Source organism: Lepidochelys olivacea (genome assembly GCF_965140295.1).
Source record: "Lepidochelys olivacea isolate rLepOli2 genome assembly, chromosome: 7".
NCBI lineage: Eukaryota > Metazoa > Chordata > Testudines > Cheloniidae > Lepidochelys > Lepidochelys olivacea.
The window spans coordinates 117,568,887-117,829,107 of record NC_140417.1 but is presented as its reverse complement, the minus strand read 5'-3'; the positions used below and the strand labels follow the sequence as shown (position 1 = coordinate 117,829,107).

General features: G+C 42.2%; 1 protein-coding gene across 12 annotated transcripts; it reads left to right on the top strand.

Annotated features, from left to right (window-relative positions):
• The first annotated feature begins 43,492 nt into the window (after positions 1-43,492).
• ADD3 (adducin 3) lies at positions 43,493-229,163 on the top strand. Of its 12 annotated transcripts, XM_084635290.1 has the most exons (19): positions 43,493-43,645; positions 52,061-52,196; positions 56,511-56,676; positions 113,214-113,259; positions 147,529-147,630; positions 175,067-175,290; positions 187,104-187,242; positions 190,060-190,211; positions 190,364-190,444; positions 191,988-192,137; positions 193,213-193,356; positions 193,446-193,544; positions 195,891-196,073; positions 198,132-198,389; positions 199,675-199,794; positions 201,098-201,187; positions 213,539-213,662; positions 225,823-225,918; positions 226,804-229,163. In XM_084635290.1, exons 6-19 carry the CDS (start codon positions 175,096-175,098, stop codon positions 227,100-227,102), a joined length of 2,130 nt encoding a protein of 709 aa, XP_084491416.1. In that variant the 5' UTR covers positions 43,493-43,645; positions 52,061-52,196; positions 56,511-56,676; positions 113,214-113,259; positions 147,529-147,630; positions 175,067-175,095; the 3' UTR covers positions 227,103-229,163. The 12 variants fall into 12 exon arrangements, with proteins under 12 accessions (XP_084491416.1, XP_084491419.1, XP_084491413.1 ...); XM_084635293.1 differs by lacking the exon at positions 52,061-52,196; XM_084635287.1 differs by lacking the exon at positions 56,511-56,676.
• The last annotated feature ends 31,058 nt before the right edge of the window (positions 229,164-260,221 follow it).

Below are 260,221 nucleotides of genomic sequence, written 5' to 3'. Positions count from 1 at the left end.
CCTGGGCCCAGTACTATTCAATACTTTCATTAATCATTTGGATAATGGAATGGAGAGTATGCTTGTAAAATTTGCAGATGATACCAAGCTGGGAAGGGTTGCCAAACTTTGGATGACAGGATTAGAATTCAAAACAACCTTGAGAATTGGAGAATTCATCTGAAATCAACAAGATGAAATTCAATAAATACAAGTGCAAAGTGCTACACTTTGGATGGAAAAAATCATATGCACAGCTACAAAATGGTGAATAACTGGCAAGGTGGTAGTACTGAACAGGAATTGGGGGTTATAATGGGTCACATATAGTGGAATATGAGTCAACAATGTGATGCAATTGTGGAAAAGGACTGAGAATATCTGGGGCGTATTAACAGGAAAGTCATATGTAAGGCCCCTCTGCCATGTACATTGGCCATACTGGACAATCTCTACACAAAAGAATAAATGGACACAAATCAGACGTCAAGAATTATAATGTTCAAAAACCAGTCTGAGAACACATCAACCTCCCTGGACACTCAATTACAGACCTAAAAGTGACAATTCAACAAAAAAAACTTCATAAATAGACTCCAACAAGAAACTGCAGAACTGGATTTAATTTGCAAACTGGACACCATCAAATTAGGCCTGAATAAAGACTGGGAGTGGATGGGTCATTACACAAACTAAAAACTGTTTCCCCTTGCTAATTTTTCACCTTACTGTTACTCACACCTTCTTGTCAACAGTTTGAAATGGGCCATCCTGATTACCACTACAAAAGTGATTTTTCCTCCTGCTGATAATAGCCCACTTTAATTGATTTGTCTCATTAGAGTTGGTAAGGCAACCCCCATCTTTTCATGTTCTGTGTGTATATATCGTCCTACTGTATTTTCCACTCCATGCATCTGATGAAGTGGGTTTTAGCCCACAAAAGCTTATGCCCAAATAAATTTGTTAGTCTCTAAGGTGACACAAGTACTCCTCATTCTTTTTGCTGATACAGACTAACACGACTACCACTCTGAAACCTGTACTCTAGTCTAGTATTCCTTAAATTTCTTCTGTATATCAAGACACATGTTCTCTTGTGGACACGTCCCTTTCCAGTCCTCCTCACTGCACACTATTCTTCTCAATCCCAATCTCACAATTCCCTGAGGCAAATACAGTATTTGATTATTACATGAAAAAATTATTAAGGAGACAAGGTGAAAATAAACTCACTTTCATGCAACAGGAGTGACTGAATCCCACTTCCCTCCTCTGCCATTTTGTATCTCTCCTGTATCCTTCCTCTCAGTCTTCTCATTTATTAGGACTGAGTCTCCCTTCGTTACCTGCCATTTTCTTTGTTCTCATGTCTCTAGGATTCCAGGTCAGCTTGCAATTTGGTCCTGTCCCCCTGTATGTTTCTATCTCTTCTAGTGATGCTGTCACCTGCGAATTTGATCGTGGCTGAGATTACACAAAGGGAACATCTTGCGAAGATATGAAAGGATTGTGCAATGTGTCTTTCTCTTCAGATGGTCCAAAAAGCCTCTGATAAATCTAGAAGATCCCTGAGTATGTTACAACTAGCAGGAAATAGAATTCTTTGAAGGCTGATGTATGCTTCCCCAGGCGACAGGCAGTTCTGCAGATCACCTGGCACTGTTTTGCAGGCCACACCCTGAGGGCCTCTGCTTCTATCCCTGGTTCCTTTGGTTCACTTCACTGTGAGCATTCTAAAGCTCTTGATGAGGATTCACAGCAGCTTGTCAAACTGTAGCAAATCGGCCTGAGTCTCCCTTCATTTGCCCTGCTTTTACCTCAGCATAGCTCATTTGACTTCAGCGGTGTTGCTCCCAATTTTAGCCAGTGTCAAGTGAGAGGAGAATGAGGCCCCATGTTGTCCCTATGGATGGCAGATGATTTCTGTACGTTGTGGTGACTTAAATTGATTCCTTCTGTAATGAGGGTCCCTCATGGAGTTTAGCTGCAGCATAACCTCATTCTTGGGCTCTAGCTCAGCACAGCTACCAAAATATGTCACCATTCCATTGCTTCACTTACTTCCTCAGCAGAAAAGTCACTGTCCACTTTTCTGGGTAAATTATCAATTTTCAGTTTCTATTTTTTCTGGATTTGTATAGCATAATAAGGACAGGATCAATTATTATGAAATCTGATCCCTTTCCCCCAATTGCTTTTGAGTGGAAATGCTGTCTGCCAAGTTACTTTGCCACTGGCAAATTTTTACAGGTGCATTATAACTTAAACCCCACTGCTGAGCTGACCATTGCTACAGAATTTTGAAGAGCAAGGCTACAAATTAAGGGAAAAGTTCTGGTTTTCAGTTGCTTCCAGGCTGTAGTAAGTTTGCTGTAGACTGGGTCTCTCCAGGGGACTCTCCAGAGTGGCTCACACAGGGTAATATGATAAAGTGGCCTGTGGAACTTTAACTATCGGGGAACAACACAGTAGATCTGCATGTTTTCATTGAGAATGAACTCGGCCTATGAGTAATTTCTGTTCATCCAGCCTGGAAGATAAGAGTACAAGTGACTATTATGGTTGTGCAAACATAGGGCCTGATCCCAAGCCTCTGAAGTCAGTGGGAGAAAAGGAGTCTTTCTACTGACAGCTCTGGGCTTTGGGTCAAACCTTTAAGTTGTATTAAAGAAAGTATATACATTTGCCTACAAACTGGGTGCCACCCTCAGGCTTTTGGAATGTTGCTCATGAGGTCTTCCTTGTTGCAGAATCTAGGCAACTTTGATGTATTCTTACCTAAAGACAAATAAGAAGAAGTCAAGGAAAGTGTGGGCGCTTTACTGAATGAGGAAGGCAACCTAATGACAGAGGATGTGGAAAAAGCTAATGTACTCAATGCTTTTTTTTGCCTGTCTTCACAAACAAGGTCAGCTCCCAGACTGCTGCACTGGACAGCACAGCATGGGGAGGAGGTGACCAGCCCTCTGTAAAGAAAGAAGTGGTTCGGGGATATTTAGAAAAGCTGGACGAGCACAAGTCCATGGGGCCGAATGCGCTGCATCCGAGAGTGTTAAAGGAGTTGGCGGATGTGATTGCAGAGCCAATGGCCATTATCTTTGAAAACTCATGGCGATCGGGGGAGGTCCCGGACGACTAATAAAAGGCTAATGTAGTGCCCATCTTTAAAAAAGGGAAGAAGGAGGATCCTGGGAACTACAGGTCAGTCAGCCTCACCTCAGTCCCAGGAAAAATCATGGAGCAGGTCCTCAAGGAATCAATTCTGAAGCACTTAGAGGAGAGGAAAGTGATCAGGAACAGTCAGCATGGATTCATCAAGGGCAAATCATGCCTGACGAATCTAATTGCCTTCTACGATGAGATAACTGGCCCTGTGGATGAGGGGAAAGCAGTGGACGTGTTGTTCCTTGACTTTAGCAAAGCTTTTGAAACGGTCCCCCACAGTATTCTTACCAGTAAGTTAAAGAAGTATGGGCTGGATGAATGGACGATAAGGTGGATAGAAAGCTGGCTAGATTGTCGGGCTCAACGGGTAGTGATCAATGGCTCCATGTCTAGTTGGCAGCCGGTATCAAGTAGAGTGCCCCAAGGGTCGGTCCTCGGGCCGGTTTTGTTCAATATCTTCCTTAATGATCTGGAGGATGGTGTGGATTACATCCTCAGCAAGTTTGCAGATGACACTAAACTGGGAGGAGAGGTAGATACGCTGGAGGGTAGGAATACGATACAGAGGGCCCTAGACAAATTAGAGGATTGGGCCAAAAGAAATCTGATGAGGTTCAACAAGGACCAGTGCAGAGTCCTGCACTTAGGATGGAAGAATCCCATGCACCGCTACAGACTAGGGACCGAATGGCTCGGCAGCAGTTCTGCAGAAAAGGACCTGGGGTGACAGTGGACGAGAAGCTGGATATGAGTCAACAGTGTGCCCTTGTTGCCAAGAAGGTCAATGGCATTTTGGGATGTATATGTAGGGGCATTGCCAGCAGATCGAGGGACGTGATCGTTCCCCTCTATTCGACATTGGTGAGGCCTCATCTGGAGTACTGTGTCCAGTTTTGGGCCCCACACTACAAGAAGGATGTGGAAAAATTGGAAAGAGTCCAGCGGAGGGCAACAAAAATGATTAGGGGACTGGAACACATGACTTATGAGGAGAGGCTGAGGGAACTCGGATTGTTTAGTCTGCAGAAGAGAAGAATGAGGGGGGATTTGATAGCTGCTTTCAACTACCTGAAAGGGGGTTCCAAAGAGGATGGATCTCGACTGTTCTCAGCGGTAGCAGATGACAGAACGACGAGTAATGGTCTCAAGTTGCAGTGGGGGAGGTTTAGGTTGGATATTAGGAAAAACTTTTTCACTCGGAGGGTGGTGAAACACTGGAATGCGTTACCTAGGGAGGTGGTGGAATCCCCTTCCTTAGAAGTTTTTAAGGGCAGGCTTGACAAAGCCCTGGCTGGGATGATTTAGTTGGGGATTGGTCCTGCTTTGAGCAGGGGGTTGGACTAGATGACCTCCTGAAGTCCCTTCCAACTCTGATATTCTATGATTCTAAGGTTCAATTGATTATATTACATTATAAAACTGTAACGGGCAAGGACCATGTAAAGGACCATGCGCACTGAATCTTTATCGATGTGACGATATCTGATCAATACAACCTAAGCTAATAAATATACTTACTGAACAGCATTATTGTTGACAGATTTCACAAGGGCAGACTGAAGTATGGCTATGTAAATGTTTGGACTCTCCCCTACAGCGCCTCCTGCTGGTAGTCATCAGGAATTAGCTCATCCAGCCACCGGAGCGCCCTCTGCAGGCCAGTGATCCACCTTACCACCGGCCTCTGTGTCCCTCCCAGGACCCAGTGCCCCTTTCTCTGGGGTGCTGCCCCCCTGGCAGTACTCCTACATTCTGCCTCTGGGTCTCCCCTTCCTGGGGAACCCCCAACCCACTATCCTCACCTTCCCTCAGACTGGGCTACTGCCAGTCATCACCAAGCCCCCGCTCCTGGGGCAGCCTGCAGTTTAAAGGCCACTCATCATAGGCCACTCATCATCCTTCTATTTTAGGAGCAGGGTAGCCACCCCGCTGCAGGAGAGGTGACGTGTGGGGCCCAGCGTCACACTGGAAGTTGATAGAGGAGTCAGGAATGCAACCCAAAACCCTTTACTGGCAGTGGTATGCTAAGGGACACCACTTCCTTCTTAAGCAGTGTAATGAATAAGGTGTTACACAAACTAATCAGTTATGAGGCTATAATTTAGGGCAGCGCCGTGATTCTAATCCTTTGGGTTATTAAAACGTATTTCCTGGAGTTATCCTGCATCTCTAGAAAATTCTTTTGATGTGGGTTCTTTTGCATGAACCCAGTGGGGGCAGGGCAGATGCAGCCAGCTATTTACAGCAATGAACTGGCGATGCTGATCTGCACCAGCAACTTCAGAGTTCACACTAGCTAATTATCCTTTCCTCTTTTGGAGCAGCCATTCCACATCCTGACTGCAGGCAGATTTGTACTGCATTTCACCAAACCCCTGCCATGGGAAAGTGCAGCTCCTCTGTAGCCTCATACATTAAAGGTGAGGAAGAGAGGAAAGACTGAGATGCTTGATGCCAGCCACATTGCAAGACTAAGATCTTGCTTCTCTCATTGATCTCCTTGGTTGAAGCTAATTGCTCTTCCCCAGTTTTACTCTCCATAGTTTCCTATCTTTGCCCAGAAGGAATACATGTAATTGTAGTGCTCAGAGCTGAACAAGACCTCTTAGATCATCAGGTCTATGTCTCTGCCAGGGCAGTATATTGCTTAATGTATGTGTTTGTATCACAGAGTTTATTACACTCACCATGCAAACTATTTGCTGTGAAGGCGAATTTATTGAAAACATGACTAAACTGAGTGACAAGGGGGCCATTTTTAAAGCACATGTTATGACATTTTCAATGCACTGGAATATTCACTTAACAGCCCCAGAGATAATTTGCTGATGTTGAACTGTGCAACAGAATCCCATCAGCATCTGAAAGCATCAGCTGATCTGCATTGTAAAATGGCCTCTTTCATCTTCCTCTCACTCATAATAATGCAGGGTGAGATTTGGCATTGAGTCACAGTAAAGGGCTATTCAGCATTGCACCTTCCGGAGCTCTGTCATTGCCCTGTGGGGAAGCACATGCACCCTGAGAAACGCTCCTTTAAGGGGTTCATCATCCTCCCCCATATGGTTGTGCAGCTCAGCAAATTGACAAGTCCAGCAGGGAGCAGAGACTTGACTTGGCCTTCTCCCTATCTGCTTAAAGGTGAGCTGTTTCCAGGGAGGGGTATTTTGGTAGCAGTCGCTGTGCTGTGATTCTGACAGACCATTACACAGACTACATAAGGTGGAGTAAGGCTGCTTATTCCTTCCCCCACACATAGCATGGCCCCATATCTAGCCCACATTATATAAAACATACCGGCCATAAAAATATTGTTCTGGTGGGAGTTACTGGATGGCTCTGTGGTTATACACGTTCTTTTTCCGAGCATTTGACTTGGGTCCACTCTTTGAAGAAATGCTGCATTGGTGTTAGTTTTGTAATGCGGATTCTTGTACGGGGAGCTGTTGCAAACATCCAGAGTTTATTTTCGGCCTCTTTCTCTCTAACTGGAATTAATTCACGGGGCATAGGTGTTTCTTGGGATGCAGGGATTGGTGTTTGAGCAGAGATTTCTGAAAGATGGTTTTGCCTACACACTGTTCGGAACCATGTTTGTTCAGGGACTGGTGTATATAGTGTAAATAAACAAGTTGCACCACTAAAATAACCAGGTCCTGCATCACTCAGCTTTCCTCACCTCACCTCAGTCCCTGGAAAAATCATGGAGCAGGTCCTCAAGGAATCAATTCTGAAGCACTTAGAGGAGAGGAAAGTGATCAGGAACAGTCAGCATGGATTCACCAAGGGCAAGTCATGCCTGACTAATCTAATTGCCTTCTATGACGAGATAAGTGGCCCTGTGGATGAGGGGAAAGCGGTGGACGTGTTGTTCCTTGACTTTAGCAAAGCTTTTGAAACGGTCCCCTACAGTATTCTTACCAGTAAGTTAAAGAAGTATGGGCTGGATGAATGGACGATAAGGTGGATAGAAAGCTGGCTAAATCGTCAGGCTCAACGGGTAGAGATCAATGGCTCCATGTCTAGTTGGCAGCCGGTATCAAGCGGAGTGCCCCAAGGGTCGGTCCTCGGGCCAGTTTTGTTCAATACCTTCATAAATGATCTGGAGGATGGTGTGGATTGCACCCTCAGCAAGTTTGCAGATGACACTAAACTGGGAGGAGAGGTAGATACACTGGAGGGTAGGGATAGGATACAAAGGGCCCTAGACAAATTAGAGGATTGGGCCAAAAGAAATCTGATGAGGTTCAACAAGGACAAGTGCAGAGTCCTGCACTTAGCACGGAAGAATCCCATGCACCGCTACAGACTAGGGACCGAATGGCTCAGCAGCAGTTCTGCAGAAAAGGACCTAGTGGACAAGAAGCTGGATATGAGTCAACAGTGTGCCCCTGTTGCCAAGAAGGCCAATGGCATTTTGGGATGTATATGTAGGGGCATTGCCAGCAGATCGAGGGACGTGATCGTTCCCATCTATTCGACATTGGTGAGGCCTCCTCTGGAGTACTGTGTTCAGTTTTGGGCCCCACACTACAAGAAGGATGTGGAAAAATTGGAAAATGTCCAGCGGAGGGCAACAAAAATGATTAGGGGACTGGAACACATGACTTATGAGGAGAGGCTGAGGGAACTCAGATTTTTTAATCTGCCTATTGCTTGGCAGAGGGGAGACAATAAAAATGTTCTATTGTTCTAAGAGCATGTGGTCTGCTAACTATGTATGGTGATTGTTCAAAGCAATGACAGCAAGAGAATATTAATATATTTGTTCTGTATCCGACATGGAAATTTAATGAAATATACAAATATTCTATATAATATGGATCCCACTGCCACCGTTAATTAGCTATTCTTAGGTAACTGGTGAACGGTGACAGCACATAGGATCAAAATTAACAATGCTTAAAAAGAACAAATGCAGAAATAAAGATAAAAAAAGGAAATTTATTTTCCATCTGGAATAGCGGATAGGGGAGCAGCCATAGAATTAAGTAGCCAGATTGCTCGCTGAGCTAAGGGTACTGGGCTATGCAGAAGGACTGAGAATTGATGGGCAGCTGAAAAGCCTGGAGCTCTGTACTACTGCTTTGATCTCCAGTTCTGCAACTATAAGGGTTAGAAACATGTGCTGTGTATTATAAATGGAAGTTTAGTTTCTGGAGCACAATTCTAAGGCATGGGGTAGATTCTGCATCAAGTTCTGGAATAGACAGGGCCCCAGTTATCAAATTAATCAATTTAGTTCTATGTTTCCTCTGATATCACATACAAGACCATGAAATAATGAATCTGAGGTGCATGTTCTCATGGATATGGATGTGGATGTAATGAAGGGAAAGAGAGCAAATACCCGATAAACTATAAATAACATGGAAGCAGGCAGCAATCAAACCTAATGATACCGCATTTATTCTTCCAAGTTTGCAAACACTTAGACCTGCATCCACAAAAGGACTTAGGCACCTAACTCCATGAGACGGGTGAGGCTTAGGACAGACTCTTCTCAACAGCATCTCCCATTGGCTGGCTTAGGTGACTCCCTACCTAGCAGGCTGGCTTTTTTGGATCCCATACTTAGGTGCATATGTCTCCCCGTTCATTGCACAGAGCCTGGGTGCCTACGCTTTGCAGATTTTTCCAGGTGCCTAAAAGTTAGACACTGTGACACTCAGCTTCGCAACTCCTGAGACCCTTTATAGATCCAGTCCTTAATACCATGCCTCTCACTAAGAAGTAAAAGAAGCTATTAAAAAATGGGGCGGAAACATTTCGAGGGTATTGTCATGGAGTCCCTGGGCGATGCTCTGGAACTGCTCCCCATGAAGCCAGTCAGGACTCTGGGGAAGTCTCCTTTCTGTGAGCAGACTGTCTTCAGGACACACAGCTCACACGGCTTCCACCTTCCTGGGTCTGACCTCGGAGCATTCAGCATCCTCTGACCCTCCGTGCGTTTCCCACAGCGAGTCCGCCCAGGCGGGGTCCTGGGGAAGCCAGAGGGTCCTGCACCCCAACTTCGCAGTCAGACGTGACTCTCAGCCAGCCAGTAAAACAGAAGGTTTAATAGATGACAGGAACATGGTCTAAAACAGAGCTTGTAGGTGCAGAGAACAGGACCCCTCAGCTGCATCCATTTTGGGGGGGGGGCAGTGAGCCAGATAACCACATCTGCACTTCACTCCATGTCCCCAGCCAGCCCCAAACTGAAACTCTCTCCAGCCCCTCCTCCTCTCGGCTTTGTCCTTTTCCCGGGCCAGGAGGTCACCTGATTCCTTTGTTCTCCAACCCTATAGCTCTCACCTTGCAGGGGGAAAGGCCCAGGCCATCAGTTGCCAGGAAACAGGGTGTTGGCCATACTCTGTGTCCAGACCCCTGCACACACCTGCCCTCTAGGGCTCTGCAACAATCATACACCCTTATCCCACCACCTAGATACTTAAGAACTGCATAGGGGAAACTGAGGCACCCCCACAATATTCAGAGGAAACATTAAGAACAGTCCTGCTTCGTCACATGTATAAACACAGCATTTAAATTGGTCTAGTCTGGATGGTATTGCTGTTTATACAATCTGCAGATCCTGTGAAGCAAAACTACAAGTAATATCAGATTTTAATTAACAAACTTGCTCTATATTGATTTTTGCTGAGTTAATCCGAATTAATGAGCCTCACAGCAGATATACTATCATCATTTTACTGATATCTCTCTAATTTAAGATGAAGGAAACTAAGCCACACTGGGAAGCATCTTAATACATTGTTTGGTGACCAATAGGTGCTCGCATTATTCTTGTTTCTTCCTGTTTAAGGTCTTGATATAATAAAAGAAAAATGCCTGGGCTTTCATTTCCCATGAAGCAGCTCAAGGAAGCAGAAGATATAAAAAAATCAATGTTTGTAAAAGTTTCTAAATCCATTCAGGGCTGCATCCACCATTAGGTCCATTGTGTCCCAGCATATGGTCCTAAAATACCATGCCTTCTGCAGGCTTCCATGTCTGAAAGTGAGTTTTAAGTGTTTCTGATGCACTGAGTGATAATGAGGCCAATTTCCTTCCCTGCCTAGTGAAATTACTAATGACAAATTGATGTGGTTCTTTGGTTAGGATCTTGTATGTCATTTCGAGGGGACTCAACTACAGCAAACTGTATTTCATAAGAACATTTATATAAGAATCTGAAAGTATTTTGCAAATATTAATAGATTAAGCATAAAATCATCCATCTAAAATAGGTAATATTATGCCCTTTTTACAGATTGAGAAACAGAACAATAAAGTGAAATAATGTGTTTTGTCCAAGATCAAACAGGCAATATAACCTAAATCCAGCAACATAACCTAAATCCAGCAGGCCCTGATCCCTATTCCAGCCACCAGATGACAATCCCAGTACTGGATGTAGCCAACATTTTTGCCATGCAGAAAACACTTACACATGTGCTTAAACTTTAAGCAAAGTGACCAATCCCACTACCATCAACGGATCTACTCACATGGATAAAGCTAAGTATGTGTATAAGTGTTTGCAGAATCAGAGGTTCATTTAGAGCTCACACATAAGCATCAGCCAAAGGGACATGGGTGGTGGACAATGATGAACTCGACCAGGGAGGAGAGTTGGTCAGAGCTTGCTCAAATGAACACACTGGCAGGTGGCATTGCTATTTATTTTATTTGAATAATACATGGATAAATTAAATAACAGAAAGTGGAATTAGATTTCCAATTAAATTCAAAATGTTTGATATTGGGTCCTGTGCATTTAGAGTCTTTGCTCATCCTTGAACTGGCCTAATGAACTATCCGGTATGTATAATGTAAAATACTTAATAATTCATTTATCAAACAGCACTTTATATGATATTTAATCTTAATTATTAAAAATTTGAAACTGTACTTTTAAGCAGTTACTTGATCTTGACTAAAGTGACTGGGGAAATGTACCATTGAAAGAGATATTTCGTGAATGTAATCCAAAGTGTGTTGCTTTTTTAGTTTGAGCTGAATTCGTTTGAGTTGTTTTTTTCAATTCTTCTTATAAGTGTATCTGATTTTTTTTTTTAAAAGAGGGGAAGATGTAACAGAAGTCACTGGAATCAGCAGAAACTAATCTCTGTCATGTGACGGGGTTATAAACCTTTCATAATCCTGACCCATATCAGATGTTCAGAGCCTGGGAATAAAAACCAGCCTATTATCAATGCACCTGCATGTCACACCTTTATTATCACTGGTACTCCCATTTCCCTCAGCCTCACTAGTCATGTCATCACATCTACAATGTAGACCTTGATTCTGCAATCTAATCCTCACGGGTGACCCCTACCCCACTGCAGAACCCCATTGACTTTAATGAGATTCCATTCAGACATAAATTTCTGCATGCCTGGTTCAGATTGCAGGGTCAGGGCCTTAGACTCTCTGCTCTTTGAGGAAGGGGCTTTAATTCTGAATGAGAGTGTCCACATGGGGGTTTAATGCAGTTTAACTAATCCACTTTAAATTCACACCTTTAGCTCATTCAGATTAATTGTCCTGAGTGTCCCCGTGCAGACTAGCTCATAGTTTCAAGTTGTTCGACGCTGAGTGGAACAGAAACTTTAAAAACTTATTTTAAAATAGTAAATTTTTGAGTAATAAACAATAATCACTCAAAAATTTACTATATATCTCACTGCACGTTTGGGGCGGGGGGATTACCAGGCTAAGAAAGAATAAGTGTATGTTTTTCTTGAGAGTACAACCTATTCCGGCCAGCCCCGGAAACTGAAACTAAGCTTTTGTGTGATTCCCACCGTTTGTATTTGTACATTCAGGGGAGTGTTTCTAGGTGATTTTTTATTAGGAGTTGGTTCTTTTCAACTGACTACCAGATGTGGGGATTTAACTCCTAAAAAGATAATGGCAATGATTAAAACTAGAAGTTTACTGAATGCTCTGCCCAGCTCTGATTTCATATAGAACAATGACAATGCACCTCTGCTCACCTGTGTTTTGTAACTGAAATGTGAGCTTGGTGGTAATTTCCAGAACTCTTTTAGCTTTCCCAGGTTTGCCAGGACAGGAAAAGCCCACATATAATATAAGTAAAATGTTTTAAAAAGAGAACAAGGTTGTCACTGCTTCTATAATAAGCCACAGTAAGGGATAATTTGTTCAATTGTCATAAACTTAGTACTGCTAGGGACGTAGATTCTTATGGATTAGATATATTGTGTCTTTAACATTTAAATACTAAGTTATGCTTATTATATAACAAAACCTTTTATTCAATCCAATCACGTCACCTTTCCTTAAGTGTTTGTTAGCACAAATGTAAATAGCCTTCAGTGACAGGCAAGCCTGTGTTTTGTCCTGCACACCTGGAAAGCATTCTTATTACATGAGGTTTCCGTACCTATTGTGGATGGAATACATAATCGGAACAGGCAGGAGAATAACAAAGTGGAGGTAGATGCAGTGTAATGGTCCAACCAGGCTCCTACCTCATGTTCAATCCTTCAAACACTTAGGCACATGAGTAGCTTTTCACACATGAGTAATCCCCCAAATAAAACTGTGCACATGTATAAGAGCGGGCAAGATCAGGGTCTTAAATGCATCGTACAGTGAGAGAGAGAACCATCAGCCCCAGATTTTGTTTGAAGTTCTTATGAATCCTTGTGTTTCAATAGCAACTAGAGGTTCCTAGTAAGGTCAGGGTCCCAGGCTGAGATACTACAGTGAGGAGCACTATAAAAACCTATATCGAATAGAATAGTGCGAGGCATTGCACGTACACCTAGTAGGAGACAGTCCTTGTCCCAACGAGCTTACAGTTGAAGGCTACGTCTACACTATGAGCGAGGAGTGTAATTCCCATTTTACACACACATACTCTCACTAGCTCAGTGAGAGCTAGCGTGAGCATAAATATCAGCATAGCCACAGAAGCACAGGTGGCAGCAGCTCAGAATAGCCCTGCCAAGTACCCACCCACTTGAACCCAGGACATATGTACTTGGCGCGGTTCAGCCAAGCTGCCGCTGCTGCCCATGCTACTGTCACTACAATAGTGTTTATACTCTCAGGAGCTCTCGTCAAGCTGGCTCAAGTCCATGTGTGGGAGCTGGGAATCACAGCCCTAGCTCATAGTATAGATGGAGTTTAAGGGCCTGATCCAAATCCCACTGAAGTCAACGGGAAGTCTTTCCATTGACTTCTGTGGCCTTTGGATTAGGCCAGGGATCAGCAACCTTTGGCCTGCGGCCCGCCAGGGTAAGCCCCCTGGCGGGCCGGGCCAGTTGGTTTACCTGCCGCATCCGCAGGTTCGGCCGATCGCACCTCCCACTGGCCCTGGTTCGCTGCTCCAGGCCAATGGGGGCTGCGGGAAGTGGCGCGGGCCGAGGGATATGCTGGCTGCCGCTTCCCACAGCCCCCATTGGCCTGGAGCAGCAAGCTGTGGCCAGTGGGAGCTGCGATCAGCCAAACCTGTGGACGTGGCAGGTAAACAAACTGGCCCGGCCCGCCAGGGGGATTACCCTGGCGTGCTGCATGCCAAAGGTTGCCGATCCCTGGATTAGGCCCTAAATAGACAAGACCAGAAAAAGCATGGGAAAGGAAAAGTCACACAGAGGTGGAGTGACTTGCCCAAGGTCACGCGCATTCAGTGGCAGAGGTGAGAATAAAACCAGACCTCCTGAGTGCCAGTCCAGTGTCCTATCCACTGGACCATGCCTCCTTTCACATTCCCAATCATTTGATTTAACTTCAGGAACTAAGGACAGAGTCTGCAAACCCTCGCTCATGGGTGTAGTCCTTCGTCACATGCGTAATCCCATTGAAGTCACAGGCCTACATGTGTGAATAAGAACTATTCATCCCAGTAAAGATGATGTGGATCTAAATTTGTCAAAACAACTTAATTCTGTATTGAATTTTGAATGAACCCCATTATTTTAAAAGGAGGTTTATTGTAATACACACACACTATATTCATACACACACACACACAACTATATTATTCATATGAATGAAGGGTCATGAGAAAACTCTGGCCCTTTGACCATCTTGTCTTTGATTCTTATTCCCAGTTCGGGCTCCATTGTGCAAAATAAGCTGTAAGGAGAGCCAGGTGGCAATGTGCGGGTTTGGTGAAGTTTCAGACTGGAGGGGATGGCCAAGGAAAACAAATAACCTTAGGACTGGGAAATGAATGGATAAATATTAGAACTAAAGTCAACAGTACAGGATAATAGCAATCTAAGCCCCTAATTCTCAACAGTTTCAACATGTGTGAATTGAGCTTTGAAACTATGAAACTTCTTTTTTAAGACACAGTCAGAGTGTTGCACACCACCAGGAACAAATTCCAAGTGAACATAGAAAAATAGGAGTTGGGCAATGGTATTCAGGACAGAATAGACCCATAAGTGACTACAAAATTTGGCCCCCATCCTGTACTTGTATCTACACAGGCAGATTCTTGCATTCCCAAAGCTGTGATCACTACTTATATTATGCAAATCATAATCATCTCACTATTACTTTGTGTTCTGCTATCTGTTGCTGAATCCACCTGTTATCTCCTGTCATATACTTAGATTTTAGACTCTGCAAGTCTACTCAGTCCTACGTCTTGTTCAGCCAATCGCTCAGACAATCATGTTTGTTTACATTTGCAGGAGATAATGCTGCACGCTTCTTATTTACAGTGTCACCTGAAAGTGAGAGCAGGCGTTCTCATGGCACTGTTGTAGCTGGTGTCACAAGGTATTTACATGCCAGATGCGCTAAAGATTTATTTCAGAGTAACAGCCGTGTTAGTCTGTATTCGCAAAAAGAAAAGGAGTACTTGTGGCACCTTAGAGACTAACCAATTTATTTGAGCATGAGCTTTCGTGAGCTACAGCTAAGTGAGCTATAGCTCACGAAAGCTCATGCTCAAATAAATTGGTTAGTCTCTAAGGTGCCACAAGTACTCCTTTTCTTTTTAAAGATTTATATGTCTCTTCATGCTTCAACCACCGTTCCTGGGGACGTGCGTCCATGCTGACGACACGTTCTGCTCGATAACAATCCAAAGCAGTGCTGCCCAACATGTTCCTTTTCATCATCTGAGTCAGATGCCACCAGCAGAGGTTGATTTTCTTTTATGGTGGTTCAGTTTCTGTAGTTTCCGTATCGGAGTGCTGCTCTTTTAAGACTTGTGAAAGCAAGCTCCACACCCCGTCCTGATCAGATTTTGGAAGGCACTTCAGATTCTTCAACCTTGGGTTGAGTGCTGTCGCTTTGGAAATCTCACACTGTTACCTTCATTGCCTTTTATGACATCTGGAGTGAAAGTGTTCTTAAAATGAACAGCATGTGCTGGGTCATCATCCAAGACTGCTATAACAAAGTATATGGCAGAATGCGGGTAAAACAGAGCAGGGGACATACAATTCTCCCGCAAGGAGTTCAGTCAAAATTTAATTAACGCATTTTTTTAACAAGTGTCATCAGCATGGAAGCATTTCCTCTGGAATGGTGGCTGAAGCATGAAGGGGCATATGAATGTTTAGCATATCTGGCACGTAAATACCTTGCAATGCCTGCTATAACCGTGCCATGCAAATGCCTGTTCTCACTTTCAGGTAACATTGTAAATAAGAAGAGGGCAGCATTATCTCCTGTAAATTTAAAGGTTTCAGAGTAGCAGCCATGTTAGTCTGTATTCGCAAAAAGAAAAGGAGTACTTGTGGCATCTTAGAGACTAACTCACTTCATCGGATGCAGCTGTAGCTCACGAAAGCTCATGCTCAAATAAATTTGTTAGTCTCTAAGGTGCCACAAGTACTCCTTTTCTTTTTGTAAATTTAAACTAACTTGTTTGTCTTAGCAATTGGCTAAACAAAAGTAGGACTGAGTGGACTTGTAGGCTCTGAAGTTTTACACTGTTTTGTTTTTGACAGTTTTGTTTTGACAGTGATGTAACAAAAAAAATCTACATTTGTAAATTGCACTTTCACAATAGAGAGACTGCACTATAGTACTTGTATAAGGTGAATTGAAAAATACTATTTCTTCTGTTTATCATTTTTACAGTGCAAATATTTGTAATAAAAATAATACACACTTTGATTTCAATTACAATACAGAATACAATATATATGAAAATGTAGAAAAACATCCAAAATATTTAATAAATTTCAATTGGCATTCTATTGTTGAACAGTGAGATTAAAACTGCAATTAATCATGATTAATTTTTTTGAGTTAATCACGTGAGTTAACTGCGATTCATCGACAGCCCTAGTACACATTAAAATCCGTGTAAACTCATAGACCTCCACTTGTGTGTAGTGTTTGTCTGCATGAATATGTTCTCTTACAATTCTTCATTAATTATCCTCTTGTCAGCAACGTCCCCTGATGTGGGGAGCTGAGAGCTTGACTCAGAGAAAAGGAAAACCTGCTGCTTCTTCCTGTTTGCATCTAGGAGCTGCACTTGAAATATGCCATATCCTGTTTTACATCTGGCTTTTTATTTTTAAACAAACATTTCCATTGTTTGACTCTTTGGTTGTGACTTATGCTCCTTTGAAGAAATGTGGCCATTGTTATGGAAAATTTAGAGTGGCACAGAGATTGCATCGGGTATTCATTGTGAAAGGCAGTAAAAGGATGAATACTTTATAACATCAGAGTGAATGAGACTACAGGCAGGCCGTATACTGGACAGAAGACACACATTTCTGGGAATCCCTCCCAATTTCTAATGTAGTACAAATGTAATGTACACTCCATTACCAAAGATACCCTACAGTACTTTAGTACCCATAAAGCCTTACTTGCTAAAATGCCTATGTTGCAAATTATAAAGCTGCTCATCTAAACAATGAATGAACTTCTTGAAACATCTTGGCTTGGGTTCTGAACTGTGTCAAAGCAATACTTGGGATAGGTTGGGGTTAGAGGTTATGTCCCCATGATTCTAGGGACTGTGCCTGTCCCAGCATACATTTGAGCAACTTTAGAGCTGCTCTAACTTATATCCATTGCCCCAAGGGGCCAACCCAGCAGCTAAAGGTAGATGACTAGCCACACCCCTTTTTACCTCAAACAAACAAACAAACAAACAAACAGAAAAAGGGCTTACCATGACTAATAAATTGGTTGGTGCAAATAGTTCACCCAGATCTACGTTTAATTGACTTTTGATTGTTTCAATTCCTTTATTAAAGACAGTCATGACTTCTAAAAGGAACCTAGTGGACTTCTGTGGCTCAGATCATGTGACCGCATACAAACTTCTTTACACTGGGATTTTTTCTTAATATTTGTTAGCAGTAGTTCAGCTCCTGTCACAGGACGTGGCCCCTCTCCTGCCTTCTGTCTGCAAATACTGCACAGACTCCCTTTGGCTGTGCTTTCACTGCATCTATTTATTTTGTGTTCCCTCCACTAGTTTCATAACGGTCCTTGTGAAACAGCCTATTTAGAATATTCGGCTCACTTTTGGCCCTCTCACCAGGGGCCGAGGGTAACAGAGTCTCTGTCTGGCTAGGCTCAGCTAGCCCTGGTCCTCCCTTTCTCTTTCCCTCTGCACTTCCTTCCTGTGCCACCTGTTAGATACAGTAATTGGCTCTTCCAGGCAGCCCAACTGAGTGATTACCCCCATCAGCTTCCTAGTGGGGTACTAATTAACATGTAAGTGATCAGAGTGCAGGCTCACCTGTTTGCGCCCTGTACTCTGTCACAGCCCCACTGGCATTAGCAATAATGGCAGAACTAGTGCAGAGAAAGCAGTGGGGGCCAGTGACATTTGTGTCATGCAGACCTGCTTTGAACAGGGTTACACAACACAGGACTTAAAGCACCAGCAGCCACCAGGATCTCTGTCTACACTAGAGCTCCCACCATTGCAACCACTGGGGGAGCTGCATGACTGTTAGTGAGAGTGGGAAATTTCACAGAAAAGAGGCTAGCAAGGACACCATGTGACATTACCCAGGGTACAGCCTGGACTGATGAACAGCTGTGTCTCTCAGTTCTCCAACATGGGTGCCTTTTACATTGCTCTGCTGTAAAAACTACCATTCCTGGTCTGCTCACACCCAGCCTCCAGCATGTAAATTACTCCCAGTAATACTGCAAGAGTGCTATGGCCAGCCACTCTTGAATTACACTGCAGAGTAACTCCAGCAAGTTCCAGTCCCAGACTTTCCCCCAGAAATGTGCATCTTATACTGCCCAGCCCTCTCCTGGACAATACAAGCTCATATAAAGTCCGTCATTTTATTACTAGTAAATTATATGCACAAATCCTGTTATCCCAAATGGAGTTTCCCAAACACTTCAGTCCAAGCACACTGGTTTAGATAAAACAAGTTTATTAACTACAAAAAAATAGATTTTAAGTGACTACAAATAATGAGGCATAAGAGTTAGAATGGGTTACAAGTAAATAAAAAAGTATAACGCAACTAATACCTAACTTAAACTAAGGATATGTCTACACTTGCCGAGTTTTTGTGCTGTAAGTTTCTCCGGTGAAAGGGAACTGGTGAAAGTAAAGCGCTGGTTTGTGTCCTCGCTTCATTCCTCAGGCATCAGAGTGTTTACCTTAGCAGCACTTCCATCGCTGATGAGAGCAGCGCTCTAGGGCAGCTATTGCACAGTGCAACTCTCTCCATTTTGACGATGGGTCTTGTGGGAAGGGGGCAGGGGCAGTGATGAGCTGCCAAAATCTTAACAACGGGTTCCCTCCTCACTCCACGGGGGGGTCGTTGCCCACCCCCGCCCCCCCGGGACTTCTGCCCCATCCAACCCCCCCCACATTCCTTGACACACACCCCCGGAAGCCTGCCCCATCCACCCCTCTCCCCTGTCCCCTGACTGCCCCCAGAACTAGGCAGGAGGGTCTCGTGGGACACCGTAGTGGGTGCCCACCCTGCCCCTAAGTGCCAGAGGCACCTGCCGGGGGGGCGAGGTGGGGAGTTCCAGCGATGCTTACTTGGGGCAGCTCCCAGGAAGCATCAGGCAGGTCCCTCTGGCTCCTAGGGGCGGGGGAGCGTAGCTGGGGGGAGCAGGGGGAATGACCGCTCTCCCCACTGATCACATCAAAAGTGGCACCTTAGGGCCGACTGCCTGGATGCTCCTGGGCTGGAGCCCCCACGGGGAAAATTTGGTGGGTACAGAGCACTCACTGGCAGCTCCCCGCCCCGCGCCCGGCCCCAGCTCCCCTCACCTCTGCTCCATGTCCGCCCCTGAACACACCGCCCCGCTCTGCTTCTCCGCACCCCACCCCACCACCGGCTTCCCGCGAATCAGCTGTTCGGCGGGAAGCCGGGGAGGGCTGAGAAGCAGGCGGCGGCTTCACTCTCAGGCCGAGGGTGGCGGAGGTGAGCTGGGCCGGGGAGCGGTTCCCCTGCACGCACCCCCCTCCCCGGGTTACCTGCTGTGACGCGGGCGGCCCTCCTCGCGCCCCACCCCCACCCCAGCTCGCCTCCGCCTCCCTGGGCCTGAGCGGGAAGCCGCCACCTGCTTCTCAGCCTGCCCCAGCTTCCCGCGCGAACAGCTGATTCGCAGGAAGCCTGGCGGGGCAGAGAAACAGAGCGGGGCAGCGCGTTCAGGGGAGGAGACGGAGGCGGAGGTGAGCTGGGGCCGGGGGCGGGGCGGGGAGCTGCCAGTGGGTGCTCTGCACCCACCAAATTTTCCCCTTGGGTGCTCCAGCCCTGGAGCACCCGTGGAGCCAGCGCCTAAGGTGCCACTTTAGGCTGGTTAAATTTAGAAGCCCTTTTAGAGCCGGTTCTCCCTCGTGGAACAACCGGTTCTAAAAGGGCTTCTAAATTTAACAACTGGTTCTAGCGAACCGGCTCCAGCTCACCACGAGGCGGGGGTGATGGTGGGGCACCCTAGGTCCCTGCACAGGCCCCTCTCCCCAAACACTGATCAGCTCCAGTAGCTCAGCATTGCTCCAGCAGGGGATCATTTGCTCCGTGGAGCAGCCATTGTCACCTGGCCAGATGATAAGTGAGCACTTGCCAAGAAAACAGTGTAACCCTTCTGCCCGTCAGAGTTGGCAGCAACAAGGGCCGGGTTCAATATCTAGGGGTTCCATTCCAATAACACAATGCAAACCGGCTCGAGCCCCCACCCAGTGACCTGGGACCAATATATACCACCCCCGCTGGGCGCCTCCAAGAGGCAATACTTCCCCTCTCGCAAGCACATAGTCTGAGTGTAGCAAAAGTCTTTTAATAACAGAGAGAAACAATGTGGCATTATGTTGGGGAAACACCACCAACAGGATTCATAACACAACCCATGAGCAAAAACAACCCCACCCCAGGCAAATTGGGGCATGCCCTTTTCCCTTTGGTTCTTGAGTCCAGCAACCCCAAATCACCCAAAGTCCCAAAAGTCCAATGCCCCAAAAGTCTCTGTCCCTGGTCAGGGCAGCCCCAGAGTTCGAAAGTTTATCGGCGGAGCTTTACCTCCCAATCTGGGTGGAAATGGGACAGGGGTAAGAGGCACCTTACGTGATCTGAAGCTGACCGCCCCATAGCTCCATAGCGGCGCTCCGCTCCGCCAGCCGCCCCACGAACTCCTTCGCTCAGCTGCGCTCCGCTCCGCCAGCCGCCCCACGAACTCCTTCACTCAGCTGCGCTCCGCTCCGCCAGCCGCCCCACGAACTCCTTCACTCAGCTCCACGGCCCACAAGCAGCTCCTGCCATCCACACACTGCTCCGCGTCGAACTGCTTCACCAGCCGTCCCGCAAATTGCTCCACAATATATCTTCAGGCTCCCCCACTACTTAACACAACACTCAGTGATTTCAGCTCTTAGGTGAATTCAGCTTATAGTAGGGGAGCCCCAGTGCTGGTGCACTGTCAGCCCAAAGTGAGCTCAGCAGCCTATAACTAGACTTCTAATGAAATCAAAATTAGCTCTGATATTCCACAGTGGAGAGAGGAGGAAGTGCAATCAGCATGTAAGGCCCTCACCAAGGGGCCCATGCCACCAAGTATTAATACTTGTCCCCAGCCTCTCTCCATTCACACAGTTTTGGAACCCATGACCCTTGCCTAGCGAGTGCTACTTAGTTGATGGTGAATCCCTCCATCATAACAAAAGGCCACGTACAGTTCCAAGCACAGTTCCCATAATCAGGGTAATAGCAATTTATTCTTCCTGCCCCAATAACAGAGACACTGGGGATCCCACAGCAGCCAAAGTGACCATTTGGGCAGCTATGGTCTCATTCTAGGCGTGGTGGGTGTGCCTATGCAAATGAGATCGGCCCCTGAAGTTCTTTCCCACAACTTGCCACACCTCACCACCAGATGTCAGGGTGGAGCTCATCCTGACACTGCTTACATCCTCCCCCCAGCCGAGACTTTGTCGTCCCGACAAATCACACTCCCTTTATACCAACTCATTGGTTTCCTCCAAAGGGCCTCAGGAAGCCCACTTTAGCTTCCACAAGCCTGTGTGCTAAATGTATTGGCTCCTCACTAGTCACCCCAGGTGCATCATAAGTTAACCGTTTCACTGGTCTTATCACCCTGTCTCGTCTATTGAGAATCTCTGTTGCCGAAGTAAGGGGAACATCCTCTTGAGTGACGGATGGAGAGGCTTCCCTGGAGGGTCCCTCGGCTACTGGCGTAGGCCCCTGCACTCCTAGTTCTAACGCTGGAGGGTCCAAGGTGCCCAGGACATCCTCTACCTGTCTGTCCCCATTGTCCAATAACCTGTGTTTGTCATCACAGGGGGGTCTCATCAGCAGCACCGGGGTATCAGAAAGGGGCCTAAATAGTTCCGCCAATGGGTTTAGGGCGGAAAAGGGAGAACTCTCGTTTGGTTCAGCTGATCGAGACTGAAATCTTGTCTCCATCCCAGGATACACCAGGGTTGTGTCTTCCTCCTCAGACTCACTCTCAGATGTGCAGAATAGGGGTAAGTTAGCTGCAGGGGGCCCACTGTCTGTGTTGGATGGCGGCTTTGGTCTAGCACCTCTGTTCTGCCCGGCGGCCCTGCCGTGGCCCATCTCACAAGGGGTGCTTACCAATTCCCCCACAGGGAGCAAAAGGTTTCTATGCACCGTCTTTATTTGCCCTGGACCGTCTTCAGGTTTGATCTTGTAGACCGGCAGATCTCCCAGCTTTTCCATCACCAGGTAAGGTATTGCCTTCCATCTGTCAGCTATCTTGTGTTTGCCAGCAATACCCAAATTTCGCAGCAGGACTCTGTCCCCCGGCTGGAGCTCCTGCGAACGCACTCTAGCATCATATCGATGTTTGTTGCGGTCTGCGTTCTTCCGAGCCGCAGCGGTAGCTAAGCGATAAGCATCCCGCAGCTTTTCTCTTAGTCGGGATACATATTGCTGATGAGTTTCATAGCTATCTCCATCCTCTGATACACCAAAGCACAAGTCTATGGGTAATCTTGGTTCTCGCCCAAACATCAAGAGATATGGGGTGACTCCCGTAGCATCGTTCTTTGTGGCATTGTAGGCATGCACCAGAAATGCGACATGCTGGCTCCAGGTTGCCTTCTGCTCTGGTCGCAAAGTTCCCAACATATCTAATAGGGTTCGATTGAACCTCTCTGGCTGAGGATCACCTTGGGGGTGATAAGGCGTTGTCCTAGACTTTTTAATTCCTGCTATCTTCAGCACCTCCTTCAGAAGGTGACTCTCAAAATCCCGCCCCTGATCAGAGTGTATCCGAGCCGGGAATCCATAGACTGAGAAATATTTGTCCCACAATACTCGAGCAACGGTGGTGGCCCTCTGATCACGTGTGGGATATGCTTGTGCATACCGTGTAAAATGGTCAGTCACTACTAGAATGTTTCCAACATTCCTCTTGTCTACCTCTACAGACAAGAAATCAATGCATACCAACTCCAAAGGTTTGTTGCTGGTGATGTTCTTGAGATATGCAGCCCTCGTGGGCAGAGTTTTCCTTTGAACACATCGAGCGCAAGTCTCACATTTCCTGCGAACATCTTCAGCCATTCGGGGCCAATAGAACCTACTACGAATAAGTTCCAGGGTCCTCTCCATCCCTAAATGCCCAAAGTCATCATGCAGGGCCCTCATGGCCAGGGCTCTGTACTTTTTTGGCAGTACTAGTTGTGCTCGTTGTTTTTGTAAAGGGTCAGTGGTCATTCGGTGTAGCACTCCCTGAATCAGTTTTAGTTTGGTCCATTCTCTCAATAGTAGTTTACCCTCCGGGTTAGGTGGGACAACCGCAGTTGGGCTTCGCCCCTCCCTTTTGGCAAGTAGTGTATCACGAATGTCAATATCTTGCCGCTGGGCTTCTTGCCAGTCAGCCGCATTGAGCATGGGCAAAGGAGATTGGTCTAATGCAATATAGTTCACCGAAGCAGAAGGCATGCATTCAGGGGGCAGGCCCAAAGCTTCTGCAACACATCCCTGAAAGTCTTCACGGGCCTCTGGCTCTCGGCGACTCACACTGCAAATAGCTCTCACTCCATCTGTGGGTATCACAGCAACTTCTGGAGCCTGCGGACGCCTGGACAATGCATCTGCATCTACATTGCTTCTCCCTGATCGGTACTGAATGCTGAACTCATAGCTAGCCAAGGCGGCCACCCATCTCTGCCCTGTAGCATCCAGCTTAGCACTTGTTAACACATAAGTCAGTGGATTGTTATCTGTCCACACCTGGAACTGAGCACCATACAAGTAGTCTCGAAATTTCTCAGTGATGGCCCATTTCAAGGCCAAAAACTCCAGCTTGTGGGTGGGATAGCGAGTTTCACTATCAGACAATCCTCGGCTGGCAAAGGCTACCGGTTTACATTTGCCTTCCACTTCCTGGTACAGGACTGCTCCCAGACCCTCCAAACTGGCATCAGTATGCAGGATAAATGGTTTGCTTGGGTCAGCAAAAACTAGGACTGGAGCATGAGTTAGGCAAGTAATGATTTCTTGAAAAGCCCTTTCACATCTCTCATCCCACCGTGGCCCAAATGGTGCAAAGGGGCCATTGTGTCTCTGCACAGGAGGCTTTGGGGACCTCCCCTTATTCTTGGACTTAGATTTGTTCTTGCTGGACTGATGTCCCCTGGTAAGATCATTCAGAGGCTTTACAATCGTAGCATAGTTTTTCACAAATCTGCGGTAGTAGCCACTAAATCCAAGGAAGGTCTTGAGTTCTCTGTAGTTACTTGGACGTGGCCATGTAGTGAGTGCTTCTATTTTATCAGGATCAGTACTCACACCTTCTTGGGACACAATGTGACCCACATACTTCACTGAGGTTCTGCAGAACTGGCATTTGTCAATTGAAAGCTTCAGACCATAATCCTCCAACCTATCAAGCACTTTAAGAAGTCTTTCTTCATGCTCCTCTAAGGTTCTTCCAAACACAATCAGGTCATCCAAATAAACTAACACTTGCAGTAAATTCATGTCTCCCACAACTTTCTCCATGAGACGTTGAAAGGTGGCAGGTGCTCCAGAAATCCCTTGGGGCATGCGTTCAAACTCATAAAACCCTAATGGGCAGATGAAGGCTGTCTTCTCCTTATCTTCTTCTCCCAGAGGGATCTGGTAGTATCCACTTCGAAGATCCAACACAGAGAACCACTGGCTTCCCAGCAAACAGTCTAAGGCGTCTTGCACTCGAGGCATAGTGTACTGGTCGACCACAGTACGGCTGTTTAGGGTGCGGTAGTCAATACACATCCGGATTTTCCCATTCTTTTTGCGGACTACCACAATGGGTGAGGCGTATGGGCTGCGGGACTCTGTAATGATGCCATTCGCAGCCAGCTCCTGAAGATGATGTCGCACATCTTCCATCTCAGAGAGAGCAATCTTCCTAGATCTCTCCCTGAAAGGTCGAGAGTCATGTAGTCTGATATTGTGCTCTACTCCTTTTGCACATCCCACATCCCACTCATGCAGTGAGAACACCTTGGATCTTTCACAAAGTTTCTTCCTCAGGCGATCTTTCCAGTCCTCGGACACTGGTGAATCTCCAAAGTCAAACTTCGCTGGGTCTATTGCCGAAACTGGAGTTTCATACTGGGGTTTTACAATCGACTCAGGCTCAAAGAGGTCTGCTATCTTTTGTCCTTGCTTCACAAAAATATCACGACTCGTTTCATTAGCAATCAATATAGTCACCCTTTCCTGGGCTTCAGCAGGTAGGGTTATGACTCCACTGGGGACCAGCACTCCTTCAGGGAGCTCTCCTCCCATCGGCTGCTCTATCATTGCTAACGTCCCTTTACTGCCTTTCAGACAGGTACTCATGACAAGCACTTCTTGCTCCGTCCTTGCAGGCACTACTAAGGGGGTTGTGCCCGCGTACTTCAGTGCCCCAAGCGGTAGCTCAGATGTGTCCCTTGTTTCTCTCTGTTATTAAAAGACTTTTGCTACACTCAGACTATGTGCTTGCGAGAGGGGAAGTATTGCCTCTTGGAGGCGCCCAGCGGGGGTGGTATATATTGGTCCCAGGTCACTGGGTGGGGGCTCGAGCCGGTTTGCATTGTGTTATTGGAATGGAACCCCTAGATATTGAACCCGGCCCTTGAAGTTCTTTCCCACAACTTGCCACACCTCACCACCAGATGTCAGGGTGGAGCTCATCCTGACACTGCTTACAACAGGAAGGGGAGTTTCAAAGTTCCCAGGGCTTTACAGGGGGAGGGGTGTGTGTCTGTTTACCTGACATCACAGCAGCAGAGCTGCTGGCCAGAATGGTCACCTAGGCATTGTGGGATAGCCTCAGGAGGCTAAAAGCTGTGTAAACAGGAAGAACGTGTCTTCAAAAAATCATAGAATATCAGGGTTGGCAGGGACCTCAGGAGGTCATCTAGTCCAACCCCCTGCTCAAAGCAGGACCAATCCACAATTTTTGCCCCAGATCCCTAAATGGCCCCCTCTAGGATTGAGCTCACAACCCTGGGTTTAGCAGGCCAATGGTCAAACCACTGAGCTATCCCTCCCCCTGGGTTTAGCAGGCCAATGGTCAAACCACTGAGCTATCCCTCCCTCTGTCCTTCACTTGCACATCACTGCAAAAGCATCGCCGGTAAAAACTGTACGCCTCTTGTGGAGGTGGTTTTCTTTCTGTGGTGAAACTTCTGAGTTTCACCGCAAAAAGTCATTGGCAAGGGTAGACGCTCCCATGGTTTTTGCACAAAAAAGGGACTTTTTCCGCTTTAAATGGCAAGTGTAGACTTCCCCTAAGTGAATTCAAAGCAAAGGTCTCTCTCACCACGTTTTAGCAGTCTTACTGGCTGAATTCCTTTCAGCCAGGATCCCTCTCTGCCCAAAGCTATACACATCCTTTGTTCTTCAGGTGTTGTGGGTGTCTTGGGTAGAGAGAAAGGAGGAATAACTTGTGGCATCTAACACTTTTTCTTCTTCTTTGAGAATCATCATCAGCTGGGGTTGAGGAGACAAAGTCTGTGTGGATGGGAACCTCCAGCTGTTTCTTTGCCAAGATGTCAATTTCTCGCTCATACCCTTTTTCCTGCCAAAGAATGGCCACTAACCAGGTGATGGTCTATTTGATTTTGTTGACACCTGGCTGAGTCAGTTTGCCTTTTGTCTCTGAGGAACTGGTTTGTGGCTGCTTTTCTAGAATTGGAATATGTCTCAGTAATATCATGCAGTAGCATTTTATAAATTTACATACAATGTTGCCATACATATTTTACCAGGACAATAATGACCAGTGAATTATGAGTTTTCAAATGCACACTTTGTACAACAGTTATCATAGTCCTATAACAGGGGTGAACATAGGGGGACAGACTGTCACACACAGCCATAAATTGCCTCTTTCGTTCTCCTTCACAGGGCACTCATAGTACTGACTGATCTGGTCAAATGAGACATTTCCACAAGCTAAAGCTTTCTATGTCCAGAGGGGGGCAGGGGAGAAATCAGAGGACGGTCGCAAAGGGTCTGATCCTCTGAGAGACGAAGCAGTCTCAAAAGATACTCAGCATCCTGCAGAATGGAGCCCAAAGTTTAGAAGGGTCTTGGGAATGCAGATTAGGTTGCATGAACACACTGTGCTATCAGATTAAGCTCAGTACTATACATTGTACACACAGACACTTAGGCTTTTGTTTGTTTGCCCTCTTCCTCAGCATCTGCAGCATTGGCAATCCCATTGTTATGCTCTGCACTGCATTACTCTACTATCCATTGAATTAATGACCCAAATTGCCCATCTAGCGCCTTCCCATTTCTTTGATTATTTAATTATCGAATCATTAAAAAAAAAACCCCTCAGACCTGGGATTCACATAATACAGACCCAGATCATCTCGGAAACTAACAGTAAAAGTTACTGAATTTAAAGCAGAGAGATGAGTTTTATTGTTAGTAGTTGTCATGGCAACCTGATGTGCTGGACAGTAATTCATGCTGGGCACACATTGTTACAGACTCTGACAAGTTCAAGGCTGGTGACTTGCTGCTAAATCTTGTTGCCACGGCAATGCAACATAAGGCTAGAGCCTAGTGAAGTGAATACTATTGACAGCTCATGCCAGCAGGCTCTAGCTGATTAAAAGGGAACTCTTTAAAAAAAGAAGGGGGTAACCTAAAGAGAGTAGAACAGGAAAAAGGGGGACACGGAGATGGGGAAAAGAAACCAAAGAAACAGTGGGTTAATGACAAGAAACAGGTAAAGAGAAACATTTGTTTTAGAGGCAATGTTACTGTTTATAATGCTCCAGCCAGTCGTACTTATGAAAACTTGCAATGTACACTGTGAGGGTGCAAAAATTCTGAGATCCTTAGTCAATTTTTATTCTTTTTTTACTTGACTTGAATGAGCATTGTAAATGAGTAGGTGCTTTAGGATTTGTCTCATGGCATTTTTAACAGGAAAAAAAATGAATCCTTAGTCTAGTTCTCCCATGACATGGGTAGTTTTGGCTGCTCTCGTTCATTCCATGGAACAGTTTAGTTAACTTTCAATTCCAAGTTAATTTCCAGTCTTTTTACCATACTTAATAGCAAAATGTCTGCTAGAAAATGCTAACGCTTGAAAGCTGGTCAGATCCTCATAATTCATTAAACGTTGACAATATGTTTACTACAGAGTAGGAGAAAAGAGCTCTGTCGCAGGCGAAGTAGATAAGCAATAGACAACAACTCAGAAACAACATACATTAATCTCATCTACTAGTATGAGACTTTACTACATAAAACCTAGAGCTTAGATAGCAAGAAATAGGTGTTTCAGAAATACCTGAAATAAATAGTCATCTCAATCTATGATGTTGTCTTATTTTTTAAATTTGTGATGTATAGCATAATGTTACTTATATGAGTGACATAGAAGTCATTTGTTTGGCTCTTACTTACATCCCACGTATCATAGATTTTCATGGCAAGTCAAGGGAACAAAGTGACACTACATAGTTTTTTTGCTTAGGAACATTTCGGCTAAATTCTGACATCAGATTCATGTATGCATCTTGCATTGAAATTATAATGGGATATTGTGTATCTGAGGACAGCATTTGGCCCACTCTTGGTATTTGTTTTCCTGGATTTTGCTGTGTATTGTGGGCAACTTGTCAAGTTTGCAAGCATTTTGTGCATTTTAAAAATTGGCTGGAGAAACCAGGAAATGGGAAGAAGCTTGCCAATTGTGATGTAAGATCACGAACTTAGTTGACACAGGTTCATCTCTAGTTGTTCATTTTAAAGAGGCCCTTCATAAAGCTATCACTAATATTTAAATATTGAAACCTTAGCTATGAACCGGAGGTTCCTAAACTGTGGTCCTTGAAGCATTTGCTGGTGAACTGCAAACAGCTAACTGGTCACATGCTGCTGGCTCTTCCTTTCCCAGCTGTTAACTTAGAATCATAGGGTTAGAAAGGACCACAAGGGTCATTTGGTCTAACCTGCTGCCAAGATGCTTGATTTGTTATGTCTGAACTATCCAAGACAAATGGCTATCCAGCTTCCTTTTGAAAAGCTCCAGTGAAGGAGTTTCCACAACCTCCCTTAGCAGTCTGTTCCTTTGTCTTACGGTTCTTACAGTTAGGAAGTTTTTCCTGAAATTTAATCTAAATCTGCTCTGCTGTAGTTGAACCCATTACCTCTTGTCCTGCCCTCTGTGGCAAGAGAGAACAACTTTTCTCCATCTTTTTTACGAAAATCTTTCAAGTATTTGAAGACTGCTATCATGTCCCCTCTTAATCTCTTCTTTTCCAAGCAAAGCATATCCAGTTCCTTTGCTTATATGGCTTGCATTCCATCCCTTTGATCATCTTTATCACTTGTCTCTGGATCCTTTCCAGTTTCTCCACATCCTTTCTATACATTGGTGACCAAAACTGGACACAGTACTCCAGCTGAGGCCTAACCAGTGCTGAGTACAGCGGTAATATCACCCCCCATGACTTGCATGCTATGCCTCTGTTAATGCAATCTAAAATTACATTTGCTTCTTTTGCATAAGCATCAGCATCACATATCTGACTCCTGTTGAGGTTGTAATCGACCACAACTACCAGATCCTTCTCAGCAGTGCTGGTGCCAAGCCATTCTGTATTCGTGCATTTGGTTTTTCTTCCCTAAGTGTAGCAACTTACATTTGAATTTGCTGAATTTCATTTTGTTGACTATAGCGCAGTTCTCCAAAATTATCAAGATCCCTCTGAAGTTTAGTTCTATCCTCCAAAGTGTTGGCAACTCCCCCAGCTTTGTCATCTGCAAATTTGATCAGTGTGCTCTCTCTTCCTACATCCAGGTCATTAATAAAGATGTTAACACCAGGCCCAGCACAGATCCCTGTGGAAGCCCACTTGAGACCTCCCTCCAATCTGACATCATTCCATTAATAGTTACACTTTGTTTGCAGTGGTTTAACCAATCATGTACCCACTTAATGGTAGTTCCACCAAGCCCACCTTTCTCCAGCTTACGTAGCTTTCTTTACTGCAAAGAATGACATTCTGATACAACACATTCTGTTCTTTCCTACGACTACATTTCTACATAAGTGATGGCTGTAGTTGCCACAGGAATGCTATGTGATTGTAAATGGGAGAGAAGGTGGTTCAAGAGAATGCCTTTATTAGGATGTGATCCACACTATAATGAAATTTGAGAACCCCTGTATTATTAACATTTTCTTTGATTATTAAAGCAGAAATGAAACTATATTTTTAGTCTCTGTTGAATTTCTGTACTGGTAGTGTCACTAATGGCATCCCTTCTTCCTTATTTATCCAGAAGAAAGTTTCAAAGTATCACTGAAGATGTTTACTTGACTGAGGGTAGGATATTCAAGCATTGACCTAACTCTGCTCACACTGAAGTTAATGGTAAAACTCCCATTGACTTCAATGGGAGCACAGTTATACCAAATCTGAGTGCTTTCGAACATCCCATCCTGAAGGCCTTATCACTCTACCATAAAAGGTGCATTTTCAAAAAGGTTCGCCTTGAGCAGGGAATATCTGTTGAAATACAACTGCCCTGTCTACACTAGAATTCTGAAATGTGTTAGTTAAAGCATGTACTATACTGTTTTAAAAGTTCACTCTAGTGTGGGAAGTCCCTCAGCTAGATAATATTATAGAAGAAAGATGGGAAATTTAGTTAGTATTTATAATATTTTTTCCCTAAAAGTTTAATTTTGATGCTCTTTCTTCTCACATGTAAATACCCTCAGGTCTGTGATGACAGTGAAAGGAACGGTATAGCGACTACACAATACTCTCGTCTACAAAAATGTTTGTGTAATTAGTCATGGAGGCTGTTTTTTCAGTTAGCAAAATTGTGTTACAATTCTTTAAAAATAATTTTTCTCTTCTGATTGGAGACATTTTGAAAGATAAATGCACCAATGCCCGATGCACTAAAATTTGGATGTCTATTAGGGCATGTGTTTTAAAATTTAACAAGTCCAAAGTGTTTCTGTGCAGTAGTTGATTCATACTTTAATTCCTCCATAAGGTCCCCCTTATCTGTTTTTCCTTATGTCCTCTGTGGAATGTAGCAAATGGTTATAGGGGAATTACTAGATCTTGGCAAGACTTGTTAACATATTAGCAAAGACTCGTTAGGAACCAAGACATCAATGTCAAGCTATTTTCTCTGACACATTATGGCATGTACAGTAGCTTTTCAGTCCTGTGTCAACAGAACCCCTTTGACTGACACAAATGAAAGCTACATACAAAGAAAAACAGCTATGAGAATACAGTTTTTAGGATTGACTGCTAGGGAGCTTTTAAAGAAAACTGAGGTGTTACAAATGTTTAGAAAAATCAATGACAAATCAATCATAACATCCAAATCTAGTGCAGGATAATGGGACACAAGAGTACAAGAAGTGTCAGACAAGAGTATCAGGTACTGCATTATGACTTGAAAGTTTTTCTTTATATTAAATCAGTGGGGGCATCAGGTGCTCAGTACCTCTGAAAATCAGCACATAGGTGTCTCAGAATGTGCACCCAAGTCAGTGGACAAGTTTTAGCTAAATGACTTGCCTATGGTCATATAGGAAGTCTGTGACCGAGGTAGAAATAGAATCCAAGTTTCCCACACCTATTCAAGTTTTTCCGTTCAAAACTATCATTCCAGTACCATAGGAAATTTGAGAGTGGGCATCATATCTGTGGCTGGATTTGTTTGCTAGGCAGCTGGTTGCAAAGCACGGAAATACTTTTGCTAGCATGTTTTGAACCACTGATAACAATGTCATAGGTGAAGTGTCCATGTGCTGAAATAGGAGTAATCACAGCTGCCACCTTTGTGTACATACATCCTGATTCTCCATTCACATGGGTGTAAATCAGGCGTCGTTCTATTAAAATGTCAAAGGAGTTGCACTGGCAAAAGTGAGAGGAGAATGATGTCCATAGGCGGCAGACCATGAAGATGATTCATCGCTGTGCTGGTGAAGGAAAAAAGGGCCATTCCCCAAGCTGTGCAGGTGAGGGCAGCCTTGAGAGTTGCCCAAACTTGTGCCCATGTCCCAAATGGTTCCTATGGGACACGGCAGGGGTACAGAATTACTAGGACACAGGACCTCCTCACCCAGGCCTACTTCTGTCCCCCCTTCTGTCCTGCCTCTCCCTCCTTCAGCCTGCCCTCCCCTCACTTAGAATGGTCACTGCACCAGTTGGAAGGGCTTCTGCAGAGATGGAGTAGAACCACTAGAACTGGCTGTGTGCCTGATGGGATATGGGGCCCTGTTACACAAAGAATTTACTAGAGAGGGTGAGGGGTGGGAATGCAGTTCCTTTCTGGTCACTTTGCATCATCTTTGCAGTACAGGGGTGAGTTTCCTCCCCACACACATTATTCTACCATAGCAATATTATTCTACAGCACACAGTCCAAGCTAGCACTCCAGGACACCTGGACAATCTCTTTGAACCTTGTAACTTGGTACAGAATGAAGTGCAGCTGAGAGAGACTAAGCAGTTTTTCTACCCGGAAATGCAGTTCGTTGTGAGCAGCAGCAATGCTCCTTCAGACACCAGGTGTGGCTGGAAAAACCAGTTATCGATAAGAGTATCAGTCAGACATTCAAAAATTCCCAGCAGACTAAGAGCCCTTTTGCTGGCCTGCATCCTGGCCCCTTTACACTATTCTATTGTTGTCAAGGGGGAGGAAACCAACCAGAACTTCCCATTTATGTGAGCGTGACCCCTCCTTACCCCAGAAGTGTGCAAAGTGCCTAAAATGCAAAGGTGGAGCTGAGCTGCAAAGTCTGGATCTGGAATCCGATCTAGCCTTTCTGAAAGTTCAGGAAGGAGTTTGGATCTGGGGTTCTGGGTTGGCTCATTATAGATAAGGGACCAGCTGCAAAAATCCAAATTTGCTCCAATTTTCCCATCCCCACTGAAAACCCACTGCAGGTTTCTTATGTCACTTCATATTTGTGTCCTGCTGTACGTTGTTAGTTCACTACGCTATCTAATTTCTGTTCTAAGGATTGGCAGCATAAACTGCAGTCTTGTACAGTACCATTTGGTGTCACCCTGCTTCGCACTTTTGGCACTGGGTCTAAACCCAGGTCCCAGTTCAGCAAGGTACTGAAATCCCATTGAGACTACTCACATCCTTTAAGTTAGGCACATGCTTAAGTAACACTGAATCCAGGCTTAAATGTTTAAATATTGATAAGTGCAAGTGTAGAAGGAAGGAGAACCAATTTAAACAAGGGTACTCAAATAGACAAGTTTGAACTGGCTGATTGATAATCCTGTGGATACATGCAACAAAGCCACAATAAAATTCACCTTCCTGTTGAGAAAAATAGGGTCATCACCTCTTGGGAAACAAGCATTCATGATCAAAGAATCTCTGTAAAGTAAACAAGCAAACAAAAAAAAAAGGTGTGTATATACATTGATACACAATACTCATGGATTTATGTGACATGTTGTCTATGTTTATGCCAGTCCATTCTTGTGTGTGGAAACTGAGGGTGAAATCCTGGCCACGGTGAAATGAATGGGAGTTTTGCTATTGGCTTTAGTGGGACCAAGATTCCCCACTCAGAGATTATCAAAAGACAATCTTCTTTTGAAACCTGCTAAGTATCCACTAGCTTGACCTTTATCACTAATCAAATCAACAGTAAATATATGTACATTTTCTATTTTAATCTAGGACTCTAACATCTTTCTAGATAGGTTGCAAAACTGTAATGGGCTAGATGATTAGCTGATGTCAATCACTGTAGTTCCCTTGAAATCAATGGAACTATGCCGATATATACTATCTCTTCACATCCCTTCTTTAGATAAACATCAGGAAATTCTGGATTTTCCTGCAAAAATCAGTGCTTGTTTCTCTGTACATTTTCTGCTACCTCCCCCACTACACAGAAATTATGTTTTTTTAAAACTTTTGTCAGATGATATGTTTTGTAGCATACAAATTATTCAGTTCAAAACTGTCATTATTGTTACGGAAGGTGTTTAATTCCCCCTACCCCCCTCACCCATGTCTTATGTATTCTACTTAAATGGCTGCATCAGTTATGTCTGGTGGGTGGATTTGTGTGTCTCCTCCAAATGGGAGATATGCAGCTCATTTGAGTTACAGCATCTTTGGAGTTGGCTTAGGATCACTGCTCTACTCCCAATAAGGGAAAGGACTAAGTCTGAGCATGGTTAAAACACATTTTGAAAAATGACCTGGACTTGTTGGACAAAACAGAGCAAAGCATTTTAACTCCCTCACTGCATGCACGCACACATACACCTCAACCATTGATCTGCTCTGTTGGAGTTTCCCTCTCCCAGCCCCTTAAATCTCCTGTTTGTGGCCACATTACCCTCCTCTTCCTACTGCCTGAGAGCAAAATGAAGATGTCACTTGTGGAGATCCCAGCATCACTGAAAAGTTATTCACTGTGGGCTTGATCCTGCAAAATGCTGAACGCTCTTGCTCTAATTCAGCAAAAAAAGTTACGTGCAAGTATGTGAGTACTCCCGTTGACTTCTTGAGAATGACTTTGAATGGTTATCTGAGTATGTGCTCAGTGACTCCTAATGTCAGGAGCTGTATTAAACTGAGCACATGCTTAAGTGCTTGATGTGACACAGCCAGAGTGCTCAGCACCCAACAAGACTGATACCTATTGGTCTGATCCTGCACCTCATAGAATTTTAATGGCAAATCTGACTTTGACGGTATAAGTTTGAACTCTAACTAGCTGAGAAGGAACTCACTCCTGACATTGACAGTCACTGGGCACATACTCAGTTAAACCCATCCACAAAGTCTGTTTGGAGATATAGGGCCCTTGAAACTGTGATGAGCTAAAGATCTTAGGTTGTGATTAGTCGATTGTCAAGGAAACTGCAGCTCTTTCTATGGTACATTACCAGTTTGTTAGCCTCCAAAGAATAAAGGATTTAATATCTCTAAAAATTGTTTACTCTTGTCATTGGAAATCACGCTAAAATATGGGCTTGAATTTTACTTGCTTCAAATGGACTCTAGGAGTAGCATTTGCGTTATATGTGCAGAATCTGAAGTCAAGCATTACTTCTGTTTGGAGCAAAACAATGCTATATATTGTCTTAATGACAAAAAAGAAGCAAAACTTTTCTTCACTGTGAAAATAACAATTTAGGCAATTCATCTATTTTTAAAAGCATTTCACATAAACTTATTTTCATCTGTGACAAAAAACCAATAGATGTCAGTGCTGATTTTATTTCTGTATATTACCTTCAAGTAATACATCAAAGATAATAAGAATTACCTTACCCAGAGGGCCTTGTGCTTAAATTTATGCTCTAAACTCGGCAAAGTTTGTGCGGTGAGGTGTAACGTCCAGGTCCCTGATGTATCCAGAGTAGGGCTGTCAATTAGTCATAGTTAACTCACATGATTAACTCAAAAAAATTAATTGCGATTAAAAAATTCATTGTGATTAATCGCACTGTTAAACAATAGAATATCAATTGAAATGTATATAATATTTTTGGATGTTTTTCTACATTTTCAAATATATCGATTTCTATTACAACGCAGAATACAAAGTGTACAGTGCTCACTTTATATTATTATTCTTATTACAAATATTTGCACTGTAAAAATGATAAAAGAAATAGTATTTTTCAATTCACCTCATACAAGTACTGTAGTGCAATCCCTTTATTGTGAAAGTGTAACTTAAAAATGAAGGGTTTTTTGTTACATAACTGCACTCAAAAACAAAACAATGTAAAACTTTAGAGCCTACAAGTCCACTCAGTCCTACTTCTTGTTCACCCAATCACGAAGACAAACAAGTTTGTTTACATTTACAGAAGATAATTCTGCCCTCTTCTTATTTACAATGTCACCAGAAAGTGAGAACAGGCATTCGCATGGCACTTTTGTAGCCAGCGTTGCAAGGTATTTACTTGCCAGATATGCTATACATTCATATGCCCCTCCATGCTTCGGCCACCATTCCAGAGGACATGCTTCCATGCTGATGATGCTCATTAAAAAAATAGTGTGTAAATTAAATTTGTGACTGAACTCCTTGGGGGAGAATTATATGTCTCCTGTTCTGTTTTACCCACATTCTGCCATATATTTCATGTTATAGCGGTATTGGATGATGACCCAGCACATTGTTCATTTTAAGAACACTTTCACAGCATATTTGACAAAATGCAAAGAAGGTACTAATGTGAGAGTTCTAAAAATAGCTACAGCACTCAACCCAAGGTTTAAGAATCTAAAGTGCCTTCCAAAAATCTGATCAGAACGGGGTGTGGAGCATGCTTTCAGAAGTCTTAAAAGAGCAACACTCTGATGCAGAAACTACAGAAACCAAACCACCAAAAACAAAGAAAATCAACCTGCTGGTGGCATCTGACTCAGATGATGAAAATGAACATGCGTTAGTCCACTCTGCTTTGGATCGTTATCAAGCAAAACCTGTCATCAGCATGAACGCATGTCCTCTGGAATGGTGGTTGAAGCATAAAGGGACAAATGAATCTTTAGCGCATCTGGCATGTAAATATCTTGTGACACCGGCTACAACAATGCCATGCGAACGCCTGTTCTCACTTTCAGGTGACATTTTAAACAAGAAGCAGGCAGCATTATCTCCTGCAAGTTGTAACCAAACTTGTTTGTCTAAGCGATTGGCTGAAGTAGGACTGAGTGGACTTGTAGGCTCTAAAGTTTTTACATCGTTTTATTTTTGAATGCAGTTTTTTTTGTACATAATTCTACATTTGTAAGTTCAACTTTCATGATAAAGAGATTGCACTACAATACTTGTATTAGATGAATTGAAAAATACTATTTCTTTTGGTTTTTACTGTGAAAATATTTGTAATCAAAACTAAAGTGAGCACTGTACACTTTGTATTCTGTGCTATAATTGAAATCAATATATTTGAAAATGTAGAAAACATCCAAACATATTTAAATAAATGGTATTGTATTATTGTTTAAGAGAGCGATTAATCATGATTAATTTTTTCAATCGCTTGACAGCCCTAATCCAGAGTTAGCAAACCTGACTGCCCTAGAGTGGAGACTTACCTCTATAGAGGGCACATTTCAGCTGTCTCCTATGTTGAGTTTCTACAGAAGGCAGGATTAATTTACAGCAAACTCCAATACAAGCATGCTGGTATGAACCTCCTCACAGAGCCACTTAATCAACATACATTCCACTGCCCTGCTCATGACCTTTTGCACCGGTACTTTTGTGCTCTTCTCCCACAGCTCACATGCAAATGTAGGTGTGTTAGACTTCCCCCGGGCACCCTGCTCCCCAGGTGCAGTACTAGATATCACACACTCTAATTATGGGTGTTGCCTTTGTTCAGAATCAGAGCTCTCTTTCAACAGATAACTGTTAAAATGGTTTACTGTTGAACTGATATGAACTTTTGACTGAGTTTATATGTGCTGTGTTCATTAATAGGGATTCCTGGACGCAAAAAGAAGAATTGTGCTCCTAATACATGTATTGAATAATCTGAATCCTGGATTAGAGTTGCCTTTAAAAAAGGTACTTTAAAAATGAATTTTTTTTGCCAAAAATAACTACTATTTTGCTCACATTATTACAACAACAGGATGTTCTGTCCTGCCCTGAAGGGACAAAGCGGAAATGAGAACTATGTTTTTCTTATATGATCTGAGATACTATTCTTCTGGGCCAGGCTGTGAACTAGTGGTACTGCTTTGAGAAAGACACAGGCTTGATTTTCTTTTCAATCTTGGTATTTTGCTCCCTACGGGTCTGTTTCCGATTCTGTTCACACTGATGTTACACCAGTGTAACTCTTTTTGATGTCAGAAGGATTGCTCCTTATTTACACCCGTGTAAATCAGATCCTAATTAAGACAGGAGTCATTGGAAGCACTCTGGCAAGATCTCACACTGGAGAATAGTGGTTGTATACTTCTCAGTTATAGCTACTTCTGGTGCTTGGGTGTCTAGTACTCTGCATCCAAGAAACGTAATTCTGCTTTGGCTAAAAGAACGTGCAGTGGTTTGTAGAAGAGAATACAGAATAGCTTGAAGAGAATACAGAATAGCTGTTTTAAATTTATAAAATGCAATTGATAGACGACGGTGGAAGCAAGGGGACATCCTTCCTGTCCTCTTTATCCATAGGAAGGGGTCTGTGGTTTGGAGGAAATGTGAAAGTAATGATTTGTACCTTTGTGGTCTGTTATACTAAAGTTTGACAAGAAACACTTAGGACTTGATTTGGGAAAAAGTAAATCAGCTCTCTATGGTATTTACACCCCCCCCCCCTCCGTTACTGTAGCATCTGAAGATCTCACAGTCCTTAGTGTATTTATCTTCACTACACCTATGTCTCCCCAAAAGCCCAGGAAGAAATCTGGGCTCTGCAGGAGCAGGGAAAGGGAGAGCTTGATCAGCAAATTCCAGAGTCAAAGGGCCTTCACCAGAAATATCCTGCTAGCTGCTATCTTTCTTTTAAACCAAGGAGACTCCAGATAAAGGAGACGCCATAGATCTCAGCTGTGGCAAGGTATGTTGGGGAGAGAGGCAATCCCTCAAGTAACCAAGTCCCTAACCATTTAGAGTTTATAAATTAAACCCAACACCATGAATTTCACCTTGAAGCCTGTTGGAAACCAGTGCAGTGTGTAATATACTCTGAGTGCGAAACTTCCTTTAATAAGTGATCTACCACATGCAGCAGTAGCTGTGATTTCTGAATGGTTTCCACACATAGCCCATCCATAGCCTATTACAGCAGTCTAGTCTCAAGGTGACAAAGGCATGATCACGCTGGCAAGATCTCACACTGGAGAATAGTGGTTGTATACTTCTCAGTTATAGCTATTGCTAATGCTTCGGTGTCTAGTACTCCGCATAATTCTGCGTTGGCTAAAAGAACGTAATTCTGCTGTGGCTAAAAGAACGTAATTCTGCTTTGGCTAAAAGAACATGCAGTGGTTTGTAGAAGCTTAGTGTTCACCTGAGAGACACCTCTCACATCCCCCTGATGATGGCTGCCTTTATATGACCATTAGTAATGAGGTCAAGAGAGAGATCATGCTTGGGGAGCTTTTGAGGTCATTTGTGCAGAGAGAACACACAGCACCATTACTGCTTGGCAGTTTGCCATACGGCTGTCGAAGCTGTAATGACTTCAAAAGAACCCAGAAAACAGAAGAGATGGATTGAGGACACAGTGCCCTTGATTGGAAAAAAAGACACCCAAGAAACCTGATAGTAATTTCTTTTTAATTGTACTAGAGTAATTCTGCAAGAATGTCCCCTGAGCTGCCTCCTAAACCACAGCTGTGTGAGGAATTATCCAGCTCTTCGTTGAAGTAACTCTTTACAAAAATCTATGTAGGTCATTAAAGTGCTAATTTTTTTTTTTTATGAATCTCTGGGTAATGTTCTGATTATGTCTCCATGGGGAATGAAGAACTCAACATGAGATCCATGCCACTCCCTTCTCCTTTCCTGGAGCACTCTCCAGACTGGCTTGGCATAAAGCAGAGAAGCAAATGTATGTGGCCTGGCCAAGTTTCTAATGAATAGCTTAGCTACATCCACCAATTAGACGCATGGCCTTGTACCGTGTGAAAGGGTTTCAGCACCACATAAAGTGGCACCTAATTCCTAAGAAAGGTGAATATCGTAATTGCCTCTTGGATTTTTTTAAATACATTTTGCTGAATACAGAAAACGTGCCAGGAAAGAATGTCACTGACAGCAAAAAAAAAAAAAAAAAAAAGGAGAAATGGGAGTTAACTTCCAAGGAAGTCTTACAGCTGTATTTATTTCTGACTATATTATTATTAGACTCTGTGATGATGTGCTTCTATCTCAGTCTACAATGGTTTTGATTTGTTTCACTTGTAAAGGATTTTGAACTTTGAGTCTGAACCTCAAAGAAGAACACTTCTGGCTGGAAGAATCTATTACCAGGTCCTTTTATTCTGGATCAAGCAGTTGCATTTCCCACACAAAGCCTAAACAATTATTTTTCCTGGTATAATACATCCCTACTATCCTCCAACTGGACAGAGATAGCTATAAAATATCTCTATTTACTGCATCACCCAAAGAATGCATTGCATAACATGGAATTTGCCAAACCAGAACAGGTCAAGTTTAGCTAATCTATGGTGCCCCATGACAAATCCTTACAAGGAAGGAGCAAAACTTCCATAATATAACTAACCGTGAAATACTATACCATGCAGGGAAAGTTTCTTCTTGGGATCTGCTTATAATCAGCCTATGTTCTGAATAATTAGCATTGGTCATCCCTGTAAATTTGTTCCCCAATTAATGTAACTGCAGAAGCTATCTTATGCACAGGAGATGCAATTTCGTCCTACAGTAAAAACCCAAGCAAGGACCTTCACAATATTAAAGCCCCGCTGTGAGGCTGCCTACATGTGAGATGCCTCTGAAAATCAAGTTCTGAGGGACTTGATCAAGGTCACACAGGAAGTCTGTGTCTCAGCCTGTAATATAATCTGATTCCCAGCCTACTGCTTTAATCACAAAACCATCCTTATGCTCACAACCATGATTGAACTTCTGCATTTCTCAAGTTTTTCATGGTCAAAGTTGGAATTTTAATATTTTATGAACATAGGAATTTACAGTTGATTTCTTTTATTTTTAAAGACAAAATAAAAAGGGAGGAAATAAATGTGCAAGATGCGGTGATATTATTTTGCACAATTCCATAAATGTTACACTGCATTACTCTGAGTATGTAAAAATCCTCACCACTTCAAATCTGTACAGAGCAGCAGGTGAGCTCGATATTGTATACATATACATATTTACTGTCCATGCCAAAGGTGGATTTTAATTGCTTGTAACTTTAAAATATGTAAATGTTTTAATTTTTAAATATATAACTTTATTTTCAACATGTTTCAAACTTCTCTCTCTATATTCATTGTAAATACTTTTATGCCCCATTAATGCAGTATCTTAGCATCCCATTGGGATCTAGCCACACGTGAAATTAGAAGTTTTTGTCCTTCATCCTACAGTTTTGCATGTGAGTCATTTTACACGTGAGCTGTCCCATTGATTTCAATAAGCACTGGTGCATGTTTGCAAGAATGAGACCTTTAAGAGCAGCTATTTTTATGTCCCATGTGTAAAAAGTCTCATTTTTTAAAAACATGAAGAGTATATTTTTTCCACCCCTCAAAATGGCTTGTGGATATTGCTCAAACTTTCAAAAAACCGCAACAAAACAAAAATTTAGTTTGAAAGAAATCATAGACAATTTCAGCCCCAAACTGGAATTTTGAGAAAGTTATAAGCAACTGAAAATGGGGTTACAGTAAAGGCTACATTACCATTTCAACTACAGAGCCTTTTCTATAATGAGAATATTCACATATCTTACACATTCCTTATACATTTAACCACCTTGCCTTTTTTGCATGTCTCCCCACAATGTCACCACTTTTGGTGCCAGAGCCTTCCCCTCTGCAGCTCATTCCATTTGGAACAGCCTTTGGCTGTCTTTCAGCTTCATCAATTCTCTATCTCCTTTTCAAATTTCATCTCAAAACTTTTCTCTCTATGCCTCTTAATGTCTTTTTCCCTCTACTATTGTGTAACACAGTGTTTCTCAAAGACTGGTCCATGGACAGGTGCTGGTCTGTGGTAGCTTCCTTACTGGTCCCAGAGATTTCCCTGACACAGTTTAGGAAGGCAGCAAGTGAGACTCTGGTATCAAAAGGGCTGAGAAACACTGTAACATATTGCATATCACACGTATATTACATAGGTAACTTTTTATTATTAAATTTATAATTGCTTATGTCCATAAGTAGGGCCTTACCAAATTCACGGCTGTGAAAAACGAGCCACAGACCATGAAATCTAGCTATTGAAGGGGGGGTCTCGGTACCGCCACCCTTACTTTTGTGCTGCCTTCAGAGTGAGGCAGCTGCCGGCCAGGCGCCCAGCTCGGAAGGCAGCACTGCTGGCAGCAGCAGTACAGAAATGGGGGTGGCATAGTATGGGGGTCGTTACTTTTGGGGGGCCCTGGACCAGCCTTTTGGGTGGGAGATGTGGGCAACCACCCAGGATGTCTTGGTCGGGAGGAGACATCATGGTCACCCCCCCCCCCACACACACACAGCTAAGGCTCCTTTAACCCCTGAGCACTGTGCCCGGAGCCGGAGAGGGGCAGGGCTGGGAGCTCCTTCCATGCACTGGGCTGCAGCTGCTAGTCCTGGCTGGACTGGGAAGGGACAGGACTTCCTCTTCCCCTGAATGGGTCAGAGCCACCTCCGGGAACTCCTCCCAGCTGCAGGAAGCTCTGCGGCTGCTGGCTGGGAGCTCAGCTTTGAAGGCAGCACCAACACAAGCAACAGTGCAGAAGTGAAAGTGACAATATCATATCATGCCACCCTTACTTCTGTGCTGCTGCTGGCAGCAGTGCTGCCTTCAGAGCTGGGCGCCTGGCCGGCAGCTGCCTCGCTCTGAAGGCAGCACAGAAGGATAGGTGGCAATATGCAATAGCCTCCCCTTCGATAGCTAGACTTCATGGTCTGTGACCCAGCCAGCAGCTGCCACTCTGTGGCCACCCAGCTCTGAAGGCAGCAGCACAGAAGTAAGGGCGGCATGGTATAGTATTACCACCCTTACTTCTGTGCTGCTGGTGGTGGTGGTAACTCAGGCCTGGGCTCCCAGCCAGCTGCCGCCACTCTCTGGCCACCCAGCTTGGAAGGCAGAGCCACCAACAGCAGCAGCGCAGAAGTGAGGGTGGCAATACTGCAATCCCCTTACAATAGCCTTGCAACCCCCGACAACCTGCCTTTGGGTCAGGACCCCCTCAGTTATGACATCATGATATTTCAGGTTTAAATATCTGAAACCATGAAATTTAAGATTTTTAAAGTCCTACGACCCTGAAATGTACCAAAATGGACTGTGAATTTGGTAGGGCCCTATCCATAAGGCAATTCATTCATATGGAAGATGATACATATTATTGTTTGTTGTTATTCCCTGGAACTGCATTGCACTGTCACTATTCTTTACCCATACACAGTAACTTAACAAGTAAAGATGGCAAGGAAAATATTCAGGCAGCATATTTGGCAGTTTATAAAGTTTATCTGAAGAGTAGCAAAGATTCTTTTGAAAGTGGGCAATTCCAGCTTTTCATTGAGTCATGCTCAAGCTTTTACTCAATTACTCCTTTAATATTAACCTTGACCTCCTCTGTTTATGCCATTTTCCCAGTCCAACCTCCAACTGTTTCCCGTATTTTGGGAAGGAAGTGGGGATGGGGGCGGGGGCGGGGAGCGGAGGAGAATCATGTCTCTTTAAGAAAAATGCTTCTTTGCTCCTGCCAGCGCCTAGTGGTAATATAGAGCCTCTCTAGTAAGTAACACACTTTACTATCCTCCAGCTTTGGAGCTGCTGCAGTGTGTCTGTGCAGCACTGCAGAATCCCCACCTACAGAAGAGAAAAACACACACACACACACACGCAGACATTGGCCAAACAGGAAGCCCTGGACGGCTGTTTGGTAAGTAAACTAGCAAATCTTGTATCCATTTCTTAAACAAATATGTAAAAGGTGGGGGGGGGGCGTGGATGGGAAAGGTTGTTCATACACATTTGAAATAGATTATGCTGCATGCTGTTTTCTGCCGCTCTCCCTGTGTCCCTCAACTGCTGGAGAGACAACTCCCCCCCCCCCGTCTGCCCTCAAAGCACTTTTTGCAGTATTAATCAGCATAAACTTTCATGCAACAAGAAATTTGGGAAGAGGGAGATTTTTTTTTTAAATGAGAGAAATATCTTGCTTTTTCCTCCAATCGCAGAGCCAAACATGGCAAGTCAAACGACATAATGCCATCATGTGCCTGGCAAAATCCCCATGTCCTAAAGCATCAAAAGGATGTGCTGATTTCCCGCCCCCCCCAATTTTCTGAAATAATCTGGGGGTGAAGGGGAGAATGAAGGGGAGTTGAGCGCTACTGTCCCAGATCTTAGGGTCAGCAATCGGGGGGGGGGAGAAACTGGGGGGAAGATCGGTGTGCCAAGACAAGCCTTATGCTTTCCTCCACCCCCTCAAAATACAAGAGGGTTGGGAGGGGGGGTTGCACCATCCTGTGAAGGAGGATGGAGCGAGTAGTGAGTGCTGGGGGAAGGAAGTGTGGGTGTGCCGGTGTCTATGTGAGTGGTATCTGTACATAGGGGAGATGGAAAGAGTTGTATATGGAGGAAATGGAGTGCAGCGTGTGCATGCTGGGTGTGAGCTGTGTGAGGAGGAATAAAATTGTGAATGTTATTTAGGACGCAAGGGAGAAATGGATTGAATTTGGGGGAAGGCAGAAAGGTGCCTGGGGAAATCATTCGAATTTTGGGCAGGGGTTGGACGGTGCCTGGATGAAATGGCTTGAATTTGGAGAGGGGGAATGAAGTTTGTAGGGGGAATATGAAGTTAGATGGGGTGGGGGTTGATTCAATATATGCGGATAGAGTGTGAATCGGAGAAATGGGAGAGAAATTAAGTGAATTGACGGCTGGATTGAGGGGAAAACGGTGTGACAGTGGAGTTTTTAGGGGGCATGGAGTAAGCGGTAGGAATACAATGGGTTGGGGTAACTGAAGGCGGTGTGCAATGAGCGGTAGGAATTAACTGGGACTAATTAACTGCAGTAACTGCAGGGGTTGCGGGGGGAGAGGGGGTAGGAATTAACTGGCTGGGGGTAATGAGGGGAGGGAGGGGTAGAGATGAATTGGGTGGAGGTAGCTGCAGGGCTTGGGGCAATGGAGGTGTAGGAATTGACATGGGGTAATGCAGGGCTAAGGGGTGGTGGGGCAATGGATGTGTAGGAATTAAGTGGGGGGTATGGGCAATGCAGGGGATGGAGGGGCAATAAAGGGGTAGGAATTAACTGGTGGTAGGGGCAATGGAGAGGCATTGGGGCATAGGGGCATTGCAGGGGTTGAGGCAGTGCAGTGGTGGAAGGGGCCTGGAGGGGCAATGCAGGGGATGGGGAATGGAAGAGCAATGCAGTGGCTGGAGGGATCGGGCAATGCAGGAGCTGGGGGGGCAGGAGGAGCAATGTAGGCAGTGGAGGGATTGGGGCAATGCAGGTGCTGGGGGGGGAGCTGGAGGAGCAATACAGGGGTTGGACTTGGAGGGGTTGGAGCAATGCAGGGGCTGGGGGGCCTGGGAGGGTGGGGCACTGGAGGAGCAGGAATTAACTGGTGGTAAGGGCAGTGCAGGGGCTGGAAGTGGTGGGGCACTGCAGGGGAGCGGGAGGAGCACTACAGGGGATTGAGGTGGTGGGGCAATGCAGGGGTAAGAATTAACAGTGGGGGGGGGTTGGGGTATTGCACGGGGGCTGCGGGGAGCACTGTAGAGTCTGGAGATGGTGGGGCAATAGAGAGATAAGAGTTAACGGTGAGGGGGGATTGGGGCAATGCATGGGGGCTGGGGGAGCACTGTAGGGGCTTGAGGTGGTGGGGCAATAGAGAGATAAGAATTAACGGTGATCGGGGGTTGGGGCAATGGAGAGGTAAGAATTAACGGTGTGGGGGGGTTGGGGCAATGCACAAGGGGTGGGGGAGCACTGTAGGGGCTGGAGCAATGGAGAGATAAGAATTAACGGTGGGGGGGGGTTGGGGCAATGGAGAGATAAGAATTAACGGTGTGGGGGGGTTGGGGCAATGGAGAGGTAAGAATTAACGGTGTGGGGGGGTTGGGGCAATGCACAAGGGGTGGGGGAGCACTGTAGGGGCTGGAGCAATGGAGAGATAAGAATTAACGGTGGGGGGGGGGTTGGGGCAATGGAGAGGTAAGAATTAACGGTGGGGGGATTGGGGCAATGGAGAGATAAGAATTAACAGTGGGGGGGGTTGGGGCAATGCACAAGGGGTGGGGGAGCACTGTAGGGGCTGGAGCAATGGAGAGATAAGAATTAACGGTGGGGGGGATTGGGGCAATGGAGAGATAAGAATTAACGGTGGGGGGGATTGGGGCAATGGAGAGATAAGAATTAACGGTGTGGGGGGGTTGGGGCAATGGAGAGGTAAGAATTAACAGTGGGGGGGGGGTTGGGGCAATGCACAAGGGGTGGGGGAGCACTGTAGGGGCTGGAGGTGGGGGGGCAATGGAGAGGTAAGAATTAACGGTGGTGGTGGGGGGGTTGGGGCAATGGAGAGGTAAGAATTAACGGTGTGGGGGGGTTGGGGCAATGGAGAGGTAAGAATTAACAGTGGGGGGGGGTTGGGGCAATGCACGGGGGGTGGGGGAGCACCATAGGGGCTGGAGGGCCTGGGGGTGGGGCAATGGAGGAGTAGGATTGAGGAGGGGCAGGGGTAATGCAGCTGGCTCGGGGAGGACATGCGGCCCCTGGGAAGCCGCCCCCCGCCGGCTGTGGTGGGGCGAAGGCCCCAGCGATCTGCGGGGGGCGTGCTGGGGGGGGCGGCTGTGCCTGCGAGGGGTCAGAATTCACGGGCTGGGTAGGGCCAGCGGGGGGGGGGTGGGGGGGGAAGAGGCGGGAGCGAGGGGCGGAGCTGGTCCGCCCCGCAGGCCCCGTCCTTACGGAGCCCCGCCCCCGCCGCCGCCGGCCGACAACAACAGACAGCCCCTGCGCCCCTCCCCCGCCCCCCCCGCGCGCAGCTCGGCTCCTCAGCCCGGCGCGGGGCCGGGAGAGATTCAAACTCGGCCGAGCGTTGGCGGCGCCCGCCGTGGAGAGGGACGGGCGCGAGCGAGCCAATGGGGGAGGGGCCGCTGCCAGATAGGGAGCCGCCGGCGCGGGTGGCGGGAGGAGGAGCCCAGGTGTCCCTTCCTGCCACATCCGGAGCTCCGCCGCCCCGCCCCCGAGGTGCGCTGTAGCCGAGGAGCGGCGGGGGATGCACAAAGGCGCGCTAGCTCCTGAGGTAAACAAACGTCTCTCTCCTGCCCCGGCCCTGGGGGGCGATTCAAGACTCGCCCCCCCCCCCTCCACGCTGGGCTGGCCGGGACGCCATGTGCACCCCCCCCACCGCATAGACTTCTTTCCCTGGGGGATGGTCCCCCAGCGGGGGGCTGTGGGGGGGGCCGTTGGGAGGGAGTAAGGGGGTGGCGGCGGGGGTGTGAGGGCTGTGCTTATCCCGGGCCCCTCGGCGGGAGGGGGGGCGTTCACACTGTTACACGCCCCACGCGGGAGACGCTGTGCCCCTGCTCTGCGGAGCTGTGGGGTGTTTGCCTGGGAAGCCAGTGGGGCTGGGGGGAGAGTTTCAAGGGGGGCACCTAGAGAGGCATTCACAGTGGTGTATCCCACCACGTGGGAGATGCTCCCCTTCCGCCCCCCCCCCATTAGCTCTGTGGGGTGTTTGTCTGGGAAGTCAGGGGGGCTGGGGTGAGGGTTTCCTAGTGTGTACGGGTGAGGTGTGATTTATTGGGCATCGCATGCAGAGATCCCCTTAAGGAGGGTGTGAGTCAAACGCTTCCTGTTCTCCCCCCTGCCCCCCCCCATCATTCAGTCCTGGGAGCTAGTTACCCTAAAATCCAACTGGGATGCATGTCCTGGGTGTATTTTGTTGTTTTTTTTTGAGGTGGGGGGGTGGATGTTTGGGTGAAAAGGATGGCTTTTGGAGGAGGGAGAGGAGAGAAGTGGGGCTTTATGGCTCATCCAAATTTAGTTCAAAACATTGGCCCGCAACCCCACTGGGTTCAAAATTAATGTGATGGTTTGTGGTAATCATCTTCAGGTGGGTGGAATTGTTTCTGGGGCTGTTGCATGATGTTGCAGTTTGGATGAAGAAATCCTAAATAAAAAGGAGGTATCTAAATGTTTGAAACATACCTAACAAGCTTCCTTTGTGTTCCTTTATAAAATAATCTAAAGTCTGTTCCCTCCTGTTTCTTCCCAATTCATAGATTCATAGAATATCAGAGTTGGAAGAGACCTCAGGAGGTCATCTAGTCCAACCCCCTGCAATTGAGTGTTTATGTTTGGATAGATCTAATGCAAGCATGTTGTGTTTACATGTATGTGTGCATCCTGCTGGGGCTGTTGGGCTTGGGGCTATGTAAATAAGTGGACTGAAGGGATTACCTGATGCCACCAGTATTTAGGGGAAAAGAGCATATCACTGTGAATTGGATGATCTAGGGCCCCTTGCACCCTCTGTAATTGTAAAACCTTTGCTCGCTCTATTGTTTCCATAAGTATAAGAACCTAGTAGTTGCCCGTGGGCCAGAGCCATCACTTTCACAGGTGTGAATGAATCATTTCTCATCCATATTCAGAAAAGAAGTGGTATTCATGTCCGTCCTTCCCCCTATTCTTGTTAGGCTGAGTAATATGATAGAGGTTGAAATGCAGTTGTTACTTTCATAGATATGAGTGTTACAGGGCTAATGTGGAACTTTATCTCAGTGAGGGTGTTTTCCTGGAGAGGAGCTGACGATGGAAGCGTCTTTCTCTTTACTGCAGTGCTGATCTAAAAAAAGTAGGATTTAAATAAAATGTCATCTCTGTTTGGAAAAATGTAGTATCAATATGTTGAGAGTCTTTAAACTACAGTGATGGGAAACTTTGGAGTGCTTGTAGGTCTGTATCTAGGAGAAACTTTTCTAAACCTATGTTCAAAGTGAGTAGTAGTTCTTATTACTTAAATTTAGCAGCAACTTTTTCATTGGCATGGATACAGAGATCTTAAAAATTCTATTCTATTATATATAGGTTCTTATACTCTGCACTATAGTATCTGAATGGCTTCCAGTAATGCATTAAGTGATGTGACTAACATCTGTCATGTATGGTTCATTCTCTCTTATCCCCTCCCCAGGGGAAGAACTGTGTATGTAGAGCAGTGTTTTGGTAGGGTTTGGAGTCTCATTTATTTTTAAACAGAAAGAAAGGTCGAAGTGTGCCTGACATTTGGAATGCAAGGTCGCAAGGTTTACGATGGTCCTTAGTTTCTGTAGGAGTTTATTCCACAGTCTCAGCTTGGACCCCAAGAAAGCTCTGTCTCCTCCAGGCCAGAAGTTTCACTGTGCCTGAGGAGTGGATATATCAGCTATGGTTTTCATTGCAGAGCTCTAGGCAATCTTCTAAATATGTTGGGACCACCAGCCCATTGATTACGTTTGAATACAAGTATGGAGATTTGAACTTGACCAGAGATTCTATGGGAAGCTACTCTAGAGCACTCCTAAACTAGGAACTGAATTGGCCAGCTGTGGCTGTGTATCTTTAACCAAAGGAGACTGAATAGTTTACAACTATGGTGCAAAATGCTTTCCTCTACCTACTAGCATCATGTTGTCATACTCAACTCTAGCTTCTACCAGCTTTTTTTCATCTGTGATCTGATCTTGTACAAGCACCAGACTATCTTGGTGGTAGTGCTATGGTTGTGTGGGGTGAAACAAAGGTAGAACTCTATGTAATTCACATAGTGCTGGTACTGTAGTTTATGGCATTTTACCTGCGTCCCTGGTGGATGGATATAATTGTTCAATAGGACTGAAGAGCGAATTGATCCTTGTGGGACTTGACAAGTGAAGGGTCTAATGGCAGAGGCATAGTGACCCATCACGATTCTTGGATTTAAATTATTTTAGTATATTCTGCTGGACCTCTGCCACCTCTCTTAAGTAGGACAACAGTTTCTTATGGTCAACAGGGTTGAGTGCTGTAGAAAGGGGAAGCCATTCATTTTCATCCTCCTGGACATCATCCGTTAACAGCAGGAGATCATCCTTCAATGCCACTAAAGCTGTTTCTCTCCTATGTCCTAGCGTGAATCCAGATTTGTGCCAGGCGTAGCATATTGACTTCAACTAGATAAGCTCGTACAGTGGAGTCGCATCTTACGCGCGGGTTAGGTTCTAAAGTCAGCGCATAAGGCGAAAATCAAATATAGTCAAAAAGAGAGAGAGACGGAAGAATGAAAGAATAAAAAAGGGAGAAAGACAACTTCAGCGTCGTTATGTGCAAACCGGAGTGCCTCAGGATGGCCAGGAGCATTGTCTATGATCAGCAACACTTTAAAATCAAGTCCTTTCTTTTCGAGGTACCTCTTGAGCTCCGGAATGAAACACTTATGGAACCAATCCGGAAATAATGGTGCCGTCACTCAAGCCTTTTTATTTGATTGCCAGAACGCAGGCAGGAGATTTTTGTTCTTGCCTTTTAAGGCATGGGGATTGGTAGCCCTGTAGAGCAAGTCCAGCTTTCTTAAATGCCTAGCTGCATTGCCACAAGACAGCACAGTCACATGGTCTTTAGGTGCTTTGAAGCCAGGGGCTTGTCTTTCTGATTTTTGAAGTGTAAGTGCAGTTGGACATTTTTTTTCCAGAAGAGCCTAGTCTCGTCAGCATTAAAAGCTTGTTCTGGAAGATAGTCCTTTTCCTCTATGATTTTCTTTAATTGTTTGGGGTAGGCTTTTGCTGCCTCTTCTTTGGCAGATGCAGCTTCACCAGTAGTCTGCACATTTTTGAGGTTGAAGCGGTTTCTAAAACTGTTAAGCCAACCTTGGCCGGCATTGAATTCCTTCTCATCGGAAGGCTGTCCATCTTCAGCAAGAGGTTTGAACAGCGCGCAGAGGCTAAGAGCCTTTTCTCGCAACGCGTTGCCATCGATAGGCACACGTTTATGGTTCATGTCTTCCAACCATAAGTTTAATGCCTTTTCAGTCTTCACTAAAGTCTTATCACGCACCTGGCTCATCACCTTAGCAGTTATTGGAGCACTTGATGCCACGGCTTGACGAATTTCTCTCTCTCAAATCTTGATGGCATGGATGCTAGATTCGTTGCGGCCATATTTACATGCCACGTTGGAGACTGACGTACCGTCTCAAGTCCAACACAGTCAGTTTTTCCTCCAGCATTGGAACAGATGACTGTTTCTTTGGTTGAGCACCAGATGAAGTAGTTGGCTTGCGTTTAGGGGCCATGTTGTATGAAAAATACGTATCTTTAAACACTAGAATCACACTCAGCGCGGCGAGATGCTCACCAGATCGGTGGTCAGCGATCGATCCAATGGGGGGCGATCTATTTCGTCTAGTCTAGACATGATAAATCGACCCCTCGAGTCCTCTCCCGTCGACTCCTGTACAGTACTCCACCGCCGCAAGTTATTGTTTTTCCTTTCTTTTTTTTTTTCCTGCCGACCTCATATAGTTGAATTCACGAAAGTTAAATGCACGTATGATGAAACTCCACTGTAGTTGGCCTTTGGCTTGATCCTCTGAGCTTGCTCAGAAATTAGTCTGATCCTGGGCAGTAGCTAGCTAGAACTGATGTATCCAGGTGGGTTTCTTCAGTGTCTGTTGTGCTATTGCAAGTTTGAAGGCGGAAAGGAAGATTCTTTTTCTAAATGAGGCATTGGCTATTTCAGCCACAAGTGTCATTGATTGCTCATGACCTTTTCACCTGTTAGGTATTCGCAGGTCTTGGGTTGAGACTCCTTTAGTGTGTCCAGTATTTCACAAGGAATGAAAGTACCGGACTTGGAGAATGCAGACAGGTTGGTTGCCGCCTGGTAGGCGGAGTGAAGCCATGCTGTTTGAAAAGCCTTTCTCTGTGTGTGTGATCTGATCAGTGAAGTAGGATGATGGATTCTGTTGTGGCCTGTAGGCGCTCCAGTTTCATGAACTGGTTTATCACCGTAGGATAGCTCCTTAGGTGGGATGTGGTAGCTTCAGTGGAGTGATAGGAAGGTTCTGTTGGTGGCTGTAATACAGTCTCAGCACAGGCTTTGAGAAATTTATATTTTATCCTGTCTGTTTCAGCCTTTGATTTCTACCATCAGTCCTTGAGTTTCTGACCCTCTCTCTTCACCCTGATGCAGGGTGTCAGAAAACCAAGGAGATCTATGTGGGAGATGGTGAGGGAGGGGCTATTTGGGGGGGGGGGAGTGGATTGATGGTCGAGGCTAGTATAAGTCATAATGATTCACTAGATCCTTGATTCTTTGTCCTACAGGCAGAGTTCTTGCTGTACTTTAGCATGCTTTGGAATTTGATGAGTGGCTAAGAGTCTTCATGGTCTAATCAGAGTCATTGGTCTTGTTGCCTGGGAGGTTGGAGAGCTCCGACTACTGTTTTAATGAGGTGATACGGTGAGTCCAAGTCCGCATCCTCTGATGACATTTAATCCAAAAACCAGGTCCAGACTGTGACTGGCTACATTGGCTGGAGCAGAGGTAACCCATGAAAGTTATAGGGAGGCAGTTGAGTTAGGGAGGAGTTGGGTTTTTGCATCTGCAGTATTGTTGATGTGAACGTTGAAATCTCCCAGGATGATGAGCCTGGGATATTCCCTTGTGAGCTATGGAAATGAATCAGGGAGCCCCTTTATGAACCCTTTAGTCTTTGGTGTTGTGTAAATGAGCACAGAATCTTAGCTATGGTTCTGTTTCTGTTGTTCATTCAAATGTATCCACTGAACTTGTCTTACCTGAGGCACCTCTTTTGGATGTTTGAAGAGAAGATGGGTGCAGTGATTCTTGCCTTTTCTGAGTCAGTGATAGGCTGAGCAGCCCAATACTACTCAATAGTCATGAACTAGCACAATGATTCTAGCCTTGAATTGCAAATGATGCAGGGGAAACTATTTTAAATCCAGATGTAGTCACTGATTTAAAAAAAAATAAAATATATTTTATTAGTGGATTTTTTCCTAAAAGCTTTCTTAAACAAAATGAAAATTTTTGTCTTAACCTACCCAGCCATGACTCATTTCCATTGAATCCAGCCTTTAAACGTACGTGTGACTCACCTGCTGGTGCATCCTCTGTTGGCTGGGCAGGGTGTAGCATGCTTTCCTGTTTTAGCACACCCTGCTGACTGACAGCCCTTCCAGCCATGCGGTGGTCTGCTGCTTCTTGCAAGTTGGTCTTCTCTCTGGGTGTTAGAGTTCCACCCCCCTCCTAGTGTATCAATAGACCAACAAATAGTAGTCTGTTAACTTCACATTGGCCCTTCAGTCTGAGTCTGGGCTCACTAGTCCTTACCCCCATGGTACTGGGGTGTGAGTGTGTATGTGGTTTTTGCTCAACCTTGGTAGGGGAACCCAGGGCTTCCCTCTCCACTATCTTCTGGTCCAGGGAACCTTGGAGAAGCAGTCAAGGCCTGACTACACCAACCCCCTCTGCCTCCCCGGACTACTTTCTACCTTGCTGTTTTTTGGACTTTTGCCTTAGCCTATTTGTGGGCTCCCTTAGCCTCTTCCAGAGCTGCTTAGCATTTTCTGCTATCCAGCTGGTTCTGCTGGAGGGCTGTTTTCTCCACTCACCTCACAAGATAGCCCCTACTCAGCAGGAGTCTTCTGCTCTCTGTATGTCCCTCCACCAATGTAAAGAATCCTGGGTGTAGCTGAGTGAGGCTGATTGTGGCCACAGGCTCTCATTAACCTCTTCAGGCCTAGTGTGAGGTTGGTACACCCCATCACAAAATTGTTCAATTTTGTGTAGCAGAAGATGATAGGTTAATATAGTGCCTTATATCTCAAGGTACACTACAAATTTCAGATATACAGGAATCATTTCAGATACCAATGAAATATAACCACTTCTGGAGGAGAATGTTAAATAGCTGCAGTATTACACAACACCACTACATAACCGCGTAGAGCAGAAAATGGAGAATCTATCCATTTGAAGTTACAAAGGAAATTAGGGTCCCGGTCCTACAAACTGACCAAATGGCCAGACTTGAGGCTATCACAGAGCTTTCCTGCTGCACCAGCATTTTCCTTGCATTATGTTTTGTAATGCCAGTTGCCTTATAAACAAAACAATGTGTTTGCTATATCATTTGGCACAAAGTAATGAATAAAAGCTATATGATGACTCCTAGGGAATGAGAATTTATGACTTGAACCATTAATGTGCTTCGAATAACCACTGTGGCATATGGTCTTGGTTGTGTATCTACTTCTTACAGTAACTTTCAGATAAATGGCATGTAGAGGAAATGCTTCCATTCCCGCCCCCCCCCCCATTTCAGATGCACTAGTATGTTGCCTAACCTCTAATGAAAGTGTAAAGTGTTGTTTGTTTTAAAATATGTCTCTAAATACCTTACTCATGTGTTTTTTTATGAACAGTTTGTGGCTTGGGTTACTAGTTAGCTGTGAAAAGATTATTAAACAGGAAAATGCTTAGAGGCTAATAGCTTCCCCCCTCCCCCATTTAAAAACATTAACTCTTATTCTTGTACTAACTTCTCAGTTTATACTTGAAAGTTTCAACCTGTTTGGGTACTAGGGTTGGATTTCCCCCTACTCCTCCTCATATCTTCACAATTCAGTATCTTCCACTTAATCAGAATAAAGAAAAGGAGGACTTGTGGCACCTTAGAGACTAACAAATTTATTTGAGCATAAGCTTTCGTGAGCTACAGCTCACTTCATCGGATGCATTTTATGCTCAAATAAATTTGTTAGTCTCTAAGGTGCCACAAGTCCTCCTTTTCTTTTTTCGGATACAGACTAACACGGCTACTACTCTGAAACTTAATCAGAATAGCTGTTTTATCAAGACATTGTCTTTGGAATTTATTTAAACTAATATTAACAAATGGTAATAACTGCTGCTTAGTTGGGATGGTACTGTATTAACATAAGTTCTACTTATTGGGTTGTGATGGTTAAACACATTACAGAGGTCTCATTCTCCTCCTTGGTCTCCTAAAGGCTTTGTCTTCACTAGGAAAAAAGCTAACGTGGGGGAGTAAGAACATACTTATGTGGTAGCTAAAACAAGGTAAAATCCTAGTGAAAACAAGTTGGGTTATGGCCTTAATATGTGTCAGCATGTTAAGGTAAAGACTAGTGGGGGAGCCTGGGAGTTACCTTAACCTTCTAACTCATGTGAAAGCTATAACTTGCCTTGTCTCCACTAGGAGTTTACCACATTAGCCACACCTTCTTCCTAGTGAAGGTAAGGACTTGTAGCCTGTTCCTGCTCCCGTTGAAGTGAATGGGATTCTTGTGGTTTACTTGGGTGAGTGCAGGATTGACATCATATTAAGTTGTCAAAATAATGATTCAAATGAAGAAATCAAGATGAAATGCAGGGAGTCAAAAATTTCCTCCCATTTTGTTTCACTTTGATTCTCAATATCCTGCCTAGAGCATAGAGGGTGTCCAGTTTTAATTGTGGAAAGCAGTTTTAAACAATCTGCTGTGCTGGCTCAAAGAAGAGGATTCTGTTGAATCACTTCTAAAGTTCGCTTTAGTTTTGTCTTTCTATTTCTAATTACATCTATTTGTACATGTACTTTTCCATCTTAAGTTATATTTTTAACTCTATTACCTTTACATTTGACTGACTACAGACAGTGTGCATAGTGATGCATACTATTATTTATTACATGCCCTTTGTGATATAGGTCAGAGGCCAGCCAGTTCTGGGACTCGTGGTAAATGCTGTACAGATTTATAGTAAATGACTGTGCCTGCCCCCAAAGAGTTTACAATCTAAATGCAGTTGCATGTGTATTTCCCTTATAAATGGTACGGTCACTACCTTGTAACTCTCAAAGTTGTACTCTTTTGGTTCAAATTTGGTATGCTTGCTCTTTAGCAGGAAGGGGTTTCTTTTAAGTTTAATCAAAAACAGTCAAGCCCTTTTTCAATATAAAGTGGTCTGGAAAATGCTTATTGTCTTTGCAGAAAAATACTTTTGAATTTAACAGCCCTACCATATCAATGGAAGTTCATAGAAACTTGAGATTTGGTAGTGATATAAACCCTAGGATGTAGATTTGCCTTTTGTTGGTCTGGGGATGATTTTGCCGGATTATAAAAGCCTATAAATGTTTCATTTATATTCATTGTTACTCTTAATATTTGACATAATTCAGTCTCCCAAAGTTTCTTGGCAGTGTGTATACATATGTATATTAATGCACAAAATATGATGTGTACGGTTGCTCTAGGCATAACATGCCTAACACACAACCACCAAAGCAAAGAAATAATAAAAAATAATTTAAGGCATCTAACATGACACAGTTTATTCCTCCAACCAGACTCTCACTTTACCACTAGAATAACCACCATGCAGCCTGAACAATAAACTGCAGTCGTAACTCTGTTCTAGTAGGGATGCCAGCCTTCCAGCATCCCGTATCCCAAACTGCCTGCCACCATAAACAGCCAGATTTCTCCTAGCCTTCTCCTCTGTTTTGCACTATTCTGGAAAATCACACTTACACATACCTGAATGCTGCCTGAGTAAGGTATGTTCTAGTGGTGAATGCTCTCATGGAGCTCCTGGTCTCTGACAAACCAGCAGTTACTTCAGAGGGGACCACGGTCACTTTGAAATTGTTCAGTGGGCTCAGGAGCTTTGCTCAGGAGCCAGCAGAGGATCTTGGTGAAGCTGTTTAACCCATTCAGTAACACATCTCCTAATCTCGTTGAACAGTTTCCCATAGATCCTGATCTTCAGCAAAACAGCAGTACTGTGTTGAAGAACCTGGTCTCATGGACTGAAACTATTCAGATGATTCAGGAGCACTAGCGAACTCGCTGAATAGTTTCACTAAGCTCCTGGACAACAATGAGCCAACGGTAGCTGCTTCATAGAAGATGTAGGTTGTCGTCATAAATCATAATCTCCCTCAGCTAAGTGTGACACAAACCAAGTTGTGATGTAAAAACCTAATTATTATATAACCCCAGAGAATCCACCAAATTCTCACAATGCACTTTTTTTTTGTAACTCTCTACAGTTTGCGGTTTTTAAATTAATGGGGCTCAAATTTTGAGACTCAGAATGTGAACTTCTGGGAGGCCAATTTGTAATTGACTAGAATGCAAACTAATTAACCAATTTAAAAAAGAAAACTTCAGAAAATGCAAGCTTTACTCAGAGATAATGGTAGAGATTTGGGGGGCAGATATTCTGTGGGTTTTTTTTTTGTTTTTGTTTCATACAGAGAGCTTGAACTTCTGCTTTAAATGCAAAACTGAACATAAGTTTAAATAGGGTAATGCGTTGGCACTGCCATAACAGGAAAAAAACTCTGTTGAATAATGATATTTTGGTCTAACGAGGTCTTCGATGGTTCTTTCCACAGGGAGGACCTGACCATGTGCCGCTATCTACAGTGGGTGATCCCAGCATAAGCCCAGTCTACCAAAAGGGGGCAGAGGCAGGGGTGGCTCTGCCCTTGATGGGCCTTCTTAAGTTTCTCCAGATAGGTGATCAAAATGAAAGTCACAAACATTAATGTATTCAGGGATACTCCCTCCCTGTGGCTCCAGCAAAGAGGTGGGGACAGTGAGTCTACAGTGCTGCCTATGATTCAGCTCCAACATGGGGGGAGGTGGGGTGGGTTGTGGAAGTTGCTCTGGCTGGGTCTCTGAGTTAGGGTCAGCGTCCATCTTATCCTGGTAGTCCGTTGTATTGTCCTCAGGGTCTGGGTAAAGGTCTCGTGGGTAGGAGTTGGGAGGCAGAGCCAGCTCTACTACGAGGGCCTCTCTGGCACCTTCTGTGTCCAGTGGGATCTATACACCCCATCACACTTGGGATTCTGCTGAATGCACACGTGTTTAATAAAGTAGAATGAAATTTCGGGTTTAATGGGTATTATAGTGGTGCTCAGAGGGTCCAGTCAAGATTGAAGGCTCCATTGTGTTAGATGCTATACAAACCTTGTAGAGCTTACAGTCAATCAAAACCATGCTGCACAGTTCTAGAAGCAGATGTGGTTCTTTGGGATTTCATATAGCAAGAATCCTCAAATGCATCTTTTGACTTGAGTATATACACACACAGAGAGACAACGTTCTTCAAGTGATTTAAAATCTGTTATTTTCCTAAATCTTGCAGGATGGAATTCAGAAAGTTCACTGTCTACAATATTTGCCTATCTAACTGCCAAAGATATACTCTCCAAAGGTGACTCTAAAATAAAATTATCATACAGAAATTCATGCTGTCTTCTATTCTCCATTATGTAATCTCTGTCCCCATCAAAAATTTAAAATGATTTTTAGGGTATGAAAGAATATATCTTTTCTATTTGATGGATATTATGGTGAATACAAGTTAGAATTCTTGCTGGCCTGCTGATGGTACGGATTGGATTGAATATTTAAAATTTGTTGTTAGTCTTTTATACTTGATTCATGGCTGGCTTGGCATTCAAAGAAGGTATTCATATTCTATGTTAAATATCTTTAAAAGACTTAAAGAGCACAGTTAAAATACTTTGCAGATCTCTCCAAATATGTGCTTAGTTAGAACAAAGAAAATTCAGTTTCTAAGACTGAAGGCCAAATGTCCAAAGTACATCATTCTAGTAAAATTTTTATTATTTTTTTTGTAATAAAAAAGGACAGTTAACTCGAGCAACTGATTACAAAAAACTATATCCAGATGTCATGTGTTTTCTTCTGCAATAATAGGCAGTGCTGTGCTTTGAAAAACAATTGGTAAGAGACAGGCCAAAGTACGCCTATAGCCAGCAAAACACGTTTTATGAGTTTTTTCTGATCAACATAGTCAAACATCAAATAATAAACTAAACATTTGAGGGAGGGGAGCAGGGAGGAATCAGCAAGTATGTCAGTTTTTTATTTTGTTTTTGAAAATCGTAACTTCATTTATATTGTCTTCAGTGCCTTCATGTTGCTGGGCTCCAGATAACATGATGAAGGGATACCTTTTGAAATAAGACATGCTATTTAGATCCCAAATAAAAGCTTCCTGGTGAGGTTTTGCAGGATGTGGGGGTTTTGTTGTGTATTTAAATAGTGTTCTATGATGTTGTGTACCTGAACACAGCAATATAGTGCTAGCATGAGAGAACCATGAATCAAAACTGACTAGAAATAATATTTGAAACTAAACAGTGTAGCTTTCTTGTCCAAGCAGAATGAAGTGCAAATTATAAACAGCATAAAGTAAATTCAGTTTTTTTAAAAGTCTAATGTTTTGGTGTTAACACTATTCAGATCTAAGATTCTTCCTGTATCCTTAAACAGGTGGCATAGTGGGAACGTGGATTCAATTTTTACATCCATTATCTTCTGAGCCAACATACTTGAAAAAACTGAAATATTTGATTCTGTTCTTCTCTTTCCACTTAATATTGACATTTTTGTTGTGCTTTGCTTAAAGCTATGGTACTACTATAAATATTGGTCTGCTACTAATTAAAGTAATTTAATCACTAGGGGAAGTTAAATTCATTGTGTCAGGTAATATCTGATCTAGCTCATAAGAGAAAATATAGCCTGCAGCTTTGCATATATGTGTTATGACACCATTTTTTTTCCAAACGGACAATACTCGTTGCTGTAAGTCTGTAGTACTACTTTGTAATATAAATCTAATGTTGCCATTCCTGGGAGTAAAATTGAATTTCACCGACTCCCATCTCTACCTGTGCCAACAAAGGTTTTGTTTAAGTATACATGCAAACAATAAGGCTCTTTCATACAAGGTGACCTTTGATATATTTTGCCTTGAGATATCACTGGGACATGTTGTAAAGATTTTAGTTACAGCCCCCAATTAACTATACCATGCCAGTGGTTAGCTGTCAAAACTTGTTTGAAGATGACAGTAAAATGTTTTATTTGCCTATTAAGGTTATGTAGAGGTCATTTGTTACTATTTTTTTCTCCCTATAAGTATACACGCAGCTCCCATTGATGCTAATGGTTATAACATGAAATATACCTGACCAGGTTCATAATTACAGAAAATACATTGGTTCAAAGTACAGAACTGGCAGGTGCAATATTTGTATATCTATCTTTTTAGACTGATCTGCTTATTGATTAACGTGGGGAAATGTGTATGATGCCTATATTTTAAATGAAAAGCTGTCAAGGGTGACGTAGCACAAAATGCAACCCTTCCATTCCCATCTCTAACTCCCTTTCCTTTCCCCTGTTGTCCCCCAGTAAAAGAAACTAAACATAAGCCTATTTTTTGTTCCAGAAACTTATTTGCTCTCAGGAACAGAATGGGCAAAGATAAACTTGCAAATGAGATTCACAATGTCAATAAATCGCACTTTTTTTTTTTTTAAGTTGCCCATTTTAATGCTGGAATTTCAGCAGTGCTAAAGCCCTTCGTCGAAAGGGCTGTTAAAGGTTTTTGTATCCTCATTGGAGACGGAAAGGTTTATTTTAAAAAATATTGGTTCTACCAATCTTTAGACTATACCTCTGAAGTTGCTACCATAAGTCCCCATCCTGAAATCAGATACACACAGGCACAAGGGTCTACCTGCATAGATAAGATTGTAGGACTGGGATCATAGTTTGTGAGTATAAGAATGTAAAGAGATCAGTTGCTTAACTGTAATAAAGATTGAGTCCTTTGTGAAACCCAGCCAAAATATGGAAAGAGTCATTGCTGCATGTAGTTTGGTAGATTTTTCAGGTAAGAAGGGCTTCCAAAAATGGAAAGGCCTGGCCACTTATATGAGGCTTTGAGATGTAATATGGCAGCTGTTTGGTTAAAGTTGTTCTTGGTACAGGACGCTGACAGAAAAGCTGTTTCGGTGGTGGTAGAAGCACTTTTTGGTGGGTCCATATGGATAAAAGATCTCCCTCCCCCTCAGTGCAGAGGCGGTTTGTTTGATTTCCCCATAGCTTGAAAATGGAGCATGGTGGAAGGCTTATCAGAGTAGTTACTTTGGGACAAATGTGACACTGGTGAATCTATGAAGGTTTGCGATTACTAGAGGAAAATCCACAAGGAGATGCATGGCAGCTTTCAGGAGGCTGAAAGAGAGATGGCACTTTCTTGCAGAGTTTGAAAAGCCAATTCTGCTCTCTGAGTTTGTCAGAGTTTGGAGAGTTCATTCCTTTGGAGCACTGGGAATTTAAGGGGAAAGTGTGAGAAAAGTTTTGGTTCTCCTCCCAAATACCAGGACTGTCTGGGCAAGAGGATATTCAGGGACTGAAGAACCTATATGTATTGGCACCAATGTGGGTGGAAGATAAGGAGTGGTAAAGCTGCCATTTCTGTAGTAGTAAGTGTTAGAGCATGTGTAGTGGCTTTACTCCAGTCCTTTAGCGGTTTTATCTTTTAATGGTTGGGGTTTTTTTTTTTTTGTTTTTTTTTTAAGTTTTCTATATTTCTAAAGGACTTGAACCAGGAATAGGATCTGAAATATATTTTGCGTATTCTGGAAAATGTTTGGTTTACTTGTGGTCCTCCGCGGCCCCACCCCACCCCTTCCCCTCATTGGAGAGTGAAGTTTCTTCTATAGAAGAGGAGCTACAGTAAACTTTCTCTGGGGTAAGAACACCATCCTCAGTGAAGAAGTCCGTCAAAATTTTTGTAACTGTTCCATTCGTTCAAGTCTGTCTGTACAGGATCTCCCCTCATCCTGGTTAGTATGAGGGCAGGTAATAGCACCAGAAAGTGCCAGTAAAAAAATCGGTCCCTTCTTACTATGAAATACTGTAGAATTGAAGTGTGTTCGTTATTATCAAAACTGTATAGCTTGTTAATGATCCTGTGTTTCTTGAAAATTCTCCCTGAGTAGATGGCAGAATCAGACCCATATCTGACTGTTACTTTGCATGCTTGATATCTTCATTTGTGTGTTTGCCTTGAAATTTTGTGTCTGGTTACAGCCTGCTGACATTTGCTGCAATGACACTTCAGAATACATTTGTGTTTGGAGATGATGGTGAGAGATATTGAGCTATAGCATGAGGATGAGCAGATTAATAGCTTGCATTAGAACTCCATCAGACACTTCAAACTGTACGGGAGTTAAATTGACATGAAGTCATAAATATACATTTTCAGAATCCAGCTACAGCTGAAATACAAGACAAGTTTGATGTACATGAGTAGAAATTTTTTGCTGGGGTTATTTTTGGAGATGCAGACATAAAATACGAGACTCAAATGGCATATGAATGCATATACCAAAGTGTGATACGTTGTCTTTTGTCTGCATTATCCACATAATTGAAATCTTTCTTCTACAGCCCAAAGGGAAATCCATAGTGTAACTTCTTGGAAATAGCAGCAGAGTCCTGTGGCACCTTATAGACTAACAGATGTATTGGAGCATAAGCTTTCATGGGTGAATACCCACTTCGTCGGATGCATATAGTGGAAATTTCCAAAGGCAGGTATATTTATATATTGCATATTTATACCTGCCTCTGGAAATTTCCCCTCCCTCCCCGCACCTCCTGATCAGCTGTTTCATGGCATGCAGGAGGCTCTGGGGTGGGATGCGGGAAGAGCAAGGGCACTGCAGGCTCAGGGAAGGGGGCGGGAAGGGTGGAGTGGGGGCACTCGATCCACTCTTCTACAGAAAATTCACCAGCCTCCAGGTTGGGAAGTATCATTGTACTTAAACCAAATGTTTCAATAAGTTAAAGCTATTTTGCTGTAACAGTAAGTTGACCTCAAAGAGTTGACAAATTTCTGTTTATTAAAAAATGTTCCTCATATATTTGCACCAAGAGATGTTCTTCACGTTGTGCTCCTTATTCCTGCATGTATGAACACTCAAACCTGCCATCTCCCCTATGATAAATGGGGCAAGAGGAAGAGCAAGAGAGTCACATGTGCACGTGCACCAAAAAAAAAAAAACCACTGAGCCAACAAGATAGCTACATGCCTTATTGAGCAACCATTTGATAGTCTGTAGTAGAGACAAATAGCAAAGCAAGCAGATATATGCTAGGCCAGAGGTGGCCAACCTGTGGCTCTGGAGCCACATGCGGCTCTTCAGAGGTTAATATGTGGCTCCTTGTCTAGGCACCGACTCCAGGGTTAGAGCTACAGGCGCCAATTTTCCAATGTGCCGGGGGGTGCTCACTGCTCAACCCCTGGCTCTGCCACAGGCCCTGCCTTTGTTGCATCTAGGAAGCTCAGTGAGTCTTTGTCCACTGTGTAAAATGTATTCTGCAACATCTAGATAAAAATAATTTCTCTACTTTTTCCTTTGGTCTTAGGAATGGATGTGTAGTTCTTATTTATATAAAATTGGTTTAAAACAATGAAATGAGGTAAATTAGTACGCGTAACATTGTTGAAGACAGTGCTTTCCTATAATGTTAGTCTGATATCTCACTTAGCTTGAGATGTATATTCGTTAGGTATTAGCATTTTGTCAGTAATGTTTTTTGTGTGAGTTCAGGAATCTGCTTCAGAGTAGCATACAACCAAAACTACTAATGGCATGTATGCTTCTGAAAGTAGTGAAAATCTCTCTTCTCTTCCCACCCAGACACTGATCCAAATAAAAGGAATAGAGGCTGGTAAATTTGGATTCTCCTGTTGTTTAACACAACTTCTAGAGATGACAGAAAGCTGTTAATTGTTTACTTTCCCCAAGTTAGGTCAGTTAGTCTCTGTGTATGTGGCAAATGACACTCCCAATATTTATACTGTATGTATTATCTGCCCTATAAATAGACCTTCACATCCTTCCCATTCCCCCCAGATTTCCAATGCCTCCTTTCTAAAGTGGGAACCCCTTCAAGAAGGGTGTGGTGATCGTCTTGCAGGCATGAGGTGTGAATATTTTTTTATTGCTCCTTGTGAATTCATTGCATATGAAAAGTCCTGGAATATCAGTCCTAGAGACTTGCAATCCTTTATCTGCAGAACAGATAGAACATGGACAATGGCTTACCACTCATCAGCAATATACCTCAATTTTATTTCTGAAGAGACCATCATAGGGTGGGGTAAAGTAATTCAGTATGCATGCTCATTCATTCCTTGCCATAGCTACCAAGTACCAATATTGGTGTGATACAGACACTAGTGTCCTAGGAATTGGATTTGAAATTAGCTACCTTAAATTGCATATGTTGGTTTGTCTGAATGATGGTAATGACATTGTCCATTTCTGACTACACATGGATTTGAACTAGTGACCCTAGAAGTGAAAATGTCATGTAAATTTCTTAATAATTCTGTCATCCTCTCTCCTCCTGAGACAGTGGTTTTATTTGCTGTCCCAATGAGAATTTAGCAGAGTTTCTAGCCATATACTTGTAGCCTGTGTAATTCACTATTCACATTTCTAAAGCAAAAGACAGATATTAGGAGTGTGAATATCTGCCACCAGTGCAGACAGTGGGTTTGCTGTTCTCACATGGTAGGTATTTAGAGATATTAATAATTCATAGATTGTAAAGCCAGAAGGAACAACTGTGATAATCTTATATGACCTTGTAGCAGGGTGGTCACCTGCTCCAGCCTTAAAGGGCTTAAAACAGTCCAGGAGAGGGCTGTGGCTGGGAGCAAGCAGTTCCCAGGCTGATTCGGGGAAGCAGACTCAGCTGTGGCCATGCTCCAATCAGGGCTCAGTTGGCCCTTATAACAGGGCAGTGGGCCAGGAGCAGACACTCTCACTCTCTGCCTTTAGAGGGAGAAGGGCCTGGCTGCTGGGGAGTCTACCAGAGTACCTGAGGTGCAGCAGGACTGGAGGAAGGTCAGAGGAGCTGGGGAGCTCCGGCCTGGAAACCCCCCAGGCTGCAGGCCTAGTGGAAGGCCAAATAGGTAATGGGGTTGCAGAGGGCAGCCCAAGGGGTAGGCAGAGGCAGCAGGTCCAAACCCCCTTTGGCTCTGATGATTGGCTTATACACTGCAGTCCGCCCCAGTGTGCAGGGGCTCAATGGTGACTGGCAGTAGCCAAAGACTGAGGCGAGGTGGGGCTAGTGGGTGGGGGCTCCCTGGGGAGGGGAGATCCAGAGACTGGTGGGGGTATTGCCAGGGAGCAGCACCCTGGGTAAAAGGGGCACCGGGGTCCAGGAGGGATACAGGGGCCAGCGGCAAGCAGGACACCGGCCTGCAGAGGGCAATCCGGAGGCTGGGAGAGCTAATTCCCTGAGACCAGTCGGAGGCGCTGCAGGGGTGAGTCTCACGCCGCTACAGACCTCCTATATTACAGACCATAGAACTTCCCTGAATTAATTTCCATTTGAAATGGAGCATATCTTGTACTTAGCACCCAGATATCTTTCTTCTTTCCATATCTCCTCCAGCAGAAGGGCTTCCTTAGTTGGAAGAAAAAAATGATCTACTTCAGGTTAAGGTAGATCCTCTGCCCTAGAATGCGTTTGGATCAACATGGGGCTTATAAAGGGAAAAAAGCAGAGGAGGAAAGGGAGAAAATGCTCCTCATGTTTCTCTAACTGCCTCTTTTCATCGTGAGCCCTTTCTGCTCTGTGTCCAGTATCGGTATTTATCACGCTTGTCTGGGCCTTCTCCAGTCAAACTACAAAAGCAGCTGCAACTGGCCACAGTGAGAGTGGTATGTTTTTATATAGAGCAGTATAAACAAGTCATTGTCTGTACTGACTTTGCTAGTTCTTTTTATGTAGCCTATTGGAAAACTAAGCAAATATCTAGATAAATTGATGTACTCTCCTGAAGACCTCTGCATACTGTGGTTGAGAACCACTGACCTAGAAGGTTCCTAAATCTTCATTTATAAGTCCCTTTTGTTTCTGGAATATCCAACACCAGATCAAAAGTAAAAACTGAAAGGCGCTGATTAATTTTAATTTTCGCCTCATGTCAGCAGAAAGCTCTTGACTAATAGAATCAAAATATTGGTAATTATGGAAAATAGGCTTTATAAATGTGATAGCTAAAGGACTTTTTTGTCAAAGTAAGGATGGCAATGGTGTTTGCTGTCAAAATTACATTCAACAAAAATTAATATACTGTCAAAGAGCTAGTCTCTGAAACCTGCTGCTGAGGTGTCAATTTCTGATTGTGTTTCAGGGTCTCCAGAAGTTTCACTGTGTTGTATTATTTAGTTAGACTATACAGTCTTCAGTGTAGTTACTTAAGGAATATTACCAAAATAATACTGGTTCAGTCAAACAAAAGATGCTTTAGTTAAATAGACTATGGCTGTGTCTTAAAAATAACAGCCTTGTCTGTGTCAGCACATTTTACAGCTTTGAACAATCTGCTACTGACTTCTAAAGGCAAGAGCTTCTGAAAATTGTTTTGTTTTGTCACATGTATTACCTACGGTAAGCATGAACTTGTTTTCTGTTGGTAAGCATTTGGCACTAGTTGAATCAAAAAGGCAGATTTTGAAAATTGACACTGTTGACCCACAGTAGCTGAAATATGCCAAGAACTTGACTAGATTGTTATAGATGTGGCCTAAAAGAAAACAAGGAAATGCCAAATTATAAACTTAATATAGTGACTTAATACACTTTTGTTTACATGTTGCCTTTTTTACATTAAATGAAAAAAGTTGATTTAATAGTCATTTTCTTTATGGCTAGGTATAAGAATTACTTGCATTCTTGAAAGCATAATACTGAGAGGAAGAGAGCATAATAAAATACAAGTTAAAAAGCAAATTTATTGCATGTTAACTAGCTAATTAACTTTAACACAGTGAGCCACAGTTGACTTACTTTTATAAAGTGAGATAAGCTGAAATACCTTTCTAAAACAGAATTGTTGCCTTTTAAGCAATTGGTAGTGGTGGAATGTTGCTTTGTACAAAGATACTGTAGATCTATAACCATCAAATTCCTTTAAACTACAATTGACAATATTTTATTCATCTTGCATGCTAGAGGACTTCAATTTTTGAAGGTGTTTCACTGGTGTTTCATAAGCAAGAAGAAGACAAATAGAGGAGTAAAAAGAAAAGGAATACTTGTGGCACCTTAGAGACTAACAAATTTATTTGAGCATAAGCTCATCAGATGAAGTGAGCTGTAGCTCACAAAAGCTTATGCTCAAATACATTTGTTAGCCTCTAAGGTGCCACAAGTACTCCTTTTCTTTTTGCGGATACAGGCTAACATGGCTACTACTCTGAAATAGAGGAGTGTTTTATCATTTTACACAAAGAAGACTATTTTCCTTTTTGAGATCTGTTTTCTTTGCTAAAATACTCCTTTTTGTGTATAACTGGATGGAAACAAGCTATAAACTTTTTAGATGGCAGTCACTGCCATTGTTTGCAACTAAAAGTTCATTCTTGAAGTCTGGACACTCTACTAAGACAGGTTTCAGAGTAACAGCCGTGTTAGTCTGTATTCGCAAAAAGAAAAGGAGTACTTGTGGCACCTTAGAGACTAACCAATTTATTTGAGCTTTGGTTACTAGACTGAATGTAGCCATGGGAATGTTGATAGAGCCAAGTTTTAGGGTGGAAGTTCCATTTGCAACGGAAGGTCACCCAGTCAAATAGTACAGCTCTCTCCAATAAATATGAGAAACACACATACTTTGTATCAAATTAGTAAAATATATAGATAGAAAGTTGTGTGAAACAGGAGGCCACCATTAGCAGAAAGCCTGCCAAACAGTCAGTGGGTCCACTGGATGATTGAGGCACTAAAGGGGCGCTCGAGGAGGACAAGGCCATTGTGGGAAACTAAATTTTTTTTTGGATTGGTTTTCACTGCAGAGAATGTGGAGGAGATCCCCACACCTGAGCTATGCTTTTTAGGTGTCACAGCTGAACTGTCCCAGACTGAGGTACCAATAGAGTAGGTTCTGGAACAAATTGATGAACAGTAATAAATCATCAGGATCAGGTGGTGGTCACCCAAGAGTTCTGAAGGAACTCTAATATGAAATTGCACAACTGTTGTGTAACCTGTCATTTAAATTTGCCTCTGTACCAGGTGACTAGAAGATAGTTAACGTAATGCCAATTTTAAAAAAAGGCTCCAGAAGCAATCCTGGTAGTTACAGGATAGTAAGCCTAACTTGAGTTTCAGGCAAATTGGTAGAAACTATAGTAAAAATAGAATTATCAGACAGATAGATGAACACAATATGTTGGAAGAGTCAACATGGTTTTTGTAAAGGAAAATCGTACCTCCCCAATCTATCAGAATTCTTTGAGGGAGTATGTGTGGGCTTTCAGAGAGCCTTTGACAAGGTCCTTCACCAAAGGCTCTTAAGCAAAATAAGGAGTCAAGAGATAAGAGGGAAGGTCCTCTCATGGATCAGTAACGAATTAAAAGATAGGAAATCCAGGGTAGGAATGAATGGTTAGTTTTGATAATAGAGAGAGGTAAATATCAGGGTTCCGAAGGATCTGAATGCTACTTATTTGTAATACAACATGGGAAACCCAGAACTGACTAATATTTTCCATGTTGAACATAAACAAACCACTTTCAACTTAAGTAACCAAGAAATGTTGAATGTTCACAACTCTAATATTTGCCACACATTAATGATTATCTGGCTTCTTTGCCACTCTGTAAGTGGATTCACATTTATTTGATCTTATGTCTTTTTGTTTGGTATTTTTCTCTCCTTTTATTCTCTGTTGCTTTCCACGGTCTTCCCCCACCCTACTGCTCTTCTTGACGGTGGCTATAGTACAGACACAATGTAGATAGCGAAGCTGCCTGAGCTGCTGGGTTTTTTTATGGCCATATGTTTATCTTTCTACTAGGGTGTGGGTGGTGGTAGACGGAGGGGAACGATAGATAACAAATTTTCTCTAGGCATACTTAGTGTACTGTTTAAAATATTTTATTTTAAATATTTATAAATAACTCTTCTGCATGAAAATGATTTTCTTTTTAAATTACATTTTGATATCTGTGTAATGGTACTGTTAAAGGGGTGACTGGCCCCTTTAAGGGGAATCAGGGCCCAATTTGTCTTCTCAAGGCCCACCTGGGGGTAACTGGCAGCCCAGGTGGCTGTTCAATGGTTAATTGGTAAACAATTAAGAAAAAGATTACCTATCTTAACCAACCCTAAGATACTTTCAGGGAGAAGGTGTTTCTAGAGAAAAGGCTCTTACAGAGGGGAGGTGTGAGTGCCTTAGGGCAGTGGTCTGCAAACTTCTGATGTCAGAAGTACCCTTCTTACCTGTAATGTAATCTGTCCGCAACCTTGGACTTGTTTTTTCAAATTGTCATACTTAACTGGTATTTATTTATGATCTTCTTGCTTTGTTCCTGAAATTTTGGGTTTACATTTCACATTTTTATATCAAGCAGTAGTGTATTAAGGTCACTACTACGGAGTAGCTTTTTATTATCAAAAGTAGTTTTTCTTCTTGCCCAATGCAAATAGAATGTTTGGCTGCTGTTGGACTTTCCAGTAGTTTATTTTTAGCCATTCATTGACTTTGCTTTAAGTGTAGATTAAAACTGAAAGCAGTGCGAGTGCCTGCAGTAAATTATTGGGAAAGTCCAGTGGTAGCCAAATCTAGTATTACTCCCGTCAACTTATGTGGCATCATTGTATCATGTCTTTGATGCTTGTTCATTATACTCTAATTTCCATCTTACTTGGGAAGTCTCCCATGTAGATGCCCTAGGAGCAGTAAATTCAGCAGAGGGCATTCAACTACAGTAATACCTCAGTTACGAACACCTTCAGAATGTAGATTGTTCGAAACTCTGAAATATACATAACTCTGAACAAAACTTTATGGTGGTTCTTTCAAAAGTTTACAACTGGACATTGATTTAATACAGATTTGAAACTTTGTAGAAGAAAAATGCTGCTTTTTAACAATCTTAATTTAGATGAAGTAAGTGCAGAAACAGTTTTCTTACCTTGTCAAATCTTTTTTTAAACTTTCCCTTTATTTTTTTAGTAGTTTACGTTTAACACAGTATTGTATATGCTTTTTTTATTTTGTCTCTGCTACTGCCTGATTGCATACTTCCTGTTTCAAATGAGGTGTGTGGTTGACTGGTCAGTTCGTAACTCTGGTGTTCATAAGACTGAGATTCTGTTGTAGTCACAATGATTGCATGTAATTGAAGCCAGCCTACAGGATATGGCTATGTCTGAAGTCTTCATAAACTTACTCCCAGCATTCCATTTGCACCGGACAAGAAGAAAATATATATTCTAGAATAGCATTGCCTAGGAGTTCAGTTGCAATAGATTCCTGCTTTAGCTCTCATTTATTATAGATGTCAATAAGCCATTAAATCATCTCTTCCACTGTAGTAAAACAGTATCATATTCCAGTGAATGTTTTAAGATAAGGGTAGAAACGTATAGCTCATACTTCAGGGTGTAAACAAATTGTGGAGGGGATCAGTAAAGGGATGTTGGGGTTTTTTTGTTTTGCTTTTTCCTTATGTAAAAGCACAGCATTCCGCAGTAGGCTAAGTGTAATCCCTTCCCTTCCCTCACCACCTTCCTTTGAAGCATGAGATTGGCCACTGCTGGACAAAGGAGGCTGGATCAGTTGTCTTTGTTAAAATGTTTTGTGGCATTGCAGGAAAACTTGACTTGCTAAAGTGAATGTGTCTTCAGCCTCTGTGGTGGGGAAACGTCAATTCCCAAGAGAACTTTTGAGACAAAGATTTTATGGGCCTAAACAGCTATGAACTGGGATTGACTTCAACTAGATTTGGGTAGAGGATGTATGAATTTTAGAAATACAGTAGGGCTGTTATACTTAAAATCACTGGTGCCTTTTTGTTCATCTATTTCTAATGTCCTTTGAATACCATCCAGAATTTCCTTTTGGGTACAACATTTCTCATGTTTAATCTTAATCCAGAAGAGGCTTTTGTGTGAATGTTTCAATAAAAACAAGTGTAATATCTTTGTAAAATGCATACATTCAAATCACAAATCTATCCTCTGCACAAAAGCCTTAGTGGTTTCCATCACTGAAAATTTTAGCCAGTGGCTTTGCTGATCCTTACTTTTTTTTGGCCGGTGTCAAACTCCATAACTGCCTGCCCTAAAAAGTTGAAACTTTGAATGACTCAATCCTGAAATGACCACTGTGCACGTGTGTGATTCTGCCTACATGGAAATCACTCTTGGAAGTGGGTCTGAGTTAAGAGAAGGCAGTATGGTGATAGGTAGGGCGGGGAGGGTAAGTATGAAGACGACATGTGGGTCACTTATGGTAGTGTCTGTGCTGATGGTTACACAAATTTTATATCTTTTTAACTTTTTAGATCTTTTTAAATTTGTAGTTCACCTCTTAAATTACGGTGTGATCCTGAAAACATGAGTAAATTAACTCACTTGAGTAGTCTCATTGATTTCAAATTAACAGATACTCTTAAATGTTTGCAGGATCTTGCCCTCTGCTAACAATGGATGTGAATGTATTCTCAGGGCATAAATTAAATTAATATACTATTAACACAAACAAGATGTGGCTTTTATGTAGCTTTTAATTAACTTGGTTAAAGTGGTGCTGTATATTCTACACATCTTGATTAAATTGGTTTGTAAATACGGAACAGTAATTTCTCAGTCTTTCACTTGTAGGAAGATGATGAGGTGTGTTCATTGTGCTTGTGGTCCAAGCATTGGGCTGGGATCCAGAATTCCTGAGTATGACAATGTCTTTCTTGGCCAAGTCTCTTTCTTATGTCTCTGTGCAGCACCTGGCCCAGTGGTGTCCTCATCCTTGATTTGGAGTCCTAGCCCCTACCATAAGAAAAGAAATAGGTTACTAAAATCCTGTGTCTATATCCTTGTTTAGTATAATTCAGGTCAGTATAATACTTAACTACCTTGCATAGACGTTGAGGATTGAGTCACATGCATTTTTTTTGTTTGTTTGTTTTTTGGAAGATGAGCATTATTTAAATGCTGAGTTATATTTGCTTTCTCAAAATAAAAAGCTGCAATGATTTAAATGGAATCTGCCCCAGTGCTCAGTATCTTTGCACATCAGAGTACTTAGTTACATGTCTAACTTTGGGCACCTAGGATGAGATCCCTGGCCACAGTAAAGTACAATAGGAGTGATGCCATTAATGTTAATGTGGCCATGGTTTCACCCCTAAATTTCAAATATGTGACCTGTATCAATCTGATCCATTCCTTTGATTAAAAGAAGTCGTCTTCTAAAACTAGAAGTAGGCAAGCAAATCAAAGTTTGAGCTAGACTTACTGCCGCTCTTCAGGGCAGGAATCAGCCCTTTCTTTTGCTAGGTGCTTTCCAGATGCACATTGGGGGTACTACTACAAACAAACAATAATTGCTAATTCTCATTTCTTGTTGGGCTCTACATCTCTGAATGAAGATGATTCATAATTGAATTGGACCAGACTTAATTTTTATTCATTATAGAGCCAGTATCTGGGCAAAGTCTCTAGCCTACATCATATGTCCTGGTTGCCCTATGGTGGTTTTTTTTGTTTTTTTTGTTTTGAAAAACTTAAGGCTTGAATAACTGCGTTATTAAGGATTGGCATTATACTGACTAAACAGTCTGCCTCCAGCTTAAGTAACTCTCTTGCTTACAGACCTGAGACACATGCTTCCCTCAGCAAGATTTTTCTGGTTTGTTTGTTTTTTGTTTGTTCTAGTGTAAATTCTGCCTCTAAAATCAGTTCTCCTAGTCATGATTAAAATTAATTTGATTCCGCCACTAAAGCAAAGAATTCTTTAAAATATATACAACCTTCAGAATCTACTGGTGGTAGGACAAATGTGAAATAAATTTTAGTTGCCTATTAAAAATATGTGTTGGGTGTTTAAAGGAATAATGGAAGAAAGTTATTGTTTGACTTTTTTTCACAACTAAATATGGTTATACATCTACTGGCTCTAATTTTGAAGTATTCTCAAAACTAGGCTGTTGAAAGTTCAGGATGGGACTTTATATTCACCTAGAAAATTTCTTGTGGGATGAAGAGGTCTTTTTAGGACCATAGCAGTGGGAATCTTAGAGAAGAGGATTCCCTGTAGGGAAAATAATTCCTTACACAAATAGAGATAAGAAAAGTCTCTGGTAATGATGATCAACAATACAGGGTCCAAATTTGATTAGTTTTTTTTTTTAAGACTGTGTGGTATGACTTTAATCATTGTTAACCTTTCAAATGTAAGACTGACCTTATTCTTCCAACTCATTTTTCTTCTAATTATTTTAATATTGGCCTTTTCTTCCTGGTGCTCATAAAAGTAATTTTTATGTAATTAAATTATTTAAAACATTTGCTTTGATCCTTAAAAATAAAAAGCTGAACTTTCACAGCATGCTTAAGTGATGCATTTTAAAAAGGTTACTTGATTTTCTTCTTTAAAGGTTCAAATAAAATATAATTGCTCTTGTTTTAACTGCTAAATTAGGTGATGTAGTTGTGGCAAATTACTGACTTAACTTGATTAAGATAATTGCAGCTAATAGAGTAAATACTGGGCCAAGGCAGTAACCTCAAGAATACAACAATATTCTCTCTCTATTTTGTTAATTAAGCATTTAAAACTGTCTAATCCAATTTGGAAGTGCCCTGGTTTCAGGTAAGGATAAAAATTTTATATATTAAGTACCTGGATATCAAATATAGTGAAAGCCTTCTATTTTTAGCTGTTAAACTCTGTACAAAGCCTTCCTCTGCTGTCTCCAGCATGTTATCAAGACATAGTATAACTAATTTATCAAACTTTATGAACATTATTTGAAAATAATTGCTACAAAAATTTAATGGTCTGTGAATGTTTTATAATTACCATATTATAATAGGTTTCAGAGTAACAGCCGTGTTAGTCTGTATTCGCAAAAAGAAAAGGAGTACTTGTGGCACCTTAGAGACTAACCAATTTATTTGAGCATGAGCTTTCGTGAGCTACAGCTCACTTCATCGGATGCATCGATGAAGTGAGCTGTAGCTCACGAAAGCTCGTGCTCAAATAAATTGGTTAGTCTCTAAGGTGCCACAAGTACTCCTTTTCTTTTTGCATATTATAATAGAACACTGTTAAGCATTCTTTCTGAAATTGATTTTAATGTAATAGTTTTCTGTAAGAAAGATTAATAGGGACAGGTTAGTCATTTTTCGGACTGATCAGGTTTTTTAATGTTATTTCATAATCCAGAATTCAGAAGAAGAAAGTAAACCAATATCATATTTTGAGTTACTCAGTTTATTAATTAGTCAGATTTGATAAATTAATGTTAATCAACTTTTTTCATAATTTTCTTATCTACAGCTAGCAAATGAAGTTTCACCATGCTTAAGATTTACTGTTGGTTTTTCTTACGATCGCTGATAATAACTGGACATAAGATTTTAAGTGTTACAAAATTTCTTACTTTCTATGTTTAATTAAAAAGATTTCTGTAGGAAGGGAGTTTCCAGACTGTTACTTAAAGGTTTTTAATCCTTTACTTAATTTTTTAAAAAAAAACATAGACTTATTTTAAGAAAAAATATTTTAAATATTCCATTAAATGGTACGGAGATAAAATAAATACTTTTTAAAAATAAGTCCATTTTGACCATTGACTTCCATATAGACTGAAATATCTCCTTGTTGTAGTTGATGATCTGAACTGCAACAGAATGTATTTCATAAGAACGGCCCTACAGGGTCAGACCAAAGGCCCATCTAGCCCAGTATCCTGTCTTCCGACAGTGGCCAGTGCCAAGTGCGCCAGAGGTAATTAACAGAACAGGTAAACAAGTGATCCATCCCCTGTCGTTCATTCCCAGCTTCTGGCAAACAGAAGCTAGGGACATCATTCCTGACCATCCTGGCTAATAGCTATTGATGGACCTATCCTCCATGAATTTATCTAGTTCTTTTTTGAACCCTGTTATGGTCTTGGCCTTCACAATATCCTCTGGCAAGGAGTTCCACAGGTTGACTGTGCGTTGTGTGAAGAAATACTTCCTTTTGTTTGTTTTAAACCTGCTGCCCATTTGGTGACCTCTAGTTCTTGTGTTATGAGAAGTTGTAAACAACACTTCCTTATCTACTTTCTCTACACCAGTCATGATTTTATAGACCTCAATCATATCTCCCCTTAGCCATCTCATTTCCAAGCTGAAAAGTTCCAGTCTTATTAATCTCTCCTCATACGGAAGCAGTTCCATACCCCTAATCATTTTTGTTGCCCTTTTCTGAACCTTTTTGAATTCCAATTTATCTTTTTTTGAGATGGGGCAACCACATCTGCACACAGTATTCAAGATGTGGGCGTACCATGGATTTATATAGAGGCAACATGATATTTTCTGTCCTGTTATCTATCCCTTTCTGTTTGCTTTTCTGACTGCTGCTGCACATTGAGTGGATGTTTTCAGTTAGCTATCCACAATGACTCCAAGATCTTTCTTGAGTAGTAGTAGCTAATTTAGACCCCATTTCAGAAGTGGCATGCTTAGCTTTTCATAGGATGGTGTTTACTTAATCATTTACATGCTCTTTTGACTGATATATGAAATGGCTGTTTCTTTGACTTGCCTCTAGTTGCAGGAAATTCACTGTATTTTTATGTTTAAGAAAGAATTAAAGGAGAGATGGGGAAGAGTGAAGGGATTATATTGAGTGAATGCTTTGTAAACACTGGATATATGTAGACCACATTTGTAGTACAGTAATGTTCTTAGAAATCAGTCCTATTTTAAATCAAATTATCTGCCAACAGCATCTGGTTGTACTTTATATAAAGTTTTTTTTGTTTTTTGTTTTTTTTTTTGTGGGGAAAAAAGCAATCCTATGACACGTTCGTTTTTATCTGATTGAAGTTGTTTATAATAATGCTTTTGCAATTATTTATGCAGCACCACAAGATGAAATAGATTATCTGAACATCTCAAAGTGCTTTATATGGGTGAGCAAGTAATGTATCCATTTCAAAGATGGGCAGTCTGAGGCACAGATATTATGTCTTTTGCAAAGGTGACATTCAGTTAGTTCAGTAGTTCTCAAACTTTTGTACTGGAGACCTCTTTCACATAGCCTTTGAGCAATTTTTAATATATTTAACACCATTATAAATTCTGGAGGCAAAGTGGGGCTTGAAGTGGAGGCTGACAGCTCACGACCCCCTCATGTAATAACCTTCCCTAACTCCTGAGTTAATGGCAGAGTTGGAAGTAGAACCCAGATGCCCTAACAACTAGACCAAGTGAAACAAGTTCTGAAGTAGCTATTGCAGTGCTAACAAGATGCATGAAGTGTCATGTGGCCTCAAACAGTAATCTTTCCAATGGCAAATTTTGTAAATATTTGTGATAACTTTTTAAGATTTACAATAAAACCCCTGGTTTACTACTCATTAGAGTTGGGGGCAGTTTCAGAGGCTGTAATCTCTTTTTTTAAAGAGATGTAGGTTGCAGAACAGTATTTCAGGTGGATTGATGGACTAGGTTAAATATTTAATCTTCGTTTTTCCCATTTTTATTCTGTGTAGCTTGCAGTTTGACAGCACTCTAGACAATGAGAGATTTCTCCTTATCCACAGATTCTGAAGCAACGCAAACAAAATTTTTGTGAGGAGACCCAGAGCTCCTTCACCCTTTGAGACTGAAGCAGGTGGCAGCAGCAGAGGGAGAGTGGAGAAAGTAACTTGTATACATCACAGGAAGGATTCCTGTGACAAAAGTGCACATGACTGTGATGGAACCAGGGAAAACCTTGTAGATGTCTGTCATTGTAGTTTGTCAGCACTGCACTTCTTCAAGATTGACCATCTCTGTCTTTTTAGCATACAAAACATGAGCAGGTCATTGTGTGGTATGGGTTGGGGCCAAATCTTTTCTAACTTGAGAGTAGATCACATACATTAGAGGAGAAACCTGTGAGTGGAGTAAAAAGTCAGGGAACATACAAGATTCTATTTTTTTTCTACATCAGTCTCTCTAGTAGGAGAAGAGTTGAGTGGGGTGGGCTGTGGCATTAGGAAGAGCAGTGAAACTTTTCCAAATATATGGTTCTTGGGGATCCAAAGAAAAGAACACTTCTAGATCCACAGAGGCTGAATTGCTTGTGTGAGGTTCTACGTGCTGCCTCCTTGCTTTTGGCAAGGAAGAGTTATCTGCTATTGATATTGGAGGGAAAACATGAGGAATTAATACAGCTCCGAGCTATGTTGTTCTTGACTCGATTGTCATGGAGGCATGACAGAGAGAACTCCCTTCAAAACTAGCCAGTCTTGTTCAAACCTGGCCTCTAAAGGCACATCTACACGGGAATAAAAGACCCTGTGGCATGACCACAGTTGACTCAGGTCAACTGACTTCGACTTGTGGGGCTCAGGCTATAGTGGGTTGGGGCGGGGGGAGAGAAACTGTTTAGAAGCTCGAGCTGGAGCCAGGGCTCTGAGACTTCTAGATGTCATGTCTTCTTATGGTCCTTTTTTCCAATTCTTGTTTTTTTGTATATGTTAAAATCTAATCAAGGATGCTGATAATATGTAATGCTGCACAAAGGAGTGTGGAGCAGTTCCATTTTAGCTAATTGGGTCAGCTGCTCAAGAAGAGTACCATATGGCAACTTCTTTTGATCCAGTGTTGGAGAACAGATTTACCTGTTTGTATAGGGTTTTTATATACAATATTTGCATGGTTTTAGTCCATATATTTCAATCACTGCCATTTAAGTGTTAGACCCAGCAAGATTTGGTATCTAGAAAATAACTTTAATAGATTGTTCAGTTATCAGTCAGATGGAAACAATGTAATCCTTTTGAATACATACTCATTTCTCACGTTTTGTAAGATGGCTAGCCAGAGACTTTCAGCCAAGTACCAGCTTTTTTGGGGAGCGGCCACCCTTTAAAATACTTTGAGACTCCATCCAACTGGCAAGTCTGCATTACTGCGTAAATGTGGCTAGTCTCTGGACATCTGAACTCTACTGCTCACCGTGTGAATTCTTGAAATGTATAGAGATCTGTGAATCCAAACAAGGAGAACAAATGTAAATATCTTACAAAAGTGATGTATGTTAGAGCATTTCAAGTTAATTGTTTTTAAGATACACTTGGCAGGGCTGTAGGCCTAATATTAGCCTTTCCAGTTTTCACTTGGTTTGTGGGTATGTGCCCATTGTGCTGTCTCTTGGTTTCGTGTTCCATTCTTACAGGTTTACGTGGCATTGAAATGTACAAAAATCATGCTCTCCAAGAACTTCGGAGACCAGGAGTGTTGCATAATTCAGTGCACTTCTTGTTCACAAGAATGAAGCAAGTAGGGTGGAGGGATGGTCAGGCTTTATAAAAATGCCCACAATTGCCAAGAAACACACTGCCTCAGGTGACTGTGAACAGGTCATCATTGCTGAGGGATAGGATTTTTATTTTGGAAAATTATGGTACTAAAAAAGTGAGTGACATTTTGGGCTTATTGACATTACATTTCAATAGTGTACACAACAGCTGCAGTTTTATCCCCTCTAGAACCAAATGCTTTTGATGGGGAAGCATGTATAAGAATAACTTATAAGATTAGTGAGCTCTAGACTCAAATCACCGTTACCAGTTTTTTCGTGGTGGTATCCTTTGTGACCGAAGATGATGATGACTACAGGTTTATGTCTTGTGAGTGCAGTTATGGCTAAAAAGGCTACTGGATGAGCGGCAGTCCTTGCTGTGTGAGGAGCATAGTAGCTCGATGCCTAGGAAGGGATTACAGCAATGGTGGGCAACCTGTGGTCCATCAGGGTAATCTGATTGCAGGCCATGAGACGTTTTGCTGACATTGACGTTGTGTGAGGAAGATGATTGTTTGAATAAATGTTTCCGTTTGAGGATAAAATCTTCCAAATAGAAGAGCCACAGTACTGCAATAAGAGTTGTCCTATCATGAACCTGTAAACACTGTGCAAGAACCAAAAGACAATGCATGTGACTGCTTCTCAGGAAAGTGATTGACCAAATCAGTTAATGCATCATTATACAGCACAAATCTAGTTTACCAATGAACATGTAGTAATGTCTTTGTTTACATCTCTGAAACTGCACTGAAGAGCCAAATACTGCTAAAAATAAACTGCAGTTATTTTTAAATTAGGAAAAAGATATTCAAGGTTGGAATGAGTTGGCAATTATTTACTTGTCTGGTGGTTGAATACATTTTGGAAGTGGTGAATTAGTTCTGTCCCAGATTTCAAAACACCTGTGCTTGCACACTTTCACGTGCCCAGTTTGGTGCACAAATTGCCTGCTGTGATAGTATAATGCATTTAAAGAACCTGTATTTTAAAGCAACATCCCAGAATGGTACAAAAACACTAAATATTGAACATGGGGGTACATGCGTGGTTTATTTTTATTTTCTATTAAATACAGTACAAATATGATTATACAGATGTATGTGGGAGCTCCTGTTTTTTCACCTGAAGAATCTCAAATGAAGGGGCTGGCTTAGCATTTGACTTCACATTGCTACAGTAGAACTTGTTTCACAAGTTGTCACCATGAACCCTTCTAGATCCCTTCAGAAAGCACACTAGTCCTCATAATCAGCATGGTAATGGAGGGTGAAACCCAGAAGGCAGGCCATACCCCAGGAACATTGCAATGGAGCCCCTTCATGCTTTGCTATTTTCAGTTGGTTGACAGATTTGGTTTGCATGTTGTATTTGAGTTTAGCAGGTATTGGAGTGGTAGTTAATTGTTTGCCTAGATCAGCTGGATTGAAGCTTTGTGTGGATTTTGTGGTGCAGGTACCCAAGGAATTTGAAGTTAATGACATAGCTATCCAGGGACTTCCAAGTTACACAGGCTTCTGGAACAGATTCCCTATGGACTTATGTGCTCATTTTGTGTAGTACTGTCTGCTTAATCAGTGCAGGGGTTCCTTCAAATGTTGTTTGTTTCAAAGGGGATCAAAACTTTAAGCAGTAGATCCTGGTTGCAGAAGTTCAAAATCTCTTTAGAGGGATTGCTATCAGCGGCAGAGGAGAGACATTGCATGGGTTGATTCTTCTTAACCTGCAAAGGTCAGAAGGGTGTGCTTCAGCCCTCTTTCCCTGCAAATTAGGCATCAGTCCACCTTCCTTAAACAAGGAACATGGGATTTTTAGGGGTGCCTAAGTATTATTATGACAGGTTTCAGAGTAACAGCCGTGTTAGTCTGTATTCGCAAAAAGAAAAGGAGTACTTGTGGCACCTTAGAGACTAACCAATTTATTTGAGCATGAGCTTTCGTGAGCTACAGCTCACTTCATCGGATGCATGCCGTGGAAACTGCAGCAGACTTTATTTATACACAGAGAATATGAAAAAATACCTCCTCCCACCCCACTGTCCTGCTGGTAATAGCTTATCTAAAGTGATCATCAGGTGGGCCATTTCCAGCACAAATCCAGGTTTTCTCACCCTCCACCCCCCCACACAAATTCACTCTCCTGCTGGTGATAGCCCATCCAAAGTGACAACTCTTTACACAATGTGCATGATAATAAAGTTGAGCCATTTCCTGCACAAATCCAGGTTCTCTCACCCCCCTCCCAAAAACCACACACACAAACTCACTATCCTGCTGGTAATAGCTCATCCAAAGTGACCATTCTCCCTACAATGTGCATAATTAAGGTGGGCCATTTCCAGCACAAATCCAGGTTTTCTCACATCCCCCCCACCCCCATACACACACAAACTCACTCTCATGCTGGTGCATGAAAAAACTTGTACAGATAGACAGACATCATCTTCCTTTCCAAATGCAAACAGATGGACATAGTACCAAAAGGACTGAAGGTAAAAAATCCATTACAATCTACATACCACACAGACTATGCTGACAGCTTGTGCCACACGCTCTCAAAGAAACTGCGGAATCACCTGATCAACATCCTCTACAGCAAACAGGGAAAGATTAAGAATGAGCTCTCAAAAATGGATACTCTCATAAAAAACCAACCTTCCACACAAACTTCCTCGTGGCTGGATTTTACTAAAACTAGACAAGCCATTTACAACGCACACTTTGCTTCTCTACAAAAGAAAAAGGACACTAAACTTTCTAAACTACTACATGCTACAAGGGGCCACAGCAATGGTTCCCTCAACCCACCTAGCAATATTGTTAACCTATCCAACTATAATCTCAGCCCAGCAGAAGCAGCTGTTCTATCTCGGGGCCCTTCCTTCTGCCCCTCCACCCCCACGAACATGATACAGTTCTGTGGTGACCTAGAATCCTATTTTCGACGTCTCCGACTCAAGGAATATTTCCAAAATACCTCTGAACAACATACTAATCCACAGAGACCTCCCTACCAACACTACAGAAAGAGGGATTCTAGGTGGACTCCTCCTGAAGGTCGAAACAGCAGACTGGACTTCTACATAGAGTGCTTCCGCCGACGTGCACGGGCTGAAATTGTGGAAAAGCAGCATCACTTGCCCCATAACCTCAGCCGTGCAGAACACAATGCCATCCACAGCCTCAGAAACAATTCTGACATCGTAATCAAAAGGCTGACAAAGGAGGTGCTGTTGTCATCATGAATAGGTCGGAATATGAACAAGAGGCTGCTCGGCAGCTCTCCAACACGAGTTTCTACAAGCCATTACCCTATGATCCCACTGAGAGTTACCAAAAGCAACTACAGCATTTGCTCAAGAAACTTCCTGAAAAAGCACAAGATCAAATCCACACAGACACACCCCTGGAACCCCGACCTGGGATATTCTATCTACTACCCAAGATCCATAAACCTGGAAATCCTGGGTGCCCCATCATCTCAGGCATTGGCACCCTGACAGCAGGATTGTCTGGCTATGTAGACTCCCTCCTCAGGCCCTACGCTACCAGCACTCCCAGCTACCTTCGAGACACCACTGACTTCCTAAGGAAACTTCAATCCATCGGTGATCTTCCTGATAACACCATCCTGGCCACTATGGATGTAGAAGCCCTCTGCACCAACATTCCACACAAAGATGGACTACAAGCCGTCAGGAACACTATCCCCGATAATGTCACGGCTAACCTGGTTGCTGAACTTTGTGACTTTGTGCTTACCCATAACTATTTCACATTTGGGGACAATGTATACCTTCAGATCAGCGGCACTGCTATGGGTACCCGCATGGCCCCACAGTATGCCAACATTTTTATGGCTGACTTAGAACAACGCTTCCTCAGCTCTCGTCCCCTAAAGCCCCTACTCTACTTGTGCTATATTGATGACATCTTCATCATCTGGACCCATGGAAAAGAAGCCCTTGAGGAATTCCACCATGATTTCAGCAATTTCCATCCCACCACCAACCTCAGCCTGGTCCAGTCCACACAAGAGATCCACTTCCTGGACACTACAGTGCTAATAAACAATGGTCACATAAACACCACCCTATACCGGAAACCTACTGACCGCTATTCCTACCTGCATGCCTCCAGCTTTCACCCTGAGCACACCACACGATCCATCGTCTACAGCCAAGCTCTGCGATACAACCGCATTTGCTCCAACCCCTCAGACAGAGACAAACACCTACAAGATCTCTATCAAGCATTCTTGCAACTACAATACCCACCTGCGGAAGTGAAGAAACAGATTGATAGAGCCAGAAGAGTTCCCAGAAGTTACCTACTACAGGACAGGCCTAACAAAGAAAATAACAGAACGCCACTAGCCGTCACCTTCAGCCCCCAACTAAAACCCCTCCAACGCATTATTAAGGATCTACAACCTATCCTAAAGGATCACCCAACACTCTCACAAATCTTGGGAGACAGGCCAGTCCTTGCCTACAGACAGCCCCGCAACCTGAAGCAAATACTCACCAACAGCCACATACCACACAACAGAACCACTAACCCAGGAACTTATCCTTGCAACAAAGTCCGTTGCCAATTGTGCCCACATCTATTCAGGGGACACCATCACAGGGCCTAATAACATCAGCCACACTATCAGAGGCTCGTATACCTGCACATCCACCAATGTGATATATGCCATCATGTGCCAGCAATGCCCCTCTGCCATGTACATTGGTCAAACTGGACAGTCTCTACGTAAAAGAGTAAATGGACACAAATCAGATGTCAAGAATTATAACATTCATAAACCAGTCGGAGAACACTTCAATCTCTTTGGTCACGCAATCACAGACATGAAGGTCGCTATCTTAAAACAAAAAAACTTCAAATCCAGACTCCAGCGAGAAACTGCTGAATTGGAATTCATTTGCAAATTGGATACTATTAATTTAGGCTTAAATAGAGACTGGGAGTGGCTAAGTCATTATGCAAGGTAGCCTGTTTCCTCTTGTTTTTTCCTACCCCCCCCCCCAGATGTTCTGGTTTAACTTGGATTTAAACTTGGAGAGTGGTCAGTTTGGATGAGCTATTACCAGCAGGAGAGTGAGTTTGTGTGTGTATGGGGGTGGGGGGGATGTGAGAAAACCTGGATTTGTGCTGGAAATGGCCCACCTTAATTATGCACATTGTAGGGAGAATGGTCACTTTGGATGAGCTATTACCAGCAGGATAGTGAGTTTGTGTGTGTGGTTTTTGGGAGGGGGGTGAGGGGGTGAGAGAACCTGGATTTGTGCAGGAAATGGCTCAACTTTATTATCATGCACATTGTGTAAAGAGTTGTCACTTTGGATGGGCTATCACCAGCAGGAGAGTGAATTTGTGTGGGGGGGTGGAGGGTGAGAAAACCTGGATTTGTGCTGGAAATGGCCCACCTGATGATCACTTTAGATAAGCTATTACCAGCAGGACAGTGGGGTGGGAGGAGGTATTTTTTCATATTCTCTGTGTATAAATAAAGTCTGCTGCAGTTTCCACGGCATGCATCCGATGAAGTGAGCTGTAGCTCACGAAAGCTCATGCTCAAATAAATTGGTTAGTCTCTAAGGTGCCACAAATACTCCTTTTCTTTTTAAGTATTATTATGAGGCTTTGTTTCACCGCAGGAAATCACAAGGATGTGATCTTGTGGAATACTTGTTCCCCCAATACTTAATTTAGCATATTTCGCTACTGAAAGTATTTTTTGTGTGTTAGAAGTATTCAGCAAAGCAGGGTTTTAGCTTATTATTAGAACAAGTACATTTGATAGCCTTTTGTTTACATTTTCTATAATTAGGGTCCTATCAAATTCACGGTCCATTATGGTCAATTTCCCAGCCATAGGATTTGAAAATAGGTAATTTTCATGTTTTCAGATGTTTAAATCTGAAATTTCACAGTGTTGTAACTGTGGTGGTTCCAACCCAAAAGGGGATTGTTTGGGTGGAGGGGATATACAAACATGTTTTAGGGGGTCATGGGATTGCCACCCTCACTTCGCTGCTGTCTTCGGAGCTGGACTCTGAAAGCAGCAACCGTGGCACTTCCTACAACCCCAGAAGGTTCCTGGAGGTGGGTCTGAGGTCCATCCCTTGCACAACGGCTCTCGCGGGGGGAGTCCTATCCTTCCCCAGCCCAGCTGGAGCTAGGAGCCCCCTTAGCTGGGGTGCTCCTAGCAGGAGGAGGAGATCGGGCTCACCTCCACAAGCCTCTTGCAGCTGCAGGAACCTCTGGGGCTGCTGCCCAGTCCCCGAGCGTCTTGCAGCAGGGGGAGGCACCCAGAGGTGAGTCTGATCTCACCCATCCCTTGCACAACCCCTCTCAGAGGAAGTCCTGTCCCTCCCCAGCCTATGTGGAGCTAGGAGCCCTCTGGCTGGGGCACTCCTAGCAGCAGGGGGACATTGGATTTTACAGGGAAGGGCTTATTTCACAGTCCATGACACATTTTTTTTTACTGCTGTGAAATTGGTAGGGCCCCATCTATAATCCAGGCAGGCTGTGAAACCACCTTTATGTATGTATTTTATAGTGATTCCATAGTTTTCTTAAAGTTTTGGGAGAATTTTAATCCCGCTGATAATTTGCAAATAGGAATTACAACAGTAGGCTTCATCTATAGGGGGTTTTGTTGTAATAACTATGGATGATGAAGCAATTTGGATCTGTCCTTTTGCTTCAATGTGGCCACATCAGCTAGACAAAACTGTGCAAAGTCATTGTGTTTGCACTGAATTCGTTTCTAAACCTGTTTTCATAACCAGTTAGGAAGTTGTGCACTTCTGTGGTTGTGATAGTTGTTTATGGCCTTTTTTCTCTTTGCATTTAATCTGACTCAGGATTGAATTCATTATCTCTCTGCTCCCCGTATTATTTCCCATTCTCAGGAATTGATTGCGATTTTTTTACAAATAAAGTAAAAGATATACATACTTGCTCCACAACACATAATTGCAGACACTATTCTAGGTAAACAATTTTAGAATTGAGTTTCTTTAACTGTCTTTTTATATCTTAATTTTCAGAGAAAAATAGATTGACTATAAACACAACACCCAATTACAAATAATCATTACTTCATATCTAGTTGCTCTTCATTGGCCTGTGTATTCTCATTTATGGGCTCTGTTGCCCTTTGTATTGAGCTGTGGAACTGCCTTGAAAAGCTTTGTCCTCGAAGAGGTGCATCTGAGATTCTGTGCAAGGGTGATATCATTGCCTTACTTCGTCTCCCAATCACCTCATCTCTCTTTCTGCCACCACAGAGAGAACAGAACTCCCTTCTGTGGCCTCGGGCTAGATTTTTCCTTTGTATAACTTATTTTTTTCTTATAAATAGTGTGGAGCACTATAGAATAGTTTAGCATACATAGCATCCTCTTGTCCTAGAAGCCTTCGGCCCCTCACTGGAACAATGTTGGGCCCAAGCCCTATTATGGTTTCAAGAAGTGTACTTTCTGCTCATCAGTCATGCTGGAGACCAACACCTGCATCAGGTACCGTCTAGGACTGGTTGAGATCTGCTCAGTAATCCAGTGAGTGTTTGGTGTGCCTTCACTCACTATGCTAGGAAGGAAGACACACTTGAGGCTCCAGGCTTATCTGGCTTCTCACTATCAACAGCTTGTTAAGGTGACTGTTCCATAGAGTACCAAGGCTGCCTCTGTGCCAAGGTCCTGTGACACGGGCCTCAAAACACATTTTGCCACTCCAACCTTGTGCTGCCTTCTGTCATGGGCCTAAGACAGGAATCTCTTTGGCTTTGTTGTGGGAGTGAATTCTTTACCAGGCACCACTGGGCTTAGCCAAAGACCAAACCAACACTAGCTATTCAAGCTTCAGTAGCCTTAGGATGGGCCCATCCCAGCACCTACTCCTTATTTGGCACCATTGCCCTTGGTGCTGACTCTGGATCTATCATCTGGCACCAACACTTCTGTCTCAGCACCACAAGTCCACCCAGCTGCCTGTAAGGGTAAAAGGAGGGAGGAGAATCCTAGAAATGTAGGGTTGGAAGAGACTGTGCCCTGAGGCAGGACCAGGTATACTTAGAAAAGGCGGTAGGTCTCCACACAAGAAGAGGAATAAGAAAAACAAGCAGCAGCTACTTCTCCTTTGTACTCTCTTGACCCATGAAGGCCTCAAAGACAATCAACATAGCAGTCCTGCTCCTCCACACTCCTCTAAAGGTAGACATCTTGGCACTGACTGACTTGGGATCTGAACTGGTAAGAAGTCCAAGAAGACTATCAATCTCTCTGTGCCCGAGTGGGAGTCCACTGACAAAGCTGTTGACCACCACACACTATGCTTTTTTGCTTCTTATCTATGAGCCTGAACTGACTTTTCTGGCTCCAATCCAGAACTGCCTCAAGGTACCTTCAGAGATGAAACTAGGGGGTCTCCTAACTTGACCTGGAAACCCTAATCCTCTTCCCTCACCTCAGATTCGTTCATCGTGGAAGGATTTTATGCAGGGCCCTCTTCAGCTCTTCATGTGGCTTACATACAAGAGTCCATGGAATTCCCTGCTGGAGTCTGCAAGACCAGCTCTGTCATTGACACTAATATCCCTTCCAGCACTATGTCCTCCTTTGGTAACTTTGCCTTTACAGGCGCCTATTCCTTATCTGACACAGAGGTGACTCTCAAAGAGCAATTTTAATTTGCTAAGTAATCTCCTCTGGTATCTTCTTCAAACTGGTTTAAGCTTGTTTGTTTTCAACAGATGCTTTTAACAAGTTCTCCAACATAAATCCATAGTTTTCCATATTAGCAGTAGATATTTTTGGGCATCTGTGATGGGGCTTAATCCCCATCACCTGCAAGGGTAGCGGGTGCACCCAGTGAGTCATGGTCTTCTTCTAGGGAGGTGAGTAGCTAACTGGCCTCCTGGCCAGAACAGGTGGAGCCTAAGCCATAATAATAGGCTAAAGGAGAGACTGCAGAAGAGACAAGTCTCTCTGACTGAGAGAAGCCCAGGGTTAGGGTAACAGACATCGATAATGGGGGCAGCGTACTACAGGGGCAGAGTAGGCTTATGCACAGAAAGCCCTGAGACAGAGTTGGCGCAAGTACAAGGCGAATATTTCAGTAGCCCCAGGGGGCTGGAAAATTATCCAGATTTATTTGGACTTGTTTGTAATACCCTGGAAGTCATCTGAACTTTTGTGGCTTGACCAGAGGGATGACCGACAGAAAATCTGGAGTCAGAAACAGGCATTCAGCAGGAGGCACTGGAGACAAAGATAGCAGCAACATCCCACACCAAGTCAAGGGGATGCTTCAAGGGTGACTGAGCATTGCCACAGGGCTTGGCTACACTTGCGAGTTAGAGTGCATTAAAGCAGCCCCAGGCGCCCTAGCTCACTACCCGTCCACACTGGCAAGGCACGTAGAGTGCTCTGACTCCACGGCTAGAGCGCTCCTGGTACTCTACCTCGGCAAGAAGATTAACGCTTCTTGTGCCTTGGCTTAAACGCCCGGGTGGCAGTGTGGATGAGGTGTTGCATTACTGTGCTCTGATCAGCCCCCGGAAATGTCCCATAATCCCCTTACGTCAAGTGGCCAGTCTTTTCTCATTGTTTTGGAATCACTGCAGGAATGCGGTTATGCCCTTTGAAAGCTCCGTTTCTGACAGCCGGCATGCTTATCTGCTCCAAGACAAAAGCAACTATTACTGTGGAATGCTGTGTGTGTGAGAGAGAGAGAGGAGGGGGGTTTGCTGCTGTTTGAACTTACAAGACAGCATGCTGACTGACATGCTCTCAGCCTCTCCCCCCACATATACACAACACGCTCACTGTCGCACTCCACCCCACCCCTCCCATTTGAAAAGCACGTCGCAGCCACTTGCATGCTGGGATAGGTACCATTATGCACTGCTCTCTGTGGCTGTTGCAAGAGCTGCTAATCTGGCCACACCAGTGCGCTTGTAGCTGTCAGTGTGGATAGATTGCAGCGCTTTCCCTACTGAGCTCTACAAAGGCTGGCTTAACTCAAAGCACTCTACATCTGTAAGTGTAGCCATGCCCACAGTGTCAAAACTTTTTTTCTTTTTTCAACAAATGTTTCCTGGATTCAGGTCAAACTGGGCAGGGAGAAGCGACCATGAGGAAGAGGTAAATAAACTGGGTTTCACATCCTTTCTTTAAAACAAACTGCTTTCTCTCCTTTCTATCTCTTTTTTAGATATGTAAATGCAATTCCTTCTTGAAGGGCTATCTTACAGGGTGCTGAGCACTCTGGCCCAATCCAGCAAAGCACATAAGCACATAGTTAACTTCAAAGCCCATTGAGATGAGAGTACTCAGATACTTAAGTGCTTTGCTGAATCAAACCACAGTGCTCAGCATCATGCAGGATCAAGCCCATAGATTTAGCAGTGTGCAACCATTTTTTATTCATTCCACAGGTATGATTTTTCTAGTTTATTGCCTCTCAAATGGGCTTAAATATTTATAGACAAATTTGTATAATATGCAATCTGACTTCAATTCCAGAGTAATAGGCATGGAGTTTCCAAGTAAGAACCTTAAAAACCGTAAGTTCCTTTCTTCATAGGATGCCTCCTGTGGTTTGCTCATGTCTGGAGTGTTGCTTCGCATGTATCACTCAGAAGTGTTGGTAAAATACCAAACTGGATACCAAATGTCTGAGTTGGGAAGTAAGAAATGATAGGCTTACATATCTTGGCGTTCCCTTTGTAGAGGGGATGTGGTTATTCTTGGAGTATCCTAAACAATTATGGCTAAAGATACTTAGAAAATGTGTACTTCTTGAGGAACTATAGTATTTGAAAGGAGGAGGGGAGGACAGATCTTACATCCCTGAACTGAGGCTGTGTTCCCGCTATTGTTATGCAAGTTGTAAAACTTCAGGGCATCCACAGAAGACTGACTTCGCGACATTTCCATCGCAGTATTATGGCTCCATTAGAACCTTTTCAGCCAATCTTCCTCTACCTCACTTCCCCTATGCTTGGTCTGAAGGAGTTTTAAGACTTTAGGAACAGAAGTAATTCTCACACCTTTGCTAGGTGATGATGCCCTATAGACTGGCTATGCCCCTCCAAAGTCAGTGCCTCAAACATATAGTATCATGGGGAGCAGTTGCTAATCCAGCAAAATCCATGTCTTTTTACTAAACATCAGGCCAAAACATCGTTGATCATTCCAAGTTATGACTCTCTTTAAAAGTTGTTTTAGATCAGTGACCACCCATGCTTAGAATCATGCTCATTGAGCCAGCTTTAAACCAGAAGTGAATGGCCTTTATATACTATTACAGTACGTAGAGATTATTATTTTTAGTTTAAGAAGAAACTAACTGATAAAAGACCATTCATTTTTTTCCACTTTCATTGTTCAATGCAGAGTGCAAACAAAAAGCAGAAATCATCAAAATGTATGTTAAAATATCTTTCAGTTTTAATACTAAGTAAAAGTAACACAGGTAGGAATATTAAAATTACTGAAAATGACTGTGTTCCTTTAAAACAAATATCCCTAGACCAGGTAATAGGTTGACACAGCTGTCAACTAATGCCTCCTACCTCTTTTTTCTTTTTACTATTTAGTTGGTTAAGTTTGGTTGGTTGGTTAGTTCCCATTACGCCTCTGGCGTTTATGGCAGCGTCGTAGCTTCTTCACTCCTGTCTGTTTCTGACAAGTCTTGCAGTGGTTTCCCAGCTGAGCCCCAGGTTTTTCAACTCCGCTTCCACAGCTCCTCGCCATGTTTTCAGATGGCCTCATTTTCGCTTGCCTTCAGGTGTCCATGTTAGTGTTGTTCTGGTGACAGAATCAGTTTCCATCTGAAGCACATGGCCCATCCATCTCCAATGCCACCTGGTAATGATGGTGCTCCTATCTTCTTGGCTGCAGTGTATGAATAAGTCTTGGTTTTAGATTGAGGATTTTTCTGAGGCAGGTTGCATGGAATGAAGACAGTTTTGAACATGTCATGCTTTTTCATTCCCTAGTATTTTGCACTATAAAGTAGCGTTGAAAGTACGCAGCTCAGATAAATCTTAATTGTTTTTGGTCTTGGTGTTTTGTATTTTGATTTCCATACTGTATTTAAGCTCCTGAAGGTGTCTCATCTCTGCTGTCACCTGAGCTAGCTTTCCTGTTTTGTACATTGTCTGTACGTTGCAAAAACCAAGTTTGGTTTTTGTCTTGGTGGTGAGCATTTCAGTCTTCATGCCAGTTGCTTTAGGGTTGCCACGTTTCTGGTTTTCAGCCGGAGCCCCCTCCTCACCCCAAAGCCTTCATCCCCGGCCCCACCCCAGAGCCTGTACTCCTAGCTGGAGCCCTTGCCCTCTCCCAAACCACAACACTTTGCTCCAGCTCGGTGAAAATGAGTGAGTGGATAAGTCAGGGTGGCACTGCCTCCAGCAGGGGACAAAGAAGGCTTGGTTTCTGTAGTTTCTAAATGCCTCACAATCTTTAATGTATTTATCCTCCAACACCCTCGTGGCCCTGTGAACACACACACACACAGACACACACATTAACGGCCAGGTTTTTAAGGGTATTTATGTACCTAGTGGGCTTTTCAAAAGCATCTAAGTGCCTACCACCCAGTGGGTGTTAGGCATCTGGGTGCTTTGGAAAATGCTACTAGATACCTAAATACCTTTTAAAAATCTGGCCTTAAGAGACTTGTTCAAGATCTCATACGAAGTCTGTGGTGGAGCAGGATCTTAAATCCAGGTCCCAAGTCCTAGCTAGTGCCCTAGTACCAGATCAGACCTGGGGTCCGTACAGTCAAGTGGCCTGGTACTGGCAGTAGCCAGTACCAGATGCTTCAGAGGAAGGTGCAAGAACATACGCCACGCCCACCAGTAGAAAGATCTACAATAATCTGCTTCCCATGAAGGTCTCGTCCTAAATCTTAAAAGTTAGAAATTGTTTTACACCCTGAAGCATGAGGTTTTCTTTCCCTTCCAAAACTCTTTTTAACATTAACTATTATAATGCTATAGCTTGGAAATAACCACGGTAATATGTATTCTGGGAGTGTCTCCTCTCAACAATCGAATGACAGATGGTTAAAAGCCAGGATTTCTACATCCAACCCCTCTTCTCCCAATAGGCGGGCAATCATCTAGCTGTTTTTGCAGTTTTTAAAACTTGGTCTGAAACCTGAGTTTAAATATGAGTAGCTGGCATGTTTCTGTCTTTGCCCTTGTCTGTGCTGACTGTAAAATCATGAGCTGCATCATGTTGGTTACCTTGACTCTTCAGTATTTGAATGCTAACACATACAAAGTTTTGTAATGAAGTCAAGACCTCACTAGAGCAGCTGCAGCTGGCACGTTTCTTTCTCCTGGAGTGCTGTCTTTGCCTGCAGGCCTTATCTCCAAAGTTTCTGTAGAAAAGCCCGAAGAATCTTCAATAAAAGGAAGGGGAGAAAATGCTCTGCTTGTGCTTCAGCCTTCCGTTAGAGTTCATTCTGCAATCCACCTCCTTCTACGTTTTGTTTACTCATGTGGTGATCCTGTAGCCAAGCTCATGAAGTTGGGAACAGGAGCAATCTGGACAGAGTGCTTGCCTGAGCCACGAGCCTAAAAAATAAAACCACAACCAACGATCACATGTTTTGTTCTGTTTTTTTTTCCCCACCCAATGTCACCTATCCTGTGTCGGCTGTGTCATGGTAGAAACATTGGCAAAGTGGAAATGTCCTGTGAGGTTTCCATAGAAACTATCCTTTTTCTTCCTCACCCCACACTGATACTCTTCTGAAAGTGGTAATTCTAGGAGTGGCGTACTTGCTTTACTTTCTCTTTCCACTGTGGTGTGCATCGATTAGATGGTGTGTGTTTTAATTGCAGTGTTTATTGGTCTTCCTTGCTTTCATTGAGTTCTGGAAAAGCAAGCTTAATTTAGTCTGTATTGGGACAAATGCATCAACATCTGGAAGATGGAGCTGATTAAGCTGTGATTATGTATTCATTTTGATGAGCTGTAAGAACTTGCCATAGCTTGAAATGAAATTTTATTGCCCAGTTGGATAGCTTGCATGAACATCTGAGCTAGATGGTTGGTGTCCCAAGAAAAGGAAATTCTTTTACGTTATTTTATTGTTCATGCCAATTCTGTTAGCAAAAAAAGGATTAAAAGTTCTGTTCACATTTTTTCTTCAACTCATAATAGCTTGAAAATCATGTCCAGGCATCCTTTTTCTTTTGATGATAGTGAAATTCCTCAACTAGTGAATGGAGTTCCTGGGAAATATTATTTTTGATCTCTTGCATTTGCTTATGAAGAATGTGTGAAGAATTGAGGCCCTACAGAGTTCCTTAAGCAGAGAAGTATATCTTCCCTGTTTAGTATGTTAACAGGTTTTGTTCACCCAGGTGGTGCTACTTCCTGGGGTGGGGGGAAATAAAGTTGATAAAACAAGCTCAGGAACTGGAAACTTGCAACTCAGGTGAATATCACTGCTTTTATTGTTGCTTTACTCTTCTTACTCTTCCAGTCTCACAGCAGGATAGTGCTTTGGATACCTTTACAACCCTCACTATATTATACATTTAGCTATCTGTTTCTTGTAACATTTTTGAGGAACTTCCTCTACACTTTAGTTTGTTATTTATGGCAGCCTGCCTAGGTTTTGTTCTCTTCCTCTTTTTTGATATTCTCGCTATTTAGATATTCTGTTCACATCAAAAAATCTTTTTTTTTTTTTTAAAGAATTGCTAACAGAAAACCAATGGATTTTATTTTATTTTTTGGGGGGTGTGGTAATTCCTTATATGGACAAATTTTATCCCATTTTTAAGTTCATTCAGATTTTTGTACTACTTCAATTCCTCTCTTCTTGGAAATAAATCACTTTCTAGAGTGCAGCCTTCTGCATTTGAAGCACTGCACACTTCCAATCTTTCAAATTCTAAAAAGAACCAGAAATGAATAACAAAACATTTTGGGTGGTAACTCAAATACGCACCTTTGGTACATAGAATACTTTTAATTAAATGAGGAAACTAAATTGGGGAATGAGAATCAGTTACTTTGAACTTCATTATTAGAAAATTACTAGAAATACTGTAACAATTAATGGAAAAAGCAATGGAAAATAACCAGTTTTTAGAAGAGATGCTATTTTTTTCCAATGGCTAAAATGTGGAACAAACTAGTTAACAGTGTTGTAAATGTCACTGTATTTTTTTATTTGAAGTTTTCTATTAACTGTGGGCATAAAATTAACATATTAAACTTGAAAATGTGAAAATGGATCAAACACTTGGCCAGATCCTGCAAAGTGTCACGTGCCCTCAGTTCCCACCTAAGTTTAATTGTGTAAACACACAGTATTAGGTCCATTTATCTACACTAAGTCAACAACAGGGCCCAATACTACTCCCACTCAAATTTAATGCAAATAACTCATTCATGTTAGTAGGAGTAGGATCAGGCGATGAAAGTAGTTATGAGAGAAATAACCAGTTACCCCTGACAGAAAGAGACAGCGTGATCCAACTCTGTCCGAAATATTAAATACAAAGCTCATTTACCAAATACATCAGAGAGAGAAGTTAAATGCCAACATAGATAATGCCAGGCAAAAATCAAGCTCTGTTCTAGAACATATAAAGGATAAAATGAAAGCCAATTTCAAAAAATACCTTGAAATTTAGTTTTCTGTCTTCCACCCAGCTGTATAGTCTTTACTGAGTCTCCTGCATTGCATAGTGTTGGTATGTTGGTGGAAGCATCGTCAGCCTGGCAGAAGCTGCGGTGCTGCTCTCACAGAAGCATATGTGGAAATTCTGTTCTAGCAGCTGGCAAAGTTACTAGCTAGAAACTACTGTGAAAATAGGTGCAACCTCTGAAATTAATAATCTAAGTAGTGCGTGTGCACCTTAATTCTGTCTGAGCCTTTCTGACTAAAGGATAATTCCACGTGCAACACTTCATCATTTTAACTTGCTGAATAAACACTTTCTAATTGATTATTTCAGTCCAGACTATTATGGATGATATTTACTGTTTGTAAAATGACTAATAGGACAAAAACTAGAGTCTCTTATGTCACAGTAGAAAACAGGAGAATCTGATGGAAGAAGTCATGTTTCACCTCAGTTGAGATAATAATGAAGGCCCTAAGAGGGTAGCCTATAGGGCATAATAATTCTACTAGGAAAATAAGAACTAATGTAAATAACTGTGCAAACATGACAAGACTTTTTTTTTTTTCATTGTTGATGAGTAAATTTTAACTTCCTTCATATTTAAGTAAATCCAATCCAGATGGTTGGAGAACACAAAGCCCTGGTGGAAGGGGTGGGGTGGTATGGGGAGGGAGAGCCAGCTACAGAATTAAACTTAGTGAATAGAGGTGAATTGCTAAGAAACTTGTGGAAAATATAGGTTTAAAGTTAGAATGTGAAAAGTACTCTTGTCCTTCACTGCCCCTCTTGCAGCCCAGGAGCAGATTTGAGCCTTTAGGATAATATTCAAAGTAAATCCAAGTGTATAATTCAGTAATTTTGGATTAGATAGGGTTTGTTTATGTATTCCTATTGGACTCAAAAGAGAGATAATACAAATCTGTTAGCTAGGTAGTTGGTGGATAATAAACAAATCATCGTAAGTCTTTTAGCTTCTCAAATATATGCTGTTGAAACACTTGTTTTCTTGTAGCACTTCATCCTTGAATTTTTTTTTAAAACTTATGCGCATAGTGATTGTCAAGTGCTTTGAAAAAACTAAGTACTGCACTATAAGTGCTAAGTAATAATCATATTGTCAGTAAGTATACTGTTAGTGTACTTACATCGCTTCATTAAAGCTACTTTACCCAGAAATTATTACTATAAGACACTGGTATTTCCATTTAAAATTAATCTTGTAAAATGTTTCCCGGTCATTTCACAGCAATGAAGTAGAGACCACACACAGAAAACATTAATTTGTATTGCTGGACTGATCTCATTGTGTGTTTTTGTATTTTTATTTTACTGTTTTAATTTTTTTTAGTTGGGCATAAAGGTCGGGAGAGGAATGGAGGGGAGTGGGTGGGAGAGTTAGTAGGGTGAGAGAACAGAAAGAGGGATAGTCTCAGCTCATCACCTGCCTAGCCACCTGCAGGCAGGTTTTGTAAACATAGCAGAGGTGAGCATTTTCCCTCATGCCTAACACCAGTGTAAGCATGAAGGTATTTAAGGGTATGTCTACACTACGGAATAAGGTCGAATTTATAGAAGTCGGTTTTTTAGAAATCGGTTTTATATATTCGAGTGTGTGTGTCCCCACAGAAAATGCTCTAAGTGCATTAACTTGGCGGAGCGCTTCCACAGTACCGAGGCTAGAGTCGACTTCCGGAGCGTTGCACTGTGGGTAGCTATCCCACAGTTCCCGCAGTCTCCGCTGCCCATTGGAATTCTGGGTTGAGATCCCAATGCCTGATGGGGCTAAAACATTGTCGTGGGTGGTTCTGGGTACATATCGTCAGGCCCCCGTTCCCTCCCTCCCTCCGTGAAAGCAAGGGCAGACAATCATTTCGCGCCTTTTTTCCTGAGTTACCTGTGCAGACGCCATACCACGGCAAGCATGGAGCCCGCTCAGGTAACCGTCACCCTATGTCTCCTGGGTGCTGGCAGACGCGGTACGGCATTGCTACACAGTAGCAGCAACCCCTTGCCTTGTGGCAGCAGACGGTACAGCACGACTGGTAGCCGTCATCGTCATGTCCGAGGTGCTCCTGGCCACGTCGGCTGGGAGCGCCTGGGCAGACATGGGTGCAGGGACTAAATCTGGAGTGACTTGACCAGGTCATTCTCTTTAGTCCTGCAGTCAGTCCTATTGAACCGTCTTATGGTGAGCGGGCAGGCGATACGGACTGCTAGCAGTCGTACTGTACCATCTTCTGCCGAGCAGCCATGAGATGTGGATGGCATGCAGTCCTTTTGCACCGTCTGCTGCCAGCCAAAGATGTAAAAGATAGATGGAGTGGATCAAAACAAGAAATAGACCAGATTTGTTTTGTATTCATTTGCTTCCCCCCATACCCGGTCTAGGGGACTCATTCTTCTAGATCACACTGCAGTCACTCACAGAGAAGGTGCAGCGAGGTAAATCTAGCCATGTGTCAATCAGAGGCCAGGCTAACCTTCTTGTTCCAATAAGGACAATAACTTAGGTGCCCCATTTCTTATTGGAACCCTCGGTGAAGTCCTGCCTGAAATACTCCTTGATGTAAAGCCACCCCCTTTGTTGATTTTAGCTCCCTGAAGCCAACCCTGTAAGCGCCCCTCCCGGCGTCAGAGCAACGGCAAACAATAGGGCATCTGAGAGAGTGCTGTCCAGAGCAGTCACAATGGAGCACTCTGATGGGGCTAAAACATTGTCGCGGGTGGTTCTGGGTACGTATCGTCAGGCCCCCGTTCCCTCCCTCCCTCCGTGAAAGCAAGGGCAGACAATCATTTCACGCCTTTTTTCCTGAGTTACCTGTGCAGATGCCATACCACGGCAAGCATGGAGCCCGCTCAGGTAACCGTCACCCTATGTCTCCTGGGTGCTGGCAGACGCGGTACGGCTTTGCTGCACAGTAGCAGCAACCCATTGCCTTCTGGCAGCAGACAGTGCAATACGACTGGTAGTCGTCCTCATCATGTCCGAGGTGCTCCTGGCCACGTCGACTGGGAGCGCCTGGGCAGACATGGGTGCAGGGACTAAATTTGGAGTGACTTGACCAGGTCATTCTCTTTAGTCCTGCAGTCAGTTCTATTGAACCGTCTTATGGTGAGCGGGCAGGCGATACGGACTGCTAGCAGTTGTACTGTACCATCTTCTGCTAGGCAGGCAAGAGATGAGGATTGCTAGCAGTCGTATTGTACCATCTTCTGCCAGGCAGGCAAGAGATGAAGATGGCTAGCAGTCGTACTGTACCATCTTCTGTTGAGCAGCCATGAGATGTGGATGGCATGCAGTCCTTCTGCACCGTCTGCTGCCAGCCAAAGATGTAAAAGATAGATGGAGTGGCTCAGAACAAGAAATAGACCAGATTTGTTTTGTACTCATTTGCCTCCTCCCCTGTCTAGGGGACTCATTCCTCTAGATCACACTGCAGTCACTCACAGAGAAGGTGCAGCGAGGTAAATCTAGCCATGTATCAATCAGAGGCCAGGCTAACCTCCTTGTTCCAATAAGAACGATAACTTAGGTGCACCATTTCTTATTGGAACCCTCCGTGCAATCCTGCCTGAAATACTCCTTGATGTACAGGCACCCCCTTTGTTGATTTTTAGCTCCCTGAAGCCAACCCTGTAAGCCGTGTCGTCAGTCGCTCCTCCCTCCATCAGAGCAACGGCAGACAATCGTTCCGCGCCTTTTTTCTGTGCGGACGCCATACCAAGGCAAGCATGGAGGCCGCTCAGCTCACTTTGGCAATTAGGAGCACATTAAACACCACACGCATTATCCAGCAGTATATGCAGCACCAGAACCTGGCAAAGCGATACCGGGCGAGGAGGCGACGTCAGCGCGATCACGTGAGTGATCAGGACATTGGCACAGATTTCTCTGAAAGCATGGGCCCTGCCAATGCATGCATCATGGTGCTAATGGGGCAGGTTCATGCTGTGGAACGCCGATTCTGGGCTCGGGAAACAAGCACAGACTGGTGGGACCGCATAGTGTTGCAGGTCTGGGACGATTCCCAGTGGCTGCGAAACTTTCGCATGCGTAAGGGCACTTTCATGGAACTTTGTGACTTGCTTTCCCCTGCCCTGAGGCGCATGAATACCAAGATGAGAGCAGCCCTCACAGTTGAGAAGCGAGTGGCGATAGCCCTGTGGAAGCTTGCAACGCCAGACAGCTACCGGTCAGTTGGGAATCAATTTGGAGTGGGCAAATCTACTGTGGGGGCTGCTGTGATGCAAGTAGCCCACGCAATCAAAGATCTGCTGATATCAAGGGTAGTGACCCTGGGAAATGTGCAGGTCATAGTGGATGGCTTTGCTGCAATGGGATTCCCTAACTGTGGTGGGGCTATAGACGGAACCCATATCCCTATCTTGGCACTGGAGCACCAAGCCGCCGAGTACATAAACCGCAAGGGGTACTTTACGATTGTGCTGCAAGCTCTGGTGGATCACAAGGGACGTTTCACCAACATCAACGTGGGATGGCCGGGAAAGGTGCATGATGCTCGCATCTTCAGGAACTCTGGTCTGTTTCAAAAGCTGCAGGAAGGGACTTTATTCCCAGACCAGAAAATAACTTTTGGGGATGTTGAAATGCCTATATGTATCCTTGGGGACCCAGCCTACCCCTTAATGCCATGGCTCATGAAGCCGTACACAGGCAGCCTGGACAGTAGTCAGGAGCTGTTCAACTACAGGCTGGGCAAGTGCAGAATGGTGGTAGAATGTGCATTTGGACGTTTAAAGGCGCGCTGGCGCAGTTTACTGACTCGCTTAGACCTCAGTGAAACCAATATTCCCACTGTTATTACTGCTTGCTGTGTGCTCCACAATATCTGTGAGAGTAAGGGGGAGACGTTTATGGCGGGGTGGGAGGTTGAGGCAAATCGCCTGGCTGCTGGTTACGCGCAGCCAGACACCAGGGCGGTTAGAAGAGCACAGGAGGGCGTGGTACGCATCAGAGAAGCTTTGAAAACCAGTTTCATGACTGGCCAGACTACGGTGTGAAAGTTCTGTTTGTTTCTCCTTGATGAAACCCCCCACCCCTTGGTTCACTCTACTTCCCTGTAAGCTAACCACCCGCCCCTCCTCCCTTCAATCACCGCTTGCAGAGGCAATAAAGTCATTGTTGCTTCACAGTCATGCATTCTTTATTCATTCATCACACAAATAGGGGGATGACTACCAAGGTAGCCCAGGAGGGGTGGTGGAGGAGGGAAGGAAAATGCCGCAGAGCACTTTAAAAGTTCACAACTTTAAAATTTATTGAATGACAGCCTTCTTTTTTTTGGGCAATCCTCTGTGGTGGAGTGGCTGGTTGGCCGGAGGCCCCCCCACCGCGTTCTTGCGCGTCTGGGTGTGGAGGCTATGGAACTTGGGGAGGAGGGCGGTTGGTTACAGAGAGGCAGCAGTGGCAGTCTGTGCTCCAGCTGCCTTTGCTGCAGCTCAACCATACACTGGAGCATACTGGTTTGGTCCTGCAGCAGCCTCAGCATTGAATCCTGCCTCCTCTCATCACGCTGCCGCCACATTTGAGCTTCAGCCCTGTCTTCAGCCCGCCACTTACTCTCTTCAGCCCGCCACCTCTCCTCCCGGTCATTTTGTGCTTTCCTGCACTCTGACATTATTTGCCTCCACGCATTCGTCTGTGCTCTGTCAGTGTGGGAGGACAGCATGAGCTCGGAGAACATTTCATCGCGAGTGTGTTTTTTTTTTTCTTTCTAAGCTTCACTAGCCTCTGCACAGGATCTTCTCCTTCCATCATTGAAACACATGCAGCTGGTGGAGAAAAAAAAGGGACAGCGGTATTTAAAAAGACACATTTTATAAAACAGTGGCTACAGTCTTTCAGGGTAAACCTTGCTGTTAACATTACATACATTGCACATGTGCTTTCGTTACAAGGTCGCATTTTGCCTCCTCCCACCGCGTGACTACCCCCTCAACCTTCCCCCCTCCCTGTGGCTAACAGCGGGGAACATTTCTGTTTAGCCACAGGCAAACAGCCCAGCAGGAACGGGCTCCTCTGAGTGTCCCTGAAGAAAAGCACTCTATTTCAACCAGGTGACCATGAATTAGATCTCACTCTACTGAGGATAACACAGAGAGATAAAGAACGGATGTTGTTTGAATGCCAGCAAACATACACTGCAATGCTGTGTTCTACAATGTTTCCCGAGTACGTGTTACTGGCCTGGAGTGGTAAAGTGTCCTACCATGAAGGACGCAATAAGGCTGCCCTCCCCAGAAACCTTTTGCAAAGGCTTTAGGACTACATCTAGAAGAACCGCAAATGCCAGGGCAAAGTAATCCTTTCACATGCTTGCTTTTAAACCATGTATAGTATTTTAAAAGGTACACTCACCAGAGGTCCCTTCTCCGCCTGCTGGGTCCAGGAGGCAGCCTTGGGTGGGTTCGGGGGGTACTGGCTCCAGGTCTAGGGTGAGAAACAGTTCCTGGCTGTCGGGAAAACCGGTTTCTGCGCTTGCTTGCTGTGAGCTATCTACAACCTCCTCCTCCTCATCATCTTCTTCGTCCCCAAAACCTGCTTCCGTATTAACTCCATCTCCATTGAAGGAGTCAAACAACACGGCTGGGGTAGTGGTGGCTGAACCCCCTAAAATGGCATGCAGCTCATCATAGAAGCGGCATGTTTGGGGCTCTGACCCAGAGCGGCTGTTTGCCTCTCTGGTTTTCTGATAGGCTTGCCTCAGCTCCTTCAGTTTCACGCGGCACTGCTTCGGGTCCCTGTTATGGCCTCTGTCCTTCATGCCCTGGGAGATTTTGACAAAGGTTTTGGCATTTCGAAAACTGGAACGGAGTTCTGATAGCACGGATTCCTCTCCCCAAACAGCGATCAGATCCCATACCTCCCGTTCGGTCCATGCTGGAGCTCTTTTGCGATTCTGGGACTCCATCATGGTCACCTGTGCTGATGAGCTCTGCATGGTCACCTGCAGCTTGCCACGCTGGCCAAACAGGAAATGAGATTCAAAAGTTCGCGGTTCTTTTCCTGTCTACCTTGCCAGTGCATCTGAGTTGAGAGTGCTGTCCAGAACGGTCAGAATGGAGCACTCTGGGATAGCTCCCGGAGGCCAATACCATCGAATTGTGTCCACAGTACCCCAAATTCGAGCCGGCAACGTCGATTTAAGCGCTAATCCACTTGTCAGGGGTGGAGTAAGGAAATCGATTTTAAGAGCCCCTTAAGTCGAAATAAAGGGCTTCATTGTGTGGACGGGTGCAGGTTTACATCAATTTAACGCTGCTAAATTCGACCTAAAGTCCTAGTGTAGACCAGGGCTAAGAGAGAAGCAGACTAGTGCTCTGTAAATGCTGGCACAGTTGGCAGAGTGAAGCAGGCTTCGACTTTGCAACTAGATCAGATAGATGAGCTATTAGATCAGCTGGGGTGTGAGGCTAATTTATGAAGAACCTTAAGGAGCTTGTGTTTGATGTAGTGGTGAAAGGGGAGCAAGAAAAAACATCAACGTGATTGGTGTTGTCAAGATGACAAGACGGAAAGCAAGATCTTGGCAGCAGCATTTTGAATGGACTTGAGGGGAACAAAGTTGCAGTAATAAAGGCTCGGAAGGAGGAGGTTGTACTCAAGATGTGAAATGAGAGCTGTATGAGTTTTAGCTGTGTGTCGAGACGAAAGGTCAGATTTCAGTTATGCTGTGTAGGAAGAAGTGGAAAGATTTATACACAGTCTGTATTGTGAGTTTAGAGAGAGCTGAGTCAAATGTGTCCGAGTTACAGGCCTGAGTGTTTGGGAAGATGGTTGTGTTATCCACAGAGATGGAGAAAAGGAGGATTGGGGAATGGAGACTGAGAATTCAACTTTGGCCATGTTGAGTTTGAGATGACTATGGACATCCCTTTTTAAGGATGGCAGAGAGAGGTCAAAGTACTGGATTAGATGAGTGAGGCAGCTCATCAGTAGGGAAGTAGACTTGTGCATCATTGGCTTAAAGATGGTAGTTGAAGCCATACTTGTGGATAAAAGTACCAAGAGATAAGAGGGGAGCCAAGGAGAGAGCTGCTGGCGACATCTGCTGAAACAGGGAGTTAGGGCTATGACTTACCAGATAAAACACTGAAGGAATAAGAGGATGAAGTCATGAAAGCCAACAGGACAGGATTACAAGAATCATTGACCACTTCAAAAGCTGCCAAGTGGTCTCAAGTTGAGAATGGAATTGGGAAATGAAAAGGATAGAAGAGAGATTGTATGGTAGTTTGAGGCTGAGGTGTTGAAGATTACCAGCAGGAGAGTGAGTTTGTGTGTGGGGGGGTGGAGGGTGAGAGAACCTGGATTTGTGCTGGAAATGGAAATGATGATCACTTTAGATAAGCTATTACCAGCAGGACAGTGGGGTGGGAGGAGGTATTGTTTTATGATCTCTGTGTGTATATAAAGTCTGCTGCAGTTTCCACGGTATGCATCCAATGAAGTGAGCTGTAGCTCACGAAAGCTCATGCTCAAATAAATTGGTTAGTCTCTAAGGTGCCACAAGTACTCCTTTTCTAATTTAAGATGAAAGCTTTGTATTCTTTTACTTCAAGATATCTTATCAAAACACATCCACTACCTAGTTTCCATTTTCTATTGTATGTTTAATTCAGACTTGTCCCACAACGTTATTCTCATTCTGTAGCCCATTAGGAAAGATTAAGTTGTGTCCGAGAAAACAGTGTCAGCTAGTATGACCAGCACAGTGTACGTTAGAAGATTCTGCCTCAGTTCATGATTGTACTTTGTATCTCTAGAAATTACTGTTTTCTAAGTCCATAGAACCTTTTTCAGTGAAATCGTATGCATTTGAACAACTTTGGTCAAAAAATGAACTGAATCTAACACTTAAGATGTGACAGCTTTAGTAAATGTTTGTTGAGATAAATCTTCAAGTATTCTGTTCAAAATGAGATCTGTTAATGTTTATGATCAAAATTTTTTAACTGTTTTAACACGTTTTTAAACTGGGACAGAAAAAATAATCTCCAGCATGTTTTAAAAACTGTTCAGTATCCTTCTATAATATCAAGCAATTATCTCTCTAAGGGCAAAATTGTGTGGTCTGTAATTAGGAAAAACTTCCATTGATTGCAGTGGAAGCTTGGCCTGAGTAAGAATTACAAGATTTTGCTTAAGTATATGTTCAAAATGGCAAGAAACTATAACCTGGTGTGGTGGCTCGGTAGAGAAAATAGTGGGGGATGAATTGAAATGAAACCAGCAAGTCATTTTTGCATAGTTTTCCATTATCCAGCCCTCATTACAGAAATATGTGGTGAATTCTAAATACTGCCTTGCTTTAAAGCCTGCATATTTTGTGTAATCTAAAACTGAATAATCCTCAGTATGGCATTGTCAACAAAATGAGATTGAAAAGCTTTAGTATATGCTTTTCCTAAGATATTGGTATTCATCATAAGACTGTTAAGAAGATAGGTTATAATCACAGTTGCCAACTTTCATGCAGTAAATTACCACCCCAACTTTCACAATAAACCAAAAATCAAGCTAATCCCATTTCAAAACAAGGCCAAAACAAGCCAATCCCTAAGAACCCCAACACTCTGACTAGATTTCCCCGCTGCATGCAGTCTGGGACTGAGGTGGGTCCACTGTTCACCCTGACTCTTCTCTTTTCCCCTCCCCCCACCCTCCTGCTCCTACTTGCAGGAGCTGATTTAAAAAAAAAAAAAAAGCAACAAGCCAAACAAGCTACTAGCCAACAAGCAACTCACAAGCCAATTAAGCCAAAAACAAGCCCAATTTCTGCTTCCTTTTTTTTTTTTTTTTTTGCTGCGGGTTTGGCATATTTGGTTACAATCAGTGGGTTTAGTATTCCTGTAAAGTGCTTTTGCTGATTAGGTGATGCTTTGTTACCTTAACTAAATAGGAAAATACTGATACATTGTTTGTTCGTCATTAGATAGTCTAATAGCTATACTCTATTAAAGTGTATATTTGACTCTTGCATTTATTACTGGCCTGGGACCTATGGTCTGCAGGACAGACACTTGTTGCGCATCCCCCCACTAGTAATGGAATTGGTCCATGCCTCTCCTCCGTTACTGCATGGTTGGCTCAGCAGAGGAGATTGGACCGAAAGTGGAGCTGGGGGCAGAACTGGGGAAGGGGGAGGAGCTGGGACTGGGGGCAGAGCTATGTGGCACCCTCTCCTCCCCGTATGTTACTCAGTCCCCGCCTAGTGGTCCCACAGTTTAGGGACCACTGCACTAGTGTGTCTTGATGATCCATATTTTAATGAAAAGGCTTCCAAACCTTCTAAAGTTTACCAGCTATCTGTATAACACAGAACAAACTACTGTCCCTCAATTCCTAGGGCTGCAGAACAGGGATCTTCTTTGCTTTCCTCAGTTAATTTCCCTGTCTAACTCTAGCAAAGTTGTCAAGTGCCTGGGAAAATAGTAAAATATCAGGGAACAGTAAATAGAAAATGAAAGGTAAAAGTGGACAGAAAAAAACATGGAGGCTTCTCCAGGGAAATTGTAATCTTCAGAGGCTCTATCGGACAGTGATATGTGTTCTCATGTTACTCTGGAGATCCAGGTGTGAGCTTTTTGCTTCTTTTAACATTTTTTTTAATGACATAGCTGACATTCTGCTTGAGAAGGCTGAGAATCAAATGCTCAGCTCTGGCATGCTGTACTCCTTTACAGGGTACAATGTCGTCAATCTGTGCTTGTGACTTCTCCCTCTGCACCCACAGACACTTTCTGCCTTCCCCTCTCCTCTGCTAACAAAATGCCCTGCAATTGTGCTGGTATGGTGTCCTCCTACACCGCCTTAATTAACAGTAGTTTAAAAACCACAATGTAAGCCTATATCTGAAGGAATCCCATCAGGCCCCTACCCTCTGGTGTGAAACATAATAACTCTACCTGTTGTGTTTTTCTCCTAGATCTTTTGATATTACACTGCAGAAAGCTTTTGAAGTTTGACAATTGGAATCTTAAACCAGAATATTACATGTTGATAAAAATTAGTAAACTTTTAAATAGGATGAATATCCTTTGTCAGTGCTGTTTAGAGTACAATACATGTTCTTTTGACAAAGGTAAAGAGCAAGAAATCCAGAAGTTTAAACAAATTTCTCAGTGTTCAATTTTCCTTTTAATAACCTCTAGCAAACTGCATGTCCTATTTCAAAATTATTGCATATATGGAATGAATGCTTTTCTTGTTATCCAGCAAATTAGTATACAATGCATCTTTTCATTTGTAATGGTAGCCTTGGCTTCGCAAGGCATCATCAGAGCATAAGTTTCTCCCTTGTCATATTTAAACTCTTGTGGAAGCTTGTCCATTTACAGAACAGCTGAGCTGCAGTTTCACTTTGGTTTTTGGGGAGAGTCAGGAAGAATTCTTTCCTATCCCTGAACACTGTCAAATGGGGAATATAAATATTTCATATAGGAGGTTTTAACATTTCCTTTGGCTATCAATTAAACTTAGATTGGGAGCCAAAACACTTTTTTAAAATACTATTTCTACCTAAAAATAAGTTGTATTTTTTTTGTCTTCCTTTTCTGGCAAATAATAGCTTGGAGTGCAGGAGGGTGTATTGGGATCTGGCTCTGGGAGGGGGCTTAGGGCTGGGGCAGGGGTTTGGGGTGCTGGAGAGGGTATGGGGGCTGGCTCTGGGAGGCTGCAGGTTGGGTGGTAGAAGAGCTATTCAGAACCTGATCATCGAAGGGTGCAGCACTTACTTCAGGCAGCCCTAGCCCCACATTGCTCCTGGAAGGGGTCAATGCTCCCCTGCAGCTGCTGGCGGGGGACGTGGCTCTGCGCGCTGCCTCTCTCTGCAGGCACTGCCCCCGCAACTCACATTGGCCACAGTTTCCCGTTCCTGGCCAATGGGAGCTGCAGGGGCGGTGCTTGCAGGCAGGAGCAGTGTGTGGAGATCTCTGCTCCCCACTTACCCCGCGGGGGTGTGCTGGCCACTTCTGGGAGCAGCATGGGGCCAGGGTAGGCAGGGAGCCTGCCTTAGCTATAGCCCCACTGCACTGCTGGAGAGTGCGATCGACAGGGAGCTGCACTTAGGGTCCATGGGAGACGCCACTGGCTCGCAGGCCTTGCAGTGAAGAACACTGCCCAGTACCCTGGTGGCAGCTTAGTTGCTTTTCCTCTACAACGTTTTTATCCCTTGTGTCCGAGTACAGGTCTGGCAAATCAGGAGGCTAGCCCAGTGTTAAGTCCACCCGCCCCAACAAAGAACAAACATTCAGCTATCACCCAGCCCTCAAAAACTATATACATGTGTGTGGTGGTCTGTGTGCCCAGAAGGTAGTGTTTGCTAATGTGGTGAGTTTGTAGATAGCCTGAGACTGTAGCTCTTTGAATTCTGAAACCTAATGAAAAGTTTGGTAGCAACAATACTATCTCTTACTGTCAATCACTGTCAAACATTAAGATAATGGTCTTATCCATTGTAGGATGCATTGGAGATATTTGTATGATAGAGGGGCATAGGATACTATGTACATACCTTTCCAGCTTACATAGTAAGAGAACCAAAAAAGAGCCACTGTGGTTAAACAACAAAGTAAAAGAATCAGTGAGAGGCAAAAAGGCATCCTTTTAAAAAGTGGAATATAAATCCTAAAGAGGAAAATAGAAAGCATAAACTCTGGCAAATGAAGTCTAAAAATATAATTAGAAAGACCAAAAAAGAATTTGAAGAACAGCTAGCCAAAGACTCCAATTTTTTTTAAATACATCAGAAGCAGAAAGTCTGCTAAACAACCAGTGGGGCCACTGGACAATCGAGATGCTAAAGGAGCAGTCGGACGATAAGGCCATTGTGGAGAAACTAAAGGAATTCTTTGCGTCAGTCTTCACCGTTGAGGATGTGAGGGAGGTTCCCAAACCTGAGCCATTCTTTTTGGGTGACAGATCTGAGGAACTGTCACAAATTGAGGTGTCATTAGAGGAGGTTTTGGAACAAATTGATAAACTAAACGGTAATAAATCCCCAGAACCTGCTGGTATTCACCCAAGAATTCTGAAGGAACTCAAATGTGAAATTGCAGGACTACTAAATGTAGTCTGTAACCTGTCATTTAAATCGGCTTCTGTACCAAATGACTGGAGGATAGCTAATGTGATGCCAATTTTTAAAAAGGGCTCCAGAGATGAGCCTGGCAACTGCAGGCCAGTAAGCCTCACTTCAGAATCGGGCAAATTGGTTGGTTTATCTATCGTAAAGAACAAAATTGTCAGACACATAGATGAACATAGTTTGTTGGGAAATAGTCAACATGGTTTTTGTAAAGGGAAATCATGCCTCACCAATCTACTAGAATTCTTTGAGAGGGTCAACAAGCATGCGGACAAAGGAGATCCAGTGGATATAGTGTATTTAGATTTTCAGAAAGCCTTTGACAAGGTCCCTCACTAAAGGCTTTTAAGCAAAATAAGCAGTCATGGAATTAGAGGGAAGGTTCTCTCATGGTTTGGTAACTGGCTAAAAGATAGGAAACAAAAGGTAGGAATAAATGGTCAGTTTTCAGAATGGAGAGAGGTAAATAGTGGTGTCCCCCAGGGATTTGTACTGGTCCCAGTCTTATTTAACATATTCATAAATGATCTGGAAAAAGAGGTAAACAGTGAGGTGGCAAAATTTGCAGATGACACAAAACTACTCAAGATAGTTAAGTCCCAGGCAGACTGCGAAGAGGTACAAAAGGATCTCACAAAAGTGGGTGACTGGGCAACAAAATGGCAGATGAAATTTCATGTTGATAAATCCAAAGTAATGCACATTAGAAAACATAATCCCAACTATACATATACAATGATGGGGCCTAAATTAGCTGTTGCCACTCAAGAAAGAGATCTTGGTTTCATTGTGGATAGTTCTCTGAAATCACCCGTTCAACGTGCGGCAACAGTCAAAAAAGCAAACAGAATGCTGGGAATCATTAAGAAAGGGATAGATAATAGGACAGAAAATATCATTTTGCCTCTATATAAATTCATGGCATGCCCAGACCTTGAACACTGCATGGTTGCCCCATCTCAAAAAAGATATATTGGAATTGGAAAAGGTTCAGAAAAGGGCAACAAAAATTATTAGGGGTATAGAATGGCTTCCATATGAGGAGAGATTAATAAGTCTGGGACTTTTCAGCTTGGAAAAGAGGCGACTAAGGGGGGATATGATAGAGGTTTATAAAATCATGAGTGGTATAGAGAAAGTAAATAAGGAAGTGTTATTTACTCCTTCTCATAATACAAGAACAAGGGGCCACCCAATGAAATTAATAGATAGCAGGTTTAAAACAAACACAAAGTGTTTTTTCACGCAACACACTGTCAACCTGTAGAATTCTTTGCCAGAGGGTGTTGTGAAGGCCAATACCATAATGGGGTTCAAAAGGGAGCTAGATAGAGTCATGGAAGATAGGTCCATCAGTGGCTATTAGCCAGGATGAGCAGGAATGGTGTTCCTAGCCTCTGTTTGCCAGAAGCTGGGCATGAACGACAGGGGATGGATCACTTGTATACCTGTTCTGTTAATTACCTCTGGCGCACCTGCCATTGGCCACTGTCAGAGGACAGGATATTGGGCTTGATGGACCTTTGGTCTGACCCAGTGTGGCCGTTCATATGTTCTTACGTTCTGTCAGAGTGGTGGAGCAGCTAGCTGCTGTTAAGTTCTGCTGAAATGAAAAACCAGGAATTCAAGTCCCTCCCTCTTTCGCACCCCTACCCCCCCAAAAACACCCCTCACCCTCCCCACAAGCTAGAGGGAAAGGAGAAACACATCTTCTCACCTATATCATATATTTCATTTACCTCTTGAGGGGCCAAAATCCCTATCTGCACTTCCCAAGTTGCCAAAATCTTTAACTTCCTCCTGATAGCTTCTATAATGTTGTGTATTGTCCTCAAAATTTGCTGCAAACTGAAAAAATTTAGGAGAGCCTAAATAAATAAAAGTAATATTTAAAAATTAATGCAAGTGAGACTACTAATGGTGGGTACCATTTTTTATACTTATTTCAGTAGCAATCTATTTTTCATTCAGTGATTCTATTACAGAATTTCCCATCTTGGGGATAAACCAAGGAGAAACTGTAATGCAAAAATAAATGTTGCAAAACTATTAGATTAACTTCTTCAGTAATTAAACATAGGCAAGTTCTAGCTACTTTTCTCCTTTTAAAAACCCCAGGGTTTGGTGATGGGGTGTTTTTCTGAGTTTGTAAGTGTCAGCTGCTGATTTGATTAAGAAAATCTTGCGGCCTTGATGGTACGACACTTCTATATCCTATTCTATCATACATTCTGTATGTTGAGGGTCTAGGAGTGGAAAAGGATGGAACTTTGTTGGGTGGTTGTCAGTTGTTTCCAATGAAGAGATCTCTCCTTGGTGCAGTTGTTTGCATTTCTGTGGTCAGTGGTATAAGGAAATACCATGTTGTAAAAATTTCCAATTGTTTCCTCAAGGGTTCTTCTCAATTGCACAATCCTTTGTTTTTGTTTGTAAAAAAAGAAGAAATTAGTTTTTAGCTTATTACTTTGAAACTCAGAAATCTGTAATATCTACTGGTTTTATCTTTGATTTTGTAACCGAATGTCAGGAATCAAACCAGAGGTAATATCTCTCTTTATAGTGATCAGCCATTAAATACCAGTGGCTGTAGGATTTCTCCCTTCCCCACAAATGTTTCTCTTTGAGATATTTCCTTGTGCCCCTGAATATCTGGCATCATGATGACTCATCATGGTTACTACATGGAACTCTAGAGAACTAGTCAGTGTTGCTTTGCCTAGCTTTTATGGGAGAGGTCACTAGAATAGCAACCTCTGTTGCATAAATATTTATTCATCAGGAGGAACAGGCTCTTTGACCAACAAATCCTTTCTTGCCACTGAGTGAAGTACTTCATAAAAAATTTCATTTACAGACTGATTTTCATTTCCACACAGTGTTAATTTTCAATAATGAATTCTTAAATCCATTCCTATTACAATTGTCTGTATGAGTTTTGAATGAAAGTCTCTGACATTTCTTGCCCAACTTTGATGTGGATGGTGTCTTTCATAAATCAGCTGACGTCTAAATGTGCATCCAAGTTTAGGTGTTAAAGTCCACTGGTGATCCAGTGAATGTGGAGAAAATATCATAATTCTGCCAAAAGTCAGTGGCTTTCTTAAGAGAAAATGAAAATATTTAAAGATATTTGTTTAAACTTAGGCCTTCTCACAATTTCTTCAGACCTTGAAACTTTTTTGTGGCTCTTTCCTGCACCCTCTCCAGTTTTTCAAAATCCTTTTCCAAATCGCTGTACTCCTAGTCCCTTGTTTATGCATCCAAGGATCATATTAGCCTTTTTTGCCACAATATTGCACTGGGAGCTCATATTCAGTTGCTTATCTGCTGTGATCCTTAAATGCTTTTCAGAGTCACTGTTCTCCAAGATACAATCTCCCCATTCTGTAGGTAGGGTCTGCATTCTTAGTTTGATGTGTAATTTTTCATTTGACTGTATTAAAACGCATTTTGTTGGAATTGACCACACATACCAAGTGCACCTGATTTCTAGGTGACTGTCCTGTCTTCATAATTATTTACAATTATGTCAATCTTGTGTCACGTGCAAAGTTTACCAGCAGTGATTTTTATATTTACTTCCAGATCGTTGATTAAAATGTTGAATAGCACTGAGCCTAGTACCGATCTCTGTGGAATCCCAATAGAAACACCCACATTAGCTGATGGTTCCCTACTGATTTACTACTTTTTGAGATCTGACAGTTAGCCAGTTCTTATTCGTTTTAACATGTGCCTTATGATCTAGTATAATACTAATTTTTAAATATGAATGTTGTGTGGTCCTAAATCAAATGCCTTACCAAAGTTTTAAGTCTGCTACATCTACTCAGTTACCTTTTTTCCACCAAATTTATAATCGCATCAAAGAATGAAATCAGGCGTATTTGACAAGATCTATTTGCTGTAAAACCACATTGACTGGCATTAATTATATTCTTTATCAGTTGAATAACATATCAGTTTTCCTATTATTTTGTCCGTGATTGATGCTGAGCTAACTGACCTATAGTTACTTAGATCATGCTGCTTGCCCTTTTATGAAGACTGCCACATTAGGAGTCTTCTAGAATTTCCTTAGTATTCTAAAACTTAATAAAATTTAACATCAATAGGCCAGAGATCTCCTCTTCAAACTCTTTTAGGACTCTTGGGTACAAGTTATCCAGGCCTGATTTTAAAAATGTTTTTAAAAGTTTATCACTAGTAGGTATTTTATATCCTCAGTTACTAATGGACTAGCGAGAGTACTTCATTATCCTGGCATGAGAGGAATACATCATCCTGCCTCATTCCAAATACAAAACAGATATTTATTGAACAACCATAGAAACCACAGTAAGCTGTATCAATAGAAACTGCATCTTATAGTGGCTTTGCCTGTCTGTTCTGTGGGTTTGCCCTGATGCAGCCACACAAATGGCTGGCCAACAATTGCTGAAGTCCCCCCACTGTAAATGAGGTCTGAATTTAGAAGCAGGTGAGTAACTACCACTGAAGTAGCACTTTGTTATGTCTTCAGCAATGTGAAGTGGTTAGAGAAAGAATTATACTCACTGCTAGGATAGATGGCGACCTGATAGTTTTCATACAATTTCCTATAATATAGACTGCTCTTTTTAGCATTAAATTTCTCACTTGTCAGTCTCACAAGTAGAAAGAGAACAGATGAAGTTTTAAAATGACTATTGCTATGAGATATACCATCGGTCCCAATATATAAATATGTTACCGAAAAACCTTCACATTTATTTATTCAGAATCTTGCTATGTCATTAAGTATGCATGTGACTGAGAGTGAGGAATTGGTTTTATCCAGCTGAATAATTGGGGAAAACACATTACTTGATTACATATGGAATAATTGAATTTCATAATTATTTAATCACGTCTTTTTAAAAAAAATAAATAATGTTATGCTTTTGGAATAACGTGTTAATAGTAAGCCTTACCTGACTCTGTATACATGGTTTATTTTATATTCTTAAATTTTGCTTTCCTCGAAGGCCAACTCTTAATACAACTAAAATTATTAGGGAACATTGGACTGACCAAGAGGTAGTAATGGTGGGGTTAGGGCTGTCTAATACAGCCAAAAACAGTGATGCAAGAAATGTGTAGCGTACCATTGTAGAGATCAAAAAAAATTTTGGGAGTACTCTGGCCAATTTGTGAAACAGTAAGAAGGAAAAACTGGTGATGGCTAGAATAGGCTGTCACAGCCTTATGAATAAAAATACCATGGTTAATGAGAAATGTATATGTCTGGATTGCTTTGTACAAACAGAGCGTACTGGTTTCATAATGGTAAACCCTTATATTCATATTATGAATCTATGACTTTATTGCTAAGTTTGAATCCTATAGATGTGCTCTTGCTGTCTTGTGGGGTTTTCAGTTTGTTTTTGTCCCTCACACCCCCACCCCTGCACTGTAATCTGTTATATATGGCGTGACTTCAGAATGTGAAGAATGGTTTTGATTTGTTGGGAAAATGGTAGAAATACTCTGTTTTTTTTGCCCCCTGTGAGTTGCATACAGGGGAAGAGATTTTTGCTGCAGAAAATAATTCATGCCAGAGAGAACAAAGATGATAGAAACACGAGGATTTTTTTCTTGTGCTCTTCTTTTCATACATTTTATTTAGGCATTTCACTTTCACATAAAAAGGTTAATTGGAAGCAAAGGGGAACTTAATAGCATCCTGGCTGCCTTGAAGGACAGGGTTGAAAAGAGGCAGAAGTTTCTCTATGAACTTTGAACTCTAGTACAGTACTTACAACGTGGCCAAACTTCAAAGAGAAATGTTCCTCTTTCTCTTGCTCCCCACCCAAATTGTGGTCTGCTCGCTCAACTACATCTCAGAGGCAGCAGGGCTACTTCACAAGTTTAAGTTTTTTGTTGTGCTGAAAGAAGAGTATGGATCATACTTAAAATGGTGGTGACACTTTTAAGTATCTAATATTTTTATTGAATTTTGGATTCAGAATTGTGAGAATTTGGCAAAATGGCAGGATTCATGTACTAACACATTTCTGACAGGATATTTATCAACATTCTCCAATTTTAAGGGTTCCCCTTTTCCATGACTGATGCAGATATCCGCGGATTTGCAAGGCTCTAATTATACAGCATCTGCGGATGCGGATATCCACGGACCATGATTGCGGATCGCGGCTCGGATGCGGATACGGATTTTGTATCCGTGCAGAGTTCTATGTATAACGTATTGTTCATTCATTCTTTTAAATCTACATACATCTTCGCAAATTTCATAGTGAGTTTTTATGTAAATATTTTGAAGAGTTCAAGAAACCTTTTGATTAATACATGTTTAGAAGTAGGTATACAGTATGCTGAAAGGTAACACAACACAATTCCAACAATATAGAAACCCTCTCAGGAGACAATGATCTTTTTGTTTCACTTTACAGGTTAACTACATTAATAGAGCAAGGAGAATTGTGAAAAACATCCAAGGTAATTAAATATTTTAAATTCTATAACAATGTGTTCTTGGAGGCAGTTTAATATAATGATGATCTTGACAGTATTGGCTAAGAATGATGGAGATTTATTTTAAACACCTGAAAAATTATTAAAATTGCTTTAAAGTGACAATGTGATACATTTTACGCCTCTGCCTATCGAACTCACTCATATATTCTCTTGTTATATAATATACTATAGTAGGAAGCAATCTTGCATTGTCTGGGGATGGTCTAGAGCTGAACATACCATATAATACTCTTATGGCACCTTTTTATATTTGAGGATCTCAGTGCTTTATAAACAATAATTAAACTTCATGACACCACACTTAATAGGAAAGTATTATCCTGTTTTTATAAATGGGTAACATAAGTCACAGAGCTTAAGTGCCAAAGAATACTTAGCAAGTGTTTTGACCATGGTGTGTCACTTTGCTAAATTGAAATAATTTCTGTAGTCAGCTTTACAATGTGTTAAATTCTGCTATTCATTTTACGTTCTTTTCAAAGAGAGTCTTTAGGCAGCAGAACCTGAGCAGTTGCCTGTGTTTTAGATACAAGGTGGCTGTTGTCATTCATACCTTCCTCCCCTCACACCCTGATTATTTGCTGCCTCTTGGAAAGTTGTCCTGTGTGTACATCTAGGGAGATGGCATGTCATGGGTTTTCATCTTCAGGCTGGGAGGCAGCAAATACTCTAGCAGTGTATTTCTTCCTTTCCCTAAAACCTTGTTTCCACTGAAGGTGCTTCTAATTTTAGATGCCCTAGATCAGTGGTCACCAACCGATAAATCTCGATCGCTTGGTCGGTCCTCCCTGTCTATCGCAGTGTGACTGCAGTTAAGGCAGACTCCCTGCCTACCCCGGCCCCATGGCGCTCCCCAAAGCAACCGGCACAGCCCTGCGGCTCTTGTGGGGGGGAGGGGCAGGGGTCTCCCTCCGCACACTGTTCCTGCCTTCAAGTACTGCCCCTGCAGCGCTCATTGGCTGGGAGAGCTGCGGGGACGGTGCTTGCAGAGAGGGGCAGCATGTGGAGCCACGTACTTCCCCACCCCCCAGGGGCTGCTGGGGCACGTTGGCCCCTTCCAGGAGCTGTGTGGGGCTGGGTTAGGCATGGAGGCTGCCTTAGCCTTGCTGTGCCCACTGCTGACGCGGAGCCTCCAGAGGTAAATGCTGTTCGGCGGGCACCCAATACTCCCTCCTGAACCCCGCCCTGAACCCCCTCCCAGAGCCAGCACCCCATACCCCCTCCTATACCCCAACCCCCAGCCCTGAACCCACTTCCAGAGCCAGCACCCTGTACCCCCTCCTGCACCCCAACACTCTGCCCCAGCTGGGAACCCCCTCCTGCACCCAAACTCTCTCCTAGAGCTTGCACCCCTCACTCCCTTTTGCATCCCAACCCCCTTCCCCAGGCTCAACCCAGAGCCACCTCCCATACTACGAACCCTTTCCTGAACCCCAACCCCCTGCCCCAGCCCAGTGAAAATGAGTGAGGGTGAGGGAGAGCAAGTGACTGAGAGATTGTGGGTGGGGGGAGCTTTGGGGAAGGGGCGGGGTAGATCCTGAGCTGCCCTTAGATTCAGAAAGTGATCTTGGGTATAAAAAGGTTGGAGACCACTGCCTTAGATGAAATAAGCCAAAACACTTCATTGTCTGTCTTCTGTCCTGATGCCCACTGTGCTGGTAAACCAGCTACTTTAGAATGTATCTTGCCATAGGGCCTGGCTACAGCCGTACTCTTGGCCTGCTACTCTTGCTTTGTTACTCAGTCACTTGTGCCTTGAACAGCCCGTTTTTGGTGTGCCACATGTCTTCGTTCTCAAAATTCCACCTACTTTACCAAACTCTGTTTTTAGTTGCCATTCTTTTGCTAACCTCAGCCCCAGTGCTCTTGGGCCTGATTTTATTCACCTTTCTTAAACCAAAAGAGACTCATGTGACCAAACAGCATTTTAATTTCCTGTGATTTGTCCTCCCCATCCCCAACTCTTTCTTGCCATCACTTGCTGTGTTATGTTTAATTTAGAATGTGAGCTCCTCTGGGCAGCTTATCACATGCTTCTGTTCATAGAATGCAAATCTGTATGCAATGACTTACCCGTCTTCCCTAAGCTTTGTCACCTACAGGAGTACCGTGCCAGTTCATGGAAAGTTTGTAAAAACTCATAATTTTAATTATTAAAAAATGTTCTTGGATGTCTATTGGTACTTTTTAATGAAATCAAATAGTGATGAAAACTCTTTTTAAAAAACAAAACAAAAAAAAGCAACCCCCAAAAACTGCTTCACCAGGAATACCTGAAATTGTGACTTAGTAATGATAAGAAAGGCATGATTGTTGAGCTTCATGCTGTATGTAATAGTTTTGGTTGATTATCTAGATTTCAGCTATACAGATTGTTGATGCAAATCGTACAACAGCAACTTCATGTATGTAAAAGAACCATATTTACATATAAATAATTTTGTCTAGCATGAGTAATTGGTTTCCATGGGATTTACTTTGGTGACCAGCCTTCAACTCCAGTACAACTGGTATATGTGAAGTGAGTTGAATATAGTTGTTTCTTGCCTGCTAAAGTGACATCAAACCAAAGTTTTTTTCATATGTTGGAGGGGCAGGGGGAGGTGGTAGGGAACTCCAAATCCCTCTATTTCTCTTCATTATTTAGTAATCTTGAGTTTAGAGTCTCCTTAATTAACAAGATTCTATACCATTGCTAAAACAGAATTTGACATCTGCCTAATTTCCCCATTTATCTGCTTTCTACCTCTTAGATTTCAGTTCTTGCTACAGTGTGTAGAGTAGCAGTATTAATATTTTGTTCCTGCCTTTTGATTTTTTTTCCCCCTCATCAAAAGGTGTTTCTCTCTGGAAAGTTTCTCCAACATACAGGAAATCCACAAGAAAAGGCAGTCAGTCTTATGGGGTTTATATATATATTGACTATGCCCGAACTCCTGATCTCTTGGTGGGTGTCTTCACCGAGGCTCGAGGTTATACCAAGCCTCCCTTGTAAGCCACTTGTGTAGACTTAAGAAGTCAGAGGAGAAAATCTTCCCCAGAGGTGGGGAAAATGTCAAGCCCACTATCAATAATATGCCTTCCCACTTCTGGAAGCAATAGAAGTATATCCAGTTGACTCTGTTTTGAAGTAATTCCTGTTGTCTTTTCCACCTTTCTTGATAAATTCAGACCTTCTGAGATGCCTGAGGTTGTCTGAAATGCAAGTCCTTTTCCCCCTTAAAACTTAAGGGCCTCTGATTCCCAGCACTCACTCCTTTCAATTCACTCTGGAAATTACCTCTCACAGCCTCCCGGTAAGATAAGAAGCTGGCAGGAGATAATATAAAGGAATTATTACATCACTGAAAAGAAAGATGCAAGTGAACCTCAATTCCTTCATTTGAATTTTCCATTGCTGGAGGAGAGGTTTCTGTCTCCTTGCCTAATATGGAGGAAAGAGATTTCTCAAGAGGCTTTTTGCCCCAGGAGACCTCCCTAACTGTGCAAAACCCTGTCAAATTCTTTTCCTGACACTTCTATCTCTCATGCTAGTCCCTCAAAAAGACTTCTAAAGAGATTTCCCATATTGCAGAGGAAGACCAGACATGGCCTTTCCTACTTACCCTGCAATTGAAGCATTGATAAGTAACATGTGGCTGGCTCCAAACGACAAGCTTTTCCCCTTTCCAGCCATTTAAAAAAACACTCTCCAGCTGAAAAGTTTGAACACTCTCTCCTGTGTGATTAATCAATTCTTTTTTTGCATAATATAGCTCAATATTAGTTATTCTTTTCTGTCTGCTGCAGAGATAGTATCCGTAATCAAGTGAAGGAGTTCACTGTGGCCTTCTCCCTCGTTCATGGACGTGGTCAGAAAATTTAAGTCAGTTTCTCCTTTCTATAGTGTAGAGGCTGTTCCTTTGGGAAATTTCTCAAAGCTCCATTGTGAAATGCCTGTGAGAGACACTAGATACTTTACATTGCTTAGAATTGCTGATAAATTGAAAATATAAATAAATGGTTACTGAATCTTTGGGGCTATAAATGAAAAGCGGATAAGAATATTTTATAACAATTCAAGGGGAAAAACTAATGGTAACCTTCTGGGAGGAGAGGTGACCGTTACAATATAAGCAAATATAGGCTATAATATTTGATATTCAAGCAAGTTTGAAAAGAGCTCTTAAAACTTACAGGAGATAGGCACCCTACTTATTAATGTAGGGAAATTGTGTTCCATACAATGGTAAATGAAATGAGAACTGTTCTGCAAGGATTGTAATGGGATAGGGTAGAGATCTACCTACTTTCTAAAATAAATTAGACAGGCAAACATCAGTATTACCAAAGAGAATACTATCTGCAACTCCACAGCTAGTAGGTTCATACAAGGTGTTTAAACTTGACATTAGAGGAGAAAGGGTAGGGAATATCTTATTGATTGGGATAGCCAAAGGTAGATATAGGCAGGTCACTTGATAGCAGGGGGAATCTTTGACATGCTGCAGTGATAAAGGATAGACAAGGTCTCTGATAGCCTGAGCATGAAAAGTGAACATAGTATTTTTTTTTCTTTATTCTGGTAGGATAGGTTAGGGAGCCTAACAACTATAGGCATATTTGTGCCATCTCATTTTGATCTTTAACTTTTTTTTCTAATATTTATTTTCTTTAATGCTACTGGCTCATAGACTTTTCACGATATTCATTTAGCATCTCACAAGAAGTAAATGATGTTTCAGTATCTGAGGAGACTTAATAAAAGCAAGTCTGGAATCTAAACCCACTGAGGGTCTCTGAAGGCATGGACCAGATGGTCCTGTATCATAAAATGTAAGAGCAGAGTTCATTTGGGAGGCAAAATTGGCAATGTGCACCCCCCAAAAAAGGCAAGGGGTTTTCTCCAATTCATTCAATAAACCCAGTCCAGAATATCTCCTCTAATTTCAAATGTGGTGGGAGAGCAGATTGAGTCAGCCTTTTGTTTTGTTCTGTTCTGTTTGGAACAGGCAGTGGGCAAATTGCATAGCAAAGTGATAACACGGAAGATCATGTGGGCCTGTGTTGTCCAGATGTATTACCTGATTTCAGAAGGAATTGGCAAGAATTGGGACTAAACTGAGTATTGTCCATAGTTTCTCAACCCAATTCAACAGAATTCAATGTCTTACTATTTACATTCCACAAACTGCAATCTATCTTTCCTACACTTTCTTTCCTGATTTTTTTTCTACAGTCCATAGAAAGGAGAATTCAACAGCCTTAAACTACCTTTGAAGCAATGTCAGTGAGCCCTTTGTCCAAAAATCTCAAGAGTCTACTCTAGTTTATTATCCCAGTTATGGTCACAGTGGTTACTTTGATTAGATTATAAACTTTTAGAGTGGTGAGTCTCTCATAATGTACCTTGTATATAATCAAGCACACCTTGGAGCTTAATAAATGATGCTCCCAATTATAGATTTAAAATCGCTACATGAATCTCTTGTGAAGGAAAAGATGAAAATGGAGTTGGCGAGAACAATTGCCTAAGTATTTTCACAGTTCACCAATGCCAGAAAGTTCCTCTAGGCTGAATACTTTCTGTATGTGCTACTAGATTGGTGTACTCATGAGTTTCTGCGGATTTTTTGGTTGTACCCTGCCATTAGCATTTTTCTCCACCTTGAAGATCATATGGTTTCAGAGTAGCAGCCGTGTTAGTTTGTATTTGCAAAAAGAAAAGGAGTATTTGTGGCACCTTAGAGACTAACAAATTTATTTGAGCATAAGCTTTCGTGAGCTACAGCTCACTTCATCGGAGGCATTCAGTGGAAAATACAGTGGGGAGATTTATATACATAGAGAACATGAAACAATGGGTCCCCCCTGCTCTCCTGCTGGTAATAGCTCACCTTAAGTGATCACTCTCCTTACAGTGTGTATGGTAACACCCATTGTTTCATGTTCTCTATGTATATAAATCTCCCCACTGTATTTTCCACTGAATGCATCTGATGAAGTGAGCTGTAGCTCACGAAAGCTTATGCTGAAATAAATTTGTTAGCCTCTAAGGTGCCACAAGTACTCCTTTTCTTTTAACAGAAAAGTAGTATGTGGTGGTATCACCATTGAGACAATGGACACACCCCTCCTTGCAAAGATGGCTGTCATAGCTTGAGCGGAGCTCCTCCTTTTGGATGTATACCACGCCACTCTGTTTGGATCCCAACACACTGGACCCTGTGTTTTACAGCTGTACAAAGTCCAGGCACTGCCTCTTGATTTGGGTTAGTATGCACAGTCTCGGTGCAGATTTTCTTTCAGACGCCCTCTTATGAAAGCTGAGACTCCATGATTCGACTGCGTAGGCCCTGTAACTAGTGTCTACTTCCCCAGAATCCCTAGTCGTTTCAGCATACCCTGTCCCAAAGCTCTAACCTTATGGGCACGTCAATTTCCAATTGACCTCTTGAAGGTCATGTGATTGTTGAAGCAAACAGGCACAGACTTTAAAAAAAAATTGATACAATTGTTCTTTAATGTAGATAGAGCAAGAGAGTTTGCAGATCTAGGTAATGTTGCAGAAATCTCCCATTTTGTCCACTCTGGTTAATTGGGATTCTTTTCCACCAGTAAAACTGGCAGTATGGGACACTTTGTGTGACTAAGTCTGATAATGAGTGAATTGGCCCTTTAAACAAAAGGAGGAATTTTAAAAATATGTTGATGTAATAAGACTCATCTTAAGAACATAGGTGGTGAGCAGGAAGATGGATTCAGAGAAAGACAAAACCCTTTTTGTACTGCTACCTTTTGGTCAAGAGGATAGAGTATAAATCATCCATTTCTGGGTTGTTACCTCTGAAATGCCATTACAGATAATAATTCTTTTCTCACCATAGTTACACCCTGTGTTCATACAATTTCTTCATTGTAGTTTGAAAAGATGGAATTGTTACAATGCTGTAAGGACAAACTGTTTTTGTGGTGAGATCTTCTATGGAAAAGGAGAGACCAGTATTTTCACTTATTAAATTAGTTTCCTGTTCAGCTGAAGAAATTATTCTGTAACTTAGCCCATATTTGCTAGAATGATCACAGCCATATCCTGTGGTGTGCATGGAAATGATTTTATATCTCTGTTCCACCCACCCAGTTTTCTGTGCTGATTGTGCTAATGTGTTGAACTATATTATTTACTATAACAGACTATGTCAAAGGATTGGAGCTCTGCCCAGATGTAAGTGTAAACAGTAGTTAAATATTGGGTTGAAGACACAAATGAAATATAATTTGGGGTGTATATTGTGCAAAAATAAGACATTCATATACACCGTTGAAACAAAAGCAGTATAGGCATTGGTCCCATTTAACAGGTTAAAAATGCATTTCAACATTTCTCCGTTATGTGCAATAAATAAGAAATGCCCCCTTTTTAAAAATACAACACTGACTAATGTGTAAACTGATTTTACTCCTTTAGGAATGTGAAAAATTGGAAAATGTATATTTTTGCACCCTCCATACTTCAATTTTATGTAGAAAGGAGGAAGCCTTTAATTAGACAACACATCAGAAAAGCTTCAGAGGAGACACTCGTTAATGTTTTTATTACCAATTGAAGGAGCCACTTTAGGTCACTTTTTAAAGAACCCACCAGTTTGACTCCCACCCTGATTCCAAACTCCTACTACAAGAGGGAGTGGGACTCCTCTAGCAAATGTCCTTCCTTCAAGGAGTGTCAGACGGAAAGGTTCAGGGAACAACAGATCTAGGTTTGAGAACTCAATAGGGTGTTCCATTTTTAATATGACCAGTGTCCACTTGTTCCTCATAGCCAAAGCCTCTGTTCAAAAACAAGATGTATCCCCAGTGAGAGCAAGAATGGGGGAGGAGGAGGAGGTTGCTAAGATGAAATGGTCCGAATGTGTTGTCCTGGAATCTTTTATGAGCTGCTTCAGTTGGGACTTACTGCACTGCTATGGGTACCCGCATGGCCCCTCAGTATGCCAACATTTTTATGGCTGACTTAAAACAATGCTTCCTCAGCCCTTATCCCCTAACGCGCCCCTACTCTACTTATACTACATGGATGACATCTTCATCATCTGGACCCATGGAAAAGAAGGAATTCCACCATGATTTCAACAATTTCCATCCCACCATCAACCTCAGCCTGGACCAGTCCACACAAGAGATCCACTTCCTGGACACTACAGTGCTAATAAGAGACGGCCACATAACCACCACCCTATACCGGAAACCTACTGACTGCTATACTTACCTACGTGCCTCCTGTTTTCATCCAGACCACATCACACGATCCATTGTCTACAGCCAAGCTCTAAGATGCAACTGCATTTGCTCCAATCCCTCAGACAGAGACAGACACCCGCAAGATCTCGATCAAGCGTTTTTAAAACTACAATACCCACCTACTGAAGTGAAGAAACAGATTGATAGAGCCAGAAGAATACCGAGAAGTCACCGACTCCAGGACAGGCCTAACAAAGAAAGTAACAAAATGCCACTAGCCATCACCTTAAGCCCCCAACTAAAACCTCTCCAGCGCATCATCAAGGATCTACAACCTATCCTGAAGGACGATCCGTCACTCTCACAGATCTTGGGAGACAGGCCAGTCCTCGCTTATAGACAGCCCCACAACGTGAAGCAAATACTCACCAGCAACCACACACCACACAACAAAAACACTAATCCAGGAACCTATCCTTGCAACAAAGCCTGTTGCCAACTCTATCCACATATCTATTCAAGGGACACAGTCATAGGACCTAATCACATCAGCCACACCATAAGAGGCTCGTTCACCTGCACATCTACCAATGTGATATATGCCATCATGTGCCAACAATGCCCCTCTGCCATGTACATTGGCCAAACCGGACAATCTCTACGCAAAAGAATAAATGGACACAAATTAGACATCAAGAATTATAACATTCAAAAACCAGTCGGAGAACACTTCAATCTCTTTGGCCACTCAATTTCAGACCTACAAGTCGCAATTCTCCAGCAAAAAAACCTTCAGAAACAGACTCCAATGCGAAACTGCAGAATTGGAATTAATTTGCAATCTGAACACCATTAAGTTAGGCTTGACTAAAGACTGGGAGTGGACAGATCATTACACAAAGTAAAAACTAAAAGGAGTACTTGTGGCACCTTAGAGACTAACCAATTTATCTGAGCATAAGCTTTCGTGAGCTACAGCTCACTTCATCGAATGCATAACTTGTGGCACCTTAGAGACTAACCAATTTATCTGAGCATAAGCTTTCGTGAGCTACAGCTCACTTCATCGGATGCATAATGTTTCCACAGTATGCATTCGATGAAGTGAGCTGTAGCTCACGAAAGCTTATGCTCAGATAAATTGGTTAGTCTCTAAGGTGCCACAAGTACTCCTTTTCTTTTTGAGAATACAGACTATTTCCCCATGCTAATTTCCCCCCCCCCCCCCACTGTTGTTCACACCTTCTTGTCAACTGTTTGAAATGGGCCATCCTGATTATCCCTACAAAAGGTTTTTTTTTCTCCTGGTGATAATAGCCCACTTTAACTGATTTAGTCTCATTACAGTTGGTATGGCAACACCCATTTTGTCATGTTCTTGTTGTGTGTGTATGTCTCTTCCTACTGTATTTTCCACTGCATTTATCCGATGAAGTGGGTTTTAGCCCACGAAAGCTTATGCCCAAATAAATTTATTAGTCTCTAAGTTGCCACAAGTACTCCTTGGTTTTTTGGGGTTTTTTTTTTTTTTTTTGCTGAACCAGAAGAGGGATAGAAGAATTGGGTGCCTTCCTTTAGATTCTTGGAAGTAAGGGAGGGCTTCTCCAAAGGCAGGCAGCCTTTCAGGCAAGGAACTTGTCTTATTTATACATCTCCATTCTTTTCCAGTATGTTCTCTTTGTGGTTGTAAGGTTTATAATTATAGATGATGAACTTGACTGTAAGTGCTGTTTCACTAAACTGTAAGGGTGTTCTGACTTTTCTCCCTTACCTTTTGGAGGCATGTCTCATTGTTTTAAATTAATCAAACACTGATATTACTCTTCTTTCTAGCATCTGGAGAGTGTTGAAGAGTGTTTTTCCCCCTCCTCTTTCCAAAACCCTATCATGGAGCAGTTTTCTGGCAGCAGATAAACTTCCATATCACGTTCACGGTCAGATTCCTGGTCTATGAGATAAAGCAGTTTCATGCTAGGCAAAAGGAGGAGGATGACAATGTAAAGCTTCTCATTGACCTGGGGGTGAGAAAAACTAGGCTGTTTCAAGATCGAATTATGCAGGCTTGAGCTGTGCTTGTTATAGTGGGGAAAAGTTCTGGATTTTCACCAAACAGAAAATTATTGAGGCTTTTTTCAGGTAAATACTAGTGGATTGTTCAAGGTTAGTAACACAGATGTGTGTTCTCTTATTCATTTAATTCTTAAATCATGAAGAGAAACTCTCAAGAAGCAAATATAAAGGATACCTTAGTTGCAGCAGTTCCTTGTTTACATCCTGAATATTAAGTTTCCAACCATTTCTAAATAACACTGCAATGTGTGTAGAAAATGCTGATTCAGAGCTCTAGGCTGGAGCACGTTAACTTGTTAACATGGCTGATTGCTTAATTTTGCCCTTTGGAGAAAATATTTAAATTTTAAATGTGTATTATGTTTAGCTAACATTATGATAATTATCTAAATTGGGTGAAAAATGGACCCACGTGTATTATTACCACACTACATTTTGATTTAAAAATTGCTTAGTGGTTTTACTGTCTGAGAAGCAATTATTTTATGTTTGATTACAGTACTTACAAAACAAATCTGTATCAGTAGAAAAGAAACTGCAACTTAATATGCAATTGCACAGTGCTATGATATTGGACTGGGGATTGTTTTTTCAACCTATAACCCAGTCTGGCTTATTCAGTCTTATAATTGACAGAATGTGGTGAATGAAAAATAATTGTTTAAAAAATTACTTTTTTCCAAGTTCTAGTCATAAGCCTTAAAGCTTTCTGTTAAACAGGCAGTTAGTCTGTATTCTTTAGCTTTTTTCCTCCATACCCATTGACATGCAGCTACTAGCAATGACCTCCTTAGCAAATGTTGATATTTAGAAAGGCAGTTTTACAAACATACAGCTTTTTGTGTTTCCTTTTGTCAAAACAGGTTTATCAGTAACAGTTATGCAATTTTCATAAAATGAGGATTTATGTTTTTACTACTGACCAATAGCTGTGTGTGGAGAAAAGTTTGTGTTTAACTACTAAAAGTGGAATTAGCTTAAATATTTGTTTTAGTTAAATATCTTGGCCTCTGAGCCGAAAATGATGTCATTTTTGTAAGCATTGTTCAGTAGATTAAGTCACTTACAGCTGGATGCCTCTCAGTTCTTAGTTTTCTGCAGCACTGGTTTACAGACTTTCTCTAGCTTTGTTTCAGTATTCCAGTGGTGTATTTATTCACTTTTTGCAGTAGAATAATATATCAATCATGTTGATACGGGGTGATACGGAGGATCTGGTGGTGTTGCAACGTATGATCTTAAGGCTGAATTAACTTTTTTTTTTTTTAAGGAAAAAAGACACTAACCTATTACGTATTTCAGAAACACTTGAGTAAATGTGAGTATGATCACATATGCCTTGTCCACATTCCAGAATAGCCTCATTTCCACAATTAGTGGCCAGCAATTGTTGTTGCTGCTGCATCAATGCTGACCCTCAGTATAGAAAAGAATGTGCAGGGGTTTGTGCTGATCAGCTCAGTTGCACTGTATTTGAAGTAAACTCTGATTGGCTTAATTGGTGTAAACCTCAGCTTGCCCTTGTTTATACTTCAGCGTTAACACTGGTGCAGCTACATAAATTGCTGGCTACTGAGTGCTTAATCAAGTCTAGTCCTAAGTTCTCCTTCGAGTGATTGTGCACGTATACATTCCCCTTCAGGTGTATGAGTGCCAAGTACAACTGACTAGGAGATTTCTGCCAGCAGTACTATTAGGTGGCACGTGTCCCTCTGCTCTCCTAGTGCATTGAGCCAGTGTCATAAAATGGGCGTCTCCACTACCTCCCTCTGTTCCTTCTCCCCACCCGTGGTGAAAATCAGAGCTTCCCATAGCTGTTTGCTTCAGTTAGCCAATGTTTTACGAAAAACTTTATCTAGTTTAGATAGTTCTTAGTGTTTTAGTTAGTTTAGTACTCTGTGTAGATATCTAGCGATTTACTAGTTTAAAAAAAACCCAAAACCCCAGCTTTCAAGCAGTGTGCTATGTTCAGGGCAGTTACCCTTGTCATGGACAGGCAAAACAGCTACGTAAACTACCTGGTGGAAGAACATGTGAGGGACAAATATACAATTTGTACATTAATCCTTCCCTACTAGAACAAAAAAGCAGAGGGCCTACCACCTAAAAGTTCACCTAATAAAGGAAACCTTAGAATCATAGAATATCAGGGTTGGAAGGGACCCCAGAAGGTCATCTACTCCAACCCCCTGCTCGAAGCAGGACCAATTCCCAGTTAAATCATCCCAGCCAGGGCTTTGTCAAGCCTGACCTTAAAAACCTCTAAGGAAGGAGATTCTACCACCTCCCTAGGTAACGCATTCCAGTGTTTCACCACCCTCTTAGTGAAAAAGTTTTTCCTAATATCCAATCTAAACCTCCCCCACTGCAACTTGAGACCATTACTCCTTGTTCTGTCATCTGCTACCATTGAGAACAGTCTAGAGCCAACCTTGTTCAGGATCCAGTTCTGATGCAGGATACGTGAAGTGACAGAAGGCGACTGATTCCAAACCAACAAAAAATGCCAGCTGCGGCACTGCTGGTGCTGTCAGTACAGTTGACGCACCCAACACCCTCAATGCAGACACTTCTGGCACTGCCGGTGTTTTTCCCATACCTGACCCATCAGTGTGATCAGCACCACTGAAGTCTTCAGTGTCGTCAGTGCAGCTGGCTTCAACACTGATAGTAGTAATTACCTCATTGGCCTTCAGATCTCCTTGTCCTATACTATATACATACCCGAGGGTGGCTCCCCATTAAACCCTCACATATAGGAACAGCCCCTCTGTTTCCTGAGGAGGAATTCTAACTTTCCTCTTCAGACTTGGAACTTGAGGGGCACATGTCACCATCCTGATTTTTCAGATCAACTTATAGACATGACAGGGCACAGGTTGTAAGGACTTTGAATGATCTTCCTACACGGAAGCCACAAGATGGTACACTACATTGTGGGGGACTCAACTGGAGAGTATCCCTCTTGCCATACTGGTCTTGGCCCATTCCAAAAGAGTTGAGATCTCCTATCAGAAGGAAGGTCCCCTGTCTCCAGGCCAAGAAACCTCTTACCAAACTCCACTGATGGTTTCCCTTCCCATGGGTTTGGACCCTATTGAGGATGGTGAGATACTGGAGGAACCCCTGGATGGATGTCCACATAATTCTTCCTCTCCACATGAGGCTGTTTTCTGCAGGTGGACTTGGATGACTTTGAGATCTTCTAGAACCTAGTGAGAGGAGTTGCCACTTCTTTAGGAATACAGGTGGAGCTCATTCAAGAAAATCTGCATAATCACCTCAATATTTTACAAACCTCCACTCTAGGAAGGGTTGCCCTTCCCATTAATAATGCCCTGCTGGAGCTGGCAAGAACCCTGGTGGCAGACTCTAGCCTCTATACAACGTAAAGCCAAGAGATCACACAGATGCTACCAAGTCGCTCAATAGAATTTACATTATTTTTTCACACGTCCTCAACTCATTGGTGGCCACGGCTGCCAATGACCACTCCCATCTATCACATCCCAGAGCCCCTCCTAAAGATACAGAGCTGAAGAGACTGGATATGTATGGCAGGAAAGCTTACCTCATAGATACTCTGCAAATGAATGTCGCTAACTATCAAACTTTCCAAATACAGGGTTGTTAATTTTACAGCATTAGCAAAGTTTGCAGACAAACTGCCAGAGGCGTATAAGGAACAGCTTATTACTCTTGTCTGCAAAAGGCACCTTATGTCAAACACAACTGATTTGGCTTCATGGTCCATGGGTACTGTCATTGCCATGAGACATTCTTCGTAGCTGTAGGCATTAGCAAATTACAGTCAAGGACTTGCCACTTGAGGAGTCTAAGTTGTTCTCTCAAAAGACTGACCATGCAATGTATGCCCTGAAAGACTCCTGGGCAACTTTGAGATCTCTTGGGGTTTACATCCCAAGCTCAAAGAGGGGAAGCGTTTTAGACCTCAACTGTCCTACAGATCACATGTTCGTCAGAAATTCCAGGATTATACTAAGACAATATAGGCCTTCTTGATGTTGCAAGACCGCTTTGTCTTAAATCAGGCCCTTCTCACCAAACATTGACCGCCTCTGAGCAGTCATTTTGAATCCCTCCTTGAGATCAGCATACTAATCTCACTCCTTATCCCAGCTTTTGGAATACCCGTATCGCTCTTTTACAGTGTTTGGAATGAAATAACATCAGACAAGTGGGTGCTCAGCACTATAAAGGAGGGGTCATGTTATCCAGGACACCTCTCTTCCTTTCTGCAACCCAAGTTACCTGTCCCTCTTTGGGGACCCACCTCACAAGACCATGTTGCTTATAGAAGTACAATATTTTCTGGAATTGGGAATGATAGAGGTTCCTGGCATCACAGAAGGAAAGGATTCTACTTCTGTTACTTCCAAATTAGCAAAGTCTGGTGGCCTGTGTCCAATTTTTAGACCTCAGAAAGTTGAACTTAATTTAGCAGTTCAAGATGGTTACCCTTGTTTCCATTATCCCTTCCCTGGAGCGTGAAGATTGGTATGCTGCCCTTGATTTCCAAGATGCATGCTTCCATGTGACAATACATCCTGGCCACAAGAAGTACTGTTGCTTTATGGCAGGAGATATCTACTAACCATACACAGTGCTCCCCTATGGCCTGTTGTTAGCCCCAAGGGTCTTCACAAAATGCCTGGCGGTAGTAGTGGCCTACCTGCGCTGCCCAAGTGTCCACATTTTTCCTTACCTGGATGATTGGCTAATGTCGGAACCCAGTCTTTTTTTGACGAGTTTATATGTTTTGTTGATAAAAGTGATCGTGTTGATGTAATATACTTAACTTCTGTAAGGTGTTTGACTTAATACCACATGACATTTTGATTTTAAAAATAGAACAGTTAAAATTAATGTGACACTCATTAAATGGATTAAAAGCTGGCTATCGGATAGGTCTCATGATGTAACTAGAAATGGGGAATCATCATTGGGTGGTGAGTGTTTTTAGTGGGGTCCTGCGGGGATTGGTTCTTGGCCCTCTCCTATTTAACATGTTTACTAATAACTTGGACAAAAACATAATCATAACTGAAAATTTGCAAACACACAAACTGGAGGAGTGTTTAAGTAATGAAGAGGACAGGTCACTGATTCAGAGCGAACTTAGTGAGCAGAGCTCAAGCAAACAGTAGCCATGTTAAAACTCATAAATGTATACTTCTAGAAACAAAGAATGTAGGACATACTTATGATGGACTCAATCTTGGGAAGTAGTGACTCTGAAAAAGATTTGGGGGTTCTGGTGGATAATCACTGAAAATGAGCTCCCAGGGTGATGCTGTCGCCAAAAGGGCAAATGCAATCCTGGGACACATAAGCAGGGGAATCTTGAGCAGGAGTAGAGAGGTTATTTTCCCTCTGTATTTGGCACTGGTGTGACTGCTGCTGGAATATTCTGGCCAGTTCTGGTATCAACAATTTAAGAAGGATGTTGCTAAAGTGAAGAGCCACAAGAATAATTAAAGGATTACAAACCATGCCTTACAATGATAGACTCAAGGAGCTTGATCTATTTTGCTTGACAAGGAGACAATTAAGCAGTGAATCAATTACAGTCTATAAGTACCTACATGAAGAAAAAATATTTAATGATAGGCTCTTCAGTCTGGCAGAGAAAGGTATAGAACAGTGTGCAATGGCTGGAAGTTGAGGATTGACAAATTTACAGTGGAAATAAGGGGTAAATTTGTAACCATGAGAGCGATAAACTATTGGAACAACTTAGCCTTAGCAAGGGCTGTGGTGAATTTTCCATCACTGACAACTTTTAAATTGACGGATGTTTTTCTTAAAGATCTGCTCTCGGAATTATTTTGGGGAAGTTCTTTGGCTTGTGCTATATCGGAGATCAGACTAGATGGGCATTATAGTCCCCTCTGGCCTTATAGAATCTATGAAGTTTACAGCAGTATCTTCATCATCAGACAGCTGTTCTCTCATCTAGGCCTGAAACTGAATTTAGACAAAACAAAGTTACAGCCGACGCAGCGTATAACGTTCATAGGAGGAAACCTTGACACCATAACCACAATAGTTTATTTTCCAATAGACAAGTTTTAGTTCATAGTCACTCTATCCGAAGGCCTGAAGCCCAACCCAATGACAACAGTGTGTTCCTATATATAGCTGTCAGGCCACATGGCCTCATGCAGGTACATAATTCCACATGCCAATCTTCACCTTCGCTGTCTATGGGCCTGGCTTTGTTTGGTCTATTGTCTGACCAGTCATCCTCTGGGCATCCTGGTTTGTGTACCTGCATGAGTGCTTCAGCCTCTGAACTGGTGGCTGAACCCTTGCAACGTGCGCAAAGTGTCCCTTTTCTATCTCCAGAGCCAAGCTATGACTCTGGTTACAGATGTGTCTACCAAAGGCTGGGTAGCCCACCTCTGCTGCCTTTCTGCACAAGCTCTGTGGTCACCCCAGGACGTCTCACTGCACATAAACAGGTTTGAGTTCCATGCACTTCATCAGGCCTGTGAGCTGTTTGTCTCCCATCAACAACCAGGTTGTGCAAGTCCTTTCAGACAATACCATTGCCAAATTTTATCTCCACAAGCAGGGGAATGCAAGATCAACTCAGCTGTATCGGGAGGCTGTTCATCTGTGGAACCTATGCATAAGAAACAAAGTTGCTCTGAGAGCTTTCCATTTTCCAGAAGTGAGGGACACCATTGTAGATTCCCTCAGCAGGAATTTTACAGACCACCATGAGTGGTCAATCGGGACATCCTCCTCCAGATCTTCTATCAGTTGGGCTACCCAGAAATAGACTTTGTTTGCTACCAACCTGAACAACAAATGCAAGATGTTTTGCTCCAGGGCAGACCGCATTCCGAGTTAGTTAACAGATTAATTTCTCCTCTCATGGTCCAATTATCTCATATTCCGTTTGGCTCACTGGACCTGGAGTCTAACAGTCTTCAGGGTGCAGTGCAAGACAAATTTATTTGGTGTAACATTTTAGTGTTTTGTTTGGTTGTCCTTATTTTATTGAATTTAATGTTTCTTTGACTTCAAACGAGTGCCTCACTGCTATGGTGACAGATGTTGACAAAATAAATAAAATAGTCTGTTTGAGGTCCCAAATCCATTTACAATATGCACAAGCTTTAAAATTACAAAAATAAATACATTTTAAAGGCCTTTTACCATCTGTAACAGGTTGTGCGCACCACCACGGTGCCTCCTGCTGGTTGCTCTGGGAATTAGCTCTGTACAGCTCTGGAGTGCCCTTTGCAGGTGGTGTCTCACCCATTGTCTGCTCTGCTGTTTCCTTTGTCTCGGGGGGCCTGTGTCACTCCCGGACCTCAGCGTCTACTTCAGGGCACACTGTGCCCCAATTCTGTTGTCTCCTCCCATTCCAGGGAAACTGGCAGTCCTTTGCCCAGCTTCTCGCCACAGTGGCGAGCTAGAGTCCATAGTCCAGCCCCTTGCTCAGGGCAAGCTGCAGTCCTTTGGCTCAAGCCTGCACTCAGGTGGAGCTGCAAATTGTCAGTTAGGCTAGACTCTGGTTCAGAGCGGGGCAGTAAGCAAGGTCTCTCCGCTCCACCTGTGCTCAGGTGGGGCTGCAAATAGTTAACGAGCCCAGGCTCTGGTTCAGAGCTGGGCAGGAAACAGTACTCAGCTTGGGCCTGTACCCATAGTCAGTTACCTCAGGCTTTCCTTCAGCTAGCCTGAGGGCGGGGGGAGACTGCCACCCACTACTTGGGTGGAAGGGGGAATGCAGGCCCTCCCACTCCACTGCATCCTGGCCCAGGGCCCTAAAGGTGGCAGAGGGGTCTGCCACCTCATCAGCGGGGATCCAAGCTGCAACACACTGACTCACCCTCTGCCAGCGTTGCAGCCCAACAGGGGTCTACTACTCCTGGGCCACTTTCACACTCCCCCTCTAATGGTACCCGCTGGTCCGGTGAGGTAAGGTGATCTGCAGGGGCCTCAGTTGCCAGCAGAAGCTTGTCCGGGTGACCCAGGCCAGTCGTCTGCTTCCCCCGGGATCAGGTCAGTCCAGGGTCCAGGAGGTCCGGGCCAGTTGTCTGCACTCCATGGGCCTGTTGCCATCTCCCACTGCGAGAGCTCAGAGGAAACATCTGTCCCCTCCAGGGGTTGGCTGCCCACTGAGCTTCCAGGTCCCGCCTTTATATTCCTAGCCCCGCCCTTCGCTTCTGGGAGGGTAGAGTTAGGGTTCTGCCCACAAGGGAGTGGAGCGACCCTCTTCCTCTGTCTGGGGAGGGCCAGTCCACCTCACTACACCATCCCAAACCAAATTTCTAGTTTTTCCTGCACTACTAATGACCTCACTACATTAAAGCAGGGATTAGCATTCTGTATTATGCTTAGGTGTTAGTGACACTATCAGCTCTTTCAGAGGGGAAATCAGGAGGAACTGATTTTCATATACTTGGTTGTAAATGTTTTTGCATTTAGGTCTTTGTGTCCCCTTGATCTTGGCTCTTGCACAATTTTTAAAATGTTAAGTGTTTCATATCACTGTTCTGTAGATGAAAACAGCAGCTGCAAACACTTTGAGAAAGTTGAGAAACTTTGAGAAAGTTATGTAGGATACATATGCAAATTTTATAGTTAATAGCTGCCTTTTAACTTTTAGTCTTGCTGTCTTTGCAGGAGCAGAGCTCTATAAGGCTGTACATAAATAGAGGCTATAAATTCGTGGTGATGGTTTAAAAATTCTCTGCAACAGAGTTGTGGATTGACACTTAAAACCCAGAGTATATTTTCCAGTAGCTTTTAATGGTTTAAAATTATGTCCTATATTGGGGGTCTCTGATAGTTTCTTCTTAAATACATGTACAACGACTGTTAAAATAATATTGCATTTGTCTTAAAGTGATAGAAATAGAATTCAGAGTAGCAGCCGTGTTAGTCTGTATCCGCAAAAAGAAAAGGAGTACTTGTGGCACCTTAGAGAATAACAGATTTAAATTTGTTAGTCTCTAAGGTGCCACAAGTACTCAGTTTCCTTTTTTAGAAATAGAATTAATGCCGAAGCTGTTTCTCAGCTTTTGTTGTTTTGTCCACAGCCAGTATTGTAGTTAAGATGCTGAACAATCTGACCTGTTCTTAGGTCCCCTGATGTGGGAAAAGATCAGTTACAATATCTGTTCTCACTGAGACAATTGTAATTGCATGCTTAACCCTGAATTCTCTAGTTCTTTTTTCCAGTTTTTCAGCCCCTTAATATTATTTTATTATAGTTCTTTGAATATGTTTTGGGGTTTATAATGTGAATAGAAACTGAACTACTCTTTCACAGGCTTTAAAACAAACTACAAAGGTTCTATTTTTGTTCCCCTCCCAGTGTCCTCTTTCCATGTGCGCAGAGTTTCCATTTGACTTGATTACTTGTAACTGAGGATCAAATTGGATAAGTAGCATTTGCTTTCTATACCATAATGTGTCCATGTGCCCTAGAAGCCATGTAATGCAAAGCGCATATTTAGAAGCAAATACAAACTGTCATTAAAGTGCGTATTTAGAGACTTCAGAAGTGCACCACATTTGGCAGGTAGCTCATAATTGCTCCGAAGAAGTCATCAGTCTTTTGGGGTTTTTTAAAAAGATATTTCTTCTAAAAGGGGATTGTTTAACGCTGTAGATCAGCAGTTCCCCAAATGTGGTCCCCAAAATACTTGTTAGTAGACGTGTTGCTGTATTTTCTATATAAGTGGTTGATGTAGTTACTGGAGGCTGTGTTCAGTTGCTTATGGCAGAAAAATGATTTTAGGAAGTAAAAATAAGTCTTTTAGACAATCTCTCCAAGATGTAGTCCATCCTATACAAATGTTTGTGACTTACTACTGTAGACCATAATGGTTTGCATGGGCACAACAGCTCTAATCATTTACTATGTGGGGAGGTTTATCACATAGATATGCAAGACCATAGTGATTACTTTGGAGCAGTTAGTGTGCCGTTGTGCTGTCATATATTCACAGAGACTATGTATTATAATGTCCTGTTAGCTGGGTGTCTTTCTCTTATTTAAAATTATATTCTAAAATTCATATGACAAGATGTATCTGACATTTCAAGTTTATTCTCTTAATCTTTAGGGGATATACTTAGTGTTGACTGTAGTTATTCACTAATTAGCCAGGATGTGGACCATAAACAATCTTGTATTTAATTAAGATGGAATGTCTGTAATTAAAATAGACTAAAAGCAATAGTTGCCTAAAATGAATTGTATTACTCTATATGGGTGTACTTGTCTTCCCCAGCCCACATCCAGGATCAATTCTTCCATAAGCTCCAAACTGACATGCGTGAAGGCTCCTTCAGTATTGCTACAGCTTTGATGTAGGAGATTTTAGCTAATAATTCACCATATCACACTTGGTCAGTATTAGTGAAGAGTGTGACATGGTTAGTATGTAGACCCAAATAATTAACCTTTCTGCCAAGTTTAAACTTTCTAGTGGCTTCACCCATGATGACATGTTGCATCTGGAGTATGACTTCTTTGAACTCTCTGAGTGAGGCTGCCAGATAAATGTTCGACAGCAGTTTAAGACCTATAGTATTCCAAATAAAATGAATAAAGCACAAGTATCTCTTCCCACTGTAAAAATTCTCAGAACAAAGATGATCCAAAAGTAAACTGAGCCTAACTTTATCCAATGTGGTCATAGTTTATAGGGTCTTTGTGAGGTGGCTTCCTAATAAATTCAGCATACTACTTCAAGATTGTGTCTAGGCTAAATAAAACATTTGGGTTAGGATGTTGTAATTTGTTTTTCTCCACTTGAGAGATTATAATTATGGAATGAAAGAAGATAAGATCTGTTTATGTGAAATACAAGACTTCAGCAATGAAGAAAAGAACAGCTGAAGAAAGTAAGAGCTGGCCTTATATCCAGTTCCGTGTACTTTTATTTACGCAGTATCTTTCCTCAAAAGATCGATAAGGCTATTTGCTAGGAGTTTTTTTTTAAAGTTAGTTATCTTACTAAACAGCTGGAAATTGTATTTCATTAATGAATATGAAGCAGGATATACCAATAGCATACAAAGAAATTATAACAAGGAAAGAGTATATAGAAGAGAAGGACTGTTTTAAGATATCAGGTTTTTCATTGGCAAAAGACATGTTTGACCAAAATCATCCACTAGGCTTCAGTGGAGTTACACTCTGGATCAACTTAGCCCTTTCTCTTACTATATAGAATACAAGATATACACACATGTAACTAAAGAATTTGCTACCTTGAAGCAAAGAGATTTGTAGATGGATATTCTAGGTTGGCATACTTTCTAAACAATACAGAATGCCTTGCACATTCAATGAAATGTATGTATTCATAAATATGGGGTCTGATTGAGTATTTTCCATGAATCATGTAGCTAGAACCAAAAAGACCTAGCTATGATTAAGGCTACATTTTAGTCATGAGTATTTTCAGTAAAAGTCAGGGACAGATCACAGGCAGTAAACAAAAATGTATGGCCTGTGACAAGTCCATGACTTGTACTATATACCCCTAACTAAATCTTGTGTGGGGGTGTGTCCCAGAGGTGCCGTGGGTGCTCTGGGGGGGCCAGTGGTACGCAGCCCGGGATCCCTGCTGGGGGGTTTGGCGGGGCCGGCAGGCTCCCCCCAGAAGGAGGCGTGGCCAGATGGCTCTGCACGCTGACTCTGCCCTGAGCACCAGGTCTGCAGCCCCCATTGGCCAGGAACTGCAGCCAATGGGATCTGCGGGGGCAGTGCCTGCATGCGGAGCCGTCATCTAGGAGCGGAGAGAGAGACGTGTCACTGCTTCCGGGGAGACCCCCGAGGTAAGCGCTGCCCGGAGCCCCCAACGCCCTCCCACACCCAAACTCCTGCTGTTACTGGGGGAGGCGGGCATGGTGGCCCAAGACTGCCCCAGCAGCAGTTGGTGTGGCTGGCCCAGAGGCTGCCTGAGCTGCTCAGGTGGCCCCCGGGCCAGCCACACCAGCTGCTGCAGAAATCACGAAGGTCCTGGAAAGTCACAGAATCCATGACCTCCGTGACAAACTCACAGCCTTAGCTATGATATAGTTAAAAGGAGCTGTGCTTAAACATAGTTTCAGTCCATATCTAAACTTAATTGTATTGTGTGTATCAAATTTTAACATATGGACTAGCCAGTAATTTAAACAAGATTCTTTTATTTCTTCGTATGCCATGGGAGATATAAGTGGCATTTAAGTGGTGCATAGGCCTTGAATGGGCTCTCTGCATAGGGAAGAATTTCACGCTAAAGAAGGAAGGGGTGGGAAAGCTATAGGTGATAATTAGCATCCCACCAAATTCACAGTCCATTTTGGTCAATTTCACAGTCAGGATTTTAAAATAATAAATGTTATGATTTCAGCTATTTAAATCAGAAATTTCATGGTGTTGTAATTGTAGGGATCCTGACCCAAAAAGGAGTTGTGGGGCGGGGGGGAGTCGCAAGGTAGTTGTAGAGGGGGTTGCTGTACTGCTACTCTTACTTCTGCGCTGCTGCTGGCGGCGGCGCTGCCTTCAGAGCTGGGCAGCTGGAGAGCGGCAGCTGCTGCCCGGGAGCCCAGCTCTGAAGGCCGTGCCACCGCCAGCAGCAGCGCAAAAGTAAGGATGGCACGGTATGCTACTGTCACCCTTACTTCTGCACTGCTGCTGGCAGGGTGCTGCCTTTAGAACTGGGTGCCCAGCCAACAGCTGCTGGCCACCCAGCTCTGAAGGCAGTGCAGAAGTGAGTGTGGCAATACCGTGAGTCGTGACGCCCCCTAAAATAACCTTGTGACCTCTGCAACTCCCTTTTGGGTCAAGACCCCCAATTTGAGAAATGCTGGTCTCCACTGTAAAATCTGTATAGTATAGGGTAAAAGCGCACAAGAAGACCAGATTTCACGAAAGGAGAACAGATTTCATGGTCCATGATGCGTTTTTCATGGCTGTGAAAAGGGCCCTAGTGGTGGTGATACATGATTACTCCGTAAGACTCATACATCTTGATGGTTCCACTGAATTTTTGCCACTTCTTTACACATTTTAATTCTTGCAATGACATACTGGTACATACTATACCACCATTTTTATTTTTACCATATTATACTGCATGCTATTTTTTTAAAAAAAAGCATTAATGCAAGACTGAGGTTGAGAAATAAAGAACTCACACCTAAGGAAATGCCATCACCTTGTAAGTAATTACAGGAATTTAAAATTTTGGTTAAGCCTTTTTGGAAATCTGGGATATTGTAACTTTTGATAATGCTTAACCTGGGCACAGCTGGGGAACCATTGAAAGACTTGCCAGAAACAGACAGGCGTAGAGGAGCTTTGTTTCTGCCATTACACCTCTGGCGTTTCTGCCCTAAACGCCAGAGGCGTAATGGTAACATGATGATGACAATGACTTCAGAGTTCCCTCAGTGTTTGTATAGCTACTTTTTACTTTGCATTTTTATATTTCTGATAAGTCTAGCATTTGTTTGCGTTACAAAACTTCCAGTGCTCAGAACTAGTAACCCAGTTTCTGTCAGACCCAGTTTGTGTTTTAGACTTCATTGTGATCTGTCAAACCAGTCTGAACGCAGTTAGTACCAATGTTAAGTTAGGCACATATGGGAAACAAGGTTCTTAAAATTTATTTTTATGTACACAAAACTCAAAAATGGCCATGCTTTTTAACCTTTCCAAAAAATTCTCTGGCGGAACTTTTACACGAAGCATAGAAAAAAAATCATCTCCAAAGGAATTTATTTAAGAAGGTTATGAGCAAATTAAAACAGTGGAGGTGGGGCCAGTGGCATGCAATGGATGTTGCTACCCATTAACTGTGGGGCCACTCCTGCTGTAATATAGTGAGATCTTTTGTGATTACAGGAATTGAATAATTTAAAGATAGAGATTAAATGTTGCTCTCATTCACCTACTACTTTTTGACTGATTTTGGTTTTAAGGGGATGACAAGGGAAGGTGATATAAACAATTCATCCTTTTTCTGTGCCACACTCCATCCCCAGTCAGTTATGGAGACTGATTAGATCCCAAGGGAGACTGTAAACAATTGAAAGTTTAAATGACTTTGAAGTTTCCCAGCTAAGGTAACCCTCCACTCTGAGTGTGTGAGACTGTGTCAGTCTTCTGGAAGCATGTCTGAATTGTACAAAAACTTCATATAAAAATGTACTATTTTAATATAAAATTTTTATATTAAAGTGAAAGTGTATTTTTTATGTTACATTCTTTATTCTTTTTCCTCTGGCACAGACACAATGATACAGGCTATACAATTTCTAACAATGGACATCTTTGTCATTTGTATGTGGGTGGACTGATTACCATATAAAGTACTTTCCTCAAGGTGAGCCCTAAGGTCACTTAAAACTACATGTAACCTTATTTTTAGGTTATTCCCTTTCCCACTTCTGCAAAACATATTCTCAGACCTACTGACACACACAGGTAGTTTACCTAACTAACTATGAATCCAGTAAAACATACAAGCTAGTACCTATTGACCTTTTTAAAATTAAAGGACACTTCTCTCAAATTGAGAGAGCACATTTTGACAATTACTTCTTACTGCTTGGCATTGCCTCTTGAAATTGTGAAAATGAAATGTTTCCTTACTGCCAACAATTTGTTCTAGGCCGCCTTCTCATGAGTAATTATGCAGTGAGTACCTCTCCTGAACTCTAAGAACCTGTGTGATTAAATAAAAAGGTACACTACATTTAGAGCATAATGAATTTGTTCCAATGGGACAAAGTATTGTTTTCAGTGTATAACATGGCTGTATATGCTAACCAGAGAGAACCTGCATTTTCATGATAAAAGTACTGGTTCCACATAAACTTACGTACTGTAATGAGATGTCCTGGAATCGACCAGTTTGGCAATGAGCTATAAAATACTAATGTCTTGGCTGAATTTAACATGCCATGGACATGTGGATTCCTGAGAATGTCGCACCTTGTCTTTGCCAGTAAATCACAATAGTGTCCATTCTAGACACTTAATCTGACTTTGCTGGCAATTTTCCATTCTTATCTGGGGGAATAGAAGGAGAGGGATGGGATAACTTTATCTTAATGTAGATATGCAATATGTTGGCAAGCTGTAAAGAGAATCAGATCTGGATTTCATTTCTTCAACTTTGTGTGATCCAGTGCACATTCCTAACATGTTACAAACAGCTTGTGTCTCTGAAAGTGCAATATCAGTTTTCAGTGGCAAAAGTCCCTAAAGGAAACAGTCTGATTCTTCCATGTGCGAACAGCTGGGCGGTTGTGGATGGAATTAATTGCTGATATATACTGACTGTGTGGGTCTTTTTTTCCTTCCCCTTCTCTTGTCATTTCCTTTGCATCTGTGAAAGGCAAGTTTTTTAGACTTTGAAAACAATGTACACTTTTTCAGCAGTAATAATTCAAGATTACTGAAATTATATATTTATTTGGCTAGAAATAGAACATACCCATGTCTCTCCTGAACTCTAAGAACTCATGCTATTAAATAAAAACTGTAATGCAAAAACTCTAGCGAAGATTTTCAAAGGTACCTTGTGACTTTTGGGTGCCCATCTTGAAAAACCTTAAGAGGTTTGACTTGCAGAGGGTGAGCACTCAACACTTTCTTAAAATAAGGCAGCTTTAGGGTGTCTTGAGTTGGGCATAGAAAATTAGTAGTTAGTTTTGAAAATCATGCCCCTATATTTGTAGCCTTGAAGCAGTACAGTAATGGGATGACCCTACTACATTCAGATGATAGTCACACAAGTTTAATTGTTTGAAGTCAGGAATGCTCGGTACTTAGAACAGTCGGGGGATTTTAATATTATCATGGGATCGGAAAGCCCCACATTATCAACAACATTGCATGCCAAACCAAAGGCTTGTCAACCCTCCATCAACAGATCACAAATCAAAAAATGGATTCAAGAGCAGCTTCCAGACTCCGAAGGTGTGAGAATCTGTGACATGCTGATTTAGTGTTAAAATTCAGTGGAAAAATCTATGTATTGTAAAGACAATATTTTGCTAGTTTCCACCCTGTAGTTCTCAAAGACATTTTCCCCGCTGTCTATAAAATGGTTTAAATTAATCTTGCAACAGAGGGATTTTTAGGCTTAGACTACATTACAAAAGGCTTGCCAGTATAGCTTATTTCATTTGGGAAACAAGCAGCAGCTATACTGGCAAAAACATTTTTCATGGTAAATTGCATGTACACTAGAATATCTAGTGTAGATGCAATATGGGGCTGGTATGAAGTGTAATTAAAAAAAAAAAAATCACCCCCTCCTCCAACTGACATTTCTGTTCAGAAAATAGTTTCAAGTGTAGACCCGGTCTTATAAATCTGAATAACTTTAAGCTTTATAAGCATTTCACGTTAGAATATGTCCTCACCTGTTTGTGTTGAGTAGCGCATTGTACCTCAAGTGGTCCCATTGGAGCCAGTGGGACTGCTTGCAGTGTGAGATTCTGCTTACTGTGAGTAGGGGTGACAGAATTTGGACCAGAATGCTTTTAAGATTGTGGAAAACTACAGTAGGATTAAGAATGTCCAGGTTAGTAACAGTAAATACTAGCTTTTTAAAGAAGTTGCAAAAAAGTGAATCTGTGCAAAGTTAAAGTCCTTATGTAAAACAAGCTTATGTACATATACAGAATTATTTTATTTTAAATATGCATATATTTTTGAGCCCGCTGTAGTGGATATCTCATGTTAAGTACTTTTTTGGCAGGTAATAAGAGTTATGGAAACAATTAAAATTCTTACGCAACATTGGATCACTTTATTTGGAAGAGTGGGTGGTGTTTGGGAAATAAAGAACAGTTCTTTGCTTTAAAACAAAAATTGTTTGCTTTGGAATGATATGTATCTGGGGAGTTTTCACCAGAAAGCTTTGCCTTTTTTTTGGTCTTGTTTTGTGTTCTGTTTTTATAAATTCCTATCAGACAATCCTGAAAATAAAGCATAGTTTGACTTATTATGTATATTTTGTCTAATAAATAGAAATACTGTATGTTGCTTTACTGGTAAGTATTAACATATAAAAGGACTACTGTGTTTATTTTAGTTGCTGGTAACATGTTTGTGGTCCTGTTGACTTGAAATCACTACAAAATTTTGCAGACAAGATGAAATTTTCATTGCAGCAAAGAGCATGTGAAACCTGCAAAGGCTCAGCTTAGAAACGGGCCAGTTTCTGTTCAACCTTCTTGTCAGTCCTTTCCCAGACAGTTTTCTTCTAATGCCCTATCTGCCTAACTTAAAGGTCTAAAAGGTGGGAAAATGCACTTCTCCTAAGAATTGATGGAGGTTACGAGCAAAAGCCCACATTTTTAGGTGCGGAATTTTCCAGTCTCCTGGTATGCTTGCAGCTGGATGTTCCTGTAGATCACATCAATACTTGGTAGCATTATTTGCTTGCCAAGCTTGCAAATGAATTTGCATTCTGTGAGTCTTGTAGTTGTGGGTCTTCTTCTGAAAGTGCTCCACCGTTGCTTTTTTTACATATACAGTACTTTGGATAGTTTGAAAAATCATAAAGGTCATCTTTAGGGCAAGGTTTCTTCAGAATTGCCACACTACATGTTATCAGTTTAAATGACAGCTTTTTTTTTTTTTTTTCCAGAGTAGCAGCCGTGTTAGTCTGTATTCGCAAAAAGAAAAGGAATACTTGTGGCACCGTAGAGACTAACCAATTCATTTGAGCATAAGCTTTCGTGAGCTACATCTTCACTTCATGAAGTGAGCTGTAGCTCACGAAAGCTTATGCTCAAATAAATTGGTTAGTCTCTAAAGGTGCCACAAGTACTCTTTTCTTTCTGTATTTTTTTTGAGCAATGGGATGTCTGTTGCAATATGCTTCTGTGTAAACAAACGCAGGTGGTATAGATTTGTTAATTCTATGGCAACTGTAAACCACACAAATGATTAATACTGTACTTGGGAGGAGTCTGTGGCTTTGTATCTCAGTAAACTCCTTAGTTTCTCCATGCAAGAAAGTGGCTCTGAAAGAGAGAACAGTTTTCAGTTAGTAGGGGTGAAGCTCTTGTTGTTTTGGGGGGGATTAAAAGAACATTGTAAACATTTTACTGGCTGCTAACTATCATAAAATGATGGTATATTTTTAATCAACCACTTGATTACAATTTAATTACTTGATTCAATATAGAAATTTCGTACATACTTCAGATTGCTCTGTTTGTAATTTTACCAGCATTAGCAGACTGACAACTCCATGATCTCGCAATACTTTTGAAGCTTGAGACATTGTGGCATGAACTTTGTGTAAGAGTGGGTTCATTCAATAAAAAATAAAAGGAGCATTTAAAGAGCCTTTTATTCCTGCCATAAAGATGCTTTTGTGCTGTTGCTGCTGTGTATTTCACAGAGCAGTTGGGGAGGGATGCAGCAGAAAGTTGTTTGAAGCATATTTTGATTCTCTTCTATTTCAGACATTTTTGTTTTCATCCTTGATGTAGTTAGGTGAATGGTGAGTTGAATTTTTGTGTCTGAATTATTGGTTTCCCTATGCAGTCAGTGTTCAGTTAATCTATGTTTACCTCTTCTAAGATTTTTTTCTCTATTGTTACTGTTCAGTTGGGGGGGGGGGGGGTTGGGAACATGGCGCCTACTTGTGCTTCCATTTCAATCAATGGAAAGCTTTTACTTCAGTAGGAGCTAGATGGGACTCTTGTTTTGCAGTACATTACGATGTGCATTTCCACACTATACGTTCAGAAAAGGATTCAGTAGTGATATGATACAGTGAGTTATTGAAGCTACCTTTTAAGATTTACAGTTGAACGATTATAAATCAAACAAAAAGGATGTGTTTGAAACTGAGTAAAACCAGTATATATCATGAACTAAATCCAAATTACATAATACATGGCACTATAAATAGGGACTTATCAGAGGGGTGTGTTCTGATTTAAAAGTACAAGAGAAAGTTGTATGCAAGGAGGGTTTTTAATAGCCTTGAGCGTTGTACGTAATGCCATGCATTTATATTTCCTTAACTCTTGTGTCATGAGCAGATTCTAAAAACAAAACTTTTTTTAACGTCTTTTAAACTAGATTTTCTTGTAAAACTGCATTTAAAATTACATATTTCTCTTCGCAAAAATATATTCTATTTAAAAAGTTTTTCCTACAGGTAAATCTTGTTTCACCATCTGGAAATAGGTTTCACTTTTTATATTGCGTTTTTTAAACTTAATTTATTCCATTAACTTCTATGAAGTTGGGCATATAAAGCTGAGCCCGGGAGCTTGATGCTCTGTTTTGGCATAGTTGTTTAACATTGTTTCCACAGTCTGGCACTCTAATCCATTTCCTTGCCTCATTGAGCACTGAAAGTGACATAAATTGACATAACTAGACTTTGCTGATTGGTGCTGAGGAAGCAGCCTGAGAGGTGAACTTTACCCTACCATCCTGCCAATACATTTACGTGGTTACAGAAGCAGGAATTTACATGTCATGATGTTTGTTGTGGAGTGAATCAATTTTTTAAAATGTACAGTGTGTGTATATTTGTAATTGTTACGTGTAGGATTGCCTGAAAGACCAGAGTTTCACCATTTGGTTTGTTTAGCCATAATTTCATTACAAAACAAAAGCTGCATGGGAGTGTCTTTGCTACCCAAAGGTCTGAGGTTCTAAACTGCAGTGTAGGTAGAGGACAATGATTGGGAATCTTCTATGAAAGAATTTTCTGTTATAGTTTACCTTTACTCCTGGGGAAATTCTGCCACAAAAAATTAAATTCTGCACATGATAATTTAAAATGTTGCATATTTTGTTTTGTCAAAAAACACAATATAATTGTGTGTGGTTGGGGCTCCTGCTGTCTACCCTGACAGAAAAAACAGAAAAATTAAGAATTTTGGTGGAAATAATAAATTCTTGTCGGGGGGGAAGGACTCTGCAGGGAGTATTCATTCTGTGCAAATTCTGTGCTGTGCAGTGGTGCAGAATTCCAGCAAGAGTATTATTTTGCAGAAATTTCTTTAGAAGTCCATGCTACATCTCAGGCATGGTGCAATTTAGTTATGCAGTCTCCTGGAGTTTATATTGCCATTGATTGCATTTACTTCATTCTCATTAAAACTAATGAATTGTGTGCATATTAATGGGAGGACAAACCCTTAAAAATGTTGCTGGTAAATTTGATGGAGACAGAGCACATTTTCATTATTACTGTATTATGGCAGACAGTCCAATGTCTTGTTAGCAGGATGTTAATTATCTTTAATGGTCTTGTTAATTGGAAGAGAGTGTATAATGAAAATTTGTAACAAGCAACTTTTTTGATCTTATCATAGTTACTATACTGTTGGATTAACTTGTCTGTTTAGGTATTTATTCCATGGCCTGCATCATGTCTGAGCACTTATCTACAACATATGTTACTTAAGCAATGTTACCTACTAAAAAGGCACACAATGAATGAATAAATAAATGCTATTTAATACCAATAATTTCACTGTAAATTTGATACCATGTATATTGTGACATTCTAGAAAGGATACTAGACTATCGTATAGAAATAATTTTAGGTTGAGAATGATTGTCACTAAATTCTAGAAATAGTCAGGTCTGATCTTAATCCTGAGATGTAACATACAGAGTATAACTATAATTGGGGATGCGCTTTGATATATTAATTAGTGCTGTCAAGCAATTAAAATGTTATCGTGATTGAGGGAGGGATGGCTCAGTGGTTTGAGCATTGGCTTGCTAAACCCAGGGTTGGGAGTTCAATCCTTGAGGGGGCCATTTAGGGATCTGGGGCAAAAAGTGGGGATTGGTACTGCTTTGAGCAGGAGGTTGGACTAGATGACCTCCTGAGGTCCCTTCCAACCCTGATATTTGGGGAGAGGGATAGCTCAGTGGTTTGAGCATTGGCCTGCTAAACCCAGGGTTGTGAGTTCAATCCTTGAGGGGGCCATTTAGGGATCTGGGGCAAAAATTGGGGATTGGTCCTGCTTTGAGCAGGAGGTTGGACTAGGTGACCTCCTGAGGTCCCTTCCAACCCTGAGATTCTATGATTAATCGCACTGTTAATAATAGAATAGCATTTAAGTACGTCTTTTTAGATGTTTTCTACATTTTCAAATATATTGATTTCAGTCTCAACACAAAACAAAGAGTACAGTGCTCACTTTATATTTATTACAAATATTTGTGCTGTAAAAAACAAAAGAAATAGTATTTTTCAATTCACCTCATACAGGTACTGTAATGCAGTCTTTCTCATGAAAGTTGAACTTACAAACGTAGAATTATGTACAAAAAATAACTGCATTAAAAAATAAAACAATGTAAACTTTTAGAGCCTAAAAGTCCTCTGTCCTATTTCTTGTTCAGCCAGTCACTCAGACTGACAAGTTTGTTTGTTTGCAGGAGATATAATTCTGCTCGCTTCTTGTTTACAATGTCACCTGAAAGTGAGAACAGGCGTTCCCATGGCATTGTTGTAGCCGGCATGGCAAGATATTTATGTGCCCAATGCACTAAAAATTTATATGTCCTTTCACACTTCAGCCACCATTCCAGGGGACATGCATCCATGCTGTCGTCGGGTTTTGCTACGATCCAAAGCAGTACAGATTAACACATGTTCAGTTTCATCGTCTGAGTCAGTTGCCACCAGCAGGTTGATTTTTTTTTTTTCTTGGTGGTTTGGGTTCTGTAGTTTCCATATTGGAGTATTGCTTTTCTAAGACTTCCGAAAGCATGTTCCACACCTCATCCCTCTCAGATTTTGGAAGGCACTTCAGATTCTTAAACCTTGGGTCAAGTGCTGTAGCTATCTTTAGAAATTTCACATTGGTATCTTCTTTGCATTTTGTCAGATTTGCAGTGAAAGTGTTCTTAAAATGAACAACATGTGCCCGGTCATTATCTGAGTCTGCTATAATATGAAGTATATGGCGGAATGCGGATAAAACACAGAGCAGGAGACATATAATTCTCCCTCAAGAAGTTCGGTCAAAATTTAATTAACACATTTTTTTAACGAGCGTCATCGGCATGGAAGCATGTCCTCTAGAATGGTGGCTGAAGCGTGAAAGATGCTAAACATTTGTATGCAATCTGACTCGTAAATATTTGGAATGCCCAGTTCAAAAGTGCCATGTGAACGCCCATTTTCACTTTCAGGTGACATTGTAAATAAGAAGCTGGCAGCATTATCGCCTGTAAAATGTAAACAGACTTGATTGTCTTAGTGATTGGCTGAACAAGAAGTAGGACAGAGTGAACTTCGTTTTGTTTTTGAGTGCAATTATGAGTAAATTTTTTTTTTAAATCTACATTTGTAAGTTATGCTTTCATGATAAAGAGATTGCATTATGGTATTTGTATGAGGTGAACTGAAAAATGCTATTTCTTATCATTTTTACAGTGTAAATATTTGCAATAAAAATATAAAGTGAGCACTGTACACTTTGTATTCTGTGTTTGTAATTGAAATCAATATATTTGAAAATGTAGAAAAACATCAAAAATATTTAATACATTTCAAATGGTATTCTATTGTTTAACTCAAAAAAATTAATCGTGATTAAAAAAAAATAACCGCGATTAATCGCAGTTATAATTGCACTGTTAATGGTGTGGGTTAACTGGAATTAATTGACAGCCCTAATATTAACTTTTTTCAGGATTGGTAACATAACTGTAGTTGAACGGTAAGTCATGCAGAATACAATGCAATTTGCATCTTGAGCTGCAATATCCACAGACTACATAGTTTGTTTAATTAATAAACGAAAACCATGATTTCTTCGTCATTCTGCAATCACAGAAGAGGGCTGCCACTCCTTCTGTGAAGCAGAGATCTTGGCTGGAGTCACACACAGTGGGAATTCACTTCCTGTCAGGAAATGCTTTCCCCCCCCCCCCCCCCCCCCAATGTTTTATCTTGCTGAGGCAACCAAGAGTGAACAATAGGCTATTAAAGTATTAGAACAACAAGTGTCATAACTAACCCAATATGTACTTTGTTCTGAGTATTATCCCAAAAGAAAGCATTGGCTAGTCTTCAGGATTAATTCAGAAATCAGTAGAAATAGTGTGTAAAGGCCTTAACCATTGTTTTTCAAATATTAAATAAAAACTTAGTTTTGTATTGAACTTTGAGAGCTTCCTGTCATAGTTTCCTGTAGTAAAAACGATAAAAATAAACTTAGTAATTCAAGAATATTGGCAAAGAAAAGTTTTGTTTTTTCCTTTTTGAAAATCTAAATTCATTATTTTTTAAAATAAAACACAACAACTATTTTATGGAATTCTCGTTGCATTTTGAAGAATGATTCTGACTACATAAATGGTGTCATGAGATTTCATTTTTAGTGTATGTATCAATGTATAATTGAGCAGATCTGATACAGAAATCAGAATATCTTCTAATTACCAGCCCCTCAAATTCTACCTGGGATCAGAAAGTCAAGCTGAATTATTTCCATCTCATGGCCCATTACCAGTGATGAAGAGTCTACAAGGCTAGTTACTCTTTCACCTTTTTACCCTGCAGTCACATAATGTTTAATGACTTTGCACAGACACAAATGAGTGGAATTTAGTAAACAACGCTGCTGATGCACCAAAAGGAAAATAATTCAGTTTGCTCTGCCCATGCAGCCTCACAAGGAGTGAAATGTAGTGAAAGGACATTTTAGTCAATAGAACAGAGACAGGGACTCCACATTATACCCATGTGAAGTGGATCTCTTGAATAAAAAGGTGTCATTTTTTATAGATGCTTTCTTCAGGGTAGAACTGCTCTTTAAAGAAAGCCAAAGTTGAAGCTTGTTTCACATTACAATCTCAGTTTGCACATAGAGACATACCCTTAACTAACAAACAAAACCAATCCTCCTGAAATTTCATACCACATCTCCTTCCAGGGTAGAATTTTTCTGCCTGCATTGTGGTGGATTGAACAGATCTAATCCATGAGTAATGTCCAGACCAGTGGATGCCTTCCATTATGAGAAATAAAAATTAAGGTAAGGAGACTAGTTTTCTGTCTTGCATTGTATTTGTTTGACATACACATCATAAAAACAAATTTTCTGTTTAATTTTTTTTGAAAATATTTAATATTGTGGGATTGCTAGAGTATTTTGCTAGAGTATTGCTCTCCACACACTAATACTAAGTTGCTCATTTAGGCCCTCATCCAAAGTCCATTGAAGTAAGTGGGAGGTGTTTCACTGACTTCTATGGGCACTGGATCAGGCTGTTAGAGATCAGTTCTGAAATGCTGGGACTTTCCTGATTGACTTCATGGGGAGCAAAATCAGGCTCTTGATGCAGGAAAAAGCATTTAAAAGTCACTGTGTACATACTCTCCAATTCCGTATGGGCATATAAAACAAATCTATAGCAGTAGCTGTACCATTAGATATACAGTGTGTCATGCCTCTGCTGTATTGGGCATAGTGAAGGTCATTATAATTTCATTAGGTGATTGACGCTGGTTGTTGGCCTTTTTCACAAAGGAATTTCTGTTCAAAATATAATGTAACAAGAACATTCATATGTTAGTAGCAGGTTCCCATGGAAACTTTGTAAACTGATGTTCACAGGCAGAAGCAAAGGTCTTACTATTTTGAGAGCCCTACTATATTTTCTGTACATATTTCATAGTAATTTTCTGTTGTGCTATTCTGGTTCTACATAATCCTAAAACTTTTTAATGATTTTCTTTAGCGAAAGGGCACTAACATGCTTTTTGGATGCATGGATGATGGATTTATTGTCATTATTGCAAAATAAGGACTAACTTTCAGTACATAAAGTATCATAGAATCTCAAGTTTTGAACTGGTTACCTTCATATTTAGAAGCTATAATTTAGCAAGATATGGCCAGAAACCTTTGAAATATTTTTAGCTTAGCAAGTATCTGACCTTGTTTGAGTACAAGTCCCTATATACATTCCACACATGTATATGTATGTGCTCCATACACCTGAGACTGAAAATTTGTAGCAAGTAGTATCTGTTCACCCGTGCATAAGTAGTTGCTCTCCTCATGCTTCAAAACAAGAGCATAAAGGGTGGCACGGACTGATTCCTCTCTGATTCCTTCTTACCACCGCATGGCCTGAGTTGGAATTTGCTGCTCCCACTATGATCGTCCTCTACTTGTATACTTGTAAATACATACTAAAAACTACTTATACTTAATATAGCTTAGTCTTCTTGCCTCAGGAAGTTTCTCCCCATGAAGGAGGACTATGCCAATACTCCAGGGGTTTAAGAACTATCTCCTGCCCCTGTTCTTTCTGTGTCAGTAACTAACCCCAGTGCTGCCTTTATTGCCTTGGGGAGGTTCATATTGCCACCAAGTGTAGCATTTGCTGTTCCTCTGTAACATACCAGGTGTAATGCAGCAGGAGAGTGATAGATGAGAGGTATATAAGCCCTAGAATGATTAGAGCCTTATTCCCTTCAGGGTGATTAGAGCACCTGAAGCCAATTAAGGCCCTGCCCCAGACCTAATAAAAATCCCCTGTTTCAGTCAGACGGGGAGGGGAAGGAGAGTTGACTAGAGTTGGAGGAGTACTGTTAACTAGAGTACCAGGGGAAGGGAAACCTTTCCCAAGCAGGAAGAGGGTAAGCGGTCCACAAAGCTGAAGAGCAGGGGGTGGACCTGGGGCCCTTCCCCACTTCTCTCCCTCCCCCACTGGGCATGAGCAGAGCCCACAATGCCCAAGAATAGGGGCAAGGGGTTGCACCCTGACCCACCACACTAAGGACAAGCGTGGGATCCACCATAGTAGCATCGGCCATTTGCCACACAGTGTACAATCCAGACTAAAGACCAGCTGTGTCACCTCTGCCCTAAAACCTTGGGTTCTTTATAATGCCTTGCTGAAGGAGCTCCTACCTGTGCTGCTCACAAACATCCTTCCAGCATGCAAGCCATATCCTGAGTATTTGAGTGTAACTGCAGCCTGCCAGCCATACTTGGTTACACTCTGGCTCTCACCAGCCTTGGTTGAACCCCTAACACACTCATATTTCTGGGGCGGAAATGTAAGATTGGATGTCCTGTGCCACCCAGCCTTCTCCTGGACAATAGAAGCTATATTAGGTCCATTTATTTCTTTAATAGAAATAATATGCACACAACTTGTCACCCCAAATGGAGTTTCCCAGACACTTCAATTTAAACACACTAGAGTAAATAAAACAAGTTTACTGACTACAAAGAGAGAACATTTAAGTGAATAGAAGTAATGAGACGTAAAAGTCAGAAACGGTTACAAGAAAAATAAGGATAAAACATTATTGATGCTTAACTTAAACTGTATTAAATTCAAAACAGTTCTCTTACCAGGTGCTTTCAGCAGCCTTACTGACCAAACTTCTTAGCTCAGAACCCCTCTGCCAGTCCAACAGCTGCTTCCTTTTACCATTCAGGTGTAATGAATCAATGAGCAGAGAGAGGGGTGTGTTGGGAGTGTTTGTCCCCTTTTTTTATAGTTTGTTCCCCTCTTGAAAAATGTTTCCAACTAAGTAACAGGAGACACAAGGTCTGTGTGGAACAGGGATGGGCAAATTTTTTGGCCCAAGGGCCACATCTGGGTATGGAAATTGTATGGTGAGTCATGAATGCTCATGAAATTGAGATTGGGGTGTGGGAGGGGATGAGGGCTCTGGCTGGGAGTGTGGGTTCTGGGGTGGGGAGAAATGAGGATTTCAGGGTGCGGGAGGGGGCCCTGGGTTGGGAGGGGGAGGATGAAGTGGGTGGGTGGGGGAGTGGGTGTTGAGGGTTCTAGCTGGGGGTGGGGAGTTTGAGGTGTAGGAGGGTGCTCTGGGCTGGGTCCAGGCCTGGGGCAGGGAGTTAGGACATGGAGGGGTGGGAGGGCTGCAGCAGGGGTTCAGGCTCTGGGGTGGGGCTGGGGATGAGGTGTTTATCTCACTTCCCTGCCACATGCCCCTTTCCCAGCTCCTTCTCAGGGACGACTCTCACGAGGAGATCCTTCGTCAGGAGGTGAACTCTCCCCTCCAAAAGGGGGCCATAGAGCAGGTGCCATCCCAACATCAAGTGAAGTGGTTCTAGTTCTCATGTTTCATAATTTCTAAGAAAAATGGAGGATGGAGACCAGTTCTTAAGCTATGCCAACTAAAAGTTTTTATTTGCAAATCAAAATTTTGCATGGTAACACTGGCATCAATAATTGCCTCCTTGGAAGAGAACACATGGTTCATGCCCTCAACACGAAAGATGCTCACTTCTGTGGGACTGGTGAATATCCACATTGAAGACTTCTGAAATTCATGGTAGAACAAGAGCACTACCAATTCAGGGTACTTCAATTCAGGCTGGTGACTACCAATTCAGGGTACTTCCCTGAGTCACCAGCCTGAATTGTCTTCACAAAAAGTAGTGGCCCAGATGAAATGCAGTGGTCATACAATCTTCCCATATCATGACAACTGACTAATCATAAGCAGATCAAACCAGGAGGTCCAGTTGGCAACCCTATGCTTACTCCACTTCTGACATTGCTGAGAGTCTGTAAACAAAGAAAAGTCCCATGAGGACTATAGATTTCATAGGAGTGACCCTAAACCATCCTCCTGAAAAGCTTACCTCCCTATAGACAGATTTTAGGCTACGAACAGCCTGTTAAACCAAGTCACCCTCAGACCTGAAACCACTATCAGAGTCTGCTTTTCCATAATAGACCACTTGGCTGCGTATACATATGTAACGCCATTTGCCAGACTACACATTTGTTGACTGCGGGACTGGCTTCAATCTGTTTACTTTACCGCATAAGGACAACATGAATACTAAGATAGCAATCTCAACCAAAAGTCAAAGCTCTCTCATATGGTGGACAAAACCAGACCAGGTGTGAGTGGGAGTCCTCTTTCTTCCATCCACCCCGATGTAACCACAATGATGGATGCATCCCTCCTGGTATGGGGTGGGGGGTGTGTCTCGTATGGACAGTCGCACTACACAAGCTCCATGGTTTCCAGGGGAGGCCAGAATGCATATCAGTCTGCTGGAGATGGTGGCAGTTCTCCTAGCTTACAACACATTCCTACAAGAACATAAGAACGGCTATACTGGGTCAAACCAAAGGTCCATCTAGCTCAGTATTCTGTCTTCCAACAGTGGCCAATGCCAGGTGCCCCAGAGGGAATGAACAGAACAAGTAATCATCAAGTGATTCATCCCCTGTCGCCCATTCCCGTCTTCTGGCAAACAGAGGCTGGGGGAACATAAGAATTCCTCCTCCTCATACAGTCCTGCCACATCCAAATAATGTCGGACAACTTGATAACTGTCTTTTTTAATATAAAATAAAGAGTGGAGCAAGATCTCTTCCTCTGTGTATAGAGGCAGTGGACTTGTGGAACTGGTGCATGAAGAACCACATCATATTTTCTGTGATGTAGGTACCAGGTGTGCAGAATACTCTGGTGGACAATCTCAGCAGGCACTTTGCTGTAGACTGAGTGGGAAATACACAATTTTATCTTGACCAAAATCTTCACTGAGTGGGGAACACCATGTTGGTACTTGTTAGTCTCCCAAACAAACAAGAAATTAAATCTTTACTACTCTGGATCAGGATTAAGCCAAGACTGCAAGGGTGATGCTTTTCTTTTCTCCTGGATGGACCATCCAAAGTATGTCTTTCCTCCCATCCCCTGCTACCTTGGGTTCTCCACAAAATTCTCCACAACAGGGCCAGTGGTGTTCTCATTGCACCCAATTAGCCCAGACAGTTTTGGTTTCCAGACCTTCTGCAAATGTCACCCTGTCTTCTCATCTATATTTGACCTTTTCTGGATCTGTTAACTCAGGGCAAGGGCAGGATCAGACATTCCAACCCAGACTATCTTCATTTCATAATTTGGTGTTTGGATGGGAATCAAAACTGGAATGTTCATGTTCAGAGGCTGTCTGAACTATCCTAAATCACAGAAGAAAAATCTCCACTAGAAAATGCTATTTACGTAAATAGAGGTGTTTCTTTACTTGGTCACAATGGAATCCATTATTAGAATCAGCAGGTGTCCCTGTCACTTTAGACTATCTCCTGTCCCTCAAAATGTCAGAGCTTTCTCTTAGCTCATTAAAAGTCCACTTGGCAACATTCAGTGCCTTTCATCCTTTGGTGGAAAGCCACTCTATCTTTACTCACCCTACTACTATTCAGTTCTTGGAAGGCCTCGACCTTCTTGAAAGGACCTTCCTGGCAGTTATGAAACACATCACAATGGGACCTCAACTTGGTACTATCAGCTCTAACCAGACCACCTTTTGAACCAATGGCCACATGTTCCACATCTCCATGAAGGCTGCCTTCTTAGTTGCCATCACATCGGCCAGACAGAGGGGTAAACTGGAAGTACTCATAGCAGTCCCACTGTTCTCGTATTTCTCCCTTCGTCTCCACCCAAAATTCACCCCCAAGGTCATTTCAGAATATCGCATGAACCAGCCTGTTCACTTACTGGTATTCTTCCCAAAAAGTCATTCTTCTTCGAGTGGTTGCTCACATCAATTCCATTCTAGGTGCGTGCGTGCCCACGTGCGCGGTTATCAGAGATTTTTGTCTTGGCAGTATCTATAGGGTCGGCAGTGGCGCCCCCTTGAGTGTCGCAGTCATGCATCAGTCTATCAGGCGCCGCTGGCTCTACGTCCTCTCTGTTCGTTCTTACCGCCCATGGTGATTAGTCGGAGCGCCTTTCCTTGCATAGCAAGGGCTAGTAGTTTTTTGTCTTTACTGACTTCATGCCTTAGGGCCTTGTAAATAGTTTTTTATAGCTGTAGTAATTAGTGCTAAGTAGTTGTTGTTTGTTGTTAAGTGTAGTTAGTAGTTTAGAGTCCCAGCGGAGACTTCCCTCCAGGTGGGGCATGCCCTGCTCTCCCGGGTTTAAGCCCTGCGTGGACTGAAACAGGGCTATGCCTGTAAGTGATATCCTCCCCACCCCCCCATAGCAGCTGCCTCAAGTGCTTGGGGGAATCACCTGTGAGAGATAAGTGCCATATTTGTAAAAACTTTCGGCCCTGCACGCAGAAAGAGCAGGATATTCATTTACTGGCTCTCTTGGGGTCCGCCCTTGGTCTGGCTTCAGTGCCATCCCACCAGGACTCACAACTGCTTCTGTGCACAGTGCGCCCCCGGCACTGGGCTCCTTCTGGCACCATTCCCAGTTGCCGGTGCCCCAAAAGAAGGTGAGGAAACACAGCTCCCCGGCACCAGGCAAGAAGGGCCATGGGTCATCAGGCAAGGGTCCCACTTCGGGCCACCCGGCCACTCTGGATCCACGGGTTTGTGCCTTCCTGGTTGGGGCCAATAGCCCCTTAAAAGGTCCACCACCAACTCCCGGGAGTGGTATGGGACCAAAATCCCTGACTGCACCAATGCCTTCACAAGCTCTCCCAGTGCTGAGAGAACAAAGGCCTCCGCCCACACTGCTGATGCAGCACATGCCACAGGAATCGGCAAAGGCTCCCCAGGAGGGCAAGCCAGCCTCTAAGACCCCTTGGGGCAGTAGAGTGCTGCTGATCCCCCAAGACAAAGTAGTGCTCTCCACCTCCATGCCGCAGATCGCCTGAGTCATAGCCTAGATCCTCTGGGGCTTGCCCTCGGTCACCAGCACCGTGATCGTGGTCCCTGCCATCCCAACGCGGATTGCCTAGAGGGAGATGCTGATCTCTGTACTACCGGAACCGTTCACCCTCCCAACGGTAGTCCTCTTGGCGCAGGTCTGGGTTGCCTACCCTGTGGGAGTGCTCTCCGTCATATCTCTGGTCCCCCTGGCACCAGTCCCCTCAATACCAGCACCAATCCCCTAGCTCTGGGTCCTGGTCAGCAGACAGGCTCAGGCATCTGCGGCCTCACCATGGTCAATGGGAGGGGATTCCTCCAGTGCAGACGGGCAGGTCAGCCCTTCGCCGAGACTCCACCAGCGTGAATGAGTACCTGAGTCCGCGTCAACATCAGCACTGCCTTTGCAGCACGGCCAGTGGCCAGTGCAGTGTCCTTATTGGAGCATATGGGGAATGCCAGTCATGGCAATGCTCCCTTCACACCGCTTATCGGACTCCGCTTCATAGCAACAGCTGGCGACACCGGTGACACTGGGCTTGGTGTATGAAGCATGCTCAGAGGTCGAGGCAGAAGAGACTGTACCCACCCCTAAGTCTCCCTCCCCCAGGGTGGAAGATGCCCTAGGGCCTCCCCCAATGGTACAATCATCATCTTCGTCCCCAGACGAGGTGATTGCAGGACCCTCAAGGGCCAGCCCGCCGGATGATTTTAAAGAACACCAGGCCCTGCTTTGACGGGTGGCCAGGGAAGTTGGAGTTGGAGGAAATGGCTGAACAGGTGGACACCGTGTTTAACATCCTGTCAGGCTCTACCCCGGCCCATGTCGCACTACCAGTGCATGATGGTGTCCTCAGAATTGCCAAGGCCCTTTGGCAAACTCCTTCATCCATCCATCCCACCTTTAAAAGGGCCAAAAAGAAATACTTTTTCCCAACCAAAGAGTTTGAGTACCTTTACACCCACCTTTCTCTCCCCCCCACCCCCAGGCTCACCAGTGGTCTCTGCGACCAATGAAAAAGATAAACAAGGGCATACCAGCTCGACTCCCAAAAATAGAGGCCAAAAAATTGGAGCTGTTTCTGCTCATCTCCTAGGGAGATACAATTTCGACTTAGGATACTCCTGCCATAAGTTCAAGAGTCCCTCCACAGGGTTTACCTCAGGAATGGCACACTGGTGAAAGAGGGCACCACGGAGGCTCGGTGCTCCCTCCAAATGGCATGGGACACAGCTGACTCAGCGGCTAGGGTGGTCACGTCAGCAGTGGTTATGAGATTCAGCTCCTGACTTCAGACCACCTGCCTCTCCAAAGATATGCAGACCTCCATCCAAGACCCCCCCCCCCCCCATTCGATGGGATTGGTCTTTTTTCAGAGCAGATGGATGCAATGCTGCATGGGTTAAGACATTTGGGCCACTCTTTGCATGTTGAGCATATATACGCCGCCGTCTGCAAGAAAGCAGTTCCGGCTGCTGCCTAGGCCTTGGCAGTCTTGTCTAGGGTCTGCAAGTAGAAGGGACAGGGATGTTAGTTTCAGCTGCTGCTGCCCTTCCTCCTCCTGCTCACCTGTGCAGCCCGGCCCAATGATGCACCCTGGGGGCCAGAAGCACTCGTTCTGAGGGTGCGGTCGAGAGTGACGCCCTAGTCACCTCCCAGGATCCACCATCTTCTTTCCTCCACCATCTTCATCCCTACCATTCGGCCTGGTTGTGGGTCACCTCGGACCACTGGGTGCTGGAGATTTTTAAGAGCAGGTTAGACAAACACCTGTTAGGGGTTGTCTAGATAATACTTAATCCTTCAATGAGTGCAGGGGACTGGATCAGAGGACCTCTCGAGGTCCTTTCCAGTCCTATGATTCTATTATATGACCAGAACATATTCATTCCCTGGACAGTATGAGGGCCCACTCCACGATCGCACAAGCAACTTCACCAGTAGCTGTTTGAGAAGTTCCAATACTAGACCTTTTTAAGGTGGCTACCTGGAGTTCCATCCACATCTTTATGAAGAATTACTCTCTGGACCAGGCTTCCTCGTCAGATGCAGCTGTGGGAACAGCAGTGTTAGACATTCATACCAACTGCATTCTCGCACCCTCCTCCTATTTGAATACTACTTATCAGTCACCAACATGTGGAATTACACATAGGGGCCACCACTCAAAGAAGAAATGGAGGTTACTTACCTGCAATTGGAGGTTTTTCAAGATGTGTGTGTGGTCCCTATCTGTGTCTTGCTATCCACCTTTCTTCCCCTCTGCTTTGGATCCTATCTGATTTGCTGTAAAGAAGGACCTGGAGAGGTATTAGTCCATGCCACCCTTTATTTCCTTGGTTTGGAGCATAAGAGAAGCAACTGCACATGTGCAGACCAACAGATACTACTTGCCCCAAATCTCTGATCTCACTCTAGTGCATGGAGAACATGTGTACCCGTATGTGGAATACAGATAGGGACCACACATCTTGAAGAATCTCCAGTTGCAGGTAAGTAACCATTTCTAGTAATTGCCTGTTACACTCCCACTTGTTGTGTACTCCCTATTTTGTTCAACACTACAGTCAGTCCAGGTAAGATTAACTCTTCTAGATCAGCACCCAATGGCAATTGTTGGGAGTTTTGCGTGCTTGTCATCCTTCAGTCTTAAGCCCTTAGAAAATTGAGCAGCTATGCTGTTTACTACAGAAATCAAGTATTCGTTGTACAACTACTTTTCATTTGCTAAGATTGTCCCACCAGCCTTAAATTTGTTTTCAGATTTTAATTCCTTCATATATTCTTGTATTAAATTTATGAAACTTCCCCATGCAAGCCCAGATATATTAGATAATCTTTGTCATAACAATGATACAACCTCTTACCAAAATATCTCGTTAAGATGGTTATCTGAGGAATTTTGGCAGCCGTAAGGTGGCTGTACATGTTTGAAAATTTAGCCCAGCATCCTTTGTCGTATGTCAGACTTTATTGCAGTATCTTGAAGAGCCTTGTAAAAATATGTACTACTTTATTTCCCCTGAAAAACATTTTTTTTTTTGTTTAGGATCTGTCTCTAAAAAAATGATTTCACAAATGGTCCTTATTTTAAACAAAAGGTATCCAGTATTTACAAGTACCCTGTGGTACAGATTTTTGAAAAGGCATGGTGTCAGAGTCTTGCATAATGACAGGTTTCAGAGTAGAGCCGTGTTAGTCTGTAAAAAGAAAAGGAGTACTTGTGGCACCTTAGAGGCTAACAAATGTATTCGAGCATAAGCTTTCGTGAGCTACAGCTCACTTCATCGGATGCATACAGTGAAAATATAGTGGGGAGATTTTATATACACAGAGAACATGAAACAATGGATGTTACCATAGAGACTGTAACGAGTGAATATTAGAGATTCAGGAATTAAAGAAAAACATTTGTAATGATACCTTGAAAAGAATTAGGAAATGGAGTTTTTCTTTTTTTAAGAGACATTTAGTTCTCCCTTAAATTATTGTGGACCAAATTCTGCCTTCAGATGTGTGCACATCTATCATTTATTTCAGTCAGAATTACAGGCATCAGTTTATTATACTTTTTTCCTAGAGAGCTCTGCATGGCTTGTTGGATCATACATTAAAATCTAATGTATTGCATAGGGGCTCAATAACAAACTACGGTAGTTATCTTGGAAGCAGGTTTTTTTTCTCCTCTGAAGAGAAATTCCATTGCTTTACTCATTAAATTTCTTCATCAGACTTGCAAAATTGCTTTTTTGTTGTAAATTGCCCAGGTATGTATCCAATTTTTAATCAATCTCAAAGAAATGGACCACTTAAACCATTTCTAGTTTTTAAATGGATTTAATTTAACTGGAAGAAATTGCACTTCAATTTGGAAATATTAGTGTTTTGAGGCTATTTTTCCTGGTTATGTCTTAAACCTCTTCTGTATATGAAGAAGGTTCTTTGTGATTTATAGATAAATAACTTCCTTAAAGCTTGCAACATATTTGCAGTTGTGCTATTGTGTTTTACAAAAGGTCCACAAAGATTTTATATAATCAGTTACATAAATAGAAATACCACAGTGACAGAGGCCTTAGAAATACCTGAGATATATTATTATAGGTGATATTTTCTGATATATCTCACCCTTTTATTAAGAACTTCTAACTTAACATAACTGTTAGCTGATATGCTGTTGGGCCATCAGAAGGCCAAAGGACTACACAATAGCCCTTGGTATTTTCTGTGATGGAGTTAGGGAGAAAGGGTGTCTTTGCCCTCATCTCTAGTTATTTTTAATGCATTCCCTTTCCTGCCCCTTCTTCCAGTCATTTGAATGATTGTTTAAGATGAGGTACGCTGCACCTTAGCCTAATAAATTTTCATATGGCTTTAGTATTGGTCAGCCGCTCTACATAGTTGCTTCAGGCATCACACCTGAATGTGTTCTCTGTGACCAATTGTCTGCCTTGTGGAAGGTTATGACAATTTGAAGACAGTGTGTAAGCAGTTTGCACAAACAGTCCAGACCAGACACAACGTTATGTGTTATCCCAGAGCAATCCTCCTCTCCTGCCAACAAAATTAAACCTTAACTGCACATAAAACTGTTGTTGCCAGAATGCTATTTCTTCGTATATATTAATGAGCAAAAAAAGGCGGGAAAAAGAAAAGTTGGAGCTCAAGAATATAACGTATATACCCTGTAATTCTACCTTTTCCTCGTGAAAATAGGCTAGTCTGAAAATTGTTTTGAATGCTCTCTATGTACAAACATTTTGAGGTTATATACATTATCCTTACCAGCGTAACTGATATGGGTCACCACCTGAACCTGCAAAGCAATAAAAGCCTTTTCCACATTCCAAATACATTGTTTTGTCAGGCTTTTGGGGGATAAAGATCTATTCTGAATCTATTAATTTGAATTAATACAAAAATGAATATGGCTCAAATACACTGCAAACTTATCAGCAAGTTCCATGTAACTTAGTGGCATGCCGATGCTTGTGAGGCAAGGGTTTTGTGGGCCATGTTTGGAGTGTTTTATATTTGTGATTTCTGGCTTTTGAGGTTAAATTGAAAATACATGGAAAAATATCAGTCGGTCCACATAGAGTGGAATTTAACAAGCTTCTTCTCATCTCTGTGTGGCTTCTTTGTAATCCCAATCCTGACCAGTTTTGAGTAACTTCTAGTTAAGAAGGAGAATAAAACTGATGCAACAAGTAGAAATCTGGATGGTGCAACTACTATAATTTTAAAAACAAACAACCAAAAAAATCCCAACCTGATAACGTTAAATATTTCTTTCCAATCTACATTCATTTGTATCCAAACTCAAAGTATTGCCCAGTGATCAAAACCAACAATTGTAAACTCCCATTCCCATCCCTTCCCAAAAATACAAACACAATGAACTGCCAAGCTAGGGACATACAGTTTCAAATACTAAAACCACCAATAAACCACCAACCGTCTTCCTTCCAACAGTCTTTAGCTTAACCCTTAAACCAGATTCTCTTTACAGGTTGTTCTTTGGAGTAGACAGTACTTTCTAAAAGCATACAATGCACTCTCATTATTATGAAAGAAAAGCCTACGTCTTCCTTGATTTTATGTGACTACGCACAGTCTCCCAAAATGCTTATGGGGCCTGTTATAAATGTGGCTTCTAGTTTGGGGCGTTCTTTTTTTTCTAATAAAAAGACAACGGAAATCATTGACAGGCAGCTGTCACCATCTATTCTACATACTGTAAATGATCTAAATTTTTTTTGCATGTTCTTAGGCTAAGGTGGACATCTCTAATTCTATGAAAAAAGTAAAAGCAATGTTAGATTTTTCCAGAAGTACAAAAAACAGATGCATGAATCAAATAATAAAGTAACATAGAAAAGATCAAGCATGCTTTCTTCTTCTGTAGAGCAGACTGTGGTATGTGCCCTCAAGCTTTGATGACAGAGCAAAGTTTTCCTCCTTTATGCTGTAGCTAGAAATGTCATGTTTATCTGGGATAGGCTAACAAGGAGGCTGAAGTGACTCGTTTCCAGGCTTAGCATGGGCATATGTTGCTTAAATCAAAATAAAAGTAAGAGTAACAGTGACTTTTTCACATAATAGAATAAATATTGAAACATTTCTACATATTTTTCTGTTCTGTTGGAAATTAGAAAACAAAATAACCTGGAATAATTGTTCAGGGAAGAACTCTTCAGCAGCAGTGACTGTGACTCTCTGTAGGTTTGAAAATGAGCAGGGGCCATCTGTTGTATTTGGTTAGAAATAATGAATTTATTCAAAACCAATCCAATATTAGTGGTTTTCAGTTTAAGTCAAACTTTTAATGTGCTTGGTTTGCTTTTCCTTGAGGAGAGACTGTGAAAGAGATCCTCTCTCCCCCTCATCTTGGCCCCCAGTAGAATATAAATGCAGTTTATACACTGCATGTATTAAAGGGTACCCATTTGTGCCACCCTGGCTTTTAGGATGATTATATCCCTAACACATGGTACAGGCTTCCCTTCAGCTATGTAGACATGCTTCTGTTTTTTTCTTTAAATTGAATAAGTCCAGGTGAGAGAGAAGACAGTTTAAATCACAGGGAAAAAGGTTTGTAAAGTGAAGCTAGTTTTGCATCCTGAAAAATGTTTGAAATCCCTGCAATGTCCAGAATGTTTTGCTTAGCATGTCAGGCATGTAGCTCATGTGATATGCTATTTGTGTTGCTTATTTGAGAGCATCTTTTGTTTTGCCCAGACGTGAGGTAGAATTACACGAGAAAACGAGATAATTCATGACTCTCACTGGAAAGCAATAGTAACTTTCACCTGGAGTGTTTAAAATGTGTGGGGAGGACATTATTATTACTTTTCCTTCTTATAGCTGATCGACTGTATCAGTCATTGTTTGTGTTCTAGCAAGGCTTCTAACAGTAAGCCTTCAGCAGTTGTTCAGAATTCAGGGATATATGTGCTCGTTGGTTTGGGCTACTGATCATTCTGTATTCTCCATTCACTGCACTGGCTGCCTCTAAACTGATGATTTGACTTTAAATTGGTTTCCTTAAGAACTAGGTTAAATTATCTTCTATTATTGAGGCTTATGAGATTCCAGGACCCCCATTCAACTCTTAGTATTTACATTTGTAATCACTTCAGTGGATGGTGTTGGAGAGGGGAAGAAACCAGGTCAAGCCCTCTAGTACGATGAATCAGTAGCTCAAAACTTTGGGATTCTTATGCACATTTATGTAAGTAGAACTTGATCCAGAACAAGAAGGGGTGGGGCTTTCTTAAGGCATCCTGTGTTGCTTCTGAACTTATTAGTTCAAGGGTTTTTTTGTTTGGTTTTTTTGCTTTTAAATGATTCGAGGAAACCTTTGAGGGTGTAAATCGACCACAGAAGAGGTAATGTGTGTCCTATCATCAACCCTCAGGGATTCCACTAAGGAAGACAAATTTAATTTGCAATAAAAGGCTCAGTAGGAGTCTGGTAAAATATGGCTCTTACCTGGCCAACTCCTTCCTGTCCAGCAGTGCAGCCATGCAGAGGAGCACTTGTGAGTACTTTTGAGCAACTACAAAACCCTCTGAGTGGAATCATTGGAGCATGTTGCCCTCGGAGAATCAAGCCACCCACTTGCTGAGTCAAGAGAAATACATTGCACACCAGAATTTTGTTACTCCTACTTACCTAACGTTTTTGTTCTGTTTTATTGAGAGGTAGCACAATGTTGTTCACTGGATTCAACTGGCACAGGCTTAGGAATTTTATATTTTAATGTGTTGTATGTGTGTGACTTTTTGCCTTTTAAACAGGATGCTTCTGTTTACATAGTGAAGCAAGATGTTTTGAACTATGAAGTTATGTCAGTGGTTTTTGAGCAGTTATTAAATGTGTCAGCATGACCACTGTAAACCTTGTCTACTGTGGTTTGCAAGTTACCTATAAAAAGCCCATTCTGTGTCTAAACATGCATCCCAAGTTCAACAGCATCTTCTAAAGATCATAGAATCCTAGAAATGTAGGTCTGGAAGGGAACTTGAGCAGTTAAGTTCAGCCTCCTGCTCTGACGTAGGACCAGATAAACCTAGACCATCCCTTACCAGTATTTGTCCAACCATTTTTTAAAAACCTCCAGTGTTTGGTATTTCACAGCCTCCCTTGGAAGCCTATTCCAGATCTTAACTACCCTTCTAGTTAGAAAGATTTTTCCTAATATCCGTTGATGCAGGTTAAGCCCTTTATCATAGAATCATAGAATATCAGGGTTGGAAGGGACCTCAGGAGGTCATCTAGTTCAACCCCCTGCTCAAAGCAGGACCAATCCCCAGCTAAATCAAATTTACTTTCCTGATGTTGTCCTTCCCCACTAAGTACAGGGCCTGTGCTTTCTTTTGGCATGTTGGTCAATATAAAAAGTATAAATGCAAAAAAAGTGTTTTTTAAGTTTTTTTTTTGTTTTGTTTTGTTTTCTCCTTTCTGCTGCATAACTCTGTCTCTGGAAGGAACGTTCCTCAGCGCAGCAGAAGGCTAGTGTAAATGCTCTGAGGCTGAGAGTTCCAAATGATCTACCCTGAAGGGGTGTATGGGGGGTGAGAAAAGGTCACTGGATCTGCTTTGTAAAAATCTGCTGTCAGGGAACATATATGTAGGAGCACAAAAGGACTCAACACTGCACCTCTGCATCTTGCACTCAGGTAGGGGCATGGATTCAGAACCACTCAACCCTCATTGAGTTCCTTCCTCCAAAACCTGTTTTTTCTGATTTTGTGCTTGGAGGAATAAACTGCGTCTCTATAGAAGCAATGGATAGCATATTGATTAGAAAGGTTATACAACACATCATCAGATCTCTTTGGGTTCAGTGAGGGTTGTTCATTGCCTTCCTGGAAAATTCTTCACCACCTCGTCTGCTAAATTCTTGAAACACTCCAACTCACACATGAATAGATTTAAGTTCCGTTAGGGCAAATATCCATTTTTACAAAATAATTATGTATTAACATGATTAAATTCACTATGGTCTTTCAGTTGGTGTTTTAAATTAGTATTTGTGTTAAAATATGTATTTACAAATAGTTGGTATTGTTAAAAAATATGTAGACTAAAATGCTTCACTCCAATATAGAGGACAAGTCCAAGTTCACCTGCCCCACTCCAAACCAACCATTGGCTTGTGTATGACGATGGGTGGTGGTGCCAGCAGTGGAGGTGGAGTTCAATCACCATGAAATAGTTGTGCCCCTAAGGGAAGCTACAGGGTTTGGATCCAATAGCCCAAAAGTAGTGTTTTAAACTACTATTGGAAACCTTGAGTCATCCTTAACACTCCTGTTGTCACCTTTCCTTTTCTTATTCGTATGAGTTTAAGGGCGTATAATTATATGCTTTTTACCTTAAAGTGTCTTAGCTTTTGGCTAGTTCTCTCTCAAATGTAATGTTGTTTAAATATACAATTACTTTGTATTTAATATGTAATTCAGCTTCACAAGATTCTCAAAAATATGTTTCTGTTTACAGAAACATGTTCCAATACCTGTTTGAAAAAAAGTGTGACATTTTACCAGCTTAAATTTAGATTTCTCATGAATTTTATTCCTCTTATTTAAAATGTATAATACAGCAGTATTCAGAGGGCCCAGTCAGGACTGAGGACCCATTGTGTGGAGTGCTGTATAAATACACATGAAGACACAATCCCTTTCCTGAAGAATTTATTATCTATCACTTGTTGCAGTTTTATCTTTGCCACAGATTTCCAGTTAGAAATGACCCTTGTAGAATACACTGCTGGTTGGGTTTCCAAATCCCTTTTTTGGGAACATTTAAACAGTTGAGTTCTACCTCTAAACTATCAATAGGTGGCAGTGTTTAAAAAAGCATTAGTGTTACCTTTAGTTGAGGCATGAGGTTGCTAAACTGGTAACTGTTAAAGGTCAGTATTGCTACTATGTTATGAAGAGGAGATGGTCCAGAAGTTTGGGCTATAAAAAGAATTGGCCACATATTGCAGTGTGCAAGATCAGTTGTTCATGTAAACGTTTGTAAAATGTACCAGTTGCTTCATGTCTGTCATTTGGATTACCCACCCGTCACAACTTTTGACCCTTCATTAAACCAAAGGAGCAGCTGTTTTTGCCATGATATTTCTAATGATAATCAAGACCACCATAAAATCAAAGAGACTTCTGATGTGATGTGGAATCAAATAGAAACTTCCCTAAAACTGAAAGGAATACGTCCAAGTAATGAAATAGAAGAACTTTTATTCTATTGCATAATGACAGGTTTCAGAATAACAGCCGTGTTAGTCTGTATTCGCAAAAAGAAAAGGAGTACTTGTGGCACCTTAGAGACTAACCAATTTATTTGAGCATGAGCTTTCGTGAGCTACAGCTCACTTCATCGGATGCATCCGATGAAGTGAGCTGTAGCTCACGAAAGCTTATGCTCAAATAAATTGGTTAGTCTCTAAGGTGCCACAAGTATTCCGTTTCTTTTATTCTATTGTATCCTTCCCAGTTCAAAGTGGTGCCTTTTTAGGGGACATATGAAAATCTGTAGGATGTTTGATTAACTACTGTAATAAATGCAATCCTTCCAGCATGCACAATCAGCATGCCAACTGTGCACATTCACATGAATATTAAAGCCCTCTCTTCTGCTACAGAGTGGACTTTGGAGTGAGCCTGAAAAACTTGATATTGCAAGAGGATGTTAGGAGGCCAGAAGGTACTAAAGAGGATATATTTGTAAAACAGAGAATTCTTGGCTTCTAAGAATGATCTTCATAATTAAAACCAAATGTATGGTAAAACATGTTTCTTGCACTTGTCATAGTTATATCTCAGTGGAATCTTAGATACATTTCACTGCCCATAAGAGTGAGGGAAATTGTTCTGTGACCGTTTACAGATAGAACTGCAAAGACCGATAATGAATTATGTTCTGTTAAAAGTTGAATTAAAGTATATGACTGACTGTTGTCTATCACGGTAATTTTAGCTACATTCAATTATATAATGAAGCATTGTCAGGTTAGAAATACTACTTTTTAAAAGACTTATCTTTTAAATATTTTATAGAAGCTGAATGAAATTGAGTTAACTTATTCTTTCACTGGAGCCGGGTCCAAGACCCTTCTCAAACTAGATCAAGTTCAAAATCCCGGTCTGGATCTTATGTAGGCCTGTCTCTCCCGCTTTCCCTTTTTGCTGATGCTTGCTTTCCTATTTCACTCAGTTTGGACAATGAAAATAAGTTAGGTCGTGAGAACCAAAAATTAAAACTTTTGCAATGCTGCAATGTTTGTGTTGCCAAGACTGCATCAGAATCCTTAAATCCAAACAAAGAAAAACAGCTGTGTTTATTAAAATGTGAGTTATTAAAAATGTTTGAGAAGATATTTCTATTGGTTTGTTTTAAAAAGCTTTTCTAAAATGTACGTTTGGGTCTAGAACTACCTGACACTGTTCTGAGACTTTTCTTCAGCTTTAAATAATAAAAAAAAAAAAATCATGAAAGTTGCATGATCTATAATAAAGAGAATACATAAGAAACCTAATTCCTTCCCTCAGATTTGACTATATTAAATCAATGACAATCCATCAAAATAGCAATAAGCATTTTGGGAAAGGATTGAGGAAACTTGGATGTTGTTAATATTCAGTAAATATTTACGTAGATCATTGACAAATTCTGAATGTGAAATATTGAATCATAGTACTTCTGTTGCAGGGATCTCTGTGCTTTTACAGGGATGGGTAAGCATTATCATCCCCATTTACAGATGAGAACTCAAGGCATTGAGAGGCTAAATAGATTGCCCAAGGTCATGCAGAAAATCCACCGCAGCCAGAGTAGATCCTGGCTCTTGTGAATCAGGCCCCTATTCAGGAAGGTACTTAATCGTGTAATTTTAAGCATGTGAATAATCCTGTTGAAACAAATGGGATTACTCACAAGTTTGAAGTTATTCCCATGCTTAAGTATCTTCCTTGCACAGAGCCTGTCTGCTCTTCCATGCTGCTTTAAAATGGTAATGTACTATAAATGTGCTTATTGTAATAAAATATTTCTTCAATTATATTGGGTTTATTTTTATTCTGTGAAATATAATGCCTAGGACTTAACATAGTGTTAGTAAAATGATCTTTAATGTTTATTGGGCTTTAATGCTAGAAACCATTTATAAATAGTGAAATTTTATTCCATTCTGTACAAAATCAAGAGGTTAGGTTATCTAAATGCCTGCTGGAAATGGTGCGAGAGAATCCTGCATGAAAACAAATGGCACTGCTGACCCATCACATCTTTGCTTAACCTGTCAACAGTTTTATAAAGCAGAGGGAGTAGACTGCAGCACTCCTAAAAATGGTGCTGGAAACTAGTATTGGAAGACTTACCATTTGATTAATGGACATTTTGTAACCATTCATGCCACACTGTTTGTCGGATTCTTTTGTTTGCTTAGCAGAGCAAACTTGAGAGTTTAGCTGTTCAGTATTTGAGCCTGAGCAGATTTCTCTTCACACTGCCATAGTTTGACCACTTCTTTTCCCAAGCTATCCCAAAGTCATCTCCATGCTTTATTCTGCAATTAAAATAATAATCTTTTGTTGACATCGGTGGTGGTGATGTTGTATAGAAATGAATGATAGAAATCTAGTATTAGGATTTCACCGCACAATCACCTACAGTAGGGAAGAAAAGACAGGCTTAGTAAGAGAAAAATGTTCAAAAATCATGCAGCAGTCATAGAAAAGAGAAAATGGCACTCAATAAAAGTGTAGTAAAAACTGTTATACTGTGAACTTGAAAGGGGATGAGGGTAGGAAGAACAGAAGAAAACGGTACAAGAGAATAGTAGCAGTGTTGTATGCATTATTGTGAATTACAGTTCTAAATAAAGTTTGTAATTTAGAAAGAAATTAATCTGTTTCTTTTAAGATGTTTTTAAGCTTCTAGAGAGATGCATTTGAAAATTTGCATTCAAAACAACACTGTGATATCTACAGCTATTACATAGCAACAATCATCCTAGCATCTAAGCACGGACATTAATAATCAGACATGCCTCTTAGAGTGCAGTCTTCATACACAAATTATTTTCAAATTATTGTTTGTTTTTTCTTGTAATATCCACTGTGTGCCAGGTGCTTTCCAAAAATAAAAGAAGGCAAGGTCCCTGCCGAAAAGAGAATATTTTTTTTAAAAAAAGATAAAATATAGTGAAAGGGAAACAACAAATTAACGAGGTAGCCATGTTGTGACTGGCCACTTCCTGTTAACATACAGCTTTAACAACCCAATTTGTTTTGTGTTTAATAGGTCATCTTGAATTACCATGGTGTAAGGATCATTGTAGTCATTGTGATAGAGGGAGGTGTTCAGTAGCAACAAAGAAGGCATAGAGATGTTTGTGGAGTGGACAGATCTGTGGTGGCTTGAATCTTGGAACTTCCCCTCCCCCCTCCTCTGTTGATATTATCCACGCTCACCCATTTCTCACCACAAGACTATATTGTTCCATTCTCTCTTCACTGCACGAATACCTGTTTTACTTCTGTATGCTTATGCATTTCAGCTTTCCTTCCTCATCTCTGCAGTAATTTTGCCTATATGACTGTCTGTTCTGATCTCCTAAGTGTTTTATATAAGAACAGCCATGCTGGGTCAGATCAATCAAACATCTAGCTCAGTATCCTGTCTTCTGACAGTGACCAATACCAGGTGTTTCAGAGGGAATGAACAGGGCAATTATCAAGTAATCTATTCCCTGTCATCTGCTCCAGCTTCTGGCAGTTGTAGGCTTAGGATGTCCAGGGCATGGGCCGCCATCCCTGATCATCTTGGCTAATACCCTTTGATGGAGCTGTCAGGATTCCTTCCCCTTTCTGAACTCTAGGGTACAAATGTGGGGACCTGCGTGAAAGACCCCCTTAGCTTATTCTTACCAGCTTAGGTTAAAAACTTCCCCAAGGTACAAACTTTGCCTTGTCCTTGAACCCTATGCTGCCACCACCAAACGTTTTAAACAAAGAACAGGGAAAGAGCCCACTTGGAGACGTCTTCCCCCAAAATATCCCCCCAAACCCTACACACCCCCTTTCCTGAGGAGGCTTGAGAATAATATGCTAACCAATTGGTTGCAAAATCATCAAAGACCCAAACCCCTGGATCTTGGAACAATGGAAAAACCAGTCAGGTTCTTAAAAGAAAGGTAAAAATTATCTGTAAAAGCAGGATGAAAATACTTTACAGGGTATTCAGATTCAAAACACAGAGGATCCCCCTCTGGGCAAAATCTTAAAGTTACAGAAAACAGGAATAAACCTCCCCCTTAACACAGGGAAAATTCACATAAACGAAAGATAAACTAATCCGCCTTGCCTGGCTTACCTATATTGGTTGCAATATTGGAGACTTGGATTAGGATGGGTTGGAGAAGATGGATTTCTGTCTGGCCTCTCTGTCCCAAGAGAGGACAACCACGTAAACAAAAAGCACAAACAAAAGCCTTCTCCCCCCTCCAAGATTTGAAAGTATCTTGTCCCCTTATTGGTCCTTTGGGTCAGGTGCCAGTCAGGTTAGCTGAGCTTGTTAACCCTTTACAGGTAACAGGATGTTGCCTCTGGCCAGGAGGGATTTTATAGCACTGTATACAGAAAGGTGGTTACCCTTCCCTTTATATTTATGACAGGAGCTATCCTCCATGAACTTACCTAATTCTTTTTTGAACCCAGTTATACTTTTGGCTTTCACAGCATCCTTGAATTCCACAGGTTGACTGTGTATTGTGTGAAGAAGTACTTCCCTTTGTTTTAAACCTGTTGCCTATTTATTTCACTGGGTGACTCAGGGTTCTTGTGTTATGTGAAGGGGTAAATAACATTTTCTCCACACTATTCATGATATTGTAGACCTCTATCGTATCCCCCCTTAGTAGTTTCTTTTCCAAGCTGAACAGTCCCAGTTTATACACCCCTAATCATCTTTGTTGCCCTTCTCTGTACCTTTTCCAATTCTATTCTATATTTTTTGAGATGGGGTGCCTGCATGCAGTACTCAACGTTTGGGTGCATCACAAATTTATACAATAGCATTATGATTAGGGCTGACAATTAATTGCAGTTAACTCACGCAATTAACTCAAATTAATTGCAGTTGATTGCAGTTTTAATTGCACTGTTAGACAATGGAATACTAATTGAAATTTATTAAACATTTTTGGATGTTCTACATTTTCAAATATATTGATTTCAATTACAACACAGCACACAAAATGTACAGTTCTCACTTTATATTTTATTACAAATATTTTCACTGTAAAAATGATAAACAAATTAAATGGTATTTTTCAGTTCACCTCATACAAGTACCATAGTGCAATCTCTTTATCATGAAAGGGCAACTTACAAATGTAGATTTTTTTAGTGGGAGTTGTGCTGCTAAATCCCCATGTGTTGCTCTGAAAATGTGGCCTAGCAGTAGCTGCACCTGCAATGGATTGTTGCTATTGCTGAGGTAAAGTGACAGGCACTGGATCCACCACAAAGTGTCTCTCTCAAAAGACTAAGAATTTCACACCCTCAATTAAAGGGGCAGATATCCTTCTCATATCCACTAAAGTCAGTTCAGTGTTATCTGGCTTGAACCACAGCTAGCTAGCCCTGGTCTGTGCCCCAGTTTCAAGCAGACACTGAATAAGTCATTCAGTCTAGCCTCTAAAGTAAATTTACTTAAGTTACTGTTCTTATTTTCAGGGTAGGTTGTCCTGCTAGTTACAATTAAGACAGATAATTCAATTGCTCTTTACGGTAAAGTAACAATGGTTCAAATACTTAAAAATTGGACCTGGAGAACTGTATTTTTGTGTTGTTAATGCTCTCATTACTTAGAAAAAAGTGTAAACTGTCATACAGTGTCTCGTCTGTTTTAAAGTGGAGTTTCAAAGGCGAGGAAAATTATTCTATCAACTCAGTCTAAGTGGAAAAGAACAATAGGAGATGGATCAAAAGTGTAGTACTATATTAAGCTATTCTGTTGGTAACCCTCAGGCATTAGTTTGCCTCGATTTACTTTTATGAAACCAGATTTAGGTATACATTTTCTGCAAAATATTTGTGGAATTATGTTAGTCTGTATTTATTATATATGGGCTAAAGCAGATCTATTTTTGAACAAATGGTAACCTCCCTCTAATATTTCATGGATCTTTCCAATTCCACAAATGATTTGGGAAAGAGATGATGCTTAGACATGTAACTTATTTGTCTTGTTGATGTACAAGAGATTTGGTGGTGGCAGAACAGACCTGCTGTAACCTGAGAGAAATCACATCACCTTACTGTTGGAAAGAGATTTAGTTCTCAGTTAATTTTTTTCTCTTGGTAAGGAAATCAAAGACTTATTGAATTCTGTTCCTTTGCTTAATTAGATTTTGTTATGCTCTGGAACAAAGCTAATTATAAGGCATGAATCACCATTATGGTTAATAATCAGTCAGATTGGATGTTTAATCTCAAAGCACTTTCAAATGAAATCCAAAGGCTTCAGTAATAGCAGTGGTTAATTTGGGGTACTGAAAAATTTCAGAGCGGAGTTTGTGCTACATGGTGGAAGTGAAGGTGCCTAATGGTAATGAACAGTTTGATTCAGAAATTTGTTCTACTAGGGTCCTAAAAGGAAGAGTTAAGTCTGAATATTTTCTTGTAGGTCAGTTAATTTGGCATGTCCCCTGTAACTCCTGTCATTTCCAAATGCCACAATTGACTTTCCTGAAGTCTGCGCTTCTTGTGTTCACCCCCAAGGCACTGTCTTTGGTGAGAGAAATTTTCCATGTGTCTTAATCTCTTGATTTCAATCTTCCTCTTCCACACCTCTGTTTATCTCTTACCTCTTCTCTCTTCTTACCCCCAACCTCTTTGTCCACAAATTGCTTCTAGTATTTAATACAATTATTACTAACAGTTATTCCAGGTAAGACAGTGGACCACGCTATTCTGGGGAATAAAATCTACAAAGTATCAGGCTGGGAATGTGTGACGAAGGCTCAGTCTTGCAGCCTGAAATGAACTTTCTGTTGTATGTAATTAATTGAGAGAGTTTTTATTGTATAAAGCTTCATTTTCAGTGGAAAAGTCTGTATTGTAGTAGTAAAGTTAAAACACACTCTTAAGTTTCCAGTCCAAGACAGATAGAAGCAAAACAGGAAATCCAGTGGAAATGGAGTGAGGAGGCCACACAGAGAAGTAATATAGCCACGTCAGAGCATCCTCCCCTTCCCCTTCCCCTCACCCCAAACACACACAGAGCCATCTCTCTTCCTTCTCTTTCAACACAGGAATTCAGCTCCATGTGAATGAGGACATAACTAAATGGAAGGGAGGTAGAGCAGTTGTTAGCTGACTCTGACTTTCTCCAACCCCACCCCACCCCTCAAATCCAACCAACTAACAAGAGTTTTATCTTATACCAATAAGAATTCAGGTGTTGGAAAAGCCAGATGCCTTGGGTATCTGAGTGAGTACAACCCACAGAGGGTAGGGATGCACACTTTCAGGTTTGATCCTTGTGTCCATTTGTTGTTACTGTCCTTTCTTGATCCAGTGGCAGGTTGCTATTTATGTAGGCAATGCTGTCTCTGTCATTTCTCTCCTTTTTTCCCCATGTTGCTCTATACTAGTGGCTCTCAACCTTTCCAGACTACTCTACCCCTTTCAGGAGTCTGATTTGTCTTGTTTACCCCAGGTTTCACCTCACTTAAAAACTACTTGCTTACAAAATCAGATTTAAAAACACAAAAGTGTCACAGCACACTATTACTGAAAAATTGCTTGCTTACTTATTTTTACCATATAATTATAAAATAAATAAATTGGAATATACATATTGTACTTACATTTCAGCGTATAGTGTATATAGAGCAGGATAAACAATTCATTGTATGAAATTTTAGTTTGCATTGACTTTGCTAGTGCTTTTTATGTAGCGTGTTGTAAAACGAGGGAAATATCTAGATGAACTGATGTACCCCATTTACCCAACTTGGGCTGCATAGCATGAACAGGAAACAGATTAGCTAACACTATTCTGAGAGGTACTTACCACCACTTTCCTTTTTTTCCTGACCACCAGTGGAAGGGCCAGAACCAATAGCAGCACAGCAACTGAGCTGACCTTGCTGCTAGTTGGGTTAAGGACCCTTATATAAGCACAGAGAGAGAGAACCCCCTCATGCAGCTTGCCCAGTGATTCATGTAGCTTGGGTCTGGGTTTCCTGCAAGTCCCTAACCTTTATATCCTCACCAGCCCTGTGCTAAAGGGGAGAGGATGAGGCCGTTGTAGAGATCCAAAAACCATGCATGTTTTTCAGTGTGTCTGTCTGCACTTTTTTATTCAAGATGAGAAAAGAGGAATTGCTACTTTATATTTCCAAAGCATCTGTCAAACTGGATAATGTAGGAGCCTTTCCTTTCACCACTGGAAGATAGCCATCTCTGTGGGTGGAATGTGGGAGATGTTTAAGAGTGAAAAGCAACCTCACACAAGTTTAGGACAAGGTATGAAGTCTGTTGTATTGTGCAGTTTAAAATGCAAGCAGAATGTAATTTGCCCAAATGTCTATTTGGGTAAATTATGAAATACTGAGATTAACTTGCCTACTCTGTGAAAAATGCCATGGGATATTCAGTAACCACAGGTGTTCAGGCCTTCAATTTTATATCCATGTGAAAAATGGCACCTCCAGTACCATGTGGAGAGTATTCGTCTGTTAGAGACTCGGAAGGAAGAGTGACAACTATTAAGTCAAAAATGACATGTCACGCAGCTGTCTGTTTGAGGTCTCCCATCTAAGTTATGGCCTGAAATGATATGGCTGCAGGCACCGTACACAGATAGTGCATATGTCTAGTTGGAGTTCCAAGGTTTAAATGTTACACCTTTATTGACTAGGCAACATATTAGAGAGAAAGGAAGGGGAGTGAAGAAAAAAGTGAAGTTTCCCGCAATTAGAAAATATCTCTTGGGAAATCTAGGTATTGCCAGTCATGTATTTGATTCTTTTCTTTTTACAGATGACTAGATTTTACTGTCACCACAAGAATGTATTGTAAAGTAACAGACTAGAACTAATTATATCCCATAGACTTTTTAAAAAGTTAAAGTATGATGTGTGTGCTCAATTTTTTTCTGAGACCAGCCAAGTGAATTAGCAGCAGAGCAACAATTTGCTACTTGGTTACCAGGGTGCAGGAGCATTTTAGGAAATCTAATTCTTGTGGATGTGCAGCTCATGGGAAGAAAAAAGCAAGCACAGAGCAAGATTTATAGTTTGCCACTCTTTCAAGATGGGCTGTTGCGAGCCAATTTACAGAATAGCTTTGGAGGTGGTCTCTGAGGCTAGTTGGTTGGCCAAAGCATGAGTTCAGCAATTCTGGATCTGTAATAGAAATAAAAAATACAAGGGAGCAGATCCTCAGCCGGGGATCTGCCCCAGAGTGTGAGTCTAGAGAATCTGATGTAAATCTGTTGTAGTTAACTTTGTGTTGTGGAAGGGATTAAACCCATATTTTGAGAGGGAGCCTACTGTTTATTTTTTTTAATCGTCTATTTATCTAGCACGAATATAATACATAAGGATTTTTTGAAATGTTAGTTTCTTTTCCTGAATAAGAGGACAGAGAAGCTGAAATGTGATGAATACCTAGTTCATTGTAAGCCAGTTTGTACCCTTGCACTTGTCACAAGTCCCCACATCCCTCTATGTCAATAATCTCAATCATGAAAGCTGGAGTTATTTCTTCAGAAATAACGCAAAACTGAAAAAAAAATCACTGAGTCCTCTCCAGCTTGAAGAATAAGATTCCTGAGTTTGTGTCTGAACCTGGATCTCCATGAGTGGTGATTCAGATTTCTGCTTAAAACCAGTTCTACAACATTTTCACAGATGCTCTTTTGAAGCTTTTAAAATCAAGCCTACATGAGGTTTTTTCCCAATATAATTTATCAAATTTCAGCTTGGGCAAGAAAGTATCTTATAACAACACACAAGTGGAAGAAAATTAGCACTGTGTATTTATTTTTAGTGAATATTAAAGCTGCAGTCCTGGGAAACTGATCACATGATCTCTTCCCCCCCCCCCCCCCCCCCCAGTTTCTTAACAGTTTTTGATTAGTCTTCTCAGGGTTGAGGCACCATTTTGGGGGCTGTTGAGATCTGCTGAGAATCTTTAATGCGACCAGAGCTTAATCTTCCCTCTGAAGTTACAGGATGGTTTGGAAATGCTGTAATTGAGAAATGCCCTTACTTCCTTAGTTAAAGTTAGGCAGTGAGCTATGAGCATATAATTGTGTTGTATACAAAGGGTCCAGTATTGTAATAGGATTTAGCAGAAGTTCAATGTGTCAGAAAGTGGAATTACACAGGATGGTGGGCTGGGGGCCAGAGAGTGAATGGATTTTTATAAAATGTTGAGGGGGAGATTTGTCATAAAGTACATTATGAATATTCTCAACATTAACACTTGTTTTGTTGAAATGACTGGTGCGTTTTAAAAGTTTGAATCGGAATGATTGATGATGATAAAGTCATAACTGAGGACTTTAAAGGGCTTTTAAATAAATAAATGAATAAATGGTTGTGTTATGTAACTTCTGTTTTGTGTGTGAATTTTTTGGTACACAGCTCCTCCCACCCCGACCCCCCAATTGCTGATTGTGAAGTTGCTGCATTTTAAGCAATTGTCATTTGTCTTCTTGCTGGGGAGGAGAGAAGATTGTATTTGTCCAGTTTTGTAAGGTCTATTTGTTGTCTTGTTTTTAAATGGCATTAATTATCTCCTGGCCTCTTATTGTTCCAGGTGACGAGCATAATCTGCAGTATTGAAGCATGAGTACTGATGCCAGTCAGGGGGTGATCACCACCCCTCCCCCTCCCAGCATGCCTCACAAAGAGAGGTATTTTGACCGCATCAATGAAAATGACCCAGAGTACATCCGTGAGAGAAACATGTCTCCTGATCTGAGACAAGACTTCAACATGATGGAGCAAAGGAAGAGGGTCACTCAGATACTGCAGAGTCCCGTGAGTAGGATTAAGGAAACAAAAGATTCCCCCTCTCCCCCCCCTCCAGAGATTAACTCAAAAACAAAACAGCACAAAACAGAATTTGAGACTGAATCACAGCTAGAGGGCCATGAAGCTTTTCATAAGAACAATCAGTAAACACTTAGGTTATACAACATTTTGTTTGCATAGTTTTAGTGTATGAACAAACTGCCCATTACTGGTTTTCAAATGATGTTTTCATGGTGTAATGCTTCATTAAAGAAGTACAAAAGTAGCTAGCCAGCTACAAGGCACTTGATTAAAACTTAAAAGCAGGGAAGAGAGTGACAGAGTCACTGGCCAAATGTGGACAAACTAAGACATTTATACGCAGATCTGCATTCCAATTTTATTTTGAATATTTGACTTATCAGTTGTATCAGCAACACTCTTACCTTTAAAAAAAGTTTTTTTAAATTGTGCTTTCGAGGTGTGTTTAAAAGCTAAATTGTTCTTTGGGTACTTGGAAGGAGTAATGGTGCATACTTTACACCACCAGCATTCATGTACACCTCATGTAAATTCAGCACTTGTACAACTGGCATATAGGTCTGTTAATTCCATCAAGAGTCCTGGGGGGAGGGGGGGGAAGGTCTCCATAACCCCTTGATGGAGTTAGTCTTAATTTATGTTCTGTTTGGCATTAATCTATTGAGTACTCTTGAAAATCCATGGCATGTCTAAAAATAGTAGAGGTGTCAAAAATATTCTGAAGCAATTTTTCTCTTTTGAATTAGTTTTGTTTTCAAATTTTCTTTTCTCATCTGTTTTTCTATAATTTGGGAGGGGGGGTGGAATTTTAATTTGACATTTTCCATGCATAATAAGATTGCAAACAGTGGTTAGTAATCACCATATTATAAAGAGTACTTGTGGCACCTTAGAGACTAACAAATTTATTAGAGCATAAGCTTTTGTGAGCTACAGCTCACTTCATCAGATGCATTCTTCTTTTTGCGAATACAGACTAACCATGCTGCTACTCTGAAACCCACCATATTATAGACACTCATGAATAATAGGATTGTTCACTAAAATGTTACCTTGGAGTGCTTTTCAGATTCTGCATATAGATTTGAATCTAAATGTTCAAACCCCATGACTCAGGAATTTATTATGTTCAAGTAACTTTGTGCAACTTTAATTTTGCAACCAAACTATTCAGTGTTCAGGAAATACTCTAAGGGAGTAATGCATAATCATACTAAGTTGTTAGAAAAATAATTCAGTTCTCAAAGATAATGATTGGACTCTGACCTATACTACTAAACTATTCACAAAGGAGGGGAAGTGGATATCCCAAATTCTTAAAACAATCAGAACAAACTCACCAAATTTTCAGCTGATTGAGAGGGATAAAATGAGATTGCAATAAATTACACTGGGCCAATATGGTTTCTTACAGTGTTCTTTCATTAATTTAAATGCAGAAAAAGTGCTGAATTTCCTAGGCACAACTAACCTTAGCCTTATTGGATGAAAGATTGTTTTCCAATTTGCCAAATGTAATCAACTCCTGTTTATTGTGATCATGCTACTTTTGATATGCAAGGTCAGCCTGAGGATTTAGGGAGGGTGGGAGAGATGGTACTCCCAAATTTAGCTGACTTGTTTAATAGAAAATTGGAAGACACAGGAACCTAGAGGTTACTATCTGCCTCCTGGTGTGGGAGAAGCTGAGCCCACTGCTTGTGCCAGGGACCATTTATAGATGCCAGTATTTTAAAAGTTGGCCAAATAAGCTAGGTGCTGGAGGCTGCTAGGCCTTGAGATGCTGAAGAAGAAAACTATAGCTGTGTGTGCTCAGTGTCTGACAATCTAGTAAAAAATGAGAAGCTGTGCTTGACCTACAGACATCTGTCAGACCTGAATCCCCTTTCCCGCTTCTCTGTTTCATTGTTGAAATGGAGAATATTTAGAGATCTCTGCTACAATTCCTTCTCTGATGGAATAAACAATTTTTAATATAGTGTCCAGAGGAGAGAATGTCCTTAAAGCAAATCTCTTCACAGATTTAGGGACAGTGATGGAATTAAGTTTCTCCATGGCCGTATCAAGTGGATTACTTGAGATTTAGCTTCAGTTTCTTTTGGGTCAGAAATGAAAATGACGTGGCCCCTTGTGAACGCTTTGTGTCACAAAAATACCAGAAAACTTCTGTTCTATTGCCAATCTGCTCAGTATAGGTCCGAGGTTGGAATGTCCTGGGTATTGCAGGTGGTGTTTTTCAGATACACTGGAAGAGTTATCTTATGCAAGAAGCTTGCAAGGGCATTCCTGTATTTTGTCTGTCTGGTGTCTCTGGGTTATTCCTTTTTGTAAGTACTAAATTCTTTTTAGGAATTTAGAAAAATGAGAAAATATATATATATATTTTTTTTTTTTAAAAAAGGCTTCTTTGCTGGTAATGTTTTAAGCCAATTCTAGCATGTGAAGCAATTAAAATATATTCGGGTTAGAGAAATGTAGTCTTTAACTATGAAATGCATGTAGGGAGAAATTGTCTTCCTTTCCTTTAAAATATAAAGCTTATGTGCGCAGGATTGGGTTGTCCAGACATCCCTGCTCTTTGTGGGGGAGGAATTTTGGATTGAAACACTAACTAAAGGTGACAAGATGATAATGTAGGCCGTGCTGGTAGAATCTCTTATGCAAAACACTACAAAGTACAAGGGAGCTCAGTTATTCAGATTTTATGTTCAGTACCAAGAAATCTCTTACTGCTTCTAATTGGAGAATCCAAATAATTTAGTAAGAAAGCAAATTAGAAAATGTTTCAGAATCTGCTAAGGATGTAAGTTTTTTGGGAATGATGCAGTCACCGCCGCAATGTTTTGTACAACACCTGATATATAAGGACTCGAATTTTGATAGGAATCTTTGGATGGCATTGCAGTGGCAGAACTAACAAAAGGGGCCTATCCAGTTGTCATCTTCTCTGAGGCTTCTTTCTTCTTGGCATACCATTAATTCTTAGACGAAGATAATCATTTAATACTGCAGGTTTATGCCAATGTTTGACAGAGGCTAGAAACCTGTAGAAAATAGTGACTCATGACATTCATTGGCGTAGGTGCAATGTGCCCAGCCATATAATGGCGTCGTCATCAGCCAGGTGGAGAACCGGTAGCCCACCACTGAAAATAAGTCAGTGCGCACTCGACAGTGATATGCAACGTAGTCTGATGTTGACCGCAGCTGCATCATGGGTCATTAGGAAAACCCCATTTAAAGAGACTGGCTGCACAGTTGCTCTGTCCTGTTCGAAACTGGTTCAGAGATGACCACAGTTTCTTGGCCGGCCAAAACCTGGCAGACAGATGGTTGGGCCAGTGATGAGAGTGTGATTAGTGACTGTCGTTGACCATTAATTGCGCCAAGCAGATTCCAACGTCATGTCCTGTGGTGGAATAAATGACCATAAAAGACTTCTAGAAGTCAGGCAAGTTGGTGGGTGGTTGAAGAGGTCTGATATGACATTACTTGCCATGTTAACCAATGCCATTCCTGCTTAGTGAAAGACGCACCAGATATTCAGCATTCCTTTGAAGCGCTCTGCCTGTGTGCTTGAGGCATTATTACACCAACATTGGATGCAGCCAGCCTCACAAGCTGCAATCTGATATTCAATTTCCAGTTTCTAAGTAAAACAATTTAGAAGCTACTGAAAAGCCATCCTTATTACACCTGCCTTTTCTCAGTGTCCTGCACCCATCCTGATCCAGTTTTAGATCAGGAGATAGCACAGAAACAGATTGATTATGCTTCTGGATAATCTCTACTTGGCCATAAACAATGAAAAAAACATCCTTCCTTATTCTGCAGGATCTTTGCAGCTGGTGATGCTGTTTTATTTCTGAACTGGGAGGAGTGAACAGCAGTTTGCTGAGAGAGTTCTTCTGCACCTCATCTTCTGTAGCTCTCATCCATTCTCTTCCCCCATTCTAGTCAAACCTCTAAGTGAGACTGTTGGACACCAATGGCTTAAATATGCAGTTGACACACAGCAAAGTGTCAGATGTCAACACCGTTCCCCAGATATCATAGTGCCTGAATGATATTCTCTTTGGGATGAAGAACCCCGGCTGAATTTAAACCCAGGCAAGATTGAGCTGATGCTAATGAGTAGTCTGAAATGTTTGTCTACATGCCCCACCTTCTTCAAAATGCTACACAGTCTACAAGTCCACCTGTATTCCTCATTATACGGAGTACCCAAACAGCAATAGCAACAAGAATTGTCATCTTACACTTTTGTTTTGCCAAGAGACTATGCCCCATCCTATCAGATCAGACTTGGCCATATATATCCAGGCAAGATTAATGCACTTTACTGGGAATAAAACCACAGACTAAAGAAAGTAAGTGGTGTAGAATATACTGACTCACAAGGGTGCTGTTAGTATATTGCTCCAGCTACTGCCTTGGCTTGCCGTTACATATTGGATTGGGTGTAAAGTCTTGGTATTTGATTTTGAGAACTCTCAAATAGACAGGACCCAGGATATCTCAGAAACCACTTCCCCCTCCATGGTAGCTGCAATCCTGAGAAACAATAGATTTCTCAATGGCCAGGTTGATACTAGTGAGAGCTGAATTCAGAGTCTTCTAACACACAGCTGTGACCTCCCTACCACAAGAATTAGGAACAACCAGAAAAGTGTTTTCTTCAGAAAAAAATGCAAAACACAGCTCTTTGCCACTGCTTTTCCACCCATGAACAGTTTAAAATTTTCTTCCCATTTTTAAAGTAGAGGAGTTGAGAAAATTGTAGCTTGTGTAGGTAACCCATTTGGAGTGTTGTAAAATTCTAAGATTCTTATGTGACAATCATGAAATAAACACATACGCAGCTATCTAGGAAGGCTAGCATGCTGCAGTTGGCAGTCTCAGGTCAAAATTATTAATCCATATTTGCTAAAGATTGACACTTGTTGACGCTACATGGAAGAATGTTTGGAAATTTGGAAGGTTGAAATTTGGAAGGAAGAACTTTAAATTAAGAACCCCCAGAACAATGAAAGCTCCTCCACAAGCTTCCACTAGTTTTATACTGCTTTAAAATGGAGAACATCTGCAAAGTTGTAGACCAGGAAATAGGATCATAGTATCCTTAGGAGACATTTCAAACTACTTGGTAACTGTTTGTTTATGGTCTACAACTCAGAGGTTTTGGGGGTACGAGTGGTGACCGTATAAGCCATGTGCACTCCGCAAGATTATTTAAGGCCTTGAACGTTACCCGCTGCTACCTATTTGTAACTTTCTTATGCCTTTCAATCAGCTAGGTCTCAGTACCCTACTAGCACCTCACGGTACTACTGACAAACTCTTAATCTAAAACTGTTTGAACCTATTCCAACAGTACCTACAAATTTAACATTAGAAGGTTCAAATAATCTCAGTGTCATTAATTATAAAACTGCCAGGACTCTGTGCTTGTTTGAAACTGCATCTTTATACCGAAACAGATTTTATTGCTTTGTGTTGTATGTGACAGCAGCTCTCATCTATATTACATTAAAAAAAAAAAAGTTGGGGAAAAAAACTTTTGAAGCTGAAGAGTCAAGTACTCATAAATTAGGGAAATCCAGAATCAAGGCTGCCTGTAGAAGATTAATTTGATCCCCTTGTGCACATACATTATAATTACAGCATTGCGTACTATTTTTCCCATAACACACCTTCTTCATTCAATTTTTTTTTTCATTCAGTCTGTTGCCTCAAGCCTTATTTAATACACACCATCCAGCTTCTGCACTGAATACAAAATATATTCATTTTCTTTTGGGTGTTTCTGCGGCGCGCTCATAATATTTTGACTGCTTCACAAACAATAATGAATTCATCTTCACAGCACACCTGTAAGAGTAGGTGGTATTAATGTTGTCTTCATTTTACTATTGGGAAATTGAGGCACAGAGATTAAAGCTAAATTTTTGAGACCCCAACTTGAAATGCCTAGGATTTTCAGGGTATATAACATCTTTATTGTATAATGGAGTATACTGTGTATTTTACATAACTGTGTTTGAAGAAAAGCTGAAAATTTGAAGAAAGTACTGTCTATGGGAGCTAAGATAGGTGGAATGTACATGTAGATGTATTTGGAGAGATTTGGTCTTCCGTTGAGATGATATGAAGTATTTAAAATACTTAAGGCTTATTATAAAATGTTACCCCGATGATTTGGTTGAGGTCATTTCAGAGACCAGAACTAGAGGATATTTTAAAATTAGTATTATACAAAGGTTGTGAGGAATAAATGGAATGAAGGGATTTCCAGGTGAGGAGATGAGTCTAGTAGTAGCAGTATTGTATGTAAGCATAACATTGTAGGACTGTATGCAATTTAATAAGTTAGTGGGGTTTTGTGTTTAGGAGTAGCCAAAAACTGTTCTTGTTGTCAGTCAAGATTTTGCTGATCTGTTTGCTTTTCTCTTAGCTATTTTAAATCAGCCCACGAAGTTTGTTTGTGGGATTTTGCTTTAATTTTATATTGGATATAAAGAGCAGTTATCAAAACATTCCAGATCTGAAGGGCTTGCAGCCTGATTCTGGTCCTGTGCTACTATTATATAACTAATCCAATTTTAGTCCATCTGTACTGCCAGGGCCTGCCTTTCTCACATGTGTAAAAGTGAAAAACCTGTTGTGTGCTTGTATCCTCCTCCCCTCCCTGCCAGCATTGTGGCCAAGGAATGGAGGCAGAAATGGCAGTCCCATCCACCAGCCAGTCAGCCCCAAAATGCTGGACAAGCTGTTTTATTTCATAAAGAACAATGTCTCAGTTTTGAAAGTAACTGACCGTGAAAGCCTTGGTAATTGTGTAGCAAGGATTACCCAGTCTGGTTTTGGGCCCTGCCGCTGCCTCAGTTTACTTTGTCTTGAATCAAACCACCACACCTGGTGTTTTCACAATTCCAATCACCTTACAGGTTTGGTTTGTTATCATAAAATAGTAGTCAAAGCCTTCCAGCCCTCTTCCCTGGACTCAGTTAGACCTCTCAGTTGATGATGGGCTTCAGCATCCAAACAGCCCTACTTCTAGGCTCAAAGGTCTTTCAAGTCCTTTATCAGGGCTTCCCTTTGCTTAGAGCCCTCCCACCAGGCTCACAGTCCTTTGCAACTCTTCTAGCTAGAGCTTCTCATCCAGGAGGCTCCTGCTTTCTGTAGGTCCCTCAGCTGAAGCTTATCCCTCAACAGGCTCCCATTCTTAGGGGGTCTCTCCCAAACCTTTTGCCTGGGAGCTCTGAAGAATTGTCTGCTGAAAAAAAGACCGGGCAGATGACCTGGCGTCTAGTCATATGCTCCCACCACATAGCTCTTGGTGTCATTCCTTTCACCTGGGGAGGCAGGCTAAATTTGGCACAGGTACCATAGAGCCCCAATCCCCTTGCAAGAGATGACTTACCATGTGAAAGTACCCTGTTGAGGTCTGCAGAAACATTTCTAAGGATGCCTCAGAAGCTTAAAATTTTAATCTATGGGAGTAGTCACCTGGACTGGTGCTGCATCAACTCAAGGGTAGTAATCCGCAGACATGTATGTCTTGCAGAAACAAGAACTACAGGTACCCAACTACCTTTTCTAGATGCATTTACACCAAGGTGGTATAGAGGGAAACTCTCATATTCCTGTCCTGCCACATGATGCCTCTGCACGTGCAACCCAAAATTGCACTGGCCTTTTTTGCTGCAATGTCATGTTACAAACGTATCTAATTTGTTGTCCACCATTAGCTCTTATGCCTCTTTCAATAGTGAATTGTAGTTTTACATTTATTTTTCACCAGCTATACTAGCTTGATGTTTTTTTCTGTGCTGAGCCTATCCATATATCCCATCCATATTTCTGACCTCTCTACATACTTCTGTATTTCTCTGTTCTCACAGGTGTCTGCAACTCCTCCTCCAAATGTAGTATAATCTATAAGTTTCATTAACATATACTCCTCTTATTGTATATTATATGAGCTTTTCCTTGTCTCATGTCTCAATTTTCTATAATTTTGTGGGCTTGTCTTCAGTGCAAAGTAAACTGGAGTTATTACTCGAATGTTGCTCTTCGCTTGAGTCCCAGTCATGTACTAAAACCCTTAATTTGAGTGGTTTATGGTGCTTTTAATTCAAGTTGGCGGGCCTGTGAGGAGGTATAGGCTAAAGCTCAGGGTGGCAAAACTCACCAGCTGTTAACATGACCACTGTACAGAGTGGATGCAGGTTAGCTGCACTCAGTGCCACTAGTCCTCCAATTCCTTTCCATAATTCCTTTAGTGTGCCCTGAAAGTACAAATCAAGTTCTCTCATAAGTCACTGGGAAAAAATTCATAGAGTAGCTGAGCTTCCTGCAGCACAAAGAGCCATAGGATATGCCCCCGGAGGTCTTAGTGCCACAGACAAGTGAGTGCAGCATCAGTGTGGAAGCGGCGGCTTGAGCGTTATGTCATAGCATCACCACTCTCACTCAAGCTAGGCTAATTTAACAGAAGTAACTTAAGTGTAGATAACTTGAATTAACTCTGCAGTGAAGACGTATAACAAGGAAGTAATAGATTATCTATTTTTAAAGGTAGGAATTTTATATTTCTTTCAAAAAGAACTGTGACTTAAAAAAAGACATTCAGGAACAGTCAGCTCTATAAAATGTGTTAACCTTTTGGTTGTAAGGTTTTATGATATATATTACATTTTGCATTAGTGGTAAAGTTAAGGGATCAAATTCTCATCTGGTGTAAATTAATGTAGCCTCATTTACTTCAGTGGAGTTATGCCGACATACTCCAGCTGATTTGATCCAATAGCTCCAAAGCATTTCATCCTGAGAGATTTCATTTTGCTCCCATGAAAATCAGATTCATTATTGTGACCTTAGATACAATGTACCAACATATTTTTCTGTCTGGAGATTTCCAGGTACAACTCTGGTGAGCATTAATAGAAGTTGGGTTCAGAACTCATCTCATAACAGGTGGATGTTTTGTTGCTGAGTGAATGAAAGCTGCAGAGTCGGTCTTCACCTCAGCTGTAATGGGATGGTTTTGAGAGGATTGTTCATCCTGCTTTTGTGCAAGTGTCTTAAGCTTGTTTTACCTCCTTCTCGAGTAGCTGTTTTGGGCCACATTTTCAAATCATGTTTCCCATTTTATATAGAAATGCTTGCCTGCACGTTTTTAACACTATTCCATGTACAGTGATTAAATCTATCATTTGACTGCTGGTGATCACAGGTTTTTTTTTAAAGAGGTGTACATACGAGTAGACTTGTTAAAAGATCCTGTGAAATGTTAGTCCAATATATCTGTTTCAGCCTGAAGCACTTATATAAATTTGAAGCCTCTAGGGAATCCTAATAAAGAATTTTCATGTAGGCCAAAACAACTGTTTTAAATCCTCACTTAAAACATTTTCTTCATAGGACACAGTGTTGGGTGCACACAATTTGAATAACATCATTTTTCATTCCTCTGACAATTGCTACTGTTTGTTTTCCTGATTAAGTGTTCTGTTGTCAAATCCTAGATCTGAAATGACTCATGCCTTTTCCACTTGAAAAATGTGTGCTTTGTGCTGTATGTGAAGTGTTTATATCTCTTCTAAAACGTAAACTTTGAACATAATATTTCAAAATAGATCTACCTGTGTTTGTAACTAATGTGGAATGGTCTATAATGTACTCATGAATTAAAAAATTATAATAGGTAACTGAAACAGGCAAAAAAAAAAAAAGCCACTTGGACTCCAGTCCTGCATAGGTGAACATTTGCACCTGCAGGGATCCAATTGCAAGATGCCCCAGTCACTAATATTGGGCTAGGTCTTATGGGAATTTGTCCAATAAAAAGACAAAAATGTTATTAGTGTCTTATAAGAAGTGTGCACTCAAAGAAGAAAAAACAGTTACCTACCTTTTGTAACTGCTATTCTTCGAGCTGTGTTGCTCATGTCCATTCCATCACCTGCCCTCCTGCCCTTCTGCCCTTCTGTCAGAGTTGTCAGCAAGAAGGAACTGAGAGGGTGTAGGGCCAGCGGCACCTGATCTACCGCGGCATGAGGGTGCCACAGCCAGCCCTACAGATACCGCTACAGCAAAAGTTTCCAACAGCTGTGCACATGTGCCCATGCACACACAGAATGGAATGGACATGAGCAACACGTTTTGCAGAACAAAAGTTATGAAAGGTAGGTAACCGTTTTTATGTGATTGTTTTTGAGTTCTGAGTTTTTATGCCTTTCATTTTAGACAATGAGTCAAGAATGATCAGATATAACACAAAAACAGTTTTTTGAATTTGTAGAATCTTAAAATATATGGCACACCACCACCATTAAAAAATACTGTAAATTCACAACAGTGGTGGGATCACATGAGAGTCATGTATGAGTCCCCACTTTTTGTAGGAGTCTGAAGGTAATGAAGATATCCATAAATATGTATGAAAAAACTTAGTTGAATGAATCATTACAAGCTTGAATCTGCATGATACACAGCAACTTCCAGTTTACTAAAAAAGACATATGCTTTGATATTGTGCATTCTGTACTGGATTGTGAAAAATCACATGCACACAGTCACCTCTATTTCACAAGTTGTAATGAAGATGTACTTTCTTCAGCTGCGCACTCTGGCTTTTACCTATTCTGAGATTTCTTGAAATTAACAGTGATACAGTTTTTCAAGGACATGTCCGTTTAATAATAAAACAAGAAATGAATTAAAGGGTTATCACTAAAATCAGTTGCCACGAGGATAAGCAGTAGTAAATGTGAAATATACTACCTCTAGCACCAGACAGCAAATTTTAGAGACACGGCACCAAAGTGAAAATAACTCCCCTGTACTTCAAAACACCAGTGAGCTATAAAACAGACTTATGTCAGTATAACTGTATTGCCCAGGAGCATGGAAACTCCAGAGCAAAGCAGTTATACTGACCGAACTCCTGGTGTAGACAGCGCTGTGTCAATGGGAGGGCTTCTCCTGTCGACATAGCTGCCACCTCTCAGGGAGGTGGAGTATCTGTGCCAACAGGAGAAGCTCTCCCATCAGCATAGGTAGCGTCTTCACTAAGTACTACAGCAGCTCAGCCTCATCACTGCAGCTGTGCCGTTGCAATGCTTTATGTGTAAACAAGCCCTTAATCTGACCATTCTATAACTGCAGCAGTTTAATGAGGATTAGAATGAAGATACAGTAAATTTAAGCATAGAAGAGGGGTTGTAACATTGCTGATGGTTTTCAAAATGAGTTTCAATATAAGTGCTATGGGTTTGCCAGAATATTACATATTTTGAGAGAGATACTGAATAGTCCCTACTGTACTGCAGTTATTATGATTGCTCTAGTCAAGTTAGTATTGGTAGGTGTTTTCTTCCATTGTCTTTTAAGTTTCTTTCAAATAAATCAGTTATATAAAATGGCCTCCTCCTGTCCCTAAAGTAACTATATTTTAATAGATTGCCATTCTTGAGTTCATGAACTGCTGAACAGGCTCATAGTTCTGAACTTTTAAGCCATCTCTGGTGAATAGCATGTTCCTGCACAAGGATGGTCTTGTGGAGAAAGCAAAGAACTGGAAAATAGGAGATCTAGGTTCCTTTTTCAGCTGTGCCACAGACTTGCCCTGTGACTGTTAAAGTTTTTCAAAGTGATGAGCAACTAAAATAGGGTCTTATACTGGGAAGTGTTGGTTAACCTTAATAAATAGTGATACCTATACCCTGCCTATAGTAATCATCTCACTACTTTCGAGGAAAGTTTATCATAGTGATTCTCAAATGTTTTTGCAGGCCTTCCGAGAAGACCTGGAATGTCTTATTCAAGAACAGATGAAGAAGGGTCGTAACCCAACTGGACTGCTTGCATTACAACAGATTGCCGATTACATCATGGCAAGCTCTTTTGCAGGTTTCTCTTCATCTCCATTGAGTAAGTGAACAATGTGTATAATTGCCAGTATTTTTCTAAAATTCTCTCTATATTGGGACCTCATCCTTTCAACAGAATTTTTGCCATGTTTTTTTTAATCTGTAAAGCAATACAAATTGTGGTCTTAAATAATTTTACTCTTAAACTTTCTCTGTCTAATATTTGGTATCAGAAAAGTTATAATTTCTAGAAACTGCTTATAGTCAATAAGTTCGCAACTTATTGCACCAAAACTAATACCCAACCTCATTATCATTTTACTATGATTCACATAAATAATAACATGACAACTAACCTAAAAACTTGGCAGCAATTTACCGTAGTACACTTGTCTTTAAAGTTTGATAGGAAGGAGGAACCTGTTCAAATGCATGATTAGATATTACTTTCATGCTCCTGGCAGCTGTGTTTTTAGTAAATAGCAAAGTGTAGTTATTTAAAAAAAAAAGATTCTTGCCAGGATCATGCGATCAAGTTACAGCCTTCACAGAAAAAGTCCTCTGGCTAATTTCCAAGGTTTGTAATCGTTGAAACCTTATTAAAAAGTCATATTCGTGTTAAACATTCATAAGAGTGTCTGAGTGTAATAGACAAATCTGTCTTTCTAGACTGTTCTCTGCATTGCCTGCAGACTTAAAGGTGCAAATGTGATAGCCATTTCATGAAGTGATTTAAGATGTATGGTTGAGAACATAAGAATGAGGATGCTTGTTAGACAGAAATTAAAAGGAACTAAATGCCTGCAAGCAGCATGAGGACTATTTAAAAACACCTTAATAGAGACTCAGACTAAATGTGTATCCCAAATCCAAAGAGACACTGTGGGCCAAAAGAATGCCACCATGGCTAAACAGAATCGAGGCTGTTATTTGCAAAAAGGGATCTTTTAAAACTTCAAGTCAGATCCTAGTAAGTATAATAAGAAGGTCCACAAACTCTGGCATGTTAAGTGTAAAAGAATGTGAGAAGCAACTTGCTAAAGACACAATAAATATTAGTAAGAATATTTTAAGTACATCAGAAGCAGGAAGGCTGCCAAACAGGCAGTGAGACCACTAGACAACGAAGGTGTTAAAGGTTCATTGAAGGAAGACAAGGCCATTGCAGAGAAACTAAACGAATTTTGTGTCTTCACTGCAGAGGATGTGGGGGGAGATACCTAAATCAGAGCTATCCTTTTTGGGTGACAAATCTGAAGTATTGTCCCACATTGATGTGTCAGTAGAGAAGAGGTTTTAGAACAAATGGATAAATTAGACAGTAATACGTCACCCAGGACCAGATGGTATTCACCGAAGAGTTCTTAAGGAACTCAAATGTGAAATTGCAGAACTACTAACTGTAGTATCTAACTTATCAATGAAATCAGCCTCTGTACCAGATGACTGGGAGGTAGCTAATGTAATGCTGATTTTTTCAGTACCGGGCAGATTGATAAAAACAAGGATCTGTACTGGGACCAGTGCTGTTCAACTTATTCATTAATGATCCTGAAAAGTCAACAATGAAGTGGCAAAGTTTACAGACTATACAAAATTATTCAAGGTAGTTAAGTCCAAAGCTGACTGTGAAGAGTTCTCTCATAGACTTTAAGATCAGAAGGGACCATCATGATCATCTAGTCTGACCTGCACATTGCAGGTTATAGAACCTCACCCACCCACTGCTGAAATAGACTACTAACCTCTGCCTGAGTTACTGAAGTCCTCAAATCATGGTTTAAAGACTTTGTTACAGTGAATTCACCATTTACACTGGTTTAAACCTGCAAGTGACCCATGCCCCAAGCTGCAGACGAATGCAAAAAACCTCCAGGGTCTCTGCCAATCTGACTCAGGGGGAAATTCCTTTCCAACCTCAAATATGGTGACCATTTAGACCCTGAGTATGTGGGCAAGAGTTATAGGGGGATCTCAGAAAACTGGGTGACTGGCGGCAACAAAATAGCAAATTGATAAATGCAAAGTAATGCACATAGGTAAAAATAATTCCAACTACAGGTATATAATGATGGGTTCTACATTAGCTGCCACCACTCAAGAAATATCTTGGAGTCATCATGGATAGTTCTCTGAAAATTTCTGCTCTGTGTGCAGCAGTGGTCAAAAAGCTTAACAGTATTTTAGGAACTATAAGAAAAGGGATAGAAAGTATAATGCCACTTGTGACAGGGTTGGGCCAGATGGCTACAGGAGAGTGATAGAAGGCAGATATATTAGCCCCAGGTTAAGCAGGTCCCTTTTCCTTGGGTATGGTAATGGGCAGTTCCAGAACAATCAGGAACTTACTGGAACCAATTAAGGCAGACAGGCTAATTGGGACACCTGGATCCAATTAAGAAGCTGCTAGAATCAATTAAGGCAGGCTACTCAGGGCACCTGGTTTAAAAAGGACCTCACTTCAGTCAGTGTGGAGCACGCAAGGAGCTGAGAGTGAGATGGCGTGCTGCTGGAGGACTGAGGAGTACAAATGCTATCTGGCATCAGGTTTCCATTGGAATCTGTCCAGAGCACATTACCTTGAAGCAAAGGATAGTTCAGATCTGAGTGGTACTTCAAAGTAGTCCTCTGTCACTAATTCACCCTTCCTTCCTTCTCTCAAAATTTGGAGACTTTCATAATATTTTAGGGTATGGTATCTAGGGCCTTATATTACAAAGGTTGCTAAGGCAGTTCGAGAAATCACTAAACCTCTGCTGTAAGCGTAGTCTAATGCTATTAGCATTTGGCAGAACTGGGGTTCTATACTACTAATTTAAGTATACTGCTTTTGGAGAATCACAGAGAACTTAATTTACCACTTTTTTTTTTCTTTCAGGCCTTGGAATGGTTACACCCATCAATGACCTACCTGGAATAGACACCACCTCATTTGTTAAGGGAGAAAAACTTACTCGTTGTAAATTAGCCAGCTTGTATAGGTTGGCTGACTTGTTTGGATGGGCACACTTAGCAAATTCCTACATCACAGTGAGTATTTTTAAGAGTAAAACTGATTAGTTGCTTCTTTGTGTTTTTACCTGTATGTTTAAAATTAAACCATACAAAATTAGAATTAATTTTCCAAATGTTATTTAAGTAAATTAAATAATAAATCAGAAATCATTTTTCCTCCTTTTCAGGTAAGAGTAAGCAAAGAACAGGACCACATTCTAATCATTCCAAGAGGTCTGTCTTTTTCTGAAGCTTCAGCCTCCAATTTGGTATGTGCTTCACTTACATTAATAATAATCACAGAGACTTAGATTGTTTCCTGACAGTTTTGCAGCTACTGAAGTAGGATAGTGGCATCAGGTTTTTATTTACCCGTTCCGAAATTCACGTAAAATCACCTAGTGAACAGCAGATTAATTTTTGGGATTATACAATCGTCTGCTCCTGAACACTTCTGTCCAGTTTTTGGATCCACTTTTCACTGCTTTGGTTCCACTAAAGCTTTAATGTTGTCCAGCAAGCTTTTTGTATTTTAGCTGTGCTCCTACCTGGTCCACAAAAGGAAGTCAAATAGAATTTGTCAGCTACTTTATTAATATAACAGCAACCTCTTATCAGTAATATAGTGCTTTGATCTTCAAAGTACTTTGCATGTATTATCCACATGACATCCTTGTCAGGCATGAGACATGTATTATTATCCCCATTTCACAACTGGAAAACAGCAGAGTTAAGTAATTTGTTCGAGGCCAAAAAGGGAATTGGTATAAGGGCTCTTAATTCAGTGTCTAGACTACCAAATTAAGCATCTCATGGTGTGAAAGAACTGAAAAGTTTGTTACCCAAATAGTCATATCTACTGGTGAGTCTTGCTGACAATGTTTAGAAGGGAACCGAAGGTAGGTGGCACAATATGGTCAATTTCCAAAAGCAGAGCCAAAAATATAACCATAAGAACTGGATCTTATATGCTGCTTCTATTGCCTCTGTTACTCTTTCCTACCCACCCCTTAACAGTTTGGAGAGATTTTTTTATTTCCACGACTTTCATTTAAAATGCTTTAATGGCAGTTATTCTGAGATCGAATCTTTGTTTTCACATTAAATTGTATTAAATTTTCAAATTCAAATTTGAGAAATTAGGAGGTTTAATTTATAATATAACACAGTACATTAATAGGGTGTAAAAATATGTAGTTCATCTGAAATGTTCAGTTTTAGCATCTATTGCTCTTAACCATTTTAGTCTGAGCATTTATTTATAGGTATCTGTATGCTAAATATATCTATACAGGTTGTGCTTTGAACAGAAGCTTGTTATTTGAGGTTCTCTTGCAGGCTTTCTACTCCAGTTGAGTCTGCTTGGTGTGCTATACTACCAACTCTTCCTTTAGCTAAGGGGCAGCCAGATCAAAGAGGAATTTCTTTATCTGTTTATCATTATCTAGCCTTTACCTTTTTTAATGGCTATTTCCACCATCTGGCAAGATCTTAAACAGCAGGAGGATTTATATACTTACTCCTGGCTGCCCTAATACTTCTAAGCGTTATTTCACTGATGAATGTGATTTAAAAAAAAAAATCTTAGCTTGTTTAGGAGAGGTCAAACTAAGCACAAGTTTAAGATCAGATATGATCACTGCTAAATTGATTCTGTTTCCTCTCCCCTCTCCTCCCATGATGGTACCTACTGAGCTATAGGTTTTTTGGTTTGGGTTTTTTTGGTTTGTTCTTTTCAGTTGGTTCATGGCCAGTTAGTTATGGCCAACTTACAGTAGTTCCATGAGTTTCCTTTGTTTGATTGTTTTCCAGATTAAATTAAATATTTTAGGAGATGTAGTTGACCAGGGGAGTACCAATCTGAGCATCGACAATGCAGGATTCAGTCCACATGCTGCCATCTACTCCATGCGCCCTGATGTCAGATGTGTGATACACATACACACCCCTGCAACTGCAGCTGTAAGTCTGTACAGTTCCTAACGTGGCCTAAAGAGGAAACAGTTTCAAAATATAAAATATATTAAAGATGTATATTATGAATGTAGATCTAGTGTGTATGGATCAAACTTGCCTCTCCACAGTTTTATACTTGTGTAACTCCATTGACTTCTGTTCAGTTACACCTCTTGACTTACACCAGTGTAAGGGGCTTATTCTTCAAGATCCTGAGTGATCTGAAGGTGCTGAGCACTTTGCTGGAATAAGCCATGCATAAAATGAGTATTGGACCACCTCAGTCAGAGTGAAGGAAGAATATGTACAGTTTCGGCCAACACTTATTTAAAATCATCTCGGTACTACAAAATGTGTTCTAAGTCATGGTGTAGATTACACTAATTGCATTTTTAAGAGGTTATATTATAAATGTTCTGGGTATCTCTCAAAAAGTTATAGCTAAACTAGAAGTTCAAAAAAGGGCAAAAATGAGTAAGAGGCTGGACTGAACTAACTAATGAGAGAAACAAGGAGATAAATTTATATAGCTGGCTAGAGATGAGAAAAGGAAGACATAACTGTTTACCAATATTTGAAGTGTGTAAACACCAGGAAGGAAGAAAAATTGTTGAGGGTTGATGTAGAGTGATGGGAATGAAATGAGGAAAAGATGCATTAATATCAATTGCCAGGGAAAACTTGCTTATGGTTTCATCTGTTATGTGGCATAGTCCCCCAAGTGAAGTGGTAGCAGTGCTCTCACCATATTTTAAACTAGACTGGATAAAGCAGTAGAACAGTGCCTACTCCGTATTGAGACTCCTCTTGTCTAGCTAGCATATAGCCAAGACTTCACTATCATTTAAGAATATAGGTGGGACAGAGTGGTTGTGATCCAGAGGTAGAGAACCCATGTACTGGAAAAATACCATTGGGAATAATCTCCCACTCGTATGGTAAACTTCTGGATGACCTAATAGTTCACTTATAACTTTGGAAGACTAACCTGGAAACTTGTGGAATATGGCACTTTTGCACAGAACCCTGGTTTAAATGTTTTTTTTCAGAATCTTAAAAGTGTTCAATTTGTTTGAAACAGGTTTCATCTATGAAGTGTGGTATCCTTCCAATCTCTCAGGAGGCTCTGATTCTGGGAGATGTTGCTTACTACGATTACCAAGGATCTCTTGATGAACAGGAAGAGAGAATTCAGCTTCAGAAGGTTCTTGGGCCAAGTTGCAAGGTAGTCAACCTTTATTCATGTTTTTCTTTAATCATTTGCATGTTCTGTACCAGTTTCTACCATTTAACATTTGTGTTTTCATTCACTAGTTGCTGGTCTTGAGAAATCATGGTGTGGTAGCCTTAGGAGAGACATTAGAGGAGGCCTTTCACTATATTTTCAATGTGCAGCTTGCCTGTGAAATACAGGTAAGAGAGATGATTCGTCGTTATTTAATTTCTGAAGGAAATACTTATGCCATAACGAGTTATTGCAATGGATAGACCTGACTCCATAGGGAGGAAGCTCCATTATTGCAAAGTATTCAACAGAATCTCTGCTATTAGACACAATATTTGTGTAAAACAGGAATAGTCAATAGGCGGATCATGGGCCAAATCTGTACTACCAGACGATTTTGAGTGGACCTCAAAATATTTTTATTTACTTATTATCATTATTATTTTTTTATTTTCTTCTTTGGAATCTTAGCCTTGCAATATCCCAACCAAGAAATTTGGACCTTGACAAAAAATAGACTACCGCAGTGTAGGAGTTCTGTGGAATAAAGAGGAGACTTGTTTCTGTTATAGAATGAAATTAAAAGCATGTTTCTGTTTACTTCCTTGTATGTGCACAATTAGCAATATCAAAACCACTCTGGGTATGAGAGTAAGTTGGTTTAGGCATCATGTGTTGGCTTTGCTGTAGAGCACATTGTGTTTACTTGAATGAGTTTGTCCCATGGGACAGTATCCTTTATTAGAAAGCTGTCTTATTGTAGTGCAACTGTCAAGGTTCCTTCTCCACTCTGAACTCTAGGGTACAGATGTGGGGACCTGCATGAAAAACCCCTAAGCTGCTTCTTACCAATTTAGGTTAAAAACTTCTCCAAGGTACACACTTTGCCTTGTCCTTGAACCTTATGCTGCCACCACCAAGCATGTTAAACAAAGAACAGGGAAAGAGCCCACTTGGAGGCATCTTCCCACAAAATATCCCCCCAAGCCCTGTACTCACTTTCCTGGGGAAGGCTTGATAAAAATCCTCACCAATTTGTACAGGTGAACACAGACCCAAACCCTTGGATCTTAAGAACAATGAAAAAGCAATCAGGTTCTTAAAAGAAGAATTTTAATTAAAGAAAAGGTAAAAGAATCACCTCTGTAAAATCAGGATGGTAAATACCTTACAGGGTAATCAGATTCAAAACACAGAGAATCCGTCTAGGCAAAACCTTAAGTTACAAAAAGAGACAAAAGCAGGAATATACATTCCATTCAGCACAGTGTATTTTACCAACCATTAAACAAAAGGAAATCTAACGCATTTCTAGCTAGATTACTTACTAACTAACAGAAGTTCTGAGTCTGCATTCCTGATCTGTTCCTGGCAAAAGCATCACACAGACAGACAGACCCTTTGTTTCCCCCCACAGCTTTGAAAGTATCTTGTCTCCTCATTGGTCATTTTGGTCAGGTGCCAGCGAGGTTATCTTAGCTTCTTAACCCTTTACAGGTGAAAGGGTTTTGCCTCTGGTCAGGAGGGATTTTATAGCACTGTATACAGAAAGGTGGTTACCCTTCCCTTTATTTTTATGACAGCAACATTGCAACATGATACCATTTAATGGAAGTTATTTTGGGGGCCATTAATATTTTGCCAACTAACCTGTTGAAAGCCAGGCAATCTGGGGGGAAATGCAGATGGATCTGTAATATTACAGGGCAAATCTGGAGTCCGTCTTCTCTAAATGCAGATCATCCATGTGAAACTAACAGTGCTTTCCATGGTGGACAGAGTAAACTTCAGGAGCTTGTGTCCAGGGGTGCATACTTGTACACCCCACAGAGCATAGCTCCATAAACGTTCCCTGCAGGGCTGAACACAGTGACTAGGGCTAACACAGTTAGAAGAGCAGGAAGGTAACAGATCCATCACTCCTTACTCTGCATAGAAATGGGATGCAAAGTCTGTGGGTACCACTAGATCCTCTGTGGTCTGGTTGAAGAATTCCTTCCACCTCTGTCCTTGTGGAGATTCACAACGCCCAACTCAGTTACTCGAGCTCAATGTTGGGATGAGAAAAAGAGGATTTTCCACTACAAGCACAAAGCGGAGGAGAATGGTGTATTACTAAATAAATTAAGCAGAATCCAGAAATCACTTGTTAGTGTCTTATTTAGTAATTAATCAGACTTAGTTGCCTTTCTTGCCAATGGTAGGGTACATCTGTGTCAAGATTAAAGATATTTCTCTGTCTTCTACAGTTAAAAGTACATTGTTGAGCACTTAATAAATAATTGAAGTTTATTGCATTTACTCCTTTTAGAGCCATAATTATTAACTGATACTATCATTCATACAATAGAAATCATTCTCTGCATGTCTTAATGCAGTTGTCATAATTTTAGTGAGAAGAAAAGTAACCTGAAAACATAATTGTAGCCAATTTTATGTTTACAATTTTTCCATTAAATTCAGACAAGCTGAGAATTCCACACCCCATAAAATTATCTATAAACAAGCAGATTACTGTATGTATATTGTTGCAGGTTCATGCATTAGCTGGTGCAGGTGGAATAGACAATCTTCTTATACTAGACCTGCAGAAGTACAAGCCTTTCACACACGCTGTGGCAGCAGCTGGAGGAGGTGGAGTTAATATGGGCTCCCAACAAAAATGGAAAGTTGGGGAACAAGAGTTTGAAGCTCTCATGAGGATGCTAGACAACCTGGTAGGTACACAATTATAACAATACAAATGCAATCCTTGAGAGTTTTGGGTGCCTTTTACTCCTCAACTCTTAGGCCCTAAATCAGGGGTGGGCAAACCTTTTGGCTTGAGGGCTACATCAGAGTTCCAAAACTGTATGGAGGGCCACGTAGGGAAGGCTGTGCCTCCCCAAACCCTAACCCTATCAGCGCCCTCCCAATTCCCGCCCCTTGACTGCCCCCCTCAGAACTCCTCACCCATCCTACCCCCCCTACTCCTTGTCCCCTGACCGGCCCCCTCCTGGGACCTCTTGCCCCTGACTGCTCCGACCCCACCCCCTATCCAATCCCCCGCAAAGCCCCTTTCAGAATGCAGCCCTGCAAACATGGGCGGAGGACTCAGGAGGAGCAGGGGCAGCTGCATAGCTGGAGAGAAGCAGCGGTTTCCCCTTCCAAGCTCCACTACTCTCCGGCCGGCTGCGCAGCCACCCGGTGCTCCTCCTGAGTCCTCTGCCCGTGTTCGCCATACTTCCGCCACCCACACCGCCTGCCTGCTCCCCTGAGGCTGCAGGTGAGCCTCCCTTCCTGCTCTCCCCTGCAGTGCAGCCCTCTCCCGCTCTGGCGGCGCAGCGTGCTGAGGCTGCGGGGGGAGGAGCCGGGGACTAGCCTCCCTGGCCAGGAGCTCAAGGGCCCAGCAGGATGGCCCTACAGGCTGGATGTGGCCCACGGGCTGTAGTTTGCCCACCTCTGCCCTAAGTAAAGGAATTGTCTGTTTTGATTTTCTTTATAAACTTGAAAATGAAATATGTAAATGAAAAGTAGTTTTTATTGAATATTTAATATCTCCCATATCTGAACATTTGATTTAGGACAGAATATATAATATATATTTTTTTTAAATCTTTCTATTTCTGAAGCCTAACACAACAGAATAGTAAGAACTGGTTAAGCTAAAATTTCTGTCAGGACACTGTCACAAAGGTTAATAATTTCTCTGTATAAAGCTGTATTGCTACAACATACATTTTCAATCATCACCTTCGTAAATATACTTGGAAGCTTTCATTTTTATTTTGTTATGAATTGTAGTGTTCGTTTCTAACTTCTATCAGTTTTTATCTCTTTAATTTTTATGGACTTGGAAGAAATGAAGTTCAATACTAATTGTTCAAAATGTAACAAAATATTAATTTCAAATTAAGTTATTTATTGATAAAGTAAAAGCAAAGCAAAAGAGGATACCAGTCGCATATTAGTGTAATGTATTAGACTCAGACATGAATTACACTATGTGCTCAAGCAGGGAGGTTAGATGCCCCCTTGCTTTCCTGTGTGGACTACCTATATCACAGGTCATAACACAGCAACCAGGGTATCTCTCCCCGGGCAATTGTTCCCCCTTTTGCATGGGTGGGCAGGGAGTTGGTAGGCAGGAGTGAGATGTGGGTGGAGCCGGGGCTCCACTGAACATGCTGGCCAACACGGCTCAGCTGGCATGGAGGGGCAGGAAAAGGACTGGTAGAACTTACTTCTTCCTGTCCATCCTCTTACACCCCCCACCCCCACCCCCAAATGGAGCAAGGGCTAAGCAGAAATCAGATGATGACTGTAGGTCACCATTTGGTCCCTGCTCTTCTTCTGTGCTGCCCCTTACTCAGGGCAGAATTCTAGAGGTCAGTTTAGCTCAAATTATATTGTTACTTTCCATCAGAAGGGAAATGTTATCTTTGTTGGCTCTTGAATGGAGGAAGGAATTGACCATTATAAACTTCTATAGATTATTCTTAATCTTTCCAGATTGCACTGTTCATAAGAGAAGTGGAAAGACTGTCAAATATGTGAAAAACTGCAGTTATATGAATTTTTGACTGTCTGCTATGATGCTGACTATAAAGGGTTTTTTATAAATCAATAAATGAAAAATATTTTGGAAAAGGATACCCCAAATCTCTTGCTTGGATGAGTGCAGATAGTTCATTTCATACATACACAGTGGTACAAAATTGCCATAGTTTCCTATTCTTCGGGCATTATTGGTTGATCTCTCTCTCTTTTTTTTTTTTTTTTTTTAACCTTCTCAGGGATACAGAACTGGCTATGCTTACAGGCAACCTCTAGTCAGAGAAAAACCCAGGCACAAGAGTGATGTTGAGATCCCAGCCACTGTGACTGCCTTTTCTTTCGAAGATGATACAGTTCCACTTTCCCCTCTCAAATTCCTAGCACAAAGACAACAGCGAGAAAAGACAAGATGGCTGAACTCTCCAAATACATACTTAAAAGTGAATGTGCCTGAGGAGTCTTGGAATGGAGAGACTAGTCCCAGAACTAAGATAACGGTAGGAAGCTATTTTTGATAGTCGGCTTGTTCTTACTCTACCTGAGAGAAAGTGAATTCTGCAGAGTTTATATCACTAAATCTGGTCCACTTACAAAATCTTTTTTAGCTGGATCATCTAATTAGTTAAAAGCTAGCAAACAAGAAGGTAGGCTTGTCTGAGATTGAATGTGGGAAAAGCTGCTGCACTGAGATGCCCTTTCTGTTTGGGGGAATTCTGGTGATAGAAAAAGGGATAGCTTTGTTCTCCACTCTTTGATTGATTTTCCTCTTCCGTATTGGTTCTTGTAATGGGAGCTTTTTTGTTGTTGCACTGCATCTAGCATGCAAAGAATTACCCATGAATCAATGGCAGTGTCTCTCATTTCCCCCCCTCTATGTTGGGGCCTCTCCATCCCCACAGGAGCGCTATTTTTTTCCAAGCTAAATCAATTCCTCCGTGCTTGTTGGGTCTAGGTCACTGTCACTATCTCTGTTCAAAGATAACTGATCAGGACTTTCTTTAGAGCCCATTAATGCCACCTGTTAACATATGTCTCTGAATGATGTGCAGGACTTCCTTCTCCCAGGACTAAGTGTGTCGCCTCCACCACATTCCCAACGAGCTAGGGGAGAGATCAAGTCTCTTGCAAAGCGGTGCCTAGTAGAGGTATCCCATTTGCTATACACCTGATCCCAGTTGCATAAAAGATTAAAAGCAGCAGCACCACCACCTGCTGGTAGTTAACCAATTTCACTGTTCCTTTAGTTTGATAGATATACCATCAATGGCAGGCTTATATTAAACTTTGCTTAAAAAGAAAAAATCCCAATACGAAACCTGCAATTAGCAGAGATAGGAGACTATAATACAAATAGAGTAACAGGGAGAGAGAACTAATTCTGGAGCCATTAGATGCTGCATTAATGGAATAAAAAGTTCAGTGGTCTTTATCCCTTTTATACAGGATTTTTGGTAAAAGCAATTCTTTCTAAACATAATCGTATTAATATAATTTTGTAGTTCTGTATCATTTTTCAAGTGAGCTTTTCAATTTTTTACAGTCATTTAGTTAACCTGCCTTGTGTGGATATCGTGAGGTAAGTATTACATCCATTTACAAGTTTGTAAACTGGGGCACAGAACAGTTTAATAAATTGGCAATGATCTCTTAGTGAGTGACTAGCAAAGCTGCTAATAAAATCCAGGAGTCCTTGTTCCTCCTCCTAACCACTAAACCATGCTCTTTCCAATGGCCACATTCTCCCCCTTTTTTCCAACTAACATCTAGACATTTTTCTTTAAGTGGATGAAAGCTGAAGACTCCTCCAAGATTAGTGGAGGAACTCCAATCAAAATTGAAGATCCTAACCAATTTGTGCCTCTAAATACAAACCCAAGTGACGTGTTAGAAAAGAGGAATAAGGTAAGAAAGGATTAATGAAGAAATCTGTAACAATACCTTGAGTTGTTTACAGGTACCAGATATATTCTAAGTCGGCCGTCAAGTGATCATTAGAAACAGTAATAAAGTGGTTTACAGAAAGCATCCTAGCTTTACCAAAATGTTTTTTTAAGTTCCACATGCTATTGGAATTGAATAATAAAACTTGTATTATAATACCTTGATTATAATACTTTGCTGGATGATCAGCAGTTACGCTAGGAATGACAGATCGGAGATGGCCCCAAACTGTAGCACTTGGCTTAGCACAAAACTTAGTGGAAGTTTGAATCTAGATCTGAACTGAACAGCTCTGACCCATCTCTCTATGTTGTAGGTGCCCTTTCTCAAAAGACTGCAGAAATACTCATTAAAATGTTGCATAGGTAGTTTCTGGGAATTAATATTTATTTTAAATGTACATAACTAATAAATATCATGAATGTGAAAAGCAGCCATTTTCAGAAAGCTGACCTGAACTCCACCCCAGGCTTGATTATTTTGCTAGACATGTAATGCTGTTTCTGTGAAATTATGGGATTTACTTACTTGGAGTCTTTTAGGGGTTAAAGGGCCATACTACCATCCCTGAGAACTGAATATGATTGAGAAGGAGCAACTCCCTTCCTCAAAAAGGATAAATAGAACAATGCCCTGTAATCACTCAGACATTAATTTAGACTACTGTTATCAGTCCCAGACACTAAGTTTTCTCTTCCCAGGCGGATTCACAAGCCTTACTGTCCCAGAGAGTTGGGCTAGAGTCCTGGGGTGGTTTTTTGTTTGTTTTTTTCGTTAGTTAAATACTGACAGTGTGCATCATGGCCGTGTAGACAGGGCTGCTGGTTGAGGAAAGGAGCAATTTATTCAAGTGGGGCAAATTCTATCAATACTGCTGTGACCACACGTGGTATTGACCCATTGGCAACTGAGCCTGTGTGATTCTACCTCACAGGGAGGAAGGCAGATTCAAATGGTGTGCAGTCCCTCTGCAGAGCTCACTTCCACCGGGGTCCCATACATGGTGTCTCACAACGGGTGCAGATGGCTGGGGTTGGGACCAGGGTAAATCTTTAGTGGTGCTGAAGTGGAGTCATAGGATCAGCAGGTACTGTGCAGTCAGAGGCAGGGGGCACCTTATCCCAGAGTAAAGCAATACGAAGTCCAGTGCTCCAGTTGTGCTCCATTGCCCAATACGTTGGCCGTACAAAGTTGATGGTGAGAAAGGGGTTTGCTATATAGGTACAATAGATGCTTCAAATAAAGTTTGTCTTTTTCCGTATAGATTCGTGAGCAAAACCGATATGACTTAAAGACAGCAGGACCACAGTCTCAATTACTTGCTGGGATTGTTGTGGATAAAAAGCCTAGTCCAGTAAGTGTACATCATGACTTGGGTTTAATTCACTGCCTTAAATGGGTTCTTTCAATCTTTCTGTCAGACTTGAAGGCTTGGTCTTCTCTTTTTAAATGTTTTTTGTTAAATGTGACATACTATATCGGGGAGATATTTTAGTCATTCACAATACAAGTTTTTATCTACAATGTTTAAAAAAAAATACATTTGGGAGGCTTCTAGTTATTCAGGCTTTGTCTACACCTAAAACACTACAGCAACACAGCATTGCAGCTATGCTGCTATAGTGCTTCAGTGTAGACTCTCACTACAGCAACAGGAGAGGTTAATCCTCTTCCCCGAGAGGTGGTAGCTAGGTCAATGGAGAACTACTCATAGCTCCTAATAGGACTGTGAAACTCATTGCCATAGGACATCATTCAGGCCAAGAATTTAGCAAGATTCAGATAGGGATTGCACACTTACATAGCTAAAAAGAGTATGCAATGTTCTAGCTAATGCTAACAAGAAAAGTTTTGGAAGAGAGCTAAAAACTCATGTTTCAGGATTTAAGACTGTCCCTAACTACTAGTGATTAGGATGAATCCTTCATGGTGGGACAGTGTGATGGGTTCCCTAGCATACAACTGGGACTGTGGGCCTGTTGAGCCCTCTGTCCCACCAATCTGGGGTATCCCTCTCACCCTGTGATGTTGGTAAGATACAAACCTCTGGCCGGCACTGCTCTCTCACAGACATCCACAGGCAGGGACTCACCCAACTGAGTTACATGAATGCTTCTCCCAGCCACTCATGACCCAACCAATAGAGAGGCTCCAGCCAATTCTTCCCAGCCTCACTCCCCGCCACAACTTACCACCTGGAAACACGTCTGGAGGATAAAGACTTTGAACTGGGGAGGGTGGTGGCAGTTCCAGCCTGTGTATTGAAGATCTGTGACCCATTTGTACCATTTGTCAAGGAGCGGCACTGCTTGATTCAAATCCTACTCAGTTTGTAGAACTCAGGCTGTGAATTTATTTTATTTCTTAGATAACTAACTTTGATCTCTGTGCTTGGTACTTATAATCTCTTAAAATCTGTCTTTCTGTAGTTAATAAATCTGTTCTATATTTTACCTAAAGCAGTGTGTTTTGGTTGAAGTGCTTGGGAAATCTCAGCTCAGTTTACAAAAGCTAGGGTGTGCCCTCTCCACATGGAGGGAGGGGCAGACTGCGTAATGAACTTACATTGGCCAGGCTTCTGACCAGTGCAGGGCTGGGGGGCGGGGGGGCAGGAATTGGCTGGAGCCTCTATTGTTGGTTCATGAGTGGTTGGCAAAGTGTTCATGTAACTCAATCAGGTGTGTCACTGCCTGTGGATGTCTGTAAATGCAGAACCTGTCGGAGATTTGTAGCTTGGCAACAGCATCACAGAATGAGAGGGATACCCCAGGTTTGGGGGACACAGAGCTCAGTGGTCCCACAGTTCAAGTTGCACCCTGGGCACCCCATCACAGATATATTGCCCGTCTTTGGCCTACTTTAGGGTTTCTTCAACCTTCCTCTGAAGCATCTGGTGTTGGACCCTGTCAGAGAGAGAATATTGGACTACATGGAATGTTTGGCAATTCCTATGTCCTTATGAACTCAAACTAATTTCACGGGGAGGTTCTGAATGGTAGAAAGCTTCAACATCTTGTTCTTTTTCCTCTCTCAATTGATTTACTTTACAGGGCTAATCAGTTTACTCTTGATGACAAAGAATAACCCCCTTTACTCCTAGGGGAATTCTGCGCCCTGTGGGAAGTGTAGAATTCATACCTTGCGCAGATTTCTTGGCTGCCCTGTAGAAAAATGGGGAAGCAAAGATATCTGTGGGGAACATATGCCCCTTCCGCAGCAGTATCCATTTGGTGTTCAACTTCTTACTGCCTTCTATTTGGATATGGGACCCCCTCATATCCTTGCTACTCATACGTACCTGTCAGAAGCTCAACACTAGTAACCAGTCTAGCTGGAGGGGCTACCTGTCAGCAATGTGGCAGCGAAGTGCAGCAGGCCAGGATCCAGACTGGAGGACTCTTTTGCAGAAATAGGTCCAAATCTCCTCCTCAGGGAGTGAATAATTTTTACTGATGCGGCTTTTAAGAGCTCACATGATCTACATAAACAGATGGAAAATGTGAGCTCTTAAAATGAGATGGAAAACTAACATTAGATACACTTGTATTCTAACCAAGTGCATAGATAGTGCGAGCAGCTATTTTTTTTTTTGCATGGTCACTTTTCACTTGATCAAAACAGCATAGATGCGTAGCTCTCCATTAGCCTGGGTACAATGACTTTGTTTTAGGGTGGTAGTTTTCTTTTCACTTTTTTATAACTAAATTTATAAACCAGTCAGACCCAGAAATAGAAAGCTGTAGTACATATTAGTAATTTATTATCCTGCTAACCATATTTGTAGCTATTAGCAATGTGATAAATTACAACATTGGCCTAATTCATGTAAAATTAGCCACACTAGAAATCATCTCTCAATTTTGTATTAGTTGTTCCCAATATATATATTTTTAATACAGTTACAATAAAAACTATTTATGGAATCTCCATCATTAGGGATTTTTAAGAGCAGGCTGGACAAACACCTGTCAGGGATGGTCTAGATAATACTTAGTCCTGCCGTGAGTGCAGTGGACTGGACTACATGACCTCTCGAGGTCCCTTCCAGTTCTGTAATTCTATTCTATGATTCTGTTTGCAACAATGTATATGATTAAGTATTTGTAAATGTGTGATGTCTAGTTTGTTCTTGCTAGTTCTTATTTTCGTATATGTATGTGTGTTGTATATTTATCTTTTAATAATTCTTTTCCACCTGTAACTTCTGTGATAGCAAAAAGAGTGTGAGATTAAAATGAGTAAGACTCACATAATCATATTCAACTGTAGTAAAGAAATTTCATGAATCATAGAAGATTAGGGTTGGAAGAGACCTCAGGAGGCCGTCTAGTCCAACCCCCTGCTCAAAGCAGGACCAACCCCAACTAAATCATACCAGCCAGGGCTTTGTCAAGTCGGGCCTTAAAAACCTCTAAGGAAGGAGATTCCACCACACCGCATTCCAGTGCTTCACCACCCTCCTAGTGAAAAAGTTTTTCCTAATATCCAACCTAAACCTCCCCCACTGCAACTTGAGACCATTACTGCTTGTTCTGTCATCTGCTACCACTGAGAACAGTCTAGATCCATCCTCTTTGGAACCCCCTTTCAGATAGTTGAAGGCTGCTATCAAATCCCCCCTCACTCTTCTCTTCTGCAGACTAAATAAGCCCAGTTCCCTCAGCCTCTCCTCGTAAGTCATGTGCCCCAGCCCCCTAATCATTTTCGTTGCCCTCTGCTGGACTCTCTCCAATTTGTCCACATCCTTTCAGTAATTGGGGGCCCAAAACTGGAGGCAGTACTCCAGATGTGGCCTCACCAGTGCCGAATAAAGGGGAATAATCACGTCCATTGGTCTGCTGGCAATGCTCCTACTAATGCAGCCCAGTATGCCATTAGCCTTCTTGACAACGAGGGCACACTGTTGACTCATATATCCAGCTTCTCATCCACTGTAATCCTCAGGTCCTTTTCTGCAGAACTGCTGCTTAGCCAGTCAGTCCCCAGCCTGTAGCAGTGCATGGGATTCTTCCGTCCTAAGTGCAGAACTCTGCACTTGTCCTTGTTGAACCTCCTCAGATTTCTTTTGGCCCAATCCTCCAATTTGTCTAGGTCACTCTGGACCCTGTCCCTACCCTACAGCAGCGTGTCTACCTCTCCCCCCAGCTTAGTGTCGTCCGCAAAATTTATGAGGGTGCAATCCATCCCATCATCCAGATCATTAATGAAGATGCTGAACAAGACTAACCCCTGGGACACTGCTCTTGATGCCGGCTGCCAACTAGACATCAAGCCGTTGATCACTACCCGTTGAGCCCAACAATCTAGTCAGCTTTCTATCCACCATTCATCCAATCCATACTTTTTTAACTTGCTGGCAAGAATACTGTAGGAGACCATATCAAAAGCTTTGCTAAAGTCAAGTTATTCTTCAAGTGATTGTTCACGTCCATTCCAATTAGGTGTGCGCGTGCCGCGTGCACGGATGTCGGAACTTTTTTCCCTTAGGAGCTCCCGTCAGGGCGGCAGAGGAGCCCCCTGGAGTGGTGCCCTCATGGCGGTGTCTATAGTACCCTGCTGGTCCGACCCCCCTTCAGTTCCTTCTTACCGTCCGTGGCGGCACTGGAACGTTCTCTCTCTCTCTCGCTTGCAAGTGATCCCTTAGCCTTTCAGTCTTCTAGGTAGAGTTGTTCTTAGATAGTTATCAGTTAGTTAAATACCATTGTATTCAGGTGTCTGGAAGCTAGTTCCAGCACCAGCCTTGGGCTGCGGTGCATGCAACAAGCCCCGGGTTTCAAAGCTTGCACCACGTGCCACAAGTCTATGCCTAACCACGACCCTCACGACTCGTGTCTCCAGTATCTGGGAGAGGCTCATCAGGCAGACCACTGCAAAATCTCCAAGGCCTTCAAGCCGTGCACCAAGGAAGAAATAGACTTCCTCCTTAAGCAGTTGCTTATGAAGGCCGCATTACAACCACCAGCCCCAGACCGTCTAGCACCTCCCCCAGCTTCCTCGGTGCGAAGTGCCCTGGCATCTGTGCGTGATCTGGCACCGCCCAGGCACCATAAATCATCGGCACCGACATGGCACGGCCGACCTTGGCACTGGTCGACCTTTCCGGCACCAACTAAGCATCACAAGAAAGGGGAAGGAGGGTGCTCTCCCCAAAGAGCCGCTAAGCAACTCAAAGAAGCTCCCAGCACGCAAAGACAGATTGCGGGCCCGAGCCAGGAACTGGCACCGTTGACTCCGGCACCGCAGGCCCCATTGAGTCCGGTACCCAGCAAATTTAGTGCCGACGAACGTCTGGAGGAGGTCCTGGAACACCCGTCCACCCCTGACACTTTCGAGGCAGCGAAAGACCTCATTGAGCTGTTGGTGCCAAACCCCCTCCCATACAGGGAGAAGCCTCTGGCACCACCAAAGAGGGTGCTATCCAGAGGGAAGCCGGGAATGGTGTGCTGCTCGAGGTCACCATCTTGGCACCACTCACGGCACTGTTCCCGTTCAAGCTCGGCATCCCGCTACTCCCCGGCACCCATGACCCAGAGCGAAGTTATGGCACCGGAGGTGAACCTGCCAGCCTTACCTGCGGCGACTATACGCCGATCCACAATGCTATCGGTCGCCTGGCACCGGAGCACGGCACCGACAACCTCACCAGCTCCGAGTGAGAAGCACCGGTCCTGGACCCAAGACTCCAGGTACCGTTTGCGGTCCCAGGCAGGCAGGCACCGCTCCACGGCACCCTACGGCCACTCAATGTTTGGCACTGCCCTGGTCCTCTCCATCAGCATCCTACGGCTCCGAGGCCGACTCCGGTTGCTCCAGCTGTAGCAGATGTCAGACTGTGGCCAGCAGAGAATCCCACTTGGCACGGCAGCCACAGTGGCCTCCTCCAAGTCAGTGGCCCTTCTGGACCCTATGGGCCTAACTATCAGCAGTAGGGCACCATATCCAGAGCCTCCAGGTCCAGGCACTCCATGCATCGCCATTCCAGGTCGCCACACAGACATGCATCAAGGTCAATGGAGAACACTCTCCCCAGGCCGCCCCGGACGCCCAAGAGCAACCAGCAATGCCAGGCCCGAGCCTGTGCCAAGCAGTGCAACACCTAAAGTGGTGTCAGCCCCGTCAGGCCCTGTGGTGACCCAGGCCTATGGGGACACACAGGAGGGTCTACATGAGGACAACCAACAGCACTTCACTTCCTCCTCTTCCCCAGATGAGGCTGTGGTGGGTATGTCAGCCTCAGGACTGCCACCAATCGACCACAGGGCTCACCAGGAGCTGCTCCGCAGAATCGCCCTCAATATGGACCTTCAGGTGGAAGAAACAGTTGAGCAGGAGGATCTGACAGTGGTCATCCTGGCTCCCGAGGGTCCCTCAAGAGTCGCCCTCCCTCGCATAAAGACCTACAGTCGAACTACATCACTATATGGCAGACCCCGGCCTCAATCACGCCGACAGTCAAGGAGGTAGAAAGGAAATACTTGGCCCCTTCCAGGGGCTACGAGTTCCTATTCTGCCATCTTACTCCCTACTCCCTAGTCGTTTCGGCAGTCAACAAGAAGGAATGACATGGCCAACGAGCCTCAGCCCCAAAGGCCAAGGAGGCCAAATGTTTGGACCTATTCAGTAGAAAAGTCTACTCCTCCGGGGGCCTTCAGCTACACATAGCCAAGCAGCAGGCGATCCTTAATAGACATAACTTCAACTCTTGGATGACTGCATCCAAGTTTAAGGATCGCCTGCCCTAGGACTCGCACTCTGAGTTTGCTGCGTTGCTCGAGGAAGGAAAGGCGGTAGCTAAGACTTTGCTACAAGCCTCCCTCGATTCAGCTGACTCGGCGGCCAGAACCATTGCTTCGGGGGTGGTCATGCGACGCTCAGCGTGGCTCCAGGCATCTGGCCTCCCTCCAGAGGTCCAGAACACCCTCTAAGACCTCCCCTTCGAGGGCTCGGGCCTTTTCTCAGAGTTCTACATAGAGCGCACAAAACCTTTCCACAAATCAACCCAGTTGTTCGTTGCCATAGCTGACAGAACAAAGGGCCTTCCTGTCTCGGCGCAACGCATATTGTCCTGGATCACAGACTGCATTCATACGTGCTACGAGCTGGCCAAGGTCCCAGCGCCAGCGATTGCGGCCCATTCAACTGGAGTGCAGGCATCTTCAGCTGCCTTTCTTGCTCAGGTCCCCATCCAGGAGATCTGCAAAGCAGCCACCTGGTCTTCAGTGCACACATTTACAGCCCACTATGCTGTTAACCAACAGGCCAGAGAGGTTGGTCAGGCATGATTTTCCCTTGGTGAATCCATGTTGACTGTTCCTGATCACCTTCCTCTCCTCCAGGTGCTTCAAAATGGATTCCTTGAGGACCTGCTCCATGATTTTTCAAGGGACTGAGGTGAGGCTGACCGGTCTGTAGTTCCCCGGATTCTCCTTCTTCCCTTTTTTAAAGATGGGCACTACATTAGCCTTTTTTCAACTGTCTGGGACCTCCCCCGATCATCATGAGTTTTCAGAGGTAATGGCCAATGGCTCTGCAATCACATCAGCCAACATCCTCAGATGCATTAGATCCGGACCCATGAACTTGGGCATTTCCAGCTTTTCTAAATAGTCCTTAACCAATTCTTTCACCAATGAGATGAACTTTGTCAATAAAATCAGATTTACTTCTGTCCACTATCTATAGTAATTCATTTGTAAATTGGATAATTAACTTAGAACCATGTATCAATTGACCATGTTTAGGAGCAAGAAGGACTTCCAATTCTGTGGTGATAATTTCTTACCTCCTTGCACACATACCTCTGATTTTTCTTTAGCATAATTGTATTTATTTCTGAATTATACAGATGGCCCTAATTATGCATAATTCTGCATGCCTTGGAAGATAAACATGGAAAATCCTCTTATTCTGACAGTGATCTCCTGTCATTATTTTTTGAGAGTGCAGCTGTCCCACAATGGTTGGGGTTATGCTCATTTCCTCACTTTTGTTCCCTATACTCTTGAAATGGTACTCCATTTTTTTCTTTTGTTATGTAGTGTAAGTGAATGTCATCTTATTGACTTGGACACTGTTTTCAGAACAAAACAACCATTCAATTTCTCCATCTCTTATTTCATAAAATTGAACTTGAGAGTAGTTTGCTTGCTGTAGAACAATCAAAAACTGAAAGAATATATTATATTGAAGTGTAGATGGAGGAATTATACACTTCTTATTGTAGGAATTGTAATAAGCGAGGACTGAATAACTCAGACTCCATATTCCTGTAAATTACTGATGTAAATCTAGCTTGGGTTGATAGTGAAGTCCTGCTATTTTGATCGCTGTCAAGTGGCCAGTGTAAAATAAGTTAGAGTATGTCTACACTACGAAATTAGGTCGAATTTATAGAAGTCGTTTTTTTAGAAATCGTTTTTATATATTCGAGTGTGTGTCCCCCCACAGAAAAAGCTCTAAGTGCATTAACTTGGCGGAGTGCTTCCACAGTACTGAGGCTAGAGTCAACTTCCGGAGCGTTGCACTGTGGGTAGCTATCCGACAGTTCCCACAGTCTCCGCTGCCCATTGGAATTCTGGGTTGAGATCCCAATGCCTGATGGGGCTAAAACATTGTCGCGGGTGGTTCTGGGTACATATCGTCAGGCCCCCGTTCCCTCCCTCCATCCGTGAAAGCAAGGGCAGACAATCGTTTTGCGCCTTTTTTCCTGAGTTACCTGTGCAGATGCCATACCACGGCAAGCATGGAGCCCGCTCAGCTCACTGTCACCATATGTCTCCTGGGTGCTGGCAGATGCGGAACTGCATTGCTACACAGTAGCAGCAACCCATTGCCTTGTGGCAGCAGACGGTGCAATAGGACTGGTAGCCATCATCGTCATGTCCGAGGTGCTCCTGGGCAGACATGGGTGCAGGGACTAAATTTGGAGTGACTTGACCAGGTCATTCTCTTTAGTCCTGCAGTCAGTCCTATTGAACCATCTTATGGGGATCAGGCAGGCGATATGGATTGCTAGCAGTCCTATTGCATCATCTTCTGCCGGGCAGGCAAGAGATGAGGATGGCTAGCAGTCGTATTGTACCATCTTCTGCCGAGCAGCCCTGAGATGTGGATGGCATGCAGTCCTTCTGCCAGCCAAAGATGTAAAAGATAGATGGAGTGTATCAAACAAGAAATAGACCAGATTTGTTTTGTACTCATTTGCTTCCCCCTCCTCCCCCATCTAGGGGACTCATTCCTCTAGGTCACACTGCAGTCACTCACAGAGAAGGTGCAGCAAGGTAAATCTAGCCATGTATCAATCAGAGGCCAGACTAACCTTCTTGTTCCAATAAGAACAATAACTTAGGTGCCCCATTTCTTATTGGAACCCTCGGTGAAGTCCTGCCTGAAATACTCCTTGATGTAAAGCCACCCCCTTTGTTGATTTTAGCTCCCTGAAGCCAACCCTGTAAGCCGTGTCGTCAGTTGCCCCTGCCTGCATCAGAGCAACGGCAAACAATTGTGCATCTGAGTTGAGAGTGCTGTCCAGAGCAGTCACAATGGAGCACTCTGATGGGGCTAAAACATTGTCGCGGGTGGTTCTGGGTACATATCGTCAAGCCCCCGTTCCCTCCCTCCCCCCGTGAAAGCAAAGGCAGACAATCGTTTCACGCCTTTTTTCCTGAATTACCTGTGCAGACGCCATACCACAGCAAGCATGGAGCCCGCTCAGGTAACCGTCACCGTATGTCTCCTGGGTGTTGGCAGACGTGGTACTGCATTGCTACACAGTAGCAGCAACCCATTGCCCTGTGGCAGCAGATGGTACAATGCAACTGGTAGCCGTCATCGTCATGTCCGAGGTGCTCCTGGCCACGTCGGCCAGGAGCGCCTGGGCAGACATGGGCGCAGGGAGGTGGGCAGTTGGTTACACAGGGGCTGTAATGACAGTCTGTGCTCCAGCTGCCTTTGCTGCAGCTCAACCATACACTGGAGCATACTGGTTTGATCCTCCAGCAGCCTCTGCATTGAATCCTGCCTCCTCTCATCACGCTGCCGCCCCATTTGAGCTTCAGCCCTCTCTTCAGCCCGCCACTTACTCTCTTCAGCCCTCCACCTCTCCTCCCGGTCATTTTGTGCTTTTCTGCACTCTAACATTATTTGCCTCCATGCATTCGTCTGTGCTCTGTCAGTGTGGGAGGACAGCATGAGCTCAGAGAACATTTCATCACAAGTGCGTTTTTTTTCTTTCTAATCTTCACTAGCCTCTGGGAAGGAGAAGATCCTGTGATCATTGAAACACATGCAGCTGGTGGAGAAAAAAAAAGGGACAGCGGTATTTAAAAAGACACATTTTATAAAACAGTGGCTACAGTCTTTCAGGGTAAACCTTGCTGTTAACATTACATATATAGCACATGTGCCTTCGTTACAAGGTCGCATTTTGCCTCCCCCCACCGCGTGGCTACCCCCTCAATCCTCCCCCCTCCCCGTGGCTAACAATGGGGAACATTTCTGTTCAGCCACAGGCAAACAGCCCAGCAGGAACGGACTCCTCTGAGTGTCCCCTGAAGAAAAGCACCCTATTTCAACCAGGTGACCATGAATGATATCTCACTGTCCTGAGGATAACACAGAGAGATAAAGAACGGATGTTGTTTGAACGCCAGCAAACATACACTGCAATGCTTTGTTGTACAATGATTCCCCGAGTATGTGTTACTGGCCTGGAGTGGTAAAGTGTCCTACCATGAAGGACGCAATAAGGCTGCCCTCCCCAGAAACCTTTTACAAAGGCTTTGGGAGTACATCCAGGAGAGCTGCAAATGCCAGGGCAAATTAATCCTTTCACATGCTTGCTTTTAAACCATGTATAGTATTTTAAAAGGTACACTCACCGGAGGTCCCTTCTCCGCCTGCCGGGTCCAGGAGGCAGCCTTGGGTGGCTTCGGGGGGTACTGGCTCCAGGTCCAGGGTGAGAAACAGTTCCTGGCTGTCGGGAAAACCGGTTTCTCTGCTTGCTTGCTGTGAGCTATCTACAATCTCATAGTCATCCTCATCATCTTCGTCCCCAAAACCTGCTTCCATGTTGCCTTCATCTCCATTGAAGGAGTCAAACAACACGGCTGGGGTAGTGATGGCTGAACCCCCTAAAATGGCATGCAGCTCATCATAGAAGCGGCATGTTTGGGGCTCTGACCCGGAGCGGCCATTCGCCTCTCTGGTTTTCTGGTAGGCTTGCCTCAGCTCCTTCAGTTTCACGCGGCACTGCTTCGGGTCCCTGTTATGGCCTCTGTCCTTCATGCCCTGGGAGATTTTGACAAAGGTTTTGGCATTTCGAAAACTGGAACGTAGTTCTGATAGCACGGATTCCTCTCCCCATACAGCGATCAGATACCGTACCTCCCGTTCAGTCCATGCTGGAGCTCTTTTGCGATTCTAGGACTCCAGCATGGTCACCTCTGCTGATGAGCTCTGCATGATCACCTGCAGCTTGCCATGCTGGCCAAACAGGAAATGAGATTCAGTTCGTGGTTCTTTTCCTGTCTACCTTGCCAGTGCATCTGAGTTGAGAGCGCTGTCCAGAGCGGTCACAATGGAGCACTCTGGGATAGCTCCCGGAGGCCAATACCGTCGAATTGTGTCCACAGTACCCCAAATTCGACCCGGCAAGGTCAATTTAAGCGCTAATCCACTTGTCGGGGTAGAGTAAGGAAATCGATTTTAAGAGCCCTTTAAGTCGAAATAAAGGGCTTCATCGTGTGGACGGGTGCAGGTTTACATCAATTTAACGCTGCTAAATTTGACCTAAAGTCCTAGTGTAGACCAGGGCTTAGTCTTGATTAAGCTCTCTGTGTAGAGAGAGGTCCCCATTTCAGTGGTGCTTTTGTTAGAATTCTCAGCAGAATGAGCAAATATTAACTAGATAAAGAGTTATCACTCTTAGGGCTGGACCCTACAGAAGAGAGCTTGGGCACCGTGGTGAGAAAGAAAGAAGGAAGCTCACAATGGTTCATTGTCTATAGGTATTCTGTAAATTAGAATTTTGCGTTAGATTTTCAAACGTGCATACATGATCGAGGAGTACAAGTTCCTGAAAGTCAGTGCCATTTATAGTCTTGAGTCACTTGGCATTTTTGAAAATCCCACCCTTCGCATCCAGTCACTATCAATCAGGCATTTTTCTCAAGCATTAAAATTCACTTTTATAAAAATGAATTATCATGAGACTTTAGATCAATCCATTGATTGAAATGGACAAAATGGCATTTTCAAAAGAACTTAGATATCTGGACCACAATTCACCAAAGCACTTATGTATATGCTTTAAGTGCTTTAATAAATTGGCACCTTGGTGGCTAATCTGAGATCTTATAAAATAAACAAGCAATAAATGCCTGTTGCCAATCAACAGCAATAGGTCAGTCACTGGAAGTCTCACTGAGTAGTTTCTTGAAGTAAGTCACCACACGTAAATGTTCTGATTATTTGAATTTAATACCCAACCCACACTATTTAAATAAGCAAATGTTTATAATATGCTTGGAAGCAAATGCTTATTAATTGAGGCAATTCCCATTTGAGTATTATTTTTTTTGTATTCCTTCCATCCATAAAGCTCTCTTACTTGTAGGTCTGTTGTCCCCAAACCTTGGGGAAAGGAAGGAACTGATATTGTGAATATTTTCTGTTACTTACTATGTCTGATTTTCTCTTTTTCCAGCCCATGCAGTTTGAGGAAGATGAGCATGCACCACCAGCCCCTCCCAATCCGTTCAGCGATCTTACAGAAAAGGAACTGGATGAGTACAAGAAGACAATTGAGCGCAAGCAGCAAGGAGTGGAAGGTCAGTGGTCTAAACTGCCAAACGTTGGGGGTTAAGTTTGTGATGGATGCTTCTTGGAAGCTATTCTGAAATAATTAACTTTATATGAAGTGGTTGAGATTTTTAATTGTAATTAGAACATGAGAACATAAGAACAGCCATACTGGGTCAAACCAAAGGTCCATCTTACCCAGTATCCTGTCTTCCGACAGTGGCCAGTGCCAGGTGCCCCAGAGGGAATGAACAGAACAGGTAATCATCGAGTGATCCATGCCCTGTCGCCCATTCCCAGCTTCTGGCAAAATTAAATCTTGGTTGGTTGTTTTAAAAAAATCTCCTATAATTAGTAGATTAAACATAACATATATACAAAATCAGAAATGAGAAGGATATTCATCTTACTGCATATGTACTGAATCCCATTACTCTCTTTCTAATGTTGGGTCTCTTGGATGTGTTGTATTGGAGGCATTTTCTTTATTGAACTGAGGAAGCTGGTGATACTAAAATGTGATATTCTTTACTATCCTAAAGAAGAGAGTTGCTAGGGAATTACAGTGTAGTAATAAACATATCCAAAAGAGAAGAAACATTTCAGAGAATAATTCCAAAGCAGCTGAAATATTACACTCTATTGGTGTCATATTTCTTTGACAGATTTATTTGTAATAGTCATTCTGTCCTATTTAATTAGGGCAGCTAACAGTCAGAATATGTTTAAAGATTCCCCAGTCAAACAAATCACAAGTTAAACCAGAATATGTCTGTCATTAACTGAAGTGCTATTACTAACGATAATGAAAGGGCACTACATTGACAGGAATTAATCTAAACAACACTCATACTTAAATATTCTAAGTATTATTATTACTATTGGTTTATTATTTGTATTGTGGTCTCACCAAGGAGCTCTAATCATGGACCAGAACCCCATTGTGCTAGGCGCTGTACAAACACACAACAAAATACAGTCCTGTTGCAAAGAGCTTACAGTCTAAGACAAAAGACAACCGATGGATACAGACAAACTGATGGGAGTACAAGGAAACGATGAGTCAGTATTGATCAGCATGCTAGGCCGTTGTTTCAGTACACCGCCAGCCTAATAATTATCAAGTTTGGGGGTTTTGGTTTTTTGGGGTTTTTTTTTTTAAGACATCACAGCAGAGGAGGGATTTGAGGATTTGAGGTAGTTTAGTGGGTATTTATGGAGAGCTGCTCCCAGTTTTAAGGTGAAGCATGGGAGAAAGCACAGAGGTGCTTGTTTGAAATTTTAACCCATGGGCAATGGAGACTGACTGGAGGCAGGAGCTGACCCCTCAATTAGTGAATGAGAGGTGATCAGTCGGGTGGAATAGTGTCTAAAGAGCCTTGAAGGTGAGTACAAGTAGCTTATGTTTGAGTAGAGAAGGGGGACCCAGAGGAGGAATTGAAAGAGAGGCGATGATACGTTTAAAGCCACAAGCTAGGAAAATAATCTCTGCAGCACCAGTCTGAATGGATATGAGTGGTGGTGTTTTTGTTAAGAAGGTTTAAAATAAAACAAATAACCCTGCTGGAAACTGCTTCCCTGGATTCTGTGAGAGCTCGGACAGAATTCCCCTAGGGAATGAGCTGGCTCAGCAAGATCAAACCTTTATCTGGTAGGAGGAGGGCACTATAAAATAGGCCTCAATCCTTTACAGGGACCAAGGACAGAGCCCTGTGAAATCCCCCTGGAAAGTGGGAGTGGGAATGAGAAATTAGGAAGGTAGGAGGAGAACCAAGAGAGGAGAGAGTCACAGAAGCCCTGGGGAGGACAAGATTAGGCTGGTTGACAATGTCAGTGGCAGCTTGAGAGGTCAATGAGGATGGAGTACTGGTTGTGAAGATTTGGCTAGGGAGTGGTCATAAGAGACTTGGTGAGAGCAATTTCAGTGGAGTGCAAGGGATGGCGGACAGATTGGAGAAGGTCTAGGGTGGAATTAGAGGAGAGGAACAAACACATACACATCTTATATCAGGAAAAAATATGAAAAATCTCAGATCTTACAATCTGCATTGAAAGCTTTGTGCATCATAAGGCGTGTCTGAATGAATTTCCAAGGGGGTTAGCTAAGGCTTTTCAGTAGTATGTTAGACACTCAAAATAATAAGAAAAAAAAAATTTACAATATACCTGAAAGATTCATTTCACTCTGGAAACTAATTTATTATTGTTGTTAATTGATATGTCTCAACAATAGAAAATTTAAAATAGTACTTTTATTTAAAAGGCTCAGCAATCAAGTTCATTTGGATTATTGTATGTTTCCAAAAGGCCAGTCCCTGCCATTAGCAAAGCAGCTTTACCATGACCCCCTCAAAGCATCTGTGCTAGACTCAAACTGACAGCTGATGGTAGGAGTGTTGGGGGACAAAGCAGGTGTATTAATTCTTGTAAACACGGACCCAGTTCTCCTTCCACTGAAGTCAGTGTCAAAACTCTCAGCTTCAGTGGGAGCAGGAGCAGCCCCTAAAACTGTAATATTGAGACTTGAAATTTGAAGTTAGGTTTAGAAAGGAATAACTTATAATAATTTAATATAGCAGGTTAGTTAATTGCTAATTTTTATCTGAACAATTCTCTTGTATGAATCTGACAATAAAAGGACAATTAAACTAAAACACAATTTAAAAGCAAATATGATATGGTCTGGTATAAGTAAAACATTCTATGTGTGGAGTTTGGCTATGCCTATTTATTTCATTTGTTACTTGCTATGACATTGGGATTGACTAACTCCTAGTGACTTTTGAAATATAGAGTTGTGGGGTTTTGTCCACTTTAACTGTAGTCATCAAAATAAAAGATGGAAAGGCCAACTAGATTCTGTCTCCCTGCAAAGGCGAGATCTTTGCATGTGCTTAGACACTCTTTCTATAATGCATAAAAATTAATCTGAAAAATCAAATTCAAATGACCTAAAAGACCAATAATAGACACTGCTGCATGAAAAATATGATGTACTCCAGTGCCAACCCCACCCCCGAAATCTAGCTGACACAAACACCGATCTTGGGGATGGGATGGGTCTTTCCTTTTAACAGCCAAGTGGGGTCTTGAATAGGAGAGGGCATCCTCAGATCTGAGCCTGTTGGATCGATCATTTACATTATATCTGTGTGGCCACAACACTAAGAGTCAATCCTCTTTAGAGGATGTGAGAGGACACAGAATAATCGTCAGCGCCGATCCTGTCAACCCCCCCCCTTTAGGTAGGATCTATTGAAGCCGTTAAGGCGAGATTGTCTCCAGAATAGTCTTCTCTCCTTATCCCCTAGTACTGTGTAGAGTAGGTCTCCGTGGCATAGGAGGCACGGTTCCAGACTAAATCAATAGTATCTTCAGATCTATGTTAGGTACCATTCCTGTGGGGTCCCAGCTAGATGAAGCTGAGTTCTTTGAACAAAAACACACACAAAAAGCGGGATTTTTTTCCCCTACTTTACTGAAACTCTTCTTCCAGGGAAGCCTAGTTAGGGCATAGGAATATCTTGGACACCTCAGGTGATATCTGGGTCAGGACTAGGGTTTAAATTATACTAGGACTGTCAAGCAATTAAAAAAATTAATTGCGATTAATTGCATGATTAAAAAAATAGAATACCATTTATTTAAATATTTTTGGATGTTTTCTACATTTTCAAATATATTGATTTCAGTTACAACACAGAATACAAAGTGTACACTGCTCACTTTATATTTATTTTTGATTACAAATATTTTCACAGTAAAAAACTAAAGAAATAGTATTTTTCAGTTCACCTAATACAAGTACTGTAGTGCAATCTCTTTATCATGAGAGCTGAACTTCCAAATGTAGAATTGTGTATCAAAAAACTGTATTCAAAAATAAAACAATGTAAAATTTTAGAACCTGCAAGTCCTACTTATTGTTCAGCCAATCGCTCAGACAAACAAGTTTGTTTACATTTGCAGGAGATAATGCTGCCCACTTCTTGTTTACAATGACACCTGAAAGTGAGAACAGGCATTTGCATGGCACTGTTACAGCCAGCATCACAAGATATTTACATGCCAGATGCGCTAAAGATTCATATGTCCTTTCATGCTTCAACCACCATTCCAAGGGACATGCGCCCATGCTGATGATGAGTTCTGCTTGATAACAATCCAAAGCAGTGTGGACTGACACATGTTCATTTTCATTAGCTGAGTCAGGTGCCACCAGCAGAAGATTGATCTTTCTTTTTTGGTGGTTCGGTCTTTAGCTTCTGCATCAGAGTGTTGCTCTTTTAAGACTTCTGAAAGCATGCTCCACACCTCGTCCCTCTCAGATTTTGGAAGGCACTTCAGATTCTTCAGCCTTGGGTCGTGTGCTGTAGCTATCTTTAGAAATCTCACATTGTTACCTTCTTTGCCTTTTGTGAAATCTGCAGTGAAAGTGTTCTTAAAATGAACAACATGTGCTGGGTCATCATCTGAGACTGTTATATGGCAGAATGCGGGTAAAACAGAGCAGGGGACATACAATTCTCCCCCAAAGAGTTCAGTCAAAATTTAATTAACACATTTTTTTAACAAGCGTCATCACCATGGAAGTATGTCCTCTGGAATGGTGGCCGAAGCATGAAGGGGCATAGAAATGTTTAGTATATCTGGTACGTAAATACCTTGCAATGCCAGCTACAAAAGTGCCATGCAAATGCCTGTTCTCACTTTCAGGTGACATTATAAATAAGAAGAGGGCAGCATTATCTCCTGTAAATCTGAACAAACTTGTTAGTCTTAGCGATTGGCTGAACAAGAAGTAGGACTGTGTGGACTTGTAGGCGCTAAAGTTTTCCATTGTTTTGTTTTTGAGTGCAGTTATGTAACCAAAAAAAAAATCTACATTTGTAAGTAACTTTCACCACAGAGATTGCACTACAGTACTTGTATGAGGTGAATTATTTTTTCATGTTCTCTCTCTGTGTGTGTGTGTATCTATACATCAGATGCATGCAGTGGAAAATACAATAGGAAAATATATATATATTTTCCTATTGTATTTTCCACTGCATGCATCTGATGAAGTGGGTTTTAGCCCACGAAAGCTTAAGCCCAAATAAATTTGTTAGTCTCTAAGGTGCCACAAATACTCCTCGTTCTTTTTGCTGATACAGACTAACACGGCTACCACTCTGAAACTTGTTACTATTTCTTTTGTTTATCATTTTTACTTTATCATTACTTCACGTTTACCATTTTATCATTTTAAATATTTGTACTAAAAAATAACATATACTTTGATTTCAGTTACAACACAGAATACAATACATATGAAAATGTAGAAAAACATCCAAAATATTTAATACATTTCAATTGGTATTCTATTGTTTAGCAGTGCGATTAAAACGGCGATTAATCCCAATTAATTTTTTTAATCCTGATTAATTTTTTGAGTTAATCACGTGAGTTAACTGCAATTAATTGACAGCCCTAAATTATACTCCGGTTTTCTTTTACATGGGTACGGAGGGATAGCTCAGTGGTTTGAGCCATTGGCCTGCTAAACCCAAGGTTGTGAGTTCAGTCCTTGAGGGGGCCATTTAGGGATCTGGGGTAAAAATTGGGGATTGGTCCTGCTTTGAGCAGGGGGTTGGACTAGATGATCTCCTGAGGTCCCTTCCAACCCTGATATTCTATGAAATGCTTATTCACCGTAGGGTTTTTGACCTTATGGTTCTCCACCTCTTGAATTAGTTTATGTCCACACTACGAAATTAGGTCGAATTTATAGAAGTTGTTTTTTTAGAAATCGTTTTTATATATTCGAGTGTGTGTGTCCCCACAGAAAATGCTCTAAGTGCATTAAGTGCATTAACTCGGCGGAGTCCTTCCACAGTACTGAGGCAAGCATTGACTTCCGGAGTGTTGCACTGTGGGTAGCTATCCCACAGTTCCCGCAGTCTCCGGAAATGAGATTCAAAAGTTCACGGTTCTTTTCCTGTCTACCTGGCCAGTGCATCTGAGTTGAGAGTGCTGTCCAGAGCGGTCACAATGGAGCACTCTGGGATAGCTCCCGGAGGCCAATACCGTCGAATTGTGTCCACAGTACCCCAAATTCGACCCGGCAAGGCCAGTTTAAGCGCTAATCCATTTGTCAGGGGTGGAGTAAGGAAATCGATTTTAAGAGCCCTTTAAGTCAGAAAAAAGGGCTTCATCGTGTGGACGGGTGCAGGTTTACATCGATTTAACGCTGCTAAATTTGACCTAAAGTCCTAGTGTAGACCAGGGCTCAGGCTATGTCTATACTACAGTTTGTCAGCAGAATTTATATTGCTTAGGGGTGTGAATAAAACACCCCTCTGAGCAACATAAGTTACGCCGACACAAGTGCTGGTGTGGTCAGCACTACATCCCTACCTCTGCAGCGGGCATAGCGCCGCGAGTGGCCGAAGTTGGTTTTCTTATGCCGACAGGAGAGCTTCACCAGACACACTGTAGTGGCACAGCTGCATCAATGTAGCCACAGCGCCACATGTAGACATGCCCTTGGCCTCTTCAGTGAGTGGTGACAAAAAAACAAGTTATTCTCAATACAGTGCAAAGTTTGGGCATGATTGCTTATTTTACAAGGTCTGCAGCAGCTTCCTCAAGGAAGCCTTGCTAGAGAAAATGAGCAAAGCACAGCTGCCTGTCATTCCTTCCATTCATTCATTTAACCACTGCAACGAATATAACTTTTCAATGCCGGGTGCTGAGAGCAATACTAGCTCAGCAGGAGATTTGCTTCTTCCTATTCTTACCTTTCTACATCTGTATTTCTCTCCCCCTTACCCCCCACCCTGGGTTGTTTATCACTTTCATCCTGGAGACTGCTGGAGAGCACACTATGGTCTGTACTGATGGCAGCCAAATCTCACCGCAACAAACTGTGTGCTATTGTTCCTGTTATCTGACTGTAACAGGACAGATGCAATTCATAGGGGAAAGTAGCAGAGTTCCTTTCTCTAGTCAGATTCTTGGTGAATGTTCAGTATTCATGATCATTATTGTTCAACTGTTCTCGTCAAAGTAGTTTAAGAAGAGTAAGTAGTTCTTATTAATTAGCTAAATTGTGGAATTCAGTTTCAGAGATTAAGATCCTGATCAAACACTGAAGTCCTCCTATGGAGAGAGGCCTGTGGGAGGTCGTAAGGGATTACAAAGGAATGGCATATGCAGTGTTGTTGCAGCCTTGTGGGTCCCAGAATATTAGAGAGGCAAGGTGGGTGAGGTAATATCTTTTACTGGGCCAACTTCTGTTGGTGAGAGACACACGCTTGTGTATCTCACCAACAGAAGTTGGTCCAGTAAAAGATATTACCTAGATTCATAGATATTTAGGTCAGAAGGGACCATTATGATCATCTAGTCTGACCTCCTGCACAATGCAGGCCACAGAATTTCACCCACCACTCCTGCGAAAAACCTCTCACCTATGTCTGAGCTTTTGAAGTCCTCAAATCGTGGTTTAAAGACTTCAAGGAGCAGAGACTCCTCCAGCAAGTGACCCGTGCCCCATGCTACAGAGGAAGGCGAAAAACCTCCAGGGCCTCTTCCAATCTGCCCTGGAGGAAAATTCCTTCCCGACCCCAAATATGGTGATCAGCTAAACCCTGAGCATATGGGCAAGATTCACTCACTCACCTTGTGTCTTTTATAGAAATGGCTAATGATTCACTGGCCACCTTTGCCAGCTTGACATAAGAAGAAATTAACACTTATGTTAATAGCAATGGTACAGCAGTTGCCCAGGACTATTGTGATCTCTCCCCTCCCCTCCCTCTCTCCCCCCCCACCCCTCAATACACACACACTTACTTTTGTTTGGTGCTTTGATACCCAAGTTACATAGGCTATATTTATGCTATTTATAGGGTGCCTATACTGGCGTAGAAGGACCATCAACATCTAAATCTATTGACAGTTGAGGAAAGTATATACATTTTGCTAGATTATAATTTATTCTTTTGCAGACAGAGAGGCTGCCTAGTTACTACTTAGTCTTATATTCCATTGTCATTGCAACTCGTTCTACTTACTCTTACAATTTGTGGTACACGCAGAAACCCTGGTTTAATAACTTAATTATCCATCTCCATGTATTTTGCTGTGTACTGCATATAGTTAAGTGTAGTTTTATAAAAGCCCATTGAAATGAATGACAAAGCCGTTATAAATTTACCACAAAACCACAAATTTCAATTTTGAACTGCAGTTCTTTGGTTCAGATATTGTCAGGCCAGTGAATTATTTCAAGAAAATTGTGTGGTTCAGCACTAGATGCTCAAGAGAACCACTAATTGCATCATTTTTGGTGCCTTTTCTAAATACTATAAATCTTTTTCATTATAAGGCTTTTGTATTTTTGCACATTTTCCCTTTAATCTAAAATAGCGGAAATATTTTTTTAGTGAAAAACAAGTACTTGTAAAGTATGAATCTTTGCTTTTGTTTTAAATATGGGACAGCCTCCCTTAGTTGAAGTAGCTGGTTGATTGTAAAACCATTGTCATCAGTCTGACAGTGAGCTCCACTAGTTCAGCCCTACTGAATTTGCCCTTGGGGAGGACCTTTCTACGACAGGAAAAATCCCCTCTGGTAGAACACATTTCAGTACAGCATGTCAGCGATAGAGTGGTGGCAGCGGTTGCTAGATTTAACGTTAAAGGAGAGTTTTAACAGTGAAGAGGAATTAAAACTAAGAACTTCTCCTTTCCTCAAATTTTGCTATTTCCCTAGCTAATCATTTCTACTTCTCCATCCTGATTGACTCCCATGGCCACAGTCCTAGTCACCTGTTCTCCACCTTTGACTACATCCTCCCCACTTCCCACCCTGCACTTTTTCTCTGCAAAATACCTTGTTAACTTCTTCAAAGAGGCAATTGACAGGTTCCACCATTACCTCCTGCATCCCCGCTTACCACCCTTCCATCCCATCCTATAACGCTCTCTCTTCCACCTCCCCTCTCAATGACACACACGTTTCTCATCTGTTCTCCCCTTCTACCCCTTCCATGGGCCTCAGTGACCTCATCCCATCTCCAGATCTTACCTCTGCTCCCATTCTCTCCTCAACATCCTTCCCATTGAAATGCAAGCATGCCTTAGTCTCCCTTATCCTTATCTCCACTTGCCTATACTGTACAACTACCGCCCCATCTGGCTTCTCCCCTTTATCTGTAAACTGACTGTGTCATGTACAATCACAATCAGAAGTCCTTTGCCAATCCAGCTTCTACCTTGCACTCCAATTCAGTGGCTCTCACCAAGCCTCTAATGAACTTTTCCTGGCCAAAGCAGACACAATACTCAGTCTTCACTCTCCTCAGTCTACCAGCTGCCTTCAACTAAGTTAACCATTCTTGAAATTGTATCCTCCCTCACCTTTCATGACTGTCCTCTCCTGGTTCTCCTACCTTTAACTGCTTCTTCTGCATTTCATTAGGAGGATCTTCTTCATTCCCCACTAACCTTCTGTCGGAGTTCCACAGGGCTCTATTCTTGGCCCCCTCCTCTGGACCTTGTCTCTGGGCAATCTCATTTGTAAATGATATTAACTATCAACTCTCAGCTGACAACTCATGTATACATCTCCAGTCCTTTCTGTATACACTAAAATCACTGTCAGTCTTTCAGATGTCTCCTTGTGGAAGTCCAGATATCATCTTAAGCTAGAGGTGGCCAACACAGAGCTTTTAATCTTCTTCCCATGTCTCCCCTCCTCTCTGTCACTATGGAAAACCTCCTTATCTCTGTCACACAGGCCTATAACCTAGGTATCCTCTTCAGCTCAACCATCTCTCTGGATCAGCACATGCAGGCAGTGTTAAAATGCTGCCAGTTCTTCCTCCCTAACATTTCTAAGCTACGACCTTTGATGTCCGTCCACACAGCTACATCTCTTGCCCAGGCCCTGCTTATCTCATGTCTTATCTACTGCAACCTGTTCCTCTCTAGCATTGATAGATGCGATCTTTCCCCACTGAGATCTGTTCATAATACTGTTGCAAAGATAATTTTCCTGGGTTGTTGCTTTGACCATGTCACTACTCTCTTTGCATTTCTTCAATGGTTCCTCCTGCATCCGATGAAGTGAGCTGTAGCTCACGAAAGCTCATGCTCAAATAAATTGGTTAGTCTCTAAGGTGCCACAAGTACTCCTTTTCTTCCTGCTCCACTGCATCAGGCACAAACTATTCATCTTCACTTTTAAGGCCCTTCATGCCCTATCCCCACTCTACCTCTTGTATGCTTTTGAGATGTCAGACTGCCTCCACTCTGCCAATGGTTCGAGCCTTCAGCACCCATTTGTTAAACTTTCAAACAAGCACCTTTGTGCTTTCTCCCTTGGTACCCTCATGCATGGGAGGTCCTTGTAAATATCCTCATTGCCTGCCTTTAAATCCCTCCGTAACTCTTTTGCCATGATCCCTACCAAAAAAAACAACCCAATCCTTACACTATTGGTTAGCTAATGTACTGAGACCTCTGTTTTTCATGCTAACCAATGTTTTCTTGTGCTCTCCCAGTCTCTCTTGTCTCTGTTTATACTGAGGGTTTATCTAGTTGAACAGTAAGTTCAAGGTAAGATGGGGTATAAATCTACCACACATTAGAATCATAGAATATCAGGGTTGGAAGGGACCTCAGGAGGTCATCTAGTCCAACCCCCTGCTCAAAGCAGGACCAATCCCCAATTAAATCATTAGTGTACCAGTCCCTAACAGTCCATGTGGATGGACCCTGTTACCACACACTAAAATTTCCCTAGTGTGCTTTGATCTACTCTGCTTTGAAACATGAGTAGGTCACTGTGCACTAGGGAACCTTTAGTGCACGGTAGCAGGATCTACATGAACAGTTAGTATGCAGCACACTGCAAACCTTTAATAAGTTCTGTGGGACAGGGACTGTCTTTTGTGATGTGTTTGTATAGCTCCTAGCACAATGGAACCTTCACCCACAATTGGGGACCCTAGGCACTACTGCAATGTTAATAATAATTAATAATAATAAAAAACAGATGTGGAGTTAATTGGGTTGACAAACTGGAAAACTGTAGGCGGATGACCTTATTGAACTTTGATTTATTGCATTATGGTCGTACTGCCATTGTTATGTTGGGGCAGGATAGCACATCTTGAAACTTTGTTATGCTATAGTTCTTACTCTCACATGATAACGGCAACCATCCTGGGAAAACTTAAAAATGATTACTCTTTGAGAACTGTAGAATTTTATCTTAGTTGATTTTACTTTGTGTAGGAACTAAAGCACCAGAAGACTTACACAACAATGGAAGTCGAATAAATATATTAACATGTTCATTTTGTACTGTCTTCTGACGCTGTGTATTGCAGATAGGAATAGTTGATCCTTTGAAAGGAGAGGTATATCACCATAAATTGGGAAACACATACCAAGAAAGAAAATTTTAAACATTTACAGGTCGATTTTTCCCATCAATACCGATGATAGGAATAGAAAGTGAAAGCCTTCGAACCCTCATTTATCAAAAATAATATTCTTAAATGGTATAGTTTTCTGTTTGCTATAAACTTGGCAATATCGTTGGCAATGTCTTAACTCTGAAATTCCAGTATTTTAAAGCACACCTTTGTAATTTCTTATTTTCAAAAGCTTAAAGATTCAAAGGTAAAAACATTCTTTCAGTAATCTTTCCTATATCCCCAAGACTTTCATCCTCTTCAGTTAGAAGCATTTTATAACTTTTTTTATATTGCTACTCCTTATCAGAATTACTAATTCAGTATTGCTTAACAATAACATTTTTAATGCATTCTCCTGCACTAATACTGTGTGATTGACTTTCATAGATTAGACTTTTTAAAGTTATGAATAGTAGCATGATTTCTTGTATGTTACATAGTTAATGGTGAGATGAAGCCACATATGCATGGGCTGCCTGCTCCCTTGTGTGCAGCCTTGTTTTTAATCATTTATATAGAAGAGCTAACATCTGATAACTGTTAATGACTGTAATAACTTCCTAATAATGTGTTTAAGCTATTGTACGTTAACTTCTTGACAACATTAGCATGAACAGTTCAATGCCAGCAGAGCTGTAAATATTGTATATACTAACACTGATACTCTTGCTCATTTTTATTTTTGCATGGCTACTAATTCAAATCTTGTCCTGCAGATGCTGAACAGGAATTAGTCTCAGATGATGCTTCATCTGTGTCACAAATTCAGTCACAAACACAGTCACCGCAAAATGTCCCTGAAAAATTAGAAGGTATTAAATATAACTTCCTATAAAACACAAAGAGCTTTAGTAACCTGGGTCACTGATTTATTTCATTATAACCTGTAAGTAAGGTGCAGTATAGCCTGCTTTCAGTATTTTAGAAACTGGAATTTAAGTATTTCAATACGAGATTCTTGCTTCTTACAACCAGTGAGTTTATGAATCCTGCATCTTTCCAGACTTTACTCAATTTAAATGAAAAACTGGAATTGATAAGACACATTCTCAAAGTCGGTTGGTCAAAAACTGACCTAGTTAACTACAGTGTCATGTGTGAGTCCATCTTAGTCTATCAGTGAATTATTGTCCCCAATAAACATTTTTCCTGTAGTGAAATCCACACAATAAAATCACACATTAATAAAATGGGAGGCATATGTGTTGTCGATTGCTCCCTGTTACGTAGCTATTATATTTTTTGTATAACAATCTTCTAGAAGAGAGCCTCTGTTAATACATAACCAACAGAAGCAATACAGCATATTTTTAAAGGTTTGTATTCTGAAAGTTACCCTGCATAGTGGGTGCATCTTCATACGTTGGCCTAGTGCAGGCACAAATAATTCTAACTGCACTTTAGGCTGTTTAGTCTTCTAAGTACTTGACTTACCATTGGATATGAATGGGCTGAGAAGTTGACCCTGTATCCTTTAATGAAATTTGCACACTATTACTTTTGTATCGTTTGACAAAAACAGAATAAAGAGCAGAGAAGACAGGAAAACCCCACATCTGAGCACCTTAAATTTTGCAGCAGTTCTTATCTGAATCCAAATGCAAACTTCGTATTCCAGGCCCATTTCTGATTTTTTGCATAGACATTGCTCACAAAAATAAGAATAATAATAATAGTGGAACTCTCCATTTTCATAGAAAATCATGAAGATATGTATGCCCAGAATGCTAACCTCATCTCCACAGAGGTACCTGTTGTGGTGGTGAATGGCAAGGAAGATATGCATGACGTGGAAGAAGATCTCACCCAGCGGGTCAGTCAGTTAACCACTAGTACTGTGGAGAGCATAGAGATTACAATTAAAACCTCTGAAAAGATTGAAGAGACCCTGTCCCCTGAGGGCTCCCCTTCCAAATCTCCATCAAAGAAGAAGAAGAAATTTCGCACTCCATCTTTTCTGAAAAAGAACAAAAAGAAGGAAAAGGTGGAAGCATAAGTGCAGCTCTGTTGTTAAGAGAAGGCATTGCACGTTTTAAAACCACGTTTTAAGTTGAACATTAACAAAGTAGTGTTAGGGGTGTGCAGTAAACTGGACCTTAACCTATGAACAGAACTGGAAAAGGTTTTACAAAAAACAATTTTATGTTAAATAAGAAATTAATTCATCTCTCACTTAATGTCCAAAATTACTGAGGGTTTGAAACATTCAGTAGTTTCACATAGAGCTACACTGGCAGGTGCTTTAATACTATCATAGTGAGATCAGATACCATTGTAGTACATTGTTGTGGCAAGTTACACTTGGAGTATTTTGCAGACCTTAAAATCTTCAGCACAGTTGAAGTCTCTAATAGAGCTACTGTTGAGTGATTATATGAATTTTCATTTTTAAACTGCTGCCTCACTTGGTAATCATATAATACTTTTTTGTATTGTGATTCAGACCATATATTTTATTTCTGTACCCTGCTTCAGTGGGTCATATTAACAGCACACCTTTAAATCTTTTAAGGTTAGATTATATAGAATATTATACACTGGCACATATTAGAAGAAAAACTGTAAGAGAAATTTTATTTGGAATTATACAAAATGTGTAAGAAGACCATTCATCAATAACTTTTTTGCCAAATATTTCATTTTAGTGAAATATAATTTTTGAATACTTCTTTTTTATTCTATCAGTTGGGAAAAAACCCTTATTTTTTCAATAAAGGGGATTTTATACACTTAACATTGATAATTTAGTTAAACAATGGCAAAACAAAATAAGATTTTATATGTTGAAATGTTTGTATACCATTTAGTATAAAAGTATTATACGCATGTAAACCAAGCGTCTAACAGTAGAGTGTATTTAAGGATGCTTGGTTTAGAGTATACTTAAATATAATTCAGGAATCCAGGGACTCCGCTATCAAAGGACTAAAGCATATAAAATTAAACTGGATTCGTGTTTAAATATTACTGTGTTTTTTCCCTTATGGCATTGCTAATGAATGAAGAAAAATAATCTCTTAACATAACCAAATGAAGGAAACAAAACTGTTAAAAGGGAAAGTGAAATAGTAAGAAAATAGAATGATGCAAAGAAAGTAAAAGTTTGGTGATTATTTTTTATTAAATATATGATATGGATTGTGAGGTATTTTTATTAAATCAGCAAAATCACATTTCCATATTAGAAGTTAAAATAACTTGCATGGTTTCACATGGAGATCTACGCTTTTTTCTCACTTTCAGTTTAATTTTAAAAGGGTCTTATTAATCTGTGTCGTGTCCTTCAGACAAACCCAGAACAAATTAGATCTTAGTGCCATGGGTAGTGGCAGTCATGCCACTTACTCATTTTTGCTGATATTTTCATTTTTGCTTTTTACTGTATTGTAAAAACAAACTAAACATAGAAATTAACATAAGGTTTTTTCTTCTCAAATTTGTCATAGTACATCAGTCATTGCAATAGCAAATAAATTTAAAAGATCAGTGTGATTCCCAGATTGCCAGTTGATATATATACAGTATATAGATTAAGTATGGCTGGAGAGTGGTTTGGCATGCAAAAATGTTGACTATAGCATGTTCTGGAGCTGGTTAGCTTTGACCATGTAAGTGTGACAATGCAATGTTGGAATGGATCCTGGAAATGATATTCTAGTTATCACTAAATACTGGAAACAGTGTTTTTAATCTTAGTGGAAACTTCCAGTTGCTTAACTTGGGGGGGGGGGGTTGTTTTGTTTTGTTTTGTTTTTTTATGTTCTACATTATTTGTGTTGTATTACAACATATGTAGAAACAGTAACCTGTGAACTATGCTTTTCATAACTTTTTTTAAAAAATATATCTAAATGAATGCAATGTGCATAAATATTTTTTAAAATGCAACCGTGAACTATTTGCACCTTTTGCTAATGCCTCTATTTACTTGCTTTGGCATAAAGAATGAGCCAGCCAACTCTGTGTCCTGTGGAAAATATATAAATGTTATCTGAAATTGCTCATAGATGTAATGCTAATTAATGTTAAATCACAAATAAACAGTATTTTAAATAGATGGATTTTGCACTGCAGTCTTTCATTATGTGTTCATTTTCCTGTCAAATGTCATTTTATTTTTGTATATTACTATAAAGATTACATAAGCCAGTGGTTTTCAGACTGCGGGTCGCGACCCAATACTGCATTGCGGAATGTAAGGCACTGCATCATGGTGGCTCTGATCAGCACTGCCAACCGGGCTGTTAAAAGTCCCGTCGGCGGTGCTGCCCGGCTAAGGCAGGCTAGTTCCTACCTGTTCTGATGCCGCGCTGTGCCCTGGAAGCAGCCAGCAGCAGGTCCGGCTCCTATGCGTGGGAGCTATGCGCCCCAATCCTCTACCCCAGCCCTGAGCCCACCGAAACCTGGAGCCCCTTCCTGTACTCCAAACCCTTCATCCCTGTCCCCACCCTAGAACCTGCATCCCCAGCCCAAAGCCCTGACCCCCTCCCGCATCCCAACCCCCTGCCCAGCCCAGAGCCCCCTCCCACACCCGGAACCCTTCATTCCAAGCCCCAACCTGCAGCCCTCACCCCCACAACGCAACCCGCTGCCCCAGGCCCCCCTCCCACACCCTAAACCCCTCATCCCCAGCTCCTTTGGGCCTCAACAATTTTCTTCAACTGGGTTGCCAGAAAAAAGTTTGAAAACCACCAACATAAGGGGAAAACTGCCTTAATTATTACTTCAACTCTTCTTCCAGCCTAAACCTAAAGCCTAAACCCCTAAAACCTGCAAGGAAATAACCTGGACTTTAGAGATTTGGTTAATGTTTCTGTCATTAATTTGTAGGCCACATTGGGGAAAAGGGACAGTCTTGACACCAAGACACAGTACTGGTCTCCAAAGTTCTGTCTTTCCAGCTGTGCCACAAACTTCCTTTCTTTCTTGGGCAAGTCACTCCATCCCTGTGTCCTTATTTCCTTCTCTACAAAACGAGTTTAACAATACTGACTTCACAAGCGTAGTGTGAAGTCCTTGAATGGAAAGTGATCTATAAGTATAAAATATTACTGTTTTTTTGGGTTATATAGAAATATCTTAGATAAATTTAGCTTCCCTTGTTTTATGAAAAGTAACAAAGAAGGCCATTGCCTAAAGTTCTTCATACGAAGTGATCTGTGTCATGTTCTAGCAACCTACAGCATACCTCAAAATCTCTGCCAAATTGCCAGAGTTCATGTGTTGCGTTTTTTATGGCCTCAGTCACTGTAGAGAGCTGATAAATGGTGTTGAAACTTCCTGTAGCACACTCTGTCTTCCACAAATCTGCCTTTGACACTTTCTTTCCATAAAAGCCAAATCCAAGCTCTTCATCGTTCCAGTGATCTTTGCATGAACGACATCAACTTCAGTCTAGCAGATAAATTGCTGCAGAGTCAGAGATCTTAGATTGGGTACCCATACCTGTTGTCTTACTATTTATCTTTTGTGCTCAGTGATGTATAAACACAAAAGAAGGCATGAAATCTGCCCCCAAATAGCTTATTCACTAAATGTTTTTGTTGGTTACTAGGGATCTCCCTTTGTTTCAGGGTGTCCATGAACCATGGGTCCTATCTATCTGGTTATCTAGAGCCAAATTCTTCCACGGAGTTACAAAAGTGTATGATTCTGTGACCCTAAACATGTAAAATAAGGCAACTGTAAGTCAGGCACAGAGGCTGTGCAGTCCACAACAGTGTTAGGAAGCTAGGAATGCTGGAAAACCCAGGTTGGACAGACTGCTAGGAAAGTTGCTTGTTGGCCCAGCAGACAGCAATTGTGATGGAACCAAGGCAATAAGAGAAAAAAGTAACCTTCCCAGCTGTTCAAATCACCATATGCAGGGACTAGATGACCTCCTGAGGTCCCTTCCAACCCTGATATTCTATGATCACACAGACAATGCAGCATCACCGTAGGGCCTAATATATGCAATGGAACATGTTTTTAACATATCAAGTACTATTAAAAGAATATTATCAATACTGAGAATCTATTTTGTAACCTCCTTACATGTAAAGTGCTCAAACTATATTGAACTGTTTTACGTTGTGTTAAATTCTTTTTGAGACCATGGCAGGATTGCATTAGTAGAATTTTCCCCTTACCTGCTCTCTTTAAGGCTGGCTTTCCACCACCTGTTGCTCCCGCAGAATGTAAGTGCACTTAGATGCCTTTTTGCACTGCTGCAGATTCCCAGGCCTGTGCAATCAAACTCTTTCATTTCCATCCATTTCTTACCCCAGATGTTTGGTTTACACTTTATCTTAAACTAATCTGTGTCTTTGACCTTACATTTTGTATTTTTTCTTAAAATGTGGGTGCTCAATTTGAGGAGCTATAAAAAAAATTTGGAATGATCAGAGAACCAATGCAATCAACTTGGAAATACCCCTTTCCTCATGATGACTTCAGCGGACTGATTGTGTAAGTATCACTCAGTAGGCATCACCGCAGCTATAAAATTGTAAACTATAATCATGTTCCATGTGTGTTCATCAGATGGGATTTTGGCCTGTACAGATAGGAAAAGGCTGGATATCGTTGAATGATCTTCCACAAATTGTATGGAGCCAGAAATCAAAGTCAGAGGACCAGTCATGAGGGATCTGTGGCCTGTGCCCTTTGAACCAGGAAACTTGAATGAATAAAGCCTGTAGTAATTGATCTCTGAAGTGGCTTTGTTTGCCCTTTCACCTTGATAAGGTATGTAAATTTAAGCTTAATTCCATAATTCCTTAAATCATTTCCATTTAAAATGTCATGGGTCTTACTCAACTTGTCAGATGTGCAAGAGTTTAATGTGTTCTGTCTCATGATGATGATCAAAATATATTAACATATGTGCAATTAAGAATTTAAATAGAGTACTACATATCCAATGATTTGCAATACCAAAATTTTCCCACTGATTTCAGTGGCAATGAAATCAAGCCCAGACAGAGAAGTTATTTTAGATGAGTGTGCAGCAGTGCTGCGGCTGTGGCAGTAGATTAGAGCCTTTCGCCACTGGAGACTTTAAATCCTGGCTTAAATTGTAAGTGAAAGGTCTCATCTTTGTCTCCATATTTCATATCTACCACAGACTTTGGCAGAATTGACAGTCTCTGCCTAAGGGTTGTGCAGAGAAGTCTGCCCTGTGCCAGGCTCCCTAGAAAACTCTTCTAGGCCCCTCAATTTCCTGAGCACTACAAACCAGGTGTGACTGATGTTAGTCATACCACTTAATGTACTACTGGAAAGCGCTCAGACACTATCATAAGAGTTAGTATAAGAATGTATGTAGATTATTACACAAACACACACAAACAGTTATAAGAACACTAATAAGATTGTAAAATCAAGCATTCAAAAGTTAGGAATGCCTTTGCAAGCAAGCTTCATTCTCTCTCTCTCTCACACCCACACACACACCCTTGTTCATGCACATTATGACAGTCTTTAATTACATGATCACATTAACTTTTTTCACAGGACACCTGCTTCATTCAGTACACAGGAGGGACCTGCTCTGGGATGAATTAGGGTTATGTGGTGAAAAAGACTGTTTTCTGACCCCTGCCTTGTTTGCTGCAGAAGCTGGAAGGTGTGTAGTGACTGAGGCAGGGGACTGCAGGAAGAGAGAAGATGATCTCATAGTTAAGGTAGTTGAATAGGGCTGCCTTGGGAAATTGTGTTCTGTCCCTGCCTTTGCCAGCATTCAGACACTGGACACTTGATGCTGGGCAAGTCACTGGATTCCCGACTCAATATGCAGGGGTCACGGTTGCTGTGTGCACTCTACGCTTCTGCTGCAACTGAAGTCAATGGGAGCTGTGCTTTGAATAGACTAAGTGCTATGTAATGCTAAGTACTCTGAAAAATCCGGTCCATAGTGTTGCAAATTGGGCACCCAAAATTAGTGGAAACTTTTGACTTTACTCTCGCTGTCTCTCTTCCCTTCTGTAAAAAGGGGTAACAAGGTCCCCTCATCTCCCAGGGATGTTGGAAAGATAAGTTCATATTTGTGAAGCACTCATACACTGGAAACGGTGAGCATGACAGAAAAGCCCCTAAGGAAACTTAATATAATTCTGTTTTCAGAGCAGGGTTTGAAAAGTGTGTTGTAAACAAGGTCTGGGGCAACCCATTGAACAAAGAGGATAAAAAAATAATGAATAGTTGCTCATTAAATCAGCACTGTCCATCCTTTGCACTGAATGAGGCATGGATCCTGTGGAAAAAATAGCATGTAATCATGTAATTAAAGACTATCATGATGTATAGGCAACCTTAATAGGCAGTGTCTGTAATTATCCTGTCTAACTTAACTATGGTGGTTGTTCTTATCCATAGGATGTCTAATCCTTCTAAAAAATCCTTCTCTACTCTTGACCTCAATAATATCTTGACAGTGAATTCCACAGGTCAATTATGTTGTGTAAAATGTTTTCTTTTCAGTTTTAAATGTGTTGCCTATAGTTTGACTGTCCCTTTGTTCTTATGTTATGAAAAAAGATGAATGAGAATGTCCAATTTACTTTTTTGTAACTATAATTATTTCATATCTTTCTATCATTTCCTTCCTTATTAGTCTCCTCTCTAAACTAAACACTCGTGATCCAAGTCTCTTCATATGGAAAGATTGTCCTTTTTTAAACAAAATTCAGGCCTGTGCATCTTTGGAACTTCTATCAAGAGCCCAAACTATAGCACAGTGTTCTGTAGCTGAACATGCAAATGGCCATTAGGTGGCATCTGTCGACTTTCACTTCTGATACATTTGTTCTACATTATTTGAAAGCCATTAGCAAACAGCCTTCAAAGAAAGAATTTTGGTGGAGATTTTGTGGGCATGATTCCAGCTGCATGGCAGAGAGATGAAAGCAGACATCTGGCTACAGAACTGATTTCATTATCAGTTCAGTTAAAAACCCTGAAATGGAATGTGGACTCTGGGAAGTGAGCTCCATCCATTTTATTCAAAGTTTTTGAGACTATTTCCTAACTTTTCCAACCAGCAACAGGTGCAAAAATATAGGTCTGAATATTATTAAAACTGTACCCTCTGGAACAGAGGATTATACAAGTCTCATATTCAACTTCCTGCCTTCCAAGAACTTTCCTCCATCAAAAAAACCAAAACATGTCAATATCACCAAAACCAAACCAACACGTGAAATGCTTTTGTTTTACAATGACTTGTGAGTTTTTTATGATTCTGATGATCCTGTTGGATTGCAGTCCAGTGGGTCAGAGTGTCTTGGCTCACTGGTTCAGCTTCCATGGAAAATCATGAGCGCCAAACCCTAATATGTGCACTGCAGTGCACTACCAGTGCTGTCACAGACTCTGTCCTTCAGATGTGATGTTAAACCAGCCCGGCAAAATGACCACGAGGTGTGAGCATAGGCACAAAATGTCTTCACATGCTATTACTAAGATTTTTAGCATGACAAGAGCGCTATTGGGTGTGTGTTGGAAGGTGCATGGTGCCTGGAAAGTACCAAGCATGTTGCGGGCATTGTCTCAAGCAAATAATAAATATGATTCCCTTGTTTGTGTCACTAGCTGGTGAAAGTCCTTTTGGGAGGAAGATGATGGACAAGGCAATGGCTGCTCCAGATACCCTCAAGGGAAATTGTACATTTTGACAATCTGCCAATAACCTTTCAAAGTAAGTCAAAGTGGATCAGTCAGAGACTGTTTTTATTCGGGATTCAATTATAAATAAAATCAGGTTGGAGGAGAACAATGGCTGGAAGTGTCCGAACAGATGTTTAGCAGAACTTTCTTCTTGGCCAGTCTTGCTCTGAATTTTCTTGTTGTTCTTGTCCCCAGTAGGCTTCAGACCTGTATCAAAACTGGAGAAGGAAAATCAAAACCATGAGAGAGAGACTTTTTTTTTTCTCTTTTGGATTTTATGCTTCTACATGAACTACATTGCTTTCCATAGTACGAAAGTGCTTTTTTTAATCTGATCACATGATGCCCAAATCTATTGGTGCACACAAGCTTTTGCTTATAGTTTTTTCCTTTCAAGCTACTGTACATTTCCTTGGCACAATCCTAGGTTTTATTTAATATAGGCTTTGATAGTACAACATGTTAAGTAAATGAGGTCACTGTAACAGCTTGCAGAGCTATATGACTCAGGAGTGAGTGTACAGTTGCTGAAATCAGCAGAGGCAGGCACCATAGAGATAAGGTGCTGTTTACCCTGGTGCTCAACTGTCAGTCGTAATCACAAGTAGTCTGTCCCAACAAGATAACACCATGGAAAAATGCATCCATTCTTCCTCACTGCTCCAAATATAGATTTTTCTTCCCCTACCTGCCAGATACCGCCTGATCTGTTGTCAAAACCAACAGTTTCTCCAAACGTTATTTGCTCATGAAGTGAAAGCAAAGGTCAGAGACGACTGACTATATCAGAGACCAATAAACGTCTCTGAGCAAAGCTTTCTGAGTCCTTGTCCTTGTCAAACAATACTCAGGGAGAGAGACTTCCACATGCCAATGGGCAAAAATAACAACAGAGTGGATGGGTTGCTTTTAACAAAGCTGACTAAATATTTACTCTACCAAAAACAAAAATGTATTTAAACCCATGTTAACACCCACACCACTGAGGCTCTCTGCTCTTCCCTTCCAAACCACTTGGTTTCTGTTTGTTAGGGGATGAGATGGACCAAAGGATTGATAACACAGTATGGAGTCTTTCGTTTCCCCGTTTCCAGTTTCGAATCCAGCTCAGGTTAGTAGTGATTGAAATCTGTGACCGTGAACTATGTTAAATGAGCTGATGGCTTCAGTTCCTAGTGGTTTCAGAGTAACAGCCGTGTTAGTCTGTATTCGCAAAAAGAAAAGGAGTACTTGTGGCACCTTAGAGACTAACCAATTTATTAGAGCATAAGCTTTCGTGAGCTACAGCTCACTTCCTCAGATGCATATCATGGAAACTGCAGCAGGCTTTATATATACACAGAGAATATGAAACAATACCTCCTCCCACCCCACTGTCCTGCTGGTAATAGCTTATCTAAAGTGATCATCAGGTGGGCCATTTCCAGCACAAATCCAGGTTTTCTCACCCTCCACCCCCCCACACAAATTCACTCTCCTGCTGGTGATAGCCCATCCAAAGTGACAACTCTTTACACAATGTGCATGACAATCAAGTTGGGCTATTTCCTGCACAAATCCAGGTTTTCTCACATCCCCCCCACCCCCATACACACACAAACTCACTCTCCTGCCGTAATAGCTTATCCAAACTGACCACTCTTCAAGTTTAAATCCAAGTTAAACCAGAACATCGGAAGGGGGGGTAGGAAAAAACAAGAGGAAACAGGCTACCTTGCATAATGACTTAGCCACTCCCAGTCTCTATTTAAGCCTAAATTAATAGTATCCAATTTGCAAATGAATTCCAATTCAGCAGTTTCTCGCTGGAGTCTGGATTTGAAGTTTTTTTGTTTTAAGATAGCGACCTTCATGTCTGTGATTGCGTGACCAGAGAGATTGAAGTGTTCTCCGACTGGTTTATGAATGTTATAATTCTTGACATCTGATTTGTGTCCATTTATTCTTTTACGTAGAGACTGTCCAGTTTGACCAATGTATATGGCAGAGGGGCATTCCTAGTGGATAATCTACCCACATCAAAAAACCAGCTCCTTTGTCTTTGATGGATAGTTGGTTGCCAGTTTCAGCAGAAATGCCAAGGAATGAATGGACCAAGGTTTTCCAGGTCAGGAATGTGCATACATTAGCAATGGGGAAGCTGCCCACTCCATAGATGTACTGTGGATAAATTAAAGTCCCAAAGCTCTAGTGGTGTTGACTTGGCAGCTTCTCAAATGGGGGGAAAAAATAAAACTTCTTAAACTTTTGGTGAGAGAGCTCATACTTTCTGATGTGGCTGTTCCTCAAAGCTTTACCTTAATGCTCCAGCCCCAAGAACAAGGGCATTACACAGTCCCCATTTTAGCCAGTGGTTCCTCTCAGTAGAAAGGTGAAATCATTCCTGGGGGAGGTAGCTTATATGAGATTTTGAGCCCATAGATTTCCTCCCTTCAGCCTGCCACAGCTCAGTCATTTCATCCAGTGAGCCATCAGTTGCCCAGTACTGAATCTGCACAGCTGGACACAATACCTGCTGTCAGTGGTAGTGGAAGCATCAGCTGGAGAAGAGCCAATGCCCATTCATGCATCTAATTCATGGTTGCATGCAGACACCATAGTCATTGGCTAATCTGCCCACTTGCTGCTTGAGGAAGAGAACTCATGAGTTTCAGCTTGATGGAGTAAACACGCCTTTGTGCCTCTGTGGCAGAGTGCACCCCTGTATTCACACCCTACCCACTATTGTATTAATCTTTGTACAAAATATGCCTTGTCAGGTATAATTGGAAAACTCATAACTTGCTAGTCAATAATATCATGGTGAAATGTATGCAGCAACATGATAGGTAAAGTGATGAATATAAGCTGAAATCGTGACTGAGGTGTGTTTACCGGACAAGTTTGGGGAATGAGTAAATCGGTTGCTCAAAACAAAAAGTTGGTGCCCCAGCCAGGTGTTGCCAAAGCTGATGGGCCTTCAACTTTCACGTAGCCATGATTTGGCAAGGAAGCGGGACAGAAACAAACAGGTCTGCATCTTAGCAAACGACAGCATAAACCTCTCCCCCACCAGATTCCTTTTGTCCTTGCTCAGCTGGAAATAACTTTATCTAGGGGTTACTCTCAGGAAAATGCATTTCAAAGGGTGACTGAACTATAAAAGTGAGGGGCAAAAACATGCCAAGTTATCTTCCCCTACCCTTCTCTCTCTCTTTCTTTTCACCTAAGAAGAAAAAAGAAACAGCAGCTGGACTTTGGAAGCAGATCCTGGCCTCAGAGTTTGGTCAGCAGCATGAAAACATGTGGTAAGGGATTTCACCTTGAACCAAGTCTAGGTTAAGTTTAGGAAACGTTTTATCTTTATTTATAGATAATGGCACAGAGAGTACACTTATAAAGTTTGTGGACGATACCAAGCTCAGAGGGGCTGCAAGTGCTTTGGAGGATAGGAGTAAAATTGAAATCAATCTGGACAAACTGGAGAAATGGTCTGAAGTAAATAGGATGAAATTCAATAAGTACAAATCTGAAGTACTCCACTTGGGAAAGAACAATCAGTTGCACAAAAACAAAGAAATGACTGCCTAGGAAGGAGTACTGCAGAAAGGGATCTGAGGGTTATAGTGGATCACAAGCTAAATATGAGTCAGCAGTGTCACAATGTTGCAAAAAAAAGTGAACATCCTTCTGGGCTGTATTAGCAGGAGAGTTGTAAGCAAGACACAAGAAGTAATTCTTCCGCTCTACCCCACACTGATTAGGCCTCAACTAGAGTATTGTGTCCAGTTTTGGGAGTCACAGTTCAGGAAAGATGTGGATACATTGGAGAAAGTCCAGAGAAGAGCAACAAAAATGATTAAAGTGCTAGAAAACATGACCTATGAGGGAAGATTGAAAAAAACTAGTTTGTTTAGTCTGGAGAAAAGAAGACTGAGGGGGGTCTGAGGTTACAAGGAGGAGGGAGAAAAATTGTTCTCCTAAACATCTGAGGATCGGACAAGAAGCAATGCAGCAAGGGTGGTTTAGGTTGGACATTAGGAAAAACTTCCTGTCGGGGTAGTTAAGCACTGGAATAAATTGCCTAGGGAGGCTGTGGAATCTCCATCATTGGGGACGTTTAGGAGAAGGTTAGACAAATGTGGTCAAGGGTGGTATAGATAGTACTTAGTCCTGCTGTGAGTGCAGGGGATTGGACTAGATCAGTGGTTTTCAAACTTTTTCTGGTGACCCAGTTGAAGAAAATTGTTGATGCCTGTGACCCAACGGAGCTGGGGATGAGGGGTTTAGGGTGTGGTAGGGGCTCAGGCAGAGGGTTGGGGTTCTGGAGGGGTTCAGGGCTCTGGACTGGGGGTGCAGGCTCTGGGGTGGGACCAGGGATGAGGGGTTTGGGGTGCAGGAACGGGCTCTGGATTTGGGAGGGGGGATCAGGACTGGGGTAGAGATTTGGGGCACAGGCTTACCTCGGGCGACTCATGATCAGCGGCGCAGCGGGGGTGCAGAGGCAGGCTTCCTGCCTGTCCTAGGACCGCGCTTTGCCCCAGTAGTGGCTCTTGCCTGCAAGTACTGCACCCCCCCGCCCCGTGCGGAGCCGGTGCTTGGGGCAGGGGCAGCACATGGAGCCCTGTGGCCCCCCTCACCTAGGATCCAGACCTGCTGCTGGATGCTTCCAGGGCGCAGTGCAGTGTCGGAACTGGTAGGGACTAACCTGCCTTAGCTGGGCAGCCCTGCCGACGGGACTTCTAATGGCCTGGTCGGCAGTGCTGACCAGAGTTGCTGCAACCCACTCCCTTCCATTCCCACGGTTTGAAAACCATTGGACTAGAAGACCTCTTGAGGTCCCTTCTGATCCTAGGATTCTATGATTTCTCTGGTAACTATTTCTGACTTGAATGCCTCATTACTGGTACTCAAAATCTCTCTCTTGAGCTTAATAAACTTGTTTTATTCTTTAATTAAAACTGAGTGTTGTGGATTGGTTGGGTAACTCCATTTAGGGTAGCAGACTGTTGTATGTTGATCCCCTTAAAGGGTCAATGGACCTAATAAATCTGGACTGTCCAGGAGAAAGATGAACAATGCAGAACACATGTTTCTGGGGGGAAATCTGGGACTGGAAATGTGTTGGGGTCACCCTGCAAGTAGTAACCAAGGCTGCCAGAAGCCAGAGTGTGGCTGGTGTTTGCTGACGGGCTGCTGGGGTCAGAGCTGCTGGACCAGGGCTGTGGCTGTACACAGACACTCAGGGTAGAACCTGAATGCTGTTTGGTTACTTGTGAGGAGGCAGGGTTGGGAGCTACCACAGCAAAGCATTGGGAGGCACCCCAGGCTGCAGGGCAAGTGGTGACAGCCCCTCACTAGGCTGGATGCACCCTGGAATATCATAACCTCGACCATTTGAGCTAATGTTGAATCTTTTTTCTTTTCTTTTCTTTTTTTTTTTTTTTCCGAGGATTGTCACAAGAGGAGGGGATAAGCACTTTCAGATCCCATACAGGTGAAGCTGTCTGGATACACCCCCCCTATATCTCACCCCCACCCTCCCATCTCATTACACCAGGGCAGGCAGACTGCACAGGCCTGCCTACACTCTAGGAAAATGTGTTGTCGGCTCTGATGACATCACTGTAATTCAGTGACATTGTGTGTCAGATATTCCTTCTCTGTGCAAACCATGCACACGCAGTGTCTGCCAAGGCACTTCAGGACGCTGGCTTTGCAAAAGCTGCTGCCTCGGGACTGCTTTTTATTTATTTATTTTTGCTTCTCCTCAGACTGAAAAGGTTAAGAGAAAAATACATTTTTCTTTTTTAATTGTGTGAGAACTATGTGTAACAATACAAAAAAAAAAGAGAGAGAGAGAAAGAAATTAGGGGCTGAATTAGCTGCTGGCATGCAAACAAAAGCTTTTCACTCCAGTTGCTTCTAGGCCCGACAGTTTTCACAGTTAACATGCGAGAGTCTCTTCAAACAGACTCTACATTTTTTTCATCATTAAAATGCTGCCAGAGTTTCTGAACAGGTTTTTGTGATTCTAATGCTGGGTGCAGTCAATGGCTGAACAGTTAAGGCTGGATTCTGACCCTCATTTACACCAGTGTGCTGTAAATCTAGAGTAACCCCATTAAAGCCAGTGGAGTTGCTCTGTCTATACACCAATGGAACTGAGAGCAGCATTTAGCTCCAGGTTCACTGGCTGTTTCTTGATTAGTTCTTTCACTTTGGACTCATGTTTGAAGCCTCAGAGTCTGACCTACATCTCAAACTCCCGCTGTACCAACATTGTGGCATGAAAATGCCCTTGGACTCTGCTGAGCTAGTGTTTTGCTAAACTCCAGCAGGAGTTTTTGTTTGAAAGTCTTAAGGGCCTTAATAAGTGGATTTGTTGGCCTAAACTGTGTGCGTGTGAGGCATGTGATATTCTGCTCTTGAACTATTGGTGTGCATTGGCACACAGCTGGCACTGATTGGGTGTGAGGAGAGATTCACCCCCACTCTCTTCATTGTTTCATTGTCTTCCTAGTTTTTAAGTGCATGTTATTTGTCAAAGGGATCTAGGTAGCAAAGGGATGCAAGGGAGATGGGTCAACTGATTTGAAATTCCCAGGTCTGCCATAGGCTACCAGTGTAACTTAATCTCTGTGCCTGACTGTAAAATGGGGATAATAATTAATATTTGTGTTACACTTACATCTAGAGGCCCTACCAAGATTCCCCTATTTTTCTAGGAGCTGTACGAATGCACTGTAAGAGACCATCTCTGCCACAAAGAGTTTACAATCTAAATAGACAGGCTAGTGGGTGGGATGGGAAATGAAGTAACTTGCTCCAGGTCATGCAGCTACTCAGTAGCCAAGTCAGGAACAGAACCAAGTCTCCTGGGCCCAGCCCAGTGCCCCAGCCATTGGTGAATAATGCTTCCTTTCCCTCACCCTTTCTCTGCCTTGTCGATGTAGAATGTTCGCTATTCAGCGCAGGGGCTGCCTCTTACTACATGTCTATAAAGCACCTATCCTGATCTTCATGGAGGCCTCTAGGTCAGGAGTGGGCAAACTTTTTGGCCTGAGGGTCACATCTGGGTATGGAAATTGTATGGTGGGCCATGAATGCTCACGAAATTGGGGTTGGGGTGTAGGAGGGGGTGAGGGCTCTGGCTGGGGGTGTAGCGTCTGGGATGGGGCCAGAAATGAGGAGTTCAGTGTACTGGAGGGGGCTCTGGGCTGGGGCAGGGGGTTGGGTTGCGGGGGGGGGGAGAGCTGGAGATGAGGGATTTGGGGTGTAGGAGGTTGTTCCAGGATGGGACTGAGGGGTGTGGTTGCGGGGGGGAGGGAGGTGAGGGCTCTGGCTGGGGGTACGGGCTTGGGTGGGGCTGGAAATGAGGAGTTATGGTTGCGGGAGGGGACTCTGGGCTGGGGCAGGGGGTTGGGGTGTGTGGACTCTGGCTGGGGGGTGCGGGCTCTGGGGTGGGGCTAGGGATGAGGGGTTTGGGGTGTAAGAGGATGCTCTGGGCTGGGATCAAGGGGTTCGGAGGGTGGGAGGGGAATCAGGGCTGGGGCAGGGGTTTGGGGGGAGGCTCAGGAGTGCATGCTCTGGGCAGCACTTACCTCAAGCAGCTCCCGGAAGCAGCCGCATGTCCCCCCACCAGCTCCTAGGTGGAGGCGCGGCCAGGTGACACTGTGCGCTGCCCCCGCAGCTCCCATTGGCTGGGAACTACTGGGGTGGCACTTGGAGTGGGGGCAGTGCACAGAGCCCCCTGGCTGCCCCTAAATGTAGGAGTTGGAGGGGGAACACGCCGCTGCTTGCAGGAGCCACACAGAGCCATGGCACACACATGCGGAGCAACCCCCAATCCCACTCCCTGGCTGGAACGCGGGAGCGGGGCAAGCCCCAGATCCCCCTCCCCAGCGGGAGCTTGAAGGCCGTGTTAAATTGACTGGCGGGCCAGATGTGGCCTGCAGGCCGTAGATTGCCCACCCCTGCTCTAAGTGCTACTGTAACATAAATAATAGCTTGTGAGCAGTACAAGTTGTGTTTCCTGCAACAAGCCACCTGAAGAGACAGCTTGGGCTACACATACATTATCAGTGACTTGTTAGGCTTCTCAAGGAAATAATAAATATTGATGATCTCTCTAGGGAGACTGCATGGCTCCTGGTATTGGTAATGCAACTAGGAGCCTTTCCCCTCTTGGACACTGAGCCGATGTAAATCAAGTTGGTTGTGACAAAAAGCCTTTCCCATCTCATCCAATGGCTGTTTGTTGGCCTCTTGAGCAAGGCGTTGCTGATCTCAGTGCAGTTCCTAAAGCCCAGAATGTTCAAACTGGATTGCCTAATGTATGGCCTGATTATCAGACATCTGAGCATCCACAAAACCCACTGAAGTCAGGGGAGCTATGGATGCTCCACAGCTCTGATGCCTAGAGCTTTAGGCATCCAGGTTTGAAAGCTGCATCTAAATAGGTGGCTGGATTTGCAAATGTGTTGAGCATCTGGAACTCTTACTGAAGGGAACGGCAAAGAGTCAGAGCTGCAAAGTCCACCAGAGAGTGGCAAATCCATCTGTGGGCGCTCTGCCTTACATTGCTGGCAGTAAATACTCTGCAGTTGGGACTCTGTTCACAGTTCTGTTGATTTTGCATGGGAGGACTGAACCTGTTTCACTCTCCTGTAGCTGCCAGGGCAAGAGGAATAAAAACTAGTTTGTCACTTGACCCAAGGCAAGCCAAGAAAGTGCCTTTTCTACACAGTCACCTTGCTGAGTACAACCTCCCTTTAAATGCCCGATTTTTGCAGACCCCTCTGGAGTCTCTCAAAAGTGGAAAATGCAGCATGCACTGAAATGGTTGATGTAATAAGGGCCAAACTAAAGCAGATACTCCTAGCACTCACCAACCCACTGTTGTTGCACCATGCACTTCGCAATATCCCTCACACTCAGGATAGGCTCCCTCAGCCTCCCAAACAAATGAGATCACTGTAACAGCAGATCACTGCCTTTCACCCAGTCCTTCTAGTATATGAGATCATAACCCCTTTGCTGCATAAGAGGCTCACAATGGGCCCTCTCATAAAATAAAGGAAGTCATTGAAAGAGAATAAGCAAAATACAAACAGTTTGGGTTGCATTTACTGTTTGACGGTCTCATGAGGATCAGGTTTCACAGCTAAAGTTCTGGTGATTGACCCCAATTGGGGATAAGGAAAGGGTGATTGCTGTGGATGACTGATTTTCTATTTCCAATGTATTGAGACCAGCTAATTGACAGTTAGTAAACATGTCCAAAGAACCTTTGGCCCTGTGTGTGGATGGGGGGGGGGGGGGATATTGCTAAAGGAACAGGTGACACTCTGCCATGTTCTCTATGAGTGGCTCTGTGGCTTACTCATAGACATTAGGTCAGAAGGGACCATTATGATCATCTAGTCTGACCTCCTGCACAGTGCAGGCCACAGAATCTCACCCACCCACTCCTGCAATAAACCTCTCACTTATGTGTGATCTATTGAAGTCCTCAAATCATGGTTTAAAGACTTCAAGGTGCAGAGAATCCTCCAGCAAGTGACCCATGCCCCATGCTGCAGAGGAAGGCGAAAAAACCCCAGGGCCTCTTCCAATCTGCCTTGGAGGAAAATTCCTTCCCGACCCCAGATACGGCGATCAGCTGAACCCTGAGCATGTGGGCAAGATTCACCAGCCAGTTACCGAGGAAAGAATTCTCTTCAGTAACTCAGATCCCACCCCATCTAACATCCCATCACTTGTTGTCTAGCTGTCTACATTAACCTTGCAGCAAAGTGCAGCCAGTACGTTCAAACAAAGACTGTGCATATGAAGGGAAGAGGAGTGGGAGGAGAATGCTACTTTGTGGCAGCCAGATGCAGGTGAAGGCACATGTACCTGGTGGTCATTAGCAACAATGAGCAAAAACTCCTTTTTAAAACTCTTTCTGGCCCAAAAGAAAATCCTGCAGGTTGGATGCCGGGTCTGTCTGATGCTTTGGCTCGGATGGTATCTCCTCTCTGCTCTTCTCATGAGCGCTACTGGACTTTTTTTTTCAGGCCTACGTTTATAGTGCTCCTTATTTCTCACTGCTGTCCCCCTGAGAAAGGCCTAAAGCACTGACGACAGTGCCACGGCTAGCTCTTGAACGTCATGCATGTTAATGTTTAGCACGGTGGGGTGTAAAAGAGAGCCAGGGGGGCTTTTAATTCCCATGCCAACTGCCACTGCCATGGCTGCTGAATCTGTTACTATTATAGGGGAGATTTCCAAAAGTTCTAAGGGATTTAGGACCATAAACCCCATTGACAATGAATAGGACTTGTCCTCCTAATTTCCTTAAGTATTTTTTTAAATCCCACCCCTAAATTATAATAATAATAATTAATAATAAATACCAAGTTTCTTGTATAGTTCTTTAGACAGGGCTGGGACAACAGCTGAGGTCACTCTAATGTGGGGGCCATTGTGACCGGGGAGGTCACTCAACCAATCACCGCCCTTCCTCTCCAGCCAAGTTGCATGTTACTTGTTCTACTGGCTGAAGTGAGTAAGTATCAAGAGGGTGACAGTGCTGTATGTGTGTCAAGAGTTTTCACTGGCAGATGACCTGGCCTCTAACTGTCCCTGCTCTTAAACGTTCCACAGCCCCATGCTACCATTTCAGCTTTTCCTTGTGACAAAGCTCAGAAGGGAGTTCCATTCCAAAAGGCCAGATCAGGTTCATTGGAGCAGGACTCCAACTGAGCAAGGTGAATACCTCCCTCAGGAGCAAGGGGAGAGCATCAGTTGGGGGATGAGAGGACCCACCCCTGCAGGTATCTCCCCTTTGTTCCCCTGCTTCCATTTAATAATGTATTCAAAATTAATTAAAATGTCAATGAGGGGGAAAAAATTAAGTCACCTAAGACAACCTTAACTCTGCCCTGTAGAGAGACTATGCAATAGCCATGTTATTATGATCAAGCATTTTATTGTCTGCAAGCCCATATTAGATGAAACCGACTTTTGAAGATAGATCAGAGTTGGGTTTTTTCTTATTTTTCTCCTGGTGTCACTGCAGGGTAGATTTAAAGGTGTTTGGGTGCCTTACATGAGTATTTCCTCCACCTGTAAAATCAGGCATCCTTAGTACCATGAACCCAACCATATGGACCTGAGAGGGAGAGAAATTACAGCTAATACATTTTAGAAAACTCTAGAACCAGCTTTTCTGTCAACCACATTATTGGGATTTTAATGTTCAGTATCTCATGATCTGCCAGGGCTAGGAATACAGACAGATTTCTACTTCCTTGTCCGTGATACCTGTTTGTTCCCCAAATGGATCATGGAGTTTTTAGCATGGCACTTAATCCTCAAGGACTGTTGCCCACCCAGTACCACCAGGTAGTGTAATTTGGATGGAAATAAAGATACGCATTTGTGGCAGGTTGACTTTTTTTCAGTAGTGGTAGCTGTTTGGATTGTCAGAAGCAATCCATGCAGGGACAGGATCATGCACAGAGTACAAGTGATACCCCAGGAAAATAATAAATGTCCCTTATCACATGGCTCTGCACTTTCTCATGTGAGAATCACTTTCACATAACATGGTGTGTGTGTGTGTGTATATATACACACACACACACACACACGTACATATTGGCAGTGTGTGCGATTTATAGCCTTTTGCCCAAGGACCTCAATACTTTTGTAAAAGTTGGTACATGTATTATCTCCATTTTATGGATGCGGGGAACTGGGAGATGGAGAAATGAAGTGACTTGCCCAAATTCAAGCAGCAAGACAGGGAAGTTGGGAATAAAAACCCCAGAAACTTTAAATCCCAATTCCGAGCTCTAACCCCAGTAAATTACGCTGCTTTTCTGTTGTACAATAAAATATTTTGTAAGTTAAATCTTAACTACTCTTCGGTATGTGGGTATACAACAATTTCTCACATAGACAATTATGTCTTACACATTTAGTTGTAAGCCACTGACACTGAGAGTCTTCTTACCCATGACTGCTTTTTATTTTTCAGCTGTAAAATAAAATTAGAGTCGAGGCACAAATAATTTTTTTTTTTGTTCAAGCAGAGTAGGGCAATATTGTGCAAATACTTACAGATGAAATTCATTGATAAATAGATTCATAGATTCCAAGGCCAGACGGGACCATTGTGATCATCTAGTCTGACCTCCTGCATAACACAGGCCATAGAACTCCCCACAAATAATTCCTAGAGCACATATTTTGAAAAACATCCAGTCTTGATTTAAAAATTGACAGTGATGAAGAATCCACCACAACCCTTGGTCAATAGTTAATTACTCTCGCTGCTAAAAATGTAGGTCTTATTTCCAGCCTGATTTTGAATCTTCAGCAGAACTATGAATCACTATCTGAAATTATAAAGTTACTGAATATGTAAGAGTAATAACCATTCATTTCTATCCTTCTACTCTTCTCTCTTCTGGTATATTCTCAAAATAATTTCATTCTCCTTCATCTAGACTAGTTGATCCTTCCTGGATTTGATGAATCTGGTTACATCCTGACTTTACCTGAAAGGAGCAACTTGAGAGACTTTGTTCTTCCTGCGTTGGGGTAATTTGAGAAGCTAACCTATGTTTACTCAAGTGGCTTCTGATAGTCAGATGCTACTTGGGGCTTACTTAAGCTGTACTGAATGTGCATTAATTCCTAGGCTGGCTGACTGTCCAGTATGAGGATGGAAACCATGAAGAACTTTGCATGCTGAAAGAAAAGGAGTACTTTTGGCACCTTAGAGACTAACCAATTTATTTGAGCATAAGCTTTCATGAGCTACAGCTCACTTCATCGGATGCATGCCGACTATTTCTGTGCCATCAGGACAACACAGCACCATGCACATCATTTAGTATTGAAAGAGCAGCTATATGTTTGTGTTCATTGAATCTTCATTGAAAATTTCAACAAGTACCACAATGCAGTTTCTTTTTTAAAAAACAGAGAAAAGAAACAGGGTGTGGGAAGGAGGGAAATGTACTTGTCAATTGTCCTACATCAGCCTTTTTTGGATTTAAATGCAATTCACAGCTAGTAACGAAGTCTGACTGTTTTTGTCTTTTCCTTTCAGTCTTTTTTCCCACAATATAACTTAAACTGGAGAGACAGTGGCTCTTAAATTCTGCCAAAATCCTAGTTATTGTCTCAGAATGGTGAAGTGGAAATGTTAATTTGATTATTTATATTATAAATCGTGTGTAAATTAATACTGTATTATATATAATTTAAAAACCATTTCCCATTCCATAATGATTACATTACATACAATATATTATATGCCCCACACACATGCCCCCCCCAACACACACACGTATATGGATGGGGCAGAGGGATTGTGCACGTGTTTGTGTGTATATAGTCATAACTTCTTGCTAAATGGGAAATTGGATGTTAGCAAGAGACAGCATGCAAAGCAGGCTAATAAAAGATATAAAATTTGGCCCGAGAAACCAGTCTGTTTTACAAAGGGGATCAGCACCTTTAATCTGCATGACAATAATCTTGTCTGAGCTCTCCCTTGACCCTGCTGAGTTTGTGTGAGTATCACAAGCACTTGCAGACACAGTGCAGTGCATTTCAGCTGTGGATCCCACTACATCTGCAGCCCCCTACCATCTGCACTCATTGTCTGCTCTGCGACCTCACCGAGCATGCATGGCTAAGCTAACGAGTTCTCACTTTGTGCTAAATCACATGTGTTGGCTTTAAAGGAGACGACAGTACAAATGGCCCTTTCGAATGAGCACCTTTTTAAAATGAAATTTTCTTTACAGCTGGTGAATCGAGCTGGCAGCCCAACAGAAATATATCACTTTTAGATGGAACCTGTTTAGAAATGGGCAAGAAACAGTAAGATAAATCACAATCGAGGATCAGAATTTTTTTTGTTTTGCCAGTGACAAGGAGATGCTGTTTTGGGGTTAATGGGTGGGGAATTAGTTTTGAAAATTGTTCTATTTCTGTTTGGGAAATGTCTAGCGAGACAAAGTGGGAGAGGTAATATCTTTTATTGGACCAGCTTCTCTTGGAGAAAGACAAGCTTTTGAGCGTACACAGAACTCTTCTTCAGGTCAGAATAAGTGCCAAAGCTTGTGCCTCTCACCAACAGAAGAAGTTGGTCCAATAAAAGATATTACCTCACCCACCTGGTCTCTAATATCCAGGGACTGACCCGGCTACAACAGCACTGCGTACAACATGGAAAAGGTCAGTCACTTATGTACTGTTTTGGGCCGTCTTTCTGTTATGGTAAATCCTCTTGGTCAATTCACTCTCTGCTCAAAGCTGAGTCTTAGAACAGGCTTGTATAATCTTCATAGCTAACCATATTAATGGCACTTTTTCTAACATTGTCTGAAGTCCATCCTGAATGTCAGTGTCCTAAAACAACTAGGATTCATCTTCATAGATTGTAAAGAGCTCTCAGGGTAGCTCTGTGGGAGAGGGACCATCTTTTTGTTGTTTGTACAGTGTACTGGTCCGCGGCTGAGGCCCCTAGGCCTACTGCAGTACAAGTAATAAATAATAATAATAGCATGGTCTAGTGAATTGACCACAGAGCTGGGCCTCAGGTTCTAACTCTCCTGTGCCGTTAACTTTATGTGGATTTGGGGAAGTCACTCATGGCATTGCCTCCCCTGGAACCAGGACTGGGCTTTGAATCTGTGCGTGCATTTTGTTACCTGGAGATTGTGAATAATTCTGTAAATCCTGGTCCTGTAGTCACATTCACATGGGGTTAATGGGTGGGGAATTACTTTTGAAAATCATTATAATTCTGCTCAGTGTAGTGGTTCAGTGGTCATCCCTCTTAGTCAGGCTCAGAGGGAGGCCGCTCTGCCTCACCATGTCAGATAGCAAGCAGTCAATTAGCAGGCATTGGCTCTGGCCCTCAGGACGGACAGAGCAGCACACAGTCTATTGTCCAGTCTCTGGCTTGGGCAGACAGCAGTTGACAGTCTAGGGGCTCTGACCCTCTGGGTGGGGCAAAGCAACGAGCAATCTTTAGCTGCAGACTTCAGGCTGGATCAGACAGCAAACACACTCTGGGGCTTGGACCCTCTGGGTGGGATAGAGCAACAAGCCACAAAAAAGGCATAAGTCTTCCAGCCTAGGGTGACCAGACAAGACCCAGGGATGGGGTTGGCAGTAGGGGGGCCCAGGCCCACCTTATTCTACCGGGTCCCAGTCCAAGGCCCTAACAGTGGTGGGTGCTCAGGGTGCTCCCGCCACTGAGTCAGGGGGGGAAGCCATTGAAACATGTTGACTCGTTTCCCAGCAACATCACCGGACTAATGACTGGTTCCCTGGGCCACTTCCTACCCCACTTCCTTGGCGTGGCTCCATAGTTTTGGGGGCCTCAGACTTCTCAGAGTAAACGGTTGACGGAAGTTCCAGCAACTCCATTCTGCACTAGGTCTCCTCAAGGGCATGGCGCTGCACAGCTCGGTCCCTGGTCTGGAGTTCCACAGAGATGTCTGCCTCCTTCCCTGGCTCCAGCCCAACTGAGCTGGAGGGCCCGCCTCATAAACTTCCTGTCTGGCCCCTTGGCTTCTGTTGCAGTGGGCAGGACTGTCTTGGCTCCACCCACCAGGGCCTGTGGGGTGGTTCCTCCCCATCAAGATTGGAGGGAGGTCACTGTGCCTCTCTACACTTGGAAAATGTCTAGAGCAGGGGTTCTCACAACAATGTTTTTGGTGGCCTCAGAATGCGGCCACCATCTCTAGCTGGTGGCTGCTCTGACAATTTTTCCTAAAATACTTAAGTAACTTTAAGAAAAACAAATAAATATGCACATATCCATGTCCAAATCATTGTAATTTATTTCATCATCATCATCATGATGTTCCTATTAAGCCTCTGGCGTTTAGGGCAGTAACGAAGCTCCTCCACTCCTGTCTGTTTCTGGCAAGTCTTCCAGTGGTTCCCCAGCTGTGTGTCAGATTTTTCAGCTCGGCTTCCATAGCTCTTCGCCATGTTGTTTTCGGGCAGCCTCATTTTCGCTTGCCTTCAGGTGTCCATCTTGTTGCTACTCTGGTGATGGAAGCATCTTCTATCTATTTTCCACCTTTTTAAATGTGCTTCCCCTCTCATCTATTTTGGCAGTCATGCTTAGAAGATCTTTTCTGATGTGTTCGTATCTTTCACAGTGCAATTATCATCATAGTATCTGCACACTGACCATAGGTACTTGCCAGAAAACAGGCAAGCCCTGAGTGGCATGGGGTGGTGGTGGTTGTTTGTTGTTTTTTGGGGGGAGGGTAATGGATTTGGGAGTGGGTTGTATGATCAAGGAGCTTTTAAGCTTACATCACCTGACCCAGGAATAGCTATTATGCTCCGCTGCCATATATGTGCTCTTGGGGGAATCTTCTGTATGGAGAACATGAACAATGAGGGAACTGGGATTGTTTAGTCTGTGGAATAGAAGAATGAGGGGGGATTTGATAGCTGCTTTCAACTACCTGAAAGGGGATTCCAAAGGGGATGGATCTAGACTGTTCTCAGTAATAGCAGATGACAAAACGAGGAGTAATGGTCTCAAGTTGCAGTGCGGGAGGTTTAGGTTGGATATTAGGAAATACTTTTTCACTAGAAGGGTGGTGAAACACTGGAATGGGTTACCTAGGGAGGTGGTGGAATCTCCTTCCTTAGAAGTTTTTAAGGTCAGGCTTGACAAAGCCCTGGCTGGGGTGATTTAGTTGGGGATTGGTCCTGCTTTGAGCAGGGGGTTGGGCTAGATGACCTGCTGAGGTCTCTTCCAACCCTAATATTCTATGATTCTATGAATGAGCAGTCACTGTCCAGACTACAGATACACAGTAAGGATAACTTTGCAGTGTTCATCTGTGCCCGCTTTGGGAGCGTGAGCCAAACTATGTCCAGTAGACTTAACTTTCCAAACTAATTTTTTAGCTGGATTTTAAAAGGGCAAATTCATCAGACTCATGGTTTGGGTCTGACCAGCTTTTCATTTGCCAGCCAAGCCCACAAAGGCGATTTTCTCTGACTTAACTCAAAAATTTCTGAAGGACACAAATGGCTTAATATCCGGAAAATTTAAATTAAACGTGGCAGCATCCCATAAGAAGAGAAAAGAAATTCTAGTATGCATGGAACATTCCTCCATCTTAGTCTGTGTCCAGCATCTGAATTAAAGACCTTTGTTTTGTGTACACTCAGCCATGCTCTCACTGAGGCATTTGTGTGTGTTATTTTTTGACAGTTGCCTCTAATTTGATAGATGTGATTAAAGGATTGATTTTAGGATTAGCCATCATTACTTCTCTGGCCTAAATGGAAATACAATACTCCTTAACTCTCTTTGTTAACCAAAAGGCTGTCAAAGTTGTAGCTAGTTTAGCCCTTTATTTCTGCTATCTGTCTTCAGCAACCTAAAAGGACATTTCTACTGGCCAGCCAGCTGCATAGACTGAGGAGCTTGGATATAACAATCCCACACATTTTCTGGACAGATGGAGATAATGTCAGTTTCTTGACATCTCCTTTTATCCCATTACTCCTCCGTTGTGTTGCATCTATTTTCTGTCTGTATGAATTACCTTGATAGCCTAGTTAATTCTGTGTACTATTTGCATTCACTTGGTTACAATTGTTGGAGCAATTATTTAAAAATAATAGTAAAATTAGGACATTTTTTTCAGCTTCTAGAATTCTTGATTAAGAGCATCTTTGCAGCTCCCACGTCATATTATTTCCATCAGGTTTCTCATCTCCATCAGTTGTTACTATTGTTTAAAAAAAAAGTTTGTTTTTTGCACAAGATTTTTTAAAAAAACCTCTAATATTTTCCATGCTGCATTTAAGAAAATAAAATTAATGCCCTGGGTGATTAGGGCCTGGTATTGCAACCTTTCCTCACTTATGCTCCAATTAGCAACATGTTTAAGCACGTGCTCAACTTTAAGCATGTTGTTGACCTGACTGAAGTCAATGGCACTCCTCACATGCTTAAAGTTAAATATGTACTTAAGTACTTTGCTAGACTGAGGCCTTGAGTCCTGATTCAAAAAGCATTTAAGCAAATGCATAAGTCCATTGCTTTTCAGCAGAATAGAATCATAGAGTCATAGAATCATAGAATATCAGGGTTGGAAGGGACCCCAGAAGGTCATCAATCCAACCCCCTGCTCAAAGCAGGACCAATTCCCAGTTAAATCATCCCAGCCAGGGCTTTGTCAAGCCTGACCTTAAAAACCTCTAAGGAAGGAGATTCTACCACCTCCCTAGGTAACGCATTCCAGTGTTTCACCACCCTCTTAGTGAAAAAGTTTTTCCTAATATCCAATCTAAACCTCCCCCACTGCAACTTGAGACCATTACTCCTCGTTCTGTCATCTGCTACCATTGAGAACAGTCTAGAGCCATCCTCTTTGGAACCCCCTTTCAGGTAGTTGAAAGCAGCTATCAAATCCCCCCTCATTCTTCTCTTCTGCAGGCTAAACAATCCCAGCTCCCTCAGCCTCTCCTCATAACTCATGTGTTCCAGTCCCCTAATCATTTTTGTTGCCCTTCGCTGGACTCTCTCCAATTTATCCACATCCTTCTTGAAGTGTGGGGCCCAAAACTGGACACAGTACTCCAGATGAGGCCTCACCAATATCGAATAGAGGGGAACGATCACGTCCCTCGATCTGCTCGCTATGCCCCTACTTATACATCCCAAAATGCCATTGGCCTTCTTGGCAACAAGGGCACACTGCTGACTCATATCCAGCTTCTCGTCCACTGTCACCCCTAGGTCCTTTTCTGCAGAACTGCTGCCTAGCCATTCGGTCCCTAGTCTGTAGCTGTGCATTGGGTTCTTCCGTCCTAAGTGCAGGACCCTGCACTTATCCTTATTGAACCTCATCAGATTCCTTTTGGCCCAATCTTCCAATTGGTCTAGGTCCTTCTGTATCCTATCCCTCCCCTCCAGCGTATCTACCACTCCTCCCAGTTTAGTATCATCCGCAAATTTGCTGAGAGTGCAATCCACACCATCCTCCAGATCATTTATGAAGATATTGAATAAAACCGGCCCCAGGACCGACCCCTGGGGCACTCCACTTGATACCGGCTGCCAACTAGACATGGAGCCATTGATCACTACCCGTTGAGCCCGACAATTTAGCCAGCTTTCTACCCACCTTATAGTGCATTCATCCAGCCCATACTTCCTTAACTTGCTGACAAGAATACTATGGGAGACCGTGTCAAAAGCTTTGCTAAAGCTTACTTAAAAGCTTAAAGAATACTTAAAAACATTCTTAAAGTTAAGCATGTGCTTAAGTCCCTTTGACTTAAAACATATTTATCAATTAAATGGTCTCTGTTATATAAGAAAAGCCCTGCTGTTTTCTTGTATTCACCATCTAATCTAATTTTTATTCTTGTTGATGTGTTATCTCTAAATTAAAGTCATGGGTTGAGTGTGGTCTAGTGGCTAAAATACGGAACTATGAATCAGGATTCCTTGGTTCTGTTCCCTGCTCCACTACTGATGCTCTGGTTCACCTTGGGTATGTCACTTAACTACTCATCTGCAGTGATAGTACTTACTGTCCTTAGTAAAGCTCTTTGACATCCATGGACGAAACTTGTTGCTGTAGAAGTGCTAAGTATTGTTTTAGCATAAAAATGGATCCCTTCAAAGTTTGTTTGCTACGTGTATATTTGAAAGAATACTGTAGATGTTGTGATACTTACGATTAATTATTACAGAAAATTTAAAATTAAAAGGCTGAGGCAAAGCATCATAGAAGTTAGAGATGGAAAAGACCTATTGGGTGATCCATTCCATCCCGTCCTTAATTTGTAACAGGGCTTGACAGGGCTGAGCCCTGGCACCTCTAGGCTTGGCAGTTCGTAGCTCCGGCACCTCTGGGCTTGCTGCATCAGTTCTGAATGTAAAAAAATTGCTTGAGTCCTGGCACCTCTTTCATTACAAATGAAGCACTGAGTCCATCCATCTTTCAATATAGGTTCAAGATCTCTTAATTTCTGCTGAGGCCAACGACATACACACACTCTGTAGCCTATATGCCTCAATACAGCTGTGTATTAGCAGTTCTTACAATAAGAGCTGCTAGCAGAGATTTCCTTCCGTGTCCTTTGCACCTGCAATTTGCATCAGGGATCCATGTATAAACCTTTCTCATTATTGTAGCAGTCTGCCAATGAGCGGCTGAATGTTTGAAATTATCTTGTGTGTTCATAGGCCCAAGAAATAGCATGATTTTGGTCAACCTCTAACTTTCAGTAAGCACCATAGGATTCTACAGGCCAACTTCTCAGCTAGCATAAATTGGCAAAATGCCATTCAAGTCAATGGAGCTGCAGCCACTTAGAGCAGCCCTAGACACCAGAGATGGAAAGAATCTCCTGCTTTAACCCCTGGTAACAAAAGAACTTTAACCCACTGTAAGATAGCAATGCCTGCCGAAGTATCCCCATGGACTAGGCGGTATCGCTTCCATCTGACCCAAGCCAGTTCACTTTCATACAGACCCCTGACAGGGTCTGGAATTGGGAATTAATGAGACTGCAGAGTGTTTGTGGATGAGACACTGAGCGGAGAATCACCTGTGTGATGATGACACTGTAGCATGTGTAGATAAAGCCTTAGACTTAAGTATCTTACTAATAGTACAACCAGTTTAATGGCACCTGTGGCTTAGTGGATAGCACACTGGACTGAGACTCAGGAAACCTGGGTTCTATTCCATTGGCTAGCAGGGTTACCCTGGGCGAGTCGCATCTTCACTGTATGCCTCAGTTTCCCCGTATGTAAAGTGGAGATCATGATATGGCCCTTCTTTGTAAAGGGCTTGGAGATCTTCTGATACACGAGATATTGTTGCCTGTTTTCAGCCTGACAAGCTCGTCAGAGTTCAGGGCCCTGGGGATATACCAGTTCGAAGTAGAAATTGATTGTCTCAAAGAAAATACCAGATTCCATCTTGTTTATTTCCAAGGAATGTACAAACTCCTGTGTCTCCAAACGCAGAAGGAACCAAGAACAAAAGGAGCAGTTTCTTGGCTTACCAGCCCACAAGACTCTTTAGCCAATACCAGACCCAAAAACACTCTAGCTTTTTCCAGGGTCACGCTGTGCTCACAAGCTCCTGCTTGGTTTTCTTGCCCTCCCTTCCCCTCCCTGTGTTGTTGTGTGATCTCTCTTCCCACACCTGCCTACCCAAAACACTACCCAGCCAAAAGCTCCTGGGCAGGTTCACATATCCCTTTTGACTTAGACTGGGGTTTATGCTTACAGTTATGTTAACTGACAGGTGAGTGCATACCTATCAATCTCAACGAGATTTTAACTCAACCCATAACAAGGTTTCATCGAGCTCATAACAATATATTTAAGATCTAATTATTCCTGCTCCAGCTCAGCTTGGTTCTGGTCTGGGGCAATCGGTACTTGTCTGTTAACCCCTTTTTATGGGTTCTATCTCAGATATGTTTCAGTAAAGTAACTTTTTCTAACCACTTTTGTTACAACTGGAATATCTCATGTCATTCTGTTGAAGAGGTAATTTTCCTTTCTCTGAGTTACCTGCTGCTTGTTCCTCTAAGACACTTGCCTTTCAGATGCTCAATTGTGTTGTAAGTCCATAGGAGTCTTTGTTGTTATCAATTGGTAGGGTAGGGAGGATGGTTTTGTGGCTAAGGCACTGGACTGGGACTCAGGAGATCTGAGTTCAGTTTTCTGCTCAGTTACAGACTTCTTGTGTGACCTTGAGCAAGTCACTTAATCTCTCTCTGCCTCAGTTCCCCATGAGTACAGTGGAGATAATGGCCCTGCCCTACCTCCCAAGGAGGTTATGATGACGAAATACACTAATAATTAGAAGAGGCTTCGATACCATAGTAAAGGAGAACATGTGGCTACCTAGACAGATAGGATGAGGCCCTAAGTGCAGGGAACCCAAGTACAAGGCTAGACTTTTTTTAATATAAGCCATGCATTGTAAGAACTCTTTTAAGCAAACCCATGAACGGAAGCCAGAGCCCAGGACAGAGATTCTTATCACATTTTTCATTGTTTATGGCTTTTTAGGATTTTTTTTCCTACTCCCCATTGTTTGCAATGACTCTCAGGGAGCCTTAAAAATAAACCATATTTCCCCACCGGCTTTGTTCTTTTCCATTTTGGCAAGCCTTGATTTCCTGCCCTTCTAGAACAGCCTGAGACAAAAGCGGCCCTTTTTCTTTGTTTATTTACTTCCTCCCTGTTTGTGTTCAAACATCACCTCACCTGTGGGAACAGGGTTTAATAAGGAGCTGCTGCTGCAGTACTAGCAGAGGGCACAAAAGAGCACAACATTATTTTCATAGGGGCCTACATAAATTAACCTTTTGTTTTAGGATGTGTGTGTGTATGTGAGTGAATATATTAGTGAATGAGTGGTGGATTTTACCATGCACGGGTGACATTAATACTTAGATTCCTGAAAATGCTAGATAATGGTACAGAATAGCCTAGACGATTCTGGGGTACTGGATTGGAAGAAAAAGGATACCTCCACACAGCAATCAAAGACCCACAGCACCAAGTCTGAGCTCAGGCCAGCTGATTCTGGTTTGTGGGGCTCAGGCTGCAGGGCTAAACATCGCGGTGTAGACCCTGCAGCTCAGCCTACACCTGTATGTCTTCACTGCTATTTTCAGCCTCGCAGGCTGAGCCTCGTGAGCCCCAGTCAGCTGACCTGGGTGCTGGGGATAGATCTACACCGCCATTAAACACCCACAGCTGGCCCAGATCAGCTGACTTGGGCTCGTGGGGCTGTAAAATTACTGTGTAGATGTTCAGACTCTGGCTCTGAGGCCCCGTGAGGCAAGAAGATCCCAGACCCAGGCTCCAGCTTGAGCCTGTACGTCTATACCTCAGGTTTTAGCCCCACAGCGTAAGCCTCAGGAGCCTGAGTCAGCTGATCTGGGCCAGCCACGGCCCTGCCACAGATCTTTTATTCCAGCATAGACATCCCTTTGAGGCTCAGTGCTGTGGGTCTTTTATTGCTGCATAGATGTAGCCTAAGAGATCTGAGTTCTATTCCTGGCTCTGCCACTGACCAGCTGTGTGACCTTGAGCAAGTCAGCTCCCCTCTTTATGCGTCTGTTTCCCTCTCTGTACAATGGGGATAAACTATACTTACGCTTCATTTATAAACCCCTGAGATATCTGGGATGGAAAGTGCTATGTAAGAACTAAATATTTGCAATTATTCTGTAGATTTAATTACATCCCTTTCTAAATGAAACTTAAAATATACACAGTTGTTTTTAAACCAGATGACTTGTCAGTGAATTTCAGCAGCAAAACACCTTGCGTCTGATTTAAGGCTTATTTTGATTTTGATACCTAAAGTTATTTAAAGTGACACTGACTAACAACTTAGAATGTGTAAATATTTAAGGAATATTAAAATCCATCCAGTTATCTGCGCAACCATGTCCACCTCTCTATCCATATTGGATGTGTGGGTTTCTACCTTGTTACGCATGGTGGCATTATATAAAGTTAGGATGTAAAACCATATGCATTGAAAAGGGAAGGGCATAGGCACAGACAGCTTTTTATACTGCCGGGCATTTCACACTGCAAGGAGGGATTAATTTTTAACTACCTGGCCCTTATTTATAACATCTTGGGTGAAACTGAATTCATCTGCCTACAGCCCGGCTAATCGTATGACGGGAGCCAGGTCTGGGAAGGTGAAATTCGCCCTACAGCCTATGACAGGGAGTGGGGCTGCAGCTGCTATTCTATCCTATGGTCACAGCCCCTGCTCACAGTCAGAGCCCCACATTCTCCCCAGCCTGCATGTGATGTTAAAGATTCAATATCCTGGATTCGATATCCACCCACCCCAATGTCACCATCTCAGAACCTGCCCCAAAGATCCCAGAGGGTAAAGAGTCCTCCCCAGAGACACGGGCACAGCTACTCCTCTCTGTCCCCACCTCTGGAGAGGTCAAATGTGGGTTATAAGTGGGAAGAGGACCTCCTGTGATTATCTCTAGCTACTCTGCATCCCAGGAAACTTTCCCAAGGTTCCCCTGAAGTTGTACACCAATTCAACTGTTCACAAGGAATCGCCTGCCTCTCATGTGACCTTATTCAGTTTAACACACACTTCTCCCTTTCCCATTCTGCCAGGACAGACTCTAACACTTTGGGGACCAGTGACCTTCAGGACCCTTCCCTCTGGAGAACTGACCCACAAAGCAAAGAATCATGAGTGCTGTTTAGCTCAATCTGTGCTTTGCTGCATGTCTGTAATTCAGAAGAAGTGGGAGGATTTGCTGAAGACAGAGAATGCCCCTTATGCATAAGAATCAAAGAGGGAGTGTAAAGACTTAGAACCTGAGGGAGCAGCAGGTGTTCGTGTATGATGGCAAACTTCAGGGCAAGTGATGCAAAGCCAGCCAAACATCCAGCAAGGCCAGTGATTAGCCCAGACTGAGGAACCCAACTTACTTTGACTGTGCTGTAATCTTCGTATATAACAAAAGCCGTCCTTGCCTTCGCTTCCATAAGCCACCTTGTGCTGCTGCTCAGTCCACTAATCAACCACTGGGTTTCTAACAACCTAATTATTCCTGCTACCTTCTTGCAATTTTGCTTTTATGAATTTAGTTTGAGTTTAGCTAGCTGGCCAGCTGAGCCTCTGTCCTGCTTGTTAAGCAGCCGCTCCTTTGCTTGTTAAAGAGCTGAGTATCTCGCAAATGCAATGATTAGTAAAATGATTGATACATATGGAACACCCAGTGAATGTTCTGCATGTGACTAATAGAAGCCAAGGCACGTATCATTTATGGCTCTGTGCAAGTGACATGGCTTTCCTTTTCTCCGGGATATTATCTTAAAGACTAATCTTTATAAAAAGCAAACACATTTTAGTGAGGGTGAAAAATATACTTTACACATTGGAATTTACCTGTCTGGATTAGATGCATGGAATTGGTTGCATTACACAGTCTTGGTCCTGATATGCTTATGGCACTGATATGGCACTTAGTTGCATTTTGACAAGCCAAGTTAATTACTGACACTCAACCTGACTGAAAGGTCATCTGCAAAATCTAACAAAAATTGGGTTGGGTCTCTTTTATGTGCCTCTTTATGGTCCATAAAGAAGGACCAGGGAAGACTTTTGTTTGTATGTTCTTTTTTTAACCTGGATTGATTTGAGTTTTCTTTCCTGCTTAGAACATAAGAATGGCCATTCTGGGTCAGACCAAAGGTCCATGTAGCCCAGTATCCTGTCTTCCGACAGTGGCCAGTGCCCCAGAGGGAATGAACAGAACCGGTAATCATCAAGTGATCCATCCCCTGTTGCCCATTCCCAGCTTCTGGCAAACAGAGAGGCTAGGGACACCATCCCTCCCCATCCTGGATAACAGCCACTGATGGACCTATCCTCCATTAATTTATCTAGT

Bases quoted from the DNA above. Each gene is read 5' to 3' on its own strand.
- ADD3 (XM_084635289.1), top strand. From the start codon at position 175,096: ATGAGTACTGATGCCAGTCAGGGGGTGATCACCACCCCTCCCCCTCCC. The intron at 196,074-198,131 runs GTAGGTACACAA...TAACCTTCTCAG, and splicing joins TGAGGATGCTAGACAACCTG to GGATACAGAACTGGCTATGC. The intron at 198,390-199,674 runs GTAGGAAGCTAT...TTTTTCTTTAAG, and splicing joins GTCCCAGAACTAAGATAACG to TGGATGAAAGCTGAAGACTC.